Raw genomic sequence first — 284,853 nt, 5'->3', positions numbered from 1 at the left:
TCCCCACAAATCTACTGGCCCTCCCCAGAAAGCTTAAAAGGGAGCAGCAGAAAAGAGCTTATAAGTGTTACTTACTAAAGGTTTGTTATGAACATCACCTTCCTCCATTTTCAGAGAGCCATTCTTTATTGTATAAGTCATAACTAAAATTCATTGTAAAAATAAACAACCGCTGCCGTGGAGTTATTTTTATATACACACCCTTCTAGGTAGGACTCTGCCTTAACACAAGATCTCATTCAACAGATGCTCTATTTTGTATATCCCACTGTACATGTGATGACTATCACAGCCGCAAATAATTATTCCTACATTTTTAAGTCCATAAGCTCAGAAACAATAGAGCTACCGGAGAATGTGTCTTATCAATTTTCCTCTGCATTAGGACTAGAAATACATCTCAGTGTAGAGGCGGCAGATAGGGTCAGAAAGCCCATCGGATGCTCTGCGCAGGTGTAAGATCTGCAGGGCAGAAAGACTTTTGAGCAAAGTCAGGAAGAGGAACGTCAATGCTGCTTGGCAGCTGGAAACTACAAAGCACAAGACATGATTATGGACTCCGCACCTGATAGAGAAGAGATTCAGATGCATTTTTATTACACCAAAGAGTATGTCTCTGATAGTCTTGGTCTGCAGGATGTTTTCCTTTAGGTTGCATTTTGAATAGAGGTGATGTTATGTAAAAACTTCTGCAGCCAAAGTAGTGGTTTTTTCCCCCTATGTTCAGATGCCAAACTCAGAAAGGAAGTTTTTATACCCAACAATCTGTCCACTGAGTTTATTCTTTACCGTCCTTACAGCTGCAGAGTTAACAGGACGCCCTTTCACTCACGCTGAGCGCCTGACAAAACCACCACACCTCCACCCTCAGATCTGCTCTGTTCCACTGTTTATCTTCAAAATATTGCTTGAAAGTCAAATAAATTGTAGTCTCTTCCTAGTGGGCTAAAACAGTAGAACTGCAACCACAGGATTAAATAACTGTAGAATTCAATTTGCTGACACAAAAAAGCCCCAACATAAGAGAGACACTAACATCAGCTTGTCAACACTTCCATAGCTTCTACTTATCATTTACAGTCAACAGATATCTCAGCTGAAAAATAAAACTCCATTAGGATTTAGTCATGACTCAGCATGGTGCAGTTCAAATCCATTCCTCTTTACTAAGTAGTGAAATGTTCTTAATCACAGTTTTAACATTACTACTAAAATCCGGTTTTGTTATGCTATGTCTTAATCTGATTTCTCAGTGCCTCCTTTAACAATTAATTTTTTTGCCTTTTCTATAAAAGGGAGAAAATATGACGAAAGGTTAATACCTAAATTCTGTAGGACACCAGCAGTACTGTGCTTTAACTGTGATATTCCTAATATACCAATTTAATGAAGATTGCCATTTATACCTTTAAAACAAGACATCTTGGGATTTATACCAATGATTAATAGAAAAGAGTTATTTTCTGCTTTTATTCTGTACTTTTCTGCAAACTGTTTTATTCAAATTTCTGTTTATTAAAAGCTACTGTGGAACTGATTACTGGTTTGGGCTCACATCTAACCACATAACATCTTCCACACAGATATGAAGTTATTATTATTATTATCAAATGTTCATCAATATGATGAGACCTGGATCCACTCAGGTTTGTCCCGTATACTTGATAGTCAAAATAGAACTAAAGCCATAGCTTTGAACACCCGAAGGAAAACAAACAAACAAAAACAACACCAAAATTAATCCAGGTTCTCAACTGACCTCATTTTGCACTGCTCAGATTTCATTTTCCTCAGTGAAATGTGCCCTATTTAAAACTCACACTAAAAAAATCCCCAAAGTTCACACTTTATGCCTGAGATACATTGTACTTTATATACCCACACCTCCTTGAACTGTCCACATTTCCCCAAAATAATGTATTATCAGTGTTAAATAAATAACAATAATAATTTTTATGAAAAGCCATCTTTGCAGATCACAGGTATATGCCACATACACACACAAGATGGGTGGGTGTAGGAGTGCTGGGGTTCCAGGTTCCCAACAGGATAAACAACCTCTTGACATCCAGTTTGCAGCATATAAATCCTTTAGTGTAATATATAAACATAATTCAACCTACTAGTTATTCAATGAAGTATTTCATGTAGAGTAGAATACAAATAATGAGAAAAAACATACAAATATACTAATCCCTGCAACACCTCCATGAGCTATGGCACAATATCCAGTTTAACTGGGAAAGGGTCAAACTGCCCAAACCTGATGCACAATCAACAATTAACACTTCTGGCTACAAAACCTCTGCTCAACTTCTAGGATCCAGCTACTATCTATATCACAAATTTAAATGCTAAACACATTTGCATCCTACTATAGTCATACTGGGAAAAGACAAGATTTCTCTATCTGCAAAGTAGATGACTGGATCGGTCCCTGCTCGGGCTAAATAATGGAGCAGCAAGAAAAATTAGCTGGTGATATGTGTTTGCAAGACAACTCTGAGCAGCGTTGGGCTGTATCCAGAGGGTGCTGATGGACATGGTTCCACTCAGCTGGTTGCAGTCCAGAAGCTATAACACCATGCTACATCTGTGCTGGCCATGATGCATCAACCACCCAGCCCGTGGTAGCAACTGGCTGCACCAAGTGGGCTCACAGCACAGGAAACAGGAAAAACAACATATCTATTTTATTATTTGCCAATGCCTTTTGCTAGCTTTTTTCTCCTTCCATTGCATTTTGTGGCAATGGATGTTGGATCCGCCTCCACTGAATTGTTTCCATGTACAGTTTTTAAAATATTTTTTAAATCTCTGAGATTTCCAGCTAGTTTTCAAAGCCTGCTGAAAGCAAGCAGTATCTTGGGCATTTCAGTACATCCAGATATCTGTGGAACACTTCAGCACGGCTCCATTTTAGCCACTGCTGTGCTACCTGCAGCGTGTGCCAACTTCTTTTGGCTGGGTGGACAGTAAATCCCAGTCCAGAGAGATTTCTTGTGGGAAGAAAGCTGGATTAGCTGCCCATTTTTGCAGGTTCAAATGTATTCCTTTATACACATCTATCAAATTAAATGCAGCTTTTCATCACTTGTGCAATATATTACTCCTGAAAAAAAATATATACTTTCTTCTATACTGTATGTTTTTCTGACACAAATCACAGAAAGTAGTGAGCAATCTTGTCTCAAATTCTCCCTAAGGTGAATGAGTTTTTATTCTGCTCTGCACATGCATAACGCTGTCAGTTTAGGGCAAGCCCACGTTTGAAATTTCGTGCTGGAAATTTGAAATCACTTTTGGTAAAAGCTAACATGACAAATATATTTTATGTACACACTTTAAACTTACAGCAGAAGATTCCCCCACCCCATTACACCTGTCCAGTAGCACAAAAAAGATGGTAAACACCAAGATGCAGAAAACACAAAAATCCACTTAAAAAAAAAACCAACCAAATATAAAATCCACCCCACATCAAAGCATGAAAGGAAAGTAAATTGCAACTGCTCGTACAAAACCTATTTGTCTACAGTACAACTGATTAAAGTCTAGAAAAGGAAATTGTAGAGGTCAGGGAACTAGCTATTAATAAAACACCTCTAGAAAATAGCCATGGTATCAAACTTCAACTAAAGCATAGATGTGGCAAAAAATGGGATGTTTCTGGCTGAAATCAATCTCAATATTGCATATGGGCTGAAATCTCATAGAAGGGAGTGAGAGCATTTTGCAGCCACCCCTTCTGTCCTGGTGCTGGTGCTGTGGGGACCAAGATGTGGGCAGGAGGGTGGAACTGCTCCTCCTGGGGACACAAGAGAGGACAGAATGTTTCCCCGTCTCCTGTAACAAAGAATCATAGAATGGTTTGGGTTGGAAGGGACCTTAAAGATCACCTCGTTCCAGACCCTCTGCCATGGGCAGGGACACCTTCCACTAGACCAGGCTGCTCAAAGCCCCATCCAACCTGGTCTAGAACACTGCCAGGGATTGGACATCCACAGCTTCCCTGAGTAGCCCGTTCCAGTGCCTCACCACCCTTATGGTGAACAGTTTCTTCCTTATATCTAATCTAAATCTAACTTCTTTCAGTTTAAAGCCATCATCCCTTCTCCTATCACTACATATCCTTGTAAAAAGTCCCTCTCCAGCTTTATGATAGGTCCCCTTTAGGTACTGGAAGGCTGCTATAAAGTCTCCCTGGAGCCTTCTCCAGGCTGAACGACCACAACTCCACCAGCTTGTCCTCACAGGAGAGATGCTCCAGCCCTCTGATCATCTTGGTGGCTTCCTCTGGACTCACTCCAACAGCTCAGTGTTCTTACGTTGGGAGCTGGACACAGCACTGCGGTTGGGATCTCAGCACCTCCTGCAGGACAGTGCTGGGGAACAAGAAAAGCAGCTGGAACAACCAACAAGCTGCTGTTTTGCCCAGCTGCTTCAAAGAGATTTCAGCAGAACCACAGCAGTTCAGAGTGTCCCCAGGGCTGCTCCATGTTGCATCAAGGGCATCTGGTCAACCAAATAATTAGGACCTGCTTTTGGGGGCTTTGTAGGATATGAGGTGGTTTAGTTAGCAAAATATATTTAAAGTCAAATGTTACATATTAAAAAAAATAGTCATTAAAGTACATAAAAAAGTACCCGATAACTTTAAAGCAGGCAGAGGATTTCCTTTGTTGCCACACCACAATATGTGTCTTTCCCCATTAGCTCAAGCAAAATGAGGCAGAAGGCCTAAACATGTGGATAGCAGAGCATGGTTTCTCAACTGTCCTCTCTTTCCAAGCAGACATGTAGATCTATAACTACTCCCGTTGGCAATAATCAAGCCACACGTTCCTTTCAAGTTATTTTTGGAAGCATTCAAAGCAGCAAAGATCAGAGAGCAATGGACATGGAGAAGATACAGCAATTGTCAGAGTTTGTCATACTCGATTTCTGAAATCTTGGCCTGCTTTTTTTCTTTAGCCCAACAGGAATGTTGTTGTAAAAATACTCTAGGGGCCATGGCAGGTCTGGAAATCAGTAGGACACAACTCTCACTTCTAATTGCCCAGGTCCATAGCTGCCTCCGCTCCTTCGCTGTCTTCAGAAACGCGCTCATGATGAAGTTTTCCCACATTGCTCCCTCGCAACCTTGTTCTGACTCTGACAAGTAAAGACAGCAGACCAGGCTGGGTAGGAGGAAAACCCTACCCGTTTTTTTTTGGCTCCTCTACAAGATTGCCGAGAAAAACACACGCTACACAGACAGATCATGTGAGTTTTTGGCAAAGATTTAGAAAGAGCTTTTCCTCATCCTCTTGCATTTCCCCAATGCCACGTGGCAGCAGTTCTCCCACCGGCATGCCCTGCAAGTAAATGGAGCCAGTTTTGTGCCTTGTATTTGCATCTTCTCCTTGACTTCATCACCCCCCTGCCCTTACAACACACTCCCTTTGCCCAGAGGTGTGTAATCCACTAGATTCTTTAACTCTGGATATTGTTATCGAGAAGCAGTTTGCTTTATGTACCATTTACTTTTATCCATTGCCCTGATTTCCATCGTTGTTTAAAAATAGTGAGTAGCTATCAAAGCTAAAAGAAGCATTGCTGTCAGAGGGCAAGACATTGTCTCCTCCAGTGCACTTGGCTGATCTCCAGAGCTAAGCATTTACTTCTCATTTACCTTTTATTTTTCAAGCAGATTAATTCTTTTTGAGAAAGAAGATACAGCAGAGGGGTAACCCCACATATTTCACAGTCCGCCTGCTGCACGAAGAGCTCCTTTCCCACTCTATAGGATTTAACCAGCCTAGCTGGTTACAATCACTTGATTGTTTGAATTTCTTTCCCTGGACTCAGCATTTACAACCTCATAAGAGCAGTGATACAAACGTAAGCTGAAGCACAAAGCCATCTTTGTACAGGAACCAAGTGAAGGCCAAACGCTAACATGCCAGACTATGCCTGTGGTTAAACTGGGGACTTGGGTGTCAGGTGTTCAGTCACTTTTGTGGGAATTCACATGAAATTTGTGGAAATGCAATGACATCAACATCTTGCGAGAAGTCCACAAAGGTCCAGTGAGAATAAGTGTGGCTGGTGATATTTACAGCCTTACCCTGGCTGCAGAAAGACACTGAGTCCTGTTCCTTTTTTTGGATGCAACCTGCAACCCTGTTCAAGCCAAGCCAAGTTAAATTCTCATAACTGAAGTTTAATCTTCAAATGGCCCTGAGGCTGGAAGTCATGCGCCACCCCTGTGTCCTTCCAGCCGTTGGCCACAGCATCCCTCACTCTGCTCAGCATCCCTGTTGCGGTGTGGAGGGCACTCAGCTGGGAAGCAGAGCAGCCAAAGGTTCAGGGGAATTTCACTTCCATCAGAAGAGTACGGCAAACCAATCTGATAGGAGAAACAGACCCCATGTTGCTGCAACCCAGACAGATGTTTCCTGTCAGATGCACCGCACATGGCTCCTGACGAGACGGCGGCACAGCCACAAGCGAGCAGAGACGGCGCAACCAAACGAGAAGCTGCTGCAACGCCTAAGAACTTCTTCCCAGCATCTTGAAGTTCCAGTCCCTGAGACTGGATGGGTAGAGAGCACAGCTGCAGACACAGCCCAGGACAACGCTGCAAACACCGCTGAACGGAAACGTCCGAAACACAAGAACCCTCCACGCTTTCAGCTGCTGATACCAGAAAACCAGCGCCCAATGGGCGCTACGCCAGTTCCAGACCCCAGGACGGCACCCGAGACGCCTTTCGTGTCCCTCGAACGCAACGAGACCCCAGGATCGTCTGACAGGCGCCAGGAAGACTTCCCGAACTACACCACAACGCAGACACAGGCTGGAGCTGCCCTGCCCGGCACATGCTGGCATCGCACTGTAAAGGTCCCCGGGCCCTTTACCCGTGCCAAGGGGACGGTTCCTGGACGGCCCTTTCCCTTATCAGAACTAAACCCCCCATCCCTGCGATTCCCAGCCCTCGTGCCTCCACTTAGCTTTCAGAGGGACAAGGGACTGAACCTGTCTTCAACAGGGGAAAACGCCACGTGCGCCAACGGCCGTCTTCCTGCATGGCCGGGTTCCTCTTGAGCATCTACAGGAACACGAGAAAACGCACGCTCTCTAAGCCGTGCCGGCACACGGCGTCGTGGGGTAAACACCAACCCCTTCCGCAACACCCACCTCCTGCTCAGTTCCCAGAGAAACGACCAAGCTTAGCTAGAGCCACACGGCACAGCTTCCCTCTGGTGCCACGCACTGACCCACCTGCTTAGAGCACACAGCTCGCCTCCTCCGTCGCTCTTCCGTGCCAAGTTGTCCCTCTGCACCTGAAATTGAGTTATTCAGTAAGTCACCCAGCAGCTCATCAACAGCTTGACCATTCCACAGGTCTGCTTTCTATTGCGCAATAACATGCCAAGCTCTCATGGAGTCTCTAAAACGTCTGCGCAGGGACCCTCCACTCCCCTGCCCACGGCTACTCCATCCCAGATGACCGCACAACCTCTGCCTACACAATTTAACGTGTCAGCAGAGTAACCGGGGACTCCCAGAGCTCTGGCCACCCACCCCTGACTCCACGCGTCCGGGCAGAGCAGCTCCCAGCCAAATGCGCACCCGCGCAGACAGACGCTCCACACAACGTTTTAGACCACACGACGGCCACGGCACCAAAAACGCTCCACAACGAAAACGACACTCTGAGACCAGGCAGCCATCCATCCAAATAATCTACGGGGAGGCAGCAGTGAGGTGAAGAGAGGAGCCTCTCCTACAACCACAAATAAAAAGGAGCCCAAAGTCACGGCTCCAGACGAGACGGCGGCACCGTCACAACCGAGCAGAGACGGCGCAACCAAACGAGAAGCTGCTGCAACGCCTAAGAACTTCTTCCCAGCATCTTGAAGTTCCAGTCCCTGAGACTGGATGGGTAGAGAGCACAGCTGCCGGCACAGCCCAGGACAACGCCGCAAACACCGCTGAACGGAAACGTCCGAAACACAAGAACCCTCCACGCTTTCAGCTGCTGATACCAGAAAACCAGTGCCCGATGGGCGCTACGCTAGACGGCACCGCCATTCCAGACCCCAGGACGGCACCCGAGACGCCTTTCGTGTCCCTCGAACGCAACGAGACCCCAGGATCGTCTGACAGGCGCCAGGAAGACTTCCCGAACTACATCACAACGCAGACACAGGCTGGAGCTGCCCTGCCCGGCACATGCTGGCATCGCACTGTAAAGGTCCCCGGGCCCTTTACCCGCGTCAAGGGGACGGTTCCTGGACGGCCCTTTCCCTTATCAGAACTAAACGCCCCGTCCCTGCGATTCCCAGCCCCTTCCCAGCCCTCGTGCCTCCACTTAGCTTTCAGAGGGCCAAGGGACCGAACCCGTCTTCAACAGGGGAAGACGCCACGTGCGCCAACGGCCGTCTTCCTGCATGGCCGCGTTCCTCTTCAGTGTCTACGGGAACACGAGAAAACACACGCTCGCTAAGCCGTGCCGGCACACGGCGTCGTGGCTGAACACCGACCCCTTCCGCAACACCCACCTCCTGCTAAGTTCCACGGCGTTCCGTTCGGCGCCTCGTGCCGCGGGCGCAGTCACAAACCCTCATCGCTCGTGACGCCTAAGACGGCGAGAAGCAAAACAACTGTAGCGCCTGGAACGAGTCCCTGGCCCCACGCTCCTCCTCGCCCCTAGCCCGGCTCACCGCAAATGCTCTTCCCAGTCCAAAGGGCCCACAGAGCGCCTTCGAAGCGATAAGGAAACGCTGAACCGAGTAACCGGGCAATACCGGGCTCCTCAACGCCCACCGCCACCTCACCTTCTCGGCTGCCGGCCGGCGTGCGGATTCGCCCCTCCCAGCTCGTCTGCGGCACCTGCGAAACCAGAGGCACGCGCTCGGATGCCGCCCGAAAATACAGCCTGCCCGCAGACCGTCCCATCTCGCCCTCCCTTACCTGGGCCGCTCTCGCCCACCCGACCACCCTTACTTTTGGCTGCCGCGCTGTTGAGCACAAAGACGTTCAGCTACCGCCTGTAAAACACAAGCAAAGGACGCTCACAACTGCACCAGCAACACGGACCTGAAACGAGCTGCCGCTTCGGCCCAGCACTCCGTGCTCACCTTGCCCGAGGAGCTGCGCTGCCGATACCCAGCTTTCCTCTTGGCTTCACACCTATGAAACAGAGAAACGACCAAGCTTAGCTAGACCCACACGGCACAGCTGCCCTCTGGTGCCACGCACCGACGCACCTGCTTACGGCGCTCAGCTCGCCTCTTCCGTCCCTCTTTCGTGCCAAGTTGTCCCTCTGCATCTGAAATCAAGGTATTGAACAAGTCACCCAGCTTGACCATTCCACAGGTCTGCTTACTATTCAGGAATCCCACCAGAAGGTCTAATTGAGTCCCGAAAACACTGGGGAAGGGATTGTCCGCTCCCCTGCCCACGGCTACTCCATCCCAGAGAACCGCACAACATTTCCCAACGCAGTATAACATGTCCACAGATTAATCGTGGACTCTTAGAACTCAGTCCACCCCTCCTGACTCTACACCTCCGGGCAGAGCAGCTCCAAGCCAAATGTGCACATGCTTAGACAGACGCTCCACACAACGTTATAGATGACATGACGGCAACAGCACCAAAAGTGCTCCACAACAAAAACAGCTCCAAACCAGAGATGGCAACGATCAAAATAACCTGCGGGGAGGCAGTGGTGAGGCGAGGAGCCTCTGCTGCAACCCCAGGGAAAAAAAAGGAGCCTAACGTCACGGCCTCTTATGACACGGCAGCTCTGGCGCAAACGCAGAGACGACGCCAATACGAGAAGCTGCTGCAAGACTTAAAACCTTCAAGATGCTGGGAAGAAGTGCCAGTCCCTTAGACTGGATGGGTAGAGAGCAGAGCTGCTGTTGCAGCCCAGAACTACACCATAAAACACAACTGACCGGAAACGTTCAAGATGCAAGAACCGTGCACCCTTTCGGCTGCCCTTACGAGAAAGCCGGCACCCGATTGGCGCTACGCCGATCGGCTCCGGCGTTCCAGACCCTAGGATGATGCTTGAAATTACTTTCGTGACCCTGGAGCACAATGATACCCCAGAATTGTCTGACAGGCACGAGGCGAGCTTCCCGAACTACACGACAACAAACGCGGGCTGGAGCTGCCCTGTTCGGCACACGCTGGCATGGCGCCGTAAAGTTCCCTGACCCCATTTACCTGCCCGAAGAGGACTGCTCCTGGACTGCCCTCTTCTGTCTGTCCCTGCAGTTCCCAGCCCCTTCCCAACCCTCGTGCCTCCACTTAACTTTTAGAGGGCCGAGGGACCGAATCCATCTTCAACAGAGGAAAACAAGACGTGGGCTAACGGGGATCTTCCTGCACTTGTCACTTTCTCCATCGTCACCTACAAAAAGGAAAGCAAGGACGTGTGTACAATGAAGCACCCAAATAATAGTTATCCATAGTAGCCTACGAGTCATTGCTCACCTTGGCTGAGCTCCGGGAGGTACATTTGAATGATCTACCGGGGGCCACTGCGCGCGGCAAAGTTCCTGGAGACAAGACACTCTTCTAGGAGAAGAGATTATTTTAACAACTAGTAATACAGAAATACAAACCAAAAAACAACACTCCATCTTCATCGTGGTCAGGAAGCACCTGCAACTGAATCAACAAATGAAATATAATGACAAACAACCTTTCTACTACAGCTGCTACTGAACCTTTGCTGTGCCTGAAGCTCTTACCTGAAACGGACAGCTCCGCTTCTCCTAAAACGTCTGCCCACGTAGCTTAAACAGCCCAAAAGCTGCCGACTGCCGAAGGAACGACAGAGAACCGGCACCGAAGCAGTCCCGGAGCAGAATGAGCTCCCTACCTGGGGACTGGGGCTCAAATACCCTGAGCCCCGCCCACCCCTTCCCACAATCCCCTGGAAAGGCCAGGGATCAATCACCCCAATCGCCCACCAGCCTTATCAAATTACCTGGAATCTCACTTGAAGTGACAGCACCTGCACTTTATTACTGCGATTGCATCTCAAATGAGACTCAGTATGGATGTCAACTTAGATTTTCTAGGGAGTAGACAGAAAATCAGATACAATAACTACATTACTAATAAAATTGTGCATTGAAATTTCCTATAAAAGGGGTCAGAGCTCAGTGTCAAATGTCAGAGGTCAGCACTGAAGGGTCTGAAATCAAGAGTCATATGTCAAGGGTCAAAAGACAAGGGTCATACCTCAAAGGTCACATGTAGACGGTCTGGGCGTCAGACTCAAAATGCAGTGGTCAAAGGTCTAGTGTCAGAGGTCCAAGGTCTAAGGTGGAAGGTGACGGGATCAAAGGACACAAACATCACCAGAGCTTAAAAAGTCACGTGTGATCAAAAAGTCACTCTAGGTCAAAAGGTCACTCGAGGTCAAAAGGTCACTTGCGGTCAAAAGGTTACCTGAGGTCAAAAGGTTACTATAGGACAAAAGGTCACTCGAGGTCAAAAGGTTAGTATAGGTCAAAAGGTTACCTGAGATCAAAAGGTCACTCGAGGTCAAAAGGTTACTATAGGTCAAAAGGTCACTCGAGGTCAAAAGGTTACTATAGGTCAAAAGGTCACTCGAGGTCAAAAGGTTACTATAAGTCAAAAGGTCACTCGAGGTCAAAAGACCCTCACGGCACAGCTTCACTCTGGTACCACCACCGACCCACCTGCTTAGGGTATTCAGCTCGCCTCCTCCGTCACTCTTCCGTGCCAAGTTGTCCCTCTGCACCTGAAATTGAGTTAATCAGCAAGTCACCCAGCAGCTCATCAACAGCTTGACCATTCCACAGGTCTGCTTTCTATTGCGCAATAACATGCCAAGCTCTCATGGAGTCTCTAAAACGCCTGCGCAGGGACCCTCCACTCCCCTGCCCACGGCTACTCCATCCCAGATGACCGCACAACCTCTGCCTACGCAATTTAACGTGTCAGCAGAGTAACCGGGGACTCCCAGAGCTCCGGCCACCCACCCCTGACTCCACGTGTCCGGGCAGAGCAGCTCCCAGCCAAATGCGCACCCGCGCAGACAGACGCTCCACACAACGTTATAGACCACACGACGGCCACGGCACCAAAAACGCTCCACAACGAAAATGACACTCCGAGACCAGGCAGCCATCCAACCAATTAATCTACGGGGAGGCAGCGGGGAGGTGAGGAGAGGAGCCTCTCCTACAACCACAAATAAAAAGGAGCCCAAAGTCACGGCTCCTGACGAGACGGCGGCACAGCCACAAGCGAGCAGAGACGGCGCAACCAAATGAGAAGCTGCTGCAAGGCCTAAGAACTTCTTCCCAGCATCTTGAAGTTCCAGTCCCTGAGACTGGATGGGTAGAGAGCACAGCTGCAGACACAGCCCAGGACAACGCCGCAAACACTGCTGAACGGAAACGTCCGAAACACAAGAACCCTCCACGCTTTCAGCTGCTGATACCAGAAAACCAGCGCCCGACGGGCGCTACGCCAGTCGGCACCGCCATTCCAGACCCCAGGACGGCACCCGAGACGCCTTTCGTGTCCCTCGAACGCAACGAGACCCCAGGATCGTCTGACAGGCGCCAGGAAGACTTCCCGAACTACACCACAACGCAGACACAGGCTGGAGCTGCCCTGCCCGGCACATGCTGGCATCGCACTGTAAAGGTCCCCGGGCCCTTTACCCGTGCCAAGGGGACGGTTCCTGGACGGCCCTTTCCCTTATCAGAACTAAACCCCCCATCCCTGCGATTCCCAGCCCCTTCCCAGCCCTCGTGCCTCCACTTAGCTTTCACAGGGCCAAAGGATCGAACCCGTCTTCAACAGGGGAAAACGCCACGTGCGCCAACGGCCGTCTTCCTGCATGGCCGGGTTCCTCTTGAGCATCTACAGGAACACGAGAAAACGCACGCTCTCTAAGCCGTGCCGGCACACGGCGTCATGGGGTAAACACCAACCCCTTCCACAACACCCACCTCCTGCTCAGTTCCCAGAGAAACGACCAAGCTTAGCTAAAGCCACACGGCACAGCTTCCCTCTGGTGCCACGCACTGACCCACCTGCTTAGAGCACACAGCTCGCCTCCTCCGTCGCTCTTCCGTGCCAAGTTGTCCCTCTGCACCTGAAATTGAGTTATTCAGCAAGTCACCCAGCAGCTCATCAACAGCTTGACCATTCCACAGGTCTGCTTTCTATTGCGCAATAACATGCCAAGCTCTCATGGAGCCTCTAAAACGCCTGCGCAGGGACCCTCCACTCCCCTGCCCACGGCTACTCCATCCCAGATGACCGCACAACCTCTGCCTACGCAATTTAACGTGTCAGCAGAGTAACCGGGGACTCCCAGAGCTCTGGCCACCCACCCCTGACTCCACGCGTCCGGGCAGAGCAGCTCCCAGCCAAATGCGCACCCGCGCAGACAGACGCTCCACACAACGTTTTAGACCACACGACGGCCACGGCACCAAAAACGCTCCACAACGAAAATGACACTCCGAGACCAGGCAGCCATCCAACCAATTAATCTACGGGGAGGCAGCAGTGAGGTGAGGAGAGGAGCCTCTCCTACAACCCCAAATAAAAAGGAGCCCAAAGTCACGGCTCCAGACGAGACGGCGGCACAGCCACAACCGAGCAGAGACGGCGCAACCAAACGAGAAGCTGCTGCAACGCCTAAGAACTTCTTCCCAGCATCTTGAAGTTCCAGTCCCTGAGACTGGATGGGTAGAGAGCACAGCTGCCGACACAGCCCAGGACAACGCCGCAAACACTGCTGAACGGAAACGTCCGAAACACAAGAACCCTCCACGCTTTCAGCTGCTGATACCAGAAAACCAGCGCCCGACGGGCGCTACGCCAGTCGGCACCGCCATTCCAGACCCCAGGACGGCACCCGAGACGCCTTTCGTGTCCCTCGAACGCAACGAGACCCCAGGATCGTCTGACAGGCGCCAGGAAGACTTCCCGAACTACACCACAACGCAGACACAGGCTGGAGCTGCCCTGCCCGGCACATGCTGGCATCGCACTGTAAAGGTCCCCGGGCCCTTTACCCGTGCCAAGGGGACGGTTCCTGGACGGCCCTTTCCCTTATCAGAACTAAACCCCCCATCCCTGCGATTCCCAGCCCCTTCCCAGCCCTTGTGTCAACACCTATATACCCATTTTGTTTTGTTTCCCCTGTACTAAGTTTTCCTCCTCAGTTTTAGCTACAGTGGATGAGATGGGACCTCCATCTAGCAGCTCCACAGAAAAGTTCTCAACCCAAACACAAACGGGTTGCTAAGTCTTTGAAACTCCACTGCCTTGCTAAGGCAACCTCAGCCATCAATATTTTAAGAAATATATAGCTGGAAGGAGTCAACCAAATCACAGTATGGTGAAGGATGTAGTTTCTGTTGTGAAGTCAAACTCCTCAGATCTGTTTTGGTCGTATCTACTGCATTAGCAGCAAAATTGTCCTCCTAGTCTGGTGATGATTTGGGGTGTACACCAAGCTTGCTCAATGCCCCTCTCAGCCTGAAAATAGGTAAGAATATGGATTTCCCCTTCAGATAATTCTTGAGCACAACTTATAGTAAGGTTGTACCCATGAGAAGACACCTCAGCAGCTTGGTGCAGGCTGACAGGCTCAGGTGCTGCACTGGATGCCCATGCAGATGTTCAAAGCACCATTCACTCCCACTTCTGCCTCCTGAAACCCACGTTCAGCACTGCCTCTCATTAAAAATGGGGGGAGCTCTGGCATCCATCTCAGCATTGCTCTGCTCTCAGCACCTTTCAGCCGTGCAGAGCTCCAGTCCCCACTGCAGGGTACATAAAAGCCCAGAGCTGTTGAAGATGCTGGTGACATGGTGTGTACTAACACTGACCTCCGTAGGTTAGAAATGGGGTTTTAAAGTCATGGACCCAGCTTGAAAAAATCACCGTAGTGCAGGCTAAGGATTAGTAAGTGTTGTCACAGTCTTCTCTGACCTTTTTTACCCTCTACAGGAGGCTTCACTGGGATTACAGACTGACTAATGGGTCTGATCTGCAGCCCAGATCTCCTGGAGATGAGAGAGCATGTAGAGTGAGTTTGGCTCCACAGCAGCCTTTCCCTATCAGATCAAATGTCTCATCTCAGTAAACGCATTTCTATTCTCTTTTTATCCATAGGTTTATTTGTCCAGAATAAGGTGACAAGTCAATAATCCTTGAAAGCCTCCTTTTTCCTTCCAAGTATTTTCGCTTAGTCCAGATGGCCTATAAATCTAAAAGCATTTTGAACAAGGGCATAGCTCTAGTCAGCTTTTACATGGCCAAAGAACACCATACTCTGTGTTTTGCAGCGAGTGATTTTGGCACTATTTTTGGGCTCTTGTTTAGGAAAGATGGGATGAGCTCAGACTTTCTGCTGCCATGCACAACTACCCTTGCACATAAACACATCCCTCACTGCTCCTCCTGGAGGGGGGAAAAGCACGCTCTGAAAAATGGTTGTTGAACATAGAAGTGCCATGAGCTCATGGATTCCTTTCCTTCACAGGGTATGCTTCAGAATACAAAAAAAAACAAAAAGGAAAAGAAAGATCTGAAACAGCAGCATCTCACTATTCAAGATCCCCTGCATGCTCTTGCCCACATACACTGGCCTAAAGGCTTCTGCATAAGCCACAATACTGCTCGGAAAATGGCAAGGGAAACAGTACAGATCCCAAAACTTTCTGAGAGATGGCTATGAGAGTGTTAAGCACAGACATTAAAATGGGAGTGAAAACCTCTGTGTTCTAAATTCAGCTTTGCTGCCCTATCAATTTGAATACATCAGTGAGCTGAGTGTGGAAGAATATGGATACAACCCAGTTCTCTTCTGAGTCAGCCCAACCTTTGGCATCAGAGTACCAGCGTGACCCAGAAGCTGGCTAGATAAGCAGATAACCACTCACTGAACTTGCTCAGAGTTTACTATTAATAATTCCAGCAATCTCAATTGCGGGGAACACAAGCATACGGTATATTTCAGGACAGGCGTTGCTGCCTGAGCAATGGATGTGAGAGGACACCCCTCTCACCAGGTCTGTGCTATAGGAGAAGCTTTTAGCTCTGGGAGCTGAGGCTCAGTGAGGTTAAAGCCAAAGGGAGATCAGTTCCCGGTCCAGCCGATGCCCAGAGCCCGAATCCTTGCTCTTGGGTTGCAGGGAGCAGAGGCAATGGCACTGATGTTCCCTGGGAAAAACAAAGTCACCTCCAGGGATGCCACCACCTGAGAGCTGTGCACCACATCTCCACCAAGGCCAGGCCCTGGACAAGATTGTTTGGACCAAACAAGGCAGATACCTGTTTTTACTGCTTTTACTACTCCACTCAGCCCAGCCAGATGGGGGCTGATGGTGAAGCAAAACATCAGGCAAGGCTGTGGATCTGCCGTTTGAACACATTAACTGCAGTGCTTGATTTTAAATGAGTAATGTTGTCAAACGCCACTTCTCTTGTTAAACACAGCTCTCCCAGCAGATATGTACCTTTTCCTCCAAGTAATGCTGTGTCAACACGAGCTCATGTTTTCCTCTTAGCCTGACACCCTCTCGATACACACAAACGCACACAAGGCAATATTGACTGATGAAGTTTGAGAACATGAGTTTTCAAGAGGTAAGTCAACAAGAATTACTTTTTGGACACTTCTACTATTTGAGTTGTGCAGAATGAACACGCTATTATAACTTGTGTTTGAAAATTGAAAACTTAACATTCAGCTGCAACCTGTAAGTATTAAATCAGCTCCATCAGAGCATCCTGTGAAGAACGTTTATGCTTATGACTTGTAATGTGGCAGCCTTCAACAGCAGACAAATATCATTTGGATCAAGGTGTAAGTCATCTTTGGAAACTGATGTGAAGAAAACAGAAAAATATCTTTTTCTTTAACTGAGGATCTTTTCTGCTCTTGAATTTCTAATAATATTATTTGTCTCCATATATATTTATGTGTGTTATGAGTGTTCATATATTAGCCTCAAAGAAAAAGAAAATTATTTTAAAAATCAAAACACTTTTTTGCTCTGATTAGGTCTATTACAACTCTTAGTATCTTTATCAAATTTGCTAGGTAATTTATTAATAAATCAAAAGAAGAACAACAAGTGCTTCCAAATGAAAATCTCTGGCAAGTCTTTTACTTAATCCAATAGATTATTGCATTTCCTAGAACAAAATTAAAAATATCTTTTTATATTTGCTTGCTGAACTGAGCAAAATATTGGAAGAAGCGTAAAATCAATGATCTGTCAAAATCGGGAAGGAAAGCAGACCTCTTAGCACACTGGAGAGCTAACGTAAATATTATGAACACTATTAGTCTCTTTCCTATAGATATTTTAAGTGTAATCCTCATGAGCGATGCATGTTTAAATAGTAAGCCTCTATGTAGCTGGTTATCCAGAGGCACCCATGGAGATGTGGGAACTGCTAAATAACTTGTACTAAGCTTATATAGAAATCCAGCCACAGTTTACAAGAGACTCTCACGTCTCTCACTAAAGCTTCCATCAGTTTCTTCACTCTTTCCTGGGCCACCACCAAATGATGACGAGCCCAGAAAATTCTTTCTGGAAAAGCAACATTCCAGAGGCAACATCAAGGGTCATTTAAAGTACGAATTACTAGTTTTATCTGTGCTGATATTCACATAGCGTAGGCAGCACAGCTTGATCTCTTTTCCAAAAGGGCAGCCTCTATATCACCCCAAAATATTACTGTAAAGCTCAGGTTATCGTCTTCTTGTTTTGAGTAAAAACTTACTGTAAGTGTTGCGAATAAGAAGCTAAAGTAATCAAAGACAACTGAGAAGGCCTTGATCAAGACTACTGTCTTCCCACCACAGAGTAACCAAGCTTGGGACCAGGACAGGCATGGCAGAGGGCAACCAGGGAGAAAAGACACATGAGCATCAATCTTTTATAAGGTGAATATTTCCAGAATATTTGTAAGGGCTACACCTCACATGAAAAAAAAAAAAAAAAAGATGTTTTTAAAGATGTTCATGGTAATGTGATTTCCAGGTGTTTAAATTCTGGGGCAACTCAGAGCAAAAATATGCTGGGCAGGACTCTGTCCTTGATGCCAACTTTCCACTTCCAGGCTCTCGGCTTAAAGTGGGCGTAGGCTGCACACTAAATGCCTGGCCATCAAAACAAGATAAAACATGGAAGAAAAAGCCCCTGGCAACAAACAATGTGATCATAGAATAATTCTGTTTGGAAGAGACTCTCAAGATCTTCAAGTCAAGATCATCAAGTGCAATCATTAACATAACACTGGCACTAAACCACGTCCCTAAGAACCATCTACACGTTTTCTAAACACGTCCAGAGATGGTGACTCTGCCACTTCCCTGGGCAGTCTGTTTCACTTCTTCAAAACCATTTCCATGAAGAAATGTTTCCTAATATCCAATCTGAAGCTTTTCTGGTGCAATCTGAGGCCATTCCTTTTCATTCTGTCACTTGCTACTCAGAAGAAGAGACCAAAACCCTTCATGCTCCAACCTCCTTTCAGGTAGTTGCAGACAGCAATAAGGTTTCCCCTCAGCCTCCTGTTCTCCAGGCTGAACAGCTCCAGGTCCCTCAACCACTTCTCATCAGACTTGTGCTCCAAACCCTTCACCAGCTTCATTGCCCTTCTCTGAAGTCTCTCTAGTACCTTAATGTCTTTCCTATAGTGAGGGGCCCAAAACTGAACACAGATCAATGCATTCCCAGGCATAAGCCTGGGATGCAGGAACAACAGAGATAACAATTTATGGGTCCATCTTGTCTAATGAATCCACAGATAATTGTTTGTCCTAAGACAACACTGAAGTATTACGGACTTTTTGACACAAACTTGGCTTTTTGGCTCTGCTGCACATTCCCTGCAGTTCCCCAGTGCTGGGACAGCATGGAGTATCTGCAGTCTGGGGAAACCACTGCAGCAAACAGGCATGTTGGAGTCAGCACTGTCATGGTATCCAAGGACTTCTTGGGGTTTTGGCTTATAGTTATAAAAGCTTCTTATTTGTTTATGAGCCTGTTCTGAATTTTGAAAGTAGGGCGATCAAGCACATTTCCCTCCCACATTGCCTCTTTATTACAAGAGGATTATTCCATAACAAACATGGAAATATGCTGCAGTATATTTGATGCCCTCTAAAGGCTGATTTCATGTTATAAACCAGCAAGAAATACCTTAACAGCTCTGACCCACAGATATAACTGGATACATTATGACAGCATCATTTAAAAAACAAAACCAAAAACTAGACAGAAAAAAACCCCATCACTTATATATAACCTCGCTGTGCAAAAGATTCACACACTCAGACGCCACATTTCCCCTTCTCCTCATCTCCACCTTGTGACTGCAGCGTGCAGGATGACCCTTTTCTGCTACATGCTCCAGCAAACAAAATCGTATCAACAGGCAGCTCATGAAGCTGGACAGTCAGATTACGTGCCCTTCACCAACACAAGTTTGTTAGTAAGAGCATCCTGACATTCATTGTCTTATATAGAAGTAACTACTAACAAAGATTTCAACTGACGTTTAGCTCTTTGCTGCGTGCTGGAACTGCAAGACCAGAGGTGAGGATGTCTTGTAACACTGCACCGCTACACCCTAAGGGAATACATCTATAAATTGAAATCGAACTATATTTACCAATGCCATAACAATTATGGGAAACTGAACCAATCTATTTCCCTATTTTCTGCCACTGGAGGGCATTCACTGCCCTTACAAAACCCCCCTACTGCAGTTTGCAGGAGCAGAGTTGCTGCAGGAAGGCACACATGGGTCTGCATTGTTGTCTCTTATCCCATCAACACTAACACACGGGTGCACATGTCCTCCAGCATTTTGCCTGTGGGCGTCCCAAGGAAACCAAGATCCTCCTGCATTGAGGTATATGAGCGTGTATTTCATCTGCATGCTCCAAACAACCTCGCTGAAGTCAGGGGGCTCTTCAACAGCTGAAAACTCGACTTTGGCTCCAGGGAGCATCAGAAACTGTATTTGTCTCTGAGTTATGCAGGCAGTGCCACCTCTCTGAGGAGTTATTTATTATAAGGAAATCACTTCAGGCTCAAGGCAGAGCAGCTGGTCCTTTAATCCACCAAGATTACATTCAGCATGATAGAAGCTTCGCCACTGTCAAAAATTGTGACTGTCCCTGCTCCAACGATCTCACCAGAACCAAAGTAAGTTTACCAGTAACACCATGAGGTTCAGGGCAAAGATTTTCCAAGTCACACTCAAGGTTTGTGAAAGGCTTCTAGTCTCCAGGGTGAAAGTTTGGTAACGATAAAAAAATTGGAAGCAGGGGGGAAAACAACTATAAATAAACCTAGCTGTTTTCACCAGTGTATATATAGAAGGAAGACACCTGCATATCAGTTAAAGATATAAAACTGGTGTGTTGGCATCTCAGACAGGCCTGGAGTTTCTACAGCTAAGTGTGAGAGTGAGGACGTGAAATAATGGCTTCAACTTCACACCACTGCTCTGGGTCTCGTGTATTTATTAGCAGCCTGTCCCTCTCGTTCCATTGACCACCATGTATGGATGTTGTACATCGTTCTGCCATCACTCTGCCCACCTCAGGTGGCTGGAAAACTTAAAGTAACTCACTCTTGGCCTTACTGCATCCTCCTCACAACCACCTCAGCTGCAGAAACATGCACTGATGGGGATTACACAGGGAGATAAATATCTTGTCAAGTAATTGACCGAAGGGTGTGTGAATTGTATGAACTTTTCACTGGACAAGGGAGAAAAAAACGTATTTCATGACCATTCTTTGAGACAGTCTACTGCTCAATGTTCCCTCACTCTTTGTATTCAAGATCACTGGAAAATCATGTTGGCATCAAATGACAGCCCTTTGTAACAGTCTTCATCCCCCTGGGATGGTTTTTAATTATTATGTTTTCTTTAAATTGACTTGTCTGATTGACATATTGTTTAATAAGAAGAAGACAAGGCTTAAATGGGTTCACAAACTATAGTCACTCATTCTTTCAACTGACAAATTTTAAGAGACTCAAGTGCAAACTCTTTTTCCCTTCATTGAAGAGAAACACATGAAAGCGTAAAAGAGAGACTTTAATCAATAGTCAGGCTGAGAGAGACTTGTGTTATCCTCAGGTTCTGGGTCTAGATGAGGAGGGTTGGGAATATGTTATAGAACAATATAGAATGTATTAATAGAACTCCAAATGTTACATTAGTTCAGTTCTGGTTTCCAAAAAAGCCAAGGGTTGCAGTTTGCAAAACACCAGGCTAACCCGGAAGGCAAGAAGCACAAGAGCCAGCAGAAAGAGTGTGAATTATTCTTTCTCTTACTTTGTATCCCACTCTTCAACTTTGATCACTCTGCAAACTGACCATGAATTTTATGAGTTAATCACATTACTTATTTACTAGAAAGATTCTCTTCATCTCTTATCTTGTTTGCAGGTCAAAAGTATGAGGAGGAAGAAACAGTTATACTATTTGCTCGATTCCCATCACAGACTTGTGGCTAAATTGTCCGTCCAGAAACGTGACTCGGAGCCTAAATCTGGGCACCGTTCAGGTTTCTGCAACCACTTCTACCTTTAGGTAACTTTATCATCAGAAAAGGAGATAGCAGTCAGCAGTATAGGCACATATTTTTATTATATATGATACCTACTTGTCATCACAGTAAAAAACTGTACCTGGAAGGTCACTAGAGCATAGAATAACATGTCCAGTACCTTTCAGTAACATTTATTGCATTTTTACCTGGGTGGTAATAATTATATGTTGCAACTTTCATGTGTTAATTATTTATTAGAATTCTTCCATAAATTTATGTGTGCAGATATATCTAAATACCTATTTATAGACACAGCATACCTAGACATATTTTTATATTTATATCTAATCTGTCAGAAAATTAAATATAATTGAATTTAATTAAACTATTAAAATTTATGGCAGTTTCTGGTTAGCTAAACATAGTTTCAAACAACTGTCGTAATAAAAGAGAACTCCAATGAAGTTAGTTGTAATAACTTGTTTTTCACAACCCATCGAAACTTTCTTGGGGCTTGCAAAACATAGACAATAGAAATCATGTATTTTCAGCAATAAGATTATTAGAACAGCCTCAGTGTTTTTACTTAAAGGCCCCTGAAGCAGTAATAAGTGGTTGTCCCATTAAGTATTCATGGAGCAAGTATTTGGGGAAAGTGCTTTCGCTTAAAAAACAAACAAATAAATAAAAAACAAAACAAAACCACAACTATAGATTCACAATATTTTTCTTCATGATTTTCAAGAAGATTAAGTATTTCAAGACTCTCTTTACTCTCTTTCTTAACACTGAAATTGGCTCATATAAAGATTAATTTTAAATTGATTTATTTTCTGAGATTTTTTTTTCATCTAAATGGCTAATTACGACCCTTTAATTGGGGCATTTCTCTCAAAAGTAGATCACATATGTTGAAGCTATTTGCTGGCAGAGATGTTATTTTTCATATGTTTGGTACAATGGTGAACTGCTGTGTCTCAGCATTTGGAGAGATGAGAAACAGTGTCACAGGAGGTCCGCAGAAGTTTTCAACTGCAGTGAGCATGTAGGTTTTGATCTGAAATGTCTTGCACTACATCCAATGTTAGATTGTTTTGTTTTTTTTCTAAAAAAAAGGCAGTTTTAGACAATGGAACTTAGTTATCAGTATCCCTGCCATGTTTCATGACAACACAAAGTATAGCCATACTTTTAATATCCATTTTCAAACAAGAAAAGCAGCAGAAAAGCTTTGGCACATTTGACGGTGCTATGCTCAATAAGACAATATCCCCTACAAGGATCACTGAGAAATTGCTTTTAAAATCATGCTTTAAAATAAAATGTATCTTGCTTTTCTCCCACCTGGCCTGTACCATACCAAAACATGACTATTTCCCACCTCACCATGCAATATCATGAATGCTCCTTCATTTCAAAAGAGCTAGATGTGACAATGAGGAAACGTGTGAATATAATAAAGACTTCCATATCTTGATTAAAAGGTAAATATTTAAGAGACTGACTGCCTATTATGAATACTCTGCTTTTTATTTGGGCTTATGTGTATATACAGTGGTGACACATGGTAAAGAGAGTTTCTCTAGTAGTTGTATAGAACATTTTAACCCTAAATGCTCCAGTGTATCCAAGGAAGAGCAAAGCCTTGCATGTATTCTGTCCCTGATAAGAGCATAGAAAGCTTATTCCCTCCTTCTGCCTTCTAAACGCACATCAGTTACTGTACATAGCACTCCATAAAAACATTTTAAATGTTTTATAGCCCTGAAAGACAACTGTCAGTGCTATGATACTCTCAACAGACCTGGCTGTTTTATGCCTCAGAACAGTTAGAAATACCATTGTAGTATTTATTTTCAAACACTGTCCCAGAAACTGGCATGCAGAACAGGATACAGTTCACTTAACTACAGGAATTTGACCAAATACGAGAATTCAGCTAACCAATCCAGAACAAAATATTGAAAATCTTCATCTAAGATGTACCAGTTAGTAGATGAAGAACCAGGAGTTGTTAAACAATTCATTCCTTCTGACTTGGAAGAGAATATACTACCTCAGAGGTATAGATTTGGTTACACTTGAAAGGCAATGTTACACACTCATCTCTAAATCAAGGGAATTACGAATCTCCCCCCCAGACAAAAAAAATCCAGAAATCAGTTCAGTGCTCAAGAAAGATCAGGAGAACACAAGTTCATCAACTTATTCTCATGAAATCCTTATTACAGGTTTCCTGGGCAGGTTTGGCCAAGCGCTAATGCTCAAATAGATATATTTTTATTAATTCTCATATAGTATAAAAAGAGCTTTTTATTAAGAACAAAACTAATTTCAATACCTTGCATTGAGTCCTTAAGTTTTTCTTGTGTTTCAGATCCCAAGTAAGCAAAACTCTACCAAAAAGATCATATTTGCAGGTATGTCAACTAAACAGTCAAAGGTCAAGAGGCCACATAAAACATGAGCCAGACTAGCAGAGCTGACAATTGACACAGTGACAAGGGAGAGACACTTAAGATAAGGGACAAGTTACTTGGGTTCTCATTCCTGCATGTGGAGGAGGCTAAATACAATGTAAAGACCAGATGCTATTCATTCCTGACATAGGGCACGCACCATGCTGCAAACTTCAGACTCCCATGTATGTTGGGGCAGATGCAGAGATTAATAGATGGTCAGAAACACTCCCCTTAACTCCAGTGAGTTTTAACTGCAGCTTCTGGGTTTCAATCTGGTCAAATCTCACTGCTTTTTTCATTGTTATAAACTGTTTACAGAGCTTGACAGAGCTCCAAGAACATCTTCATCCAAAAATCAGAAGTGCTCTGTCAAACAGAACATAAATTAAGTGAGTTTTAGCGGCACTCCGCATTAATTCCAGGATGAAATGCCACAGCACTTAAAGGGGAACAGAAATTAGGTCGATGGTATGTTAATCTGAATGGTAAGATAATGAGAAGCTTTGACAAAAGAGTAGCAACATGAAAGAAGTTCTCAAGGTTTCTGCTTGACACATCCTCTCCAAAACAGCTGCTATGGAGTATTGATGGTTTCTGGAGAGTATTACTTCAGTTCTGACTACTTAAGAAAAATCCTGAAAAATAGATTACCCAGATCCATGTTCTCACCTCACTCAAGTTGGAGGGATGTAAATTATGAAACAAAGCTTATGAAAATCAGAACACATCATCTCCCAAAGACCCAAATTTTGGATTTCAGCTGTGATGCCCACGCTTAGTTGCTTTCAGGCACTGATCCAGCAGCCAGTATGAAAAAGGGCAGTCTGCAGAAAAATCTACTCTATACCCCATGTCATAAGACCCAAGGAGACTCTACAATTATCCAAAATAAGTGGAGTATTGGACATATCCACATTACCCAAAATAAGCGACCAAGAGTCACATAAACGTAGATCTACCACATTTGCCCCATCCTGCCTGAGCATTCCCTGACCTGAGACAGTTGTCCTGGTGGGCATAAAACCATGCTGAATAGTCCCATCCATCTGCCCCAGTGCAGTAGGACCAAAACTGGTAATGCAGAGGTAACCACATCCCCAAACATGAAGGAGAAGGAGGGAGGTGGAGGGGGAAGAGAGAAAGCTATAAAGATACTGCTGCTGAAGAGCTGAGATTTGTGATGGAGATGCTGCTACTCTGCTGGCTTACCATAACAGCAATTTTGTGTGTATTTTAATATTGCATTCACTAACGCACACACACAAGAGTTTGAATTTGCCCACAAAAACACATCTTACCAAAAACATAGGTCAGAAAATAGCACATCTTATATTTCCTAAGATATCTAGACAACCAAAGGGTCGCATTGCCAGCTTCCATTCTCTCTAACGTACTGCTAACACATGCAAAGCAAACCCGATCTTCAGACACGTCACCCTTATTCTCACACTCGGCCTTTCCTTGGAAAAAATCCTTATAGTGTTTTCAACATCTGCCCCTCGACCATCATCACACGCCTTTGGCAAACAAGGTGGTGACAACTGAGAGTGCAATTTTAATTTCCCTTGTGCTTTCTTCTGTTATCAAACAGTGTTGCTATGTCTCAGTGGGACTTGCAACCCAGGTATTTGGAGGTCAAAGGTTAATGAAGGAAAGCAGAATCTGATAACTATATTATAGACAATCTCAGGGCTCGCACCTCAGTTGGTCCCTGCTATAGTTGCATCCTCGTGAGAGTGCTATAGGGAAGCTACAGGGGTCCCTCTTTTGGTTTTAGGCTATTTTGAAACCATATTGAGCAAAAAAGTGGCAAACTTCTTGCTGAACACAGTCACTTCAATACCTTTCATATGTGAGATCCAAAGGTCTGCTTTTTGTGTTAATAAGCATTCAAAATTAAAGGCATAATTTTTGAGTGTATGAACTCTTATGAAAAAAAAAACGTGCATGTCATTTGAAAACTTGTTTTTACCACTAAATTCTTTCCAACCACATGGAGATCATATTTCAGGTAATATACCTGCCAACTGAAAAAAAAAACACAGTAGAAAGGCAGGATGACCAGTATAGTGCATTACAGCGCCTTTAGCCAAGTTTCTCAGACCATGCTATGTTAGAAGTTCACTTGAAAGAGGGAATAAATTTAATTCACTACCACAGACATGTGGTTCTTTGGCTCAGCTGAAGATTATCCACTTTCTCCAACCTGTCCTACCATTCCCATTCCAACAGCCTTGCTTCTCAGCAAGTACAAAATGTCATTGCCTATGGGTCACATTTAGATCTGTGCATTACAACGACGCAATCCTGTCATTTTAACTCATTTTTAGAAACTCACTTCCTACCAGCCCTTCAAGTGACAAGGAATGACCAAACCTAGGAGGAGATAGTACAGGTATAACACTTAATGTGATTAAGCCAGAGACCCTCAGTGTTTTATCATAGTCTTTCACAATTTCAGTTAACTTGCATTCAAAAAGAAAGAAAAGCATTTGCTAGTTTGAGCAGTTCTCTGTAGCTCCTGGATTAGTTAGTAACACCTTAATAAATCATTAATTAAGGGTCAGTGAACACTGTCTGAATATGGTGGCAAGAGCCTACAAAAACTCAGAAAAAGGAGAAAGGTACACGAGAATTTGGGTTTGTAATAAAGGTCACTTGAGGGTTCATTGCTGTTTCATACATCACTAGATGCAGCATCACACTGGAAGATAGAGAGCTGTTTTCTAGCCCTACTGCAGATACCCTCTGTGATCCCAGGTCAGCCAGATAACCCCTTCACACTTCATGTCCAAGCCACAAATTGCTATTTTGAGTCCTTTCTGGGAGAGCAAATAAACCACATTTCATACATTGCTCAGTCTCCTTCATTTCACAGCAGCCTGTGTTAAAAGCCAACTCTGTTCCACGCTAACTAAAAACACTTCTGGAGGTTCTGAATAACCCGGAAAATACTTTCTACACAAAATTTCTTCATTAAGCAATTAATGCTTACTTTAAATAGTCAGGATTTCTCTATTAACTGTAACAGGAACAGCCAAGCTCTCTGAGTGTCTTTGTTTGCAGCCCAAAAACCAAAACCACTCAGCAAACCTTCATTCGGATTCACAGTACGGCACAAACCCAATCAATTAACAAACACATGGAGCAACTACTTAAAATTCTCAGATTTCTAGATACGGATAAGAAAAGTACACTTACTTGCTGATGAAAGGAAGGCAGTGATTTCCCCGGCCGCAGAGCTGAGTTTGCAAACAGTCATTCCAGGGAGAGCCAGCACACATGGGCAGCATTAGCACCCAGGTGCCCCAGGGAACTGCGACTGGAAACTGCAGCTGTGTGCAGAAAAATAGGTTCAATTAGAAGCAAATGGGCCTGGATACGCCGAAGAGATGAGAAACTAGATTTTGTGCTTAATTTTATTTTATTCCCAGTTAGAGCACCTTCCATTAACAGATGGTCCTTCTGTTTCATCAATGGTGTGACTCAGAGTTGTGACTCCCACTGCCCACAACAATATTGCTCATGCACTATCCTAGTCCAAACCTACAATTTAGCAAACACTTATTAATCTAACTTAACCTCACACATAATCCTATTGACATCAGTGTGTGAGTGAAGTTTAGCAACCATGAAAGTTCAAGATCTAAGTTAGACTTGCCTGAACTGTCCAGCCCAGGCTGAGACGTCAGAGGACTACACCTCCAGCACTAAACCTGCCTTCACTCTGCCCTTCTTTCCTCTTTTTCCTAGTAGTCTGGCCTGCACTTTAACCCAGACACTTTCCCTTAAATCCAATACATCAATCTGGCCAGGTTTAATCATAACAAAAATCATAAAAGCTGCATTGGTCTATGCAGCAATGTTTTTAATGTGTCTTGAAAGCCTAAAACAGAATATGGGGTTAGCTTCTGGGAGCAAATGCACCTTAGGAACTTGAAGGATGCCCACCAAGGTCATTCTGACATTAGAAGAGGATTTGGATGGTAGAAAGAGAAAAGTTCATAAATGTGATGTTCCAGAATTGCTCAGAATATTCTACTTTCTAGCTGAAATAGTAATTGCCCAATATCTTCGTTTTTTGCATATGTAAGGGAAGTTCTGTACAGAATTCAGAATAACTTTTTTGTTGTAGAAACAAACTAGAAACACATAGATTAACAACTCTCATTAAGGCTTCCGAGTAAAACCACGTGCAGATTTTAGTTTGTGTGCATATCCTTGTGTGCATTCCAAGGGAAAAAAGTTATGGGGTAAAGGGAAACTTAAAACCACAAATCCAGCTGTTTAACTCCCAGAAATTATTAAATCAAATGAAATGACCATGTCACAGACTAACCCTCAAGAGGTGCTTAGTCACACTGCTAAAGGAGAAGAAATGGAAAATACAGTAGGGCTGGAAAACTTCCCAAGAAAGATGAGAAAGGAGTTATATTCGGAAAGACTGTGGGTCAACAAGCAGATGAAGACACATTGTGCCTCACAAAGACAGATGCTTTTCTTGAGTTGCTTACAGCTTGATTTAGGCAAACATTCACAAAAGTTAAGACAGCAGAATCCACCCAGACTTAAAGCCTGATCTTGTCTAGTTTGTGTGCCCAGCAGTATAGCAGAAGTGTTCAGAAAGAAGGACGTTTAACAGTACATTCTGAGCAATGAGAATCCTTCAAGAATATACCATTTTTAAGAAATAATTTCACCACAGAAGCCACAATATTTTGTCCTGAAAAGTCAGGATGTTTTATTCTGAAAATGCCATTTTGAAGGAACTTAAAAAATGGAGAGAGACTTACTTAAAGAAGTAAAGTAATACTGACAAGATAACGAAATAACTAGTAGGAGGTTGAACAGACATTTCATTCATGAGAACTGAGGCTAAGGCATGAGATTGGTGTCTCCAGGACCTGTTTTTAAGTGCAGCAGCCCAGTACTGTCCTGGGACCAAACAGCAACCTTGGCTTCAAGGCTTGGAGATGTTGTCTTGCTGAGATGTCATAGTCACTTTGCCACCAAAGAGACATAGGCAACCACTAACAGGAAAAAAGGGATTTAACAAACTGGAATTATAACTGATTAGGAAATGGGAAGTTGTTGCAAGCGAGGAGTATAGCATGACATAAAAAGGAAAGGAAAGCATTATAGCACAGGGAAGCCTGCAAAGCACAGGATAAGAGCAAGCAAAACAGCCTTACAGAACTGCAGAGAGCCCTGAAAGTGACAGTTTGGGCAGAGATTTGCAGAGGGATGTCTGCAAGGTGGATCTCAGCAAAGTACACCTAACTCCAGGGCTATGTGGTCTTAAGGCATTTCCCAAATTCCCCTGACCCAGTCAATCCAGCAAAATAACTGCAATTAAATTCCCTCTTGCAAGGGGAGGGCCTGCGGAGGGCACTAAATTAACAAGCACGAAATGCAGAAGAAAGTAACATCTCTGAAATAATCTTTCGCAGAGTGAGAGCCACAGGTCATCTGGGTGTGAGACCCAGATCATAGTGAGCTCCGAAAGGCTTTCTGAACCAAAGTGCCTATGATCTGTAGTTGATTGATTAATGTTGTTGTTTTTTTTAATGTGGTTCATATGATGGGCTGATGGTTCTCGTGTTCCTTCAGGTTGTGGAAAACCAAAGTTACAGGCCCTCTGTGGCTCAGCCCTGCTCCCTGGCAAGTATTAATACTTCAATGGCCAAGTTGCAAGCAGGCACTCTCCTCCCTGGACATCCTTTCCTCATACCGCTACACACTCATGCGTGTGCCTGTTTCTTCTCCTGCTCCAGGCATTCCCTCTCCAAAGTGTGACACATTTTGAGAAGATGGGTTAAGGAACAACTCCCTCTTTATTTTCCTGGGTAATGTGAATTTAAGCCCTTTGGACTAAGAGGTAGCACACCAGGCTCCTGGGTTAATGTCCTGCTGCCTTGGCTGTTATGCAGAGGACAGGCACATTTCAGCTGTGGAGTTTCTTGGCTTACACTCAAGTGTAGTTGCTTGACTCCTTAACCCCAATATAACTTGGTCCTTGTTTTTGATGTAAAACAAGAAGAAAGATGGAAAAGACTCTTTGGTGAAGTCAGTGGAGCAACAGGACACAAGACAAGTACTGATGGGACATAAAAGGACACCAGAAAAACAGTTGCAGTAGCCAACAGGGAGGTCCACAGGTGTAAACAATAAAGAGCATGCATGAAGAAAAAAAAAGGGCAGACCATAAGCACAGCTCAGAAGAAAGAATCAACAGAATTTCACAAAGTTGTTTACTTTATTCATTTAAAACATGTTCTGTTTTCATGCTAGATCAGTCAGTCTTTGCCAAACCTCTGCTTCCCCTGAGGCTGTCGGCTGGTTGGGTCAGTTTATTGTTCAAATATTTGGGTTACCCAGAGCCAGTGGAGAGATCTGGAAATGGTCCTTCTTGTATTTAAAGAAGAAATATAAAAGCTGCTGTTGATTAGCTCACATTCTCAGTGCACATTTTATACCCAGCTTGTTATGTTGAATGTTCTCAGCATGATTCATCCAGAAAAATAGCAATTTAACATACAAGGGCATGTTGGAGCAGGCAGAAACATTTCAGGGAAACACAGATTAAGCCGGAGGATTTAAATATCAACATACAGAAAATTATCTGTCTTTGTCTGGATGAAGAACACTTTTACAGACTAGGATTCTCAGAAGCAGTCAGAAGGAGGTAGGCACACAAATCCCACCTAATTTTTTCAAAGCTCTTTTTAAAATCCTATCCTGGAATGTGACTCTCAAACTAGTCTAATAGATCAGATCCAAACGTGCATAAATGAGCACAGCCTCAATGTGGAATCATAGGAAAAAAAAAAGGAGGAAAGAAAATACCTCATGAAGTCATTTGGTTTATCCCACTGCCCCAGGCAGGATCATCTATACCTATATCATTTCTGACAGTTGTTTGTCTAACGTGCTTTTAAAGACCTCCAAAGACAGAAACTCCAATATTTCATTATCCTCACTGTTAGAAAGCTTTTCCCTATTGTTTAACCTACATCTTTCCTCATGTAGTGTAAGATCAAAACTTCCTATCAAATAAAACATGAGCTTTTAGGAGAGACTATTTCTGTCATTTTTACAGCTTGATCCTAACTTCAGCTTATTTGAGGATTGTCCCTGTGTTGCCTAATGTTTCCTCTTCTAAAAGCTGAACCCTGTAACTTGATTAGCTCTTACCTCCCCAGTCATATCCGAGACCTCTAATTACACTCGATGCTCCTCTTTGGCCTTTTTCCAACTGGTCCACGTCCTCTTGAACTGCAGCACCAGAGAAGTCCAGCTGAGGTTTTTCCAGTGCTGAGAATAGCAGAAAGATTACTGTAGATATCAAGCAAGCTACATTATTCATTGTGCATTCTGGTATTCAGCATTGCACCCCATCTTTTTCACAAGAGTGTGACTCTGCTGACTCATTTGATCCCCAGAAGAAAACCTGTCCCCACTTAACTGAGTTCCCTCCCTCTTTTTGTGTCGCACTTATCCCAGCTGTCCACCTCATAAAGTCATTTTTCTTTTATAGCATCTCTTATTTCAGGTTCTAATTAGCAACTTCCAGTTGAGTGATTGTTTAAAGCAGATTTAGCTCCTATAGAGTTTGCTCATCTGCCAGTGGGATGCTGGTGAACAGAACAGTTAGCAACTATAGAAATGAAACCCTACGTTTCCTTCCAGCCTAGGCAATTTGTTTTAAAAACCAAAACACTAGAGCACAACAATAACCTTAAATATACTATACAAAACATCAGCCAATCTCTGTTGTTCATTATAAACATGACTGGCTTGTAAGGTTTTAGAGAAGATCATGGTAACTGTTCAGGAAATTAGTACCATGCTAAGCATATGTAATTATTACTCTTAACTGGCAAACCTGGTTATCAGTTGTAAACGCAGAAACTGATTTTTAGCTGAAAAAAGCATTGCAATGAAAGGTTATCCTGCCAAATATTCTGCAAAGGGAGATGTTTTTGGCATATGCTGGGATTAAGACTGACATTCACATTACCGGTAATTGTGCTTGCAGTGGCTGCTCCAATGTATGTAAATGCTGTAGGTACAGTGTTCTGTGAACAGCACAGCACGGAGAACAGCCCCGCTTCAGGCTGTGAACTGTGACATGCAGCCTACAGGTTAAAATCTATATCCTGGCCGAATCAAAACTGGCTAACTTGTTACGGCTGCAATGGGTGCTACTATTCAACAGTTTCAGTTACCAGAACATAAAGATAACATCTGAGTTTTTGTATATATTTCATAGTGTATACAACTATATAGGCATATATATTTTTTCTACTTTCTAAATGCAGTGCCTTCCCAAGACCTACTATAAAAGAATACAAATGTTATAAAAACAGGTACTCAGAAACTATAAACTGAGAGAAGTTTGGGAAGACTGGACAAGGCGTCCTTGTGCTCAGACCCAGGAAAAGATTTCTGGAGCTGCTGAATGCAATGTTTTTCCTCCAATTTTTACACTTCGTAAAATACAAATAACGCATGAAAAACATTATTAATTTCCTGATGGATATTTCCAGTGTGCGTTCACCACAAGATCACTGGATGACATTCTGAAGGCATTTGGACACCTGGGTCACCAGGAAACCAAGACAAGCTGGACTTGAGCATCCCTGAGACCAAGGGGACACAGTGGGAAATAAGCAGAGCCCAAAGACACCAGGTGCCTGCTGCCACTCCAGGCTGCATTACATACAATGCAAGATTTTTCCCACGTGAGTCAAGCACCTCACCCAGTTTATTTATTACTGACTTTTAAGACCTTGTCTCTGCTTGAAATATATACCTATAAAACAATACTGTACATGAGATGGAGCTTAGACTAGTGCCCAAAAAGTTATAATAATATAAATTTATAATAATATAATGCTATAATAGGAAAATCTTTTTTCTTGCAGACTCAACCATGTGTACAAGCGGAGCTACAACGTCTCAAGAATCGTACGCTATGCCCAGCATAATTAAGCAAATATTTCAGTGTTGATCAGGTGAGCAGTGAGCCCAAGCCGTGAAGCCCAGAGAGACATCTGCACAATCATTTGTCTCATTTACATTAACAAACATTAGCAAAGGCTCGTGTCCTGTAAGGCAGTTTCTTACTGAGCCTGCAAGGTCACTGTTGAGTTGACTGATGAGTTACAACCCAACTGAAAAACTAATCTCTATTCCTTTCCACTCTGCCCTAACATTACACAATTAAGACTGAACATTGAATATCTTCCAAGTCACACTTTGAATTACAGTAATAAGCTCCTTCTGACTTCTAGGAGACGCGTAAAAGTTTAAGAAGATTAAAACAATTTGGGGAGTATTTTTTTTTAATTTTTTAACATTTTTCAATAGAACTATCATCAGAGTGTTTCAAAAGTCCAGCTACTGCTATCTCTGAAGACACTGAAAGTCCTGTACTTCATTTTTACCTGGGAAGATAAATAGACACTCCTGTGAGTTCCTAGAGATATTCACACTCCACAGGTACTTATTACTTTAGTTGATACTTATTACAATGGCATCTTTCAGATTCAAAAAAGGCCTGATAAAATTTTACAAATGCTAAATTGAGTCATAGGAGCCAGAAACACTTAGGAAGCCCATGGCTAACCAGAGATAAGCACCATCCCTAGAGTTTCGATGTCAAGGCTGCTGGGCAGTATTTCCTAATGAAAACGGCATTTTCCTGTTGTCTTATATTTGCAGTTATATCACCTCAGTGTGGCTCAAACAGCAGACAAGATACAGTACCAATTGTGTTGCACATTTAGGCAAGTATTATCCCGGTTTTGCTTTGCATCACTATACTCCTTTGGAATAGATGCATTGAAAATACTAATATTCAGATGGTTTAAAAGGAAAACTGGCTTTTAAAAGGAATATGCCACTTCTTGTGGCTCTATTTTTGATTCAGAAGTGATGTGCAGAGCTCTAAGTTTTGAATATGTTGCTTTTGTTGTATGTATTTTTCTTTCCCCTGAGACATAGATTTCAGGAATTTGCTGCTGTCCTATTGCAGGTTATTCTGACCAGACTCATTATAGCCCAATAAATGTTCCAACATCTGCTCTGGATGTTTTTTAAGTGTTTTGTTGTTTTGTTTTGTTTTTTCATTTGCCACCAGGAGGTGCAAATGATCTTCTCACCAGCACCACTTCACTCTGCATTATAATCACCAGCTATATTCTCAAGCAGAAATGGATTTCTTTATTCTTTACTAGTATTTCTTTTCCCCTATTGCTATCCCTTCATCCTTTCTCCTTGTTGGCCATAAGGGCTTTCAAAGCCCTTCCCAAATGTGATTTGCAGCCTGCCTTTGAATTGCCTTTCCTTGGGAGTCAGCTCTGTGTTGCTGTTGCCACTTGGCAGGAACATTTGGTGGTCCTTGCACATTGGAGAATTGCATGTACACCGTGATGGCATTACCACAGCTGATTCCTGTGGGTGCTTTGTTATCAGCCTGTGAACAGCCTGGCCAAGCTGTACAGCCAGTCTGGATGAAAGTTGAGGGAAGCCAAGGACACACCGAATTCCTGCAATTTACTTCTTGAAGGAGTGAGCAGTCAGGACTGGTCACAACCCTGGGATTAAAAGTAGGAGGAAGGAGAAAAACCCTGTTCTTGTCACCCCACGCAGAGGTGACAGCATTAAGGATGGGTGAGGTTTCTGTCCCACTGCACGCATATTCCAACCCAAATGCAAATATAGCCCCCGTGAGAACTGGCATCGGAAGCGAACCGAAATCTAAGAGGAGGCATTTCTCCCATGCAGGAGCAGCCAAGTATGTGAGATATAATCACAGGATGATGGCAGGCTCTCAAGACAGGGGATCTCACTGGACTTCTAGTGCCGATAATGGAATTTTTAGCAGATTTAGCTAGTTTCCACACTTCTAACTGCAGAATCTGATCGCAGCAGCTCAGATCTGAACCTGGGAAGCTCCCTAAAGCAAACATGTTTCCAAACAATTTTCCCTCTACCCTTTACACACATAAACACTATCAGTGGGCAGTACAATGACGCTACAACATGACAGTGTGAAACAGCCAGTTCCAGTGCCCTCAGGAAAAACATCATCTGCAGCACCAATCTATGCCCCATCCCATCTGAGCAGCCTCACCATGAACCTCCTTTGCCCTTTCTCCCCACAGAAGTGGTAGTACACTTCATACCATACCTTGTCCTCCACAGCAGAGCTGCTGTGCTTATGCTCCTTATGAATTAGGGGGCACCAGAAGGAGGTCCAAGGTCTCAGGTTCTTGCAAACCACATGGTGCAGCCCCCGGGCTCAGATTCTGGCCTCCTCATAGAATCATTTTGGTTGGAAGAGACCCTCAGGATCATCAAGTCCAACTGTTCACCCAACACTGGCACCAAGCCATGTCCCTAAGAACCTCATCTACATGTCTTTTAAACATGTCTAGGGATGGTGACTCCACCACTTCCCTGTTCCAATGCCTGACAACCCTTTCCATGAAGAAATTTTTCCTAATATTCAATCTAAACCTTCCCTGGTGCAACTTGAGGCCATTGTCTCTTGTCCTGGCACTCAGGAGGAGAGACCAACACCCTTCATGCTACAACCTCCTTTCAGATAGTTGTAGAGAGCAAGGTCTCCCCTCAGCTTCCTTTTCTCTGAAGATGGTACAGATTATCTGCTTCACAAATGCCAGTTAAGGCCAAGGCCAAACTAGAAAATTGCAAACTGACAAAAAGCTTAATTCCCTCCTCATTAACAGGCAAAAGCATTGGCAGCAAAGCATCCCTCATTACCTCCACAGTTATTTTAGCAGTAAATCTTGAGTTATCAAAAGGAGAGCATGATCGCATTGTCAAGTATGAAGAAATCTAAATTCACTTATTTGCACCCTCCAGCAGACTGCAAGTATAAAATTGCAGAGTATTTTTTTTTTCTAAATGTGACCTCTAATTGAAAAAATATTATTTTGTAGTGCTAAGATTATTTTCTAGTGCTGAGATTATTGTCTAGTGCTCAGCTGGGAAGTAATTAAATAGGATCTGAAAAATAGTTAATTAGAAGGGCATGTTGCAGTTAGAGGTCTTGGTTCCTTTTTGTTCAAGTTTTACAGCCATACAGAATCAAGAACATCAAGAACCACTTTTGTTACCCAGTGAGCTATATTTTGACATTGTTAAAATCAAGATTTTTCTCGTTGACTCCAAGGGTAAATCACATAAGCACACTGAGGTATTTAATTCATATACACAAGTTGCAGAACATAGGAACTCTGAGAACATGAAGTAGCACACAAGTAATTTAAATGGACGTGCCTTTTTCCTTTTGCTTGTTGGAAGAGCATTGTGGAAGCTCATTAGCCAAAAGACAGAGGAGAAATACAGCAATACAGGAAGGTGACCAGGACTCACGCCACTGGCCAACCTGTAGTAGCTGGGGCAGCCATAGTAGTCAAGTGCTACAGCTAAAACATCAGTGATAAATTTACACCTGCCCCAACTTCTGTCTGAGGGGGTATGGAGAGAATAACGTCTAGCAAGAATGTTGATGGTCAGTGAGGATAAATACAAAACAAACATATTGGTTTTTATCGGAAGAATGAAACAATATCATGGTTCATCCTTCTGGGATAAATCTGGTCATTTACTCAACTGCACGTAATACACCAGGGACATTTTTAGCATCCCAAAAAGAAATACGAACTCATAACAAGAGACAAGGCTAAGCCTCATCTCAACATAGAAGAAAAGAAACTCCAAAGTGTCTGCGTGGCCATTTTCACTTGCACTCAAACCCTGATACAGACCTTTGTCTGCAACTGAGCTGAGCAAGGACACCTTCCCCAAAGGCCAAATGCAACCCTGACAGCATTTGCAATAGTGGTCACTTGCAAGGAAAGCCCTTTTCCAGACCAGAAACAAAATAAAACCTTGTAAACCCAGTATTCTGGGAGAAGACATCAGCAACTTGACAGAAGATAAACTCTGAACCGCTTGTAACTGTACAGATAAAGCTAGAAATTACTTTGAAAAATATTGTGCTGGAAAAAATATCTAAATGTTTAAAGAAGTTGTTCACCACAATGATGGGTGCAGTTTAAAAACCAGAATAGAATACAATAGATTTCATTTGTCTCTTTTCATAACAAACAGCGTGTTTCCAATCACACAGCATCAGAGTCAAGCTAAATATTTCAAATCACACCACCAAAGACAATAAAACTGTATGTGCTGATGTGTCCTACCCAGCCGACTGTATTATTGCTTTATATCCACCTCATCTGTGCTCACACCAACTTTCTCACTTGTTCCAAGCTCCTTTGGCTTGTTTGCAACTCTTATTTTAAGCAATGTCTTTTTAAAAATCACTCAGCAACTCATATTTAGATAAATGCTCAGATTTCCTAAAGGATTTTGCTCCCATTAGAGAACTTGGTGAAACAGCCGGTTATTCCAGAGTGCTTAACACCAAACAACTCACTCTCTCAGAAATATCATTTGGGGATATTCACTTTGAAAACTCTGTACCTGGCCAGCTTTCTTAACAAAGAGGCAGTTTAGCAATTTCATGGCATTCCCACCCTTTGCCTCTTTTTTTCACTATATAGCTATGGAGGAGCATGATAAACACCAGTGGCTGGCTTTACCATGCCTGTTTTTGTCATTAAGAAAAATAGAGAGGCTGTTAATCTCCAAAGAAGACAAAATACAAAGCTGCTGCTGTCCGACAGGCTGGGGGTCCATCTGCCTGCAAACCCCACTAATTCATATATTTACATGTTTCAATATTAATCACTTTTGCTTTTAGTATGCAGTTTTACCCAATTCCATGTGCAGAGCAAATGTGCAGGGAAATTCTGATAGACGGCTGGCAAAGACTCGTTTTGTTGGGTCTCATTAGTGAGGGCCATAAAAACAGCATTGAGTAAAAATGAGTCAGACTGAAAATGTATTAGAGCTTGCCATATTTTCAGTGCTCAATTCAATGATTTTCCATTAACGCCAGGGAGGAGACTCTGCAGATGAGGCCTCCGGAGGTCAGTTAGAAATTATTCCTGGCTTTTCCCCAAACTCCCTGTGTGATCTTGTCTAAGCGAGTTTGTTCTTCCCTACCTCAACCCTCTGTCTAGCTGGAAAACGCACCCTCAAGTCTCTCTTGGCAAAACAAAAGTACTGCACTTAGGTAGGATTAATCAGCTACACAAACTCAAAATAGGGAGTGATTAGCCTGGGTTAGACCTGTTATTTTTCATAACGGGTCTTGGAGGGTGTAATGGATCACCAGCTGAGCACGAATCAACCATGTAATCTGTTGTGAAAAAAGCAAACACCTCCCTGGGACGCAAAGAGCAGCAGAGCCTGTGGGTCACCCAGCCAAGAACAGCATCGTGTTTGGGGCACCTCAGGAAGACAAACCACCAGGAAGACTTGGGAGGAACACAAGAGGGAGACCAAAGGCCCAGAGAAAAGCCTGAATTAATTGCTGTCATCTAGCCAAAAAGAAAAAGGAGACTGAGGAAGGGAGGGCTAAAATAACAGTGCTCAAGGTTGCTGTAAGATGAGCAAATAATCTTTTTTCCGATATCTGTGGTGGCGAGGAAAAGAAATCAAGAGCTTAAACTGCAATAAGAGAAATTTATGTTAAACACGATAGAACAAAATTCTCTAACAGGAAGGGTAGTAAAGCCCTAGAATAAATTTCTCTGGGAAGCTGTGGAGTGTCCATCCTTGGAGGTCCTCAAGAACGAGTTAGACAAACAGCTTTCAGGAGTAACACAGGATAGTTAATCTTGCCTTGGGGCAGCACAATAAACTCTGATCTTTCTAAACCCATTCAGCCTGTGGTTCTGTGATAATATCCGTGCAGATGCTGTGTGTTTGCACAGCACCTTGCCCATCAGAGCCCTTTTCTTTCTTCCTGAAACACAAACAGTAATTAGTAACTATAACTTCTTTTATAATCTTTGCATTTCACAGCTGTCCTGGTTTTGTTAAAAACAATTTTCTCTTTTAGTGAGAAAAATTCAATAAAACAGAAGAGTAGTCATGTCACTAGTGGGAAAATTCAATGGCTGTGCTACTTTCCCCTCACAGAAATTACTGGTTCTTTCCATTTAGTTCAATTATTAAATTGACACCAAAAGCCCCACTAGAAAGTAATAAAATTTAAATAATGTTTCATTTGTTGTGTCTCAGATACATCCTTATGACTGGCAGCAAACAATGCGATTCAGTTCAGTTCTCATCTTTTAGAATTCTGTACTGCATGTCCATGTCTATACAATGAATTAAAAATATCAGAGCCCACCTCTGCTTCAGTGTAAATCTGATTCAGGGGAATTGAATCCCATCAGATTTCAAAATTGACAAACCACACATATTTTCTAAGTAACGTAATTTGACACAGTGATCCACCGTCACAAGCTGAAGATCAATAAGCAAAGAGTGTGCCAGCCACACAGTTGTTTTCCAGGTATTAAGTTTCTCTACATGCATTTATCTACATTCCTACATCCTGTAGAAAATGTTACAAATACTCTCTTTTTTTTTAGTGCATATTAATGTATTTGATATTTTGAGGACTGGCTCCTAAATCCATTATTAGTTCAGCTTTCATTAAGAAAAAAATAATATTTTTCATATCCTAAAGGATGCAAAAGAGTCCCTATAAAGCAGCATCTCATGTCGTATTAAGTATGGCACTAGCCTGAGAAATTATAAGGAAAAGGCTTGTCCACTAAGTCAGTAAGGATCCATTGACAGATAGTATCGAGAGGACAAAACTATTTAAAGATTTTTTTTTTAATACATTAAAATTCAGAAGGTAAAACACAGTTAAATAGCATTTTTAGATAATACTAAGAGGCAAGAACATGGAAAGAACAGGGTAGAGATTACTTAGGTAAGCTAAATACTTTCAACTCAGGCTATGATATACAAAAACCTGAGGAAGACTGGTGAAATCCCAGAGCTCCCTGGCAGTTGCTTATCTATGGAAATCTATGGAGGATTAATAACACACCAGAAAACTGCAGAAGAATGAAAATGGTGATTATTCTTACAAAGGAGCAAAAAACACAGCAGCTGGGAATTTGCAGACCTGACGGCATACTTCATTTATCAAAATACACTGGCACGTATAATAAAACAATCTATTTGTAAGCACTGAAAAGAGCTCATGAGTGGCTGTCGGCGTGAACCTACACTAAGGGCAAACAATATCAAACTATTCTAGTATCCATCTATGATATGGTATTGGGTCTTGCGGGTATGCAAAAGAGAATAATATATCACATAGTTTTACTTTAGTAAAGTTTTTAATATATTCTTATAATCACTCTGTGTCCTAGATTCAGATGTAATAGTTCAGATATAAAACTGGTAGGAAAAGAGGCTGGTTGTCAACTTTTAATGTAAATGGAAGCTAGGATCCTGCCATGTATTGCCACTGGAGCTTTACTACAACTATACGATCATGAGTAGATAACCAGTAGTCAAGGGAGTGGAAGAATGAGGTTGTTAATTGATGAATAACACAAAGGTAAGAGGGAGCAACCAAGACGTTGGAGGGCAGAGTTGAATCCAAACAAATGTGAGAAGTGGCCTGCAAAGAAGATGATGCTGTTCCATAAGAACAAGTGCTGCATTTCAATAAAGTTCCTGTTGGAACTGGATGAAATTTGGAAAAATACCTGGACATAAACTCGACTGCTTAGCCTGGAGATGAGAGTATGGGAGTTAGGTAGAATACTAAATAAAAGGATGCTGTAGAAAGGAAATCTATTCTCAATATGTATGAAGAATGAAAGCAATGGGGATTATATTTCATCAGAGAAGACTCAAGAGTTAAGAAACTTAAGAGAAAAGTTATCATGTTTACGATACTAGAAGCCAAGAACTCATCAGACTAGAGCATGTTCATTGCAGATATCTAAGAGTAAGTGGGAGAATGTCTGCGAGGACCCTCATAAATATGGATTGTCTGGCCTTGTGTTGGGTAAGAAATTACAGGATCTGTTGAGGTCTTATGAAGCCCTATGTTTCTTTGTCATTTAATGTTAAAAAAAAATGAAATCAAAATTTCCAATTCTACAAATCTCAAGTTAGGTCTGATACAATTCACCTTTTTTATATTGAGCTTTAGTCATCTTTTATGACGTATGTCTAGATACTACTAGGAAAGAAAAAAGAAGAGACAAGAACCAATAGGATGTTTCTCTGTGGGACAGCGGTATTTTTGTTTTACAGTGGTCAGGCAGAAGAAAAGACCTACAGAAGAATAAAAAGCCTGCATATCAGCCTCCCAGCCTGGCAAGTAGCCTAACAGCTTGACTATATGCCCTACCTCAATTCTCCTCCAGAACTATTTCCTACAGAGTCACATCTGGCTTGCCTTGACTCCATCCATGTGTTTTGGTGGCTGGCTGTAAATTGGAGTGGAGCTTCCTAAGAGGCGCCTAAACTGTTTCTGTGAGAGGTGAGCTATGCCAGTTAACATGGGGAAGCAAGCAAAGAGTATTGGCAATGTCCTTCAGTCACCTTTTAGGACAAACACAGCTGGAAAAAGTGTTTGAAGGCATCTTTCCCTCCAGATATGAATTTTTCACCAGTAGGGGCATTACTGGATTCTTGAGGTCTTCACACTGGCAACAGTGTCCTGGCTGGGAAGCGGGGCCTCCACCCAGACCACAAGCAGTAGAAGAAATGCAAAATAGAAAAAGTAATGATAATAAAAGTAATCCAGCAACAAAAACAAGGCAGGAAAGCAGTCCTGAAAGACAGGAGACACAAGGAGAGAGCAAGACAGACAAGAACAGCGACCCGAGGGAGGTAACACAGCAAGGTAACGCGAAGTGGAAAGTCAACGGGAAGACAAACAATGTGTTTTTACTAAAGCTGTTAATTCACTCTTCACGTCTCCCACTCAAGTCATCCGTCACAAGTTAAACTAAATAGAGCTCGGAGTGCAGCTGCCTGCCTGCCACTGTAAATGGACCTTCTGTACATAGAGCGCTGCTCCGGCAAGCTGGCGTCCTGAGAGGAAAAAACCTCAGCTGCAAAAATAAACAAATCAGGTACCACAACCCTCATCCCTACGTTTTTTTTCCCAAAGAATGTGCGCTACTAAGTCTTAACCCCTTCTTGCTTGTTAACTAAGCTCAGTATTTTTCCTTTACTTAAAGCACGAGCAAACAGTGTCATCCTGAAGCATTTAAATGGTTATACCGGTAACAAAGTATTACTGAGCACAAAATCTGGGCTCATATGAATTTTTTCCTACACATCAGAGAGGGCATGAGGCAAGTTCATATTGCCACTATCAGATTTGCTTAACAAATATCCATGGACCTAAGATGCTCTCGGTCTCAGAAAAACAACGTTTTTCAGTCTCCCCTGCACTCCTTGTGTCACTTTACAGTTGCGACTTCCCATCTTTTGCCACAACCTTTGCTTTAGTCATAGAGCAACTGGCGTGAAAAAAAGTTTGATGGATTACACAGATATTATGTATTGTTTGGTGGTTCACAGGTACTCGGATCTACCAGGGGTCTCAATTTTACAGCTGTGGCTGGAACGGAGGTGCTAAACGATGTTGCCATGAAGAGGGTGGTGGGTTGGCACTGTGGTGGCTTTTGCAAGTCAAGTAAGAGAAAACACACCAAAACAAAACAAAACAAAACAAAAATATGTTTGGGGGCAGCACTCTGAGCATGTTGTTGGGCCTCCTGTAACTCAGGACAGTCTGGGCCCATTTGTGGTTTAACACCTGAGCAGGATTGCTCTCCAACACCACCTGCTTTACCTGCTTATAGAAAGGGAAGTGTCTGCCACCATGTGTAGATGCACAAAAAAGGCTTCCAGCTGAACTATATTCTCAAGAGACAATGGAACTAACAGCAGCATGAATTAACGCACCTTTTCCATCTTCTCTCATGAAATCACCATGTAGGACCCGTATAGTTCCTAATATATGACCACATGGCAACAAAGCGTAGAAATCACAGAATCATAGAATCCTTTTGGTTGGAAGAGACCCTCAAGATCATCGAGTCAAACCATTAACTGAACACTGGCACTAAACCATGTCCCTAAGAACCTAATCTAAACACCTTTTAAACCTCTCCAGGGATGGTGACTCCACCACTTACCTGGGCAGCCTATTCAGTGCCTGACAACCCTTTCCATGAAGAAATGCTTCCTAACATCCAATCTAAACCTCCCCTAGTGCAACTTGAGGCCATTTCCTCTTGTCTTGTCACTTGCTACTTGGGAAAAGAGACCAACACTCTCCATGCTACAACCTCCTTTCAGGTAGCTGCAGAGACCGAGGTCTCCCCTGAGCCTCCTGTTCTCCAGGCTCAACACAGGTCTTCTGAAATTCCGAGCTGCTGCTGCAGCAAACAAGGCTGCACTGCAGTGTATCTGGGCAGCTTGAAAAGGAAGATGCATGGCAGCTTCCCACATGTTTATCAGAGCAACAAACCAGCAAACTGTGTCCTGGTTTTGTTAAAAACAAGTTTTTCTTTTAGTGGATTTGCCTGTCAGCTAAAGCCTTCATATTAGCTGCATTTTCCTGGAGAACCAGACACATGTTTTGGTAAATACAGCAAGGGAATGCAAACTTATTGATAAGCATGGATGGACATCTCGCGACGAGAAACAAGTGACCAAGAAACTGACCAACTGTGTATAACATTCCATTCACGTGAATACTTCATATAAAAGTGGGAGATCACGAGGATCTCGGCCCTTTTTCCCTTTTCCCTTCTGCTTATGGCCGACATTAGGAGAGGACCTTGCTAGTCGTCCCTGTGAACTGAGGCCTAGAGACAGACTGGATCCAGCTCCGGTTGGCTGCAGAGTCCAATCCAGGACTTTGGTTGCCGGCTCTGCAGCTGCTGAGACTTTCCAGATTGGTTTTGTATATTTTGTATTATTTTCTCTATTCTTATTAGTAGCATTAGTAAAACATCTTTAATTTTTTTCCACCTCTCTTCTCTCTGTCCTTCTTTCCCTCCCGATCGCCTGGCCTGAGTGGGAAGGGGGAGAAGGAGGGGCAAAAGGGGGAAGTGGGGGGGAGAGGAGGTTAACAATACATCTGCCAGGGTTTAATTGTCACCCCGCAATCTAAACCCTCGACACTGCTAGCTGGGTCATGAAGCTGGACGAGGTGCTTTCTATAATCATCATGAGTAAAAGAAAAACCTGTGTTTCCAGGTAAGAAACTACTGACTATATGCAAGCGTAGATGTTGCTTGAGTAGGCAACTACCATTCAGAAAGTGATTAATAAACTTTGTTTTATTACTTAAAATCATATTCAAACTATATGTTTTTAATAAGAAAGGGTGGATCATATCTAGCTCCTATTTTGTACAAACCGGGTATGTTGTGTAAAATTCTTTCATTTAAATCCAGAATTATTTCAACTTAGGGTAGCTTTTAGGGATCTTTAGACAATAGCCTGCGTAAAATTTGACAAAGGCTAAATCGAAATGAATTGCAGAAGTTCCGTGAGGACAGATTATATCAGTGCATAAATACCTATTCTAAACCTTGACAACATCGCAGTGAGAACATATAGAAATTGCAATACATGATTTAAAGAAGAAACAAAACCACAGGGAAAGAGTAAAATAAGGGGTTTTTTATCTACCACTATGGCTCAGACTGCCCTAGCCATATTATTTTATGACACAAGTTAATCACATATTCCACACTGTAAATAACATCATTAGCAGTACGGTGGGTACCATTGTAGATCTCTGTAGTGAGATGCAAATGTAAATTCTGAAGAAACGTGTAGATTGGCAAAAACAATGCAGACTACCTTCCCAGACAGAATATTTCCTTGTTTAGCCCAGGAAATTTTGCAGGAAAACTGCAAAGTTTCTCGATTCATAGGAGTCGATACATTTACCTGTTCCAGAGGGCGCTACACAAAGCCATTATTTTAGAGACTTACCTATGAAGTTTCAAAACTGCAATGCTATGGAAAGGCAAAAGGAAAAAGGAAAATAAGATCTTGTGAGATAGAAATGGTAGAATTCCTGGGAGATGGATATTGTTAAAAGAATAAAATCCTGCCTCTACTGAAGTCAGGGTTAATAAAACAGATAGTATGGCATCTAATCGCATCTGTAATTAGGAGGTTATTTTTATAACCTCTAAGAATCCTGAAACAGGTTGTTAACAAAGAACAGATTGGATCCAAATTAACTTGCAAACTCCAGCAACTTTCCTGAGGCTAAGCTAGCATCGGGCCTTTCTACTCCTGTTATGTCACCCAGCGTGCTTTGGCCAGTCTCAGGTCCATGGGCTTAAGTCAAAATAGACTTTTCCCGCTGTTTTTTGTTTGTTCTGCTTTTCCTGCAGGTGATTAGAGCATCTTTGTAATTGCCTGTGTTATGGATTAAAAAATCACCTGCAGGTGGGCTGAAGCAATCATATTCTGCTGAATTTTTATTAAAGCAGTAATTGCTTTCATTTTCCCAAATACACAGTGAATGCATCATCTACAGTATAAAAATTCTGTTAAAATAAGAAAGGAATACAATCATAAACCTTTATGGGCACAGAAAGCCTTGCTTAGCCTTCAGTTTAACTCCATATGCTAATTGTAGATACAAAGAACATGTTATTGCAGGGCCTTGTATCCCTGAATAATTTTAAGTACTTTAAATATCTTTTGCTAGTACTTTACAGCATTTGGGATGCTCAAGAATCTGCATTTGTACAAATGTTCCATTCATCTGATAAAATATTGACCTTAGGCAGGAACCAGTATCAAGCCATGAGTTTGCCATGCTCAGGGAAAACACTCAGCATTTTCCTCAGTTAGATCTTACTGTGTTGTTCCTTCTAATGCATGGATTGAAAACCTTTAGAAGTGAATGTCTCCTTCTGCGTGTTGTCCTAAACTCTTCTGATTGATGAAACCTGTCCAGCCTGCATTCCATCTCCGAGTGACTCTACATCTCAAATAGCCTCTTTTTTCACTGCAGCCTGATGCCCTCCTCATCAGAGAATGCCAAACGCTTTGAGTGCACGTAGACCTATACTCCCACAAAATCCTATGCTGATTAGAGCAGATATGTCATGTTGTACACGCCGTGCAGTCAGGAACTAGATGCATTACAATCGCCAGGTACTAGATGGAGTCGACTGTGTTCCCCTTGTCTGACTCTGCTCCTCATAAAGCTGAATGATGTGTTTTGGTATGTCTAGCTCCTTCATTCCACCAGTAGCAATATAATTGTCAACGTCTACGCTTGGTTTTGACAATATAACAGGGTCATTGCGATACCATATTGTACCATGGCTGACTGAGCTTGCTCCTGTGAGAGATATTGCACAGTAAGTGAAGAAAAGTTCTTAAGAACAGCATGACTGAGCAGGAATTAGCTGAAAAGCCATGTACATGTGGACATAGGTCTCCTAATTAGGAAATTAGCCTATTCTTGGGAATCACTTTTCATGCTTTGCAAGTATAGCAAAAGTATTGAGCCCATAGTAGCACACCACTGTCACCACTGAGTGGGAAACTAGGAGTGGAAAAATGACACGCACCTACATTGTGTGTTCCTGCTTGTTGGAAAGCTGAGGTGGAGTGTGCCTTCATCTCATCTTTGTAACAAGAGGGAAACGAGTATTCACAGAACAGTCTTCTGGAGCTGGTATGTATGTCCATAAGGGACACCACCCATTTTGCAAGCTCCAGCTTTGCAACTCCTGCTCTCAAGTTGCCAGGTCTGCTTTTGAAACTTCTTCCTGGACGGGAAAAAAACACATAACTTATTTTGTTCTGTGTGTCTACTGTTCTTTTACTATCTTATCTGTTACTAAAACTCCAATATCACAGTATCACAGTATCACAGTATGTTTGGGATTGGAAGGACCTCAAAAGATCATCTAGTCCAATCCTCCTGCTGGAGCAGGAACGCCCAGGTGAGGTCGTACAGGAACATGACCAGGCAGGTTTGAATGTCTCCAGAGAAGGAGACTCCACAACCTCCCTGGGCAGCCTGTTCCAGTGCCTGTCACCCTCACTGAGAAGTTTCTCCTCCAATTTAAGTGGAACCTCTTGTGTTCCAGCTTGATTCCATCACCCCTTGTCCTATCATTGTTTGCCACCAAGAAGAGCCTGGCTCCGTCCTCGTGGCACTCACCCTTTATATATTTATAAGCATTAATAAGGTCACCCCTCAGTCTCCTCCCAACTAAAGAGACCCAGCTCCCTCAGCCTTTCCTCATAAGGGAGATGCTCCACTCCCTTCATCATCTTTGTTGCCCTGCGCTGGACTGTCTCCAGCAGTTCCCTGTCCTTCTGGAACTGAGGGGCCCAAAACTGGACACAATATTCCAGATGGGGTCTCACCAGGGCAGAGTAGAGGGGAAGGATGGCCTCTCTCTATCTACTGACCACCCCCCTTGTAATACACCCCAGGATGCCATTGGCCTTCCTGGCCACAAGGGCACAGTGCTGGCTCATGGTCATCCTGTTGTCCACCAGGACCCCCAGGTCCCTTTCCCCTACACTGCTCCCTACTATGTAATTTCCCAACCTATATTCACTAAACATTCACTAAACTATAAAAAATTGACCTTGAAACAGATTTTTCCAGATCATTTAAATCACTGGAGCACTCACAGGCCAAGATGACAGGTAATGTAGAAATAGCCCTCCTAGAAAAGAGACATAGTTACTGAGAACCAAGAATTTCTACGTACCTTTTAATGAAAAAATGCTTTAGACTCAGAAGTCTTGAGCAGATAGAAGCACTCAGGCTCTTGGCTTACACAGTATCCCCTCCAGAGAATTGCTCACACAATGTGTGCATATATGTAAATATAGCAGGTATATAAAGGCAGTTACAATATAAGGAAGTGATGAGAAGTGATGCATACAGTGATATATAAGCTAAATAGCATATTTGGAAACCACCCAAACCAGGCATATTCATTAAACACAACTCCACTGTCCATTAGAAATACTGAAGTCTCCATCAAGTGATTCTAAGTGGTTTAGAAACCGATAGCTGTAAATGCCTGAAGCAACTGGGTTCACCATACAGTTCTCAAAATACAGTGTGGTTACGGTCCATAAATACCTGCCTTTTACACTGCAAAACACCCCATCTCAACTAAAGGTGAGCTGTCAAAGGGAAAGAAGAGTATTTGTGTCAAGAGAGGGACAATCAAGCTATCGCCTTCCTTTATTTCAGGTGTTACTGTACCACTTGGAAATCCCTTGTATCCTAATTTCACAGAAGAGTTGCCACATGCTTTTCGCCCATGTTGTTCTCTAAGGACTTATCCACCATCCACTGGAGAGGGCTCAGGATTAGGTGCTCTGGACCCCTCTTGCTCTTCCACACATGCTGGGAAGGAACCATCCCCAAACACCCGCCTGGGGTGCAACCAGGTCCCCAGCTCATCCAGAGCTGCCATTCACCACATTGCAGCTGGCGTCCCAAGTGCCTTGAAAATCACTCAAAATTAAATTAAACTGTAAAGCTTGGATGAAACATTATGATTTGATTTGCCAAATTAGTCTCTCTAATGAGACAATTAAGTTCCTTGCTAGCGTGAATTCTTGAAGAGCCAAGAACTGCTGTTTCCCAAAATAGGCTTAGGAAAAATTGGAACCGATCTTAGTTTTTGGAAGTGAACAAGGCAGGCAAGGCATTGCCATCATTATTGTAGAAATGCAGTCTGTACATAGGCAGTTAACCAAGGCATTTTCTCCCAGATGAGAGACCAATGTTTGGTTTGGAATCCATTTCACAACATATTTGTGAATGCAGACCATACATCGATGCCAGCGTGTATCATGAATTCATCTCTGTGTGCTATTAGACGAGCAGAGTATAAATTTACATAAAAGGTGTCTACATCTGGTACTGTTCATATGCTCCTTCCCCCTTTCCCATTCAAAATAAAAATAGCAACACAGGAAAAATTTGGGAAGCTTTCAAGAATTGCTGTGAATTACATGAGAAGGAAAGTTTCAGGAAGTCTGGAGATTTGCCATGGACATTTGCAAACCAATTCCAGCAAATCTGTCCCGGTGGCACAGCAATTTGCCAACATGTTGCACGCAGTGATTCAGAGCCTGCTTTGCTTTTAGGAACAGATCCGTGGCCCCTTTCATATTCAACAAGGTCAAAACCTCCTAGGGACAACCTGGAGGTGCCCTCTTCGAGGTGACAAGAGCCCCGTGCTTTGCAAAATTCCTCATAAGAGAAAAACTGCTTTAGGACACAGAGAACTGAAGGGACTTTTGCTAAAGTCATCCGTCCATCTCCCAGTGGAGGGCAACATGTCTTGGTACAACTGTGAGGAGCACAAACCTGACCACAATAACTCCTGGAAGAGAAAGACCGTCATAAGAAAGAAATTTTAATATAAATTTCTTGAGATTTTGCGAAAATTGTCCTCTGGCTGGGAGAGTGTAAAGGGAAATAACTATAACAAGACGAAAATAAACAGTCACTCTCCCTGATATATATTCACGTGCGCAGATACCTGGGAAGTACTGGCTGTGTTGTAGCCAGACTATTAGTACAGACATTCTGTTGCATTTACAAAAGGATGACTCTTACCTGCCTCTAAATAAAATGCATTGTTTCTGCCTGTATTTCCTTTAAATTACTAGCGTTTTTCTGAAGTCCACTAATGTGACAACAGCATTCCAGAGCTGGACTCAGCAGTGACAAAAAACAAAAGAAAATCTCCTGATCCAATATTCAAACAAACCAAATCCATAACAGTATTTTCCCAGAACGTGATAGTCTTCTATTTAGTTCTAAAATTCTCATTCTTCAAGTCCTTTTAGTTCACAAGGCCATGAAGCTTACATAGTTTCACTAAATTTTCAACCAATGTTTCCTGATGTCATAAATGTTCACATTGAATGCAAACACGGATGCAACTATCCAGTGGGGCTTGCTAGTGCACTTTTACACTTCAATAAACTTTATGGATCATCCCACTCAAAGATGAAAAATAAAACCCAGAAGATTCATATCAAAATTTGCCCCGAGAAGCCTTACGCTCCTTCAAACTTTCTGTTTTCAAAAACAGCTAGAAAATATACTTCCTTAAAAATGCCTTGAAGCACGACAGTACTTAGCGCTGATCTGGCACAAAACCAAACAGTAACCTTTCTTTTCTATTACTGTTCTATGCCTAAGAATTTCCTAACCAACAATCCTACAGGTGCCCATCACTGGAGAGCTCGCTAGAAACATCACTCATGCTCAGCCGGTGCAGGGTCTTCATAGCCACCTTGCACCCATTGATGTAGTTTGCTATTAACAGAGGGAAAATAAAGGAAGGAGGGAAGTAAAAGCCAAGCAATATTATTATCAGTATGATAGTTATGATAGTAGGGAAATATTTTCATAGCATAGCAATATATGCAACCTGTATCCTTTATTTATTCTACTAAATGGCAGAAGGTGCTTACTAGCAACAGCACAGCTTTTCAGAAACCTGAATTTGACCTATGGAGTCATAAAAAGTGGCCTATCATCACCATTTTTATTTATATACAGGGACAGATTTTAGCTAAAACATACTGGTGTAGCCTCATTGACTTCGGGGCCGGGTGCTTGCAGGCAAGTACTAAGAATGTGACCCAATGTTTATTTGTTTTTCAGACCACAAAAGCAGTACTGCACAATCTACCAGTGTATTTTAGTGAAGCTGACCAGCGGAGACTCCCTTTGCTTTAAGGCACATATTTTCATGTTTCCCACAGATCTGCTACATTTCAGGCTCTCGCTAAACCAAAAATGCATCTGACTTCCAAACATCTCCTGACTTAGTCGAGTTTGTTCCCATTACTTCATTTTTAGTTTTGCACATACATCAACTAATGTTAAACAATGAAGACAACCCAAGCAGAGAGTTTTGCTCACAGGTTATTAAATGACCATTAATCTTCCCTTTCGTTTTGAAGTTCTCCAAATAGCAATGGAATTGGCTTAAGCCTGGACATTACACAGTTCGAAATACAGATGTGAAAGCTGGAACAGAGACCATGGCTGAAGGGGTAACCAAGATGGTGTAGCAAATGAACAGACATGTTTGCATAACATCATGGCAGCCTCCTGAAAAGCAAAACTATAGCACTTGCCAGAGCAAACAGATGGTTACACAGCAAGTGAGAATATAGCTCTTTTGTACAAGTTCAGCCGAAGGAATATAAAATAATGAGCTCATAGTTTAAGAACAGATGATGAATGCAAGCTAAACAGTGAACAGGAAAATGTGATTAGTCATCTTTAATTTATTTCACCAGGCCTCCTATTTTTGTTACCTAAAACAATGAGAAAATGACCCTTAACTGTAGTCAAAAGGGTCTTGAATCCATTCTGTGTGCCTGCTTGCGTTGTGGCAAGCTTCTAGCTGCACCTGCCAACAGGTTCTTTCAAGCACTTGAACAATCCCTGCAGAATTACCTGGGTTTGTCAGAAATAAAACTGTGGGTTTGAAGAAAGAGCATGTGAAAAGACGAGGTGGTATAACCTTAAATGTCAAAATATGCTTTAATAATATTTTAAATGTTAAAAACAAAATTCAAGGCCACCTGCAATATTTGATAGGCCAGTTCCTTTGTTTACGTAACGCTGCTGCAAGCTGCTGAACAGGAGTAGCTGCGTTTTAACCATGGAAGTAGTAAACCCATAAACATAGATCAGGAAATTTAAGGAGAGAGAAAGGGAGAGGGCAGATGTTAAGGAGAGAAAGAGCAAGCAGGCTTAAAGACCTCAAATGAGGATGAATTCTTGGCTCCACTGAAGATTATGGGAGTTTAATCAATTATTTCAGCAGGATCAGCGTGTTAATCGTGGATATAGTGCACTTGGATCTAGTGCGACATATTTCAGATGAATGTCAGGTATCATTAGTCCACATACAGATAATGAACAGTCGTTTCTTGAAATTGCCTTTGTACTTGAAATTCATTATCAAATTGCTTAGCTTATCAAATCATAAACCCTGTCCCTATAAAAAGTAGGTAAATCTTTAAAATCTCTTGAACCATTCACTAGCTATAGCACGGTGAGTAGAAAGCCAACAGGAAATAATGAATTTTGTGATAAAAAGAAATAAAATAATTTCCTCTTTCCATCACTAAGAGTTTTGATGACCACTCAAAATAAATGCTGTGATTGAGTAATTATCTTTTCAAGTGGTTACCACAAGATCAATGACATCAAACTAACAAGATTCATTCTTTTCTGTATAGGTATATATCTCTATGGTTCAAGAATGGAAGAGAAAAGTAACACAGAGGATACAAAAATATGGAGCAAGAGTCAGGTTAGATAGATTTAAATATTGTGAAGGCCCTTTTAACTACAAAATACAAAAATCCTCTATATTCCTTACAGGAAGTGACTCTATATGGGGAATGGTCACAGGTGGTCTGGATGCAATAAGAAGTTCAATGATGCATAGCTACTGATCATATAGAGAATGTCTTAACACCTTTCCCTTCAACTGCATAACATCTATGGACAATGTACTTGCCTCTTGCAATGCTCCATTCAGAGACCTACCCACAAAGACAGCCTTTGAAAGCTATAAATCTGATCTCATGGATGAAGATTATATATTCTTTTAACTTTTCAAATAAAGGAGGAAAACTAAAATACTGATATTTATTCTCCACAAAGGCATTTACCACCCAAAACACCAGGAAATGTTGAAATATTTTCTTTGAAGTATTTTCCATTCAGCTTTCTCAACATGTCATGAAGTCTGCCCGAATTCCATTTCTGTGCTTTGTGCCAAACTTCTCCACGGACTATGCGTTCCACCGTGATGGGATTTCTGTGATGCAAACTGTGTGGCCATAACCTGACATGAAAGATGTGGCTTTTGCAGTGAACCCAGGCCCTGCAGCGGGAGGGAAATAAAGCACTGCGAAGGTATCATAACAACTGAGATCAACACAGATTAATAGGAAGCAGATCTGAAAGGAAAAGAATTGGCTTAGCTTTACAAACTGGTGTTTTTAGAGCTTGCCTGACAAAAACTAAATGCTTTCTTCTCAGCTGCAATTTCTTTTCCAGTAGCAGATCCAAAACTTCAGCAAAATAGCTTTAAAAAGACCTCGTTTCTCTTTCCACACGATGACAGAGCAACACCCCCCTGCTCACACGAAAGTGCCATGTTTTTCCCACTTGAAAATTCGGCTTGAGGGCTCCTCCAAGCACAGAGCGGGCCCAACATGAAGCCGTCGGCTTTTGCTGGCACGGATGAGCCGAGCTGTCACGGTGTTCAGACAGCAGACAGGAGGGGAAGAGGGCAGGACAGGCTGGTGGTTATTCAGAAGGTGGCATTTTTCCCTATGAGGTTCCAGCCTGGCAAGAAGCCCCCGGTCGGTCAGACCCTAGACAACAGATGTATTACCCAAAAGTTGAGAAATGGAAAAATGTGATTATTTTCTTTTTTTTCCACCCTGATGCTTTTCACTTGCAGAACATAAACATATGGTAGTTTTCAGGGGGGCTAAAATAGAGGGGCGAGGAGTCCATCTGCACGGCAAGGCTGACCCTGCCACGACAGATTTACTGTGGTTGAAGAATCCAGCCCTGTGCCTCGCTGCAGGAGGGGCAGGCAGCTCCCAGGGGCTGCTAAATACTGTGCCAAAGCCTCATGTTTGGTATTATATTTTGACCAAATTCAAATCTCATCAACGTCACTCTACCATCCAAAAGTACCTTCAGGGTTAAATCTGGCTGATATATTCTTCTCTGTGAGCTTCGCACACACTTCTTCTGTCTACCGCTATTTCTGTGACAGTGGCTGCTTTCCAGGAACGGAGACATTGATTTCTGTATGCAATTAAAAGGGAGAGAAAAATCCAACTGAGTTCACGGTTCATCTGATACTGTTGTTAGAAACTCAGAGAAGACGCAGTACAAAACTATGGCCTCCTGAAAACAGTTAATCAGGAGTTACGCAACACAATAGTTACCTTGCTTTAAGTGACATTTTGTCAAAGGGTTAATTACAGACCCAGAAAAATACTAACAAAACGAAACAAAACAAAACACATGTGGAAGGCATCAAGCTTGCATTTTGAACATGAGCAACACTAATAGACCTTTTCTATAGCCAGGCACAACCCCTGTAATTCTACAAATTAGACTGAGCCCCTGGGAAGTATGTGCCTGCAGCTGCTACGCAGATGTGCAGATAGAAAATGAAGCAGATTCTTCCAAATAATACTGGATAGTTCTGAAGCTAATAAAATTACCACTGATCCAGCGTTCACTGACAACTTTCCTTCTAAAAAAGCCATCTATTTCATCTTACAGTAAAACACATTCAAAGCTGAAAAGTAACCTCTTCTCACTTCAGAGGGATTCCCATTTTGTAAATGTTAATTTATTGTTAAGAATCTCTCTTTGGGAATAAGGAAAGCTGTCCTTGCTGATTGTCTGGAAGTAAGAGTCCTTCCTTAGGAACCTGATTAGTATTTGTCAAGACAGACAAACACAAATACTATTCTGCAAGTATTTATCTAACGTTTAAAAATAAAACTAGTTTTTGCTTGTGGAAGATGAAGAAATAGCCCCAGCCAACCTGTATGGCTGGCTGATTGTCAAGATCAGCTAAGAACCAAGTTGCATTTACTGCCTTCCTGCTTTGATCTCATGTGACTACATTCTTATCTGCTTTTCCTACAGTTTCTGGCCTCCACATGAATGTAATAGTGACGCTTGGATTCTGCAAGAAATACAGAGCCAGAAGTCCTAAACAGAACTTGGAAAAACTATTATAGGTAACCAAACTCAGCTCCACTTCAAGAACTAAGAGCAAACTCCCACTTCAGGAATCTATTAATAAATAGATATTCAGCAATGTGGCCTTGAGCACTTGCTCTTTGGTACTTTTGACAACCAGAGCTCTAAAGGATCTGACTGTGGCAAGTATGTGTTTGGCATGGAGTCTACACACATCCTACAAAAAGCTTTAACAAAATTATTTTTAGAGTCACATGAGCTTGACCAATTGAAAACTTTTTGTATGTAAGTCACAAATGAACTGACCTTCAACAACCTTTACAGAAACCCCAATTAACAGGAACAGCGACAGCACACCGAACACTTCAGCATACTACTCTTTGTGAAAGCATACCCATTTGTTGCTAAATTCATAATTATCAAAGTGGAAATAATTCCCCTGCATTTGGGGACGAGGAGTCAACAACAAACAACATGATGATGGATATGGAGGGTGAAGAGGGAATGGAAAATAAACAGAGTGACCAGAAAGAAAAAGGAAGACAAGGACTGAAAATGGAGGCAAATGGATGCATGTTGAGAGGGAATGTCACAGATGTGATGAGTTCACAGGCAAGTGGCAGGGGCAAAAGGTCTTTTTTCCATTGGAAAACACAGGAAAACAGGCAAGTGGGAAAGGAAGCAGAGGTATCTGACAGAAATTACTTTAGCAAGCATTTTTCCATCCCTCTCTCACCTTACTGCAAAATTGAAAATAATTTTCATTAAAAAGAGGTTTTTAATATGCTCTTCTTGGAACCTGATCAAAGTAGTGCCTCCTCAGTCAATATATTTCTTGAAGTCCCCAAATGTGCCTAAAATACTCCCCTTTGCTGTAACTCTGATGGCCTACAATCACTTCAAGCTGTGGTCTCCTCAGTTAGAATAAACAGCGTTGTGCCAATCTTTGGCTGATGAAAACCTCCAGAAACATACCAGGAGCTTAAAAGCGAGACGTTGTAATTTTGCAGAGGGCACTCCTCCCTGTGAATTACTGTTCTGTTAGCATCCCACCATGCCATTAGGAGACACCACTCTGATACCAGTGGTAGCTGTCCCAAGGCTTGTTTACAACAAAGCGTATTTGCTAAGGCATCACTGCACCAACATAACTACTCCCTTTCTACTCCCCAGCTACTATAAATCTCTCAAAGATCTGCATTATTCAACGCAAAAGTCCCAGAGACCCCTGCAACCTTTGAGAGACGTGTGCGGCTTAAGAAGAGCACCCTTGCCCAACTCCCATATAGACATTGATGAGATGTTTCTCAAGCTGAGGAACATCTTCTACATAGTTTCCTCAGAGTGCAGGGCATTTTCATCCATATCCAGGCCAGAACTACTGATGTGGACTAATGTTGCCATTTTCCACCCTCAGAAACTGGTGGCTGGAAAGATTTGCCCGCAACACCCTGTTTTTAAAGCTCTTTTCCGGATAAATATGTGATCACATTTTTTTAAGGCTGTTTTTCTGTAGCAGTTTGAGACATGATGAGCTCTGACATCTACCTCAAGGGAAACGCTGATGCCCAAAGCAGCATTCAGGGCAGCATCACTAGAGATGATCCTGTTCCTAACTCGGCCTTGCAGATTAACTCAAACACGAGGCTTTTTCTGTACACCCTCCACCAGAGACACAGGCCAGGAGAACCTCCTGTCACCTCTGTTAGCACACGCTGAAGGAACTGACACTGGTCTGGCTTCTGGTTCCACTTCCACCCCTTAGTGACCACACTATCTAGGGGGCACATAGGCAGCAACATGATGCCAGAAGATGATGACCAGCTGCTACTTCTCCATATGTCCTACTCAAGAAGAGAAATGAGGGAGCTGCAGCTTCACTCGTTGCCTTTTGGCACTGGATATTTCTTTACACAAGAATAACTGGAAGCCTGGATGAACCAGGGAATTTGTAATAAGAGAGAGAAAATACTTTTTAGACAGCCCATATGCTTCTGATCAGGCTTGCCTGGACAGCAGTCCAGGGCTGTCATTGTTGCAGAACAAAGCTGCTTTATTTTTATTTATTATTGGTAATATGTACGTAGCTAATGGCCCTAGCCAAAAGTCAGGACCACACTGCATCAAATGTTGTTCTGTAAAATCGTAAATAAAAATGTTTGTCCTCAAAAGATCGTATGTGAGACAGGCAGTGGAAGGAAGGAAACGGTACCTCTGTTTTGCTACGGCAACTGATGCGCCGGGATGTTTGTGCAGGGTCACGTAGGAAATCTGTAGCAAAGCCAGAATTTGAACCTACATCTTCTGCATGCAATTACAGCACGAGAGCAACAGGTCCTTCCTTCCTCTCCAACATTTGTTGTCTGACTTCTAGCCGAGGGCTTGAACCTGAGAACATCACCATGGAAAACAAGCCTTAAACAGTAGCATCGAGAAAGCAATTCCATCAGCAATTGGCAAGCAAGAATTTCAGCCAGACCTGTGGATTGGGACAGAGCAGTTGTCCCACCAGCACCCAGGAGGCATCTTTCCAAACCAAGTTTGAAAGGCATCCATGAGACACAATGTTTGTTTTTCTGCTGTATCATTGCACTGGGTAGGTGTGAACACAGAGCCAGGGGATGCAAATTCAGCCCTGACCCTGCTGGCAGCAGGACATACCTCAGGATATTGCTCAACATCTCTACTGGTTCACTGTTCACTGCTGGTATCTTTGTTTTCATCAAGGAGCCCTAAATAAGGCCTTCAGAAGTTATTTGTTCTTTCCCAGAACTTTCATTTTGGGGAAGGTTTGCAGATATAGCATTGTCAGAGCTAATATATTTCAACCGATGTTGAGCTTGTACAGAGCAGGTTGTCAGTTCACAGAACAAGGACAGTAACAAAGACGACAAAGAGCAGAAAGGGAGAAGCAATAACAGATAGCAGCAGATATTGTGAAATTGATAGCCTTCATTTATGGTGTGTCCTTCTCAGAAGTTATGTTAATGGAACACTTCATTATTCACAGATTTGAATGAGAAAAAGTATGTTGGCTGACTAACAGGACAAATCCTAGCATTAACTGTAAAATAGCATAGCAAATTCTACTTCAGAAATTCAAGTGTGTCTTGCACTATTTTTCCCCATTTAGTTATTTCTGCATGTCTCTGAAATTCAAGACTTTCAATTGACAACACTTTTTCTGAAATTTTCCAGAAATTTCATGAAGTAAATACATATGGTGAAATAGCACCTGTTTGCTGAAACAAAATTGCTCCGGCACATCCAGCTTTGTTACCTGCTGGCCTAGGAACCCAAATACTTGAACAAAATGGCATTTCAGAGCCACTCAGCACTGTGAGAAGTTTCTTCATTCTTTTAATGCTTCAGCTGGGACCATTGGACCAGCCCAGGCCATGAGCATCTAAACTCTTATCTCCTGGATGTACCTGGAGATGCAACTTATGGGCTTGGGGAAGGTCATCATTCAGTGACCTGGTCATGGAAAAGTCAGACAGATGAAAAAAGCAAGGCCAGAGTCCATTAGAAACCTGCCTGATAGGTGATGTTTCACTGGAGTTGTGCTGCTGGTTAAAAGATCCTTCATTTCTTCCAAAATCCATCTTATTCCAGAAATGTACCAAACAAGTATCATTCCACACTCTTGTTTTCTCAATGGGGATTGGGAATGAGCCCAATGACAAAAGGTGTTGAACTGATTTGTTGTCCTGTCCAGCACTATGGATTTCAAAAGCTGTTTGTCATGTAAAGTGAAATCCTCAAAAATATTTGAGAGAGGAATGTGGATCTACTGTTTTACCTGGAGGTATTTTTAGAGTTTTGTAAGGTGACTCGAGAAATCGAAATTTTGATGGTTAAAAAGTAGCAGAAAGGTTTACAGGAACAAACAAGCTCCATTCTGTGAAGCACCATATAGAGCTGCCAGCTAGAAATTCAGATGGAACAGGGGATATCATAATTAATAAAAATCAAAGCTAATAAATGTAAAAATAGTGGAGTTCTCTCTGTGGACCCACCAGATGTTGTCTGGAAGGGAAAGGATGTTTGAGGACAGAAGGACACATCTCTATACCAGAAAACTCTTTCCTAACACACTAGGTTTTACTTATGGCTTTAAAATGCCTTTTCTTGAGCTGTTTTTGACATGCCTTTTTCATTAACATAAGTGGGAAATGCAGGCAAATTTAAAAAGTCCCCTTGGGCTACCATAGGGAATGTTCCTGCCACTTCCACCATTGGCTCAAGTCCACACAGCACAAAACCTGAACGGGGAGAACTGGAGGAAAGCAAGCATCAATAACCTTGTGCACACTACAGGCACCTACATCAGGGTGTGCAGGGGGCTGCTGCTCAAGGTTAGAGAGCCCAGTGGCAAAATGTAATTATTCAGAGCCTGATTTACCTTTAGTATTCCAGCATTCCTGGAGGTGGGCAGCCCTGGGAAATATGAGAGGTTTTATGGAGCAAAGAAGCTGGTAGCAGAAAGGTTACACAGGCAGCATTCACTTTATCTCCTTAGCTCCTAAGATTTAGGCCAGTATCCAACAGTACAACATGTACTCATGACTTTGAAATAAAATGTGAGACTTTATTGTCTTCCCTGTCCATTTTTTTCACCAATATTATACCAGCTTGCACACAGTAACTGATTGCACACAGTTGTTGTTATGAGCCGCGTATTGATACGCTCACCAGCACAACCAGTCTCACTGAAGCAAACAGCCCCACTTATGCTGTAAGGCACTAATATTCAGTGTGATAATGCAAAATAAAACTTGTTCTTAAATCTCAAGGGTTAAAATAAGAGAAAAAACTAAACATTTTTCAGTTACTACGAGATACTTTTTAGCACTGCTTATCATAATCAAGATCAGTTAAGTGATGGGTTTAAAATCATTATTAAACCATGTGTTCAAGAATTTGCTATATTCATAGTCCAATTTTTATACAGCGAGCTGTATTACTACTCAGTAATTGTCCTCTTTATTGTGGGTACAAAAAAAAATGCACTTTACTTTTTCACATTAGCAGAACTACTATTAGAGCTGAGAAAAGGCTTGTTAAAGCATCAACTTCTGGAACTGTTTCAAAGTTAGAAGAAGCAGCTGGGTGGCTACAGACATAGGGCACAATCTAACTAGGAGTAATCTTTAGATCCAGTAAAATTAAGCCCTAAAACCAGGGATTTCACCTGAATAGTAAGGGAGATTAGGATTTGATCCCATGTCCCTGATGTTAATTTGTCACCCTGTATTGTCTGGCAGTGAACAATTAAGGGCCAATCCTGGAAGGCTGATAGGAGTCGAGGGAACTTAATGCCTGGTGAAGATAAGGCAAGTATATTGTTTCCTGTTTACACTGGACATGAGCTTTATATAATTATCCCACTAGTTAGAATTAACTGGGCAATTATCCTGGCAGACAATGGGACATTGATGACAGCACAACAAAGGCATCTCAGAGCAGCTCCTTCGTCTGCTCCGCTGCCAGTCCCAGCCCCACCGAATCGCCCGGGTCCTGGCCGCCGTCCCAGCCCGAACAAGGGCTGCACAGTTACAGGGGGAGCAGCAAGGGAAACAGTTTTCCTAACCTGTCAGCGTTTAAGAACTCAAACATTTTTCCTTACCACAAAAGGAGTTGAAAATTTGAAGGGAGAAATGTCCACAGAGTCAGCGTTACGCAGGAAGACAGACCGGCTGGACAGAGCAGCTTTGCTTTCTGTGCATTTGGAACGTTCTGTTCAGATTTCAACCTTTATCGGAGTGAAAGCAGCATTGTCAATGGGGCTTTTTTTTTTTAAACCCAAAAAAAACCCCTACGCAGGAGACTCAGCCTCACTGAATCTTTCCTGGCAACAATTCCAGTCCAGTGAATTGACTCATTTTGTCAGAAAACTTCTGACCAGCAGCAGTCAGCGGTTCATACAAGACAAAAGAATAGAACGCCAGTGTCATTCCCATGACTCTGTTTCTAGCCCAAGGGACCCTGCTCAGGCCTGGCATGGCAGGGACCCTGCTCTGCGGTGGCATTTCTACCTCCCTTGCCACACCAGACCTAAACAAATCTCGAGTTGCGAAAGGTTTTCACTCTGAGCACCGATTCCCATGTTAGATGAACCCTTATAGCTACCCAGCCCAAGCAGCTGTGCAACACAATTCATAGAAATTAAATGAGCCATTCCAAATAATAACACTGAATTTGTACTTTTTCAGCATATTTCAGAGACATCTGAAGACGGACCTGAAATGCCCTGGTGCCTGCTGGTCACTTGTGAACCTGAGAATCCCAAGACACCAGAAGTTTAGACTTAATTCATCATCCGGACAATTATATTTAGCCCTTATGTTTTCTCTCCTCTACACAGAAAAAGGAAAATTCTCTTATTTTCTGAATGCAAATCAAAAGATGATTCTATCTATGGAACACCTGACACTAAATCTTAAAATAGCTACAGTCTTAAAGAATTAAAAGGCTGATTCTTTAGATGGAGATGCAATACCTACAGCAAAATTGAACTACAAATTCCCCAGTATTAACATATTTCAAACATTCTGTCTCTATACCAATATTTACAACCACCATCTTGAAGCAAATGAGAGCTGAGAATATCTGTTAGTCATCCAAATACCAGATTTACCAAAATCATCTGAATCTCACTATGAGAGCTGGTGCCATGTACAGGTGACCAATGCTTATTTCAGTCTTAGGCTTAAGTAAAACCTCCAACAAAAAAAACCCCTCATGCCTCAACCATATTACAAAAGGGACAAATTCTCAAATTAAGAACAAAGTCTAAAACTCAATGACTTCTATGAATTCAAGTTGCTTTTATGCCTTGTATTTCATTTTGGAGAACTGTAGCCACAGACTCCTTATCCATTGCAAATATACACTAAACAAATAAAAGTTCCCTTCAGTTTAAGGAAACTAGTTACACAGGTAGATATTCTTCCAGAAATTGAAGGCAGCTGTGAGAAGATAGGATGGTATTTCTTTTCTCCTTCCATCTTTTTGGTTTTGGTGGAGTTTTCTTAAGGTGAAGAAGAATCATGAGAAGAGAGGAAAAAAAATCATTTGGAAGCTCTGCAGGTTAGCAAAATACACTGGAGAAAACAAAATAAAAGGTCTTAGTACTTTCATACTGCTAAGCCTGAAAGAAGCAATGATAGACACTTGAATGTGATGCTACTTTTACACCCCTGTTCTCTCAGGAGACTTGTACATACTTTTTTAGTTTGGACTGATAATAAATAATAGGTTTCCTGCCACTAACGACAAGGTTCCCGTCTCCCCTCCCAAATTAAGCGGGTCTGTCCAAAAGGTCTGGCCCTATGCACACACGAGCTCGCTGGCTGCAGAGCCCCCGCAGAGCCACACCGAACACACACAGGAAAGTGTTGCTTCTGCTCCCTTCCTGAACTTCTTAAACTCCAGCTGACCCAGAGTAAAACCCGTTTTAATGGGGCCTCGGTTAAATCAACTGAGTCCTTGTTGAACTAGGCAACAATATGCAGAAATAAAAATAATAATAATAATTTTTTAAAAATACATTTCTTTTTGGAGTCTTGGTTTTTCCTTTCCTTAGACAACAAGGCAATAGTTACATTCCCAGTTTTAACCCCCATGCCACTGTAGAGCTAAATGTCATTACTCAAATAGTGCAGCTACCGTTCATTAAACAGTGGTGCGTCTGGTTTTATGGCAGTTCCCCTCCAGTGCCATAGCAGATGAGGTCCTGTTACTCCACCAAACTGTCCAGCTTCTGATTTTCACTCAGTAATTCCCTCCGATGGTGACACAAGTGCAGTGAACAACAATTGAAACTGATAATTGATGAAGAACACATCAAAGTTGGTTCTAATGTAAAAAGAAACTAAGAATATTCTTTTTAATTCCTCATTTCAGTCTGATCCTGCAATGACAGAAGCCAGAGGTATTACAGTAGATGTATTACTTTATCTCCGTTGTGCTTTTCTCTGGAGCAGAAGTTATACTATGTTTAACCATATGGCTACTCTAGCAATTTTAAGACAAACACATAGCAAAAATACAGAGGATGCCAGATGTCTTTAAAACCTTGTTATTAGCATTGTAAAGCTCAATCTTCACACATCCAAACTCCTGCAAGCATGATAAATCTGCATTACCAAAGTAGCATATTATTGAATCAAGTTTCAATTTGGATTAGAGTAACAATGACAACAGAGCCAACATTTGCAACAACCCCAAATCTGGGCTCTTGATATTGTCACATGTATTTAAACAAAATCAATTACACTAAAGGAGTCCGAGTAAGTTAAGGGCACGTCTTTCCTGTGGCATGAGCAACAAGTGCTGTAGCAGGTGTGGCAGATAGTGGGAGAGATAAATCCTCCTTATTCTGTAACTTCTCCTGAAGCGTTTCAGTCTTTCATCGATCTCTGCACATGTTCCTGTGAGATACAAACTCACCATGAGTGTTGGGGCTGCAGCATCAAACTTCTGTTGCGTGGTTTGTCTGAAAAAATTAAACAAACTCTGCCACGTTCACTATCCTTTCAGGACTCCACATCCACAGCTCCCTATATAATTGTGTGTTCTCTGGATGTATATGTATATAACACCATTCTTCATGACTGAAAGACCCAAGTGCACATTCCTTCAGGTCTCCCTTGCCTTCTAATACTTCTACATCAGCAGCTAGAGGCTGTGCCAGTCCACGGCTACACAAACTGCACTTCTTTCATGCTGGCATTCATGCATTTCATTCCATTTTCAAAAGCACTTTTAGGAATGGGTGAGGCAAACAAATTTTCCAAAGTACTAAGCAGTTTCTGGTTTTGAAAATCTTACCACATCGTTTAGACGGCCAGTCTATAAGCCCCGAGGCAAATTGTCGGTACTGAGACAAAAGAGGAGACACACACTCCTTTTAATACAACTAGTATTTGATCATTTAAACAGCCACATACATTTTAAAATGCTGTCCTTGGAAATGTTACTCTAACCCCCAGGCACTCTTTAAACAAAGGGTGCCTACATTTGCCGTGCAGGTCTTTACACAGAGGTTAGGAAAAACTTCTTACAGTAAAACCCACAGAAACAAGAAAAACACCAGTTTAAATGATGAGCCACAGCTGAGGATCAAAGGGTCAGCATTTTGACCAGAAGGGAATCCCTCTGCCACTCCTTGCATTATTTATCAAACTAATTACTGGATTTTTCTTCAACCAATAGTGCTGTTTCTCCTTTTTTGGCTCTGTTTCACTCTAAATTTCAAGTAATTTAGCAACAGTTGGTCTAAGCAATAAAGCTGCTAAGAACTACTACAGCACTAACTGCCTCTATTTTCTTTTTGTCTCTGCCCCATAACCCACACCAAGTTTTGCTCTCTCCATTACCCATAACTGAGATCCACTATATTTAGATTAAACAGCCACAGTCCTTAGAACAAGATGCTTATCTCCTTTCAACTGCTCAAATCTAAAAGCGATCGCAGCCCTCAGCCTTTGTGAACTTTACAACTTGTTGGATTTTTCTTGAAATGTGTCTATTCTTAAAAGCCAAACCCATGGAAAAAATAACTGAAACCAAACGCCTTGTGATCGGGGCCAAGCATAACACCAGAGCCCTAAAATAACAGGAGAGATACTGCGGTAACGCCTGACCTTCTGAACTGCGCATGTGGATTGAAGCAAAACAGCCCATATTCACGTCTGAAATGGTGCATACTAATAGTTTATTTGTAATGCAGAGGAGCCCAGTTTACAGAGCCACGATTTTAAAGCTTCAAGGACTCGCTTTAGATGCCAGAAATGACTTCACTTTTGGAATAAGCTTAAACAAGGTCACAGTTGAACTTTATTAGCTTATATGGTCAAAATCAGTTCAGCAGGCAGTTTCAATGGCTGCAGACATTCCCTTTCACCTATTGTGTTTCCCACCTCAAAAAAAAGGTGCTTTAGCGGGTTTTTTGTTTTAAACATGTTTGAAATGAGGAGCTAATCTGGTTGGCTTGAAACTAGCAGTTCAAAGCTTTTATTTAAATTATCCAGGCAACAAAACTTCAACAACATATTTCTTATAGAGATGTTATTGGCCTGTTCAGATCTGCACCCAGCCCTTAACTCAAGTGATAATATCTATCAATTACACCCAGATCACCTCTGTAGAAACTGAGTGTGTGTAATGGTAGTAACCTAAAATGCAGGTTATGTTACTGCTGACAAAGGTGACCAGAGCCCTTCACACATCACAGAATCACAGAATGGTTGGGGTTGGGAGGGACCTCTGGAGATCATCCAGTCCAACCCACCTGCTAACGCAGGTTCACCAGAGCAGATCACACAGCAATGTGTCCAGGTGGGTTTGAATATCTCCAGAGAAGGAGACTCCACAACCTCTCTGGGCAGCCTGTTCCAGGCTCTGGCACCCTCAGAGTAAACAAATTTCTCCTCATATTCAGATTGAACCTCCTGTGCTTCAGCCTGTGCCCATTGCCCCCCATCCTATCACTGGGCACCACTGAAAAGAGTCCAGTCCCGTTCTCTTGACACCCACCCTGGAGATACTTATAAGAATTTACAAGAAGGGGTTAAAATATAAACCACCACTTCCTATGTGCCTCGGTTAAACAAGGTCACCATAAAGACACACCTTCTTTATAGGACCTTATTTAAAAGCCACAGAAGTCAGTGAACTGGATGATTCTAACTGTTAAGAGGGACACGTAGTGCTGTGTTTTGTTCTGGGGTTTTGGTGTCATCCGTCCAGAACATTTATTTCTTTCTTCTCGGTTGGTTATAACCTCAAGAGACAAGAAGAATATGCAGCTAAGAGTGGCTCACACAAGGTGTGGGACTGACAGCAGGCTGACCCTGCATGACAACAGTTAGTGCCAATATACTGTATCAATACATATTGTATATATATACTATATACCCCAATGCACAGTATCTTCTGCTGACAGCGTTCATAGTACTTTCACTATGACATTGCAAAATGTGATTTTGCAGAAATGTGACTTTCCAGGGAGAGAAGGAAGAAAACAAACCCACAGTTGCTACAATGTCTTTCTTTTAAAGTCAGTAATTATAATGGAAAGTCCAATTATTTAATATGATCAGGACAGAAATCCTCCAGCTCTGTCACCTGCCCAGTCCTGTGACATGAAGGATGATCCTGATCTTTCCAAAAACATCTCATCTGCCATCTCCTCCCATCAAACCACTGAGCTATTCTCAAACACTTGTATAAACAAGAGGAAACTGAACTGATACTAACATCCTCATCTTCGAAAATGCACCATATCATTTGCTCTCTCCTTTTGAGTCCTGATGAAGTACAAAACATAACAACACACAAAAGCTCCGCTTAACCTTAAATGTTAACACTCAAGCTTAATTTATAGCTTACTTCAAAGCAGCTAGAGCAAAGGGGTCTTACTCCAGACCTTTGAATTGTTATCTGCCCAAAATTTTAAAATCTGTAATTTCTGATTTCAGCAAAATGCTTTAGTTCTTCTGTATGCTGTGCCCTTATGCTAAAAATAATCTTAGTTTCCTGTCTTAAAAAAAATCTGTCTTCAGTCACAGAAAGAGGATGATTTGCAAAATTTTTAATCTATTCATCTGATACTTTCTAAGTGTGAGAGGGCAACAAATAATAGTGCCGGTCTTCATAATCATTTTGATTGTATCAGTATCCTATGAACTAAAAATTAGCAATAATGCAGATCAGAGTCCTACAATGTATTAACAAACAAAACATGCCACCTTTATACATGTCCAGGATGGGACATTGCTAAACTAGACAGGTCAGGGAAGACAATGCAGGTTCATCCTAGTCAAGAAGAACTCATTGAAATTTGGCACAGTTATGCTTTTTCCTAGTAGACACAGCACTCTTCAGAGCAGAAATGCATGATATTGTGTCAACATTTGGCTTTGTTAACTGCATTTGAAGGCAGCTTTGTGATTACAGAGACTGTCCTGGAGTAATATTGGCTCATACATGTAACAGTTTCTCAGTTCTCTCTTTGCACATCTGCTTTCTCTTGCCCTACTAGCGTGCCTGTTTTTATGTGAATTGGTAGAATTATCTGGCTTGTTCAGGTCCAAATCACCAAGAATGAGGCTTTTTATCCCTTGTAGCATCTTAATTAGCTTGTCAAGGACAGGTCCAGGTGGGAACCTGCAATGCAGATCTGCAATGGAAGAGCCTGTTGCGGAGCATCTGGTTCCCCTAAAATAGAAACCATCAGAACAGGCTCCTGCAGTCTCTTACATTAATCTCTCCTTCACTGAGGAACTTGGATCTCAGAAATCATGCACGTTGATTCTTCCTACAAATATCAAATATAAAGATGTGCTAACAGCATAGATGTCAAAGATGAAAAACCCTTTCCTTTCACTCAGACAATTATTCTTTTTAGCAATAGCACGAGCTTTTATGGATTTTTGTACCTAATTCATCACAACAGCTGGAAAACAGGGTGAGAAATGCACCAAGCAAGCCACAAGAGATGCCGAGGGCTGAGAGCGCCCCAAGAGTTTGAGGAGCACAATAAAGGGCAACATGTTTGTTGCTCCCTCTTGCTTGTTCTATCAAGCACACAAGCAACCAAAGAACGTTTTCAAAAGCTTCCATTAATCTGGGTTTTCTGAGCTTTGCAATCATTGAGCTGTTCCAGGAAGACACAACATAGAGCTGCGCTACAGAGGATGCTGCAGAGCATCGGCCAACCCTGAAATGTTGCATGGTACAACATTCTGCTGTCCTCTGTTAGGTGAAGCGTGTGCCAGAGGTTCCATACCCAGCTCCACAGCACAGTTTTCATCCTTAGAGACAGTGAGCATCCTTCCAAGAGAGGTCAGTGCAAGCTGAGGATTCACATCTTTAAAAAAAACAGGATGAATTAATTCCTGTGTCAATGTGTTCAACTTTTACAAGCTGGCACCTGAATATTTGTAATCTAATGTCAAATGTAAAAATTTAGACATGGAATTTGACATTTTATCTTCACCATGTAGATCTAATACATAGAATGTGAGTTCTTGTATTTCACACGTATATCATACATGTGAGATATACTTTGGAAAATACAACCAGCTCCTTTGCCAGATATTGAACTGCTCTCCTCAGCTGCTTTTAATTTTTGGAACCTGTTTAAAATTTGCAGATTAGCTCTTTTATAAATACCTTAGCCAGTCATAAATACTCAGCATTATAAAGAACAGCAAGGTCAAAATCTTGCTTTCCATAACAGTCATTCCACAACATTTTATGAAGTATTGCGTGAGAATCAAGCATCTGACAATCTAATTAAATATCAACTTTTTGTCTGCTTTTGTTAGATTAAAACACACAGATTGAGATTTATGCAAGAGAAGAAGGGACCCTCATGCAATGTTGAAGAGTTGCCTCCTTAGTCAGAAGTAGTCTAGAAAAGTTCTTTTGAAAGCACATATATCAACGCAAAACTTTGTATGCAATGTGCCCGAGATGTGTACTACCTTCCTGAATAAATCAAAAGGAAACCCATAACTATATTACTTATATATGCCGTTAAGATCACGCCAATCTAGTTCATATCTCATGACTGTACATTAAATGTTGCACCCCGCCCTTATACTGGTCTGGTGATACAAGGAGGAAAGGTAAGTCCTCATATTCCCTCACCTTCCTGTAACCTGCCTGTGATATCAAGACTTTCTTGGAGGAGGAGAAATAAGAGATAAAGAAAACATGATCAGAGGGTTAAAAAGTCAACTCCACGAGAGAAGGCCTGGAGGGCATGCGATGTGCTGCATCCCAAAGCTGAAACATTTGCTTCCCCAAGTAGTTGAGGAGAATGAGCTTCCAACAACGACAAGAGAACCTAGAGATCTAGGAGAACCTAGGGTTCAACTAGGTGAAAGAAAAATCCCACTAATTTCTATTGGCATTTCCATCCAAACAGAACAGATTGAAAACGTCTTCAAACTCCTTCCCATTTGCATAATGCAAAGATTAATTGATATTTTCTTTGAATTATCTGGTTTGCAATCTTTTTATTATTTAAATCAAGTGGAACTACTATTTATTATAAAAAACTAAAGCTAATGGGAGCAGTAATATTTATTTTCCACTAGGTTCAGAACTGGACAAACATGACAAACCTTTCATTGATATGAAGATTGTTTGGTTTGACAGAATTGTTTTCAGATTCAAAAAGCATCCATCCCTTCTTAAAAATCAAAATGAGTGCTGTATGGTCTAATTGTGTGATCACATCCTCATCCCATAGCAGGCAATGAGGAACATACATTCTAAGTACTGAAATCCAGAAAAGGTTCTCAAAACGGGTGGAACTTGTGCTAGCAAGTATGGTTACAAAACATTCAAGCATCTGGTTATGTCTCAGGTTCTTTTTTGAGACTCAGTTTACGAAGAATCATACCACATCCAGAATATTACAGAGCACCAAGTCATCTAGTGAATGAAAAAGATATCGCAGGTAAAATTAGTTTACATCATGTAAACTAAACAGTGTTGGGTTTAGTTATTAGATCTATGAAGTCTATAGGGTCACTCCTAGAGGAGTATCATTACCATATGGGTTTTTAGCTGTACATTTACAGTTGATGAAGTTTCCACGAAAATATATGAGTGGAAAGATGCTCCATCAAAACGCACCTGTGTGGGATCTCTGGCAGCTGACGATATTCATGTGCCGCATTCCACTCCCAGCAACGGAAGGAAAAATTCATGTTCCACTGGGAAAGGCTGATGCTTCTGCATCTGTCATTCCCCTCTTCCCCTAAAATGACTGAGGCAGATCATTTAATCTGTGTCTCTGGGAGTTGTTTAAAGTTTTAATCAGTAATTTTTCTTATTTATGGGGCTTTTAGCATTTGCAATGCTTTAGTTTTTTATCAGGTTCTCGCTTTAGTAAAGACTTGGTACCATAAGAATGCAGAGAAGTAACATTTACTGGTTTTGTCGATAGTGCAGGTCCGGCATTAAGTCCTACCCACTAATCAGACACCTGTGTATTTATCACTGTAAACCACATCTGTTTATATTTAGGTTCAGAAATGGTGATGAAGGACACGGCACAGGATGCCTGAACCCTCCTTTCTTTGTAAAGGAAACACAAGTTTTCCACAACTGCATTGACATAAAGTATGACAAGAGCCTGGAATGACTTAATTCCTGAACCAATAAAAAGATCGAGCTAATTATTTTCCCTCTGGGCCTGGCAAACATAGTTCAAGCCATCTACCATCACTGGCTTCAAATACACCAGAACTGCTTCTTGGGGCTCATAAAATAAAGAGCAAATTCCTTATGAGAGCAGAACCCGTGACATTCTGCCAGGAAACCACGTACAGAAGAATACACAGGAAAGATACGACGTCAACACATGAATCATGTTTGTGAAACAGAAATGCACTCTTTCAAATTGAAATAGAAATTACCGAACAATCACAACCAAAAATGGAGGTTAAAATAAATAAATAAGTAAATAAAACTATTGGCACAGGTTCATTATAAATTGCAAGGGTTGTTAATGATGAGAAACATTCAGATTCCTTGAAACTGGAAATTAGGTCAGATTCTCTTACTTACACCGTGGTATTTATCAATTCTTCTTTTTCTTTTAACCTAAGTAAATTTATATTCACCATTATACACAATAAATATCCATTCCTTTGTTTTTCTTTTAATCTAAGCAAATTTATATTCACCTGTATACACAATAAATAGCATATATTGGCTATACACTGCATCTATATTTGTTTCGCTGTGCATCTTCCATTAAGAAAAAATATTCTTTAAAAACGGAGCAGTAGGACAGTGGTTTTTTATGTTTTCCCTTCAAGAACTTGAGGAAAAAAACCCACAACATGTATTTTCCAACCACACTATCACAATCCCTGTTACATAGGAGATGGAACACTGCTGAGATGGAGATAGACATTGTATTACCCACTGTGGCCTTTTGCTGGGTCAGACATCCTTGACCTACTAAACTGCTTAGGTTTTAATTGCTTAGGTTTAATTGCTTACGTTTGACCTGGTGTTTTCACAGGTTTTGGTATGTGAACTTCACTCTTTGTGATGCTGTGAGAAAATTTTGGATTGAAAGCAAACAGAATCCCGTAACTCTTGAGTTCAGACTGACTCCAGTTACCTGTGAGAGTTTCTTCTTCACATCGATTAGGATTCCATCATTAGTTATGGTTACGTATCAGATTGCTCTTGTCAAATCTCTTGTATCACAATCCAGCCAGAGGCTCTTAAACCAGGGTTTCTCAGAAATTTCCAATCATTTCACTCGTTGCAGCATGTCTGGATTTTTAAAGGTGTTTGCACAGCTGCTGGAAAGCATTAGGAAATGGGTAGAAATGGCAAGCAACAGTGCTAGTGAGAGTGAACCCAAAATTAAGGCTTATATAGTGGATATTTTACTGCTGCTGCCAAAGAAATTTTTTAAGAACAGGTTAATTAGATTTTGTAACAAACCCTTCTGTTTTTTCACATATCACCTTTTTCAATACTTCCATATCATTGCTAAACTGTAAGCTGAGAACTTATGCACATCATCAGCTAACTACCTCGTCATTCTCACAGCCGCACAAGCTTCAGAAGCCTCCTACATGTTTCTTCACAAAATACCACCTTCCAGACAATTTGCAGAGTGTTAGATTTTACAGAGTCAATAGCAGTATTATTTTATTGCTTTTCTTTGTTACCTTGCTTTTGCTGCAACATGTAATGCTGCTAGGCACCAGATGCACGACCCATACTGTTCATTGATTTAAGAGACATTTGGGTCCTGCTCAAAGTGACGCTGGGAACTCCATAAGGACTGAGGACATAACGGCTGCTTCACAGCCGCATAGGCAAATTTTGTCTCTGTACTTCTAAGACCTGCTTCTTGGTTTTCTCCACCTGACAGTGTAAATGAAGTTAGTTACAAAACACAGTAATAGCTAAAATCTGATAGATACATGTGACTTAAATATGAAGGTCTGTGCTGAAAAATGAGTGTGCTGTCTTCACCTGATGTCCAGTGGGAACTGGAACCCAAATAAACAGAAATCTTGTTTGGATTGACCAGCAGCGTTGCTCACCAAAAAGCATGAGCTGTTTCGCAGTAAATTATTGGGGCATTAACTTACAAATGCCAACACTAAGCTTTCTCTGTTTTCATGGCATTTTGAAGTGGGGTTTTTTTTTAATGAAAATGAGATTATAGTTGAACCCAGGATTTTCATTAAAAAATACCAAATACAAGACTCAGAATAAAGTTGTGACCATGACAATAACAAAAGACACAGTTTATCTCAAGAAACAGCTAATGCTACAAAAGCTGTGAACAGAAAAGGCACAGATAGGATAAACCTGACCAAGCAGCAGAGATGCACATAGTACTCTCCAAGATAGTAATTATATACAATGGAAAGAAACACTTATAGAGTTTAATTTGCCTTTCTCAAGCACCACTGAGCACGCCAATATCTACTCCTGGATATAAAAGGACATAGTGGGAGTAATTCACAAGGTGTTGTCTAAAGTTTGGCGAGATGAAACTCAGCCCAAGTGACTTTGGCTTTTCCTTTGTCTCCAGTTGTTTGAGACAAATTTTAAGAAACGTATATCTGATTTAAACTGAGAAGCAGTTTCTCTTTGAAGCATATCAGAAGTTGATCATCTAAGGAAAAAAAACCAACAGCATTTAAAACCACTCTTGAAAGTAGACAGCACAGCGACCAGTTCTTAATGTTGCAAATCAAGTTGCGTTTGAAATCCATGACGCAGACTTTCATCCCTCCCCTCCCTTCTCCAGCAACAGGAAGAACTCGTCTTTCCAAAAAGCTGGGCTCTGAACTGTGTCTCAGGCTGCATGAGTCAAGGGTTCATATAGGATTGGTTGAGCAGTTGTTTCTTTTTTGCCTTGTGGTTTTTGGTTTTTCTTCCCCAAAAAGGCTAGCAAAGGGATTTGGGGTGGACTCCAAGCGTAGAAAGCCCCCCAATGTTTTATAACTGATAAGAGAGAGGAAAATTTTACTAAGTAATAATTGCTCTGTACATAGTACTTATTTATGTAGCATTGGAAATTTCAATTAGTTATAATTTTCTTTATTGCCAAAGCTTTTGTTTGCCTTTTTTTTAAGGCAATATCTTCTGGCTTGCAAGGATAGCTCTAGACATTCTTTGAGCTTGCTTTATGTTCTACCACTAAGCTTTTACTATACATTTTAGCTTTTTAAATGTTCGCGTTGACAAAGTGCATTTAACTGCCTAGCAGAGCAGGCCTTTTAACTCCTAAATGAGAACAACAGCGTGGCAGCAAAGATAGAAACAAAATCAAAACAGAGTCGTGGAAAACTTGTAGTGATCTGGTTTCTAGATAATATTTAATTGCATCTGTTTCAGACAGTGCCTCTTAGAGCCATGGGACACCAGCGCAGTTAAAGTAACGCTGTACGTGCTTTTACAAATGAGCCAGACAGTGAAAAGTCTCTTTTATCACTCAGTGTCACTGAGCCTCCTGCACCCTGTTTCATAAATGTTTTCACCTGGCAATCAAAAGTGGTGATTTATGGCACGTTGTAGCTTTCAGACACGCTCTAACCTTGGCAGAGAGAAGTTACTTACTTTGTCCTGGGTCTTACAAAGAGTCAGAGCTAGACATATAACTTCTTCATTACAAGACAGCATTCTTTACCCACTATATATTGTCTCAGTGTTAATTAAAGAGTATCCTACAAACTCTACACAGCTAGACAAGAACTATTTTTTGAGGTCATGATTCAAAAGCTTGTGATTGTTCATTTTACTTCCCTTTTGTGTTAAGAAACTGAAGCAGCAGTAAAACTTAGCCAAATGTTCTGCATATATATAAAAATACACGTATTGTAGATATTAAGACTCCAAGAGAAGAGCATTTGAAATCTTTATGCAAATAAAATTATAATTTCATACACATTTCTACTCTTGAAAAAGTCTCAAGATAAAACAGAACTAAAATGCTTCATAGTATGAGAAGGAAGAAGTAAACAAACGAACCCCTGGATACACTTTGTAGATTGTATCATTAACTTGTGAGGTGTGTCTCGTTTGCTGGTGATTTGATCTAGAAAGTCCAGATTGCAAACTCTCTTTATATAGGGCTTAAACATCATTTGCAACTGAATATGTGCAAAATTAAAAGGAAACAGCAGCACAGTATTGCAATACTTGTATTACAAATGAAGTCAAAATGGTAATTAATCCTGTTTCTCTTCCCAGCAAGCCTCGCTGTTGACCGCACAGGGAAACGCAAGTTGCAGTGCACGAATATGAGTCACTATCCATGTGTTTGTATCCTACCAACCAGCTGTGTACAGCAAAACCTTAACTACAGTTTTAATGCTGAGAGACACAGCTGTAAAAATAATTAGGGTTTTAGCATCAGAACTACATTTTCCCACCTCAATCCTTTCCCCAAAAAATATCAAACTACAACCAAACCCAAGCTAAAACTGCCCTTATCAAGATCAAAAGCATAAGGTATTGTTCACTCAACATTAAACTTTTGACTTAAAATCATTTTCATTTGTGACTATGAATAAAATACGACTAAAATAGATTTTTCACTAATGATTTCCCAATAGTCAACATTCACCAGTCATTTCCCTTCATTTCTGCCATGAGTCTTCAGGTCACTGACCTAGTGGCCAAATGAGAATATATTACTTGGAGATGTTTAATCCCTTCTGCTGGAAGTATTTTACTTTGCATATATGAGTAACAGCTCATGGATCAGAGAATTAAACTCACATACCTTATTTTCTAGGCCAGTGGCTCTGGAATCGTTATTACTTGTAAGTTATTCTATAAACAACAAAACAGTTTCAACATCAATATCTGAGGGAGGTCAGATTCTATAAATTTAGTGTCAAGGACAGTAAATTAATGATAAATGATCATTCAAAGCACTGAACTAGGCACAAAGCAGAACAGTATTTTAAGTGACTATACCAAACATTTGAACAGCTTTACAAGAAGATTATGCTTTAAAAAGTATCAAAGGTTTAAGGGTAAGTTGCAATGCCACTTTTCAATAGTTGTAAAAGTCGTAAGATTGAATCTTAGTTGCCTTACTCCTATTTAAGCATTTTAATCCTGAAATACTATACCTCTGAAGCAGTCTTAGAAGAAACCTAACAATTTTATGTGTGAGCAACACACCCAGACCACCTGAAATAACAAAAAGTAGGGAGGTTTTTTTTCAAAGATTTGTTTGTGTTGGAATGTCATGAAACATGAGCAGCACATTCACCACATTCAGGAGATTACATGAAATCTCACCAATTTTCAAAGCTGTTCAGCTTAACCAAAATGGAAGTGAAAATAGTTCCATGGTCAGCACTTAAGCGTGGACTTCACAAATAGTTCAGTGACAGCTTCAGCCTAAACAACAAGGAGAACAAAATTTAAAAATGAAAAGGCAAAAAAACCCACCAGCAGCACCTGGATCATAGAGTTTCTTCAAATTATCACAGAATCACAGCATGTCAGGGATTGGAAGGGACCTCGAAAGATCATCCAGTCCAATCCCCCCGCCGGAGCAGGAACACCCAGATGAGGTTACACAGGAAGGTGTCCAGGCGGGTTTGAATGTCTCCAGAGTAGGAGACTCCACAGCCCCCCTGGGCAGCCTGTTCCAGTGTCTGTCACCCTCACTGAGAAGAAGTTTATTCTCAAATTTAAGTGGAACCTTTTGTGTTCCAGCTTGAAACCATTACCCCTGGTCCTATCATTGGTTGTCACCGAGAAGAGCCTGGCTCCATCCTCCTGACACTCACTCTTTATATATCTGTAAACATTAATGAGGTCACCCCTCAATCTCCTCTCCTCCAAGCTCAAGAGCCCCAGCTCCCTCAGCCTTTCCTCACACAGGAGATGCTCCACTCCATCATCTTAGTTGCCCTGCGCTGGACTGTCTCCAGCAGTTCCCTGTCCTTCTGGAACTGAGGGGCCCAGAACTGGACACAATATTCCACGTGTGGTCTCACCAGGGCAGAGTAGAGGGGCAGGACAAACTCTCTGACCTACTCACCACCCCCCTTCTAATCCACCCCAGGTACCATTTGCCTTCCTGGTCACAAGGGCACAGTGCTGGCTCATGGTCATCCTGTTGTCCACCAGGACCCCCAGGTCCCTTTCCCCTACACTGCTCTCTAATAGGTCATTCCCCAACTTATACTGGAATTATCGTTTCTGTAACTTTTGTATTGCTACTAGATTAAACCAGCATGAGAAAAATTTCCTTGTTAAATTAATTGGTGTCATATTACCCACTTCCCCTACACCAAGAATCTTGCTACAGTTAAACAGACTCATCCTCCCATTTTCCTTCCTGGGGAGTACAGGAATTTGGATATGAAACAGTACTAAGCTCTGGAAAGCCATTTCAGGTTGAAGTACATGCAAGGAAACAAGTTCCACAGAGTTTATGTCAGCTGCAATAACCTGGAACATCGCAAACAAGTGCCAGCCAAAAGCTTTTCTGTTCAACCCTCTATCAATGCAGCAGCTTCATAAATATCCCACTGTGTAGATTCTACTGATGGGAATACTTCAAAAGCTGTTGTCATTCACACTTGGTTTGGGATAATTCTGATATACCTCTGAAAAACTGTGCATAGGGTGGTATAGAAAAAAACTGCTGGCTGAGCACATTAATTCGCTTGTTCCAGTTCCACACTGTGTACATTTCTATGTCACGTGAAATAAATAACATGACATAGGTCCCGTATTCTGCCCATTCACAGCTGCAGCCTCAGTCGCCATCTGCCTTTTGTCTTTTTTTCTTCCTGCATCCCTGGTATTTTCCTGCATTTCATCTGGTATGGAAATCGTTTTTGTAAATGTCACATGTCCTTTTGTACATTTGTCAGTGTTGAACTCAACACACCGTGATAGACATCCTGGCAGAGAGAGAAATCACTTCTGAACAGCAGAAATAAAAGTGCCCTTCAAACCAGGGCACTCAGCATGAACAACACAGGAATTCCTGGGACCCATCCTCTATAGCTTGATCACAATTTTGTTAGCAAAGGCTGAAGTGTGGATTTATATCGGTATCTTTGAAGGGCTCTTTGAACTCAGGCATTCCACGGTCACCTCGCTTTCCTCCTGGGTACGGATGAATATTCTACATAGCTTTCAGTAACTGTTATTTAAAGATGGATGAACACGTGTCAACGTAAAAAGGAAAGTGAAGAGCTTTCTTTTTACTCTGATAGTCGTCTTAAAAAAAAGACCTATATATTATGTATTTCATATCTGTACCAACATATATGGTGGCACAGTTTAGTAAAATTGTAGGGGGCTTTTGGTTTTAGAATAATGTTATTGTGCCATACTAGTTGTAACACTAAGCACAGAGTTCAATAGTGTCAAACTAAGCATAAACATCTATAACAAAAGGACAATGCCACTCAATCGAAATGCTCTTCTTCCAATCTACATGTGTAACACACAGTTTATGTATGTAAGTTCAAGTCTCACAGTCAAGTCCAACATTAATAGCTTCCCTATCAGTCCATTCAAGCTCAAGCTCACAGAAAGGATGTCCTGCTAAGTTGTCCTTCTTGTCACCTCTTAAGGGAGTGCTGCAGTTCAGGACTTTTACAGCCTTGTATAGAGAACATTCTGCCTCAGCAGCAGGATAAAGAGACACAAGTACAAAAGGGAGTCAGGCTCAAGTTATGGAGAAAACATTCTGGCATCCACTAACATTTCGGCACTGCTGGGTTACTTATTAACAACTTGTTGCCTTAAACCCAAAATGCACAACCTTGCATTGTTTAAACAAATTAGCTGTGAAAGTAATAGCTCCCACAGAAGCTGTACACAAAAGCACCTATTATGCTATTTTTCTAGCTGAGTTAACCACTTATCATTGTTTAACGGTAATAATACTGAAACCATTTCAGTTGCAGCTTCAGTAAAAACATCAAATTCTGACTACTTTGTAACAATATCATTACTATAACTGAACCCACCCTTAGACCTGCCCACAGCACAGTTCAATAGATTTCAACATTAAGAGCTTCAAGTATTGCACTTTTCAAATCATCCACCCTGAGCATTTTCTGTAAATTCAAATTTGACTGTGAATTAAATATTTTCAATCTCTGCTTGAGTCACTAAGGCCAAGCAAACATTTAGGTTCAGAACTAACAAAAAAAGTCTTCACATTTTGCAAAAATTCACTCAATTAACTACAGTTTTAGAGAACTGTCTAACAGGTCACTATAAAATGAGTTACACATGTAAAAACATGGAAATAATATATGAAATGGAGGCTTTGCTAACTGAATGGGTTTTAGGTCCTAGGCCTCAAATCCAGGAAAGCATGACCATTTTAGCCCTACTTTATCATCTCTCTAACACACTTAAAGTTAATCAAGTGTTCATGCACTTTACTAGATCTGGGTGCTCAGATTTCCTTTTCATTACTGAGCTTAAACACAGTTCACGATGTTGCCCAGGGCACAGCAGGCTGGAACGCTCACCTTCTGACACCACAGTCAGGTGTGAAATCTTCCATATTTACTCACAAAAAAGTCCCACTGAAAATTACATCGGGACTGCTGACTGCTCTTCAATCTGGTTTTTCAAAATGACAAATGAATACATTAATTTCATGATGAAACGTTACACTAGAAAGGACGTTATTAGAACCTGACGCAATTATTGGGCAGCCTCTTATAATAGCAGCCTCTTACTCATCATATGCTCTTCTGTGAATTCTTTTGATCCACTTTACTGCTTGTAGAATTTCAACCCTGAAACACTTGTGTGAAGATCACAGAATCAGCTGGGTTGGAAAAGACTTCAGAGATCATCAAGTCCAACCCTTGGTCCAACTCCAGTCCATTGACTAGATCATGGTACTAAGTGCCATGTCCAATCTCAGTTTAAAAACCTCCAGGGCAGGTGAGTCCAGCACCTCCCTGGGCAGCCATTCCAATGCCTCACCACTCTCTCTGCAAAGAATTTCTTCCTAATATCCAGCCTAAATCTCCCCTGGCAGAGTTTAAGCCCATGCCCCCTTGTCCTATTGCTGACTGCCTGGGAGAAGAGACCAATCCCCACATGGCTAGAACTGCCCTTCAGGTAGTTCTAGAGAGCGATGAGGTCACCTCTAAGCCTCCTCTTCTCCAGACTAAACAAGCCCAGCTCCCTCAGCCTCTCCCCATAGGGTTTGTGTTCAGGTCCCTTCACCAGTCATGTTGCTCTTCTCTGGACCCGCTCCAGCACTTCAATCTCTTTCCTGAACTGAGGGGCCCAGAAATGAACACAATACTCCAGGTGTGGCCTCGCCAATACAGGCGAAGGATCACTGCCCTTGTCCTGCTGACCATGCTATTTTTGATACAGGACAGGACACCATTGGCCATCTTGGCCACCTGGGCACACTGTTGGCTCATGTTGAGCTTCCTGTCAAGATCCACCGTCAATTACTGGAGAGCCCCGCTACCTTACAGAGCACCTACACAATAGTTTTCAAAACCAGTAAAAGCTCATGGGTGACTTAATTCTCCGCTGAATGTGGCACTCCATGAGTTTCAGATGGAGAGAAGGAAAGGTGGTGAATCCTACAAGGATGCAGCAGCCAGGATTTTGAAGTGGTCTGTGAATTCTTACATTCCACAAAAACAAGGGCATGAAAATAAGGCAAGGTTAGTCTCATTATTTTAGCAGCATAAACACCAAGATCCAACATCTTGGATTGTTTCTAGTGAGTAATTCAAGATCCTGCAACTTGATCTACTGTGAAATTTCACAAGCAGGGAAATTCAGGAGGGAACTTAATAAGAGAGCACAGAATGCTATTTAAGCTACCACAAAGTGTTAAGATGTTATCTTTCTAACATCTGAGAAAGAATGGTGTAAATTATTTGCCATACCAGCATGAAATTACAGCTTTCTGTAGCATAAAATCTTAAACGATGCGATGAGGCCAGAGCATTGTGTTGTGTGGTTGACACCCTGTTGGAAAAAATCCAAACAATATTTCTCTTCTTTGCTCAGCAAAACCATTACGTTGATTGAATTGGAGCCAATATGTACACTCGTGAGCTATCTTGCCTTAATTTAGCCGGGACAGAACCGTATTTGCAATTCTATAGATAAGCTACTGTCACGGAGGCATCCCGAGGTTAGTTTAAGGGACAACAGGGTCCAAAACAACTTTTATTAAACCGGTATCACAGTATCACAGTATGTTTGGGATTGGAAGGGACCTCAAAAGATCATCTAGTCCAATCCCCCTGCTGGAGCAGGAACGCCCAGGTGAGGTCACACAGGATCATGTCCAGGCGGGTTTGAATGTCTCCAGAGAAGGAGACTCCACAACCCCCCTGGGCAGCCTGTTCCAGTGTCTGTCACCCTCACTGAGAAGAAGTTTCTTCTCAAATTTAAGTGGAACCTTTTGTGTTCCAGCTTGATCCCATTACCCCTTGTCCTATCATTGGTTGCCACCAAGAAGAGCCTGGCTCCATCCTCATGGCACTCACCCTTTGTATATTTATAAACATTAATAAGGTCACCCCTCAGTCTCCTCTTCTCCAAACTAAAGAGCCCCAGCTCCCTCAGCCTTTCTTCATAAGGGAGATGTTCCACTCCCTTCAGCATCTTTGTTGCCCTGCGCTGGACTCTCTCCAGCAGTTCCCTGTCCTTCTGGAACTGAGGGGCCCAGAACTGGACACAATATTCCAGATGGGGTCTCACCAGGGCAGAGTAGAGGGGAAGGAGAACCTCTCTCGACCTACTGACCACCCCCCTTGTAATACACCCCAGGATGCCATTGGCCTTCCTGGCCACAAGGGCACAGTGCTGGCTCATGGTCATCCTGTTGTCCACCAGGACCCCCAGGCCCCTTTCCCCTACACTGCTCTCTAATATGTAATTTCCCAACCTATACTGGACTCTGGGGTTGTTCCTGACCAGATGCAGGACTCTACACTTTCCCTTGTTTTAGCACTCCAAAAGTGACTTAAATATAGGTTTGGATATCAGTTGAGGAAAATTATTAAGGGGCAGCAACTAACACAACAGGCGGTCCACAGAGTGCATGCACATGGCTTCACCCAAAACAATGCTGGAGTCGGCCCTGAGTCCCAGAGAAGTACACACTTGACTAAACACGGTGTGGGATTTAAGAGATACACGTACTCGTAGTGAGTATGGGAAGTGTACACTCACGATTCTGCGAGGGTAAATTTATAATACACTCACAATCCTGCGAGGGTTAATTTACTTACACGTGCAAATGTGCACAGAATATTACACGTGCTTATGTGGAAGCACGAGAGCAAAATACACTCGCGATTGTGCGAGGAAATAATTTATACACGTGCTCGTATTGAGCACGGAAAGTTACACACGCAAATGTGCACGGAAAGTACACGTGCTTGTATTAAGCACGGAAAGTATGCATGCAAATGTGCACGGCAAGTTACACGTGCAAATGCGCACGGAAGGAAAATACACCCGCGATTCTGCGAGGATTAATTTTACACGTGCTCATATTGAGCATGGAAAGTTACACGTGCATACGTGCACAAAGTGTATAAATATACTCGCAATCCTGCGAGAAGTTTTACTCACACCCGTGGCAGCAAGGCAAGCGGAGTCTCCATCCCGGGGGGGCTCTCGGCGGCAGCATCTTGCTCGTGCTCCGAGAGACCCGCGACTCGTTTTTATATTGGCTGATCAGATCTGACTGTAGGCATTCTAGAAGCTTCTCTGCACCCCCACTCTGGCTGTGGGTGCCCCTGAAGCCTCCAAACATCCTCCACACTGGCCGCAGGTGCCCAGCGGCTCCCTGGTGCCTCCGCACTCCCTAATAGCCCTGGTCAGGGTGCTCTGGGACCAAACAAAAGAAGCTGTTAGCCTCAAGTAGCAGAGAAAGAGGGAGATGTGCCCACTCCTTCCATACTGAAGGAGGGAGGGGGAGAAAGGGGGGTTTGCATTCTGCCACAGCTACAGCAAGGGCCTCATCTTAAAGTTGCTATTTTAGGGGCTGTAAGTCCACGTGAAGCTGGCCGTCTGGAAACGTTGTTCTGATTCTGAGGACAGGATAAGCCTTTCCACAGAAAATTTGGTGAAGTAAAAATGGCACTATCTTTGCTTGGGAGAAAAAAAAGAATAATGCCTTTAGATATTTATTAATATTTTCTAAAATCTCTAGACCAGAATTCCAGTAAGAACTCAGCTTGATTTTTCAGGCTAAGAAATTGGAAAGAAAATTACTAGACTTCAATGTTTACTGATATCTTCTCATTCCTGAAGCAAATACACATCTAAGATTTATTTAGCCCTTCACCTTGGGTGCCAACATGCAATCCTGAAGGAAACCTCCATTTGACTTGGCATAGGAACCCTCTTAAATTACTATTTGTCACTGTTCAAGCCTACAGAAATCTTGTTAACTGTGTGTTACAGCAGAATCGAGCCACAGATTCTTTATACTCTGTTAATATAAACGTTATCAACGCCTATCTTCATGTGATAGGCTGTTTACAAGCAAATAAATGCTAAAATAAATACAAAGTCATAAATACACACTCAGGTGATTATGTCAACACATCTTACTGGCGGCCACATGCTATTTCAGGAAAGGTATTAGGGAAAATATACAATAGTATATGGGTCTTCAACTAAATCAGAGTCCCAGGAAACCTCTGTCAGCTAATCTACAATTAATCATTTACATTACAGTAAAATGCTGCCCCTTCATCTAAACACTAATGAGCTTCTGGTAGCTTACACAACTGTCAAACCTCTGACTCTCATAAGACATTTCCAGAGGGCAAGGTCAGCTGGAGAGATTAACAACTAATCCATTAATCCATCTGTTTCATACCAATCCACTGCGGAGGTCCTTGCAGAAAAACTGGGCACAGAGTGACACCCCACATATTTTATGGATTCCAGACTTCTCCTGAGTGTATATAGTCAAATTAACATTGAATAAACACACAGAAGAGAATAGCGCATGAACCACTGAAATTATTTTCTGCCTTTAAATAAAACCAAACTGCAGTGAACCAAAAGCTTTACATACTTTAGAATATGGAAATAACCTATCAACAACAATAAGAGAACATTCTGGGAAGTCGTGGCAATGGCCTTGCTAGGAGTTTTTATTCTCTTTCATGAGAGCTGTGCCGAGTGTCTTTTTTTAAGTTATGTATTAGAATAAACAGGAAAATAAACCGTTCAATAAATATAGCATTAAAAATAATCAATTTTTACTCTGTGTGCCCTATGAAAAATATTAGATTGCAGAAAGTCTGGTACTCTTAGCAGACGTTCATTAGTTAATACGATAACACATGTTGTATATTGCATATTCATATAAGTTTGGCACTTGATTTGCACACAGAGAAGTAACAAGAACAGACCCATCACGAGCACCGTGGAGCCCAAATATCTTAGTGACGGTACAAGTGAAACGTATCGGATCAGCCTGTGCACCCGCCATATGTCATAAACTGATAAATATACTCATATTAGCTTTTGCCTATTTTGTCAACTTACATGATGCACCTTCAAGTATTAAAATGGGCTTCCACTTGTATTTACACCTGTAGTAAACAGCAATCCCAACTGTAGATATTTTCAGCCACTACTATAATAAAATGATAGAATTGGCTTAAAGATGCATACATTGCTCTTTACAGCATTTTTCTTCCTTTTCGTTACGATGAAGAACACCTTCATATTCATGACTTTACAGAGTAAAATAAATAATAAAACTCAATTGCATCATGTCCTTTGTACTGCTTTAACAACAGGTGAGTGTGAGGTACTTTGTGAAAGCCTAAATATGTGAGTTCATCCTAATTCAGATCATAAATTACTGACAAACACAAACCAAATAATCTGTTAACATGAACCGCTATTAGACATCGCAATCTTGTTAGCATTTAGCATTATCTAGAAAGAAGAGCCATAGGCATATTGTATAAACCGGTTTCACTCCTCACACAGCCCAGGAAGCTGCCAGCCACCTCTGCCACATCCATCACCTCTCTTGGTGACTGCCCTGTAGATCTCCAGATCCACCTTTTTGCTCTTCTTGAAGCCAGGATGAACATTTGCTTGCTTCTAGTCCTCAGCAACCTCCCATGGTTGCCATGACCTCTCAAAGAGAAGTGAGAGTGCCCTTGTCATGGAGGAACCCCCAAACCACCCCAAGCAAATAATAAGCTTAAAATAACTTTAATTTAGTGCCAAAACCAAACAACAGACTGAAACCAAACAACAGAAACCAGTGTAAGTGGGGGGTAATGCATAATCAGTCAGCACTCCAGCAACATTTGATAAACTGCAGGTTCAATGTACCAGTTGGGGATATTATTACTTTACAACTCAAAAGAGGCCACTTCACTCCAGGGTACCCAGAAGAAATAATCACTCACCCAGGGTGGGCAAGGGCTCACTTAGGGATATATCCAGAAGAAAAACACTCACCAAGGAGCAGGTGAGGGCTCTCAGTCTTGGGGAGTCTCCTCAGATGGCATCCCTGATCTCAGAGGAGGGCTCTGTTCACAGTCTCATTGCTCTGAGAAGACCATTCCAAGTGGGACTTCAGCGGGGCCCCATTTTAAAACCAGGTTGGACGCAGCTGTGGTCGTTAGGAGCATGGGCTAGAAGCTTCCCTGGCTCTGGGCACCTCATTGGCTGAGCACTCTGTCAATCGAGGGTCCCTCCATTCCTGCCCTGCCAGCTGGGGCATTCACAGGTGTTCCCTATCAGATCCCAGACTCACGTGTGGCCAGTGTGTTTAGATGTTCCTGAGCTGATCCTCTTCCACCAAGGTTATTTTCCTTGCTCCTGACTTTTCCACTGGACTCTAAGACCTGTGATTGCTGAGGTCAATCAGCAGATTGCCCAGGGGAAAAAAAAAAATAGAAGTAAAGAAGGCATCGAGTGCTTTGGCCTTTTCTGTGTCCATTGTCACCAAGCCCCTGTTTCATGTGGCAGTGGCCCCACATTTGTCCTGGTTTCTATTTTGTTCATACCTACAGAAGTGCTTCTTGTTGTGCTTCACATTCCTTGCTATCTTCAACTCAAGATGGGCTTTGGCTTTCCTAATCCCACCTCTGCACATTGTTTCTATAATATATTCCACCAGGGTCACCTGTTCCTGCTTCCCCTTCTCATATACTTCCTTTTTACTCTTGGTCATCTGTGTAAGCTTTCTGTCACTCCTGCTTGACTTTCTGCTCACTAGGATGGACCATCCTTGAGCTTGGAGGAAGCAAACCTTGAAAATCACCCACCTTCATTCCAGGACCATATTTCATGGGATTTTTTCAAGCAAGTTCCTCAACAGGACAAAAACTGCTCTTCTGAACTTCAGGCTACTGTTTCCTCCTCTCAGGATCTTCAACACCACCATCCCACAGTCATTGCAGGCAAAGCTTCCCCCAACCTTCACGTCCCTCACCAGTTCTCCCTTGTTTGCACATATCAGGTCCAGCAAAGAGCTTCCCCTTGTCAGCTCCTCTCCCAGCTGTGTCAGGAAGCATCTTTAAAATAACCCAATAACACTGTGGCCCTAAATAATCATCACATTGATAAAAGAGCTCCTTCAGCAACAGAAGAGAAAAGGAATAAACAAACCTGTGCACTTCAGTAGTATTGAGGCACAGTTCCATTACAATTGGCTAAATAGGACTTTTTTATTTTTTATTTTTTATTGTTTTTTTTACTAAAAAGCAACATATAAAAAACATATAAAAAAGCTGATAGGTCAATTAGCTATAAATACAAAACATTCGCAAACATTTTTTAAAAAGTAGAGCAGCCTGTTTTGAACATATAACTTCATATTTATGGCCCAGTTCACTCAAGATGATAAGAAAGGATTTGTTTTCCGTACTAAAACTGCTTTCTGCACAAGGATCCAACACAACGGCTGCTCTTGGGTTTATGAATTACCATAGATGAAGATGCACGTGACTGACAAGACACAGGTCTCTTCTTCTTCATGGTAGGAACATTCTCTTCCTTTGGAGGAGGCACATGTACAGGTTTCCAAGGAATGGGGTTACAATATGCTGGAGCTGGATACAAATTTCCATTAGCACACCCTGAAACATTTAAAAAATAGACAATAACTAAAAATGAATACTTACACTTCAAGCTTTACAATGCAAGCAGTAATAATAATCATCTGGACTAAGCGATACAACAGCATCTTCAAAGGATGACAGCACAGGCACGTCACACAATTGAAATGAATCCAAGTAATGAATCTTCCACCTTTTTTATATACTAATAAATGCCATATTCTTCATCTCTATTAAAAAAAACAGGAAGGTCAAATGCTGTGAAACATTCAGAATGCTCAGTCCTTTGTATATCTAAAAGCTGTATGTCTACAAATTGGTTGCTCTGCATTATTTCAAAGCATTTATAACTTCCTGTCACCAAATATGTGAAGCTCACACATTTTTCCATCTTCGTTTAACTGTTATTCTTCATTTTTTTGAGGAGACAAATACAGTAATTATCCACATACACATTAATAATCTAGGGTCCATAAGGCAATATGAGAAAACCTAAAATGCAACAGAAGGAACATGTTGCCCTCTCAATCATTTGTCTGTAGTGAAATTTCAGCGCATATATCATATGGTTGGGTAAAACAAAGTCTGTAATATGTTGTATTGCATGAACGCAACTAAGTATATAAATGCTTTTCAAAAATCACTTGAACAAGTAATTGCAGCTGTTGGGAAGTAATTAAAGTCCACAAAAAACCCCACAAAGGTAAAATGTATCACCATCTACAAATGGATGTAAGCAAAAGAGCAAAGGTTGTTCACCTGCTCTATACATTTGCTCAAATCTTCAGAGCCTGGACTTCAGGTCCTAAAGTATTTTCTGTTGCTAATTCAAATAATCATAATTCTAATTCTATGAAAACAATAAAGACAAAAGTGTATCTGTGTATATATACATATATATTTAAACAAAATTTAATTATTTTACATTGATTAGAGGGAAGGAACCACAACCCTAACTCACTACATACGTGCAGTAGGAGTACAAACCTGTAGACTTCCCACATGGGAAGCCATAACCATTTAAAACAGGACGTGGTTTACTTCTGGCATTATGTAGCCATTCCTTAAAGATCTTCTCTGATCTCTCTTTCTTTTCCTGTAGTTCAGCTTCCCTTTCTTTTTCTTTCTCCTAAAAGATATAACAAAGCGCTCTCCAATATATACAAAATTGTAAATAAATCTTTTGCAGATTCCAAGGCTGCTGAATATATTTCCAATAGAAGTGTTTAAGCATGGCAGCTGGATTTAAACTCAGTTTAATTGATAAGAACCTATGTAATGAAGATGTAACTATAAGAATGCACATGTTTTAAGTCTGTCTGATGACTTGAATTTTCTTGGGTTTGAGGCTCCTTGTGCTGTGCAATGTAGCAGCTCAGAAGAGACCCAGAATCAGTTTGTTAAGTAGGAAATAAACACCACCAGTACAGAATATTTAAGCCTGTTTCAATTATATGGGAAATTTTGAAAGACTGCAAAATTAACGTCACTAAGGCCTGAAAATTGATCTGATACAGGTAACAGTGTTTCAAAGTTAATCTGAATAAATTATTATATACACTTGTGAAATACTTACAAATGGGTTCTGCACTTTAAGAACTGCTGTAATTACAGAGGGAATATAGATAAATTTCTCTCATCACAATCCTTCCCCACACTTAGCTACAACAATAGTGTAGCACTCCTATGATGTTACATATTCTACTGAAAAATTATACTGTAATGTTAATTAAAAGACAACCAATCAACTTCACAGATGACATCTGGTCGTACATTTCATAGTTTTCAGGCATAGTCATTACCAATCTGTGATATTTCAGAGGAATTCTGGATGATTCCTGCAAGTGTAGCCTTGATAGAGCATTTGTTCTAGTGAACCAGAGGACCTCAGAGCCCATACTTTAGGAAGCTTACACGAAATGAGAGGTCTTGTGAAGCTCAATATAAAAACATATAGGTGATTAATCAAAATAACATTAAAATCAGAACTCCTAGCATTAGATTGTTATGGACAGATATGAAGAAAACTGTTTTTAATTAAAAATATGTGCAAGTATAATAATACTAGTGATCCTGGGAGAAAAATACACATAATGCCACCTATTTTGTGTCTGGGTCACCATGCAACACACTGAGTAACAGAGGTACACTGGGTGGATTTTATTTCCCTTATCGTACCCCAGCCACAGTGGGTTTGCAAAGACTATTAACAAAAACGCATTAATATGCACCTTGCTTTGCTGACCATACTTTGAAGTCTTCAATGCACTAACACTACAACTTTTGCCAGTTCCTCTCATGTACAACACTGCCATCTGACATATTCTAATCAATTTAATCAACCAATATATTTAATGTAAGTTACAGATTAGGTAACTCCATCCAAATAAATGATTAGTTGATTAATACCTTCTCTTTCTTCTTCTTTTCTGCCTCTTCAGCTCTCTTTTTCTTTAACCATTCCTTATACTTTATTTCGGCCTTTTCCTGCAGCTGCATTTTTTCTAGTTCCCTTGTGGCTTTTTCAGCCATTTCTTTGCTCAACTTTCGTTCCCTTTCTCTTCTTTCCTACATGAAACAGAATAGAAACTTTTCAGTATATTTCAATGGGCAAATCTTTTGAGGAATACACTTCATTTTCTTACATAATCACAAACTGTAATTTGTAAAATCATATTTTAAGCTCTTTGAAGACAGAACCTATTAATCACTAGATTCCAGATAAAGTAGTTTTAAACAGATAAACTTGTTGCAAAACATGGTAAATAATTTACTTTCAGGACTCCTCATGCTATTATGTTTACAACTTTTTTATTTATTCAGACATATTTTTAAAACACTTCAGACACTTCTCAATATTCCTGAGACCTTTCTGAAGATTGTAATTAAAAGGCAGTGAAGCTTCTTAAATTATATATCCTTAATCACAATACTTCAGATGAGTTTAGCTATGATCTAGGCTGATCCAAAGTTAAATTAGGTCCTGTGTAAACCATGATATACCACACACACTACCATGAAAGCCACAACTATAGGGAAGTTTTACTTCCAGTGAGACATCCTTACGAGAGGGAGACTCCCCACAGAACTGCAGACTTTGCAGCTACCTGGAAATTATTCTGCAGACAGATCAGAAACTCTCCCTCTTTTTTCCTGCACAGACCAGCTTTTCGTTCATAAAATTAGTGTGCGCTGCATTCCCAGCTGCTTTAATAACCTGTTTCACGTCAAACTCCTGTCACTCTGCTCTTCCCAGCTTCCCCCTATCCTCATTACTTTCCCTTATACAAGTCTATCAAAAATGCGAGGAATGTGTATTTAATGTACACGTTCTTCAATCCTCCTTCCATGTATACATGAGGGGAGGGAAATTTCTAATTTGTTTATGCTTGGTGCAGTCAGATTGGGTTTTAAAAATTCTCTTTGATCCTGTGTTCGAAACAGACATGATCTATTCACCGAACTGAATTTCCATACGCTTTAAAATACGATTACAGGTACTACATAAATTAAGATATTGATTGTAAAACATCCCAGTTACTCATTGGAAGAAAGGCTTGTTCTCCCACCACCCCACCCAAACACATTATTAAGGAGAAAGGATACGAATCTGCCCTGTGGGTTCATCACTCTGGGCTGTGATCCTGATCCTGTCAAACCTCAGAACTCAATGAAGCCCAGGTCAGGTCAGCATTTGAAAATTCCCACCCAAACCAAATCCAGCCGTCCCACAAAGCGGCGATGGTGACTCAGTTGGCAGCATGTGTCGCACTGAGTCAATACCAACCCACGGTTTCATCAGCAGAACTACTGACTTCTCAAGAAAAATCAGACCTACGTGTATGGGGAGAATCATCTAATGAATTTGAAATTTGAAGAAGCATCCCACTTTCTTCCTGACAGAAGACAAACATTAAATAATCTTACAGGCAGAAAAAAGCCCATTTGCCATTGAAAAAGAGACACTATATCCAACCAGAAGCAAATTAATACAGTAGATATTTCTGTATGTTCATATCAATGATTAAATGAGAGGCTGGAAAGGGTAAAATGCAGAGCTGCTTTCTGTTCTGCATTTTCTATGTAGAGTATCACTGGATAGAAATATCCCCAGAAATTCATGTTGTGGTTTATATTTTTAAGATTGTTCTCACAGCAATCCTTCCCCATGTTCTGCTCTGCAGCATGTGACATTTTTCTTTTCATAGATAAGTGATGGTTCTATTTCACAGCTGTTCACTCTGACATCTTAGCTACCATATTCTAGCATCATTTTATGCTGACTGATGGCAAAATATAGGAAAAGTCCACACTGCCAACATCGGAACGTACACCCAAATTTCCTCATTTATCCTCATAATAATCCTGAACGTCAATCACATTTACCAGCCTCAGAAATCTGAGTTGTTAGGCCAATTGTTATTATCTTTGCAATTGAGCCATAGCTCACCAAGCCGAGCCCACAGAAATATCTCTTCAATCTCTTCAGAATCAGCACATGAAAAGAAGAAGAGGCTGAAAGGAGGTCAGTGAACCAACCCGGAGCTGCAGTTGTCTACCAGCAGGCAGGTTTGCAATGATTTACTGCTCAAGCTGACACAAGTCCAAGCAGAGCCCACTGCAGCCTAGTAACTGAAGAATTTTAAGGTGGTTACACACATGGATCTTTCTCCCAAACTGTTCCTTTGACATGGGTACTCAATACACATGACAAAGTCTTAATGCACTTTTGTCCCTGAACACTCTCAGGGTCTTCAGAACACACAGGCCATGAATGCTGCCGAAATATACAAGTGCTCGTATTTTAATCACCTGTCACCCTCAATTCCTCCTCCACAAGTCTATCTAAAACTCATTCTAACACTAACCATGAGGAATTAGTTCATTCTACTTACAGAAATCTAAAAGTAAGTCTAGATGCAATTAAGATTCTAGTACAACCTAAAATTATAAACACGACAGTGGCCATGCACAACCTCACAGAAAAGTTTTGAGTAAAGACACATCAGCACTGTATTAAAGAGGGGAAAAAAAGAGCCTGTTTTGTAACTAGATGCTGAAAAACTCACAATAGACAGAAAAAAACCCAAACAAATATAACCCCAAATGAACAAACAAAACAAAAACCTCAAAACAAACAAACAATCTTATGAAATTAAGCCCAGAGTCACAAAAAAGTTTAGATATGTAAAAACAGACTCGGGAATGTAAACAGAATATTTAAAGTTTTAAATGCAAGCTGGTTTTCAAGATTGGAAAGTATTTACTCTAGATATTTAAGCTTCCCTCACAAATATGTTTCTTGAAAGGGTTCAGTCTTGAGAAAGGTGAACATCTCAGCACCTCTTTCAAGTCTAAACTGTCAGCAAAAACCAGAGCACATCATGTTCTACATAAATGCAGCATCAACCACTGCTTTGACTCAGAACAGTTCAGCTGTTAGAACATGAACGTAGGAGAGGGAAGATCCAGATTTCATCCCCCCTGTGCCTGGGAGGATTCAAACTAACATGTCCCACAGGGGGAGAAGATTCCATCAGTCAGGCTGTGGGCTGGGACAACAGGATTTTCCACCCCTTTCCACCCCGTACCACTCCTCACAAAATAATTAACAACTCCTTGGATGAAAGAAAGAAAGCACGAGCAAGTGCAACTTTTTAACTTGAAAGTCGTGCTCAAACTGCTGAACAATCTGTGTTCTCTATTAACAACGGTGAGATAAAATATGCATTAAAAAAAAAGTCTTTGGAGTAAGAGTTGGAACCTTCTCATAAAGTCTGTCAGTCAATAGCAAATTAAATTGTAAGAACAAAATTTTCAATGAAAAAGCATCAAAACAGAATTTTCCCATCCTGCACCTGTTTTCCATTAAAATTGTATTTTTCAGTAAGTAATGGGGACTTACTGAAAGAAAAAATGAACAAAAATAAAAGCTGAACGAAGTTCACAATTAATGCTTGCTTTGCCCATTATTTAGTGTTAAGAAAAAAAATGAAAAGCAATGCCTTATTCTCTATTCAACAACGCAGAACATATTAGAAATGCTACAGTCCAATTAAGATTGGCATTAGAATAAGTTTCTCCAATGTAAAATGTGTAACTTTGCTGCTTGTGTTCTTTGCTAGATATGTTATTAATATAGCATAAAGTATTACATGTAAGACTAAGACAAGGATGTTAACAACATGAGCTACACAATTCTAAGAATGAAGCAGCTTTGCAGAGTCAGTACAGGTGGATTAAATATGACTGGAAGATACCATACTAAATAGAGCATAGAGGGCGGAGTGCACTGTGCTAGTGTTAATTTTTAAAATATTTAATCAAAAAGCTGTTGTCATCAGGTCTGGCCTTTAATCCTCATATTTTATTCAGCATTAATTCATAAGAGGTTCCGAGTGTTACGACAAAGTTCTAAACAGTCGCAGCAATTTACAGACACTTCACAGTTTATGCAGGCACAATGCATTTCTCAAAGCCTTTGGTACTTCAACTTGAAGGCAATTAATCAGTAATTCAGCCATTACATGTACCTTACTTAGTGCTCAACCCCATAGTTTTTGATAGGAACGAAAGAGACTCCACAGCTCAGGATCAAAAGTTCATGTAAAATAGGAAAAGGAAAAAAACTTGCTCCTGTCAACAAGAAGCTTCCTATTCTAGGGCAAAACATTAGGAAATAAGTCATATACACCTGGGGTTCTTCAGATACAGTCTTGTAAACACAGTGCTCTTGATAGGCGGGCAAGCCTTAAACGAATTATGCTTAGAAACTACAAAGGCAGGGGTTGGGGCCCTGTTTACGTGAAGATAACAACAATTCATGTGAAACTACATAAACCTCCATAGTCAAAACCATCCTCAGTTCTTTAGAGAAATACCAGTAAGAGGACACTGAATAAAGGAAGAACAGGAGCCTAGAAAGACAAAGGGTTTTTAAACTAAACTCTACCTCATTCTTGGGAGATGAGGTTGTAAGGGTAAAGTCCTGGAAGAACGCTACACGTCTTGAATTGATTAAGTCAAGGGCAAATGAGGGAAAAAACAAACAAACGGGTTTCAGACAGCAGCTTACATATTTTACAGAACAGAACAGAAGGTTTTCACTAGTATCTCCAGAAACTTCCACTGAGTAGAACACAGTAAGTTATCAGGCAGTAGAACCAGTGCCTGGTCACACCGTGACGGAACTTGGAATTGAACGATATTGGACAAACCCTGACTAGTGGTGGTCTGCAAAGGAAACGCTATGAAAGAAAGTATGAATGAGTGATCAACTCTGAACATCTCTGACCTCACCTACTGCTTTTTGTTTTGCATATCTTTATACCCAGCCAGAGTTTTGTTGTCACATATTAATCCATCAGAATTTAGATGAGAGAGAAAAGTCCTTGGAAGGAAACAGAAATGTGATTCCCAAATATTTTGAAGATGCTAAGCAGTTATTTCTTCCTTCTTGAACTGTAATTTACCCAGGTCTGAAAATGCCTACCATCTACAGCCTGCTAAGGTAAACGGTCACAAAACTCATTTATTAAGCAAGAACATATTTGACAAGATAAAAAGATGCTACTATTGAGAGGAGATTTTCAAAATGTATCACACAAGTAGGTCCTGCAATCCAAATAATTCCAAGATACAGTTTGGGGGGGGGCAGGGGTGAGGGTGGTGGTGTTTGGTTTTTTTAGACTTCAGTGGTGAAGAACAATGACTGAAGTTAACTGATGTGTTCACTATCTACAAGGAGTCAGTATATAAACATGAAATGATAGGCTTCAAAAGTCTCTTTTTCTTTTAATGATAAATTCTTGCCATTCTCTACCTGTTGGTTTTATTTTCAATAACAAACTTAATTCCACTGAGCATGTGTCCTTTCTTGCTCTCCCCCCACCCCCCAAAAAACCATATAAAGTCCCAGAATTAAGAGACACAGAGAAAATAAGCTTTCACAAACATTAATTCTAACCTGAAGAAATGAGACAGCAGTTAAGTTTTCACTACCTATTCAGGATTTAGTTCGGTGATGAGATGGGAACCAAGGATGTCAATTCCTTTCTTTTTAAGCTTCACAGTTCAGCTATGAGCTGCCTCCACAGAGCTCCCTACCAAGTTGAAGTCTAAATACACCAATTAGCAATCAAGCAAACGTCGTAACATTCCAGACAGATTAAGATGGGTTCTGACGGCTTTGCTGATGTCTGTTTGGTTCTGCATGCCACTCAAATCAAGGCCACTTTAATAATGAAAACATGACACTGAACACCAGGTTTGCTTGCTCAGCATTTCTAATCATGCCCACCTCATATTAATCAATAAATCTAACATTAACCCAGAACTGGCTACATACAAAATCATGTTGGGTTCAAGCAGATTTTCCTCTGGAATCAAAAGAACCTTTGGAGATACTTTAGAGCTAAAATATTTTGACTTATATTCCTGTGACTTGTTAAAAAAGAAGAGCTCTATTACAAGTCAAGTAAGACTATTTTTGTCCAGGAGACATCTGGTATCTTACCGAAAATTGTAAAGGCACTTGTAGAACCAGGATAGCACCTAAGAGTTGAATTTATTAAGTTCTTAATTCCTAGTGATTTGCAAAATTTCGCCATATTTGCATGAACATATTTCATTATTTAGAACGTACTTTGACAGCTCATATTTCAAAATATTACTTCTAGTTCATTTACAACCTTTCAAAATCACAAAAGCTATTTACATAGAAGAGTATTAAATGGTTATGATTCCTTCATTTTCAAAAATAGTTTATGTAAAATGATTTGAAGCATTAAAAATCTTCACAGCATATAGATTTAAATATATATTTAAAAATAAAAAATGAAACTGCCAGTGAACAAAACGAGCGTTCAAGCTTTGCTTCCTAATCTGACCCTAAAGGGCTATATTTCACAGTAAGAACATCACCACTGACATTGTCATGCAATAAAGCGCAAGAAAACTGGCTTGGCATACAGAAAACCAGCAGAATTCTCCCATGCGCATACAAACGCCCTAATTCTGACAAAAATGTCTCTCGTATTCACAGTATGAAGATTGTCCTGGTGCTGGATGCTCAAGAAGAAGGAGAAAGTTCTATGTATGCTCAACCATGTCTTACTTCCTTCAGCAGTCCAGTGTCCAGCAGTGGGACAGGACAAAGACTCTGGGAGATCTGAGATCCAAGCCCCAAAGTACCATCTCCTGTCAAGTAAAGCATTTTCTGCAGTCCACACACAGGAGCTCAGAATCAGGAACTGGATATAAAAAAGGTGGGTTCTTAAGGTGTATTTCAATGAAGAATACTGCAAGTTTTGCCTCATTTTTTGATGCTTCCAGGAGAAAATGAAGTGAGCTTTCCCAAATACGTACAAACGCGCCCCAAGAAAATCATAGTAACTGTCATTGCTCATGGATCTAACCTTAAACTTCATGTGAAATCTTCATGTGATTTTAAACAATTTCTTAGTCACCTAACTGACATTTATCCTCCAGTCTGTGTACAGATCCACAGATAATCTTGTGGAAACTCGAAATGGTAAGATCTATGCAGTTAATATCCTAAAGAGAGCTAAGCTTTTAAGTCCAGTTTGTTGTTGATTTGAGTGCGGTTTACAGAAAAGACGAGCCAGTGAATCATCTGATTTAAATGAAAATCAGATTACTTTTGGTAAAAGCTTGGGACACGGCCTAAAGATGATCTTATCCTTCCAAAACATAATATGATAAAGTCCAGACACAAATATGTTTTTTTCCCTTGTCCTTTTGGCTGATGTGATTACCACAAAAAAGACCTCTTGTTCCCACTGACAATAGAATAGTTCTTAATCAGTAAATCCACAAAGACAAAGGTCTTTGGAGGACAGAAACAGGTAGAAGTTTGCAGAAGTTGGAAGGCAGAGTAATGGGAGGTGGCAGGAGAGAGAACAAGAACTTGAAACTCTGAACAATTTTAACACGCAGTCCAAACTCTTTCAAGCCAATGAATAGTCACAGACACCTATAATTTAATTTGCATTTTAGAAGAGAAAAATAGCATTGTTTATGTTGAATAATAAATGTACTTTTCGCTGTGTAGTTTAATAAGGAAAGAACCTTCCTACAGCATAATAAACACTTAAGGTAGCATTGGTTTTGGGGCAGCTTCATGCCAATCATCCAGTTACCATTAAGACTAAAAGTAATTAGGTTAGATCCAAGCACAGGTCATTCTGGCGGTTCTGGACTGAATTTGAAGGAGGAGTTCTGCAATAGTGAAGACAAACATATGAGGTCTGGATATCGAGCCCAGTTGGTGCCATTGTGGTATTTTTAATCCATTTTCATCTGATTTTATTCAGAACCAGAAGTACAGAACAGTAAGCAACTGGCATTGCTATAGACTATAAGACAACGAATGCATGTGACCACAAACTACCAAGGACTCAACAAGCCCAAGTCTCACAAACATTCCCATTTTGCCACCCAGTACACGTGGCTGCTTTGTGTGACACAGAGCTGTACGCTGCCCACTGAGGTCAGGATTCTGTCTCCTGACCCTGGACTCAGGCATCCCTTTCAAGAGAACTTACAAAAAAATGTTGATCCCTCTCAGAAATGACTTTTTGGATGAAGGAATTCCCAACTGCTAACTGTGGTATACTGAGAATTTCCTGAATCTGGCCTCGCACCTCAATTATCCCTCTAAACTCTACCGTACTATTTGCCTGTCCACAATGGTACTTAACTAAATCCTTCTTCGGGCTCTACTTGCTGTACGAGACATTGCAGTCAGTTAAGACGTATGTTTTACCCAAAATGCTTGGGCATTGACCCTAAGAAGTCAGAAAGAGCAGGGTGTACTGCAGACCAGAGCCCCAGCTATAATTAGAAGAAGGCTAATATAGGATAATTGTCAGTTATCTGGCTACTCAGCAAACAAATCTCTTTATACCTTAGAAAAACAAAACAAAACAAAACACCAAACCAACGGTCTTGGAAAAATGTTTCACTATGTTGGAGTGGTTTTATAATTTTCAATTAAAACGGCCATTCATTCAGCAAACTAAAAATAAGGTTGTTCAAACAGTCTATGGAAATTTTACATAGGTTTACTTCAGCACGGTATGTGCTAGAATATTTGCAGCTAAAGCAATGTTTACCTCTTCTCTTTTTTTTTGTACCCATTCCTTGTGTTTCTCTTCAGCTATCCTTTTCCTCCTTTCACGTTCTTGCTTTTGCTTCATCTTCTCGAGCTGTGTATTCATTTCCTAATTAAAGAAAAAGTGTACGTCTTAAATCTGTGGGGATCATCTGCACCAATACACTCAACACTGGAAAGAGTGCCGCAGTTAACGCAATGTATGCATTCCAGTTGGAAATTTTTCCTTCATTAGGAGTTTGGAAAAGATGAGTGACAACACAAATATAATGAAACACAATCAATGGAAATGTAGGATTTTTAGAATATGAACTGAAAATAATTATGTTAATTGGGCTTTGGAAACAATTCCACGTAAGAACACATTCCTCAGCTTATTTAAATGCCCTTTCAGTCAGTGGAATCTTAATTTGCAGCAGAAGTTTTCTACAATACTTAAAATTTACACAGTGTACTGCTCTGTATTCAAAAAGGCATCGAAAGATAAGCGAAATATTACTTGTACTTTTTAGTACCAGAACTACAGGAACTTCAGGGCTTAACACAAAGCTTATTAAAGACAAAATTATCACAGATTTTAGCAAATGTTGAAACAGGAGTTTTATCCTGAAGAGAAGAAATACTGAAGTATCTTTATAGCACATACAGTATATATGCAATCACTTATACCTCTCCAAAGAAATTAATTGATAAAGAAAAAACATGACTAAGATGACAATTTGAGATGTCTAGCTTCTCTAACAGTAGCATCGGCAAAAGGTGCTATTTTTCAATGAAAATTCATACCTTCAAACACAGATAGATGGAATTATTTCCATGAGACTGATTTTATGGTCCCTATGCTGTAGTCTCAGAGAGAATCCCCTTTTCTTGTGATACTGAGTTTGAATTTATTAAGACATCAAGAAAAAAGAAGAGCCTATAGAGAGCTCAAAGAAAACACTCACAATACAGGTATAGTCTGAAAATACAGTTGTTGCTGTACTGAGGAAAAGTTAGAGCAACTAACACCTGCTTGAGTTCTGACACATTTGGGTTGCAGGGATCCTGGCTTCTGTAAAAGGAGATGGCACCATCAGAACCTCTGAAGGTTCTACCTAACCTCTGAAGGAACTATCACTCCAAATGTCCCTCCACATTTCCAGTGTTCAGGGCAGACTTGTTGCTGCTGTCAGTAAAAGATCTGGGGCTTCACAGCTGTTTCTTAGATACTTTTTATACATAAATGTAATAATACATTTTTATATCACAATCACATGTTTTATTCTCTTCTGGCATATTACAAAAAGGTTGATTGTATTTTTTCTCCTGATAGAAGCTATTCGAGTTGCCATCTAATGTTTTGAAAATCCTACAAATTAAAAATAAACACTTACTTATTCCACCAATTTCTAAGGGGCTTTAAGTAATGCTTGTCCCATGACCACTCTTAGCATACATTTAAGAGAGACACCTAGATCACATTTAGTACTGTACAAACACTATTGTGCAATACACAGAATAAATTGCTTTGCTTCTTCATCAAGACCACATGAGAAGTCCACACACAAATCTCATTTTCTACATGACACCAGAAATTACTTTGGCTCATTTTTTATACTTAAAAATCAAAATAGGGATAGACAATTACCAAACTGGAATCTAAAGGGAAAGTCATGAAGTGTGTGGTGAATATGAATGGATCAGAACATATTCCTCCAGTTTAGCAAAAGATTTTGGTGTTAAGCTGACCACTAAAAGACTGTTCCAGAACCTTCCAGAGGTGGGTGTTTTATAAACAGCATGAGGTAGCCCACGTAAAACAACTGTATGTTTTATTCACGTTACAGATGAGGTGAAGCACAGAAAGTTTAGAACGTTGCTCAAGGTCAAATAGTAAATCAGTAACTAAAGTGAGAAGCGATCTAACTTTGATGTGATTGTTCTAACCACTACCCAATACTTCCAATTTGATTTTATACAATCGTATCATTTAATCAACCGCAACTACAAACATATTAATCAAGGAAAGATATAGCATTCTCAATTCTGCCCCAGTATTCGACAACTGTTCATTTGCAAAGGGGGAAAAGGTGGAAGGAAAAAATGCTGGGGCAGGGGAATCTCTCCTGGGAAAGGACACCAAACAGTTGTATAATTACACACTAAATGGGTAACGACACTACGGCTCATATCTAATCAAGTAGTCTGTCATACTTACAGCCAGCACACGCCCTGTCATGTTTTACTACCTACATGCAGGCGTATGCACCCATGATCAAAATCAAGGTACCAATTATATAAATGTTTTAATCCTTTAAACTCAAACCATTACCTGAGAGATTGAAAAGCACAATATTATACAGCACCACTTCAGCAAAGTACAGCATTTAGCTACATAGAATGCATGTAGCATGAATCATGCCAGCATTGTCAAACACAAACACTATGGAAGCCCAAGACACTAAAAAAAGTGGACAAAACTACTTGAGTTTCCTCAACCAAAACAAGACAATCCTGTGTTTTGGTGCTCACTGTCTTCTATTAGACTTAACGTAATGTTAATTGAATGTATTCACCTCTGCAGCTCTAGCTTGTAAGCGGGCACGTAGCTCCTTCTCTTTTCCAATGAACCATTCTTCCCATGGTGAAAGGTTGTCTTTCAAAGGTGACTCTTTTTCCCCCCCTGCTATTTCAGAGTCTTCAGACTTCCTGAATTAAAAATGAGAAATGTGAAAGAATATTATCTATAATATATTTGATTGAAAAGTTAAGCAGCGCTACTGCCTTGAAAAATGACATTTCTTTTACGGTATATTGTAACAACAATTACATTATTTTTCTACTTGCTTAGTAACCTCCAGAATGGATAAATAACATTTATAGAGTACATCTGACCATCATCCCCCTTATATTTTACCAATGAAATTCTAACTTGTTAGTGAAACTATAGAACAGATTCAAACATTACCTTTTATGAACTAAACAAAAACTAACACCAGATACACCAAAGTGCCACCTGCCCTCTCACATATGGAAAGCGAGGAAAATCAGAGATTTTACAAACACATCCTGCCCTTGGTCACTGAGAGGCCCCATGTATCAAGTGGCGTTTAGCTTGAGGAAAGGATAATCAACAATATTTTTTCTTCTTTTGAGTCCTATAGAATTGGATTCATGATATCAAGCAACCTCACCATTAAGAATCCATTCACTCTAATAGGTAAAGTTTTCCTTTCACAGGAAACATACTTAAGATACATGGCTTGTGTACAACACTTGTTATTATACAAGGTTCTGTCAGACTTAATAGGATACCTTGCATAACTTAGAACTTCTTCACTCATTAATAATTCAAGAATCCTAGCCCCAGGCCAGAAATATCATTTATAATACTCTATACATGTACTACCTCATAAGTAAGACAGTATATCAGGCTCTAAGTCAACGAAAATTGAAAATATGCCAATAGATTTCTTTGTAAGATTTCTTCTACCTTATACAGAATTTTTTATAAACAAAGCAGTGAAACTAGACTTCACATCAGTATTTTATAGGGACATATAGGCTCTAGAAATACCTACCTATCTACATACTTCACTACAGTGAGCAATTCTGTTTGCTGAATACGAGCTACAGAAGAGGCATCCAAACAAGCATATTATACTAATACTCCTGAAATAACTCTTTTAAGCATGAGATATCTGTTTCTATCAATACAGAAATATTACGTGCTCACAGGGAACAGCGTTGCAAAACATCTTACATCCCAGTAATCTTTAGAACCTATTTCTGTGATGCAAAGCATTTGGGGACAATGTCAACGCTAAAGAGCTTTGTCCTACTCTTCTCCATTTTTGTTCCCCGTGTGGGTGCGCACCAACATACTGTTCATGCTGCAACATGTCCAGGGGAACTGATTCACGCTGAAACTACCCTGGAAAGGGGGTGTTTTCCCCACACAGAATCAGCTCCCAAACCTCTTTACACTGTGCTGGCACAGAGATGTAGCACAACGGGACAGACAGGACACCCTGACACACAGACAGCGCATGGACAGGAGCAACACAGGCCAAGCAACGCCCAGGCCCAGAAGTGCCCAACAGCTTCTGCTGCACCCCAGGCCGTTTACAGCTTTAACACACACCAAAATTTAACAGAGACGGTTTTTAAACAGGTACATGTAATAAGGGATGCAACTTAAGAATGCCTAATAACACATCCTGTTAGAAAACAACTCTCTGAAACATTATTAAAGATAAAGATAAAAGTATTACGCATTCAAATTCAGGAAACCAACACAACTTTGTCCAGACTTGACATTTTGGGCAGGGAAACTTCCTCAACACATTCTTTTGCTATGTGCGATTTGCATTATGGCACTTTGTACTAGAATAGCGCTGACGTGTTAGATCAACCTGAGAAAAAGTACTAGGAGAAGGAATGAGTTCAGAAAAAAGTATTTACTATGTATTTTCTTGTATCGGTGATTACGAAGTTCAAGCTGTCTCAAAAAATAATTCACAGTAATAAACTAAACGCTTACTGTATACAAGTAAGAAATAACAGAAAATGAAGTTTAAGCAGAGGTAAACACAAACTGAATATGAAGAATTGTTGAATCCTCTTCTGCAGTACTGTGTCTAAAGCTCTCAGACTGCACCGGAGCACAGACTGGAACCCAGCCTTCCCAGTGGCGTCCCAGCCCCAGCCGCACTCTCCCTGGCACAGTGATCATGTATTTTGAGCCACACAGACCTTGAATTTCATGGGACAATTTTCTGAAACACTAGCACACTCACAACTATGACCTTCCTCAGAAGAACTAAAATAACAGACTTCTCAAAGCACCACATTCTCAAACGCACATTTGTAGTTAAGCATCTCAAATCAAATTAGACACGGTTGGCATCAGAACTGAAGTCTGATTAATAGAAAACACTGAGATTATCATTCACCATATAGTCACTTAAGTCATGCCATCAAACGTTAACACTGATCCATAATGAAAGTATGAAAATGCCTAACATCATTTCACAAGGCCTTGTTTTCAGCTCTTCTCTTTTGCAAATACTGTACTTCCCACGTTAAAAAGTCTGCCTGCAGCTAATTTTTGTGCAGTTTTAAGAGAACAACAACAACAAAAAGACTCTTTGAGAGTGTGTGCATATGTGGGAGGGGTAGCGGCTGCACAAGCAGTGTTTTTTATTATTATACCTTTGAGACATTGGCAGTTATACGCGGAAGCTGCCTTATGAACATTTGGTAGACACTTATTAGAACACAGTAGCAGTATTATTCAGATGCAGTGTATGCATGAGTGAAGTTCTATTGTGCCTGCAGAGTTTAATAAGATTGTTCCAGCTCATTCCCTAACAGAGGCTGCCTTCAGTTACATCTTCCCACTGCAGGGAATACTGCAGCAACAGACCCAAAAACTGACAGCTGCTTCAAGTATAGTGTCAAGCTGCAAAGACACATAATAGTTTGAAATGAGTGCTACAGAACTTCAAAGAGGTGAAGAGAATTTGATATCGGGAAGAAGTAAAAGGAGAGGCAACAGAAAACCTGGAACAGGAGTGATCATAAACAGGCTAATATCCTTCTCACTCTAAAGCAGGGGTGTTAAACTCATTTTCACCGGGGGGGCACATCAGCCTCACAGTTGCCTGAATGTGATTTTAGGATTCCTGCATTTATACAGTCCTAAAATTACACTCGGCCTTTGAAGGCAACTGTGAAGCTAATGCAGCCCCTGGTGAAAATAAGTTTGACACCCCTGCTCTAAAGCTTCTATTTCTGATTACATTTAAACACTTTCCTTGGACTTTTGGCAACTTTTTCAAGAAACGCATGTAAGAAAAGTTCATTGTGGCCCATACTCCTCCAGTCCATCTTGGGAGGGGTGCACTGATCTCCATGGGAGTTTGAGAACCGCACTGGAACCCTGCACTCCCATGGGGCTGACCTGTCCTTCCCTTACCCACCAGCACTTGCTGTTGGATGTAAATGTCTTGCTGCTTACATCCCCCATAAGTCACTGCACAGATCTGCAGACTTCCCATTGCGAAGCTCATACTCCAGAACGAGACACATACTCCCTGCTCTTCTCTTCTATTTTAAAGGGAAGAATAAGAAGAATTTATTCTCCTGTCAAGCAGAGGAGATCCCAAGGGAAAGAAGACATATTAAGTTCACATATAATTAACAGTGAATGAAATTAAGACACAGGAAGAACTGTGTGATGCGCACACACACAAAACTGACTTTGGATGTAGCAAAATAGCCCTTCAGTCTCTAAGAATGTTTGAAAAGCTGACAGAAATGGCTGAAGCTTAACTTGCAAAGACCCTGAGGTTGAGGTCAACAGCTCATAGATACTCTACAAACCCAAGAAAATACTACACTGCCCATGGAAAAGATTGCCATAACCTGCAAACTCCCAAAATATCCGAAAAGGGAAGGAGGTGCCTGAAGCTGTTACCTATATAAATAAAACTATATTTAGAGGAAATAATCGTTAAGCCTCGGGCGCAGAGAGGCCAGGCCGAAGTCCGGCCCCTCAGGCCGGGCCCAGCCGCCGGGGTTACCTATGGCCTCACCGGCTCTGGGAGCCCGCCGCCCGCTCCTCCTCATCCTCCAGGCCGCTCGGGGAGCTGGGGCGAGACGCGGGGGAGCAGCCGGAGGGACTGAGGGGCTCCTCGCCCTCGGAGCTGGCGGAGGACGGCGGGCTGGGGCGGGCGGCCCTCCTCCTCCTGCCCTGGGGCCGGGCGCCGCTGCTCATCCCGGCGGTTAACGGCAGATAACGGCGGTTAACGGCCTCCTCAGCCCGCCCGTCACCACCGGCGCGGAACGACCCGCTCTCCCGGCGGCCCCCGCGGCTTCTCCCCGCCCTCGCCGCCGCTATGGCAACCCGAACGCCGCGCCAGCCAATCGCCTCGCCCGCCGATCGCCGCTCCGCCAATCGCCGCGCTAGTCCGCAGCACGCGCCGCGCCCCGCCCCTCCCGCCTCACGGCCTCGTCCCTGTGCCCGCCCCGCAGGAGCGTTGAGGGAACGACGAGGGGGCACCCCGGGAAAATGGGGGGTCGGAACCCCGGGAAAATGGGGGGGGCGGAACCGGCGGCCACTGGTTGTGTGTGGCCCGGTGGGGTCCTCCCAGTACACGCTGTGCCAGGACGAGGGAGGAACCGCGGCACAGGGAGAGCAGCAGGCCCTGCAACAGCTGCCCACGGCCATCACTGACACGCGTGTGCTGACTTCCATGAGCTCTCTACAGTTCTTTCATACTGAATTAACGATACTTAGTCAATATTCCATCAAGGTTCCAAATCCTGGGATCACACACTCTCTCTGCTGCTGATGTTGGGCCACCCTGACCACCTTTTAACCAAATCTTCAAGCAGGATCAGCAACAAGCGTATGTATCACCGAAGCTTTTAATTGCCATTGAATCTCACCTACCAAGGAGATAATCGCTGACAAGCAGTGGGTAAATTTCTATAACTTGGAGTCATTTTGCTGTGGCTGACCGAGCAGAAGCGTTGCTGATGCTGACGTGAGATACAGAAGTTTGAAAGTGATTGTAAACTTGGTTGCTCTATTGATGGAATTGTTCTTATCAAGAATCTGCAGGTAACTGAGTTTAAGAAGCAGCATAGCCGCGCAAGGCAAATCTACAAATTAGCAACACTATTTAAAACGCTGTATAAAATGGGAAAGTCATCTGCGGCATTTAACTTGCCATAAGAATTGAATTTCAGTGGCTCAATATAAAAAAGCCATGAAACCTACACAACAATTACATGCACCTAGACACCACCTGAAACGAGTGCCACTAGGTAGGAGACATTTCGATGCCGTCATTAACTCAGTGATCATACTGGGGAATTCCAAGACGGGCTGTTTGGTGTTTGACTACATCGCTCTGCAGCAAATTGGTATTTGCGATGTTAAAATAACTCCAGCTTCTTGCAGCAGATTGTTGAGCCGATCATCATCAAATAAAGATTCAAGTATTACTAGCTACCGTCACTAACAGGCAACAAATTACACCTGTTAAATTAAGCTGATTATTCAGGTATTAGAAACACCATAATATCATTAGAACCTAAATTTCATGCCAAGCAAAGTCACAAGAAGAAAATTTCAAATCAGATTGGATTCTTGGGATACCAGATGCACACGGCAAGGCCTCAGCTTTGTTAAACACAAACCATCCGTGGTTTTACCTGAACATCTGTGTCCAGGATGGCCAGAAATTCTGAAACAGACATCTGAAAGCAAAGCAGCCAGCTGCGGTCTTGCTAAAGACACTGATATTTGAGGCTCTCTCTTCCCTCCCTATATTATTATACAGAATAAGATAATTACTTGAGGATTGGAAAACACTAACATTTACCTTTACAAAGGGAAAGTGATTGTTGCCATCCCACTCCTGGTTTTAGCCTTGCTTCCTGAAAAGCAGATTGGGCAAGTATTTTATTAACAAACCTTAGGATTGTGACAAGGGACCAGAGTTTATGCATCAGGACTGTCACACAGAGGGCAGCAAAAGCCAGGTCGCTTTTTGGGGAATGAAAGCATCGTTACCGGAATGGCAGAAACATCCAACTTCAAATAGAAGAGAAAGTATAAAGTAATATTGTTGTTATGCCCCTTCTTACTGTTCTGCCCAACCTGACAAGCCAGCTCCACTCACTGTGCCCTGGTTTATACAGGCAAAGTAAGAGCTCAAACAATGTCATTTTGTCAAATATGATGGAAAAAACAATCCTGCAGGTTCAGGTACACAACTCCTGTGGCCATGGAAGGACAGACAAGCAGATAAATGGCACGTTGCAAGGACACGCTTCACGGCAAAACCTTAATTCTGTGAACTTAGTGCCATAATAGGAAAAACTGTTTCTAAAAAGCATCTGCCATAGCAGGAATTGAGCATCAATGCTGCTGAAGCCTCTGGACAAAATCAAATTGAAGCACAAAAGTTGCTGCAAATAATGGAGTACTGTGAATAAATACATGTACACACACCCCTATGGCTGTTACCATTGTAAAAAAACAGTGTAATTTCTCACCAAAGAAACAGGAAAAACTACATTCAGTCTTTCAGTGCTAATTGAACCAACACTATCATAGACTATGGAGTATTTTCAGCTATCTAGAAAACAGGGAGTTAAATTCACAGCATACAGCCCAAAACGTTCTGTCTGTTGAGTCTTGCCAATCAGCCAGTCTGAACACCCAAACGCTCCTGACAAATTGCTCCCAAGTAATCCCTAATTACCATCCACAGTATTCAACCAGCCATTTTACGTAGAAAATGACATCAAGAAAGCAATTTTACAGGTAACACATATAGAAGGTAATAAAATTCTAGGTATACATCAACTACCCTGAATCACTAACTATCCTGATTTGACAACTGTATGAACTATTTGAAATTGCTAATTCTTCTTTATGAAACAGCCGAATTTTAGAAATTCAACTGTACTCTGATCAGCCAAGTGTCCAAAAGCTAAAAAGCTATCAGAAGGAAACCTCACAGTTCAACTTGATCAACACCAGGCAGATTTAATGGCAAAAAGGAGAGGAGATTGCTTTCAGATGCAACATCTAGTTCCACACTTGCATTCAGTAACACAGAAATAAACGTATAAATAATCCTACTGAAAAACCTTACTAATTTTAGGTATGAACTAAGGTTTAGGCGACATGCCTTGAAGAAAAAATGTAAACCTCAATTTTGCTTGCAAAAATGAAAATTTGAGCCAAATATAGTTAAATTTAAGAATTCTTCCCCAGTCTTCAGATTTTCCAATGTGGGGATAAAGGCTGCAGCAGGCACAGGAGTGAAGAAGCTCCTCAGCTCTGTAAAGGAGCTGCCTGTACTTGTCCCCTGGCTATTTTTATGCTGCATTTGTAGTTCTTCTCGATGAGAGGCCATGAAACCAGAGAGCTCTTGGATTACTTCGGTTTCCCCTCGCATTCTCATCTCTGCACCACCCAGCACCCACCCTGCAGGTTGCAGATGTGGAACCATCTGCTTTCAAGGAGTGTGGCCCCGAGATGAGAATTTCTCATTTAGGGAAATGTGCAAGAACTCTATGAAACACATTTATATTAAAATCCCATCTTCTTGAATCAATCTAGTGGTTTTATATTAGCTGGAGATCACAGCCCTCCTGCTCCTGAGTAGCCTTCGCTCCTTTATCTAGTTTAGGCTTCTGCACAGTCTTGATGTCTTCCAAAGCAACAGTAACAGATTTACTTGCTCGTTTTCCGGCTGAAATTTTCAAGCCACTTGCAGATTTTACTTTTGTTACTGGAAACCAGCCAGACACTTCATATTTAATTGCCTTCAAATCCAAACAATTTCCCTATAGTAAATTCCAGCGACCATTAACTAGTATTTCGTAGGTAAAACCTAAATTATATTTTATAGTAGTGTAGTACCATGAATTCTACATATGAAATGTGTCCATTTGCCCTCCAAGTTCTTACAGTACACAACAGTAAAGAAAACAGTGATTTGTGATGAAACATATTATCCCATTTCAGGTTTAATTTCCTTATTAACTGCATCATCTTCAGCTGAACTTCAGTGCTAAGAGTAAATAGGTCAGATTCTACTGTACAATATGTGAAAGGTAATACTAAAAAAAAAACTCACTAAAAATACATTTGTTATGCTAGTAGCAAAAGATCAAAAACATCTATGTAATTAAAAATTATTAAATTGAGAGTGCATGTGAAACAAACTCTGCCTTGTGCTTTTAATTAAAAACATTACCCTGTAAATTAAAACTGAAGGCTTAAAAATAGTAATCAAGGTAAAAATAATTATTGGAGAAGAGTGTCTTGGTAGAACTTTGAATTTTCTGATTAAATCAATGATTAAACACAGGAAAAATCTGCTGGAAAGAACTGTAAAAGGGATCTAGACCAAAAAGCTGTTACCTAGATGCATTATTTTTGTAAGAGAATAAAAAGTTCAAGCTAATAGATCTCACCAGCACAGTGCCAGAGCAGGCTAGCAGCTCTGTACAAAATTACTCTTAATGGGGGAAATGTAGGCAATACTTTAGCAATTTTATTTGTGACTCTGTTCCCCTGCAGACAAGCTGCTTCCTCAGAGCATCACAAGATGAATAAAGCAACAAAATGTTCATTTAAAGTCGACAGTAAATACTTTTTGTCTAGCCTTGGAGCTACAACAGTTGTTTAGAGGGGCTTAGGCACAATGTATTGAGATATCGTCACTGCAAGAATTTTCAGCTAGCTTTAGGTCTAGAAAAATCACAGCATTTATTTCCTGTGAACACCCCAGAAGGTGAGGGAGTGAGTTCTCAGTGGATACTTTACTAAGGCGGCTGTGAACATGTTCTTCTCGCTCTCTACAACTACCTGAAAGGAGGTTGGAGCATGGAGGGTGTTGGTCTATTCTCCCACATACCAAGTGATAGGACAAGAGGAAATGGCCTCAAGTTGTGCCAGGGGAGGTTTAGGTTGGATATTAGGGAAAAATTCTTCCTGGAAAGGGTTGTCAGGCACTGGAACAGGCTGCCCAGGGCAGTGGTGGAGTCACCATCCCTGGAGGGGTTTAAAAGGCATTTAGACGAGGTTCTTAAGGACATGGTTTAGTGCCAGAGTTAGGTTATGGTTGGACAAAATGATTTCAATAGTCTCTTCCAGCCAAAATGTTTCTGTGACCATGACATCACCCCCTGCTACTGAGATCAGCTCGCGTGGCAGACACAACAAAAGAGGCATCGGGTACCTGGTGTCTGGATTCTCGGCAGGTGTTGAGCAAGTGGTTGTTTTGAGACTGGCGAGTTTTGCAGCGCTGTCTCTTGACAGGTTGATTGTAGTAGCTCCTGCCTGTATGCGTTCACTGCTGCCAGCAGAGAAAACCTGCCCGTGTTGGATGACTCTGGACCGACTGCATTAAAAATGAACTGTTAGCACAACTCCAGAAAACACACTGATGTACAATGAAATTCTACAACTCCAAACGGATCCCATCTGACCATTTTAATAGCATTTAATAGCATTTCTGTGAAGACTCATTTGTAAAACGGAAGAAGAAATCAATCCATACTCAAGAACATGGTTTGAAAATAGAGCGAGCTTTCTGGAAGCTTGATGGTTGGATTTTCTTCTCTACCAGTTATGAAATGGCAGATGACATACACTGCTCCTTTTGAGAAGTATTCTCATTAGAAGTATTCTCATTAGAAGTATTCTCATTACCTGTGAGTGGCTGGCCAACAGCAGCCGTGTGGGACAGACTGGAACTCTTATAAAACAATGGCTTAAAAAAAACCCAAACACAACAACTCTCAACACAGAAATAGAATCAAAACCAAAACCATCATCTGTGTGATTTTTCCAAGCCACACTAAAACCACTTCAACACAATATAGAATAATATCTTTAATAAAGAGGGCAAACACTTCTCTGAAGGTTTTAACCGTTTGCATGCCAAGAGTCAGCAGCAGTCCAAGATCATAAATCCACTTGTGAATTGGCAACTTTCTTATATTTTTGGCAATTCTTTCCCGAAACTCTCACCCCATGTGGCCAAGAGCAGACGACATGTTATTTACGCTCAATAATTTTACATATGCACCATTTTCAGCCTTAACTTTTGAAAAACAGAGATAAATAACAATCAATATTCATGTACCCTTTATTTGCTTTCAGTGTAACATTCCAGGCTAATTGGAGATGTAATATTCATGAGTGTAAATATAAGAATTAACTCTGGGTTGGTTTTCTTCTCTTTTGTTTTTACATGTGAATATTTTGGCTTACAAAATTAACAGCATACAGTAAATAATCCTCCCATACTTTGTACAAACTACATGATTTTGATATACAAGGATTCTGATTTTATTACAGTGACAATATACAACCATGTCTATTTACAATGCAAAAAGTATATAAACCACATTTTAAACATTCTGCTACTGGCAGCCACTATTGTTTAGGAGGTAGCTTTAATTAGCAAAATGAACTGAAGCCACATTTCCAATCATGTGTTCTATCAAATAATTTACAATACAAAGATAAAAATTCATTGTATGAACAGTATATACAGTTTAATTCTCAAAACAGTAATCTAGCTTTAAATCTTAACGAGAATGTCTCCAGAGTAACCGGGATGGCAGTGGATTTGCTCTTGATTTAGCGCATTGTTCAAGAAACATACATAATTACTAAATCATGCATTTGTAACTTTGTATCGATCAGATTTCAAACTACCTACAGATAAATGGATCGCTGATTGTACTGAAATCATTTGAGTCTCAGGATCTGAACGGCTGAAAAATATTGCACTGATTTACACTAAAATCAGTCACTTTGCACAGTGTACTTCACTCTCAGTAAAATAACTGGAAAAAATGCTTTTATTGCAAAATCATTTTCCGTTTTCCCATCATTTGCTAAAACCTCAGTATACTCAGAGATATAATTCATGTAACATTCAACAGGCTGCAAAGACATGAGCTGTTTACACTGACAGCACCACTCACCCCCTACAACGCATCGATGTTCCTTCCAACAGTGTGACCCAACTGCATAATACTGAACAACGTCGCTGTGGTTCACCTGGAGTAACCAACGCCTCATCACCCAAAAAATGTGTCCAGCCCCATCATTCCTGACAGCTGTTCATATTCTTGTTTCATAGTCTACAGATACTGTGGATTACAAGTGCTTTGTTGTAACAAAACCTTTTTAAAAAGTTGAACGTTGGCTTGAAATACAAAACAAACATGGTATTCCTATATTGCTGTCACAGTTACGTATGGGAGAATTAATCCCTTTTTTGGCCCTGCAGTAAAATTCATCCTGAGATTCAACGCTGAATACACTATACAAAGCTAGCAAGAGAGTTTTTTGCTTAATTATAGAAAAGTCACATTTAAAAATAATTTCTTTAATATTAAACAGCTGTCCTTTATATTTTGCTTTGGCAGAAAAAAAAGGATTAAAAAAACCCCAAAACAACATCAACAGAACTTACCTCGCCAAGAGCAGAAGCAAAGTACAACTGGAGTACAACGTGGAAACACATCATTAGCATGTAAAAAACTGTATAAAAAACCCCCACTATCGCGTGGAAAGAGTAAAAATATTGGGTATCAAATTTGGTTTACCAATTCCATACAGTCAGGGCAACCGATTTATTTATTTTCAAACGTATGGCTCAAGAAGTTACTGCCCACTTCCCTTCTTTACAAACGACGCTAAACGATGATTACAAAAGTGCTCTCCTGCTCGAAAGGTCAACACAGGCAACAGCCTACGAACATTACGCCTCTTCCCCTCGAATGGCCAACGGCAAAGAAAAGCCTCTTCAGTCTTTAATTCTTGGGATGTTGTAGGCGTAACGAACCAGAGGGAATCCCCGGCTTTGGTAGAAGCAGGCGCGGCCGCAGGCCTGCACCTGGTCCGAGCTGTCCGACACGAAGGAGTCGTCCTCATCGGCGTAGTCGGAATGGGCCGACTGGGTGCCGCAGTCCGACCAGTAGCCGTCCGGCCTTTGGCAAGGCACCACCGCCAGCGCCGGGCAGCTCTGCGATTTTATTAAATGTTTACAGGGCACGGGCTTGGATAGAAGGAGCGATTCGCAGCATTCGCACACGGCAATGTTACCCTGCAAGTGGGTGTACACGCCGCAGTCGTAGTAAAAATCCTGCGTGGCGCAGCCCCCTTGGGCGTTGACGGCGATGGCCACCGCGCCGTTCTTCCTCGACATGTGGCGCCGGAGCAGCTTCCAGTCTTCCTTGAACTTGGGGTTGAAGAATACGTACAGAACCGGGTTCAGACAAGCAGGCAATGGGAAAAATATCAAAGTAACGGACTTCATGATCTCAGGGCTGATGGAAATCGCAGTGATCAGCGGTGCAAATGAGAAAAACGCAACGGGGCAGAAGAAGATGCAGTTTGTGAAGATCAGCCAAGCGACGTGCTTAATCATGCTGGACTGCGAGTTTTCGGACAGGTCCTCTTTTTCCAAGTTGCAGTACAGTTTAGTGTAGATAATAGCCATTAGCAAAAACGCTAACGAATTGAGGAGCACTAATGTTACTGTGAAGCCTAACGAAGGCGTCTCTCCAGTGGGGAAGGGCAAGCAAAGGGGTGACGCCGAGTACTCCGCTTTATAAAACAGTGGTAAGCATCCTGCTACCACAGCACACAGGAAAGCAAAAACTGCCGCAATTTGAAATTGTTTTTGGCGATTGCTTTTCCCCTTTTTAATGATCTCCTTAGCAGAGAAGCTCCGTTCAACAGCTGCCAACATCAGGAAAAAAATGGCACTTTCTGACGAAAAGACTGCAAGAAACCCAGCAGCTCTGCAACCACTGCCAGTCTCCCACCATATGCCAAATTCAGCAAATCTGCCCCAAGAGACAGCATCCAAGAAAGTTAAAATACCAGTATAGACTCCCATGAATAAGTTAGAGACAGAAATCAGGCCTATAAACAGTTTGGAAGACGACAATGGCGCACAGGATGCAAATATTGTTAACACCACAAGCAGGTTGAAGAACAAAGCAACCAAAAAAATAAACCAGACAGTAAGTCGAATCATCCAGCTGCCCAATAAATATTCACAAGGCTTAAAAGCACCTAGAAAAAACAAACAAAAAAGAAAGAAATCAATTTAGGAGAACAAAAATTGGCCTTAATAAGCAAGATTTTCAAAAGGTATTACAAGAACACTCCTCATTAATTCACAAATAGAGTACACAGCTGAACTGCTAAATAGGTCAGCTGAAAGTAAACTATTCTGCTGAAGCTATTTACTAATTAACTATGCCTGAAATAATAATTACTGCAATGAATGGTCACTTGAGAATACTTTGTATAAACAAGCTAGCTAAACAAACTTAATTACCTTTCAGCTACTCAAAATAGCTTTTATTAGTGCCACCTAAATACTTCTTATTTTATTAGGATTTCATACTGCATTTAAAAGTTGGTAACAAAATAAAAACAAGTGTTTACAACTGATGTAAAAGGGCAAAGGGTTTTTTAGGAGTAACGTGTTCTCTCAAAAAATGATTCACAAACACGCTTTCCGGAGCAACTTTTGGCCACAAGGAAACATCTGTAAAACAGCTGACAAATTCGATTTATCAGCTTTAATAGCGACAGGAATTCATCACAAGCCCTTCTCCCCCACCCTCGTCACTGAAAGGCACTGTGAGCTGAGAAACTCATATGGCGAAAATGCTTTTCTTCTTCTTTCACCGTTTTAAAAAGCTTAAATAATAAAAAACATCCAACAAGCAAAATAATATGAGATGAGACAAGGAAAAAAAGGTCACTACTTCTGCTTACCCTTCTAATCCTTCTAATTGCTACTTATTCCATAGGGAAATCCCACTGATTTTAACTAACAATTAGAAGAGTTTAACCTCTGCTACAGCCCTATTAGGCACTGCTAATTGTCCGAAGCACAATCGCTGGGGATCTGGCTCTGCAATAGGTGCTCTGGGAGCTGAAGGCAGAGCAGAAACACACCAAAGGTGCTGCCACCTCGGCTGTAGCATCAAGAGTGACAGGACAAGAAGAAATGGCCTCACATTGCGCCAGGGCAGGTTTAGGTTGGATACTAGGGAAAAATTCTTCATAGATAGGGCTGTCAGGCACTGGAACAGGCTGCCCAGGGAAGTGGTGGAGTCACCATCCCTGGAGGGGTTTAAAAGGTGTTTAGATGAGGTTCTTAGGGACATGGTTTAGTGCCAGAGTTGGGTTATGATTGGACTTGATCCTGAGGGTCTATTCCAACCGAAATGATTCTCTGATTCTCAGGGTGCCGCCACCTCAGGCTGGAGCCCCTGAGACGGTTCAGCCCCCACTCCCATCTCCTTTTGTTTAAATGAGCAAGTTTCAGTAAAATTTGCACTAAAATCCCTTTGTGTTTGCAGTTATTATTGAGTAAGACATCCTTGCCTTAATAATTATTTTAACAACATATTCACAAGACGCAGCAATACCTGCTAAACTGAATCTGCTTAAAAATATAAACAACTTCCTACACATGGAATTTTTAAAAAGTCAATGCTGTGCTTCCAAAACAATCAATTTGAAGTCTGTTTCCTAGTAGCTGCACAGTGAGGTATCTGTAGACAAACAACAAAACTCACCACACATTCCTGCCTCTTCCTGAGGTCTAACTATCCTTAGAGTTATGTTATCCTCCTCTCTCGCTAATATTCCCAGCCCACAAGGGAAATCTCTCGTTGGAAGGACGAGTTTCATGGATTTCAGTGCCGTGCAACTCGAGTGCTGCTGTTCAGAAATCCATTCCTGCCATTAGGCAAAGCAGAAAGTGGAGCTATGAGATGAGCAATGATTCAGAACTTACACAGTGGGTGGAGTGTCCTACTTATGACCAGACGACAGCATGGCACAGAAAACAAACTGTTAGTATGGGAGGAACTGGTGAAAAACCAGGCTAATTGTGAACTTGTAAAACAAGCTCTTCGTTCTTTTTAGGGCGACAGCATCTCTGGCACGGGCAAAGACAGAGAGTTCTAAAGGCTTTAAGGATGAAACCCATCTAACACACCACCTGAAGCCTCATTTTGTGAACAGGAGATCAAAGGCAAATAGGCAGCATTGGTCAAATTAATTCTCGGATCATGTACAGTTACATTAATAGTATATTTGACTTTCTGACCACAATTTTTTTTTGGCTGTGATCAAGAAATCCTTGTGATATCCTGTATAGTAAGGCTGGAGTTGGCCCAAAAGATAAAAAGTGAATAGATTTTCATAATGGGTGTCAAAGACCAGTTTAGGACAAGAGAATGAACCAAGACTTGGAAACCCACTGCTCATCCAGAAGTAACTTCACTGGAAGCATGCTGTACCCCCATCTATGTGTTCCCATTTACGCAAACAGGAGGGTACGAGATGTATGGAAAGAACCTTGTGGGGAGCCCGTGGCAAAGGCAAGGAAGTAGGAGGCACCACAGCAAGTGCTTTAGGAGCCAAGTGGAACTGTCTGTGGAAATTCGCAGCTTGAGGAAGACAAGCAAAAGGTCAGCAATGAAGCTGCCTAGAATGAAAACATTCGTTTGCAACACCAATTTCAACACTCCTGGACTGGTCAGGCCTGAATTGGAGTATTTCTAGTATACCAATAACTACTCGTTACACAAAGATCTGTAGCAGTTTCAGACGCTACTGCCTGCTCCAGCTACTTTTAACAGCCTCTGCCATCAGTGAATGTGGCTGGGAACAGATCGGGTGAACGTTCCTCATCCTTCCTCCTGAAAAGGCATCAGGGTTCGTTAAAACCAAGGACTCCAAGCAGCTGGACTTAAGCTTTTAAAGCACAGGCTGAGTCCTCACTGAAACAGAGGAGCATTCATACAGTCTGCTCCACAGACATTCACAGAATCACAGAATCGACTGGGTTGGAAAAGACCTCAGAGATCATCGAGTCCAAACCTTGGTCCAACTCTAGTCTGTTTACTAGATCACAGCACTAAGTCCCATGTCCAATCTCAGTTTAAAAACCTCCAGGGACAGTGAGTCCAGCACCTCCCTGGGCAGCCATTCCAATGCCTGACCACTCTCTCTGTAAAGAATTTCCTTCTAATATCCAGCCTAAATTTCCCCTGGCAGAGTTTAAGCCCATGCCCCCTTGTCCTATTTCTTTTGCAAGAGTGATTCAGAATTAGGGGGCTGTGCATTAAACACAACAAGCTCCAAATAAAAGTATTACAGTCTTGTATGCTCTGCTTATAGAAACAACCTATTTTCCCTAGCATAGTTCTCCAATAGCATACTGAGTGTCTAAAGCTGAGCCAAATCTTTGCGACTGCTCATCCAAAACAACATTTGACATCAATTGGAAGTTTCACCCAAGCATCGTAGAATTTAATCTTCTGTGTACAGAATGACTACAAGGAATGAAACATGTAATTCTGCAGACAGCTATTTGCATAATACCATGCCTGAAGTTCACAATGTGGCTAAAGCACATTATAAGGTTTACCTGTTGCTGGTGTGCAGTGAATAATAATCTGTCCCAGTTCCTCATTCTCCTCATTTCTCAGAACATCTGCATCAGCTGTATCCAAGTAAAAATGAAAACTAGGTTAGTTGTAGGAAAAAAAATAAGTGAAATGCAGTGAAGCTGCCTGGGATGGAAGTCATTCTTTGAAAGATCAAAGGCCTTAACACTTCACCAGTGTTCAAGCCTTTAACAAGTGGAGCTGCTCTGCTTTGCCATGTCGGGCCGTGCGCTCAGAGCAGAAAGCGCTGCAGCAGCTGAGTAACTACTGCTTGTCCCAGCTACTCACAGCCCTTTACAACAAAGGAACAACATCCTTCATCACTGGGGAAAGATCTGTGGGCCTTGGAGTGGAGAGTGGAAGGACAAGCCCCTTCTGAACAGGAAGGTGAAATTACCGAGACCCATAACACAGTTTTGTTCTGGCAGAAAATGCCAAACAATACTGGCAGTTTAGAATTTATTTTTTATAAAAAAACAGGCAAATCTTACGCTGTCAGATAAATCCATTTCACACATTTAGAAAGAATATGGCACAACCTATCTGTAAGTAGCTGCTAAGCACCTTCAGAGACAGCTTTTGTATTCCTATAACGATTTACATTTTTATAATTTACTTACTCAAAGGCAACATACACTGTTATTCGTTCTAGGCTGGCCCAAAATAATACTACCAGTTTAATACAATGAAACACTCACCCTTCTCACGATCTGTCAAGGCACCTTGATCTTGGTGACCAGAATCTTCAGCATTGGAGTTTAAATAAGAATCGCACCCCCAAAATGCACAGCACTGGTACGCGTACGGTACGGAGAGCGACCTGAAACACGGGCAGAGCAACACAGAGCGTTACCCATTGTAACCCCGGCTCAAATTATTGTCTATTAAAAATATTTAAGTGGAACACTTCGGTACTAAAACTGAAGCTGCTTTTTTTTCACGGTTGCTAATAAAAAACTATTTCAAATTGTATCAGTTGTAACCATTTCTGATGAACTTTTGCACTAAGACGGAGGACAAATGACGCATTCAAGCCTGGTCTGCAAGGAGTACAAAGAAAATTGTGTGGTGTTTAGCTCTCTTTACTACTCCATATACAAAACAAATACGTATCAGTTTTTGTGCCGTTGCGGTACAACTTCAACTGAAAACTAATGAGGCAGGTTAATTAAAGAGTAACTACTTAGTAACAAAGTTAAATCCCAAATGACAATGTTAAAAAAACCCACTTTCCTTCTCACTCTTCATTTTGTGGCCCCAAAATAAGATTTTTTTGCTATTGCCTTTTCTGTGTTTGACAGAAATAGTATGTATGATTAAACCTAGTAGACAAGTAGTACAACTGCATACAGAGTATTAAAAAGTCCACGTAAACAAGAGTGTAATAGGAGACCAGAAGCAAATTTTCCTGACTCAAGCTACAATATCAACTATCTGCATTATTGTTCCTGAATTCTGTTCTAGTAAATATTTAGAAGAAACATCAGTCTAAAGGACCATACAATGCATTAGTTCTCAAACACAGATCAAAACAATGTGCTGAGGCCTGATTCTAAAAGTGACATGGATTCCTTTGCTGGCCTTAGACAATTAACAGTATCTTCATCTCCATTTCTCCATCAGACAGTATAGGAAACTATTTTTAACTGCTTCTTGAGGATTGAAATATTAATGTGCAAAAAGATCTTTGAAAATGCAAAGCAGTTAATCACTGTCTGATCCACCTCCCACTGAAATCAGTACCAGGTTTCCATTTGAATTATTACTGTTCCTCTTATCATTTGCCCCAGGAATAAACAGCATATGTATAAAGTGTGGTGATAATGGAATCAGACACCTGCACGTCTGCTCCTGCGTTCCATATTCTGGAAGACAGATGTGCCCAGTTCAATAACAAATGGAATCCACCCAAACCACTACTCCAAAGTCAGAGCCTGAGAAGGAGTGGAGGGAAAAATATAGAAGGTTCCAAGACAGTTGTCTGCAAATGGCTTCTCTACCATAACAGTCAGATGTCCTTTCCAAAATGCCAATATTAAGGCCCTACAGGACTCAGCAAGGGTCTGATCATTTGTCATGAGTATTATCTAAGCTGGTTTTATTTTCTGTCACCTTGCTTGTTACTGCCAGAGTAAGTGAGGAACTCCATAGTGTTATTTACCAACGTACCGGAGCTTTGCAAAGTTCTTTGCTGCCAAAGCTTCTTTCAGCTCAGAATTGCCTGCAAGTTTAAGCTGGTTCAGTCCGCTCAATCCTTCAGTTGGAACTGAAGTGAGGTCATTGAAACTCAGGTCTCTGAAATGTGAATATGAAGAAAGCGTTAGAGCAAAGGAAGTTTGAAGATCCCGTAGCACACGCTTCAGCGGGGCAGGGAGGCTTCTGAAAGCCTCACACCGGCTTGTGGTCTGGCAAATGCCTGGCAGCGCAATGGGCACATTCAAGAAGTGTGCCCTGTGTATATTCAGCCAGTGAGAGGTTTCTTGATTTAAGCTAAAACTGTTGAGTATCTCAGCAGTTTAATGACAGAGAGAGGAGGTTGCTGCACAGAATATCCCACTTACAGATTGATGAGAGCCGCAACAGTGCTGAAAGCTTCCTTGTGGATCTGATGGATCCGATTCCTACTGAGGTCACTGCAATGAATGATACATGAGATTATTTTAGCAATTTCATCAAAACTTTGTAACAGCCACTGAACTGAGAAAAAAGCTATGGTGATCAATACACGATGCCTTTGGCAGAAAAGCCCAACAACCCTCCCACGACCACCCAGCCAGCCAGGGCAGCAGCAGCCAAACCCCTTGGCAAGGCAGCTGTATCCTGCGTCACACCTCATCCCCAAAGGAGAATCCATGTCCCATTCCTGCCCCCCAGGCAGGAGCAGGCTCTGGCACCACCGTTCCCAGGCTGAAGGTGCCAGGACGATCCCTTTGGTGACAACCACACCTGTGGCAGGACACACTGGCAGCGGTCGGGAACGACAACAAAAGAACAAGCAGAAGGGCACCTGCTTTGTTGGGTTTCAAATTCCAGCTCCAGCTGGACCACCATGACTTACGACATCCCTTTTAGAACACCTATCAGTTTGTGGGTTTTTTTCCTGATAATTTCAACATTCTTAAATAACTTTTATATTGCGAGGGATGTAAACAGGAAGGCATAATTTTGTTTACAGGTCTGCTCCTCCTGAGGAAAATAGATAGGGTATTTCCAATAAATACTATATAATGGAATAATATAGTAATTATGTAATGCAAAATAGTGGACTACCAAAAAAATCATCCTTTTTTTAATCTCTATATATATATATATATATATATATATATATATATAAAATAAATATCTTTATAGGTTCGAAAACCAAAATGGAGATGAGAAAGAACAGGACTGAAACTGGTTGCTGCCAGTATCACTTGTACACAGTTCGCTTCACCTTAGGATCCAGCACACCTGGTCTTTTGACATCGCTTAGATGTGTAACACCAAATCCTGACACCAGTTCATCTGGGAATCAAAAGCACAGTCTTGTTTAATTCGGTATGCGACTGTGTGCACTTACAGGATACGAAGGGAGGACAATCCTTGAAAGGTGTCCTCTGCGATTTCATGGATTTGATTGTGCTGTAGGGAACTGCAAAGGGAAGAAGCAGAAACAAGTTTATTGGCAAACTGGGCTGACTTCAAACCAAGGGATCGCGCGGTGCTGATTTAGCCTTGCAAATGATTAGTCTTTTCTCATTAAAAATAGTAAAACAAAACAAGTTTTTAGGCAACTTAAGTATCTGCTCTGCACTTTGAATTAGCCACGTTAATACAACCATGAAGCTCTTTTGTGGCACCTCTGCCCAATCCCAATTCACAACTTAATTTAGAAGAGAATGTGAAGTGCAGACTGAATTCTTCCCAAGCTAAAAGTAACACTTCATGAACTTTGAAGAGTCGCACTGATTTAAAATAAATCTACTTAATTCTGTGGGGAATCTTTAGGCGTCTTCTAACCCTGGGTGCACTTTCAGTTCTCAAAAATAGGGATTTATAAAAGGGAAGATCCGAGAAGTGCTTCAAGAACCAACGGGCAAGTTATACTTCCAGTTCACTATCTCACTTCACAATGAACCATGTGTACCATGAGCCCAAAGACATCAAGAGTACAACAGCAAAGGCCTGTGAGACATCTATGAGCCCCACTCTGGTTAAGGGGAAAGAAGCTTGAGTGCAGCAGAAGTAGGAACATACACAGGCAGAAAAATGGTGTATGGTCTGGAAATTAAGCTTAAGAAGCTTTAAAGCAATGCAGTACGGAAAAGTAAAGATGGGGTTTGAATGTGTCTTACAGGTACTAGAGAACAAAAACACTTTGGATAAGCGTAGGTTGATGGTTGGAGGGAACTGAAGAAGGACGGAAGAGATAAGAGGCAGGAAGGAAAACACAAAAATTGCTCGAATGAGCAATACTACTATAACATGCAGGATTAAGGTGTCCTTTTTTTCTTTTGTGCCACAGGAACAATTAATCTTTAGCTAAGTGAGGAAAACACAGTGGTAGAATTCTCTGTCCTGCATATTCCTCACATAAGGTGGTCATGTTATTTCTCTCTGTCCTTATCTTAGAATTGTACTTACGATCAAACATGAATCAAAGAAGTTTCTAGAGACTTGAACTCAGCATATTCAGGCAGTAAAGAATACACACAACATGTATTTCTACTTACATTTCTTCCAAGGAGTGGCAGCCCTTAAAACTTGGGAGGTCCTTTATATTGTTGTAAGACAGATCCCTTCAAAACAGAAAAAGGGAGAGAGGTGCTTAGTTCAACCCTTTTCTCCTTGAAACGCCTCATCACTTGTAACCATTAAATGGACTGGCAGAAGAATCTTCCTGTTAGTAACATTCTGCAGAAAAACTAAGGGCATCTTAGAGAAAATCACAAACAGAGTCACAAGTGTGATCTCTCCACAGTCATCCTAACTAGCTCCACTTCTATTATAGATATGATACACAACCAAAAATGTAGAAAGACATAACTGCAACAAGAACCTTGAAACAGTCAGCGGATAGCAGAAACAAGGCTATGTAACTCTGTAAAATGCTGATTCACTGCCTTTTATTCACTTTACTCATGTAATCCTTTCGAAAACTACATTTCTATATCTCTCCCCCTTTTTTTCTCTGAATTTGATAAGCAATTTTTTAAACTTTCTGAAATATTCAGCAAAAATCAAAGCAAAATCAATCAAAAATACCTCTATTTGGCAAACATTAATAACTGAAATTACTGTTTTGTAATTGAAAAGTAACAGAGAAACAGGCCGTGCCTTTGTAGTGACTTCAAGAGCTCATGAGATCCCTCCCAACCAACACTTTTGATTCTACAGGCACCCGCTTTCAGCTCTGCAGCTGGATACACGAACACACCCAACACATGCAGCATAAATCCCCTGAACTCTGGGAGTTGTAATCTTAAAAGATGATTGATAATCTGCTTTTTTTAGAATAAACAAGATAGATGGAATGCAACGCAGAATTTGGAGTGCATTATTATTATTACACTTGTTGGTATCTTCCTAAGCATACCTAGGAAAGTTCAGATCTTCCTGTGAAACTACACATAATAGAAAGAGACTAGAAACTTGCAAGCCATCTTCCAATTTCTGTTCAAAAGATAAGCTGCCATGTAAAAATAACTCCTACCTTGTCATTCTTCTTCCCAGTTTTTCTTTTATAAAACAGAAGATATTATTCTCCTTTGTTTTTCAGCATTGCTTTTGTTCCAAATTTTCCTGCGTGTATCCTTTGTAAACAAGGCTTTGCATCTCCCTCACAATGGCTTCATTTTCCACTTTTTTTACATTTATTTTAACACATCCTTACAGCTCTTTCTGTCTTTGTATTGCTACCCTCTTCCTAATCCTCACCTCCCTTTCTCTTGGTTCCCGATGCTCCCTCCTGTGTTCCCAGACACAAAAAGTCAAAGCACTATAACTAAACTCTTCCTCAACCTCTGAACGTAGATGACTACTGTTGTGTTCAAAATGAACAGCAGCAGAGGGAACTGAAGATGCAAGGACTGTTCTGCAGCATCACCTTACATATATTTTATGACATAGGAAAGAAATACAGCGCATCCCTATAAAGGGGACCCTATTTCAGGAATACAAGGCATTACGTGAACTCTGCCATGAATCTTGATTTGAAGAAACCAGAAACCAGAATCAGATTTCTAACTCCAATACAGCTACTAGGATGAACGATTCTGAGTTATATTTTTGCTTTAAATTCAAGTTTCTTTTAAAACATTTTGATGCAGATGAAAATCAGAGCGCAATGTGCATACTTACAACGTTCGTAGCACCTTTTGCTCTTGGCATAAATTAACAGGAACACTGTTAATCTTGGTCCCTGTTAGAGTTCTGTGGAAAAAGGAATATGTAAATGTTTGCGCTGTCGATGACAGACGGCGTAACAAGCACATATAAGAGCAGAACAAGGATGGTGTCCCAGCTATCAGGGTGCTAAATTCATTCACCAAATGTTTGGTTGGTTGGTTTTCTTTTGAAGAGGCCAACCTCTCTGCTTTTCAGTTCTGGGAGAGGAGGGTTAGTATCAACGGCCTTTTCATAGGTTGTTGCCATCTTACCCTTCTAAAAAATATTAAGAGACACCCACGTACCACAGTAAGGAAAGCTCTGTCATTACATTTATTTCCAAGTTACTGTCCAGATCCACTAATTGTATTTCAAACACTTCACAAGAGGTAAACCAAATAAATTATTGGAAATTATTTCTGTAGAAGATACTTACAGACTCTCCAGATTAACAGTTCCTGTCAAATTAGGAAACCACTGCACCATGCTGGCACCCCGAATGACCCTAAAAAAATACCCACAAAAATTAGCTGTAAACTACTATGCAAACGAATTGTGACAGTCAATCCTTCTATCAAGTGGATATTTTCACTAAGGAGACATTATAGCATCCTTATTGCTTTTATTTAGATTTTACACACTAAGATAACATTTTCACTTCTGCTTAGACTAGTAATTTGCTTAATAAATTACTCCTCCATTAGCAAACAACTCGAGTTCATCAAGCTGGAAGGAGTTTTATCAATATACGTATGAAAAGGGCATAAACTCTTCAGTAGTTTGCAGTTCAAAGTTAAGTCCCACTCCATTTTGCTTCCTCGTCACCCTCAGAACTGATATGTTTCGAGAACAAGCGTGCACGAACCTGCAAAACGTTCTCACAATGTACGTCCTTGTTCAAAAACCACCCAGGACATATTGCAGTTTGTTTAAGTAAGAGCCTGAGCATTTGGCCTGAGGTTATGTGACTTATGCAAGATAATGAAGATCTTAAAAAAAAAAAAAGGTTGTAGCGTGTATTTACTAGAGCTTCTTGAGAAACTGGATATTCCCAACAACAACAATGGTTATTACAGCTTACTGCAAAAAAATCATAAGGTAAGAGGCAGCCAGGAAATTCAGTTGAGTTCTTAGCCACAACATTTCATACCCATTTATTGTACTATGTAGTTGAGAGGATACTTACAGGGAATGGAGATCTGACAGATTCTGAAATGCTGAGTTCCCCACAAAAGACAAAGGATTATCGTACAAGTGTCTGGGAAATGAAAAAGACGTTTCAGTCGCTGTTCTTACAGTCACTGTCTGCTAAAGACTAATAATAGACACATGAAAATTACTTACATCGTTCTTAGAAGGGGGTTTCCTGCAAATGCACCATCAGGAATTATGGAAATGTAGTTACTGTGAAATCCCCTAAAGATATCAGCAAAGAAGAAAAATCAGCATTTAAAAACATACCGCCAGTAGATTTAACCAATACGCATTTTCTTCACACCTACTCAATTCCCAATCCTGCCAAAAATAGGATTGTAGTTAAGCAGGAGTAAATCAAACTGTAGGAATAACCTGGAAGGCATCATTTCTATCTACTGCACATCAGCTAAACTGAAAATATTTCATTAGAAATGGTTTTGTTCAGAACATGATCCTGCGCTTTCTCTCTTCTTCCTCCTTTCCTAAGGAGGGGACGAGGAAAACGTGTGATCAGTGAATACTTAATTCTGCTACTAGAGGCCAAAACCAGCTCATGATTAAGATCTATGCTAATGGGTCTCCTGAATAAATTGCTTGCTTATATAACTCCAAAATCATTTTCAATTGGTTCCCTCTCTAGCTGATGATTATATTTTCCTTTAATTATAGCATCACTTAGCATAATTTAATCTGATCCAGGTTGCTGCATAATGAGAAAAGCATTCTGAAATCTGAGAATTTCTCTTCTCTCTTTGTTTATGGAAAGGAGAAAGAAAATTGGTAAAAAGGCAGAGTAAGTAATACTCACAGCTCCTTTAGATTTGGGAGTGCTTTTATGGCTTCAGGGAACTCTACCATGTTGTTATAGTTTAAATCCCTAGAAGAAATAAAACAGAAAAATTACGAAATTCTTAATTGTGATCATGAATTGTTAAAATAGCTTTTAACATGATTCAATGAAAGCAAAACGTCCTCAGAACATCTTCAACTAGCCCATAGAATAACTTGATTTTTAACGTGGATTTACTCTTCTGATGTTGTACATGCTTTATAACCAGCTAATAACTTAGGTATTTATTATAATGTTATCCACAGGATCATTCATACTAAGTCAAATGACATTTCCTTACAGCATAGTTCAGTATTTTTCAACAACTCACAGATTTGTCTTTAACAGAATTTACATAGGAATAAATTAAGACTTCAAAGTTTAAAAATAAAAGTAGATAAAAATGACTACTCTTTATCAGCTTACTAAGAAAACTTTTATTTCAGGTTTTATAAACGAAACAACAAATAAGCCATTAAGTAATGGCAGACTTTGTGGCAAAAACAGTTATGAATATTGAACAGAAGCAGAGGGAAACTCATTACAATGAATCAGTTTGTGTTGGGGAGAGGGATCTGTTGGAAACTGTTAACCTGTCACCATTCTGGCAATGACACCAGGACCGGCTAAAGCCTTTTTACTGCAGAAGAGATTAGTTATGAGAAGGAAAAACATTTTGAGAGTCTTACATCAGCTGTATATATTTACATAGCGCCTCATTATCTCTTAATTGAGGTTCTACGAGAATGACAAGACAGCTGGAGCAAGAAGCATTCCTGCACTCATCCAAACTCCTCATGTTAACAGAGGTTGTTGCTGGCTTGCCCTTGCCCTCCTTAATGTGTTTTATTTATTTAGCATTCTCGGAAGCACCACAAAAAGCACTGTGGAGGGAGATATCGCTTATTGGACATTCACTGAGGGAGAGGCAGAAAATCAGCTCAGGAGCTGCGCCGGTGCCCGTCCAGTAACAGAGGGACACTGGAGCCCCACTGAGAACCCTCCTATCCTCACACAACAGTTTGGGCAGCGTATTTTAAACACACTTAATCCTACAGCAAATCTGAGAAACAAATATTTGTCCCTTATCACCCACAGGGCCACTCAAACACTTGTGATACATGCAGCTGACTCAGTGGAGTGCTACGCAAAGAGACATCAGCTCCAACAGGGCTCAGAATGATAGAGCCACATCAGCCAGTTGACATTTCACCCAGGCTAATATTGACCCGCTTTTTAACACAGTTAATTAGTTTTGCTGGAGCACTGCACTGTTACCAGCCCTTAGTTCCGAAACCTGAGCTGGACCTAAGTGTCGGAGCTATGTGTTGGGTAAACTGGATTAAGCTGGGAATGAGACAAACACTAAGCAAGTAATTACTTTCAGCAGCATACTTACAAGGTTTCAAGGTTGTCTAATCCATCAAAACAGTGTTTTCCTATAGTTTTTATTTTATTGTTATGCAGATGCCTAAAAAACAAAAATGAAACAAGTATGAAAACAAGTGAATTATTTAATATAAGTTAACAAATCAGCAGATACTTCTATGGTATCAAAACAGTTGAATAGTTTAGAAAAAACATTGCATGGGGTGGATAATGCAGAATTATGTCGTTCATTTCTAGGCAGAAGTATTTCATCCTCATATGGGAACATAATATATTGACCACAGTCAAGACAACCCATATTAAACTTTCACTCACTATGCAGAACCGTGCTAAAAATATGATTTAAACATCTAAATCAAAGTATTTTTTCCTATCAATCCTTGGAGATATTTAAGACTACACATAAACAGGTCTGTGGCAGATAATACTTTTGTCTTTTAATATCTCTGAAAGCTGTCTCTGACAACCATTGGTTTGCAATATTCATTACTAAAATGAGACGTTGGGAAAATATATGGCAATGTCATGGCCTATAGTCCATTTGATTTTCTGTTTAGGAGAAAGTCTTCAGTGACCCTTCAGTGGGTTGTCTAAGCACACGCTATATCATCTCATGTTGGTGGTACAGGCTGTTGCTAGACTACTGAGCTAAAACACAACAAAATACCATATCTTTGGTGCCATCCTAGGATAATCAAAACTGTATCCAAGGAAAGAATCAAAGTGATCTATGAAATACAGTTACTAATACTCACAGAACAACAAGACTTGAAAGGTTTGTAAAGGCATAGTCAGGAATGTGCGTTATTTTGTTGAGCGCCAGCGTCAGCGCCTGCAGAGAGGGGAGGTTGCTGAGCGGGTAGATGGGAACTTCTGTCAAACTGTTGTCATCCAACCAAAGGTGACGCAGCTGCACCAGACCCTCAAAACTGTCCTCTGGTATGGCGGTGATGTGGTTAGCATCTAAACGCCTGCATTGGAACAGAAAGAATTCAAGTAGTCAACTCACAAACTAGACATAAGTAAAAGTAACAAAGTCCTACTACTCCCAAATAGATTTTGTAAGCTTAAATACGCTTTACTAAAATAATATTGGAAAGTCTGAAGGTTTACTAGATGATGTATAAACACCTTTTCAGGGCAAATGAAGAGCCCATAAAATAAAGCTTCATGAAAAACTTATTCTCAGATGTTTTTAATAAAACATTTTAACAAACTCATATGCTTATAACCAGCTTAAAGTGAATTGATAACTAGATAGACACCACTCCTGTGCAAACACCCCAGCTGCTAATATTCAAGTAAGTCTTAAAAATAGCAGCTTGATATTGTACCAAACATTGCAGAGGCTTTTGTTTGAATTGATTACCCCTATAGCTACATAGTCGATAGCATCATATACAGTTACATGCTTTGTTTTGTGGTACTGCAATACTTTAAGTGACGACTTTACAGAACAGGATTATGAAAAGCAGTTCTTGAACAAAGGCAGAGTTATGAATTACCCTGGCAAATAAAACATTGTGTCATCAACTAAAACATGAGAAATATTCTTCACTCTTGCACCTAATTCTTTCTAACGCACTCCACAAAATCAATAAGGAATAGCACATTAGCACTGTTGACTATTGTGTGTTATGGGATTTGTCATCACACTTTCTCCCCAGATGAACTCTGGTCACAAACATCAGCAGTAGCAACACGTGTGGAAAGCAATTTTGCTATCCTTCACAAACAACGACAAACCACGTGCAACAATTAGTTCTGCTACAGTTACCAGCTCACCTATGCTATGGGGCTTCACCGCTTCTTCAGGTTTCAAAGCATCCAAACAAAGAAAAAGCACTTCACACCTGGAAACCCAGGAGGCTCGAATGCACGTCCCCAGCTCTGGCTCCAGATGTGGAGCCCTCGCGACAGGAGGTGCAGGTGTTCCCATCAGAGTCTCACCCAAAATCCTGATCTGTAACAACCGACAGACCTGATCCTGCACTCCTTGTCTGATGGCTTTGGCAGCGGTGACAGGAACTCCGTGCAAAATGACCTGTGCTTCTTCCTCATGCAACATGCTCTGAACCCATTTGGGTTTCTATTAAATTTTCTTACATTAGCAGCACTTGGATAACAGCACTAACAACCAGGGCAGGCAACCAGCACAGACTGGGACCAGTTCAAGTTTGCTTATGCAATACCATGTAACCAGATGTGGTGGGGTTGAAAGTGGAAAACCACCCATACTAAATAAAAGCTTAAACCTGGAATTATACAGATGGAAGCCCCAGGAATGGGCAGCAGCAAGAGACAGCCCAGGAAGATGCAAAACATTAATAAAGTGCTATTTTGCATAAGGCAATGGGAGAAAAGGTCAGCAGTGATTGCCCATGAGATGAAGCGATCGGCCAACACCCTCAGGGCACATGGTGTGAATTTTGGCGTTGTCACATGCACAGACAGGAGTTGGACTTGATGATCCTTGTGGGTCCCTTCCAGCTAAGGACATTCAGTGATTCTATGAAATAAATGGTCTGTAAGAGACTCAAAGCAGCACAGGGCTGAGAGCACCAGGCCGTGTTTGACTGTCCCCTGCCCTAGGGGTTGTCTTCTCCAGGTCAACACGCAGCTGAACCGTGGTGACTTGGCTGCAAACATGGAAGAAAACACCTTGTGTAACCGCTTTGCAAGGCCGGGTGTACCAGCCACAAGCCGTGTGCTGCTGTCTGGGGAGACAAAACACGTCCACGCTCCTCCAGCGGCACCCGTGCTCGCTGCAATACCGATCAGCGCAGCTTCGGAGCTATATTAAGCATTCACTGTGTTTCCAAAGCCATGATCAGACATGCTCTTGAAAGTCTCGCTGGGTTAGTTTAAGAAGTCATTGCCTCCAGCCACTCATCGCATCCCCCTCTAGACTGGTTGTATTTGTCTCCAGGCACAGTCACGACAGCTTAAAAATTAAAGTGCTTCTGGACCCCAACACTTAAAGGACACACTGAATTCAAAGGGAGAAGACAAGCTTGATCAGGAATAAATGCACTTAAATCTATTTCTGTGAGAGTCTTGTTGTGATGTACGTGGTTTAAATATTTCAAATTATTAGGAAAAATAGTCAACAGCCGAATTTCCATGTAGTAAACAGTCAAGAAATACCTCAAATTAAGCAACAAATGCACCAACACAAGTGGGAACTTAAAAAACTGTCTACAGTCAAAAGGCTCTTTCCTAAGACGAGGGAGGTGCCATTAGCTCTAAAGCTACACATCAAAGAGCTAATTCCTACGGCTCATATGATGGCACCCCCTTATCATTTGCCCCATGGTCTGACAGGTGTGTACGCTATTTAGTTTGAATGTTTTCAGGCTGCATGGAGACTGGAACATTTCAGAGAAATTAGATGTCTGATGATAATAAAGAAATAAAAAATTAGGAGCAGGGGGGGTGGGGAGGAAAAAAGCCTGCAGCTCTGCTTCAGGAAAAAAAAATAGAGAAAGAAATTACCTGTCTTTCTTCTCTTTCCTAAATTCACACACCTCCCTGAAGATCAAAAGAATTATTTTCCAGTAGAATAAACATATCCGAGTCTTAAACTGAGAGCAGCAGCACCCTTGACAAGGCAGGCCTCGCTCCTTGAGACTACTTCTTTATGCTTCCGCTTGTCCTTGCGCTGTGCTCCTTGCTAAATTCCATTTACTCAAGGAGACTTTGGAAAACAAAACCCCACAGCAAATCCCCAAACCCTGCTCCTCTTCTCCCACAGTCCCAGCAGAAGAAAGATGTTCAGGGAGAAGATGATGGGCCCTTCATCCCTACCTTGCTCTGCCAAGACCTTCATCCCCCGAAGATGTTCAGGAAGAAGATGATGGGCCCTTCATCCCTACCTTGCTCTGCCAAGACCTTCATCCCCCAAAGTAGACACATCAAGTACCCAAGTAACTGTAGCAGCTCTGGAGCCCTCAGTACAGGACAGACATGGACCTGCTGGAGAGGGTCCAGGAGGCCACCAAGATGATCAGAAGGATGAAGCAGCTCTGCTGTGAGGGCAGGCTGAGAGTTGGGGTTGTTCAGCCTAGAGAAGAGAAGGCTCTGGAGAAACCTTATTGCGGCCTTTCCGTGCTTAAAAGGGGCCTGTAAGACAGGCTTTGAGCAGGGCCTGTTGTGACAGGACAAGAGGTGATGGTTTTAAACTAAAACAGGGAAGATTCAGGCTGGACACGAAGAAATGTTTTACAATGAGGGTGATAAAGCACTGGCCCAAGTTGCCCAGAGAGGTGGTGGATGCCTCATCCCTGGGAACATTCAAGACCAGGCTGGATGGGGCTCTGAGCAACCTGAGCAAGTGAAGATGCCCCTGCTCATGGCAGGGGTGGCACCGGATGAGTTTTGAAGGTCCCTTCCAACCCAAACTATTCTATGATTTTGGACTGACTGCTCTCCACAGCCACCCAAGTCTGCTGTGTTCATCCTCTCCTGCCCACAGCAATAAAACCAAGAGGGATAAGATGACCAGCACCCACCACGGTCACTGAGGAGGAGGTTTCAAAGGTGAAAGAGAGCACTTTCCTGGCTCTCTGTCACTTTCTTGCATTTTTAAGATGATGCCAAATGTTTGCAATGTCTGAATAGAGCTGAAAGTAATTAGTGATATCAAATCACACAGCCCAAGTCAAGGAGAAAGACAAGACATCATGCTGTCATTATTTGTGTCTCCCACTCTCCATTTACACAGCGTCTTCCCGATCTCTGAAGACCACTGTGCGAGCCCAAGGTTTTCCCAGAGTCCAACAGATACATGAACAAAATACTTGAAAATAGTCAGTTTTCCCAGAATTTTCATTGAGCTGCATTTACAGTTTTAAAGCCTGTGATTTACAAATATTATAGGAACAAGCACAGCATCAAATGAACCAAAGCCGGTATGACTACAATTACACACAAAAAATATTTATTGGTGCCAAATTTTTGTTATAAGTTGTCATATCTCAAGACCTATTTTTAATTACTTTGGCCATTTCTGTCTCATCCACATTTTGGGTGTTCATTCATGCCTCTCAGTGTAAGCCCGATGTGTCACAGTTACTTATTTTTCCCCTCTTCCAAACACCAGAGCTTATCCACATCATGTTCAATGCACAAGAGACAGCTGAAATACTTCTATTTAATGTAAAATGCACATAATGGAGTACTTGGTGAAACAAGTGAAAAGTAAACCTAAAATTACACCTAAGGACCACACCTTTTCTTTAATATGGCACAGGGAGTATTCACTTGCTCCAATAACTACCAAAGCACAAGTAATACTCTTGGACTGAACTTATACAAAGACTGTCCTTTTCCATTAAAGTGTTAAAGATAAGATTATGTTCTTTAAATTGGAGCTTGCAGCATGTACCTAAATTCCTTAATCTTTCAGAAGCTACTTCAATTCCAGTTTCCCTATAGGCATTGGCTTGTGAGAGACCTTTACATTTAGTCTATAAATTCAGCGTTCACTTGCAGAGCTGTCATCTTCACTTCTGTTACCTGTTAGGTTCCCTCCTCACACAAACTCCAACTGCACAAGAAGAAAGAGCAGGAGGATGGTAGAAACCTGTATATTCAGCAGCTCCTGTATTAATACTGGACATATTGTTAAAACAAGTAAAGAACACAGAAACTTAAAGGTCTTCAAGCAATTTACTCAGCTGTAAGGAAACTGTGAAACTAATATGAACTCCTACCTCAAATTCAATGAATTAAAGTTCCAAAGTCTAACAGACACACATATATGATTTTTTTTTTTATATTTAAATAGTAATATAAACACACACTAAATTACCATTCTGACTCCAGTGTAGTTTCATAAAGCTTTTCACTACAAATCTCAGGTCAAGCCTGCCAGGATTACACAACTGTACGGATACATGGCAGGTGGCACCACATGGCATCCTGCTTTTTAAATACATTATGGTGCAGGGGGTAAGTCAGGAAAAGCTTTGATAATGTTTTTCATTTCTGGACCATTGGGAGATTTTAAAAAATCACCCAATCTCCTCATTCTTTCCTCGGGATCTCCCAGAAGCCAGCCAAGAGCCCTCCTCCCCGTCTCAGGAGCGTCCCTGCACCACACCAAACCTCAGCAGAGCCTGCTGTGCCAGACACTTGCACAAAAGCAGGTGTTTGCCAATGAAGCAGGCACAGCAGCACCGCTCCTGGGCACAGCATCTACCTACAGGGTTAAAAAAAAGCTAAAAAGGAAAAGATACTTGCAGAATCACAGAATGGTTGGGGTTGGAAGGGATCTCTGGAGATCATCCAGTCCAACCCATCTGCTAAAGCAGGTTCACCAGAGCAAATCACACAGGATCACATCTGGGTGAGTTGTGAATGTCTCCAGAGAAGGAGACTCCACAGCCTCTCTGTGCAGCCTGTTCCAGGGCTCTGGCACCCTCAGAGTAAAGTTTCTCCTCATATTCAGATGGAACCTCCTGTGCTTCAGTCCGTGCCCATTGCCCCTCGTCTTGTCGTTGGGCACCACTGAAAAGAGTCTGGTCCATCCTCTTGACATCCACACTTTAGATATTTATGAACATTGATGAGATGCCCTCTCAGCCTCTCTTCTCCAGGCTGAACAGACCCAGCTCTCTCAGTCTCTCCTCATAAGAAAGGCGCTCCAGACCCCTCATCATTTTTGTAGCCCACCGCTGGACTCCCCCCAGTAATTCCTTATCATGCTCCTCACTGCAAAGCCCACCTGGGTATTGTGGATGCAACATACATCTCGTAAACATCATCTTAGTAATAATATTAATTATGAATGTACTGCCATGCATTTTGTTCACACTGTTTGCCTGGGAATAGGAGACTGTCGCAGGTTGGTTTGCAGTTACTGTCCCATCCCAGCTGGCAGCCTCGATAGATCTCGTCCGTGACCACACTCAGCCTTCTGGGCTCCAGTGACTGGGAAATTTTAACAGCCTGATACTAATAGCAAGAGTTTAACATTGATGTTAATAAAAAGAAAATCACTCCTGACTCTTGTGTTAAACCACTTCTCCTCAATGGCAATCGTTAAAGAACTTTGCTCTTTAAAGTGCTCCTTCAAAAACCACAAAGAAATCACTCAAATAACAATGGAGTAGATTTTTAGGTTTTGAAGTTGAGTACTGATAACCCTGGTACCTCAGAAATTCTGCTACAATGCAGGGCAATAACCCACTGTGTTAATAGAGGTACTTTAAAATACTCAGCGCATTTGCTCACTGTATCAGCCTTATGTGTTGAAAACATCAATACAAGGATTTGCTTTATATTCAGAGACAACTTTACAGCAGCTCTCAGAAACTACTGATACATGCCAAAGCTATTTCAACCACCTGTATCCATGTGCCGGCACATCTAGTTCTTCCATTTAAATGTTTAAGATGGTATCAGCCAGACACCATACAAAGTTTGCTGTGAATTACTCATATGGGATTCATCCATCTTTACCTACATGCTATGTAACTTTTCCACCATCTCAGTGAAGCTTCTGACCACTCTGTTTCTAAACAATTTCCTCATTTTTATTTAAACATCAGCAATTCCTTAAGCAAGCCCAGACAGTTAAAAAAAAAAAAGGCTACAAATATCCCAGGGATTCCTAAAGCTCACAAGAAATAGCCATAGCTCATTTTCAAGAGAAGCAGAACAGCTTCTGAAGGTGAACATGGTACAGAAAAATGAGATTCCTGTCATTCAGCAAGTAAAGTTCACGAAGCAGCGTATTTAAACTGCTGCATATTTGAAGATTTTTCAGCATAATCAAACATGCTCAGGAGAGCTCTTATACATTCTTTAAAAAAAAAAAAATGCAAGGGGGAAAAGGCATATTCAGCATATTAAAGTTTGCATTGTTTTTGTGAGTTAAAAAGAAAATGTGTGTGAATTTTTTTCCTTTCCCATTCTGGTGGCAATAGTTTAATCCTATAGCTTAACACAGGCTCACTCGAAGGGCTGGTCCCCTTTAAAACAGCAAAGCAGGGAACTACCAACCTCTATTCAAAGCTGTTTAGCTGATAAACCACATACTGCTGTTGAAGGTGCATACTGCATCTAAGACCACAGAATGCTTCTTAACTTCATCTGGTCATTGCTCTTAATTAAGATCTTCCAGTCTCACAGGCAGGATTATCCATACAGATAGCCCTGGCCTTCAAAACTATATAATCCAGAAGCACAAAATTATCAACAGAAGCCATCAAACACATTTTAAGAGAAATGAGCAGAGTTAGAGTAGAACTGTGTATTTTTTGATACAACGTTTGCATTGCCCTCTCCACATTTAGGGATCTTCCCTTTCGACATATTTCAATGTGCTCCAATGGTTTACGTTACTAAAATTGCCACCAACATGAATTACCACTTAAAGCTGTGTGGTTTCATTGTGGCAGCAGCAGAATGTTTCTAGATTTTATTTGTTTTGTTGGTGTTGTTATTTGGGGTTTTTTGTATGGTTTGTGTGGGTTTTTTCTTTCTTAATAAATGCAGGCGTAACTTGATCTGTATAAGGCATCCTTCCCAAAATAAGAGAACGCCAGAAATGCAAGGCTGTAGCAGATTATGTGCTACAGCATGTATTTTAAATGTGTCCTGACTGCTATGTGCCACCCTTCTACCACACATATTCATACTGCAAAGCAAGATGTTGCTCTCATTTCTCTCAATCCCACACCAGGACCCCAAGTCTTTCCTGCCTGGGCCAAGCCAATTCTCTCTCCTAGAAAGTACATTAATAACCACATTCCAGTTCAGCATGTTTGTGCCTCAAGCCTGCTCTCGCCACTGAGATAAGAAGGCAACTGCAAAACTGGTTATGATCCCGCACGGATGCTGGGAGTAAAAACCTGACTCGGGAGCCAGAACCGGTCCTGGGTACCATAGAAAATCACTGCTGACCACACGCCCGGAGACACCGACCCTGCAGCTCAGGTGAACACCCACGGAAAGAGAAAAGCAGGAGCTATCACCGTCAAACACCACGCTGGCAGGGTCCCAATACCCACAGATCTGCGATTCTGACATAGCAACAGAGCTGCAGCGCTTTGAACCTCAGGGTGTTTCAAGAAGATGGACCCAATTTCAAAGCAGCGTATTTCACTATGGCAAGATGTTACAATTACACAGAAATTTACAAACGTTTTAATGAGTTATCAAGTTTTAGCAACCTTTTTATAAATGCTTTTATAAATGTTCCCTCCACTTGCTGTATGGACAACATCAAGGCAATAGTTGAATTTGTCCCAAATGCCTCTCAAAGTGTCGTTATCCACTGATGTCACTGCTGTGGAGATTCTGTTTTTGTTAATTAGCTAATGGTGGCATGAAAACATGGTCTTTGACACATCCCCACATGAAAAACAGATACAGTGATTTCAAATTGGGTCCATCTTCTTGAAACATCCTGTATTGCTGCTCTAATATTCCCCACATGTGGGCACATGTGCAGGAACAAAACCTTGGTGACTCCTTAACTACAATTAGAATAAATAGACCCTGAAACTTTAGCATTTATTGACAAGCTTTCAAAAACGGCTCATGGATTTGATGGCAAATGTCCACTAAAATTAGCAGCAATTGGGTATTTTGAGTTTAAATAGAACAAAGTTCTCGTTTTGAAAGCACCTGAAAGTCTCTGTTTGAATAACGTAGTTCCAGTATTTGTCAGGCAGTGAGGACTGTAGTAGAATATTGTATGCTATGACTTAAAATTCATATGTGTGTCTAGGGTGAATTAGAGCAATCCTAGAGGTTGCTGTAGTTTACAGAACCACTTTACAAATCCCCACAAAGGTCAGAACAAGTGATGTTAACAAAACAAATAGTCATTGCAGTCAAATATGCTTCTTATGCTACAGCACCTAAAAAATAAAACGTCCTTCTGGGCTCCACAGACGCCAAAACGCTTTCCTGCCTCTGGCTCTTCCTATGACCTTTGGATCACCAATAAACCTCCCCGATACCATTCCCAGATCCAAGGTACAAAGTGCGCCTCTTCGTTAGATATCATGACATTCACAACGAGGACACATCCTGTCACATAAAACTTCTCTGGGGTGCTCGACGGCAAGTTTCCCCTCACTAAAACTCTTTTCGTTTTGCTAAATTTCACTTCCGTAAAGAAGGACTCTGTCCTAAGTCTCTTTTGGAGGCCAAAGCTGGGAAAATATCCAATGTAAACAGAAAATAAAGAGCTGTTGTTTAGCATTCTGAACCAGGCTGGCTCCTCGCCAGCTGTAATATAAACATTAGAGATCATGAAGCTCCTCTAACCATCTTTATTTCCATACCAGTAGGTTTACTGGTCTAGTTAATACATACATTAATACATAGTGTGGCAACCGCCATCCTACGCAGCCAGAAATTGGAGCACATAAAGAGAAACGGTGTAGTTCTACAGGAGCTGCAACCCAAGTGATTATCAATATGCTCTACAGTTTTATGAGCAAGTAATTTGTGTCTTCACCAAGAAAAAATTCCCCCTAAAGCCTACTCAGAGCAAACTGGGAAACTGCCAAAGGAGTCGGTTAAGAGATGTTTAAACTTGCAGGGTTTGCATGGAGATTATAGATCAAGAAATTAGAAGCAGGTTTTCTAACATATTCTGCAAAGAGTTGTTTGTTTTAGAAGAAAGTCACAGCAGCTCAGGAGCTCTCAATCAATATTTAAGATTCCTTTGCAGGGAAAATCACCTTTTTCCTTATTTATTTCGTTTTGGGTTGGGTTTTGTTGTTGTTTTTCAATAAATAAGGCAGCATGCTGGCACTTTTATTTCCACGTTCAAACACAAAACTCAAGAGGACTTGCTCTACGTTCACTCACCAGAAGGTGCTCCCTACATTAGTAGGGGATGTGCATAATTACACTGTCATCTTATGAGCGATGCAGTAAAACAATGTCTTCCTGAAATTTGTTAAAATGACAGAAACGCATTCTGGTGAAATAAAGAAATTACACAGGAAAAATGCTTCATGTTTCTCACTACACTTGCCTCAAAAACCGATTTATTCTCAAATTGCTGCTGATTTGAACAAATGATGGTGATCCCGCAGGATCCCTCAGGAACTCAGAGGGACAAACCAAAACACAATTCACACCAATGGAATTAAACAAATTAATCTGAGGTTCTGACACCGACCGCTTCCAGAATGGGTTTCCAACAGCTATTTTGAGAAAAATCAATCAGGTTTTCCTCAGAAAAAGATGTCATAAGTAGTTTGCTGTTATTAGCCCAATTTAATCCTTTTTACCTTCCTAAAATTGATAGTTTGTCATTTGCTTGTGAACATGGAAGCTCCCAGAAAGGGAAACCTCACCATACTTTAAATTGTTACTATTACATTTTAATTACAATGATGTTATGTCAAGCAATCATACTGGTTACATTATACAATATTACATAATCATTCCATTATTTTTTCCAACAACTAAAATGCCTTTATTTTTAAAATGGTTCTAACCACTTTCTTTCCAATCACATTAAACTAGATGATCTTTCGAGGTCCCTTCCAACCCCTAACATTCTGTGAAAATGTATGAATTTCGAGAAAGAGAGAGATGCTGGTTTAATTCATCCATTCACTTTTTTTCTCCTTAGTTTTGCCCCTTCCCTTTTGCACATAAAATTATCAAACTGCAGATTTTAGATTTTAAACTTTAATTAGAGACTAAACACTACTGTATATAAGTAGAGAACAAAGCACGTTCATTGAAATTGAAACGGATGATCTGCAGACAACAAAAGTATTCACTAAAGTAGTTTCTTTTTTGGCACCATAGGAATGCTGAAAACCAGGAAGGAGATGGTTTATGGTTTGTTTTGGTTATTTTGTTTGTTTGATTTTTTTTGTTGGGTTTAGGAGGTAAAAAAGCCGTACAAACACAACTACTAAAGGGTTATTCACATCATGCAGTCAACCTTGCTCTGCCCCGTGCTCCTCAACGCGTTTTGTTACGTGTTAAAGGCGGGAATATCCAAGCAGGTAGTGGCCGGGATCCAAGCTCAGGGAATGCAGAAAGCACCTTGGCAAGAGTTTGCAAAGCTATTTTGCAAAACTATTTCTTTTTTACCCCTAAAAAAAGCTATTCCATAATCTGATGCAACACTGAAATTAACAGGATCTTAGCCCAGAAATCTGAATCTTGGCACTGAAGGAAGAGATAATCTGCCCGCTCTCTCTGTAGATAAGCAGAAAAGAGGAAAAAATTTTGCAGCCCTTCCCCCCTCCACCTCCTCACCACCCTGATAAGCATCTACCACCTAGAGAGCTGTAACTAACTATTAAGGGCTGATTAAGATGCTTTATAAAACATAATAAGCCATGAGATACTATAAGCACATGTGAAATATCTCATGAGCAACTCGCAATAATGGCTGAGGTGTTCATAACTGTCTATGTGATTTCAACACCTTCCAGTAAAACCAATATAATGCGTGTCTCAAGCAATACTCCTTCCCAGAAACCAATTTCTCTCCTCTGGATACAAAAGACTTGGGCATGATTCATTTTTGCACAACATTTTAAAATTGCTTAAACACCTTAGGACACGCAAGAAAGACAATAAATGTTTAACTCCCCCACCATTGCATTTATACAGCAATCCGGTCGCTGGGTTTGGGTTTTGAAAGAGTTTGGATTTGGGTCACCCCACCAAAGATGACAAATCAGATTTCTTACTAACTTTACATGGGAAACTATGCTCCAGTTGAAACTGCAATATCAAGAAGCCCAGGTACATGATTACACATACATGACTATACTTCAAAACTCTACAGAATGAAGCAAATGTGTACAAAGTGACAAAAAGCAAAGTAAGAAAACTTACAAAGACTGTAAACCGCTTAATCCTCTGATGGCCTCATTAGGTACAGTCTTCAGCTGATTGTTCTGTAGGGTCCTGTAAAATCCACGGTGTTAGCAAAGCACAATTTGACAATAATCTTTATCAACAGTAGAGGTGACAGAAGAGCCCACGGTCCCGCTATGGTTTCGCAGATTACTGGTGTACACAAAAGCTTTCAAAATTACCCAAAGGCAATGACGAAACAAGAAAATGGTCTGTTTCAGTTTTATTTATGACTCGTTAATTAACTTCATTAATTTGCAGAGAACAAGCCTCTGACATAATACATTGAAATTCCCCTGAGAACTCACTGAAGAGGACGCACAACTTCACACTAATACAAATTGGCTACAGTGAATGACATTTTATTACTTTCTTGTGAAATCACTCTATACGTGCTCCAAAATACACAAACCTCTAATTTTTCTCAAAGACCCATCAACACACAACGCATGAACAATCTGATTTATAAAGTGTGTTCACAACAAAGCACAACTTTAAAAGACACAGAATGAAACTGGTGCCAAGCTGAATTAAGTTATACTGGGTTTTTTTAAAGAACTTCTCTCATGGGACAACATATAATTGCACGATGAGTTATTTTATAAAGACAATGTGAATAACTGAGGTTTCACACATTATAAAATACTGTTAGATTTTGGTGCGTACTGGGTTAAAATGCAATTAGACAAATAAGTTAATCCTTAATTAATATCCAAGTCCCACATTTTTCAAGAACTGCTGGAATTTCAGGCACCTCCAGCATTGGGTATCCCAGAGGAGTTACCTTCAAAACCTTGACACTGCCTTCAATCCACAAAGCATCATTAAGCAGTATTGCAGGTGGGCAGTTTCCTAATCCGCACCCTCCTTATGATTGTTTCTTTACAACCTCAGGGTCCTTTTCAATGATTTTTTGTAATTACCTGTTTAATTAACTATCTATTACCCTACTAGTAACTGGAAATATTTACGTCAGCATAAATGCCGCAATTTCTGGATACAGATTTTTTTAAATCCCAAACAACAGCAAACTCTTTTTATCCTTAGCTATGGGAAAACAGTGGAAATTAATACGTCTTATCTCAGAAAGGGAAAAAAAGATATGGGAAACGAGGCATACAACTCTAAACTTCTTTTAATTAAAGCTTTTTTCCTAATAATAAGTCCTTCTCACCTAAAGCAGAGTCAATCTATGGAAGTTATTTCTATTACCCATAGGGGACGATTCCAAGGTCAGACAGTGTTTTACATCTCTCTAAGTACCTGGCAGTGTCGGGGTACCCGATGCAGTAAACTGAGGGGGTGGAGGATAACAAAAACATTTACACGTCCTTTTTAGGATTTTTTCCTTCTTAGGATGCTTCTGCTACAAAATATACGTCAGAAACAAGTAAGCTTTCTAATTAAACGCTGTAATTACGGTTTAGTCAAGTTCACCGCTGCTCATCATCATCACTTAGAGCAAGCTTTGATAAAATAAATAAAAAAGAGCACTATAATTGAGAGGGGAATCCAAAACACATTTCCTCCAGCCTCCCAGCAGCCAGGCTGGCTGTGCACTGAGCAAACGGAGCTCTGAAAACTCATTACTTACAGAACTTTGAGTTCTTTCAACCCAGACAAGGCCTTCGGATGGATAAAAGAGAGGTCATTGCCAGCCAGTCGCCTGGAAAAAAATGGCAATAATAATTTCAGTCACAAAATACAGTACTTCTACAACCATCTAACAAGGGAAAATCACCGATATATGAAATCTTGCAGGCAATTAGGCGTCTTGCATTCAGTTATGCCATAATCATGATCTTCCACGCTTGCAACAGTTATTTCAGTCATTGCACGTTTTTAATGACAAGAATGCATTACTCAGCCTCATGGATATATTTTTGCACACCAGCTAGAAAGAAAAACAAACCAACAAAACACCCCCCATAACGATAAAGAATCTTATGGCACCAGGTTTGAAAAGTGCATTTACTAACCATCAACGTGACCCTCTGGCTTTCAGCATCGCTCTGCTGAAACACATGCTCTGGTATCCATGTGGTTTTAATCTACGTGGCAGTTTCTACAGAAACTAAGCAGTTATGCAAAAAATAGTTGGACGCTCATGTGAAGAATCCCAAATGTGAAGATGATATTTGCAAGCAGGTGTGTGTTCAGTGCTGACAACTAACAGGATGTCTGCTGACATGACAGAGACGTCATCTTTCAGCTTTTTGGTCAGCTGTTTTTCAGGAAATAAAACTGGTTTGGGATGGAGAAAAGGAGCGGGATCCTTGGCTCTACTCACTCCTTGCAAGATGTGTCCGGTTTCAAGCTTGGACTGTTAGACACTAACGCAAGTTGTTAAAACCACCGTGATATTAAAAGTAATAAATACAGGAGATGCTGAAAAACACAAAGCAGAAAGAGCAGCCAAAACAGCTGCTTTCAAACAGCTCATTCCACCCCCTTCCCCTGCTCCTTTTTTCCTTCAACCTTTTCACCTCTATCCTGCCCAGCAGCCCCTGTGTGGTCCAACCTTTGTTGAGCTGCTAATAGTTGTGACACGAGGTATTTTATTAAGGGTAAAAGACAATAATGCAGAACACCTGGTAAACCAGAGCTGCCAACAGATGCCATCATTTTAGCCAAAGTATTTGCTTTCAGCCTTGCTTTCATAGCCAAGAGAAGCAAAAGCAATGCTGGGGAAGGTTGTACAATGAAATCAGCCGGTGGAAATACTGTGTACAATGCAGCAAGTGTTAATAATAAAAAACAGTCAATGTGTTTGGGCAAAGGTCACAGATTATCAAAACCCACCTCTGCTGTCACAGGGCGCTGTGAAGCCACACTAAGGGGAAAATACTACTTCAAATAGGCAAATGAAGGAAAGAACAAGAGCATCACCTAAAATATCAGCTTGCCAGAACATAGCAACATTATTACTTTCTTATCTTAGTCTCTGTTTCTAACTACATAAAAGAGATCACCCAAAGCATTTGATGCCTGCATAAATCTGCTTGCAGAGGAATTAATGACTTAATAAATGCTGCCTGATAGAGAGCATGCGAGTTATGTTTATCAAAACCATTTGTCAAAGGTAGATGGTTTGATTTATAAACCAAGGGAGAAGATGTATATAACGAAACAGCTGTGAAATGAGAAGAAAAATAAAGAGAATCAATGTATACTTACTTCTTGAAATCTCCTGTCTGGGATTTTGGAGCTCTCACATGATTTTTCAAATACTCTGAATTTCTAACAGAAATTCTAGATGGCAACTAAACACCCAACCCCCCCCAATCCATTTTGTCATCAGTAGCTGCCCAAATCAACTATATTAACTTTATCTGGGGGGATGTGGAGGGAGATCTGCAATATTTCATGGCTTTCTTTTTAACAATTTCCCCAAGTTCACCGTAAATGGAAATAGCAATGAAACATGCTGGGTTTCTCCACCAGAGAGCCAGCGACCTGCAAAACACATGCCTATTTTAACGAAGTGTTCGAGACATCAAAATAGAGAACCTTAAATCAAGTGAAATTTAACTGAGGCTCCAGCACCTCATGCTTTTGGCGCTCAAACACTACGAGGCGATGTTGATGTTGATTCCCTACCACATGTATCAAAAAGCAGCGGGTCTGCTGAGATTCCCCGTTCATCGGGCTGGCGTGCGGCATCTACTCTAATTTCTCCCTCCGCTCCAAGAGCCTGGGGATTATGGGTTGTTTTAAAAAGCTAAACTAAATCCAGCTGAACAGCCTCTGTGAGTGTCACCAACACAACTACAGAGCGCTGGAAATGAAATACAGCTGAGCCAGGCTTGCGTGACTTCAGATAGTGAGACTTCACCTACCTCAAGGCAACTCCTGCTTATTCAGCCTTCTTGCGACCAGCAGAAGAAAATAATGATAATAAAACCAACAACCTGCAATCCATTACATTTCCGTTTCTCCTCCATCTGGCATCCTTCCAGGAAACAGGATGCAACTGGCCAAGTGTGCAGAGGCTTTGCTAAGAATCAGTTTGCCAAACAGACATTTATCATTCGCATCCCGGCCCTGGGGAGCGCGGCTGCTTGTTCAGGAGGTTTTCTCCACAGCTCTCCAGCATCTCACACAGCGCTCCTGACACGCTTCCCTCCGCTGCAGCTGGACGGCAACAGTTCTGTTCATGCAACCAGATTCATTTTAAAGAGAAATGAAAAACTGATAGCGTATAACATAGCGCACGTACAATGTGTGAATTAAGACGCTGCTGAAATCACCCAGATGGGTTTTCCACATCTCTCCTTCCAGCACGTCTCAAAAATAGTCGCATTCAGATTTGTATATATAATGTTTAAAATGAATGTTTTAAAAGCACCTCTGTTTCTTTCTCTCTCACGCACGTGGTAAACAGGCTAAGGAAAACCACAGCTTTACCAAAACCCAGACTCCAGCACAACATAAAGGAAATAACCTTCAACTCCTTGTGCAAACTTGCTTGGGACCAACCCTGGAAACTTCTCTATAGTGGGACAACCCCAAACTGTGATGAAGCAGCACCTGAAGACAGCCCTACAGTTACACTATAGAGAGCCCAGTACCCATCTTTCCCTTCATTTTTAATTAAAAAGTCTCAAACCTGGTCTGAAAGCCCATCTGTAGTTACTGAGTCAAGGCGCAACACCATCACTTTGAGCTCTTTTTCTAAAAAGAAGAGGACAGTAAAACAGATTCACCCACAAAGACTTAATTTAATAAACAACTCTAAAGTGCCCTGTTACGCTATAGGCCACAAAAACTTAATTTGCTGCCTTTTAAATGTGCATCACACCAACTAAGAGTCTTCCTGCTAATTCCGTCGCTGTTCCCCTTGTTTGGAAACTCTGACTAGGACTGCAAATCTGCAAATATCCTCAATTAACCCAGCCGAGTTACACCTCGGAGGCTTCTGCAGCAGCATCACCATTGTCATGTGTGATCACATTAGTATCTTCTTCTAGGTTGGCAATCTCCTTGTAATTACTTAGCTTTGAAAACTGTAGTCCTCTATTTTAACTTAAAAAAAACAATTAATTGTTTCAATGGGACACCATTTCTGCATTTCCAGACAAATCCAAATAGGCAAAATCAATTTCAGCACAGCAGGTTAATAGAGTAGGGCATACAGACGACAAAATCCTTCTGCTACTCTGTCATATTGGTAAGCAAGCATTACTCTCTAATCATTATTTTAAGTGACACAGTAAGTGATCTCCAGATGTAGAGCACTCCTTGTTTTTATTACAGAAATCAGGATACAATCTGGCTGGGGAATAATCTGCCGTGGTATCTCATTCCCAGAGTGCACAGCGAGCAGAGCTCCGTGCGCTGAAACTCTTCTGAAAGCAGCAAAGACTGTTTTCTCTCTTTTGGGAAATGAAAACTTCTGCAATTCTGAGCCTGGCAACCCGGCTGCATGTTAATGGAGCCAAGTTAATCACTGATGTCACTTCAAAATCAGGGAGGGTGTCGCAGGGATACATTTTTGTCCATCATAATTAAAACCGTCGCTCTCATTTTGACAGGATGCAACACAAACTCCTTGGAAACCTCTCTGCTTGTCTTGCATCCCAGATGGTGGGTGGTGAACCTCGGGTTACCTGAGAAAAGAACTGGGTCTCGTGTCCTTCTGAAGATCTCGTGCGCACACATGCACACCTGGGGAGAGTCTTTTTACCGTGTTGGTTGCTTTTTGGGAGGTTGTTTGGTTTTTTCCACTTGGTGATATTGTGGGATCCTCCCAATCTCAGCTGTCCATCTCATCTGTGACAACACCGCATTGGCTGCTTTTTCCATGGATGAACTGTAACCTTTCTTCCTCACTGAAAATCCCAATACTGATGCAGACTGCAATCCTGACACGTCCTAATAAACCATTTATTATTTTCATTTCTATATTAGCTGCTTTGTAGTAAGACCCGAGACTCCTAATTCAAGATCTAGTGAAGGCTGAACCTTCCACAGTCCCTTATGAACCATCTTCCACTGTCTCTCTGCCCACTCAACATCTTCTTTTAATTCTTTATCTTTATCTACTTATTTTCATTCCATTGGAGAACACTCCATTGCTTCCCCATGTGCACTTCTGTAATTCGTTTACTTTTTTGCTGTCTTACATCAAACTTTCCTGTCATCCTTAAATGCCCTTCCCATCAACTTTTTCAGGGTTTAAATTTTACTTCGAGTTCTCCCGCAACAGAAGTAACTTTTGAAAACGCCTCATCAATACACGTGCTGAGAATCATGGATTAAACTTTCCCAAATCTAAGAAAAGAGCTTCGTGTTCCACCCATTCCCCAAAAGCAGCCAGTTTGGAATGGAATTCCATTTTCTTAACAGATGACGCATGGTATTATGCTACAATTATTCATTAAGGTTCAAAGTTTTAGCATAACTAAATGGCTATTTTATTCTGCTGCTACTAATGGAAAAATGCATTTGCCCCCTTCTACTTTTGATACAGTAGTTTCAGCATCATAGAATCTCAACCACTGTCTATAAATAATGGTGAATAAGCCATTTCAGGACTGAAAAAGGAAACTTGTTACTACAACCAGCCCTGAAACTGCACCAGCTCCGTCCAGCTGAGCAGCACTTCTCATCCTGAGCCTTTCCAGCATTTACAGCTTTCCCAGAGTTATATTGAACTTAAAGGTGATGGCTTGTTTTCAAAATGCATTCTGGACTAAAAAGTTATAATGTCTACGTAAACTAAGCTGAAAGAAATCTGAAGCCTGCCCATAAGTTCTACTGTTGTCAGTAAGAGTCAACAGCGCCCACTCCAACACAGAATATGGCTCTACGATATTCCTCTTCATAGACTATCAAAGACTATATTTTTTTCCTTGTTAACAGGAAAATAAATGATGATGGATTTTGAACGCAAGCACTCCCATCCATGCAAAACATGCACTATCATTCCATTTGCAAGCAGTGTCTATATTTGGGCAAGACCTCCTTGAAGAAGAGACCACAGCCTACAACACCCAAACCTAAGGAAATACATATAAACTAAAATAGTTATTATACATTATGTCCTGCTGAAGCAAGCTTTGTCGCCACAGTTAGTATTCTCCAGCAAAACAGAACTTTGCACAAATTTTCTATATTGGTCACGTCTTAAAAATAAGCAACAATATTGTGCTGTCTTGAAGATTGGTCTAGAGCAGTAACAAGCTGTTGCAGTATGAAACTTTGATTCTTCCTACCTCCAAAGCAGAAAGCACAATACATTTTATAAAATGCATCTTCTTCTCCCTAACTGCCTTTCCACATCATCGTGATGACTTTCCTCTGCTTTACCTTTTATTTCTTACCGCATAAGTAGGAATCACTACAGATACCATCGTGTTTACTCAAGGAGCTCCCTGAGACAAATATTGCACGTTCTTCATCATGATGCCCAAACTTAAACACTCTAGTCGGGGAATTATGGTGGTTTTGGGGGTTTTCTTTCTTCTTGCTGTCGCCTCAAAAAGCCATGTCTAACATTAACTTATCCTTTCGCTGTGGATGCTGAGGGACTGGGGCACTTCACTGTGCTATGGGAATGGTTTCCATAGTGGTGGGTCCACTGCTGAGAAAGCAGAGGGGGTTTGTGCTTGACAGGTCCAGCTCTGAAGACTCCGACACTCCAAGAAGGATCTGTGGATTTGATACCAACTTCATCTTCCACTTCAACACGCTCCTTCCTAGCTATTATATAAATACATTTCACTTACCTAGTCTGTAAAGCAGAGACATGAAGATTAAAGTAACCAAACTCAGGTTTGATCACAGGATGCAACAACTGAATCAACTACAGACTTGTGCTTTTAGGAGATAGTGATATTTGGATGCTCAGAACATTTCCAAGATCATTAAAGATGTGGATGAGGGTGGAAAAAGATAGTAAATCCTCAAAGTTGCTTCGATCTATCCATAAAGGCTGTCTCTTGCCCTGGCATTTATTGGTTTTCTAAGCATGGGATCTTTTGAAAGACCACACACCTAACAACTGATGCTGCAAAATGTGGAAGTGGATCCAGCCTACGTATATTTGGTGATTAAACCTCCGTTACCAGTTTTCTAACCACTTCAGATACATACTGGGTAAATGCAAGACCCAGGTTTTGTAGACATCTTCAAAAAATGAGAGTAGTTTTCAATAGGATTCTTTGTTTCAGAGTTAGGTCAACTCTTAACTTTTCCCTAGCTGGGAGAGGAAAAAAAAGGGAGCAAATATTTTATCAGAATAATCTAAAATTTTACTTTTATACAGGAAGGGCAGGAAAATAATTTTACATGAGTACAGGTTACTTCTGTGACAGAATCAAATCTGCCAGTGCTAATGAGGGAAGAGGACTTCAGTACTCAAAAAATGAACCAAAATACAGCCATCCAAGAGGAGGGGAAGAATAGAGGTAAAAGAATCAGTTATTTCCTCACCCTGTCTTCTTACACAAAACACAATGTCACACCATGGCACTATGACAGGCCAACTAATTCTCAGAGGGATGTCATTTACATCCAATATATTGGATTTATGTTTTCTGTTTAAGGTTTTCTGCAGAGGTACCTGTGACTCTTCTTGAGGTTTAAGCCTGGAACCATGTACATCTTTTGTCCCACACTCCAATTCCTGACACCAAGATGGATGGCACAGTATGAGACACCCAACCTGAGAGCTGCCGAGGCTCCCGCTCGGCCTCCAGAAGTTTCTTATCTGGTTTATATGTTCAGACAGCCCCAACCTGGCAGCTCAGGCAGCATAATAAATTCAAGCTCGTAGGACGAGTCTGGAAGCGCAGCACTGCAAAGTTCAGCCCCCAGGCTATTGAGCTAAGCCGGCTTCTATGTGTGAAAATAAAGCTGATCGCTGAAACTCAAAGGCAACAGATAAGGAAAAAAGGTTTGTTTCCCTCTAAAAGTACGTACAGCAGAATAACCAGTTTTGGGATCCTTATACACAACCGTGCCAACTTTTAAAATTAACATGTAGAAACAAACTGGAAAGAAACTTCCTCATCTTCTAAAAACAATGGAATTTACTCTACCTACTTGCATCTGTCCCCACAAACTGGAAAAATACACAACTCTTAGGCACAGCAAGAACTTTCTAAGCTACAGAAATATTATTCTGACACCAGCAGGATTGAAACTCATCCAGAATCAAGCTGATTTAGAACTCGCATAGATAAGAAAACATTAATTAAACACAGGTCGGCCAACAAGTTTTTAAACATCATTTAGCATCTAGCGCAGACCAAGTAGGTGATGTTTAAAAATATCTTAGCTGACTGTGGTTAATTCTACTTGGGAGTCTTTGCCTAAAGGTTTGTCTTGACTAGAATTCGAAGGTGCAAGTTACAACACGCCGACGCACTTTCTAAAGCTCCGGCGCTCACAAGGCAGGGAATCGTTTCTAATGTATGCTAGTCAGTCAAGTCAAAGCTTACGCTCCGTGCTTGCTACCACACGTGAAACCTACACCTCGCATTTTCTTCATTAGAACTTTGCCTCTTGGAATTTAAGCTGGAGCGACTGAGGAAATTGCCTCCACCAGCTGTTCAAATATTCGGGGCTGGCAGATGGATGAGGAGTGCTCATTGGCTTCCAACCCAACCTCAGCCAGCTATTTTTGAAATACCAACAGAGGACGTCTCCAGTCGTTGCCTTTATAGTGAAGAAGCTGAAGAGAGATCTTGGCTTGCTCCTCAGGCTCTGCTGGTGGGGCTGAACGGACAGATACAGGGTGGTAACGTCTCCAATCATTCCAGCTTGTTTCACAATAGGATGTTTAACCACAGCCCCAGTTACCACATGTTGACTAACACAAAGCATCAGGACAACTTTTCTCATGAAGATTCATCCTTACCTTTTCCACTCAAAACAAGCCCTTTGTCTCCAGCTTCCCACTACAAATCCTGAAACTATCCGTGTTTATGAAAGGGAGAGGAATTGCACCATCTCATCAACATTCACACGCTACCTTGAAAACATCATTTTAAAGAGCTGGCACTGAAGGGCAAAAACCTCCTTCCAGCAAACGCTCCACAGCCAGGTGAGGAAAGACACCGCATCCCAAACTAACAGCTCAGCCTTGGTGGCCCTGGCGGATCTCCAAGACATGCTTTATTCATAAAACCAAAGTCATAAAAAAGACAGACACTCCCCCTCCTCTCCCCAAGGATAATACCACTCGGTGCTGATGCAGAAATGAGAAGGAAGGGGACCATCTAAATTACACACCGAAACAGAGACTACAAAAGCAGCTGCGCCGTCTCAGCCAGGTGGTCATCTTCAGCTGCAGCCAAGAGGAAAAATAACTCCAGACATTTCCCTTGCAGATACTTCCTGATTACAACCTTATGGCAAAAACACCTCGTTTTCACCGCCAGCATGCATTTTAATTAATCCTCATGTTCTTAAAATATACTTTGTCAATTAAAAGCCATGATCAGAGACTCTGGCAGGGGGAGGTGGGGGAGGGGGTTGAGATGTTTAAGTAGATCTCTTAGTGGTGTAATTAGCATAGATATAATTGAACAGTCAAGCAAATTCTCATTTATTTCCCTGAAAAATCACAGTTGCATGTGCGCTGTCTCCTGCTTGCTGTTTATTCAACCCTCAAAAAGCAAATTAGCACTGAGAAGAGAAAACTTCTATTGGGATAAGACTTCCTTTAATCACTATTTCCCCAATCATTTTTGCCAGCTATTAAATAAAAACCTTAATAAAGTTTGCCCTTGACCAAGTAAAAAAAAATAAGTATTTGAGGGTAGTGTCACAGAAGAGAGACTGCTTCATTTCATATAGGAACAAAACCCAGAAACACAGCAGCACACAGGAAGGTAACCGAGCGCTGCTGTCTCTTGGTGCCTCCAGGAGGGATGATTTTCCTCCTTGCAGTATTACTGGGCTGGATATGGTCTTCAAAGCCTCAACAGCCCAAGAGCATCTCCCTCAAAACAGGGTCATTAAGTTGAGGAAACTTTTGCTTTATTCAAGTGGTTCAAGTTTCTGAAGCAAGACTGAAAAACTGTCCAAGATCTGCCTTCCTTGACAAGAGGGCCTTTTTAATGAATCCAGCAGATCATTTACAAATAAAGTGAATGGAAATAATACAGTCAAAATCCTCCAGACAACTTTAGATAACTTTAAAGGAACTGCAACCATTTAGAAGAGCATCAAAACATAATACAGCCTGGCTCTTCCCGTTGAAAATTCATACTGAAAAACTGTTTCTGCTTTCTAAAAACACTGCATTATCTAACTACATTTTCCTCTTCTAGCGTTCTATAAATACTTCAAGGTGTGGTTAGAAAACTGTGGCCAAGTTCTTCAAGGATTTTTAGTTTCCATCTCAAGTTCAGGGCTGCAGCATATTTACATTAACATTTTCTGGAGAATACACTTCATTAACTGCTGTGGCAAAAACCCTTGGTGGTCTGCTCCTCCCTGGCTCCGGCCATTGCCGTTTCAATCATTTGCAAATTACTTCCAGATGGGTATCGGTTACACAGAGATGAAGAATTTTTATAACATTTATAAATAGTGCAAGAATCCTACAGACATAGGGTAAGTGCACTATGGGGTGAGACGCACAACGAGGCTGTGGAGAGGGGCACATCACCCAATGGTGATGCCCACAGATAAGCTGGAATATCCAGGTAGGACACTATCTCAAAGGTACAAGAACTCAGATTTTACCTGCAAATGTCATACTTTGGAGGTGAGTCGTTCTCCCTAAACACGGCCACTTGATGCCATTTCAGACATTCTCTTCCACCTGGTCCCAGCGGTCACTCCAGGTGGCCATTGCTCTCCCATCTGCATCAGCCCTGCCAGTATGCTGGTGGAGTCTCTGATAACCCAGCACATCTAAAATCAGCATGGGATACATACATCAAAGCACCCAGGTCTCTCCCCGTTCTGTGATGTCTACATCTTTTAATGGAGCAGCCAGCTTTTACAATTCTGCTATGCTGCTTCTTTCACTTTCATTCACTAGCGTTCATTTTAGGATTCAAAAAATGATCCTGTGAAGTCCCTCCAGACTATCAAATAATTCATTGCATTAAGGAAATGACAATCCCCACTTTAAGTGACTCCTACTACATTTTTTTAATCCTATACTCTCCATATGTGCACTACATAAAACTCAAGTTGCCTAGATAATACATCTAATTGCCTCCCATTTACATTCAATTAAATTCTGTTATGCTATTTTGCAATATTAATTAAGTCACTCTGTCAGGGGCTCATCTCTATTTGAGAAAGAGAAGGGCTATAGTGTGGTATGAAGGGAAAGGTGTCTGGAGTTGTTCCCTGGATGAAGAGCTACTGGAACCCATGGTGCTGTGGGTTCTTACTGCACTCCCATTCAGTTTGTGGGATTTTTATTTGCTTTAGGCCTGTAATTCCTGGGAAAAGATCTACATGGAAAAGTCACTTCTGGCATAGATTTCAACACCACTTTGCTTCAACTCTGCCAATTCATTTTTGCTGTAAAGATGCATGTTTTCTTTCTTTCTCTCCAGAAGCTGCTTTACCATCTCACTTAAGCATGTTAGGAATCATTTAAAGCTCCTAAGTGTGCACATATAATTCTGAGCTTAATGTCAGCCTATTTTTTTTGCAAACTGAGATGCTGGATTTAAGTGGGACATCAAGGTAGACACAGCAAATGGCTCTTGGGCCAGAAGCACAGCAGCCGATGGCTGAAGGCTCTGCCTTTCCTCTTCACCTCCTGACACACCCCAGGGTTTATGGAAGTTACACAATACGCACACCCACCAGTTAGGTTTTATTGCTTAATTACTTATAGGGAAAAAATGAAGACTCCCACAGTCATCTGAAACAGAATTGTTTGGGGTTTTTGTTCAGCTTTTGGTGTCAAATATGATTATAAAGAATTTTAGAAAAAAAAATCAATGGACTACAAATATAGTCTAACAAAACATACAGACATACAGCAGTGCTTATTATAAAACACACTGGGAATGTTTGCTTGTATTATATTATATATATATATAATATATATTCTGAGCCAAGAAAACCTTCCCCATGTTCTATTTTTCTGTTTGTTTTTTTTTATTTCACTACTTATGCCATAGAGCCTTTCTTAAATTGTGTCAATTGCACACATGCACCATTTAAAATCCTGGTAAATCTGCTTTCCTTCATGAGGTATTCTTGGCTATACTGCAAATTCAAGCAAAGCTAAAATCAGAATAAACCAGAACCTGTTAAGCATGAAATAAGATATCGCACACAATTCATCTGACACAAATAAGCTCAGCTGAGCTGCACAATTGTACTAACTTAAGTCAAGACTACTTAAGAACCAGAGAAAAATGAGTTATCTAAGTGTATTAGTAATGGTAGCTGCTACACTATCAGGATATAAGAGAGACCAAAATTGTACAGAGAGGTAAAACACCTTATTAGACCAGTGTAGCTGGGAGGCAAGGAAAAAAAATCTGAGCAGCTTTCAGGAGTGCAAGTTTTTCTTCAGGAACAAGTGATTAATCTCTTCTCAATTTCTCAATATCCTTGTTTCAGTGAGGTGTGGTGGTTGTGTTGGTTTATAGCAAATAACCAGAGTCAAAAGGTTCTGGGCTTTATCTGTAGTTTTGCTAAGGGGTTAATTTATCCTGTACCCTCCACAAATGGTTTTCATTCTCTGCTGCTGTTTCCTCATCTGTAAAGTCAGGACAACGCTTCCCTGTTTCTTTGGGGGAATGAGCTGTTGTTTCCTTAGGTTGCATTTATTGAAAATAACCTCAGCGTAGCAAACATAGTTCCAGCCTAGCCAAAGTCAGAAATAAGGACAACCTTACTTCGTATTTTAAATGCTGTTTGATAAGAGAAATGCTACTTTGACACAGTGAAATTGCAGTAGTTTTGTCTTATCTATTGCTCATTACTGGAAATTCACAATGCACTCTGGGAAAGGTTGAACCATTACCCTCCCTCCATAGATAAGGGAACTTGTGGATTCAGAAGTCCAAGTATCACCCAAGTAAAACCTCAGAGGAGTGGGAGAAGAGCAAGATGGGAACTGGAGAGAAAATTCCTGCCAGAGAAACCCAGAACAAGCAGCCCTGTAAGCACAGAACTGGAATTCCTGATACAGATCAGGATGGGTTAGTGAGCGCTGCATCTGCAGCCCACGGGGGCAATGGGAACAAGCTGCTCAGTAAAACAAACAACATATATTTTATAGAACTTATGCAACAGTTATACTGTAGCTCCTTCGGAAACAATGGTAATTACACACCTCTCGTGTTATCTTTGGATAACACTGTAATTAGTGTGTGTCATCACTCTAGCCATGATTAAAATAATTATCGTAAAAAGTCCCTTGTAAGTAGCATTTACTGTTCCGGTTTCCAAACATGTACAGGACTTTTATTATTATTATTTTTTTTAAGTATAATTGCTTTCTCTGTTCACAGCTCAACTCAACAATATTTCTTTCCCCACCCACCTCCCACTTTATGCAGCCACGTGATGTTGCAGCAAAACTTTAACGTCTGTAAAATACTCACAGCTCTTCCAAGTAAGGAAAGTTCTTGAACGCATCCTCTGGTAGCCTTGTGATGTTATTCATGCTGATATCCCTGGGGAAGAGGAAATACAGATTTATCAATGAACAGTAAGGGATCTCTACACTCTAGGAAAAGGAGGAGAAAAAGCCAACCTAATCAGATGCTATGATAACAGAAACAATTATTTTAGCATCACACAGAATTTCTTTCTAGAAATTTCACAGAATCACAGAATGTCAGGGATGGGAAGTGACCTCGAAAGCTCATCCAGTGCAATCTCTCCGCCAGAGCAGGAACACCCAGATGAGGTCACACAGGAACATGTCCAGGCGGGTTTGAATGTCTCCAGAGTAGGAGACTCCACAACCCCCTGGGCAGCCTGTTCCAGTGTCTGTTACCCTCACTGAGAAGAAGTTTCTTCTGAAATTTAAGTGGAACCTTTTGTGTTCCAGTTTGTACTCACTGCCCCTTGTCCTATCATTGGTTGTCACTGAGAAGAGCCTGGCTCCATCCTCGTGACACTCACTCTTTATGTATCTGTAAACATTAATGAGGTCACCCCTCAGTCTCCTTTTCTCCAAGCTAAAGAGCTCCAGCTCCCTCAGCCTTTCCACATAAGGGAGATGCTCCATTCCCTTAATTTGCATGTTTAACTTTCAAAGCACAGCAGTTTGAGAATCCAGTCAGAGCAGAGACCTATATAATAGGACACTGAAAAAAAAAAAGGTTTTCTGATACCTCTAAGCAAACAAATTACTGTGAAACTACAGCATAAGCATGTATGGAAGAGGCTCTACACTACTGTTATCCCCAAGTACTAATTTTTACCAACTTACACATGCATACAATTTTAATGCAGATGATTAAGACCGCTCTAAAACCACAGCATAGGAAAAGAATTAAAGAAAAAAAAAAAGACTGTGACCACCCACCACGCAAATTTTCACCCCACAATGTCTTTAAAAAAAAAAGAATACATGCACTGGGACTTTAATAAAGAGTTTCTGGCAAACATGGCTTCTGGAACAACTGACAAGAACAGCAGAAACATGTCTTAGCTCTACCACAGTCATTTTTTTTTTTACTATAAAACCTATAGAAGTCCTCGAGGTAATAGTTTTAAGCAGATTTCATCCCCAGTCCGTGAGCGGAGACAGGCCGGCAGCAAGTGCTTACACGACAGGTATGCAGACCTGCTCGGCTCTTTTCTTCCCCAAGTGGCAAAGCCGGTGCCATCACCTCACTTCACACCTACAGAACCAGCACAGATAATCCGGTCCTAAAGCAAGTTGTTACTTCGTGTGAGTAAAAGTAGCACGAAAACAATTCAGTTTGATAATTAAACTAATAACCGCCTAACAATTCATGACATAACCCAAGTTCTTACTTTCCACTAAGTTACTGCCTTTTTTTTAATATGTAGTTTAACAAGCAATTCAGTGAGAGTGGTGAGTACAGCCCTCCCAGCTTCCTTCTGCTTCCCATCTTCCAAACCTTTTCCTCTTTCAAACATGTTCCTCAACTGGAATTATCACTTCTGATGAGGCGGGGAAAGGTCAATTTAGACTGTCCCTGCTATGCTGGAAGGGCAGAAATCCCTGAAGAACCATTTTGCAGCAGCAAAAACAGTCCCCTTGAGAAATTAAGAAGTTTCATGGTCATGGTATCTTCACAGGTCCCACCAGGACCTGGTGCTGACCTTGGAAGGTTCAGAGTCAGGTCCCCAAGGGGAACAATGAACACGTGGAGGGGTTGGTGACACTTCTAAGGAGATGGTATCTCGGTACACTTGTGCTTCTTTTGTGCTGTGACAAACCGAATGTCACGTCAGTACCATATAACCAACTGAAAACATTGCAGCAGGTAATTAAACCACTTTCTGCGAGGAGTGCCCGCATAATTCCTCCAGTTGCCAGACCATAACGTCTAACATTGCTCATTAAAAAAGTTCCTTATTTATACTAACAACAAAACACACTATTAAAAAGCACCAAAAAACACACACATAGTTACTGGGCAAAAGAATAAAATAAAATTTTCTGCACAGCGGTTGACAGTGTCAACCAATGTCTGCAAACATGTCAAGATTAACAAGGGACTGACAGCTGCTCTGCTGCTCCCCACAGCCACCAACATTGCACTTCTACATTGAATCTAGGCGCAGTCACTTCTTTAAACTAAATGTTTATTAAAAAGCAGGCCAAAACACCATTTCTCATACCCCACCATAAACCAAGAGTTATTCCTCAGCAGCTGTTAAGACTTTACTAACGCAGCTCAAGAGCGTGGATCAAAATAAGGTCCGGCACATACAAGACCAACCCAATGGTGAGAGATGAGCGAGAAAATCCCCTGTAGCACACAGGACTCCTTCACTGAACCAGAGGTGATTTATTTCTGAACTCTACAGCCTGTGTGTTTTAAGAGGCGCTTTGTATCCCACCTTGGGTGCCCCAAGATGCCGCAGTTGCTGCGGGGGACGTTTTTTCTTCTTGTGTAGAAAAATGAATAAAAGTACCAGATACATGAATCGTCAGCTGTCCGCTCCACAGGAGGCCGCGACTTCTTTTCTCCCTTCTCCCGATATACATTTGTCAAATTGTCATGAATACATGAGTTTCGCACATCCCGGCTTGTCCTCTCCTTTCCAAATGACTACACGTCCCCTTCTCTGTCAACTGGGAAGCGTTTATGAAGAGGGTGGAAGGGTGAGAAGGGAGTGGAGACCCTACATGAACCATAAGAACTAGTAATCAGTGCAAGAAGATCACAACTCTCTTGAAAGACTATCCAGGTGATACAAAACCCTATAATTATATATACCATATTCAATAGTGGCAATAAAACTAGGTCAGCAGTACATATGACCAGAAAGCACTTATGTTATACATCATTTTGTCAAGGATTTGTGACCACAACCACTATGCAATAGCTCTTTACGACACAAATAAGAAATCACGTCCACCTTAACACAACGATCTTGAAGGTTCTTGAGCTGTAAATGCCTGATTTTCAGAAGTGTCACATTCAATCCTAAATGAAGTCAATGGAAATCATGGCATGGCTGCCATGCAAATTCTGTGTAATCTGAAATGACTAAAGTAAAGACTGTTTTTTGCCTGTAGCTTCAGGTGTTAACATCTACCATTTTAATATAGGGAGTAGACTCTTTGGCTGTAAGCGTGAAACATAATGAAGATTTGAGAAGCATCATCAATATCCACAAATTCTACTGACGTTTATTTTCAGTGAAACTGAATTTATAACAAAAACAGGCACAGAGACACATTGTGATTCTGTCTTTAGCATTATGATGAGAAACTTCAGAGGCTGCTTATCATGATGGCTCGCTAAGAAGATGGAATTATTACAAAGTGTCTGTATTTGTCTTTGTTACACATAATAGCAACTCCTATTCAGTAAATAAGCCAATCTTTATAGCACTGATTCAAAGATTTTGGGGAACATCAAGACAGCAACTCTCAAAGTTTCTTAATGACCTTCATACAAGTTTTAAATCGATTTTTGTTTAATTAAAAATATTATGTAAAAGCAGTTGTGCTGCAGAAATCTCAAACTGATTGCCAATACCTCAATCATCAGGCTTGGGTAGGTCACACTTCAAAAAAATGCTAGAAAAAATGAAGTTTCAATGTAGGGGATGAGAAGGTCAAGACGCATGAACCCTACCTGAACTGCATCAGCAAAACAACAAAAAATATAGAAGGGGAAAAAAACCCACAAAAAAATTGTATAAATCAAAATATCCACAATATCCTCAGTAGAAGGATGAGTTTGTGGGCACTATTTACTGGTAATAAATTATTAAGTAGTTTACAAGCTTCAATACAAGCATTTACAAACATACTAGCAAACAGATACCCATATAACTAAAATTAGGTGAATTAATAACTACTCTCTAAAAAATTCTGCATAGTCAATTTGGAAGATACTTTTAATAATGCATGCTTTATACGAGAATCACAACAAAAGTGGACTAGCACCATAAATTGTGACAAAATAATGGCAAATACTCCCCCCTCCAAAACAAATCACTGCCCAAAACAAAAATAGTCCTTTCCAAGTCTTTAGTGCTTTCGTTTTAGAAAATATTCATTTTTACTACTTCTAGAATTTAACAAACAAACAAAAGAAATATATCAGTGCATGCAGAATCAAGGATGCTGCCTACATAATAAAGATAAAATATCACTACAGACCTTGGATATGTCAAAGCAATCTCCACTGAGAAGCTGCCTTACTCCACATGTTCCTCCTCCTCTACCAGAACAACCTCAGGTTCATAAGCCCAGAGCTCATTTAAGGTCCTAATATATAAAATAAAGTTCTAAGAATGAACAAAACCAATACGTAAGAGTATTTTCCCAACCTCTAGCAGTGTCCACAGGAATGATGCTGTCACACAACATCAGGATCACATCAGCCGCTGTCTGGTGCCCCATTTCAGCAGCAATACACTGAAGGGCCCATTCCGGATCAGGTTATTACATCTGGACATAAATCCCCTAAGAAAAGCACAACACCTACAAACCTTTTGATTGTTACTAAAAAGAAAAAACAACACCAAACAAAAAAACCACCACACCACACAACAAATGGAAGAAAACACCAAAAACCCACACATTTGCCTTAAATTTTACTGGTGTACTCAAGTTCAGACTCAGTATCTGAAAGGCTTATCTTAAATTTCTTGCTCTTTCATCACTTCACAGCAGGATCTGTCAGCCCCAGCAACCTAAAGCTCTATCTTGAAATTAAACTCAGCCCCACACTTGTATTTGGGGCCTTTTCTCTGGAAAGGAAAACAGCTTGAAGGAGGGAAAAAAGGAGGACGAGGCTGCCGTGATTTTCACTCTGTAGATGTGTCAGGAAAACAAAGAAGCCAGGGGTAGACCTGCACCCTTCAGCAGTTTGCCATTAATCAGGCTTATCTGTAACGAAGCAGCCAGGCTAAATCTTCAAGTTTAAGGGAGGCAGGTCAGGGCATGATGGGGCAAGGAGCTGGCATCGAAACCAAACCGATGAGCAGCCCAAGGTGGTAACCTCTTGAGCAAGAAGAGGCTGCATCGCAAGGATAACATGAATCACAGCCTTAGAGTTAGGATTAGTTTCGCCATTTCAGGTAGGAGAGACGCCAACGCTGGAATATCAACACAACCCTGCTCCCTCCTGCAGTTTTGAACAGTAAATACGGCTCGCACCCTTGGTCAGGAGTTTTGTGCTTCTTCCAGGAAGGTACTATAGGAAAAAATAATTTGGGGAAACCTACTGAAAAGTGCTACTTTACCATCCCAGGTACTGCAGAGACTAATTTTTACAGGCCAATGGTGAAAATAAAGCCATAGCCTGACAACTAATTTAACCTTCATTGCCAGCTTCGTTTAGCAAAGTCCCCTAACACATCTTTTAAAATCCTTGTATGTATACTAAGCAGCAAGGATGCTAAAAGCTATGAAAACCTCTCTCTGTTGCAAATAGGCATCAAATGAGATAAAATAATTTGGGAGCAGAAAGCAGCTTTGTTGGATACAGTTAAAACACACAGTATGATGTCCCCTCTCTGCGTAAAGCGATTTACACTACTCTTAAAGCAATCAGAAATCTGAACTAGGCAACATAATGCATTTGAGTTTTTTTCTTATGCTCATTCTGTGCAAGAACCCCAGCTCCTGATGGAGAGTTTTGGTTGGGTTTTGTTTGGTTTTGTTTGTTTGTTTTTTCCTAAGGATTCTTTATTCCACCACTAACCACAGTCAAACTTCCCCAGGTTTCAGGATAAGCAGAAAGACTTCATATCTTGAATGGCAACTTACCAGTTCTCTCACACTTTAAGAAAGAAACTCTTACTTATCTTTAGAAAGTGGCTTTGGTCACAGCTTTCAGCAGTGATATCACGCAAAAGAGAATTAGATAAAACACACAGCATGTCACAGTGTTGAAGGCAGCACACAGATTGCTTTCCCTCCCATTTTCAGGTGCTGCCTCTACACAAAGTAGCCTGAGCCTTGTTAGATTTACCCGAAATGTGTTTCTTACCCACTGCCAGAGCAGGATTCTGGCTAGAACAGAGAGCTGACAAGAGATGATGGAAACAGAGAAGGGGGACAATAATTCTTGCAAGAGAAGAAAAGCTGCAACAACCAAGAGGGACCACAAAATGGGAAACATGATTTCCTGAGGAGGGCTACAGAAAGGACTGGCAAAAATGATAAATAAATTAGCCCAGGATATGGGCAGAGAGTGAAAGCTAAAGACCCACAATAACTAATGGGTGTCAAAAAGGAAAATCTTGTTGGTCTCTGAGGACCTGAGGGGCACTCAGCTGCAACAACCTTGTTTTGACAAGACCTGCCATTCTTACTGCATCTCCCCAGCCAAAAGATGTGCGCACGTTAGGAAAAGAAACCTCCCTCGCTACCAGTTCTGGTGTGCGGGCACGTCTCCTAAAACCCACAGGAGACGCTGGTGCTGCTCCTTCTATCCTGCCTTGCGGTTTCGGCCATCGACACTTGGATCTGCACTGAACTCGGGGCACACGTGTCTTCCCCATCGCGTCCATGCGCCCCGTCCAAAGGCAAGCTAACTACCTGAAATACTCCACTTGGTAAGGAGAGATGGAAAGCTGGCAAGATGTGAAATACCTAGCTGCAGAAAAGAAAAAGTAGATCCCAATCAAACCCTGGTGAGATTGGCCGCTCGAAAAATAAAATCAAAATACTCCCCTGTGCTCCCTGTCACTTCATAATTAACTTCTTTTTGGCTCTCCACCTAAGCTCCATCTTTTGTGAGGTTTAGAAGGGAAGGGAGAGAGAGAAGGGGAGAGAGAAGAATGTTTGTTCAAGGAAAGAAGATCATGTTTCAACAAGGCACCTTTAAAATCCTATAAAATACTCCCTCTGAGCAAGCTTAACCTGTTTGCTGATAGATAATAGCATGTAATACTGTAGGCTCCATTCAGTCTTTTCCAAGGTCTGGGCCCTCTGCCACCGAGTTGTTTAATTATAACACTTACAAAATGATTTAGGCAGAGCTATCTATATTTGAATAAAGCCCTCCTACCTACTTATATAAAACTATTAGGTAAAAGGTCTTAATCTTATGTAAAATTCCCCAGGTAGTAACCCTGACCCAGCTTCAGTAGTACTAGGAAAAGCTGGAGCTGTTAGTACTTTTAGAAATTACATTAAATAAGCCAGGTTATTGCAAATGCAAGTCAAATAGTCAGCAACAATTAGCCACCTATTACTACTGGAACCATTGATATGTGGGGTAAAGTCTCTATGTTAACGTGTGAAGACACAAAAGACAAAGCAACAGATATATTTTTCTTAGCACACCACACCAATTCTTTGCCAATTATCAAAAAAAGGGACAGAGGTATATGTGGCTGTATGGCAACAGCTGGTGCTTTGAATTTGGTCCAGGTCACATCTGCATTAACCAGGGAAACTGGTGCGGTGGCAGCCAGAGAAGAAAAAGACATGAGGGAAACTCACAGTGAGACCAATCCAAGTCGTACTGTGGTGCTACGGTCTTGAAGCAACACATTCAGTGCCGAACTCCTTGTAGGAACATGCTCATATGATGAAAACCAGAGTAATTTTCAACCAAATCACCCAGCTGAGCGGGCAGTCCCAGGGGAGAACAGGAGTCGAGTTATAACTCTATTTTAGACCTACTTTCCTATTTAGCCCATTCCTTCAGGATGAACATAAAACTACTGAAGGGATGGAGTAAATAATTTTGCATTAATACTGCCCCATGTCTTAATCATATTCAGAATGTAACGAAAGCATAGAAAACCTAGAGGATCAGCAAGGAAACTAATCACATACACTCAAATAAAAAAAGTTCAGGGTTTGTTGTGTTTTGCTTTACTGTGTCTTCCTGATAACGAGAAGCAAACAATTCTGTTCCAGAAGCACTTCACAACTGCTGCTGTGACTGCCCACGCTGTGAATCCAATGAACGCAGCTGACATTCGAGGATATACACCCCATGCAGACATGCCAGCCCCAATAGCTAAAAATCACAAACAGGAGGCAAATATCAGGCAAAGGAAATATGTTCACAGAGGAGCTTACACTTGGAAAGTGTTGGAGCTTGCAACTGGTTTTGAGTTTAAAAAAAATTAAGTAATATGCTGAGTAATTAATTTCTTACCTTTTACATACTACCGACATTTATTACTGCAAGGATGGCTATCTCAGCCTATACTATTAGCTAATATTTATATGGGGATAGCACACTGATGTCCCAATATGTTAGACTGGTATTGTATTTAAAATTTACATTCTCCCAATCTCTGACAAGGTCTATACAACTACCTGTGCCCATCTCCCCGTCCGAGGGCATCTCTGGGGACACCAACAGCATCGACTGTCCCACATTCTCCAACCCTCACCACCATGCCCCGCTTATTTCTCCTTCCAACCTTCACCTATTGCTTCTTTTAACACAAAGATAAAACAAAATGGAAGATTTAGAACTAATTTTTGCATTACTGTAGATTTTTCTGCTTTCCATCTCTTCCCAACAATCTTAAATATGGTCCTACTTCCAAACACCGGGACCTCCAGCACTTGAAAGCACAGAAACCCGCCCTGTATTCATAGGCCATTCTGCAGTCACAAAAAGCCTATCGGCCATGCCATTTTTTTCACTTATGAGTATGTTTCCTTTTCCACTTCTTCAAGGAAACATTCTTGTAAGAAATGAAATATCCAAATACTTAAAGCCTTAGTCAACATCTCCTGTGACCGGCTAAACAAGACACAGGTTGCATTCCCACCCAGCAAACACACTTACCATTTCCTAAGTACCCAATGCTATCTCTCTAATGAGCACAACACCTTATCATTTGCTGTTTGTATTGCAACAAGCAGCCAAGGGCCCTAGTTCAACGTGTCAACATGAGCGGTGCTGTACAAACACACGGATAGGGACACTCCTCACCTGGAAGAGTTTGAGGCTTGAATGGGCAAGATAAACAGCACGGGAGGGAAAAACCTGCCCTGGAGTCCCCCCCCAGTGCTACTCTCATGTGCCATGCCCAGCTACTGCCAACCATGTCCTTCTCAAAATAAATTAATTACCATTTTTTGGGTTTTTTTAAGCAGGGAAATAGGACAGGAGAATGCTCCGACAGCTTCTAGTTTGCTAGATATGTAGTTTCACTCTGTTCGACAGGGATGGAAAGAAATTACGCTCTATCAGCTATACAAGCAGTTTACATGCAATGTTTCCATCCACTTTTCTGTGGCTCAAACTAACCGGAACGTCTGTGTGACCACTCATGTGAAGCGTTTAACCTGCTCTTTCATGGAAGCAATCAAACTTCAGACTGCCCACCAACCCCTGGCTATTGGAGGGGACAGAGATATTCAGAAGTGACAAGAAATCACAGAATCATTTCAGTTAGAAGAGACCCTCAGGATCAGAGTACAACCATAACCTAACTCTGGCACTAATCCACGTCCCTAAGAACCTCGTCTAAATACCTTTTAAACCCTTCCGGGGATGGCGACTCCATCACTGCCCTGCGCAGCCTGTTCCAATGCCTGACAAACCTCTCCATGAAAAGCTTTTTCCTAAGGGAAAAATGTGGTACATGGAGCCCTTTTTCAGCAGCTATACTAAAAAAGCATACAAATCCTGTTGATTCCAGTCATCCTTCAGCATTCTGCTGAAGTAGGATCGACAACATTTTCACTGACAGCCACAGAATGGCTAAAAAAATGCCAGACAGGTCTGTTCCTGCAAGAGAAGTAACATCCCCCTCTTCCCCCACCATGTTTGTAAGTTATTTCTCCTTCCCACGTCACATCAACCTGGTGGGTTTTTTTTCTTCCAACATGATGTCTTAGCTTTCTTTCAGGCACAGTAACTAGCTCTAATGTACCCTATTCATGTGCCAATCAAGCCATCATCAAGATCTTAGAGAGAACAATACTTGTATGCAAAGACCTATTTTGCACTGGTATTTGAGTCACGGCAGGCCAGCCATTAAGCAATCACACATACGGTTAATGGCCTATGTTGACACATGGTGGGGAATTAACCCAGAAAAAAATTCCACTGCATTATTATGAAAGAGATCATATCCTGGAATGGGAATATAGCGCAAGTTAACACGCTCTTCAGTTAATTTTTAAGAGCCACACGTTTTGTGTAGATTACAGAAGGGCATACCGTAAATCGGAGGAGGAAACAAAATGTCTTTCAGTGCAAGAGTATTTCCCTTACATAGTTAGAGATTATTTATAGCAGAGAGTAAAATTATGCGTTATTCATCGTTTTGTAATTATTTATTCTCCGGAATACAGTTAACACCAGGGAATTGAGTACAAAAACAAATACATTTTTTAAAAAAATCAGTGTGATAGGCACGTTAATCAATAAGAGTGAGGGCAAATCTGTGCTGAGATACTCCTCCTAGACCTAAGAGTATCCATCACAAAATGCCAATAACGAGCTTGTGCAAGAAGTCCATGGACAAATCCCAGTGGGAACACAGATCATCCCCATCCCTGATCTGTAACCAACATGGTATGTCCTGCCACCACCCAAACCCTTAGGAGGGAAGATCTCAGTGCGGTTACACCACAGCTACTCTCCCACTTGAAAGTCTTTGAAAATTATTTATTAAAAAGTAACACGGTTATCCAAGATGACTCCAAAAGTAACTATAGATTAAAACGTCAGAAAATTCATTATAGGTATTTGGTGATAATCCCCTTAGATTCACAGCCACTTGAGATAACACACACTACCGGGATACTTCAGGAGAGCAGCTAAAATCTGTAAGGACCAACATTTTCCAAAGGACCACTGCAAAGCATCTTTGCCAGGCAGACCCGTCATGCCCTGCAACTAGCATGGCAGTTGTTGAGGGAAACCAAATCTAAGCAATGTAATTATTTTATGCCGATCACATGTCTTTCCACACTTTATCCAGCTTGTCTCCTGTCTCGAGATACCACGGCTGGGCCTACAGACAAAGCCAAGGCAAGTTGTGAACCTGGTGGTGGAGCCTTTGGGTACAAGCGTTCAAAACGCTGTCCTGCTTTTAGCGATGCTTCTGTGTTTCACTGGCACATCTTACAGGTACGGGAAATCACAAGAAATACTTCAATGGCTTCATCTCATTTAAAAATAGTCCCAGTGAACTGGCTGGAATAACTTTACAGGTAAGGGGCTTGAAGCTGGGATCAGCATAGCCCAAACATGTGTGTCTAAACCATCCCTTCCAACAAGACTTGAGATTATTTTTAAAGGCCAGTAAAGGTAAGGAGAAAGGGTTTTTTGCGTTTTGTTTGTTTGTTTTCAATCCATAGGTCTTCACACATGAAGGCAAAAAGACACTGTAGCAACAGGTTACATGCTTAAGGCTTCAATCTACAACACCCCCCAGGGTACAACTGCACAATGTGTTTTCTTTCTGATGAAGAAAATTGGTTTCTAATCCCTTTTACTTCCCTTCTCAATGGTGGAACTGTTCATGGGCAATAGGCTGGAATCAGGTCATTATAATAATCTGGATTTAAACAAAAGCATTTCTGATTTTGGTCTTTTTGTTTGTTTGTGGGTTTTTATTTAATCAGACAAGGTTAGCAGTCCTGCATAGAGCATTGCCTCATAGAGAGCTGTACCAGCACAAACGTGGGGCAGCAAACCGAAGCGGCAGCAGGAATGAGGAAAGGTAATGAATGACACAGTGGGAACTTTGCACCAAAATGAAACATAACACGCAACGACACCCTCAAGGAAATCAACACCAGATTCCCTAAAGGAATTTTACAGAAAGGCATTTGTCAAGTTTTAAGTAAATAAAGTTTAACATCAAGTTAAAACAGAGCAGAATTGTCAGTTGCGACAACTGTCCTCACCATTGCAGATTCATGTTGAACCATCAACCACCAAGGTAACTGTGTCATTTTTAAACGACTCCAACTTCGATTTTTCTTTAATGACTTAAGCCAGCCCCAGGTTAGACGCATATCCGAGTTTTAATTTAAAGCACACATTGCTAAACCCGACACCGACACGTCAGCCGCGACCCAAGCCAAGGTTTGTTCATTACTATTGAGGAAGTTCTCAAGCATTTTTCCCTTATCGAAAACTTCTGTGAACAACCACTGCAGAAACACACAGAACATCACCAAACTATGTCATCCAACCAGTTCAATGAGATCTGGATCCCCCCCCTCGCAGTCCCAGGTCTCTGCTGAGTAACCACAAACACCTACAAGGCACGTTTCGTTCCATTTAACAGCTTCAAGGGCAATTCCATAAAACTCAAACGGCCTCGCCAGGCTCACCCTTTGGACTCCAAGGACACCAAGTCTCCCTCCACCTGGCAACGCAGTATTTACTACAACAAACTTTTCACATCCAAAGCTCCTGGACACAGTCCTGCCGAGGTTCAGTTCCTGGCCCCGGCACAGACTCATTTTGTGGGTTTGGACAGGCTGATTCCCCTTCCCAAATCCCAGGTTCAAAGGAGAATAATCTTTTCTGCATCTCTGAGAGGAAGGTGGAGGATAAACCTATTGATGTTTCTGAGCTGTCCAGACAGAGCCGCGCACTTAAATCTGTTTACACTGATATAAAAGCAGTGCTATCACTACACGTACATATTCAGACAAAAATCTTCCGTTGCATTTTCACTCCGTGTTTTCACTCTGTTGCAAAATGAAAACATGAACAGCTACAAACCCAATTTTATAAAAATGCCAGCTTTAGTAACTCTAAGTGCTACGAATTTTATTCATTTTCTTCTGGTTTATTTTGGTCTCCTTGTCTGTCCCACCCAATGTTTAGAAAGCAACCTGATCCTCAAAGTCTGGGTAAGCCCTACATTTTTAGAAGGTTAAAAGCAAAAAAAGCAAAACAAAACTGGTGTATGAACAGAGTCACTGATATGATTAAGTCAGAAGGCAAAATGTAAACATTTCAATCAGTCCAAACCTATATACAACAGCTTTAGCATTTAGGAATTTTTTCACTTAAATGTAACTTGGATGTAACTAAAAATTATTTCTAGGGGAAAACAACTCATCTTTTTCTACAATAGAGCACTATAATTACCTATATACTGTGGGAAAACTAAAAAAGTGCACAGTACAGCTTTCTAGTGTCAAAATAGATTTCATGGCAGCACCTGGAGTGGCCTTTATAGAACCAAACACGCTTTCATGCAGCACTTTTCAAGGCATCTTAAAGTAGCTGACATAGCACGAGCAGGTTTGATGAGTAAAACTTATGTCTTGGAAATTCTTGATCATCAATTATCACATAGTATTTTAGCAGAAATTTCCACTTTATGACATTTTAAGGACTAAAGTCTGCCTGAAGTCTCCCGCGTGGCAGTGCGGATGTGCTAACACACAACCCTCGCGTTCCTCTCATGAAACGCTCCCTTCGACAAATGATAAAGCAAAAGACATGGCTAAATACAAGAATCAAACAGCCTCGCTACCTTCGTATGAGCTCCCCATTCCTTTTGGGTTATACTGGTTTCAGCTACATTCCTCTCTCTGATTTATCTGAGATGTATGGTCAAGTGAAGGGCCAGGTTGAGCATCCACCTCACCTTCCAATGAACTTAGACACGAATCGAAATAAAAGCCGCCCAAAACTTCCACCAGGACACTTAGGGGAACAGCTTCAGCTTCTACTTCAGTGACACCAGATTGAGCAAGGGACACCAGGGAAGTATTCAAAACCAATTTTATTTTCCCTGTATAATGGAAGTGTCAGGAATTATTTCGTTCTTATCTAACTTATCACAGAACTAATATTTCATTTCAAGAAGCAAAACTCGATGTACATTTTGCCTTGTTGTGAAAAAACACAACTCTTTCCTTGGTGGTCAAAGTTGTGTGGCTTTTACTGTTTTCCCTCATCCTCAATGTGCTTGTGCTGTCATCTTAAAGCAACCATCTTAAATACCATGCGTTAAGTTCAGGATCCAGTGACAGCAGCACCCATGGTGTGCATTTATAGAATGGTGGGGTTTTTTTTCTCCTAAAGGCTGCAGTAATAAACTAGCTTGTGGTACAGGCACTTGGGCAGGAAAACACAAAAAAACAAACAAAAAAACCCCACAAAACAAAAACCAACCGAACAAAACCCAATAAAAAAACCACAACATGAAACAAAAGAAAGTCATTACTCCATTGCTTTCCAAATTCGGCCACCAACTGCTCCTCTAAGAAAGGACAGACTAGTTTCCAGGTTGAAGAGGTTGCCTGTGCTGCGCTAAGTTCAAGGGGGACACGACTAATTTGGGTGAATGTGGGTTGGTAATACAGCAGGAACAGGCAGGAACAGTCACATCTGCAGGTGACGAGCCATTGAGTAAAATATCTGTAAGGGAAAATAGTCAGTCTGGATGTAGAGAAACCAACTGAAAGCACAACAACTCATCCATACGCACTGCGAGATGAGGGGAGAATGTCCTCATGTCCAAAGGTCAGGGGACAAAAGGCAAACTCCGTTTTCACCAGCAGCAGAAAGTCACCTAAGATGAGGAACACCGTCTTTTCCTTTTCTTTTTTAAATACTATTATTATGAACTATGCCTAAATGCAGATTTTAGATGGCTACGCAAAGAGGCCACCACAAGCAACCTACCACAACCACAGCAGCTCATATGCCGAGAGGCATTTCAGCTTAACAAACTAAGATGGATTGACTCTGAGATGTGGCTCCTTACTCCCAATTTTCTCCAAACTGGAAGAGACTTCTCCAGAATCAAAACCACTAAAATGGTTCTTCATCAACCGAGTCTTATCACACATTTAGAGGCTCAACTAAAAGAGGGGGAAAGGAATAAATTTTGAATTATAAAAGCAAGAGCTGTTGGAAAAGATTTTATGATACACTGGAGCAAGCGATAGGGATGTGGGAGAAGGGGCAGCAAGTTTCAGGCATGGAGACACTTTCTGAGGTCCCTAATGGCACGCAGAGATTGATTTTGTCGCTGTAGGAGCTCCTGCTAACCTGCAGAGACTGTCCCTCCAGCACCACCGCACACAAAGCACCAAGCTGGCAGCCAGAGGGTTAATGGCCATTGCACACCAATTAGAAAAACCCCGCAGTTAAAATTAGCTGCAATTGCAAAGAAAAAGAAAAAATAAGAGAAAAAGAAATCCAAAAACCTCCCTCTCTCACATGCCCAGAGAAAAAGGTGATCGCACTGTTAGCGTGGGGAATCCGGCCCTTTACACATTCCCATTCCATGCCAGCATATTCACAGTAGTTTTCAATAAACATCTACACAAGTCACTGGGGGGGTAGGGGGAGGGAGAAGAAGAAAAAAAATCTGTTTTCTTTCATACAATTCCACAAAAATAACTGTCATCACAACCATCCTTGTGGCAGCAAAGTCCATATTTGCCTGCAGTGAAATCCGTCTGCAGCTGCTCTGTGGAAAAGACAGGCAATAATTGGCTTCTTTCACCTCTGTTAACCACGAACAAAAGTGTCATTCAGCTCCCAAATGGACAGAAGGCACCAATGGATGGCCAGCTCCCCGAGCCAATGGGCTGGAATAACAATAACCCTGTAGCATTTTCTTTTTCCTTTTGTTTAGTCTTTCAAAGCCCTTAATTAAGACCCTCACAAAGCACCCCTACAGGCTCCTTTCAATGAGGCATTACACGCCTGTTTTCTTGTATTTAAGGAAGAAAAGTAACAGGGATTTCTGAAACACATTAAGCAGTACACACAACTTGCAGGCATTCACAACTGAAATACTGTTACATTTTAGCTTTTAAATATTATCCTCAACAAAAAGAAGTTCGAGCTTACTGTGTCTGCTCTAAGTCCCTTGCTAGGTCAAGAAAAAATAAATACAAGCGAGTCATAAATCTTGGATAACCGCAACAGCCCAAATCCATCGCGACCCAGCAGCTCCCAAAAAACGAAGGCAAGTGGAACAATGTGTGTGGATGAAAATGAAACATCCATGGGCATCCTGCAGCAGAGCTGAGAAAGGACCATGGAACACAGGGAAATCATTTGATGCACCAGCACTGTCTGAAAATTGGAGCTTGCAAAGGCTACGGTGTGTATATATATACATACAGTGTATTATATATATACCCTCCTGGGTTTAGTGGCCTAGCATACAATTAAGTATCTGCTTGCATTCAATACACCTGATGGTAACCTGTACTCCATTATTTATAAGTGAACTGTTGCAATGCCAGTGTTTGTATATCAGAGGACATTTGAGGACTAACCTCTGCTTTCCAGCAGTGTAGGCGCTCTTTGCTTCACAGAAATGCTACAGAAACTTGCAATATTGGAGCAAACAGCAGCTCTTGTCTTGAAGAACTTCTTCCCCAGCCATGAACAGGAAAGGAAACAGTTTTATGAAAACGCCAGTGAAATATCACCCTTGTGGGTGCAGGTTACTTTGGGGAAACCTATTCTTCTAGCCCTTTCCCATTGCAAACCAGTCTGAGCAGCAGGTGAACTGGTTTTCATGGGGTGCATGCAGTGAAGGGAGCAGGGGAGCACTGGGTACAGCTACCACCCAACGAAGCCACCACCCAATGCCACCTCTCTCCGTTGTCCCAAGACCATGGCACACAGGCAGCTTCCTCACAGAAGACCGGCCCAGCAATAGAAGGTGCAGCCAAAAACTACCAAAATCATTCGCAGAGGATATTTTTCCTGTCGAAGAACCACAGGTTGAGGCTCTGGTTATCTCCAAAACACTCCCTTCTCCTGCAGGATAATGGGAATGGCCTTTTTATGACTGACAGCCACTCCACACAACATGAAGAGGAAACAGAACAAAGACGTTTTTATGACTAACACCAATCTGAGCGAACACAAAAAGCAATGGTTTCAAATCCTCCTCTACACTACCTATGTATCCAGCAGGCATTCTTTAACAAGCACCACTTGCTATAAAGACTTCATGCATCCAGGCAAAATGCAACTGGGTGTAAATCAGCTTAGACCTTGTTTTATTATTGGGGTTTTTTTTAATATACCAAAGAGTTGGCTGCTTGTGTTTTTATCCACATAGTCAAGCAAGTGACTTGTCTCTAAGGCATGGTAATCTAGCACTCAAATGATTTTGCTTTTCATAAATGAGACTTGCCTATTTAGGTATTAGACACCAAAATATCTTGTAGTCTTAACTTAGAGCACTGAGTTAAGACCCAAACAAATAATACATGACTATCACCTGTCCTACATGGTGTTCTTGTTTCCTCCTGTTGCAAAAAAATATCATGTAACTGTACTAAAATTAAAAAAAAAAAACCAAAAAGAAACCAAACCACACACCCAATGTCTGCATGACTTGGTTTTGAAGGCTTAAATCTAATCACACATTTTTGGAAAGTCTGTTCACAAGCCTTAATCAGAACATGTTGTATCACTGACCTTGACAGAGCTTCAACATCGACCAAGCAGGAGTTTGCTCTCAAGTTCTGTTGTACTATTGACAATTTCTGTGATTATTTACCACACCAGTTCGAGAGAGACTTCTCTCCAGCAGCAAAGAGCAAGAAGAGACATTTAAATTCTGAAAACAAGCATGAAATATCATCCTGAGTGCATCCAACGCATCAGCTACAACCCAAATTCATACTGTGCTGATAAAAATCTAAAATCTGCTATGGTCTTAAAAAAACCCACCAAACCTCAAAAATCTGTCCGGACATCAGAGGCGCTCACCAGCATCACTTGATTAGGAAGCGCATCCCAAACTGGATAGTTCTCCTAAGCAGATTTAGCAGTACAGCTCTGGACTTAGGATTCTGCCCTAACATGAATAAATATAATTATACTTATAACTGCTGACTCAAAAATATAGACCAATAAAAAACCAGCATACTTTCTAATTTTTAAGGAAAAGGCGTATAACAAGCAAATGAAATCTTTCACAGGAACCCTCAGCCAAGAAAACCCAATAGCCATCACTTGCCATTATAAATAAAAGAGGTCAAAGAAGCACTTATGACTAGTAATTTTCTTGAAAAGGTTAAGTTCTCTCTTCAGTTTAACTCTGTTCTCAGTATTTACATGACTACACCTATTTAAAATTGAGTAGATTTTAATCACTAAACTGTCAAGAAAAAAAACAGCATACTTAAAGCAAACAGAACATTACAAGTATTTACACGAAAAACAAAGACCTACCACATTAACTCTCCAGCCCACACTCTTAGCAACAGAGATTAAGGCTTGTCAAGTTTAATCATGTACACAGGATCAATTTTTTTACATAAACACATCCAAAGCATGTGCGATGGAAAAGCAAGAGACCCAAGAAAGGCAATCAAGTAATCTGCCTGTATTTCTAGCACACGGATCTTTCCAGCAATGCGTATTTTACAGATTAACTCCAAGAAGAAAATAGGGCTTGTGAAGTCAAGGAGACAAGGGCATGGAGACAACAAATATGGGCATATATTTCACTTCATCATAGCTATCCTGTAGGCAAGGAAATACACTCTGGCTCTTACCTAAAGGCTGCTGGTCAATGTAAATTCCTTTTTGATGTATAAACGTACATTGCAGTGAAGATAACTACAATGGATGCAAGGTGGACAAAAAAATACCCCTCCCAAGCTCCATTAATAAAAAGATCTGGTTTTTCTTGTTCTCACTTATTTCGAAGAGGTCCAGTTTCTTTTGCTTTGAAAGACTATGGGGTTTACTGAATCAGTAAATTGGGGCCAGTAAAACTTGCCATGCAGCTCAAAACCTGCCCCTAATATGGACACCTTAGTGTTACTCGCACCCTGTTTTCCCATTACCCATTTCATCATTTACAACCACCAACACATCCATTTCTCTACTGCCAGCAAAACTGTGAAGATACCATTCAAACAAAATTAACCTCCTGAAAGCTGAGAGGGTGAAAAGGTTTTTATTGAAACTGGCAAATAATATCCTCTTTTTGTTTTTAATAACAATACACCTATTAACATCAATATTTAAGCTACCAGAAACAAAGGAGCGCTCTGCAATTACGGTGTCAGATCCCACAATACCAAAGTATCTTATATTTGCTACCAATCTGAAAAGTACATGATCTCTTTTCATCTGTTTTTAAACAAGCATCAGGACATAATGAAGGCGGCACTGCAATGTGAAAACATACATAGCGTTGTCACGTTCAAAAGTTTATTTTTCCCACATAGATGAATACAATCAATTTCATAAATATATTTACTTAATTTGTAATTAGCAGAAGAATTAAATAATTATTCCATCTTAATAAGAGCACTAGATATTCAGGGGTCCAAGACAAATGGAACCTTTTCCTACTTTTCATTAGATTTACCACAGAATAGTTATAATAATGTAAGGGCTACTTACAGTAAACATGGTAGAGAGGAAGCATCCCCATCCCTTTGACGTATCAGACTGTATTTTGTATAACTACAGATTAATCTAAGTTGCAGAAGACAAATCTTTTCAAACTAATTCTGTACCACCCATCCCAAGAAATCAGCACTTACACCTCCATTCTAACTACCACCAAGTTAAAACAAAAAAGATTTTAACAAAGAATTTATGCGCTTTATTCCTGTTGTCCTTTGGTATTCACGTTTTCTTTTCCTCCATACTATATATTAGGGAGGACAGCATGAGAAGCAATCAGAACGATATAACCCTGAGAAATCTCCCCAGATTAAATATGTAACTTCTTTGCTATCAGAGGAGCAATCAGTCTGGCAGCATTGCATCATGTTCATCTCATAAGGAGTCACTCTCTTTTGACATTTAAATAGTGTATGACTAAACAACAGCTGCTGGTAAAAAGAAAAGCTTGAATTAATGGATGTTATTTGCTAACTTAAATGCCCTTTTTACCTGTATCACCCCACTACAGTATTGAAGCACAGGGTAAACTGGTGCTTTGTACCGCCTTTACTTAGGGGAGAAATGTTCAGAGCTTGCTAATTCAGTACATCTAGTAGCTGAGTTTCAGCAAAACGAAGCTTAACCTGACACGTAAAAGGTATAAATTACATTTCCAAGACAGCTCCAGGCGCTGCCTTGTTTGGAGTTGCTTACTGAGAAACAACGTTTCTTCAAACAAACTAATGTGCAGAAGGGGAAAAGGCAGTGAAGGTAATTATTGGAAGGAAATCTCTCCCTAGGCCAGAAGAGAATAATTAAGCTTGTGCATGTTAAATCACATAGGGGAAGTGAACACTGAAGTAATGGAGTGTAAGTGATAGTAAGACCTATCTACGGTCTTCCTGAAAGGAAATTAAGGCAGAGGGTAAATCTAAAGTAGGATTGTTTAGGCAACACGAAGGCAGCGTATCCCCAAACTTGATTCATGGCTCTTTGTATAAATGTACATGTTTCCCATCCACACACGTGCGTCCCCCCCCACAGTGGAGAAAACCTTCAGTAACCCAGTAATTAAATGAGTGTGCTGAAACCTAAAGCAGTTAAACTGCATTCTGCAAGCCTGGATCCAACATAGTTCACTTATTGCTCATTAATCTCTCCACAGATAGTATCTTTTTAACAGCTAAAAATGCTTAAAATATGACCAAGATTTTCACTGTTCAAGATGTCTCTTGTGCTTCAACTGCCACAGTGTTTCGGAAACATCCTTGTCTAAATGAACACAACATATGGGAGTAAGTGAGATGAGTTTCTAGTCCAGTCCTTCCTCAAAAGCCTTGGGCTATTGTGTGAAAACTAATGGAAGTCATTTGCACAACCCTCAAAAGCTGTAACAGAATCTCCTCCTCCTGAGTTGTGTATCTGGGGGAAAGAGCCTTTTCTAAGACACCAGCAATGCGGACAAGATGTTTTTTAATCACACACACTTTTGGTTGTTATTTGCTGAAGCTTCTTGGATGATCTGCTGTATTCTCTGAAAATAAACTATGTGCTGTTTTTAAAAGATAAAGCAAAATATAAAGCAATTTCTAACATCCTATACGTTTCAGGGAGATCTAAACCAAGAAGAGACTGCACCATAAAGATAGGTTAAGAAGCAATCCCTTTTAAGGCCATGCTTGTGTGCTTGAGCTCCAAAAGGAAAGAACAAAATGCGTAACACAGACAGACCTTAAGGCCTTCCCAAATAATCTTCTAGATATGCATTAAGAGATCTGCTATCAGCCTCAAAAGCAGCATCTGCTGGCACTGTTCTGCTGTGAGAACCCTTCCACCTCCTTTACCAAGCATTAAAACTTTATACCTTGTCTCTTAACCCTTTTAGTAAAGCCCTTAGATTAACTTTCAAAGCTGGCTGGCCCTACATCCCAACAGATTCCCATGCATGCACAACAGAGCTGAACAGAACCGCGTCTGGATCCTCCCCACTGTCATACACAATGCTGGCACTGCAATGCAAACACACCGGCAAGGCTTAAATCCTCAAGCAAGATCCTACTCCTCAATGGCTTTTTTTTCTTTAAATCAGAGGTGCAAAGGACTTTTATGACACCGGAAATGGCCATATGTAAAAATACTTCTGCATTTTCACTGTTGATTCACACCGTGATTCACCTGTTCTCCTAAAGTCAGAAGCTACTTTTTGATTTGACACAGTAATTTAAGAAGGGCACCAACAATTACAACGCAGTACATGAGATGAGTGATTGTAGGCACTATATACACGTAGTCCTTTTTCTTCATAACAGCACAATGGCTACTAATTTATCACCTTTTCAAAGAAGCGAGTTTTTATAAAAAATAAGTACATATGTTATAAACATCATGTAGAATCCTCAAACTGTGAAAAACCAGCAGACACTGGTCACACAGGAGCTATCAGCAAAATCCAATGTTTACCCAGCACCTGTTGAAGAGAAGTACTCTGGAACAGGGTAACTCCTCAGTGATGCTGCAACATACAAACGGGGTAGGAAGAAAAGACACAAGCTCTTATTTTAAAAAGTCAGCTGAAGTTCAGAATAGTACCTGGTGCTTGTTTAGCCATTCAACAGAACCAGCTCCACATAGGCAGCTTCCTGGCCATTTTTTCTGTGACTAATATTTGCTTGAAGGAAATGGGGAATATATTTGGCAAGATAAATATCCAGGGTATTTGGAAATATGCATCGATCTGATGTACATTACAGAATTTCTCTCCTTGACGCAGTTAGTTATTAGGGAAAAAAAATCTTATGCCAGTGAAGACACAATGACAACACAAGCAGTCCTACTCTTAAGCGAGAGTTCTCATATATTATTGTTTAAACAATAGCATTCTCTTTTGAACACGTTGTGATTTATTTGACTGGCACAAGTACTCAGGAGAGTTGAAAAAAGGTTTATTTTAAGAAGGAAAACCGGCCTTGCTGCAAAATTGCAGAAGCTTCTGCTGAAGCAATAAACATCTGCCATTTGTTATCCTCAAAACAAATCAAAACCGTGCTTAGAACTCCTAAACATCAAGATATTGTATATTTTTGGTCTGGAAACTGGAGACCTGTCTTTGCAGGAAGCAGGTTAAATAAATAAATAAATAAAAACATGTAAACAAACTAGCTGAATTTTTTTTACAAATGAGATGTCAAGCAAGAGCAAGTCAATTCTAAATAAATGATTAATTGACCTGGACACTGAAGAGATTTGATGCCTCCACTAAACTTTTAGCACAGAGCCAACAGATTTGCCCTTGGAAAATAAATGGATTTTCTACACCTAGCAAGACTCACGCTGGTTCTGTAAAAGATTAACAGTTTAGTCAATATTAGCACATTCTTTTTTTTTTTTTTTTTTTTAACTCAAGCATTAAAACCAACAGCAGTAAAAAAAGTGCAGGTCCAGCTCCAAAGCACTTGCAGCTACGTTCTCAGGGCAGAGCCCCTTACACAGGACCATGACATTTTCTGTTCCCAGCTCAGCCTTCCACCATAATTCCATAAAGACCGACGAGAGCCCAAGGGGACACCCAGAAGAAACACAACAGGGTGAGCACTTAGTGCCTCACCAGCTGGGTGAAATTGCCACTACAAGATGAACGAGGAGGAGTTTGCAAGTTGCTGCTGGGGGTGGCTTTGCAAAATTCCCTCAAAGAACCTCTAAGTCTGGGCCTAAACATGCCAACCTTCCTAATAGCATAGGGGTCCCTTCAGTCAGTTCACGGGCTCAGAGATCTGCTGAAAGAGCTATAAGCACATTTCCCGGTCTAGACATCACAGTATCACAGTATGTTTGGGATTGGAAGGGACCTCAAAAGATCATCTAGTCCAATCCCCCTGCTGGAACAGGAACACGTCCAGGCGGGTTTTTAACGTCTCCAGAGAAGGAGACTCCACAACCCCCCTGGGCAGCCTGTTCCAGTGTCTGTCACCCTCACTGAGAAGAAGTTTTTTCTCAAATTTAAGTGGAACCTCCTGTGTTCCAGCTTGATCCCATTACTCCTTGTCCTATCACTGTTTGCCACCGAGAAGAGCCTGGCTCCATCCTCATGGCACTCACCCTTTATATATTTATAAACATTAATAAGGTTACCCCTCAGTCTCCTCTTCTCCAAACTAAAGAGACCCAGCTCCCTCAGCCTTTCTTCATAAGGGAGATGCTCCACTCCCTTAATCATCTTTGTTGCCCTATGCTGGACCCCCTCCAGCAGTTCCCTGTCCTTCTGGAACTGAGGGGCCCAGAACTGGACACAATATTCCAGATGTGGTCTCACCAGGGCAGAGTAGAGGGGAAGGAGAACCTCTCTCGATCTACTAACCACTCCCCTTCTAATACACCCCAGGATGCCATAGGCCTTCCTGGCCACAAGGGCACAGTGCTGGCTCATGGTCATCCTGTTGTCCACCAGGACCCCCATGGCTTCCCCTGCTTAAAAACCCAAGACACTTCCAGGGCTTCCAACCACGGCACCAGAAAAAGACGACGGAACCTTCGCAGCTTTTACATACAAGAATTGAGCCAAGGTCAGATCCAGCAGTTCTGCCCAGTGAAGAACACCAGGCAGGTTTCCACACAGAAAGACCCACTGCACATCAAACCCACAGCTTTCAGTGTCCCTTCACTTTTCCAGATGAATCAACTACGTCTGCTACGGTTACAGATGAGCATTCAGAAAAACAGCAAGAGAGCTTCCCAAATAGGAGTTGTTTTTAAGAACATATGAAATGGAATTTTATAAACATCAGCCAGAATCCCCTTTACATGTAATTTTAGTAACAAAAGGATTGAAGCTGGACACCACCAGGTCCTCTGAACGGACATGGAGCAGCAAGCTTGGCCAGATGTCCTCTCCTGACTCGCACCATCTTCTCCTCCAAGAGGAGCAAACCATCCCTGCTTTCCTGCCACAACCCCAAAGCCTCAAGTGCAGGAGAAATAAAGTCTCACTTTCCAAGCAAACACACTGCGGTGTCCTGTGTGGATGACAGGGAACAGTAACTCCCATTTTGTGCTTTGAAAGGGGACGTAATGGGTTTAGGGGGACACAGACCCCAAGGCACATTCCAGTGGGACCCTCACATGTACACTCACACCTCCTGTACCTACTGAACACCAACCACCACAGCTCAGAAAAACCATAGTTTGGTATCACTTCTTGAGAAGAATGAAACGCGACCACAGTGAACTCTGCTGCATGGTCAAATTAATAATATTACGACGGCAAAATGGCTTCCTATTGATCCTTTTGATAGGACAAGGGGTGATGGTTTTAAACTAAAAGGGGGGAACTTCAAGCTAGACATGAGAGGGAAATTTTTTACAAAGAGGGCGGTGAGAACTTGGCCCAGGTTGCTCAGAGAGGCGGTGGATGCCCCATCCCTGGAGACACCCCAGGCCAGGCTGAATGGGCGTCTGAGCAACCTGAGCTGGTGAAGATGTCCCTGCTAATGGCAGGGGTGGCACTGGATGAGCTTTGAAGGTCCCTTCAACCCAAACCATTCTGTGATTCTTTGTTCTACGTCTGGGGTCCCGGTCGCACAGCAAAACACGGCATCACGCAAGTCCTGTCACCTTCAGCAAGAGCATCTTGACAGCTCACAGTAAACCCCGTGACTCCCTCACCGATCTACCGTGAAGTCTGAAGCCCCCAATCCCTCTGCCCTTCCAGCCCCGTACAGGGCTTGCAAAGACGGGAATGAGATATTCCATATGTTCCCTTTGTCAGCGACATGCCTATTGAAAGCTCAGCCACGCCGATCTCCCCACTGGGGCACCGGGTCAGGCTATTCATCTGTAACCATGCAGATGTCAAGAAGGTAATGGGAAAACTCCCAAATAAAAACACATTTTCGCAAGACAAGGTTATAAAATACACAACTGCATTATTAAGCTAAATTAAACAGGTTTAGGCCTCCCCTGCATACCTCTGAAATTGCACATCCATTTATGATTCACTGCTAATTGTGTACCATTTAAAAATCCAAACACACTTGGCTCAAAAAAATTTAGGGTGATAAAAAGTCTTTGCAAGACCTCACATTGCCCAGGATTGGTTGGGGAGAGAAAAGGAGCATATACACCACTTTAAAAATAAACATTAAAAAACAGCCTGGCTTCTCAGGGTGCTCTCAGCTCACCCAACTTTGGATTTTTCTTCATCTTTTCCTAAAGAATTAGCACTTGGTCTCTTTAGAAAGAATAATATGTGTTCATATATATATATATATATATATATATATATATATATATATATATATACATATATTTCTTTTCTGCCCCCAAAACAGCACATTCTGCCTGACTTCTGTCCCTTATTCCAGATTATGTTGGTGGTTTGAGGCTCCTCCTGCATTTCAATGCAAGGCTTAAAGGAATTTATCACTTTTTAAAACATACAGTAACTGAGTTCTTAAGCTTTATAATAGGTTTTTCTACCCCTGAAGAAAATAATTGACTTTAATATTTTTCTTAACTTCAGATAAAAAAAAAAATACAAAAAAAACACCAATTCAGGCTAAAATTGTATCTTTTCTGTGCCAAAATCTCTAGGCTGAGTTGTCAAAACCCACCAACCATCATCTGAATTACCTACAAGCAATAAAGTTATACAAGATTTTTAATAATGTGCATTTATCAATATTAGATTCGAACAACATCAACAGCAAAACCAACCAACACTAATGCACACCGAGTATAACATTTCAGCAACACACCTTAAATGGTTTAGTTATACCAACAAACATCTGGCTACATTTTCAATGTTTTAAACTGCTATCACTTGGGAAACACAAGAATTCAATAGCAAAAAATCTAATGAGCCTGTGGAAGAGAAGAACGATACTTTACACATTTCCTTACTGAATTGTATTCATCAAACAGAAATACAAAAAGCACACAAGGGAAGCCTAAGGAATTAACTATTTCTGCCATGCTATGAAGACTGTCCTTCCTTGGAGAAGACACCAAATTAAACAAGACATATTGAATAATATGCTTAACAGGTTTTTAAAAAATAATGTCCAAGGCTTAGCCAACAAAGTTTTATTAGCTCCAAAATACACTGTATGACTGAAATAGGCCACTACTTTCCTATAACTCAGTAAGGATAAACAGCAAATATTTAAAAAAAAACACACCAGGAAAACAAGGCCAATAAAAATTCATGAAGTGATATTCTTACTTTCCAAAAACAAAGACATCCCTCACAAATGTCAGACCCCAGTGCACCAGGGAATATATTTCAACATCACCTGCTCAAAAATAGCTATCTACATTTTTAAAAACATGTTATCGTGCTGACTGACATTACATATAATGCCATCAGTTTGCTGTTATAGACTCCAATCCAACGAGAGTTTTCAGACACCTACTTTAAACTGTTGTTTTTGAGATCACTGCAGCCCTCTGTTGTTTTGTAAAAGATGTATATCATTAATAATGCAAGCTGACTGGCTGTGTGGAGAATGTGCTTTCAAACTCAGGGTGAAGCTGAAATACAGATTTCCCCTAATCTTTCAGCAACAATAATACGTTTCTGGGAAGTGGAAAGTTCTGACCTTGTCAAAATTCTGTAACGGTTAAATCATTCAGCAGTAAAATAAAATGCATTCTGCTATTTCAGCTATGTATTTTAAAATAAGTGACATATGATTTGAAAATATTGGAAACTTTCAACTTCAGTGAAACTCACTGACAGCTGCAGTAACTCAGCACTCTTAAAAAAAAGAAACAAGCAAAAAGGTCAACTGTTTGCCAGGTAGATCACATGCCATTTCTGCGTGATTTACTTATGCTTTCCAGGCACCCATACATCTAATGCTTAAATGTTCTGATTTGGAAATACCAACCGACTTGGAACACAACGTTCAATAAATCTGGGTCTGGTTCTGGAAAAAAACGGAGGGGGGGAGGGGGGAGGCTTTTAAACATGCTTATAGGGAGGACAGTATTTATATAGTAACGCCAAGACTTCCCTGCCCTGTCACAGCCATAGCCACGTGTAATTTTGCATCCATGGGACCGGGTGTCCGTCTGTCAGCAAAGGGAACGTCACAGCTGCCTCCACCTCCCCAAAAGGGTCGTGCAAGGCGAGCTGGCGGTGGGAAAGCAGCAAGAACCAACAGCACATGACCAGAAATCTCCCTTCAGACTAAAGTCTGAGAACATCTTATCAGAAAGCTGCAGCTGTACCTGCAAGGCGGGTATGAAAAGCTACGGAAGGGTATTTATTTCCCTGGAGCAAAATCCCGGGTCGCTGCTGCAGCAGATGGTGAGTTTACCAGGTGGGGAAGATGGCCAGGGACCTCTAAGCCATGAAATGCTGGTGATACCTCCGTTAGCAAATGTTCGTAACATTTAAAACTCCGTTCGTTGCCTCAGTTTAGAGGTTTCTTCAAATTGGAATGGCTTCTTCTCCTCTTATCCTCTCTTACGTACCCCCTCCCACCTTTGTCTCCTATTTCTAGGATCACACAGATCTCAAATTCTTCCTCAAGCTATTTTTTACTTTCTGCTTCTTCCGTAAAGAACCCCAAAACCACAACTTGGCAGCGCAGAGCTGCTGCCTGAAACACATTCATCCCTTAATAGAATAAGTGCTGGCCATGGAGCCCCATGCGGCCGCGCTGCAGCTGACCAGCCCCATCCACTCCCTTGCTTGTTTGCAAAACAAGGAGCAGGCAAACCTGAGTTTGTTGGCAAATCCTCCTGAACATAAACACAACATCGACTCCGGCCCATTCCCCACAAGAGGAACCATCTTTAGGAACGAGCTTTTAGGAAAAGCACAGGGGTGGACAAGAGGAGGGTCTCTGATATTCGGAGTTGCTCCCATGCTCTCTAAAATGAGAGATGGGTGCTCAGCCCTTCCAAAATCTAGGCCAGTAATTTTCTCTGAGTAAATAAGAGCTTGTGTTCTTCAAAAATTGCTGGCTTAGATGTAGAATACAAAACAAATAAAGATCCTTGCGGAGGAGGTTTCTTTGGGTTTTGTTTTGTTTTTCAGTCCTTATATTACAGCTTCCATATTTTCCATCTCGAGCAGATAGTTACTAGTAAATTCCTCTCAAGAACTGAAAAGGTAATTATTTACTAGCATAAACTTGCTTATACTAAAGTCCAACTTTTTTCCATGCTGCAGACTTATCTCAGTATTTATTCCCCAAAGTCACACTTAGGAGTCTCCGGCAGTCAGCATCAAACAAGAAATGACATATTGCTGATACAAATGAGCTCAATGTACAAAATAAACGCCAAATACCTGACAAATTACATGCTGTGGCAGGGCACTGGGGTTTTAGGGGGAGGGGAAAAAAAAGCAAAAGAGGAAAACACCAAATTTCCTGCCAATAGAGAACATGAAAAGGGTAAAAAATACTTCAACTTTGAAACAACTTCACTTTTCTGTGCACTACCTGAGAGCGCCTACTTCTTTTTTTCTTACAAGACCGACAGGCAAATCAGCCAGTTTAAAATGAATCACCAGGACTCCAGTCGTTGGGTGAAATGTGCTGGAGAGACCGTCACTGGAGCCACTGGCCTCTGTTCCAGTCACCAGAAACTCGAGTCCCCCCTGCCCATGGGATTTCACAGGCCCGTATAAATATAACAACATCCCTGCCAACTAATAGGAATATTCCTATTAAAATGACATGACCACATCTTTCCAAAAGAAGTATGGAAAGCATGCTTTTTAAAAGCGAGAATACGCTTTTTATTACTCGCCACCACATCACCAGCGTACGGCACAGGCAAGTGAAAAACTCAACGCTGCAACTGTAAAACCTTCAAACCTCTAATTAGATAAGGCTTTTCTATCTCAGGAGGGCTGCAATTATGCTACATTTTCCAGACTCAGGGTCATGTCTGGACATCTTTACTCTGCACCATAACAACTCTGCTAGACAGCATTCACAAGCCCTCAGCCAGGTCCTTGCTGTGCTTATCTGCCCACGGCGGGATGCTAAAGATCTGCGTGTTGGTACCGGACGGATTAGAAGACGACATCTCCCATCTACCTACTGTGTTTCAGCGCCACCCGACAGAAAAATAAAAGCGCCAGATGAAAAGGCAAACAAAAATGTGCAAGCTCTGCTGAATCCAAATAGAACCACATCGTTTTGCCATTTATACATAAACGGAGCAGAACATCTAACTCAAACTCTAGTGTGAGACAGTGTAGGTACTTCCAGATAGTCTGCAGACTCAAAATACGATAAGCAACTCTCTGCAGCTGCTGAAGCAACATGGGGTATGAAAAAAGTAAAAAAGGAACCTTTTCAACTGCCACATCTTGGTCTTATAAAGCTAGAGCATAACACAGCACAGCAAAAGACAGACAGCATAAGGTTAAATAAGTAATTAAAAAGAAAACACCAAGATGATGGTTTCATCCTGATGGTCTATTCTCTAGGGCAGCCACGGCTTGCAAGCCCCCCTTTCACAACTCCAAGAAAGCAAAATTAAACAGGGACCCCTGTAATTCCCCTGAAAATACAAGCAAGAAGCACTAGAAGGAAAATTATCTGTGCTGTTTTCATATTTCAAATGCCCAAAATATAATAGCAGGCACTGAGAAGGGATTACATTCCTCATGGTTGTCAGGCAAGCCCCTAAAAAAACAGCCAGGCCCACGTAAGATTTCTCCAAAGTCATTATCTAGAATTATCTGGTTTTTGTCTCCTGCACAAGACTCGGTCAAGTATTTAAACCCCCGAAACTGGAATTTGAATTCTCAAACTGATACTCCTGAGAACCACAAGTACAAGTATGCCCTATCGTAACTTTCTTCCACTAACATGGATGTTTTCTAGCACATGAAATATCACAGCAAAGATCAGGAGCACACTGCATTGATTAAAAAGCCCAAACAAACAACATTTTCACATTCTTGCACAGGCACCTCAACTTGCTAGACGACAGTTATTTTGCAACAAAGCAAAATCACAACCTTCATAAACAGAAAAACAGGCAGCTGGTAATTAAGAGTTACATAAACACCTACCTAAATTATACAGAACAAATGGCCGCCTACAGTAAAAGTATCAAGTAATTATCCCTGGTTGTGCCCTCCTGACTCGCTCAGCGTTCCTTCCCATCCAGCCCATCCCCTCCGAGAGTCTGGATCTAGTGCTGCCACCTCTCTCTTTTCCCAGCACTCCAAAAACCAACTCCCTACCAAGGTGACCGTGGTTGGGACGACGTACCCACCTTTCTTTATTCAAATCCCATCTCTCAAAGTGTGCTCATGACTCAAAAGTAACGAGCAGATACTCGGTCTTTCCAAGCTGCTCAGTCTGATGCAACTACCTTGGAGTGATCGTACTGTATTTCAGTAACCATATAACCCCCTTGCTATCACCTCAGACCTTCTCTCCTTGTACCCCAGCATTATGGTTATAATATGTTTAGACAAGTATGAATGCAGCAAAGCGTCTATTCAATGCATGTTCCACAAAAAAAAATAAATCTGCTGTGTTTGGAGGAACTTTCTAATCACTACAGTAAGCAAGGAATGAGCAGATCAGTCCAGAGCTGAAGAAAGATAAATAAGTGGAACCTGAAAGGATATACTCTTGAGACTCTACAGAAATCACTGCCTGGCTATGAATGGCCAGCCCAAGAAACGTGGCTGTATTTTAAAAACACACCTTGGAAATTATGTTAAATTATTAAAATCAATGGAAAGAAATTAAAACTGCAGGAAAAGAGTAGTAAAAATTAAGTTCCCGCCCCCTTCCATGGCTCTCAACTGCCTTGAAACTCATCCACTGCCAACTCCAGTTACTCATGAGCAACTTTTCTTCAGTTGCTTTCTCCTGGCCAAAGCAAAAACACAGGCACTACTTTGCTTTAGCATAGCAGAGCATCGTTTGTAACACTTTCTCAGCCATCTCTATGCTAGAGTCTCCGCTGCTATGGCTATAATCAATAAAAGCCCCATAGCAATGCTAAGGGGATTTCCTGGCATCGTTATGCTGCCTGACACGAAGCATAAAAAGCTCTCCATGTAGCTAAGATGCTTTGCCATGACACAAACATGTCAGCTAGGGGGTGTGATTTTATTTTCTTTTTTTTTCCTCCACACAAGCCAACTCGGCTTCTCTGGCAAAACTATACATTGCGCAGCCCAAAAATTAGTTTTCTATGCTTACAAAACTGTTTTCTACATACCCTAAACTTCAAGTGCTCTGGCTACAAGAGCTGGCACTTCAAATGCTGAAGTGCCAAGAAGTCACCTATTTATTTCCTTCTGCAAATAAGGAAACAGGAACTAAAAACAAATGGGGACCAAGAGTATCCTTCACTGCCACAGAATGACACAGTTAAAAGCTCCTGCTCTGAATGCAAAACCAACAGCAACACAAACTCATCCCAAAACACCCTGATGTGTGTGCAGGTCTCCCATCACTTTTGCTGTGAGCCTTAAATCAGCTTTTGTAAATTTACCTGCACAGAAAGGAGGAACTTAAAAACTGAAACTCTTTGGTAACCTTATCTTTAATGGGTGTTGGCTGTGACAACTTGTACCCATAAGACAACGAATGCCAGGTTGCAGACACGCAGGGATGTACCGAGCCTGTTTTGCAAGACAGACAGACAACGTAGTAGCCATAAAACCTCGCACTTAAGCGTGGCTTTTATCAGATAGGCTTCAAGTACTTTATGAAATTAGGTAATGTCCCTGTTTCATCTGCGGAGTAAAGAGAAGACAGTTTACCACCAAGTCCAAGGCTTCACGATGGCAGATCACAACTCCCTACCCAAAACGCTCACAAAACACTGTTTCTGCAACAGAAAAACCACCACAAAATCAGCTCCCGCTAACACCAGATGAGCATAAAAAGGGAGAAAATATTGAAGCACAGGTAGCAACTGAGACCTGTAACTTTTGCCATTCATCAAGTACCACACAAGCAAAAGCCCCAGTAATCTTTCTCCACCCAGCTTGAACAATTTAAGAAAAAAAAGCCCAAACAGGTACGAGAAACACGAAACCTGCTCAGTAAACAAAACCTCCAGTAACTAAGTAACTCCCTTTGCATATTAAGTATGTGTAGGCAAACAAAGATGGGAAAAAAAAATAACACAAAAAGTGACATTTTCATAGGCAAACACTACTACTGTATTTTGACAACGCAGCAGTTCAGAACCGATCTGAAACCACGCGCCGTAATTTGCTGTAGCGCACTCTGTGCTGCATGCTGTAAAAGCAGTGAAGCTTTAATAACAGCAGACCTGACCGCTGGCCCATACGAGACCTCGCTCCAGCCTGAGAAACCTCTGCTGAGAAGTGGGGCAAGACTGACAGGTTTTATTGTGAAACTTAACAGGTTTGTGGATTAGCAAAACTACCATACTGAAAGCTGCAAATCCCTCTTCGGTCATGTCTCTACAGAAGAGATTCTTCATTCCTCAATTTAAGTTATATTATAAAAATATACCAAAGCTCAACACAAGATCCACCAGTTTGTGCCTGGTTTATAGTGTCACAGGACACCAGAGAAACTGGTTTGAGAGTTAGTATTTTCCTCCATCCACAAGCAAAACTTGACAAAGCTCCCGAGTCTTGTTTACGCTGGTTTTACTCAAAGTTCAGCTGTGCATCCCATAGGAAAAGATTTTGTAGAAGGAAAGGCATCCTTATTTAACTGCATTTAAGCAAGCTGCAGACCGAAAACGCCTCAACTTTTGGGAGAAGATCGGCTAGCCTGGGAACCGGTTTCTGAGGAGAACTGAAGAGAAAGGTGCTCCAGACTGCAGGAAAAGGCGCTGTCGTGAGGTCGCGCACACATGTGCAGGCGGTGCCCCCGCCTCAGGACGGCACCGGGACCTCCCCAAACCCACCGGGACCTCCCGTCTCGCTCCCACAGGGGCCACAGGACCCCGGCAGCCGCCCCCACCTCCCCTCCCGGCCTTTTAAACCTCTGAGGCCGATCCCTTCGGGCTTTCGGAGGGGTCTGCCCGGCCTCCGCCCCCCGCGGGGTTCCGAGGAGAGGCGGCCGGGCCCCAGGTGGCGCCTCATGCCCCCGCCGCCCTCACCTGCCCCGCTGGGGCCACCCCCGGGGGACGAGCCGGCGGGGAGCGCGGCAACCGCGTTACACCCACAACACCAACACATAAACACGCCATTACTGAGGTTTTTCTTCAATAGAGAAGGGACAAAGCACCCGCCCCGCCCCGGCCCCACCGCGGCTACCTGCCCGCCCCCCGCCCCGACTCACAGGGCGTGCGTGAAGGCGCTGAGTCCCGGGGGCACGGCCGCCAGCCCCCGCCCGGAGCAGTCCACGCCGCGGTCGCCGTCGCAGCTGCAGGAGGCCGGGCAGGGCGGGGGGGACGCTCCGCCGCTGGGCCCGGCCCAGCTCCCCAGGCCCCAGGCGACGAGGCCGAGCAGAGCGAGGCACCGCATCGCCGAGCGCCGGCCAGCCTCCTCCGGCCCGGCTCGGCTCGGCCTGCCGCTCTCCGCCGGCGCTCTCCGCGCACCGAGCCCCGCCACGGGCTGGCAGAAAAACGTGTGTAAAAAAATAAATAAAATAAAATAAAAAAATTTAAAAGCGCCTCCGGCCGGCGCGGCCCTGGGGCTGCCTCAGCGGCGCGCCCGGGAAGCCAGTCCTCCGCCACCCGCCCGTCCCATCCAACGCCCGCAGCGCCCGTCGCCGCCGCTCATCTCAGCCCAGCAGGTACCGCGCGGGGGCGGCCATGGCCGGCTCGCCCGCGCCGCTGCCGGCGGGTGGCGGTCCCCGGGGAGCCGTGCGCCCCGGCCCTGCGGCTGCCTGCGGCGGGGCTGCCCGCGGCGCCCGCCCACCCCTCCCGGCCCTCGGTCGCTGAGAGCGGCGGCGGCTGCTCTGCGCCCAGCGCCGAGGTGCATATGCTAATGAGGCAGCAGCCCCCGCGCTCCGATTGGCGCAGGGAGGGTAAATATGCAAAGCAGAGCTCGGTCGCAGCCAATAGGCGCGGGGGGCGGGGCTACCCCGCGGCAGGGGCCCCGCGTTCCCGGGGACGCTCCGCGACCCCTCGGGACCCCGGTCCCGGTGCCCGCCGGGTGCTCTTGGCTGCAGAAACGCCACTGAATGGGCCCAGGAGCGGCGGGGCCGCTCTGGCCCTGTGAACGACCGTAACCCCCGCTCCAGCCTCGGGCTCACGGTGACAAAGGCAGCACGTCCGTCCCCCCGGAGCACGGACCCGGTGCCACACCGTCGCTCTTCCTCATAGACCTGAAGCATTTCACTCTCCTATTGATACTATAACATCAAGCAGGCATGGCTGCATCACAAACTCTCATCAAAACCGAGTTGTTTTTAAAGAACTGCTTCCCCGGCCCACAAAACGCCACCGATGGTATCTGGCTTTTATAAAATCTGTATATTGTAACCAAACCTGTGCCAGCAGCCAGTCTATGTCCTCTTTTCCTTATTGCCTTGAGAAAATAATGAACAAAACTGAACACCCACCTATCCCTGCAGCTGGGACTCCCCATCACCATATGTGCTGCTATTCTCTTGAACCTCTTTTTTTTTTTTTTTTTTTTACATGCTTCTAACATGCAGACACCACCAGAAACCCTCCTGCTATATGTTCACCTCAGTTATGCACCTGGTCCATGCAATCACTGTATCTTACTGGGGATGCCACAGGAGCACTTGGGTAACACCACTTGGGACCTCTCACTGGGGGTTCCCTCTGGTCCAGACCCCATTACAAGCTCTGAGCTGACAGATCAGTCTGAAGAGAGCACTGTGAAGGTACCGGAGCCTGCCCGGGTGGCAAACACTCACACCATCTACTTTACATGTCTCGTTTGGATGCTCTGAACCTGCCTGGGGTGTTGCCTGCCCGGCTGTGCCAGTGGCACAGCTTGAATCACAGAATGTCAGGGATTGGAAGTGACCTCAAAAAATCATCCAGTCTAATCCCCCCATGGAGCAGGAACACCCAGATGAGGTTACATAGGAAGGCGTCCAGGTGGGTTTTGAACGTCTGCAGAGAAGGAGACTCCACAACCCCCCTGGGCAGCCTGTTCCAGTGTCTGTCACCCTCACTGAGAAGAAGTTTCTTCTCAAATTTAAATGGAACCTCCTGTGTTTCAGTATATACCTACTGCCCGTTGTCTTATCATTGATTGTCACCAAGAAGAGCCTGGCTCCATCCTCCTGACACTCACCCTTTATATGTCTGTAAACATTAATGATGTCACCTCTCAGTCTTCTCTTCTCCAAGCTAAAGAGCCGCAGCTCCCTCAGCCTTTCCGCATACGGGAGGTGCTCCACTCCATCATCTTTGTTGCCCTGTGTTGGACTCTCTCCAGCAGTTCCCTGTCCTTCTGAAACTGAGGGGCCCAGAACTGGACACAATATTCCAGATGCCTGCACAGCCCAACCTAAACAGCCCACTAGAAATCAGAGCTTTCCAAAGCCCTTCTGCCACTACAAAGGTACACAGGTATCATTCTGTTCATTTTGTGGATGACAAAGGAGCATACAATCAGGTAAGAGATTGACAACCTGCTCCACGGCAGCAGGGAAACGGGATGAACCACATCGCCATGCGCACACTGAGCTGTGCCACCTTCCCCAAAGCCATGAGCAAGTTTATGATGGCGATTGACCCCTCAACACAAAGCAAGAGCAACTGGGCAAAGGGTTTCAGTCAAGACAGCAGAACCCAAGTTGCTGCAATCACATCCAAAAAATCCAAAATAGCTGCACACAGACAGTGAGTCAAACGCCTCGGGGATGAAGCAGACTTGCTCCCAGGCAGCAATCGCAGCAACCCTGGCCTGGCACAGGTGCTCCAGCACATTCTTAGGGGGATCAGGAGTTGAGAGATCCGTACCTTACACCTTTCCTCACCAAGGGCCACCCTTTCCGACACGGACACAGCAGAGGACACTCTCCACATGGGGCTGCGGTCTGGGCTAATCCTGCCTCCCTCGCGCTGGCCAAGGCAGAAGAAAAGGAGAAAACTGTCAGTCTAAAATCAATTATTTGGTGAAGTTTAAAAATCAGGCATGCAAACAGTGGAGACTTCAAGATTTAAAATAATTTGTTCTCGAGAAGTTGAAGTACACACTGGGGATTCTAGAAATACAGAACTTCCAGCCTTTACCTCCTACACTTATCCCCATTGTTTTTTCTGTTGTTAATTCCCTCCTAAAAATGTTAGCACTGTTTTATCTAGTTGCTAAAAATATTCTTGTCTTCCATACTGGGAATCCTATTCCTGATGCACTGATTTTGTATGAACATCATTCATCATGGCAAAAATAAGGTTGTTTTAATAACTTGCTGTGTGCTTGTTCTTTACCCTGTGAGCGGTACAAAGTTCTCACCAAAGCTGCATTTATTGACGTATGAGAAAGCTTTGCTGTGCATATATAGACATAAATGCTTATCTTTTGTCATTCTCCTTCATTGATCTTGGATGGGGAAATGCATCAGGTCAAAACTGCATTGCTCTAACAACTGTCAGGGCCACAGATACTGCACATTCACATAATTGTGCCTGAGCTCAGGGACAGCAATGGAGGGGTAGAAACCAGAATAGCAGGAAAAAATAATTAAAAGGAATTATTTCTAGAAATACTTCTGCAAAACAGACCCAAACCAATGCAGATAAGAAAAATCTTTTTTTTTTTCTTTTCAGCTGGCAAATAAAAATAGCCAAGTGCTTATACTTGCTCTGCAAACAGTCTCACTTCACTAAGCAAAAATAATGGAGCAGAAGCAGCCCTTGGTGCCTGCACGGCCTTAGGAAGATGAATAGTAGCATGGAGCCTACTTTGTATGGCAGTACTGGACCTACAACACCTGCAGAACTCCTCTTCTGGAAAAAAATAAAATAAGGGTGAAAGATTTCTAGTAAAAGCAGAACAACAGAACACTGTGGGTTTTTTAGTTTGGTTTTGTTTGTTTTTTCATCCTTTGAAACACTGGACTAGTTCGGCTTTTCGTCTTAATCCTCTCCTGGTTTCAATCTACTAATTTCCCTTTCTCTATTTTAAGAGGTCTTGCAAGTTCTTTTCCCAGCATCACTTTAGTTGTTTTCCCCTTACAAGAGCTACCTCAAGTCTCCATCTCCCAAACTCCCACCCTGCAAGCAATGCACTTACCTTTCCATCCAGCCAATATTTCTTCACTGCTTCCAGTTAATCCATAACTCATCCTGGCATATTAACTTGTCCTTTCCTTATCTTTTTCAGCTTCTGTCTCTGCACTGTTCTCCTCTCCATCAACAGTCCACTTTTCTCTCCCTTTCTTCTTGTGCAGCCACCTGTTTGCAGGCACTTACTGGTTTTCCTTTATATGGAAAACCGTAATGTTTATTGCAAAGCTGGTTTATTTAGGTAATAAAGATCTATATGCTAAGGCTTTTTTAAGCTGAAAGGTAGAGTGCTTGTGACGCTGTTTCTGTATATGGATTGCCTGGATGGTTGAGAGTGTAAAGTATTTGGAGTCTGGCCTGGTGAACCCATCTCTCCTTGCTCAGTTACCCCAAAAGCTGTCTCCAGAATCCAGTGAGCTGGGCTTTGAATAGAAAAGGCATGTTACGCTATAAGTACAGGAGAATAATACCAGACAGGTTATTCCAACACCTTCAATAAGCTGAATAAAGCTAAAAGAAAGGACAGTCCAGAGAGTCTCCAAGTACTGTGTATTCCCGTGTAAATAAAAGGGAGACCAGTTCCCACTATAATGTAATAGCATCATAACACAACAAATTAATATTATCTTAGCACTCTGACCCAATGATCAGCTGAAAACAGGTAACTATACGGGAATGAAGAAGCAATTTAGGGCAGAATAACTAGGATGTAAGGTTGGGTTTTAGCCCAATATTCATGGCAAGCTGTATTCCATCTACATAGTTGTAATAGAATAATGAAAAAAAGGCTGTAATTCATACTGTGCATCTTCTTTTAAAGGCAGTATGATATCCTACTGTCAATAGATGTCAGCACATCTTTGTCTCACTGTATGAACGCAGACATAAGGCAAGCAGCAGTGAGTACCAGCCCCTCGGCCCACTGTCCCCAACCTCGAGGTGTGATGGGCAGCCCCATCCCCTGAGCAGGATCCCGATTTCTCCTGCTTTCAGATGATTTCTGCCCAAACTCCAGGCCCTTGGCAGAATATCCCGATGGGGCAGACACTGCACACTTCTCTCCATCCCACCACTTCCCTCCTCCCTGATATGCTGGTTGAGATTTGAGCATCACTTAGATTCGTGTGCACTTTGTGGTAATTCAACAAGTTTCTGAGTTACGCTGAGCTAATGGACCCTCGCTCGATTTAAAGAAATGGGAATGATTTGTGCTAAAATGCGGGTGGGTCCTTGTTTTAAAGATTAAATTTCTTATGTAAAATATTTATTACACAGCGCAACCAAGATTTTCTATAGACATTGTAGCGTGCAACATTTTTAACGTTAAGACAAATCGAATGATAGCCAAAGTGAAATCAGCTCACGATCAGATGGTTTATACATGACAAGCAAATACTTTACACAAAAAGGGTTACAAAGAAGTAATTTGGTGAGGACAGAGCCACTGTTACCAAGAGCGGGACAGGGAAACAACCAGCAAAACCAAAACCCAATAGCTCAAACCCAGACATATCCACTCACTCAACTGCTGAAAAAGCGACACACGTATCCACTGCTATGTGTTCTATGCATTTTGGCATATTTCATGATATGTGGCCAACTGAGAAGTAGCAAGAAGAGCCCTTGACTTGAGAAGCCAGGCAGGAGTTCTCTGGCAGCATCTGTTGGGGGTGAACACTCGCCAGCCCGCCCTGATACCCCTTTTCTCTAAGACCCTCCACAGGAAAATAACCAATCATTTTATTTTTTAAGTCAGACAGCCTGTTTTTAACCTTTTTTATAAGCCACTAACACACTGACCAGTAAAACATTTAAGGCAAGACACGACACTATGAATCAAAAAACCTAAACAAACCAGTGCTTTAAGGGTGAAATCTGGCTTTGCAGAGGACCATCCTAAGGGTTATGTAGCTTTAAATCCCACTTAAACCCTATTTTGAAGAATTATAGCAGAGCCCAAGTAATGTAAAGGAGTAAACTTCAATGATGAATTATTCCCAGAACATGCCCACAAACCTAAGCTGTTTAGCAAAATATTATGAAAGCTTCTGTGTTAGAGAGAAGTAAGAACTTGTTTAAGTTCTTTATCAAAGAAAACTCCATTTGATACATTACCTATCTTCACCACAGAATAAACCAAATGCTCTGGAAAAAAAAAATACATGTGGAGAAATACATGCACACTTATAAGGGAACAATTAATCATAATGTGATCATTTGGTAATGAATGATTTTTCAGTGTAGGGCTACCAAGTGATATATTTTTAAGTCACAGATATCAGAATAACTCTGATGAAGACCAAGTGGATACACTCCCCATGGGTTTTGAGTTGAATTTCCTATTAGGATTAATTAAGCCCATAACATTCCGGCATGCAGCGTATTGGTTTAAATCATGTTGTGCACATGCTACATACATTATTTTGGCGTGTTCTCCGAGACGACCAGGTCACTGCACAAGACTGATTTATTCACCTACCTGGAGCCTTGCGGATGAACAGGAGCGGGCTGGTTTCGTTAGAGCACGTGATTCCTCTAACACTCTGTATTGTTCTTTGTTTCTGACTCAAAAGCTGCAGTGGAACAGAAATTTTATTTTCATTAATATTTTGGAGTAGTACAAATATTACTAATCTGTGGGTGCCTTATTTTCTGTAGGATTGACTTTAGATCGTCCATTTGAAATGCTCTCATAGTTACAAGGCGACTGACTCAGACTTTGGCAAAGTCTCTATTATCAGAGGAAGAAGAGAAGCAAACTGCTAAGAATTAAGATGGATCATCAGCTACTGAGCTACCTGCAACATTTTGAACATAAATGCACATTAGTAATTTTGGGCTTATTTTATCCTATTTTATCTTCCCCACCAATCTTTTATCCTTGTCATTTTTTGCTCCCTGCTTAGGCATTTCCCATAATTTCTGCCTGGCTTGCAACGCAGAGGTTCAAGTTTTATTCTGCACACGAGGCTAATGCAGAAGCGACCACACCTGCAAAATAAGCCAAAATGCTACAAACGCCAGAGAACTATTGTTTGCCCAGAGAACAGTCCTGCTTTTCACTCGCAGGAGACGGGTCGTTACAGTTTTTGCCAGGCAGCACCCCTCGCCTTCAATATTTGCAGATGGGGTGTATGCCGCAGCACAAAATCCAGGCAAATAAATCCTTTAGAAGCCGCAGGAATTCCTCCAGCACAGGGATTGGCTTGGTTGGAGGCAGCCAAGCCTTTTTTGGATATATTTTTGTGGTATTAGATATTGAGAGAGAGGGATGGATATATACATATATATATAGGAAACAATTATTTTGCAAATATAATAGGCCCAGGCAGGACCTCTTGGCAAAGCATATTTTAATAACCATTTTGCAAGACTGGGTGTTCCACCTAAAGGTAGGCACGCCTAATAGGGCAAAAAGCCCCTGCTTATATCTCCCCAAAAGCCCGGCCGCAATTTCCCTCCCCTGTTCCTCATTGGTTGGGTATTTCAGAGTTTACAAACCATCCCAACGCACACAATACCCTTCCCCTTATCAATCTATTTAAGATATGGATTCCTAGTACTTTGGCTACAGTTCCCCCTAAATTAACTTATCAATACAGGTATCGGTATGTATACAGGTGCCAGTACATATTCCGGGAAGAGACTGTGTATTACATTAAGAATTCATGGTCCGATGTCTCTTGGTCCTTCCCCCCTAAATTAACTTGTAAATACAGGTATCAATATGTACACAGGTATCAGTATATATTCGGGGAAGAGACACTGTATTACGTTAAGAATTCATGGTCCGATGTCTCTTGGTCCTTCCCCCCTAAATTAACTTGTAAATACAGGTATCAGTATGTACACAGGTATCAGTATATATTCGGGGAAGAGACACTGTATTACGTTAAGAATTCATGGTCCGATGTCTCTTGGTCCTTCCCCCCTAAATTAACTTGTAAATACAGGTATCAGTATGTACACAGGTATCAGTATATATTCGGGGAAGAGACTGTGTATTACGTTAAGAATTCATGGTCCGATGTCTCTTGGTCCTTCCCCCCTAAATTAACTTGTAAATACAGGTATCAGTATGTACACAGGTATCAGTATATATTCGGGGAAGAGACTGTGTATTACGTTAAGAATTCATGGTCCGATGTCTCTTGGTCCTTCCCCCCTAAATTAACTTGTAAATACAGGTATCAGTATGTACACAGGTATCAGTATATATTTGGGGAAGAGACTGTGTATTACATTAAGAATTCATAGTCTGATGTCTCTCAGTCCTTCCCCCCTAAATTAAATTGTAAATACAGGTATCAATATGTACACAGGTATCAGTATATATTCAGGGAAGAGACTGTGTATTACATTAAGAATTCATAGTCTGATGTCTCTCAGTCCTTCCCCCCTAAATTAAATTGTAAATACAGGTATCAATATGTACACAGGTATCAGTATATATTCAGGGAAGAGACTGTGTATTACATTAAGAATTCATAGTCTGATGTCTCTCAGTCCTTCCCCCTACTAGGGTAGGCGCCAGGTCCTCAGTTATGTAAAAACAACAGTTCTTTGTTAAATGTTCCTTACATATACATATACATATATATATATATAGCACCAGGTGACAAATGAATTTGGCAACGCTTAATAGGTGGCAGAAACTTCAAAGACTCAACCATCATTTTACATTAGTAACTACAACCCTTTCTCATCATGATCCTTTGTTTTTTTTACTTACCCAGCTGCATTCTGCCTAATTACAATTACTCTTGCTATTTCATTTGAATACATCCCCATGTTCATCTGAAGCTGGGGCTCTACATAGTTCAATTGCAGCGTGACCCATGTCTAACACCAGCAGCACATGTGAAACACATTTAATGCTTTCACAAAACAGCAACGCAAATACAATTTCTTAGGGACTCCACATTTATCATGGAGATGACAAAGAAAATAAAATCGCATGGCTACTGCAGGCTCTCGGCTTCAATAAAATTACAGTCATGAGCCTGCCAAAAAACCAGCAAGTTTTAATACAAATCCCAGAGTAGGTATTTGCATCTCAAGCTGTTAATTCATGGCAAGGGGCATTCTCACTTTGTGCTCCTCGAAGGAAAAACAAAACACTGTTGGAATTGCAGATCAAACTGCAGAAAAATATAATTTGATTTGACTAGGTTTGCATGTTTTGTTTAATCTTGCTCAGCTCAGAAACACCAGCCACAAACTCCACGAATTCTTAGCAATAGATTGAGGCTCTCTGGAGCCAAATGATTTGTTCTGTGTTTGTACACTGCAAAACACAATAGGATCCCGATTCAAACCCGGGACTTCTGGGCGCTACTGCAATGCCAGGAATACAATAAATCACTAATTTTGCCTTTTACTTCCAGCTACCTGGAGCAGGTGAAAGGCCCGATGACTGATTTCCCTGCTGCTCGCCATCCAGGCTCCACCGCAGATTAGATTTTGTTCAGACAATGCTACGGAACAGCTTGAGCAGAGAAGCTGAGCTGCGATTAGATAAGAACCAGGTACAGGTGCTTTTACTTACCTTTGGAATTACACAAAAGTCTTGCACTGTTTGGGAAAATTACTCTTTTTGGTGGTGGTGAGGCTTTTTTCCCCCTCCTCTACAGACCTATTTTCTAGGGAAAAAACAGAGAGAACCATGGAAGAACGTATGTCCGAGTGCCAAAATCAGATGATATAATGGGAAAAAAAGCCAGAAACTCCATAGAAAAACATGAGTCACTCTTAGACATGTTTGCCTCTCTGCTATCAAAACTAATAAACCAGCCAGGAAAATGTACTTTAAAAAAAATGGTGAAAATGGGAGGAAGGGGAAGAAATTTACTTTAAAGGGAGAAATCAACTTATTTAAATATCACCATTTCTCAACAGGACACATCATTTCAGCCTAAGGTTTTATCAGACTGAACAAAAATGCCCAGCAATAGCAGGACGTATCCATCTTACTCCAGCTTTTAAATTAGCAGAAGCCTTTCTACATAGGCAAGATTTATCAATACTACACAACTAAAAAGATACAAAGCTCATAAAAGTCTCTGAGGATTGTTCAGTTTAGAATTAATAGATCCAGTTTCCTCAGTCTTGCACCATGCGACAAGGCGGATTCATTTATCTTTGAGGAGTGGGGAAGAAATCATTAGCACATGTCTGTGCAGAAGTCTTTATTTTATATATTTTAAGCCTTTGTTACTAATAAAATACCCTGTTTACATAAAACAAACAAACAAATCAAATCAAAACCACAACTCAAACCAACCGACCAACAAAAAACTCCACAAAACAAGCGACAAAAAAACTGGGGATCCAAAGAGTTTGCTCCACTTTTTGTGATTTTCTCACTCTATGCCTAAGATGGGTCTCTGAAACAAGAAACAGTAGTACATCAAAACCTTCAATTCAATGCTAATTTTATCTTTAAAGCTTTCCCTGGTTACTTTTTTTAAACAATTAGAACTAGTGATGAGTTTTATCCCAAGGCACACGTGGCTTTAGGCCCTCTAGGCCGAGGACACCGCCCCTATAAAAGTAAGCTCTGCAACCCACGATTTTCTCAAAAAACAGCTTCTGAGCAGGATTTTCTGAGGCAAAAGATCACAGAAACCCAGACTATTGCGTTTCTGGGGCTTCCAAAATTCCAATCTGTTCATCTACCCGCCCTGGTGTCACCCTTTCCTCACGCCAATGCAATTCCTTTGACTGAGCACTTTGCTTTTTGAGTTCACACACATACATCAATGGAAACAGACTCAAAAAACCTGACACAAAACCCACCCATTTGTTCACTTACCAGACTGAAACGGCTCCGTACACGGTCAAAAATCAGCAATTACCAGCACTAGCAAATACCTGTAATCAAGAACAAGAGGGCGACAGAAGTTCCAAATTTCATCAGTTTATGTCAATATGTCAGCAGCCGCAGATAGACGGAAATTTTACTTTTCCAAATTACCATTTAAATTAAGATGAAAACTTTTGCATACAGCATCAGCCTCCTGAAGAAACCATCAGAAGACAGGAAAATGATTTTCCAGTAAAACTTCGTTTATTTCGTTTAAGTTTGGTTCTGCTCAGTCCACACATGTTTAAGGTGGGATATTAGCTTGGACAAAATACTTTTCCAGCTTGTTTGGATGTTGACTGCTAGATCACAGATTAAATCAGAAATAAAGTACGTTCCACCAACTTTTTCAGTTGTTTTTAAGCCTGTAATTGCAACGGAAAACATAAGGTAGATAAACTACTGGTTTTTTAAGTTACAAAATTACATTAATTTCAGTCTTTGGTTCAGTGTTATAAGCCTTATTTTGAAATTCAGTTTATAAGCCTGAACCATATTTAGCAGAACAGAGATAGCCACTGCATGAGCCGGATCATGGAAATAATCTGATCTTAAAATAAAATTGAGAATGTGTTCTTATTTCCAGTTCATGTGTTATCAGTGCTGTACATCAAATAAACATATTCATTTATTTTTCCATATATTTTCAGTTTGCAGCCCAGCCTACCTACATTTAAAGAAGCGCTTTTTACATTCAGAACTAAGCATTTTCTCCTTCCTTTACCTCAGTTCAGAACTCCAGGCACATTATTCTGAGGAGCTGACAACCTTACAAGGTCTTTAAACAAGGAATTACAGGAAATCAACATCACATTACTTGAGATACTTGCTTCAAACAATTAAATGATAATATCTGACTCAGAATGATATGCATCTTGTACATTTATGCAGCTAAGGACGTCTCAAAAATGCCGGGGGTCCAAGGTATTATAGATACTTCATAGCACTCTTGGATTTTCCTCTCCAACATATCACAAAATATTGGGGTAGAAGAGGGAAGATCTGTAAGCAATCAGAACAAACTAATGACAGATCTAAAGTTGTTCTCTTCAGACGCAGGGTGTTTATGTGATGCCCTGGAGATGACAAACACACAATTACAGCAGTCGGAAAACACGACTCAAAATGGAAAGTCGGAAAAAAGCACAAACACAACGCACGTGAAATTTAACTTTTATTTTTCGGTTGATAAAACCCAAAGATCCCTCACAGCAGCAACAGGTGCAGAAGTTATTATCTGCAGAAATGATACTTCTTAATCCGTTTGCATACCCAAGGATGGGAAGTGTAGGGACTGCATATGAACACAGTACAGGCACCGCTCAGTAGTAACACAGACCAAGTTTCTTGGCGTATTTTAATCCATCCCATCCTTAGTATCACAGGATTTTCATATTATTAAAGATGACTGTTAATGAGTTATCTGTTTATTGGATTTTGCGTTGGTGTTGCAATTTAAAAACTTTTATTAAATTCTACACATACAATTTATATGCCCAGATATACCTCCCCACATTTCGTAGTAGCTGACAAACTGTATCCAAACGCTACAATTCAGAATGAAAATGCTACTGCATTTAGCAGCTCTAGCTGCACTAGAGTAGATACTTCTGTAGAGTAACAAAGCACATATCTTTGTTCAGTAACAAGAGGGATACAGGTTTTAAAATGCACATTTCTATCTTGTATCCATACCTTTCCTTAATATAGATATTTATATATAGCTCTAAAACAAATCTCTAGTATCTTACAATTAAATTAAAACACATCCACAATTGGTCTAACTAGTGATTTTGGTCTCAATACTTTAAACATTAGTTGTTCCATAAAAATATACAATTCAACAACACGGTTGCATCAGCAACACGAGGCCTTTTGAAAGAGGCCTGTGATAGATAATCAACCATGCAATTCAGTGCTCAATGTCATCTAACCGATAAATATTTATACTGCATTCTCAAACTATCAGTATCTTTAAAATCCAAATTTCCCTTTGCAGGCTTACCATGCCTAGAAACATGCAGAAAGCAACCACATCTCTCACTTGCCTGCGGCAATTATGTTTCTTCTTTTCCAACAGATCAACAGGCAAAGCACAAACCTCCTGCCGTCATTTTTAGATCACTAACCTTTGCCTTTCTTTCACATACTGAATTATTTCACAATGGATCATACTGCTCCATGTGAAAAGACCAGGGATTAGCCACGTATTAAGAACTGCACTTTGCTGTTTAAGCTTCAAAGAATCCAATTACTAAGAGTCAATTAGGATGCACTCATAGCTGCCATACAAGTGAACAGACACCCAGTAGACAACCAAGTTAATTCTAGATACATAAGGTGAAGCTCTAAACAACATAATAAAAAATAATTTAAAAAATACCCCAAAATCTAAAGTACACACGTACAGCCTCAAACCTGGTAGATTCCAAGAAGTGGACCTCTGTCCAGAAATCGTCTTCAAAACAGCACACACTTGAGATAAGACATTAATCGCTTACAGCTGGAGATTCCCTCATTACCACCACAGCACCATTCCACATAATATTTTTAATAATGGTGATGCTGTGGTACAAACAAGGATCCTCCAAGTTGGAAGCAGTCGGTAACAAAACCCCAGACAAGTTCACATGTCACTGTAACCTGGCATATAAGCTTCAGAACATTTTACTCTTATAAATGTAATAATAATTTAGGTGCTAACTATTCCAAGACTAAGACAGTCAGTCTGTAGGTAAGACTACAATAGAACATACTAAGAAACACAAGAGAGGTGTGACAATTAAGATGAATATTTCTTTTAAACAGCAGAAAGTCAGGGAAGCATCTGGAATTCTTTTGCAGTGCACTAATATATCTTCTGTTTCTAAATATAAAAATATCATCTAGAGAGTCAATCCAGGACTGCACACACAATTACATTTTTTCCCTTACCTGCTTTAAAATTAGTATCAAATAATATAAGTTACAGGAATGGTTGTTGCAAATTTGTAAATGTCGGCTATTACAAAATCATTATATGAGAACACCAACTGTAAATTATTTACAGGTGAGGTAATACAATTTCCAGAGTAATGAATTACAATTTAGCAGAAGTGTAAAAATAATGTACTCACCAAAAAATTACAAAATCTGGTATCATTATCAGCTACACAGTAGATCATGATTAGGTTTTGTAGTTGATATACAACATATTCATAAGAAAAGTGCCAAAACTCTGCTACATTTTTTTTTTTCCAAAATAATTCAGAAAAAAAACCCCTAGATTCTATGTTAAGTGATGCCAAAAGAAAACAGGAAAAAAGGGATGCCAATTGTACAAGGATGTCTTATTAAATTCCTTTGAAAAAAATCTGTAAATTCACTTTCATGCTTAAAGATCTGACATGAAAGAGACTTACTAAAAAGAAAATATCAATAGAAATATCAACACGTAGGTTTTTGAGGGTATCTTAGGCCACTTTAGAAGTACACATTCTGTGAAATACATGGAGACTGAAAACATTCTACAAACGGCAGAACCGCCGAGGGCTGTTGTGATCAGCGGCACAGAGTCCTGTGGTCACTACTGGTGCACCCCAGCGTTTGTCCTGGGGTCCACGTTATTTCACATTGTCATTAACGTGGGTGGCGGGACACAGCACGCTCTTGGGGACCCGTTCAAAGGGACCTCAGCAGGCTGGAGAAACAGGCAAACGAGAACCTCAGGCGAAGTCCTACACCTGGGGAGGAATAATCCCATGCAGCAGCACAGGCTGGGGGATGACCAGCTCCAGAGAAGGCCACCAAGCTGACCATGAGCCACCACACACCCTCTGCGTTAGGAAGAGCGTTGCCAAGTCGAGGGAGGTGATTCTTCCCCTCTGCTCAGCCCTGGTGAGGCACAAATCACATGCTGGGTCCAGTTTTGGGCTCCCCAGTTCAATATGGACAAAGGACATCCAAGAGTGATTCCAGCGAGGGGCCACAAAGGTGATTAAGTGATTGGAGCATCTGAGAGACAAGGAGAAGCTGAGAGAACTGGGATTGTCTAGTCTGGAGAAGAGAAAGCTCAAGGGTGATCTTACCAATGTGTGTAAATGATTGATAAGGAAGAGTTAAAAAAGAGCCAGACTCTTCTCAGTAGCATCCAGTGACTGGACAGGAGGCAACGGGCACAAATGGAAACACAGGAAGCTCCATTTAAACTAAGAACGGACCTTCACAGCGTGAGGGAGATCAAAACACTGGAACAGGTTGCCCAGGGATCTTCTGGAGTCTCCATCCTTGGAGATGCTCAAAACCCCAGCTTGTCACCATCCTGAGCAACCTGCTCCAGCTGCCCCTTCTCTGAGCAGGAGGTTGGGCTGGATGAGCTCCAGAAGTTCCTCCAACCTCAACCACTCTGCGATTCTACATAAAGGACACGGTCTCTCTTAGCCCAGGCATTGGATCAACTGAGTCACAAAGCAAACTATAAAATGTAAATGGAATATATTTTCTCTTTAAGTTATTGCATACAGTGTTAATTTTGCTGCCTGCGTTTTGCCGATCTCATTTTTTCAAATCTTGACTCCATTTCTTCCAGGACCTTTGGCGTGTATCGCACAACTAATTTCACCTTTCCTTGTGCTGCCTTCAGCAGTTCCACTGCTTTTTCGTGGTGTTCACCTTCGACGCTCTGCAAAGCATAAGCCATTAAGTACGGTATTAGTAAAGACACACACCGAAAACAAGTATTTTTCATTTTTTGCACAACTTCTATATAATCAAATATTGAAAAGCTCTAGTTCGAAGACTGCACAAGGATGTCACCCAAGTTCACGATTCATTTGTCAGCAAATCAGTAAGAGGCGATGACAAATATACTAAATTGTATTAACAAAAGAGGAGTGCAAAACTTTTGGTTAGGTCTATGCTAAAAAATTAAGCTCTGTATTTACATACAGTAAGTGAAATAAGGATAAAATCAGGCAATTATGAAATTACACCTGATCTCAGGAAGACACTTATTTAAAATTCAAGATTGGTTTTCTCCTTTTGGAATGTATTTTAAGTTCAGTAGTCACCCTCAATTTGCCTAATAAGTTGCCACAAACAACTGCAAGGTAGCTGCTTTCTTGATGTTATCTTGTGTGATGACAAGGCAAAAAAAATGCACACTGGGCACCTGCAACAGCACAGTTAACATGCAACATGTTTATCTCAGTGCTCCACATCTCTCCGTAAATATAAGATAGTCAAGGTACTTTCCTCTAAACTGATGAAGAACAGCCTGATCCACCTCAGTAAGAACAGAATCAAAGTACTTTCCTAAAGCAACCCTTAGAATTTATTAGGGTTACATTAGATTCATCTTATCACAAATTTTAAGCAACGGTTCTCAACAATTGCATCCAAACTCGCATTCCTGGACAGCACACATTTTATCAGCAAAACTTATTTCTCCCAAACTTACTAGACACAACGATGGGACTGCCCCAAGCCTACCTCCCACTGGTGCTATTAGAAGCTAGAAGGCAGGTGAGGTACCTGTTGATTGGAGGGTTTCCCCATTACTATAAAGTTACTTACAGAAAGAAACACAACAGTTAAAAACACCCAAGTTACTTCTCTTCTATCAGACTTAAGACAACACATACATTTGAATGTTTTTATGTTTGTTTTTCAAGTGGATGCGCAGGCTGTTCTGTTTAAGAACTACTAATACGAGGTTTGTAAAGTTCTATGTTTAATTATATCAAAACACCTAAAATTCTGGAGTATACTCAAAATCTTCTAAATTAAAAAAAATTAAACTTGTTTTAAGGCACACTCACTGCAATCTTGGCTGTGGATTTAAGTACTACATTAGAAATTACAAGAAAATGCCTGTCATGTATTAATATGATAGGATTCCATCTGTAAACATCAGATGATCATTCTGAGACCATATCAACATTCTCAACGGTATTTTACACACTCACTGTATTCTTACAATGGCTAAATATAATTTATACACATGCATGCACACACACACACACACATTATTAGCTGTACCAAGAGTCTGATGATTAGGTTGACTTTTGGGTGGAATGGGGCAAGAAAGGCCTTGTCTGAAGACAGTCCTTCTACTGTTCCTTCAAAGCACCGGGAAGGTAAGGCCAAGGACAATCATGTCCCTATGGCCATGATTTCTCCTGTGTCTCTTGAAATGGACAGCTGGACTCCCAGGTAATACTCGGGAGCCAAGTATGTCAGAGATCTGTACTAGCAGGGATATCCCAGTGTACAGACACCCAGTAAGTCTCTGTTCCTTTCATATGGCATAAAAACCCACTTGGGTTAAAAAGCACAAGACTTAATTTGACCCTCAGTCTTAAAATAAAATCCTGTTTGCAGATGTAATGATGAAAACATTGATTTTAAACTAGCATACAGCTACCCTGTAAATAAAATCAAGGGTCTGAGAGATATTTATATGCATTTGACTAGCAGCTGCCTTAAGTCACAGCCTGGCCACAGTCTCCTCTTTCCAGTCACCCTGTGTTTTGCTTTTTGTATTGTAACTCTTCAGAAGAGGATACTTATTAAAAATAAATATCCACAACAGCACTTTATACATATACTACTGAAAATATACTAGAAAACCTCTGTTTTTGAAGCTTGGTACACTTAGGTGGAAGAAAAAATACCACACAAGTGAAGACAACACTATCTTGTAGTTCCACCTTATTACAGTTTTCACTATGCACTGGCATTTTTATTGGGATAATGAGAATCTGGTCAGTCTAATGCAGCACAGCACAATTTACTACTTACCTTAGAAGTAGAAGGTGCAGAAAACTGTATTAATTAAAATCTGCATCGTGAAATGTGGTAGAAAGAGCCATAACGGCAGTTACTATTCCACAAAACAAAACTTTGACTACATTTATACAGCCCCTCAGAATCTGAAACACTGACATAAATAGTTCAGTTCCCAGTTGAGACAGATAACCAAAGCATAATCCTAAAATCCTCAATGCACACAACTCCACAGAAACCTGAGCAAGTTGTTCTTGCAAGGACAAAAAGAAGCTATTTTGCCAAGACTAAAAGATATGGAGCTTGTGCCATGTATAAGATGTTCTCCATATGCCCCCAAGTGGAAACATGTAGTTACTGCTACAGAAAGTGAAAAGCAGTTCCTACCACTCCATTGACAGAAAGCAGCTGATCTCCACGTTTCAGGCCTCCATGTCTGTCAGCTATACCGCCAGGGATAATTCGTGAGATATAGATTGGAGAATTTTGTTCTTTGCCTCCCATAATGTTGAATCCAAGACCTTCTTCGGTTTTGGGTAGTTCAACCACTCGGGGGTGGGAATGACCTTCGCTGGCAGCAAACGCAGCTACAGTGGCCTGTAAGAAACAAGATTTTCCTATTGATAAGAAATTAAATATAGAGCCCTTACCTAGACACAGTGAATAAGCATTTTTATCTCAAAGTACTTAAATATTCAGACAAATGAGATTAATTCCCCAGACACCAACATTAGCATGAAAAAATTAGAACTCCAAGAATAAAATTAAAACGGAAGAAACTTAAAAATAACAAGTATCTTATTATACCCTTTAATAACCTGTTAAACTTACCCACTTTATCAGACATCTAGATAATATCCTTCCGAATTTTAAATAACCTTCTTCTGCTTCTAAAGTAATAAATTACTGTATTTTACACAAGTTTAATTTGGCTTTTACCTTTGCTGTTGCATTAGCTCTAACTTCTGGGCTACTGCTGATATCCACAGTTTCGTATACATGTTCATAGACCTTTAGAGACAGAACAGTTTAAGTATGGGAAAAACAGATATTTTTATGTTTAGGTAATAAAGCAAAATATCAGGTACAACTCAAAAATGTGTAAATTAAAAAGTACACACCTCTAGTAAGAAGTTACCCCCTGATTCACTACAAGGTGTCAAATGGCAATCTACTGTACTATGGAGAAACAACTCTCTGGGCATATTTATTGCTCAGTTAATCCATCTGTACCTAGATCTCAACCTACATCTTCCACAGTATTCAGACCTTACCACAAATGTAGGAGTTTACTGCTCGTCTAACACACCTGACCGGAGACGTGGACGACCATCTTCTCTTGTTTGATTCAGGCTGGAACCCTTCAACAAGGATGCATGCAAACCCACCTCAGGACAGCTCTTCAAAGCCCTCCCAAATCCATCCCTCCCTGTGAAACGCCAAGTTTTCCTTCAACTGACACAACTGACTGAATAAGTTAAGAAAACAAACATATTGAAAACACAGAGGCAGTAAGAAAACTAATGCTAAGGAGGTGCTTACACTGAGGGGTAACCCACACCCTCACATCTACCAGCCAATCATTTGGATTTGCTAAGCGATAAACACACTGTCCTCCATAGGATGAAGACATTAAGATAACACTTGTGTCTACAAATGGATCTTTTAAATCATTCCAGGTGTTCTCATCAGTGGTAGCACCGATAGCAAGGCATAGTTAATCACATAAAAACCTCCAAAAGTATCTTGAATAAAGACGAGGTGAAGCAAGGCTCCACCTCAAGGTGATGTGGATTTGGCTTAAAAGAAAAAGGCAAATTGCACTTTGTCCATTCTTACATTCCACAAGGGTAACAGCCTGTTAGCTGCCAGGAAGGACAGACTCCCCAAATAACTTCTACAAAGTTATTTGCTCCTGACCAATTATTTAATGCACCTAAGACATCCAAAATTATCTTATTTTAAACTCTTAAAAGCTCTGTAAGTCAAATTCAGCTTTTAGAAAGAACAAAATCAGATTATTGCATGGAACACAAAGAAGAAAAAGTAAAACACACTGTTTTGTAACTCAAGGTAACTTACCTCCCTTACAGCATTACAGAATTCACTTTGAAGGACCCTTTGCAAAGCCTGTAGCTTTTGTGGTGGCACTTCTCCACTTCTCTGTAATTTTTCCAGCAACTCAATTGCTCTGCAGATATCTAAAGAAAAAAAAAACACTAGTAATGAGGAATGCCTGAGGAAATTCAAGTTTGTCGTTGTTGTGTTTGTTTGTTGTGTTTTAAATTAATGGAGCAGTCTGTGTTTGTGTGTGCACTTGTATACACCTTAAAAATATCTATTAGTTTGCTTTCTCATAAAACTATCTATCTACAAAATGTTACAATAAATACCATATTTACCCACTATTTTTAAGTCAACGACACCAATCCAACCCTGTAACATATAGGGAGATATCACCACCATATGTATATTTTAAAGACAATCTGAGCTTTCCTTGAAGTTTAAATTAGGCAGAAATATTTCATCGATATATACACTATCAACACTTCATAATTTCATATGCATAACTTCACAGATCACATTTTGTCAAAACTAACTAGAATATTGTGAAATATGCTAACATTTGTTGTATATTCGAAAAAATTAGTTCAACAAGAATAAACTCAATGCTTTCCCTACAACAGGGCTAAGAACTACCTGGCCTACTTTTTTTCCCCAAAGTGCTCAGAAGAACAACCAAAATACTTTTTGGTATTCTCAGTTGAGAAAGAATATCTGCATAGTCTGGAATCCTCAACCCTAAACCTCCTTGTTCCAGTCCCTAGAAATTTGCTCTTAAGAATTCACATTGTCCATATTCTCATAAACACGGGTGCTGCTTTGTGAAACCAAACTCATTGGGAAGGATTGGATTCCAGACCAGTATGACTGGAGACGGGCATCAAACTATGTGATGTGCTCCCAGCAGCTCTACAAGAGTCGAATACATTCATCTCCCTGCCTTGTATTTCCAAAGTGTTACATTAGTGATGATTCGGAATCACGCAAGTGCTTGAACAGAAGTAGAACAGTCTCCCAGAAAAGCAGATAGAAAGGATTACCTTCATTATCACAAAGAAGCAGTGATTAATCTACTATATAAATAAGGCAGAGATTATTTTAGAAAAGGATGAAGTCCGGGACACTGCTATATCCCAAATGCATTACTTCCTTTCTTCTGTAATTAACCTTTAGGCAATCATTTGTCTTGTGAACACACGTCTAGTCAAAGGCATCACGTCAGCACAGAAGACGTGCAGCAGCCACGAGCTTCTCCTAAAGGCCAAGAGAGAATTTATGTAACAGGATGAAAAGACAGTGGGGTGAATGTTCTGACATTAAGGTGAAGTTTCCTGGCAAGAGACAACCACGGTGATGTTCTGTCCACTTCTGCGAATTACCAGTCAGACACGTCTTAGCAACCACCACACCAAGATCAGACGGTGCAGGGAATTAAGCAGGGCACGACTTTACCTCATGGGCTGGTCACCCACCATGGGCTGGAAACAAACCCACCATGGAAGAACATCCCAGTGTTTCCACTACAGCCACAAGACACAAATTATTTCAGATGACAGTTAAGGTTTCTTTCTATGTGCCATGAGAATTTGGCATTTTTTAGGGGGCATTCTCAAGCTTTACAAACATCACGTATCTAACGCAAAGAAATACAAACCCCTAAATTTTAGCTATTACTAATCCCAAACCTACAGAGATCTCATTTCACTCATTTCACATATTTGATATTTGTACAACAACTAGAAAATTAAAAACGTGTTTCTAAAGCTTTTCATTTCCTAACACACATTTTGTATTTTATGTAACATACAAAATATTTGGTGAAACTGAAGAGCTTCTAGATGTGACTGTTTATTAATCTTTCAGTCTTTCAATGATGCAAATTCACCAACATTCTCAGTAATCTTTGTGTTCAGCAACAGCAATACAAATTATCTGAATTTCATGAAGTCTTGCACTGAACAGCTTGAAGTAGAATGATCGACAAATGGCAAAAGCAGCACTTCCAATCCTGTAGCACTCCATATATTCATGAAGAGTCTAGTAAGTATGTAAATTACAATACAGCTATCACTTAAATACTTGCAGATGTTTGCAGACAAATGACTATTTCATGCACATAAAGTGTACAGTTCTACGCAGCTGTTCTCAAATCTGTGATCACAGAATCACAGAAGGGTTGGGGTTGGAAGGGACCTCTGGAGATCATCCAGTCCAACCCACCTGCTAACGCAGGTTCACCAGAGCAGATCACACAGGAAGGTGTCCAGGAGGGTTTGAATGTCTCAGAGAAGGAGACTCCACAACCTCTCTGGGCAGCCTGTTCCAGGGCTCTGGCACCCCCAGAGTAAAGAAGTTTCTCCTCATATTCAGATGGAACCTTCTGTGCTCCAGCCTGTGCCCATTGCCCCTCATCCTGTCATTGGGCACCACTGAAAAGAGTCTGGTCCCTCCTCTTGACACCCACCCTTCAGGTATTTATAAGCATTGATAAGATCCCCACTCAGCTTCTCTTCTCCAGAACCATGAACCACATTAGGCTGTAAGGTGCACTTTGATTAGGATACTCCAAGAAATTTTAAAGGGTGACAGCAATCTACTGATTCAAAGAGTAACTGCAAAAATCAAGACTCCAGAACTCCATTTGCTCATTTCTCCTCTTTTTTGACCTTCTAATTTCATCAATCAACTAGATATAATTACTACCTGGATCTCTTAAGAGCCAGAATATTTAACTACACAGCATTTTATACCTTAAGGTAAAATGGGCTAGTTTGGGAACCAGCTGTGCCGTTCATAAAGCGTAGACTAAGAGCACAGAGTCAGCTTGTCAAAAAGTGACTGGGATACACTGGGTTCCTTTTAGACAAAACTAAAGCAAAAGATGCACTTGAATAAAAAAGGGCTTTCAGCTCAAAGGACCAAGTTGTTGCTGTAAAGTAAAAACCCAAAGCAGACAAACCCAGCATGAAAGCTGAGTCCTCAACACTCTACAGATCTCCTTTAATCACACTGCACCTCTTGCTCAGGTAGATACAGGCAATGGATCCCAGTTCCAGGACCCTTTTTATCCAACAGTTGTTTTGGTTTAGCCTTTTAACAGGACCCTATGATACCAGTCTGAAAGTTAAGCAAACACAACTTAAGCTGCAGATTCAGTCTCTCCCAGCAACACTGCTCTGGAAAAGAACTAGTTTGGCTGGGAACAGGTGGCAAAACTCACCTTCTAACACCTGTGTGCAGAGAACTAAAGACTGTTGGCTGCTCTGCTGATGTAGTTTGCTTCCTTCTAACGCCTGCTAAATTCCTATAGCTGAAACTGTATTCCTCACAATATTAACACTACAGTTCGGCCAACTGTTCAGAACCAGAGACTGAAATGAACACTATGCAATTGTTTCTATGATGGATTTCAACAAGGAGCAATGTAGAAATAACTCCAGCAGTAGGTGACTAAAAAAAAAACCCCATAAAACTAACTGTAAAATGGAATCCAGACATACTTCAAAAAATTATTTTCTTTTAACCTTTTCATCCTTTTTGGACTGGCTGCCTGCTCTTCACAAACCATTTTTTGTGATCACAGGATACTAGATTGAAGTCCTGAAAAACAGACATATTTAAACTAAAAGAACGTGGAAGAAAAAGCCAGCAAGATGCCACCACTTCATATATGTGAACAAAACAGAGAGGAAAAACACTGTGTCCTCTCAGATACTCCTGATGCACCAACACGTTATGTTCCAATAGTCTGCATTCCTAAGATGCACACAGAGTCACCACAACAACACCAAACCATAAGAATAACTTCAAAATGTTAAATGTTTGTGGGGTCTTTTTTGTTTGTTTGGTTGGTTTTCATCCCTGTACTCCAGTGAACTTGGATGGTGGTGTTTGCAATACAGCTTAGAGAACAGACAAGGAGAATTTTCAATTGCCCTGATGGTAAGCATATGGCAATCATTTAAAATCAGCTACTTTTCTACACTATTCTCTCTCACGCTATATGCCAACAACATTTAGTGATGTTCACTTTCAAGCTGATGCTGATTCATCACGTTATCTGCAGTTAACCCCATACAATTCACAGAGGTTATTTATTTCTGTAAATAAAGCTCTTGCTTTTGCAGGTCAATTACAGTGCACTCCCTTTTCCTTCTTTTCTTAAAAAAAACCCCAATATGCCAGAAGACTAAATAGACCTTTTGTTCCACTGATTCCTGAGTAACTCTGCAGATTTGTTTGTTTTCAGGGTAATGAGGTGGAGGAGGATGCTCCCCGAGGTTTAACTCCGCAGACCTACCAAGAGCAACTAATCCACTGCCAAAGCAGCTGCCCTAATTAACGAGATTTGGAGTAGGGAGCGTAGATGAGCTGCGGAGCGGGAAGCAAAGTTCTTACATAAGTCGCTATTTAGAGGCTTTCTCTCACACGTTATAAGTGCTTCACTTGTGGAATGAGAAGGAAGATTAGGCAAACCGAAAAGCTTAATTATGTGATAATAACATGTGATAGTACCAAACACAATAAAGTGGGTGTATACAATGTGTTATATGTCTACAAAAAACCCCACCTAGTAGGGTGAGAAAAGGTGGTGGTCCCAACAGGAATGGCAATGGGAAAACAGTTCATCCAACCACCTGCACTCCACTGAAGCGCTTTCCTTGTCAAAACCAGGATTTCTCATTCTCACTATTCTTTTCCCATTTAAATTCCATTTTCCGATCCCTGTTTTCCTAAACACACACTAACAAACCAACCATGTATATCCTTGTACAAGCCTGTGTCCACTGAGCTACTGTGGACCTTGCACAGTGCTGAAGAACCAACATGAAGTTTACAACTGTTTCTTAAAAGCCCGGCTTAAAAGACACAAATGTACTACAGAATAAACTAAGCAACCAGGTTTTATACTTTATCTATTTCCCTGCTAATTCTAGCCACACATTGCACAGTATTAACCATGCAAATAACGACCATAAACTGGAAAATCGGGATGGAAGTATAAATGTGAGAAGATAAGAGTTAAGCAGAATGACGAACAAGTGTAGTGAGACTCCTGCATGTGTCAGATGACTCCTATAAAAAACAATTACTATTGCTAAGACACAGCTTAACAGATTGAGCTTAGAGCTAAGAATTCAGCTTGGTTCAAGACGAAGTTTGCCCAGGGGACAAGTAGAACCAAGGAGTTATGGGGCTGAGGGCAGAGTCCCGCACACACATCCACACAAGGGCTGGGACTGAGCGCACCCACCCGCACACTGAATAACGAGAAAAACCTCCGGGGGCAGCAAAAAGAAAAGCCGAAGACGCGAGTCCCAGCGACACCCGAAGCAGCCAGACCCGAGGGAAAACGCTCCCAACGCCGCTGTGTGCGAGAAGGGCAGCGGCCCGGGGCCCCGGGCGATGCGGAGCGGCAGCGCCGCCATGGCAGCCCCGGCACGGCGGCCGCCGCTCGCTCAGCCCGGGGCGACGGGAAAGGCCGTGCCGAGGGCTCGGGCCGGACCCACAGCAAAGCGCCGCTGGGCTGGAACGGCAGCTCCACCGTCCGGGAGCGCCCGCCGCTCGGCCGCGCTCACCTCGCTCCAGCCGCACCGGCTCTCCCAGCGCCGCCATCTCCTCTTCGCCCCGGCCCGCACGGGAAGTGACGCAGGGGAGGCGGGGCCGGAGCCGACATGGCGGCCGCGGTAGCGGGGACAGTCGCAGTGGCGGGCCGGGGTTCATATAATCACAGAATGTCAGGGATTGGAAGGAACCTCGGAAGATCATCCAGTCCAATCCCCCCGCCAGAGCAGCAACACCCAGATGAGGTTACACAGGAAGGTGTCCAGGCGGGTTTGAATGTCTGCAGAGTTCAACAACCCCCTGGGCAGCCTGTTCCAGTGTCTGTCACCCTCACTGAGAAGAAGTTTCTTTTCAAATTTAAATGGAACCTCCTGTGTTCCAGTATATACCTACTGCCCCTTGTCTTGTCATTGGTTGTCACTGAGAAGAGCCTGGCTCCATCCTCCTGACACTCACCCTTTATATATCTGTAAACATTAATAAGATCACCCCTCAGTCTCCTCTTCTCCAAGCTAAAGAGCCCCAGCTCCCTCAGCCTTTCCTCATAAGGAGATGCTCCACTCCTCTAATCATCTTTGTTGCCCTGCGCTGGACTCTCTCCAGTAGTTCTCTGTCCTTCTGGAACTGAGGGGCCCAGAACTGGACACAATATTCCAGATGTGGTCTCACCAGGGCAGAGTAGAGGGGAAGGAGAACCTCTCTCAATCTACTAACCACCCCCCTTCTAATACACCCCAGGATGCCATTGGCCTTCCTGGCCACAAGGGCACAGTGCTGGCTCATGGTCATCCTGTGAGGTCATTGTCCAGTCTCTTCTTGAACACTGTCAGGCTTGGGGCTGTGACACCTCTCTGGGGAGCCTGTTCAGTGTCCAGCACCCTCTGGGTGAAGAACCTTTTCCTCATGTCCAACCTGACCCTCCGCTGGCACATCTTCCTGACATTCCCTTGGGTTCTGTCATTGGTCACTGAAGAGAAGAGTTTGTGACAGGGCTCCTCGGCTGTGGGTGGCCCAGGTGCCAGCCAGAGCTATGGCAGGTTCAGCAAAAAATGCCCTCTTGTTCCCCCCCACCCAACATCACTGAGGAGTCTTTATACAGTAAAAACACCACACAGGCTGCGTGTCGTTCTGGGCACCCTGAGTGCCCCTGGAGATGGAATATATATATATACAGAAATAAATATATAAAAATGTTATTGTTATTATAGAATCATAGAACCACTTTGGTTGGAAGAGACACTCAAGATCAAGCCCAGTCATAACTTAACCTAACTCTAGCACTAAACCATGTCCCTAAGAACCTCGTCTAAACGCCTTTTAAACCCCTCCAGGGATGGTGACTCCACCACTGCCCTGGGCAGCCTGTTCCAATGCCCAGCAACCCTTTCTGTGAAGAATTTTTTCCTAATATCCAATCTAAACCTCCCCTGGCACAACTTGAGGCCATTTCCTCTTGTCCTGACACTTGCTATGTGGGAGAATAGACCAACACCCTCCATGCCCCAACCTCCTTTTACGTGAAGCGTGTGCTTCACATTATCTTGTTAGTTATCAATTTATTCTGTGTGTGGGGCTAATGTATTGCCTTTACCTTCTGTATTAAATTGATGTAAGTATGACACATTCTGTGAGGCTTTTTCTGGAAAAGAGGCAACTACTTCACGATGTTTATATATTCTTGATTTATTCTAAGGGTATCACTCTTCACATTCAGCTTTGAGTTTGTCTATGTTTTGTGTTTTTTGCTTTGAAAGGGGATAGTTCTCAACAGGTCTCAAAGCGTCAGCTAATGTGACAGTGATGTACTCGCTCCTTTCTGTGATTCATTTTGATGCCAGTTCCTCTCATTTTGAAGGATGCTACGTGTGCGTTTCAATGAAAAGGTCATCTGAATGGAATTTTGCAGGTGAACAAAATTAAACCCTCCCAGACTAGTTCTCAGCAAGAAAAAGTGGTTTAGCAGCTGGAACTGTAGAATGTTTCTGGAATAAAATCCAGATGTTTCCATCACAGTGGTGCAGGAACCGCCATTCTGCTACAAGTGATTGAAATTTTAAATAGCCTGGTCTGGCGTTGAACAGATGAGCCTATGAAGAAAAATGAGTCTTCAGCAATATTTCATAAATCTTAAGATTTTTCCCAAAGATGTGTCATAAGAGTGCATGTTTAAAAGTATCTTCAAAGTAGCATTATTCTGACTTCAGTGAAGACTAAAGATTCAGAAGTTAAAGCAGCTGCTTTGACTTCCCTGTAGACACAGTGAACTGGACAGTGACGTTATGAGAATTAGAAAATCTGAAAAGCACATTTTATGTAGCGCTTCCACTGTCTGCTTCATAACACGGTCCAACTTAAACCATATTACTCCAGGAATTTGCAGTGATTTATACCTGCAGAAAACAAAACCAAAACCAAGACAACACAACAAACAAAACCACAAAAAAACCAAACACCACCAACCTAAAACAACAACAAAAAATGACAACAACAAAGTTTTGGTTTCTAATTTGTAATCTGTGAAGAATTCTGATAATGTAATAGTTAGGTTTGTTTGTTCTTTGTTTCCAAAAGGGAACCTATTTTCTCTGCTTATTTTTTACTTAAGAAAGTTGGGTGTTTTTACACCAAAAGTTCTGTGGACAGCAGGAAAACTTTGTGGGGTTGTAATCTTACGAATGAATGGAAAAGAAACAATTGAAGTGGCTGCTTATTCTGTTTGGCCTTTGCTTTTTTGGAACACCTATGCAACTCAACCAGCTGTGTGAGAGAAAGACGACTTCGGTATAAAGTTTGATGTTGCTGTGTGTTTTAATAAAAAAGCTAAAAGTTGGCATGTGTGCCTTTTCTGTGTCCCTCAGGAGAACTGGAGAATGACAGGCTTGATATTCCGGTGGAAGAAGTGGAATGCCAACACAGGGCATCAACAGAGGGAAGGAAAAAAAAGGCTACAGATTATATAAAAGCCACATGAATACCCATTTGCATTTTTTCCTTTCTGAAGTACAGCATTTAAGTGCATTGCTGTATTTTTGCAGTGGTGTCTTAAGTGACAAAGCCAGGCCTTGTTATGGCAAAGGTATTTTAGTGCATTTTTTGTATTCAAGAATAAGAAAGTGTATTTGAATTAAGGAAACAGCCACTGTGTAAGTCAGAAGTCTGATCCTGTCCCACAAAAAGGGAATGAACTGCCAAGTGCTGTATTTTTCTCAAGAAGAAGTCAAAGCATAGGTGGATACTGACAGATTCAGGATTAACGTGACAAACCGTGCCATCCTAGTAAGAAAATCCCTATCCTGGGAAGTGTTTGGAGGAAAAACAGATCCCAGAAGCAATTCCCAAAGAGGGGTGCTTCTCCTGAACGTTTTTGCACATTAGTGGTGGAGAAGCATCAAAGCATTAAACTTCAATTCATGTATTTTGCTAACTATAATGAAATTATTATTCTAGACCCGTTTGCCTCTGTCACTCAAGCTTGTGACATTTTCACCAGAGTTACTTGTATCTTCATTGATGAATTACCCTTGGTGTTACCAGCTGCACTTTAATGGCACATGAAATATTGATGCTGTGTGCTGTACGATATGTCAGTAGGACTTCTGGGAGCAAGCATATCCTGCAGGTTTTTATGTGTGTGGTGACACTCTAGAGTTACTGTTTAAGAATTATCAATAATCAAGTGATGTAGCCTGTGTTGTCATTGCAAAATAGTTGCATTACCAGTCTAAGAGAAAATGGAAACCAGTCTCTAGTGTAAGGTAACTTAAAATGAGAGCACAGTTTGTTTTAAGTGAGAAGGCTTAGTGTGTCAGAAGTTAATCTATAACTGAGTAAAATGATGAGCTTGCTTTATAAATTAATTCATACGGTCTTAATATTTATGTGGTAGAATCTTACTAGACAGCCAAATGTGGGGCCTTTAATTCTAGACATTAGACGCAGTTGAAGGGAATGCAAATACAACAGGATAGACTCTGATTATCTGGGCAAAATGCAGGAAGACGAGTTGTTTAATAAACTTTATTCACTTTCCTTTGAGCTTCTACTCGGGTGTGATGTCTGGGCTCATGGTTCTCATGAGAAAGGGACAATTTACAGCTGTGCAAGCAATTGTTCCCATTAACCTCTCTCACATGGATATAGTTATTTATTTTTACAAGAATAGCTGGATTTGGTTTAGCTTAAATACTTTATTAGTGGACATGTTAAGCCCCAAAAGCCATCAGAAGAAAACGCACGTGGATTGCAGCGAGCGTTGCGTCCATACAATTCTATCAGTGTGTAAATTTATGCCTTAGTTCTCTTGGAAAATTACTTTCCCTGTATGTGGACCTATGCATGTGTATAGGTGTTCTTGTGTTAACAGGAGCAGTCCATAGGGGTCTTGTAACTAGGTAATATTTTTCTTCACATCTAGCTGACATGATTTAGTCACAAAGAGGGACTCTTAAGATTCTTTAGATGCTATAGAAAACATTGGAACACAGTGTTCTAAAATTTCATCGACCCAATAGCGTCTTTAGAAGTGTAACAGTGCATTATTTTAATGCACAGATAGTAGAAAACACACACCCACAACATGTGTTTATGTATGTGTTTTCACATATATATGGTCAAGAATGACCTCAAAGTGCTTTTAACATTATTAGGCAAATGTCTCAGGACTACCATGCTGGTAGAATTTTATCGCTTTAATACCACTGAGTTTAATCACTTTAAATCTTTGGCAATTGCATTAGAATTTGCAATTTCAGCAATACTTTGGTTCATTGGCCTAGTCCAGAGCGAGTTTCCTGGTCTGCCACACGCTCTGATTGCTGTTGTCCCTGTCCAAGTCCAGGCTTCTGTACCTACTGAAGAACTTGGTACCTTTTTGATAATGCACATACTACAATTTTTTCTGTCTTCATATGACAGAAGAGATTTTTGCTTTGTTACGAGTTACAGAATATGCATTTCGATTAATCGGGTTGATTAGCGTGTAGAAAGAGTCCAGTGTTTTGGTATGTGCCTCCATGCCAGTGATTTTTTCCACATTAAATCTGACTATGTGAGTTGTCTCTGAAATTTTCTGGTCACTCCTGGTAAATGTGGAAGCACATAACAGACATACAGAAAGCCCTGCCCATTACTGACTTTTTGGGGGGAAATCTTGTCATTATATCTCCCCCCGGCCTTTTCTATAGATGTAAATGCTGTTTACTGATGACAAGGCTGACAGAGGAAGCAAAGTCAAACTGGAAAGTCAGTGGTGCATCTAAATGCTAATTACAATGAATACTCAGAAATAATTAAGTGCATCTGCCATTTTTTTTTTTTCCTCAGAGGAAACTACTTGATCTTGCAAATGCTCCTTTTTAATGAAATGTGAAGTATCTACAAAGGGCCTCACATGGATGAGATGGGCTCACCTTCCTCTATGGTGTAACAAGAACACACTCTGTACTACAGCTTTGCAGGAACCTTTTCAACATTATGCTTTGAAGGACAGCAAGTCTTTGTTAACAAAACAGAATAGTGTTATTATATTAATAGTATACTTACATATATATTAATAGTAGTATTATATAGTACAGTATTCTGTACAGAACCAAAACCTCCTTTCAAACACTGATTCAACAGAATTTACCACTTCCCATATGGAAGTGGTCATAATATAATAATTAAGCTGGCACAGTTCTCGCCTGTAAGCACATTTTCCTTGGTGCACAATTGAAATAATTCAGAGAATGGAATTGTGTTTACTGGTGAATTTCGGAAGAAACACAGGATGAGCAATTTTGCCTTGAAGGGAACAGGGATGTTTTTAAACAGGCTGCTATTAAGTTGTGTCTTTCCATACAGTGACAGAGATAAGATTGCATTAGCAACATCTGTCTGCCTTTCATGTGCTCTGCTTAACGTCCTTTTGAAGGAGCTTACAAGACAAAGTGGTGAGCAAACAGATGGCAACGTTAAATCATAGAATGGCTTGGGTTGGAAAGGACCTTCAAGATCATTCTCCTTCCATAGGCAGGGACACCTTCCACTAGACCAGGCTGCTCAAAGCCCCATCCAACCTGACCGTGAACACTACCAAGGATGGGACATGCACAGCTTCGCTGGGCAGCCTGTTCCAGTGCCTCACCACACGCAGTAAATGATTTCTTCATCATATATAATCAAAATCTCCCCTCTTTCAGTCTAAAGAGGGACCCCTTGTCCTGTCACTACATGCCCTTGTAAAAAGTCCCTCTCCAGGTTTCTTGTAGGTCCCCTTTAGGTACTGGAAGGCTGTTATAACATCTCACTGGCACCTTCTCTTCTCTGGGCTGAACAACCACAACTCTCTCAGCCTGTCCTCATAGGAGAGGTGCCCCAGCCCTCTGGTCATCTTCATGGCCTTTCTCTGGACTTGTTCCAAGAGGTCCATGTCCATCTTATATTGGGGACCCCAGAGCAGGACACAGCACTGCAGGTGGGGTCTCACTAGAGTGGAGCAGAGTGCGGAATCACCTCCCTGGACCTGCTGGTCACGCTCCTTGTGACGCAGCCCAGGATGCCGTTGGCTTTCTAGGCTGCAAGTGCGTGTTGCTGGGTCATTTTACTTTATGGAAATTTATTTGAACCCTTAAAGTTTGAAGTTTACTTTAAAAAAAAAAGAACTAGTGCTGAACTAAAGCTACCCAAAATAGCCTTCTGATAGAAGAACATAAACATCCTGAGTTTCCCTCTGGTTTCATCACTGGAAACAACCTGTGGCCTCAGCCTCTGGGAAGGGTGGTCAAAAGAATAAAGTCTGTAGTGTGCTCATTTTCCCACTTTACCTTGGCAGGGCTTTCTGAGTAGGAAAGGGGTGGAAGCTGCAAATTCAGTGTGTGTCCTGAACAAACAGAGGTGTCAGCAGTGAATTCCAAAGATCAGCTTGTACTGAATTTAGACTGCATTCTAAGGGAGTCATTCATAAGGAGAGAATCTTTCCTCCTAAAATTTAATACAGATATCCACAAAGCCTTTCGTGAAGAGACTTATGGAAAACTTTCCAGATCTCAATTACTACACACACAGAAAGTCACGCTTACAAAAACAATCATAGGAAAATATTTTTGCTACATATTAGGTAACCACTGGCTGTATGTAATGATTTTGGTGTTTTATAACACAGAGTAGACTTCATGTTAGCCAGACCGCATATATTATTTCGACAGTACATATGAGAGATTTTCCTCTTTACATAAGAAAAGAGCTGAGCAGGAACGAAAACTCATGAGAGTTGTATGAAATCTTACATTATATGTCTTCATCAGGCAATGCAGAGTTTGCTATTTCACATCTTTTGAGAATAGCTATCGCGAGCAGATGAGCTGTGATGATCAGTGAGGGTCACAGTACAGAATGAGCATCTGTGCTGTTCAGGATCTTCTGAGTGTTTCGACTGGAATTTAATTTCACCTTTTGGCTTTTTTCCCCAACATTGTGATAATTTCTCTGTCTCAGGCTGTGTTTGAGTCTTCACTGACTCCAGTGTTCCTTGGCTAGTCCTGCAATGAGCCATTTCCCTGTGTACCTTTAGATGAGCTAGCTCAGAAGAAATCTCTACTGGGATCAGAAGAATCTTGAGAAAACACCAGTTTGACTTCTAAAATCCCAAATTGTTCTGTTTAAGCTCTGCTTAAGTCATTAAATGTATGCCATTGACCTAAGTGGGAGTTGGGCTAAACCCCAGAAGACCATTCGAGTTCAGTAAGGTGGTTCTTGCTCTCCTGGTGTGAATATGAAAATTTGAATACAATTAAGTTGCATGTTTAGGATTTAAGACTGAATAGCAGATGGGCTTGGCTGTATGATGGGTAACACATTTCTGGCTTAGTAACAAGACTTTTGGCCAAAAAAATGATTTGTAATACCATTTCTCAAAGGTCTGATTGTAACAAAATGGATACAAACTGCTAATGCAGCATTTAAGTGGACTTACTCTCAAACTGTTTATGCTTTCAAATATGCATCCACCATTTAGGGTCCTCAACAGATTCTCCATCTCCACATAATGAAGTCCTCTCCTACAGAAAGGAATGTACATTTCAAAGACGTTGACTGTGTTTTTAGCAATAATACAAAAGTTTCATGGTCTCCGGAAGTGTTCTGTGGCACATCACTGCACTTTTAAAACGCACAGAAAAGCGCTTTAAAGCATGTGTGTAAAATTTCCTTTTAAAATATTTGAATAATAAAAAATAACATTATTTTCCTGCAGATTTGCATAGGGCCACATCACTTGCTGAAGCAGACACCCGCAACCCTGGTGTCTCTAAATCTCCATTATCTTATAGCTTCAGTGACTATATGGGCAGAATTTGGTTCTTCAGCCCCAGGAGTTTTGCTGTTAATTGCAATAGCGACAGGGCTGGACCACACTAAACAGGTAACAACCAGATATCCACCTCTTTGTGTGTACAATGCAGTATATACCATTAATATATTGTCTCCACACCATTAAGGATTTTCAGAACTTGCTTATATTGAGGAATATATAGAGATTATTTCCCCAAATTGAGTCTTTATCTAGACTTTCCTCTCCCCATCAAAGGTGCCCACCTGATAGTTCTAGAGATAGATTAATTTTGTTGTGTTGAAATATCTGATCTTGTCATCTTCACAAAGCCAGTGAGTTTGACTAATATTAAATAGACTACATTAGTGGTATCGAACGAGTACAGTCTGTACAGATGTAATACAATCTCCTTCCATACTGTTTTATCACATTACTCTGGTTTCTAATCTCACAAATATTCTCAAGAGGAATTACTCACATGCATAAAATAACCTCATATTCTTTAATGTTTGCAGGGTTGGGTCCCAGGTTACGATATCATTTATATTAAAATTGTTTCTGAGTGTAAAAAGCTGCTAATTAGTGTGGATTCTGCATTTAGGATTATATTTTGAAGGGAGAAATTAGTCTTATTTGTCTGATTTTATCTTGTCCTCTTTTCTTCTGATCCTTTTTGTAGTTACACATATGGGGAGCATAATGCAAATGGGAAGATATTTGGTAGTTTGGTGGTAAAAGTGTTCTCTGTGCTCAAAGAATAAAGGATTGCAACTGATTTGACATTTTACTTTTTTTTTTTGGCTAAAAAATGGAAGAAGCAATTCAATTCATAACATGATTTGTCAAGCTGTATTGTAGTGATCAGTACAGAATGAAATCTGAAACACTTTCGTTTGCATTTGCACGTTTGAGAAACATGGGGTTTTAGTTTTCTTAAAGTGTGCTTCCTTGTGTTTTACATTTAGGCCAAAGGACTGAAATTAAATTTGTGTAGGAAGGCAATAAAAGGGGTTTATGAGTACATTCAACTGCTACTTATTTTCAGCCTAAGACAAAGTGAATTTCCATGGCAGCTTATAAATTCATGAAATTTAGAACTTCAGGTAAGACCAAAAGCAAATAAATCATGGAAGAACCTAAGCCCAGCTGCAAGACAGTGAGACTGGGCAACTTCAGCACTTCTGAAACATTTTAATATGGATTTATGCACCTCTGAACGTAAATACTTTAATCAGAGCAGTGCATTAGTGTTTACAGACTGGGATTGTGTTCCCTTGGTCCTATTTGTTCTGTGTCCTATTTGTTCAGGGATGCACACTCTATATGTTTTACCCTTGCAATTCAATGAACAGATTTCCGCATGACATCCCTGGCTTGCTGAGGAACACCCGTTTGAAGAGTCTCAGTGTGAAAATAGCGTCAAAATAAGATTCTAATACCAGAAGTTGAGACACAAATTCCTGTAACCGCAAGAAAAAGAGATTCTTCCACCCTTCATAAAAAAACCCAAACCTTTATGGTCTTTTGCTCCTGTCAAACATGTTCAAACCCGTGATTTGTAACAGATGGGAAGAAAGACTGCTGGGATGGTTAGGTGAAGGGAGAGCCCAACTTACAAGGAAGGGTGAGGAGAGGATTGCTTTCTTTGAGTGTACTGGGGATTATATGCTGGGGAGGGAGGGCGACAGAGAGAGATGACAACAAATGGATATTTGTTAGCCAGTGGTAAAGTTTTTCATATTTTCTGTTGTTGGTTCATACAGTTAGAAAGTAAACTTTACGAAAATATCCAAAAACTCTTTGTGTATTGAGTAAATATACTTAGAAAGTCAGGAGGCAAGTAATAGTAACATGCTTTCATATAAAAACACAAAGGAAAATAAAAATGAAGCAAAATCAGCAGGTGAACTGACCTGGAACTGTGAATGGATCTTGGATCTGCAGACATCACTAAGATTGTGTTAGAAAATACACACACACAAACCCTGATTTTACATATAGAAACCCTGATGAGATCCAGGCTTCATCCCCTCCATTCAGGTGCTGTGAGTTTTGTAATGACAAATCTGGGACCCCTAACAAATAAAATACAACACAGCAGAAACATCTCTCCGCTATGCAGTGAGAACTACAAGTATCTTTTATCTCTTTCCTGTGCTCCCAGTAGCTTATGGTCGTCCAAAAGGAGCAGAGCCAGCTCCTGTCCTCTGGAGTGCAAACACACCGCCTCTTCTTCACACCCTGCCATTTCTGGTTAGCAAGAAATAAAGAAGGCTTTTGCACTGAGCCACACAAGACAAATAGAGAACACTAAAATCTGAGGCCTGCTAAGCTTGTCCAATTGCCACTGGTATTCCCCCACAGCTAAAAGAACTGCATCATTAACGATAACGCGTGCTACTAAAGGACAGCATAGATTTTAAAGCACGAGTGTTTTTTAAATGGCAACACTCAGCTGCAGACAATACATATCTAGACTCATTCAGTTTGTCTGGTTTCATAATACAACCAATCACAACCTGGCCAATGAACCATCTTGTCAAATTGGCAAGAATCTTTGAATTCAGATGCATTTTATTTAACCATTGAATTTTCCTTTGTTTCCCAGGTGGGAATGTCACAAAGACAAAAGTTTGGTTCCTGTTTGTGTTCTACTGGTCAGAAGGTGCTTAGGAAGCTCACAGGGAGTGGATGTGAGAAGTCCTGCTTTTTTGCAAGGTGCTGGCAGCACCCAAAGAGACCTCTCCCCAAAGCGTATCTCCTCCTGAGAACTCCTCAGAAGCAGAGGTTTAATGAAACAGATTTCAGTGATGTTCAGTAGCATCGTGCTTTGGATTATGGCTTAGATGTCTTGACACTATGGAGATTCTGGCTTTAAAAAATTGAAAAGGTGAGTTAGCTGGAAGAGGAAAGAAATTTTAATATTAAGCAAATCATAATGGTGAGATTCATTGTTTTATCTTTGTTCTCATAGTGAAAATCCACACTTTTAAAAGTCAGCATGTACTTTTATCATTAAAACTCACTGCATGCTAAAACTTACACAAAGCTCTAACACAGTGAAATGTCCCATCTCTGAGGGTGTAATGACCCACAAAATCATCATCCTAAACAGGTTACTATATGTGATTCTGTGATGCCCTCAGGGCGAAAGAGTATTCCTACGCATTAACAACACAAGTTTATTATGGGGTGGATGATGGATAACTCTGAGAGGAGTAAGCGTCCATTGGGGCTGGATTTACCAACCCTCTGGTGTGCGGGAGGGCAGTATGGAGCCTGACTCAGCTCCAGCATACTCAGCGATAGGCTTTATCTTGTTTTGCATCCTTTTGTTCCCAAACCAAATTCCTTTTACTCAAGAGAACTGTGAAAAACACCCTACCAGAGCCCAAAGTCCAAGATACTCCTCCTCACTTATACAATGTGCTGGTAGCTGAGAACCACAACAAATCCTAGTCCAAGCTCTCACCCACAAGTTCGGGCAATATTAAGCAGATTTCTATAGCCGTGCTTTTATTAAAGGTTACATAAGACATCTCAGCAGGAGAAGGATTAAAAGGTTTGTGGTGCTTCAACTGTAAAGAATTTTCTAGAAGAGGAAAAACCAGAAAAACCAGACCCTGTCTCTGGCACTAAAGCAAGAGTCTGATGTGTTTAGAAGTGAACGTGAAGGAGCAGGCTTGGTCGGAAAAATTGGTATCTAATTTAAATAAAAACAACAGCACCAAGGCTTGGAACTTAATTTCATTTGCATCAAGATGAAACTGAGATACTTAACATGTTTAAAGATAAGCCAGAGTGTGAGAGACTCCAGAATATCCAGGCATTTTGTGGACAGGAGATGGAGTGCAAGACAGGGAGTCAAACCCACATGTGCCACATCTGAGGTCAAGCTCACTAGCCACAGGGCTACTGTGTTTTCTAAGACTTTTCTACCATCCATTGCCTTTCTGTAATTTTTCCCTACCCCTTTAGTGCTTGCTTTTGTTACAGCGCAGATCACAAATAAGTACAAGAATCACAGATTTCTTCATTTTTTTGGTGAAAATAACTGAGTAATTTGCGGTCTTTGGCTCAATGTATATGACATACGTATACAAACTCAAATAGCTCTATTCAAAGAGAGAGGCAAGTATATAATCACTTATAGAAATCATATAAATCCCTCTAGCCCCCACATTCTAGTTCCAAATTCAGATCCTAAGCTACCTCTTGCCAGGTGAATAAAGTAATCACAAAGATATTGCTTGTTCTGGAACTGCTTCATCTTTTCCCAGCTTTCTTATACCTCTTGTTTTGACTAGAAATTCTTGCTTGAGCCCAGCAACTTAGTGGTAAACATATTTCTAAGGAGCCTACTCCAAATTGGGTCAATAACGCACTTATTCTTTTCTTATTTACATTAAATAGTTGATGTACCATGTCTGGCTAGGCCCAAGAGGTGTGGCTACTAAAGTGTTTTCCAAACTATTTCTGGTTTAAAGGAAAAATAAAGTCAGTAACCCATTGAGTTAAAGCAGACCAGCTGCATGCAAAGGTACAAAACCAAAACAGGCAGAAGCAGAGGAAAGAGTCCAGTTGTGTATGGGGTACTGGTAAAAAGCAGAAGAGTTAAATTGTGGCAAAAAGACCATTCTGAGAAAGTGTTGGGGGGGTGATCTCCCTCGTACTTATCTCAACCCATGAGCCTTTCGTTATGTTTTCTCTCCCCTATCCAGCTAAGGAGTGATTCAGGCATCCAGCCTGGATCAACCCACCACGACATTTCTTTCCCAAATCTTTGAAAAGTGAGGGTGGCACATGTGGAGTTGAGTTGCTCATGGGTTCAGGTAAGGCACGATACCATCTCACACATGGGTGTTCCCCAGGAGCAGGACACCCAAAAATCCAGAGCTACAAAGTGCGGCCACGTTTTAACTCAATGTTTTAAGGGCCTGGAAACGCTGCTGTGCCCTGATGTTGGAAAGCTGCATTTTGTTTTCAGAGAGCGTTTTCCTAATCCAATTGCACTTAAATTCAGGGCAACAGTAGAGTCCCTCATATGCCTCAATAAACCTTTGTATCTTCCAATGGGTATTTCATGGCTGTTTTCTCTTCACGTGCCATTTCCCACTGAGCACAGCCAGGCGCAATTTCTTCCACAGCCCAGAACCTGCCTGTGCGAGCTTGAATAAATCTATACTAAAATTGTCTCTAACTTATTTTCAGAAGCCTTCTTGGTGCTTTTCTCCACATAAGCCCAACAGTTAGCAAGTCTGACACTGGTAATTTCTCAGAATATATAGGGGTTTTTTTCCCCTCAAGCTTCTTTGCTACATTGCCTCTGCAAAAACTAAGGACTCTCTTTTGTTTCTAGCATCTATATCCTTATGCTATTCCAAAACCACAGGTAAGAATTATTAGCTAAAACTCTATTTCTGTCCACAGGAGTAAAATGTCAGGATCGAGTGATGCATATTTATGCAATGAAATAAATTCTGAAGTAATTCTGGCTGCTGTAATTTGGGATTTATGCAACACCTTCATAGGAAGTTCTCTAAGCACAAGTTAATTACCATATACCTTTAGCATTTAATGTTTTCTGATGAGGACATCTAAGGATGTCCTCTGTTCATGCCTGAATATATTAGTATTCCAGAAAGGAACATAAAAAAATAAAATATGCAGCTGAAATTATACTGAAGTTCGTGTTTAAATACCTGAGCTGAAATTTGGCAATGAAGTATCCATTATAATTTTGAAACCAAATCATTTCCACAGTGATGGGTATCAGGGTGATATTAATTTTTCTACTGAATGAATGATGTCTTTATTTGAGAAACTGCAATAAATTTTTTAAATAATGATTTATTGGAATTAACAGCTGCATTTCTAGCTCTATTTTAAGAAAAAATTGTCTATTCTTTTCCTATCACCTTCGCCAGGTGAGTAACAAGACCCTGCTGAGATGCATTTAGCCATTTGTCTTTGGGGAGCTCTCCTTTCTTGCTTCCCTGCCCTGGGGCAGAGGACAAGTGGGGTGACAGATGCCTCTCTCTCCATGTGTCAGGCCAGGACTCCCACTTGCCTCCAAATGGTTCTTGATGTGGCATCCCTAAAGAATCTGTAATCTGAGCTTAATATCTAGTGACTAAGCACCATACCCTGCCACCCACTGGCGTATTTTCTCTATTTTATACCTTGTGAAACCTCCGCAATATTGCTTTGCGCAGTGAGGAGCGAACCTGCCTCACATCGTTATTCAGCACGTTATGCAGGATTTTATCCATGGAACTCTCACAACGCCAGGAAAAGTGTCACTCTCATACATGGTATTCAGCACAGGCTCGGTTTTGGGAAAAGCTGGTTACACTCCTGTTTGCCTGGGCTCTTTGCTGTCCTCTGGCAGCTGTGCACCAGCTTCACGGCAATAAAAACCCACCCGCAATGCTCACCGGAGAAGCGGGCAGCACACCAGTTGCACGGGGGAGCTGCAGAAATTGCCCCGGCTACGCACATAAAGAAAGTAACATTTATGCGAGCAATCATACGGGATCCAGGAAATTGAGATAATTGAAGGGAAAGCACTGAGGGACAGTTAGTGGGTGAGTAACAAACAGATGCTCGACGAGAGGCACGAAACGAGCTCTGGAGCCACCTGGGAGCCTCTGTGGGGCCAGGCGGTCGAGGCAGCTGCTGGTATATTCCTGCTCCGTGGGATGAAGAGAACCAGATGATACGGGCTCAGCACCGTGCCTGGACAGCCCCGCGCTTCCACCCCGCTTTTCGGAGCCTGAGTAGAGTTTGAATAGTCATTAACGCCAAGCAGGCATCTGTATTGTGCTGGCAAAGAGACAGACTGCTCTGATTTATGGCTCTACAGGACATGCCCATACTAAATCTGCGTTTAAAATAAGCAGGTTGAATTGCTTAGAAGGAGAGAGCATAAACTCTTATTGGATTTTTCTGAGGTGGTTAAGGTTTCTAGCTTGGAAGTTGTCTCTGTTTATTTTTCCTGTTACATTCAGCCACCCAAGGGCTTCACCTGTATTTTATGCAAGGCACAGCTGTAGGTTTTGCACCTCAGACATTGCTTCACAGAGACCATTGATGCAGTATAATAAATGCCATTTAATCAAGCGGCTGTCAGAAGCAACAAGCTACCTCAAATACCGCACATGCCATGCCGGTGGCTGGAAAAGGGAGAATCGTCTAAGAAAATGAGCATGTGAGCAGAGTGATGTACCTCCTGCATGGCCATGGGTCACAGCACGCCTGTCCCAGCCCCAGCAGGTCCCGGCACTGGGAGCAGACCATGTTTATGGGCACCATCATCTCTGAACATGAAGGGATAGTAAACACTTAAACCCTGAAATCTGGTGGAAGTCAATTGGCCTGGAGAAAGCACTGAGCTCATGGAGGAGATGGTGGTGGCGAAGGGCTCACCCCATGGGACAAACCTCCCTTGATGTAGAGAGTGAAGACCTAAGGTAGCAAAACAGACACTAGAAAAACAGTAGCTATTTCTCATGTGATGCAAATCTTAATAACTTAATTATTTCCTATTAAATTAACTGGTGTGGCCACACACCTGATGCCCTCTGACCATCTCTGATCGGAGGCAGAACTCAGGTTCTTCACAGATGGGTTCAAGAGGATTACTGGAGGAACAGCGGTAACACCTAAACCACGAGACAGCAGATTTTAGGTACTAAAAATATTAAATGCAAGTATGTTCAGAGGAGGCAACTTCGGGTTTTGCTTGCAGGCATAAGAAGTTTAATATCACCTCTTGAGAAGATCACCAGGGCTGAAAACAATGTTACTGCCATTGGAAAAATAGCACTTGATATATCTTGAAAGATCCCTAGAACCAAAGGTACAGCCATATGCAAATTGTACAGACGTTATAAGCACTTTCATGACTGCAGACACACTTTCTAAGGATCTGACCAGCCAGCAGAACAAAATCCAGAGCTGCATTCAACATACTAGCCTGACTAAAGACAACAGATTAAGAAGTTTTGGCAGAGTAAGAAACATTACTGAGGCATTATATATGTGGTTATGATATAGGACAAGTTAAACAAAAGAACCCATATCCAAAGAGGAAAAAAACTGGTCTCTGGAACGAAACAGAAATATATTTATTTGCAATTAATTTTTCCAAGATACGTCCCGATTCTTCTAAGACAGCCTCACTTGATAATATAAAAGAGAAATGAGTGATTGCTTATATCAGAGCTATTGCATTGCTTGTCTAATAACGTCACACAGTAAGGCCCACTGGTGATAATCAATATGACAAGTGAAGTAACTGACCAAATCCGCACCACAGCCACAACAACCACAGCTGAAGGATTCACCACTATCGCACCAAGTGAAACTGGGTGTTTTGGGAAAGACTTCCAGGCCAAGATGACACGAAGGGGCCAAGGGACTCCATTAGTTTAGTTCAAGCTCTTCTAATACACGTTTGAGATTTTGTACCATTTAAATGTTGAATGATGAATGCTATTACTGTTTCAGTTTGATTAAAAACTGTACCTATAGGACAGATGCTTGAGCCAAAGCTCTCTTGATTAGTGGAGAGACTTTGGCTTTAGTGATTTATCTTGAACTGTTCCAGAAGGACATTCACTAGAAGAGCCTGTTTCACTTGCCTTGGCTAAGCTATAGCTGAGAGGGGTTATTAAAAATATCTGTAAGCGAAAGAAAAACCCATATCAACAAGAACAAGGGAATTTATTTCGATATGAATTAATTCAGACCAAAAATGAATGGAGAAAAACAGTGTTTCTAACCCAAAAAGAGGAACAATGTTGTGAGAAAGGTTCTTAACAGTAATGGGAATGAAGAGCAGGAAAAAGGAAGCAGAAAATCCCTTTTATTTTAAGAAGGAGCCCAGTGGATGGAGAGGCAGGATGACATGTTATGATTGCTTCTTGGCTGCACACAGCTCCAGCTGCTGCTTCCCATTTTGTGTCTGGTGCCTGTGCTTTACAAAGAACAGGAGGTGAAAAATCAGGTTTTAACTCAGTTCTGAGGTCAGTGTTGCTACTATAAGCTTACTCTGACAGTATGGATTGGATGTTCTCAATATGCACACAGTGCTGGTCTCAAACAGCTATAGCAGAAATGGGGGGGTGGGGAGGGGGAAGTAAAAAGGAGGCAACAAGCATGACCACATATTAAAAACTTCCCTATGAGGAACAAGATGTTAGGCTAAGACTTTTCCATTGAGGGTGACTGAGGAGAGAAGCCAGAGGTCTCAAATCATGGGAGCAGAGCAGGATCAGGTGTTCACAACACACCTTCTACAATCAATGGGAAGAATTTGAGGGATCCAGGAGGAGCCAGAGCCAAAAAAGATGGGCAGACATGGTCCTTCACAGCATGTCCCCAGCCTGCCCAAGGATGTAAAATGTCTGTGGGACCATTGTGTGGGCTCAGCAAGTTATCAGCTCAAGAAGATCCCTCATCTGCAAAAAGACGTTCTGAAGGAAACCATTAAGGGAAGGATTGTATTTACTGGCTCTGTTCTTATTTCTCCATAGCCTGTTCGTACCATTGCTGGAAACAGACCACTGGGCTGCAGGGACCTTCAGCCTGGCTGCCCTTATGTTCCCCTCCAACTTCACTTACAAAACTGTGGAGCATGAATCAAAAGCAGCTTCTGGAATGAAGTAAGATGGATGGAGAAAGCATGAATAGATTTGTTTTCCTTGGAGAGCAGCCATATGCAACTACTATAATTAATTCTGGAAATGAGGAGTGTGACTTAGCGGTGCTCCCAACCACCTTCTCATCGGTTCAGTCTTTGACACCTTTCCAGGGAAACAGCCTGAAGTCATGGGAAATTTTCTGATTCTTCACCTTCTGCAGAAAATCACTGACAGCAGTCTGCTTGGTCTAAGTGCACTTCAGATCCTCTTGAAATAGTTTATTTGTAATTAACTTTTTTTTTTTTTGGCAGGGAATGAGAACAGATCTGCTGACAGTCAGAAGTGGTCGTAAGGCTTTTATATTTTCAGGCTGGATAGGAACACCTCAGAGAAACACTGGGTAAAACTGAACTCCTGCAAGTAATTGCATGCTCTAGTCAAGATGTAGACCACCATGACACAGTAAATATGATGGTAGACAACACAGGAAAGAGAGAGAAAAAGATTGGGATGTTTTTTTTCTCATCATACCCTCGCATGAATTCATGATTAAAAACAATTGTATCATTCTGTAAAAGAGAAAATGTTGTATCATCTGCCTTATTTCTTTACCCCAAACTTATTAAAAATTCATAAAAATCTGGTGCAAGGAACATGTCACGGGAGCAAAACATCTTCAGTTTGATCATTTCTTTCCCAACATATAGGGTAGGCTGTTACCCGATATTCAAAATTAACGCTGTAAATAATTCCAGTGATGTGTTACTAAGAACAGTAAGACTTTAATTGCTTTCCGGCAGTTTTAGATTACACATCACATTGCACTGCATCTGCGCTCTACAGATGTTTAAGCCCAGAGCTCTCTTCCAGCGGATAACAGCTTGGCACCATTTGCAAAACAGTTGGGGTGTTAAAACTCAGAACATGTTTATAAGAGCCTGGTACGAACTAGAGGGTATGATATTTTTCATATTAAGTAATGATATATATGACAGTAATCACAGCATCTTTTCAGCAACCTATTTATAAGGATCAAAACCTCCTTCTGTCACTTATTCTCACGCTAGGTCTGCAGCTACATGGAAATCTGTGAATAATCCTCTGCTAGCAGCATCGTGTTTTATTAGTTGAGGTGGGGGAATGCAATGGGTCTACTCATATTCCTTCAATCCTTCTCAAGCAGATCTCCACGGCATAGCGCTCACAGCAGAGTTGGGATTTGGCTCAAAGATTAATGCTCTGGTTGCTCTGTTTCACATGATTTTGAAGAGTTTCCTCTATTTTTGCAAAGGCAGCTGAGAGCATAAAATGTATGAAACTCTAGGAGGCTGGAAGACAAGTAGGACTGGCAAGATTAGTGCTGAGGATTTAATTCATTGTTTGAGTTGTTTTTGATGGTATATGCAGCTGTATAACTCTCTAGCATTGTTTTGAAATAAATTAAAACATTTGTAGAATTATCTGTCTTGCCAACACTTCTGTATTGACATGACTCTCTGCTGTAGCCATTACAATTTTCCCCTGGGAGGAGCTAGTTTGATATCTTGCTAGTTTGAGTTAAATGACTTAAATGATAAGTGGCATTTTGTTCTCATTACACTAAGAAAAGTCAATCAATATAGAGCACATCAATGCATTAATGTAAAAGCAGAAACCAAAGAAAACTGATATTAAATGGAAATTTAGAATCCATTATATTGAACACTACAACTCAATTTCCTGAACTAGAGTTGACAAACCACCAGTAAATGTCCAGCAGGGAATAGTTCTGCACTGATTATACTGACTAGATGATTTAATAGGTCTTTTTCCTCTCTAATACCTATGAACATATGAAAATCAATGGCAGCCCACTTAGTGAAAGTACCTTCTCTCTTTCACTCCAGTTGCCTGGCTCGAGCTACCTACGCGCAGCGATGCGGACAGAGAAGCCAGCTGTGTGTTGCTTCTAGGGGTAAAGCCCCATACAGAAATCCCAGGCAAAAATCCTGAAGGATTTCACTTTCAGCTCTGGCAAAACCCGTCCTCCTTTCCCACGGAGGATCTTTGGTCAAAGCCTTGCTCTGAGACAGGAGGGTACCAGTCTCCAGATGTAGTACAATGTAGGGACTGGCCGACAGAAGTGGGGGAGCCGGGAGGCTGTGTCCCAGCATCCCTTCCTCTCCCAGGGATGCTCTTGGGACACTGGTCCCCGCAAACCTGTGGAGAGAGGAGGAGACAGGTATGCAGCTGGGACCAAGCACTGACTTGTCCCCTGTGAGGGCTTCTCCTCCATTTAAGAACCTCACAGAATCACAGAGTGGTTGGGGTTGGAAGGGATCTCTGGAGATCATCCAGCCCAACCCACCTGCTAAAGCAGGTTCACCAGAGCAGATCACACAGCAATGTGTCCAGGAGGGTTTGAATGTCTCCAGAGAAGGAGACTCCCCAGCCTCTCTAGTCAGCCTGTTCCAGGGCTCTGGCACCTCGAAGCAAAGTTTTCCTCATATTCAGATGGGATCTCCTGTGTGTCACTCTGTTCCTGTCACCCCTCATCCTGTTTTCGGGCACCACTGAAAGGAGTCTGGTCCCATCCTCTTGACACCCACCCTGGAGATATTTATAAGCATAATTAAGATGCCTCTCAGCCTTCTTTTCCCCAGGCTGAACAGACCCAGCTCCTCTCATAAGAAAGAAGCTCCAGACCTCAAAAAAACCTGGGGAATATGCCAAACAGCCTGCCTATGTGGATTTATCCAGGCTGGGCTTCTCCTAATCACATTGTCCCACAGGCTGTGGAAAGTTTGCGTCCCAGGAGTGGAAGCAGCCACCTCCTCTGTCCTGCCAAGGTTTTATTGTACTTTGCATTTCTGAGCTGTCGTTTCATTTAATTTCCAGTAGATGCTACTCTACTCTAGATGCTCGCTGGAGCCAGCAATCGCTCCTTCCCTGAGCGCCAGACCTTTACAGCAATGGTTCTTTGTGTATTTTCAGTATACAGCAAAACAGTCTTTAGCCATAAAAAGCTGATCAGTGGTATGAAACTGATTAATTAACAAGCGAAAAGGAAGGAGCACGGCTAAGAACCAGATCCTGTGCTATGCCTACCCAATGAAGCTCGCAGGAAAAGGTTAATACAAGACCAGATGCAGTAATTTAAAGATGTTTCGGTAAACAGTGGCAAGAATATGTGAAATCACATTCATCAGCAGTGCTGGTAAAAAGCAAGCATGGATGTATGAGAAACAATAACATCTTGTTGCTAAGTAGTGAAATAAGGGAAAATGGAATAAAACTTCCTTCCTGGGGGAATCTTTATGAATATAAACATACAAATTCGACCACAAATAGCTTCATGTTCCCATTTACAATACTGAATGTTATTTTCACAACTTATTTTTAAGCAATTTTGACATATTTCTCTGCTTTTCCAAAAAAAAGAAAAGACAAAAAAAAAAAAAAGCATGTAGTGGAATCCTTTTCATTAGATAAAGAGTCATAGGTACCTTTGCAAAGTCTTTTGGGGCAGAGGTTATGGTTTAGCTTATTTGTAGTCATGCTTTCTATGTGCTTATGCCAGGAGTGCTGGAAGGATAAAACCTGATGCCAGGCGTATAAAACCTGATCCCATGTAAAGCAATTGTTGTTCCATGTGAAAGGAGGGAGGATGCTTAATTTCCACAAGAGTCCTGTCCCCATATCAAACCCCCAGCAGGATAAAGACCAAGAGCACCTGCCCCAGATGTCCCCATTCAACCCTGTTCTGAGCAGTTGGCGCCCCAAAACTCCTCCTCCTGCTTTCAAGCAGAGACCCATGCACACTGACTAATAAAACAACACCAGAAGTTCAGTAAAATGACTAAAAAGTTAAAAACAAAACAAGGAAGTGTTGCTCCAGACTATAATTAGTGAAATCTACTGTTAAATATTAACGAATGAGGCTGAACGAAGTTTTAGCAACATTGCGTATTTCTATAGTGACTCATCTACAAAAGTCTTCACCTTTTTATCCCCCTCCCCTCCCGATACTTTCAGTAAATTTTAAAATAAGTGGCAGCATTAACTTAATCTTTTATTTAGCTAATAGGAAAAGGTTGCATTAGAGCTTTCCTGGAATAAACGTAAGTGTACTTTAAACTGAATGTATAATGGCAATTCCCCATTCAGCTGGGAACTGCACTAAATACAGCTTTGTCCAATCCTGAGCTTTTATTGCAAGTGTCACATTATCTGACCTTTTTCTTAAAGCTCTCGTTACCAGAATCATGTTATTATGTGAAAATCTCAGCTTTTATTAGAGGAATAAAGGTTTCCAGCCCCGATGGCTACAGAGAAAATGTCAATAAAGGCTCCTGAAGCAAATGAGAGGTACCTGAGCATCTACAGTTAAAAAAAAGTAATACACTTTGGGCAGCCGTAACCATCAGCATTACAGACAGTGTATCTGTGTGGGAAAACTATACACAGAGCCGGGTAAAAGGGTTCAGTTAACCCCCGCTTTGCATGAGCAGCCACATATTGGGATCCCCCAAAGCTGGGGATGCCCATCTCCAGGTGTCATTACACAGCCAGGCTTTAATGCCATTCAGTAGCGCTGGTGTAACTTGTGGAAGAGATTCAGCTCTCTTGAGCTGGGATTAATTTAACCGCAACAGCTTATTTGTGCAGCTGGGTGCCTTTTAATCCCAACATTTCAGGCAAGACTGTAACCTTGCTAGAAGATGCTGGCATCCCTCCTTGCCCTCATCACCGCCGTTTATCACTGTCCTGGTCCTCCCCCACCCTGTTCCCAAGACAGTTTGTTTCTCATTTGAACTTTAGCTGCTTGAAAGATAATGTCAACAGCAATCACGGCAGAGGCAAGCTTTGCAAACAGGATACTGTTGCTTTGCATAAAAGATAATCTTTGCTGAATGTTTTGCGTGGGAACCTTAATTCGGCATCAGGAGAAAGATGACTGCAAAAGCATCCCAAGCAGCAGAGCTCACGCACATCGGGTGCCACGTGTCACACTCGCAATCTGAGTTACAAACACATGGTCCTGTACGGTGCAGAAGATACACAGTGGAGTAGAGCCGTCCCAGCATCGGCTCTGCTGCAACCCGCTGCCTCTTGCACCCCAAGGCTGCCTGCTCCCCACCAATAGCCACGGGGACTTCCAATGGGGCAAACACAAGGGCAGTGGAAAGAAGGAAGGTGGATGGATGCTGGCAGCCCCTGGGGTACCAGCAGGTCCCCAGGCAGTGCCACCATAGCCCTGTCCCCCACGGGGGTGTCCCCAGAGGGCTCAAACTCAGCCCACCCCAGCCAGGCTGCCTGTGCAGCATTCATCTCTTCCTTACCGCAACAATAAGTGCCTTTACACCAAAAACTAGGCCCTTCTCTTGAAAACGCTCTATTTTCTCATTGCGATGCGGGGAAGGGAGACACGAGGGTTTTTTCATTTTCTTTCAAATGGAAGATGATGGGCCAATTTGGAAAAGAAAGGGGATGTGGTGATTCTGCCATTATTTGGCTACGACATCCTGAGCGAATCCCTTAAACACTCTATGCTGAGTTCACCCGACCATAAAACACCCGCGGACCTCGCAGCGGCATTCAGAAAATAACTGCAATTTCAGATTCTCCAGGATAAACTGCTCAAACAGGGAAGAGCGCTATGATTTATTGATGATTTCTTCAACATTTAGTGTTTTCCACAAGCCATGGTTCCACCAGGAGAGGCAGAGGATGCCGTGGCTGTGATCTTTTTCCCTTCCATGCAAATGGTAACCTAGGCGATATGCAAACACTTCTGCTTAAATCAAAGCAGAGTTTTACTCCTTACCCCACTCAGGCACAAATAACAGCAGCAATTAGGGAGGTTCAGAAATACTACTCAAACACAGAGTGAAAGATGAGAACGACACAACTGCACATTTAAATAAGATTAGTGAAGAAATTTATTTTAAAAAGCCAGCTAACCCATTAGGAAAAACAAACAAGCACTTATTATTATTATTTGTTCTGTTTTCATGAAAATGTTTTTAGCGCTAAGGTGATACTTACTTGTCCACCTTCTGTAGCGTCTGTGTGAGACGTTAATTCTCAGGTGATAAATGAGGAACCGAACAAGACTTTCCCAGAAAAATGGAAGAGATCAACTTTATGCTTCAGGTAGGTTATAATCAAGCCATTAATTACCGTACATGCTATCTAAAACCCACAGGGTTGGTTTTTCGCTTTACGGCTGGATGTGGCATAAACAACGTCCTTTGTACACTGTCTCTGCCAGTGGTCTTAATTGATTGCTGCATCGATTAGGTGCATGCAGATGGCTGGGGGTTTTCTCTGGAAAGTTTTTGATATCCCCTTAAAGCTCTCGGAGAAGCAGCAAGTGCTTGTGGCTTACGTGAGTAACGTTTCAGTTGTTACTCTACACTACCGTGATGTTTTTTTACACCCTTAGCATCCCCATAGCTGAGCTGGCCACCCTGCGATGCTGAACAGCTGGCCAGTTTGGAGGAGATGGGTGGAAACGCAGCTCTGGTACCCTGTGTGTCCTGCACTCTATTTGGGTATGGATTGGGGTGACCTTACTGAGCATCTCCAGAGCCAGGTAAAGAGAACCTGCAAAGCAGGCAGGGCAGGTGGCTGGCACATTGGGAATCCCGGATCCATATTTCTGGGTAAGGCAGGTTGCAGAGCATCTGAAGATCAGATATGCTGAGTCGTTTATAGCAGTATTCTCTCTATTTTCAAAGCTCCAGTTTCTGTATGTACCTCAGACTGTCAGGAGCGGTGTGAAGTGAATGGTTTTGCACAACTGTGTATTACAGCTTGCATCCAAAGCCGGAGCGTGGGCGGGGAGAGATTGGTTACACATCTCCAGCAGGAACCCTCAAGGATGTCGTAACAGCCACACGGAGAAAACATCTGCTCATTAGCGAAGCTGCTTTATTTCAGACACCGAGAGCGCACAAGCACGAACAAGCCCTGAGCGGAGGCCGCTCACATCGAAATTCCCACATCAAGCTGTAGCCTCTGCGTTCGGCTGCCCCAGCACCTCCAGCCTCTCACTAACACGCTGCGTTCTGCAGCATCACCCAGCCTGCAGCTCAGTTTAGTATTTTGAGGTCTTTTATTTTCCACACCCCCACCCAACCACCCCCATTTCTTTTCTCCTTCCTGCAAAGGTGTTCACACAGATACCAGCATTTTCTCTGACTTTTCAGTTGCTCCTTCTACTCACTTCCACATGCCACATCTCAGCCTTTTCTCCTCAGAGTCTGTGAGAAGCCAGAGAGGAAACTTCCCATCCACTTCTTCCCAGGCCATGCAGATCCCCCAAGTTATCCCTTCCTGGAACAAACCCTGTCCTCTCTGCCAGAAATGGCTTCCTCCTCTTTTTTTAGTTCCTGGGAAGCTCTCTGAAGCCCAGACCTACACAGCCACCTCCTGTAAATGTCCTGTGAGCTGTCCCATGGCCACTTCATCCATGGGGATGGGCTCTCCAGAGGTCTTTCATAGAGGGAGAGTGGCTTTGCCCCAGGATGGCTTATCCCCAGGGCCATGTCTGAGCACCCATCCTCACTTTGGGCTCCCCACCAAGTGAGAAGTCAGAGAAACAACAGGAGAAAATTGGGGCCGAGGGGATGAGACCAACGACAGCGTGATCACAAAGCCGCGCTAGATAATTACCCGCGGGGATTTTCACATGAGTAATGCCAGGTCCTGGTATTTTTCCCAGTCCCTGATTACCCAGGCTCACAGGAGTCGGACACTCAGACCCTCGTGTACACCCACCTCAGGGGGCTGGTGTCAATATGCCCAGTTTTGGATTAGAGCCGAGCATCTATGGGAAATGAGCACAGCAAGAGCTGGATGCCAGCTGAGCTGGACCCATCCAAAAGCCGAGCGCAAGAGCTGTTCTGCGGTACATGCCCAGCTCTGCGCAGGGCAGGGATGGATCCAGGGACCTCACCAGGAAATGTAGCAGCATTTGTTTGCCAGGCCAGAAAAAAAAGAGTCTGGAGACCATATTTCCCATCATTTCAAGCCTGAAGTGTACTTGACAAGTCTGCAGTCTTTGACAGAGTTTTATACTTGCAGAGGGGGATTTTATTTTGAATATCCTTTAAATATTCTATGGGTAGGAGTATTTCCAGTTTTGGAGCAGTACGTGTATTCTGATAAATAAAGTCAGCCTACAAACTGGACCTTTGCATTGGTAATCAATATAGCATATAGCTGCACTAGTGACTCACACAGCCTGTCATGGGTTTTGTTTAGTTATTTAACAGAGTTATATTTATATTACAAAATATTTATATTGTAGATATTTTAGCATTAAGGAATAGATATTTCGCAATATGTATTTATAGAAATGATGGGTTTGCATCCAGTGACGTGCTGAAGTCTTCATAAATAAGTTTTTCAAAACTAAATAAAAGCGTTTGGCATCATATATTGCTCATCTCGAGAAAGAAAACTGTAGGTCAGAAGTACAGTGGTAGTAGTTGAAAGTGACACTTTGCCTAATCACATCATCAAATCTTGTTATACTTCCTGACTCAAACGGTTTCACCAGACCAAATTCTTCTCCCAGGTACACTTATGTCTAGAATAGATCTATTAAGGAACAACACCAGATTTGCTGGTCCCATGAAGAGGGATCAGTGTGCCTGCCGAGGAGAGAAGGTAAAGTTTTACCTCTGCAGCTCAAACATCTCATTTTGAATACAAGTTCTTGCAGCTCCCTAGTTACTACTCACAGTGATCACAGCTTTGCCAAAAAGTAGGCTTTTTTTGTTTAATATACACATTTGACAGAGTCCAGTTCCATCTGCATGGGCAGACTCGCCAGCACCAGTTATCCAAACTCATAGGAGTTTCTGCCTATAGGGAAGCAAAGCTGCAAATGGCTTTGAAACATTTGGTATCCACTAGAAGGGAATAAGTTCTCCAAAATATCATTCTGATTTCCGCCCCCAAGACGTTAGAAGGACAGACAATTAAAACTTCCCTGATGACAGGGTTTTGCCAGCTTATGCTGCACTTCATGAGAAATCCAGCTTCCCGCTGGCTGCTCCCAGTGCCTCTGACAGACGCTGTTTTTCAGTCCTGATCCTTTGAACTGCAATTAGTGCCTAGTGTTTTCGATCGGATGCCAAACCTTCCCCACAGTCATTTGGCTTGCAGGTGCTGAAACACCCTCTTCCCCACAACCCTCTTGCCCGGTACGTGTCCAGTGTTTGTGTGGCGGCCTCCCCACAAGCCCCAATACCATGTGGGGCTGCTCTCTGGGCACTCATGGTCCCAAGAACCGAGCAACAGGATGAACGCACTCAAAGAAATGAGCCTACAAAGCCAGATGTACAGCAGCCACCCCATCCCAAAGCGTGGGGTTTGCTGTGCTGCTGAGGATGCAGCACTTTGAGGGAGTTGCCTCTTGGTGCACAAAGAATCATCTTAGAATAGTTTGGGTTGGAAGGGACCTCCAAAGCTCATCTAGTCCAACCCTCCTGCCATGAGCAGGGACATTTTCACTCAGCTTATGTTGCTCAGAGCCCCGTCCAGCCTGGCCTGGGATGTCTCCAGGGATGGGGCATCCACCACCTCTCTGGGCAACCTGGGCCAGTGTTTCACCACCCTCGGTGTAAAAAATTTCTTACTCATTTCTAGCCTGGATCTCCCCTCCTTTAGTTTAAAACTATTAACCTTTGTCCTATAACAGGCCCTGCTTAAAAGTCTGTCAGTCTGAGGTGGGGTTGACATCTATGAGGGCCATGGCATTGGGGTAGGCTGGGATAAGGCTTGGCAAGGTCCACAGGACAATCACACCAGCCTGACAGACGTGGGTGCCTTCTCATCATCCCACTGTGGGATGCCAGAGGAGCTCTGCAGCCATATGGTGCACAGAGGCTTCCCATGCACACTTTCTGGGCTCAGGATACCTTGTCTGAGTTTGATGATATAGGACTTTTTAGGACTTTTAAAAAAAAAGAAAGCAAAAAAAGAAAGTCAGTGTTAGAAACCTCTCCACATGAAGGCAGATCTGCAGTAGCCATTGAACACCATGGACTCGGAGGGGAAAAGGTTCCCTGTGAGGTCTGGCAGGGTCCATCAACCAGAAGGTCTGGGTGGCCCGTCCTCTTCCTCCAGGAGCCGGGGTTGTGGCCCTCTCCAGCACAAAAACTTGCTCATTTTCTGTAAGTTTTTGGGCTCCCCAGGCTGTGGGTTGGGAGGGGAGGGCAGGGTGATGCCCGTGGTGTGGGTGTGTGCCAGGCGCTGCTTCTCCATCAGGGTGCTGGCGGGCAAGGGCAGCACCCAACGGGATTTAACTGCACCCATATGCCAGGTGCTGAAAAACACACCAGCCTCCCCTACTGCAAAGCAAACAGTGCACCAGCTCAGAAATAATTATACTGCTCTAACACCAACACATCACAAAACAGTGCAGGATCCTAAAGGCAAAGCCTTTAAGTGTCTCCTTACAAGGACTCCACGGTGCTTAGGGGTAGATAGAGCAAAACCCCATCCTGAGTAATGACTGAAATCTCTGGGTATGATCTATAACACATGAAGAGGCAGAAATAGATGGCAGCGACAGCCCTGAGCCAGAGCAGAGGGTCTGCGCTCTGTATGGCGGGGAATTAAAAGCACTTGGGGGGAACAAGCTCATTTGCTTCAAAGCAAAATGGGAATTCCTGGCCAGCCGCACAGCTGCAGGACATCTGCCCGCAGCCAGGCGCAGGGCTCTGCGGCCAGCAACCTGCTGAAAAATATAATCAACAACATCCACAGCAACAACAACAACAACAGACAAAAACCTAATGGGAAAACAGAGCTGGAGAGCTCGAGAGTGCCTGAGGCCATGTGTCAAGTCTGTGGCACCTCCGAGGCACGACGGGTTTTCTTATCCCTGCTATGTTCCCTGGGCTAGCTGTATCTCAAATACATGTATGTAAATCTGAAACAGACCCCTGGCCTGCCTTTAATTTACCAGAAAGCCAAACTCATACAATTTAGGAGCATAAAGACCAAAGTAGCAGGAAAAAAAGTTACATATGTGGTTGTTTTGAAGCCCCCAGGAGAAAGCTCTACCTCCCAGACCAGGCAAGGTCCCACTCACTTCTTCGGGGTCAGTGGTCCCCAGGGCTGGGGAGGGTCTGGATCCTCCTGCCAGCCCCCCTGCCATAGTACCTTTTTTTCACATGACTCTGCAAGCACAGAAATGCATTTCTGAGAAAGCCCACACCAAATGACACCACGGGTCTGGCCACCCTCATGCTTGACCTCCAGTGGTGGCCAACAGCTCATGCCCAGAATGGGGGTAGAAATGGTACAATTTCACAAAAATTACCTCTTGGAACACTCTTCCATTAATCCTCAACCCGGAGGCCTCCTGAGCTAAAACTGACACTGTGCAGAATGACTTTTGCTAGGTTTACTCTCTATTGATTTATTGAGTTGCTCTTCAATCCTCCCACTAAATTCAGTAGACACTGTCCTTTTCAGAGGCAGAATTAGGCTCTGTGATTAAGGAGAAATTGTCCTATTTAAGGGAGAGAAAAATAAAAGCTCCAAGAAAGAAGACTTGCAGAGGTTTTTGGGCTTGCAGCTTTGTTCTGAAATGCTCCAACACATCACTGCGTAGGTGGTCATTTCATTAGTCTGGCACCAAACTATAAATTATTACTGTAGTTATAGCCCTGCATAATACCTGACACATACTTTATTAGAGATGTTGCACCAATTCTTAGAAATCGTAGCTATTTGCTATGTTATGAAGCACCTAACAGAGTATTGTGGTCCCAAAGGGGAATTTGTCATTTGACTATTGAGTGGGTAACGTATTGCAGAACCCTAAAAATCATCTCAGGCTACAGGAACGCTTTATTTCAGGATCTCCTCAAACTAACTTCCTGCTTTGGAAAGTTCAAGCAAGGCTTTAGATCATCAGCCCATCCACTGAATTAAGTGACAGGCAGGGCTAATTAGCTTATATAGCTATTGTTTGCACTACTTTATCCTCATTATTTCTTCGACTTGCTATGCAGGCAACAATTATCAAGCCGTAAGGACATGCAGAGTTATGCCTGGAATCTCTGGTTTAATTTACAGGAGGTTCAGGCAAGACGAGCACTGCTACTGTTAACGTGGATGCCTACCTGACAGATTTATGAAGAGATTTCACGTGCTCGTCTGACTTTCCTCGGTGTCCCCTGCTACACAAGCTGAATTTAAATGCTGACAAATAGGGTCCTGTGGTCCCTGCACTCACTAGGCTTCCCAGAATAAAATACTACACTATTGAGGCCTTAATTCATATAGTCACATGAAGATTTTTAGCTTATTTGGATACTAAAGGTAATGCATATTCTAAGGGAATGTGCAAAACGATGCTTTCCCTGCAATAACCTCTTCTGAGTGTTTGCCCTAGTTTCCCCTTGGAAAACAAAGCTGCTTTTTAGCACTTCAGGTGATGAATTTCCATTTCACTAGGCAGCTTGGTCACAACAAGGCTTCTGAAAACACAAATGTGGCTTATGCCTCCTGAAGCGCTAAGTGGAGACTACCAGGGGTCAGAATTAAAGCACGGGGTCACCTACTCCGTGCCTTGCAGTGTGCTAACAAGAACTCCCGCTGTATACCTACTACATCTCAATGCAAGAATTGCATAGCAAGGCAAGGAGAGCTGCTGTGGGCTGCCCTGCCTTCCAAAGCAGAGGGTCCCCTTTGGTTTCTGAAGCCGCAGCCCCCCGGCCCTTCTCCTCCCTCTCTCAGCTCTTCGGCACAGACCTGTGTGGCTCGGAGCTATGAACCAGCAGCTATTAGCAAGGCTGGATGAGCATGTCTGAACTTACATCCCCTGAAACGGGGAGGTTAGTACTCCACACCAGCACAGCTGGCAGCAAGGAGGGGAAATATAAAGGAAGAAAAGCATAAGATAATACGGCTGTTGTGACTAGTTAAGCTGAAGCTGAGTGAGATTTTTGAGTGTACCCTTCAGAATTAAACAGCCAGACTACGGCATCTCTAAGACTAATATGTCAACCAAATCTAAGGGAATAGTGGCCAATATATGTAACCAGCTAGGAGGTGATTCGACACTAGATAAAATGAGTACAAGTCGCCTTATTGCTGCATCCCAGCACTGGCAGGCACCTTCTGTTGGCAGAGAAATCCACACCTACCCCAGCATCACATCCCTTTGACCATGCCCTCTAGAACAGTACCTCCAACAGGGCAGAAAGGATCCTAATTTATAAGCTAATGTAGTGATTTTTTAAAATAAATGTACTCCTGCTGTTGCTGAGACAAGTGTTGTTGCTGCCCAGGTGGGCTGTGCTACACAGGGACATCAAGAATGGTGATTTTGTTTGCTCCAAGAATAAAGTAGGTCAGAGGGACAAAAAGGAAGAGATGCTGAACAGTTTAAGCAAGAAAGAGTTGTCTGTGTGCTGTTTGTTCAAGTAAATGTCCTTGTAGCTGAACAGGTCTTTAGGTATGTATTTGTTGTTGCTTATCCCTGCTCCACAAGAGAGTTGACTCAAAGGTGAAGATATCCATCCTGCTGCGAAAAGGGGCAGCAGCAGTACATAAGATGCCACTGTCCCACAACACATCATCTGTACTTGGCTTTCAACAAAGCTCACTAGATTTGTTCTTTTTATATTTCCAAAGCTCTTTTGCTTACATCCTTCAATTAAATTCTACAGCTATACCAATCTGTGCACATATTACATGTGTTTGAGTAAGAGGAAGCATAGAACTGGGAGTGAAATGGCCTCATTGGGCTGTTTCGTGGATGCAAAGGATGAAGTTGGCAGCACTAACTATTTTTGTAACACAAACATGGCCACACATACTTTATGTTGTCTTTAAATAACAGATTCCCAAGACTGGAGTCCAAATATAGTGAGACTTCCATGAAGGACCACGCTGGGGTTGGAGCAAAAATGAGTCTCCCAGCAGAGTGGTCTTTAGTTAAAGGTCAGAAAAAATTATAATTGGAAACCTTATTAGAATAATTTAAAATCCTCAGTGCAGATGCCAGTTGAAGGAATATTTAGTGCAGTACGTACCTACGTTCTTACTTAGAGCCTGAGTAGTTTAAAGGGCTATTACAACCAACATAACACAGTAGGAGAAAATAGTTTGGTTTACGTACATGAGCTGCAGCTTTAACTTGGAAACTGCAGTACTTTATAGGCTTAAACTAGACCAGATTTTTTGCTCTGGATCTTTTTTTAATAAAGAGGAGGAGGGGATGGTATAAGCAAAGGATTATTTTAGCAAGGGGAAACATTTTCAGAGTGCAGACGCATGAGATGCCATTCTGAGATTACAAAACTCTGCACTTGTAGCAGGGTGTATTCCCTCCTAGTAACCCATCCCTATGCATATCACCTGAGAGATTACTCCTATTAAATAAATCAATGCTTTTGAAGTTCCTCCTCTGGCATGCTTTACTGTGATAGGAATGGAGCTTATTCAGGTTCACACGAAGATAAAGACGACATTATTTCACCTTTTCCCAATGGGTAAGAACATCACCTATTCTGGGAACTCAGGTTTCTGCTTGCTGGTCCCTGCACATGCAAACAACTTCCTTCTCCAAACATTTTAGCCCAGTTTTCCCAAGCCCATTTTACTCTAGCTGTCTGCCTGGCCCTGTTCAAAGGGCCTCCAAGCCCAGTTCCAGCCTTCTACAGTTGTGTGGTGGTGCCACTCCCATGGTGACAGGCAGGACATCACACCACAGCACCCCCTTGCTACACCATCATAGGCAGAAGCAGCTCTCTGCCTCTTCCCACTGCCACACAGGCGCTTTGCTCATCTGATAAAGGCAGAAAGGCGGGATTTAGATGAGAAGCCTTGCAGCTCTGTGCCAAATCCTCCTCCTCATCTCCTGAAATCCCTGTGTGAGCAAACTGGCATCGATCGCACTGATGAGCTCAGCAATATCTGCTGCGAGCCGAGGGCTCCTGGCAGCAGGGAAGCCCTCACTGCCTGCCTGGGCATCCCAGGAGCTGGGAATTACTGGGAATTTCCACCTCGTGTTCCCTCTGCAGGTTATTCCCATGGAGCTGGGACCTGCAGCAACAAGTGAGGCAGCTGCAGTTCTATCTGGAGTCAACAACACAGCCCTGACCTGATCAGCAAACCAGCAGTACCAGTAGCTATCTAAAACCCAGATAAATACATATATGTGTTTGTGACTTCAGTATGGACCCCCGAGAGAACTGAGCAGGTTGCAGACAGGTTTTAGAGACTCACCCTCGCATAGCAAAGCAAAAACCAGCAGCTTTGTGCTGTTTCACTCAACAGAGGGTTGGCATAGCAAAGAGCAGCTTACCTCCGAGTGCTTTCTGCCACCATCTAATAGGATGAGATTTAAAAGGCTTGATTTCCAGAAGCATTTCAGATTCCACAGGTGAATGCAAATCTTGGCTGGAAAAGCTGGACTCACTCATGCTATCTCCAGGTCTTCTTCTCCCACAGGCATCAAAAACGATCTTCAGTTTAACTCCATTGATTTATAACAACACCACAGTCTTTGACTACCCAAAATGGTAGCACGTGGTTAAAAAAACTGAAAAAAAACCAATAAAAAACCCAACCCCACACCCCCTCAAAATGGTTCAGAAAAATACCCTCTTCTAAAACACCCCCCTAACTTCCTAACTTTTAAATTGCTTTAAAGGTAAAGCCTTGATGCTCTTTATATTTACTCCAAACAAGTACATCTATTCCTTTTCCACTTTAACTGCCCTGCCAGAAGGCATCTTTTCAATGAGATCTTAATTAGGAGAAGTAGCCTGTGGAAGCAATGTATTGGATCCACCTGGGACAAATTGAAATAAATGTCCTCCCCCTCTTGTTGCACTTCAGTGTAGCCTTGAAATTCTCTTCAAAAATCTTCTTTTACTGCTTGCTATTGTTTTCTAGCTGAGTAATTTGAAAGCCTAGCTATATGCCTTTATTTCTCCTCTGAGTGATAAAAGCTATGGAAAAAATCTCTACTTTTTTCCCTGGGGATTCAGGAGACCATATGGATGGATGCTCAGCTCCTGTATCATCCTCCGTCGCTCACGCATTTTGAGGGTGCCCATTTTATTCCTTAGGTACCTATACCATATATTTAACAGTAAAATAAGCTAAGCCAGCCTCACCCATCTCTGTCCTCTCTTGGGGAAGAGGCAGGTCTGAGGGGAACTGGCTCCCGCAGCCACATGGCACAGTCCTTCCATCCACCAAAGGTCTGGGTATCTGTCACTGCTTCTCTTGGCTTATTGCATTTTAAGACAACAATAAAGCCAGCAATGTGCCAGCATGTGTGCTTAATATAAATGATAATCTGCAGAAGCACCATTTCCTCCGTTCCTGTGGTGACGTTGCTGGCACTGGGCTCTTGGGAAATCAGCAGCAATGGAATTTTTTAAGAGTTTGGGTTTGTGCTTTTTTTTTCCCCCCTTAAGTTATATGAAAGTTTTCTATTCATCATGAGGATTTACTGATTGTTCTAGGGATACGGGATAATTTAATATACAAAGGCTTGGCAGTTATAGGGGAGCATATTCTTTTAGAAATACTAACAATATGTTAAATCCAAGGAATTCCACTCCTAGTACTCTGTGGGGTCATAAATAAGTTCAGCGCAGGGGATATAAATATACATGACACCATTTAAAATCAGGTACATGACTGGTCTATAGCTATTGAGTTTATGTTTCACTTATCCCTTAGTTACTAAGGTTAGTAACCCCTCCCTCTAACTTCCATTACGCTCATTATTTTACAGCTGAATAAAATAATATATATGTGTAATTCATGGGTTCGTAGTCTCAGGAGGACTTAGGAGCTAGAATTAAATGGAAATGCATCATTCTGCAAGTATCCCAAGCTTTTATGGAAAGTAAATTCTTACCACCCCTCCCCTCCCAGTGCTAACTGTCCAGCTATGAAACGGGGCTATCTGCCCTCTGAGTGACATTTTATTGCTAAAATAAAGTAAAAATTGTTTTAAAACAAAGAACACACATCTTTATAGTAAAACTCAAGTTTGTTTTACAATTAGAGAAAAGAGTCACATGGTCCCCCAAAAAACCCCAAGTTTTTTTTTATATATATATATATTGAAAATATATTTAAAAACATAAAAAACTCTATAGTTAAACATATATTATGTTAATCAGTACACTTAAATATAGCTTAATTATATTTACAATATGACGCAGTTGCTTTTAAATTTTAATGTCAATTTCAGTTTGTCCCAAAAAACCATAAAATTATATAAATATACAATAAATATTTATGTTACACAAGGTGAATAATAGAGAACAAGGCCACAGACATTAACTTACAGTTGCAAGAGTCTTTACTTTAACACAGCACTAGGCCTGCTGACATGCATGATATACCTTTGTCACAAACAGACCACAGCAAGAGTTTAATTAAGTGACATTAAAAAAAAACAACCCCTCCCCCCCATCTCTGTTTTAATTAAAACTGCCAAGCCTGTGATCATGGATGTATTAGGTCAGGCAGGTGAGAGCCATGGGACTGCAGTTTAATTGCCAGTTGCATGTTACATCCATTGGCATAGAATTGGCGTTGTATGGGGAATATCGCTCCAGATGTAGCTACAGGACATGGTTCTCAGCTCCATCCTTAGTCCCCCACCTACACGGGCTGCACTTCACCCCTCTGAACCTGCCACCCCACTGCTTTTATTCTGCCACACCAGTGCCACTCTCCCCTGTGCCAGGTGAGGACTTGTGACTTAAGGATATTGCCATAAATGACATTGGGAAATGAGGAACTTTTTTATTTCAAGCATGATTTATGCATTAACACTTCTCTTTTGGAAATCAAATTTATTTGAACTGGGTATTATTTTTTTTCCTGCTTCTGAATTAGATTACTGTCATGTCCTAGCTATCTTTTTTTTTTTCCCATTCTAGACAAGTGATCTGTTTGTTATTCAGTCATTAGCATCATCCTTTCCCCTTGCTAAGCAACCAACCCTGGTTTTGAGGGGAGCCACCATTACACCATCTCTCTGCTGTTAGTTTAGGAATACTGCTGAGAATAGGTCCTGAGCCATATTTGGGTTATTAAATGCAAAGAATTATAATATACATATAGGTACTGGCCAAAGTAAAACGCAATTCTCTGTTACACTGATGCTCAATTTGCATGAAGAATACTTCATTTGAAATTTTGAGATATTTCGGTAGGTTTTATTTACATCTCTGATATCTGTGTAGGAGCTTGAATACCTGCAATTGATGGGGAAGGCTGAAGTTTGAAGTTCAAGTGGGTCACACAACCCTCTCATTGACGGTCCAGCGCACACATGGCCAATGCAACAGGTTTTCATTTTACAGTTGGGATGGTTCTCCTTTGCCAGTCAGTTATTTCAGGGAAAGGGAAGCCCTTCTACCCTAAGTAGAAGAAATCACTGATTTTGAAGGTTTCTCTGTTAGCTTTCAGCATGAGTTTCTACTAGTTACAACAAACTCGGCATTAAATATACTCTGCAAAGAGAATTATTGTGGGGATCATATTTCAAATAAGCTTAGCCCAGTCTAGGTTTTTAATTAACTTCAACAACAAGGCAGACTAATGCAGTTTCTGCAGTATTTTCCTTTTTGTTCAGCTACTTTTTCTTCATCTACAGGAATTACAAATATAGCAGGTGCCTTCAGTGAGCTCGCTAATGAGCTATTTCTGCCTCTCTGCCCGCTGGAGTCAGTGCTCTTGGGCTTACAACTTGCCTTTTTAGAACTTCTGTTGAGAGAGTTAGAGGGGTAACACAGGGCTAAATACATCTATCAGAACATCAGCAATTTAAGCCAACTCCTCCAGCACTCGCTCTTCACTTCCTTTAAGAGTATTTTTATTTTAACGACAATATTTGTTTCATAAAATAAGGCTGACAGCAGAGGTAGAGCCACACATAAAGCCACATGAATTGCTCTCAGCCAGAGGTAGGGCCTCTCTGCATCACTTTGGGCAGGGATGCCACCACGGTTTGAGGCTGCGCTCCCTGCATCCCTGGCCAAGGCAGCTCCAAGGAGGCGCAGAACCAGCGCAACCAGCACTGACTGTGACTGGAGAGGCTCCATCACCCCAAAACACTGTTATTTGCCCCTGAACTGGCTGAGCTATTCAGTCCCATGACCAACCTGATTTCAGATCCACCACCACCTCTCTAGCCCCTTTTCTAGTGACATTCTTGTGCTTCACCAAGACGTTTGAGCCAAGCGCAGAGTCTTTTATTACATGAAAATCGTCGCTCTCAACACGCTATAGAACATTTTCTATATGACAAGCTCCAGTTGGATGGTGAGAAGCTTTAAAGATCACAACCAACATTCTTCCAGAGGGAGGAAAGGCAAAAAAATAAGCCAAAACCAAACACAAACAAACATGATATAAGCAAATGCAGGTCTCAAAAGACAGCAAATTAAAAACTAAAATAACCCATGGCACATTGCCATACAGTTAAATAAGCGCTGTCTTTAAGCCTGAAGTTCAACAATGTGAAGTGGAACATCACCATTCTTTTTCAGTTGCCTCTTTTTTTATTATTATTTTTTGTCAGTAGTTGGACTGCTATTGCAAACACCTTCACAACATACAAAAAACAAATCTGTTTGTCATCCAGAATAAGGTCATGATTTTTTTTTTCCTTTTTCAATCTGATGGGAGTTGGAAAGTAAAAGAGAAACAGTAAAACTATGACAACAGCACCTTGACATTGTTTTAATTCCAACGCTATCAGAAGTTAAAAGCAGTAAACAGATATAATACTAACAGGAATAAAGATACTTACTGTCTAAAATGTAAACGGAATGTTTTGGTTCAATTTATTTTTCTGAAAGAGGACAGTTTATCATCAATTCACAATTGAAGCAGCATGCAATTCTATTCTTTTTTTTTTTAAAACTTTTTATATTTTCAATTCTTGGCAACGGCGACAAACCACAATGTTATCGAGGAATGTAATGCAGACTTTTTTCTTTGCTTGTTTTTCCTTTTTTTTTTTTTCTATTTTTTTTTAGATTTTTTTTTAGACTTGTGCGCAAATGACTTTCGTTCCCTTTCGGGTCATGGATATGTTCAATAAATAGATTGTGGAACCACTGTACTGTATAAACTTCAGTTATACATGCAGTCCATAAAATTATTTTTTTTTACTGAATAATTTACCCTGTTATGTATATATACAAATAGATAATTTTTGTCTCAATATAATCTATACAACACAAATCCACTATCTTCCCCTTTTAATGGTTAATGTACATACACAGGAAGTGTCTATCCTTATAAAGCGCCAGCCGACTCTCTTTTTATTATCCATGGTGAGAGCTCTCACGTAAGACTGGGTAGTTCGGCACTGGGAGTTCCAGTGCCTCTTGTCTATGCCCCTGCAGCCCTCCTTCGTGTACCCCTTGGGGTTGCATTTGGTCTCGTAGAAGTATTGCTTCAGTTGGCCTTTGGGTACCGGGACTTTTTCCAGGACGGTGACGGTGGCCCCGGACATGTCCACTGCAGTCTTTTTCTCCGCCGCTGTCACCCACTCGCTCGTGCTGTCACATACGCTCAGTTCCCCGCGGCGAGCTGGGTCGGAGTGGCGCCGGACCCTCATGGACATGTTTGCAGCATCCAAGTAGTTTTTGTATTCCTCAAGCAGAAAGAGCAGCGGGGGTTCCAAAGGCACTTGACTGCTTAGCATGACACGGGATGTGTACAAGTCTGCATCCTTGTTTTCCTCGCTGGGCTGGATGTCCTGGTCCTCGTCCAGAAGCTCCTCTATGACATGTTCAAAAGTGTCCGCCAGCGATGTCAATCCTCTCGAGCCAGCATTGGGCCCGTTTAGGCTCTCAAGAGTCCCGTGGGTCCGCAGACCTGGGTAAGCCAAGCTGCCTTGTCCTCTTACACTAGCTTCTTTCATCGGGGCAGCTTTCATGCAACTGAAGTATGAGATAACCATAGTAAGGAAAAGGATGGTCATCACTCTTCTCACTTGGTGGAACTGTTAAGGATGAGAACAAGAAAAAGAAATAATTAACTTATAAGGGATGGAGTAATAAAGATTCATCTGAGTTGTCTTGAGACATTATGCATTTTGTGCAGAGATCTGCTGCATGCAGCCGCAACTCATTACTGGTGATACAGCGCACAAGGGTGTCCTTTGATTTAGAATTTCAGATAAAGCAGATGCCAAAGCTTAGGCAATGTTGATACCAGGAAGTCAGAGCTCTTACGTGCCCAAGTCTTTCTGTAGCAAGTATTAGATACTATGCAGACTCTTTATTGACAGAGTACACCCATTTCAAGTAACAGCAAAAGCATAAGTGCTGTTTAGCAATGCAACGTTTCAGCAGTAAAAGGCTGCTTCGCAAGTGTGAAAGGCAAGACTTCCATTTCAAGTGCAAATGCAAATATTTAATTTTTAAGATCTCTCTATGCCAAAAATATTTCATCATTCTATCCCCAAGAAACTGAACAGCACCAGGATAAATTACATTGGTATTTTGAAAGTAACCTTCAAAACACAGGAAAAAGCCCTACAAATTCTGAGGTCTCAGCAGGTCAATTTCTCATCTAAAAGTAGAAGGCATGTATGTATAAATACAGAGCGAGAAAATGGTCCAGGACAGTATGCTTGCTGCCACACTAAATTTGAGCTGGACATATTGCTTGCATCATGTGAATGTGATGGAAGGGCCATGAGTGATTACAGAGCTGGTAAGAGCTGTACTGACATGACAGCACCAGAACCACTGTACCGTATTTTCCCAGAGCCCCACATCACCTGTTCTCAAGCAGACGAAACATTATTTAAACCTAGTTAAAGCCCAGAGCCCAGCATGAAAACCATAAGTGCAACCAGCTCTATGGACATACTGAAACTGCCTGTTTCCCACATTCTGCCCCAACTTCTGGCCCATGTTTTGAGGCTTATGTGTATGCTTGGCTCTGTCCTGATGGAGTGAGAAGGGATAGCACCAAGAACATGTGCCAGTAAGAAAACTTCTCAACTGCCTTGTAACCAGCACATCCCATTCACATCAGCACTCCCAACAGCCTGGACTGCTTCTTCCCAAGCACTTTGCTAAGTCTCTATAGACGGTACATTCCTTGAGGCAGGTTGAGGGAGGTGATTCTGCCCATCTGCTCTGGTGAGACCCCACCTGGAGTCCTGCATCCAACTCTGGAGCCGTCAGCACAGGACAGACACGGACCTGTTGGAGAAGGGCCAGAGGAGGCCACCAAGACGGTCAGAAGGCTGGAACAGCTCTGCTGTGAGGACGGGCTGAAAGAGTTGGGGTTGTTCAGCCTGGAGAAGAGAAGGCTCCAGGGAGACTTTATTGTGGCCTTTCAGTTCTTAAAAGGGGCCTGTAAGAAAGATGGGGACAGACTTTTTAGAAGGACCTGTTGCAGCAGGACAAGGGGTGATGGTTTTAAACTAAAGGAGGGGAGGTTCAGGCTGGACATGAAGAAATTTTTTGCAGTGAGGGTGGTAACATACTAGCCCAGGTTGCCCAGAGAGGTGGTGGATGCCTCATCCCTGGAGACATCCCAGGCCAGGCTGGACGGGGCTCTGAGCAACCTGAGCTGGGTGAAAATGTCCCTGCTCATGGCAGGGGTGGCACTGGATAAGCTTTGAATGTCCCTTCCAACCCAAACTACCCTATGATTCTCGGATTGTTTCCCCCTCAAGTGCAGAGTACACACTTTAGGTACTATTACAAGACCCCCCAAATCCCGCAGTGACACAGAGCTATACTTTCTGTCTGATCCCAAGTGCTACTACAACATCCATCACGTCCAGTTGTTATTTTTTCCTCCTTCCGATCCCTGCTCTCACCAGCTCTGCTTGCTAGAAAGCAATGGCATTGTTCACATTTTTGAAGAAGCAGCTAATGCTTGTTTCAGAGCTTTTGAAGTTCATTCGGAAGTACCTCATACTTGGCAGCTCTCATTGGAGTAAATGCTATTTCTGTTTGCCAACAGGGTGCTATGCAAAAAGCCTTACTTCATCTCCTGCAAATACACTGTGGGAAACTAGTACTCTTAAGACTTGAACATGGAAAGACAATCTATCATAAAACATACAAAGAAAATGAAATATGTACTAGAAAGGCAGTGCCCAATTTGTAGGTCTCAAAGTTTACTTAATGAAGTGGGGGGAGTGGGAAGTGTTTGGGTTTATGTCCACGCTCTCCTCACTCACGGTCCCCTGCTAAATAAAATTTTGGCTAAGAATCCTCTCTAACCCATCACAACTCTTCCTTCAACCCTCCATCTCTCTTCCTGTTTAGAAGTGTTATTGTGGCATAGATTTATTAAGATTAAACAAAGCTGACATCTGTGACTCACAGGAACATAGTGTTTGCTCTAACCATGCAGAACATTAATATTTTGCAGATTTTTTCATCCTAAGATTTTTAAAACATTCTACAGGGCGTAATATCAGATTTCTTCCTCAAAGGGGATGAAAAGAAACACTACGGAGATGATTTACAACACAAGGAAGGAGGTTATCAGTCTTCTTCTATCAAACAAGGAGACAAGAGGGAGAAGAGGTGGTTCAGCTAGCATACAAACGCAGAGCTAGTGGAACAAGCAACAGAAAAAATAATGCTCATAATCTGAGAGTTTTTTAATGTAAAACTTAAAAGGAAAAAAAATCCCAAACACCCACATCACACTTTGTGACCACCAGAGCAGTGAACAGAACACAGATCTTCTGGCTTCTAATCAAGTTCCTGTTATTCTTATTAGAGCAGTACCCAGAGGTCCCAGCCAAAAGCTCGACTCTGGAGGATGGACTCTGTCTGAGCACACAGTACCACAAAGGGCCTTCCAGGGTAAGAGAGGGAGGACACAACACAGAGAAGCTTGCACCCATCAGCTAAGTGCACCAGGTGGAAGCCAACCATTTATTTTCAGGTTGTACAGGTGACCAGAAAGATAAGAGAATTCCTGGGCCAGGCCACATCCTTCACTATGTCATCGGGGCTGTTTACCTCTCATGGTAGCAATGAACTTGGAGGGATGTGAAATGAATGGAATGGTGCTGTGCAACTTCATTCACATGGACATTTTTCTTACAAGGAAGAAGACAGAGGACAGAGAGGTGCAGAGAAACCTCATCAGTTGATTTCCATAAGCCCTCAGCATCCTCCACCAACAGCTGGTTGGCCACCAGATCTAACAGTACTGTATATCTCTCGTGCAATTAATCTTTCCTTAATCAATTTTGCTTTCCATTTAGGAAGGAAACTACTGTCAAGCTTGATCAATTTACATCCCATCCAACGACATACAACCACTACTATTATCTCGGGCAGCAAGAAACAATGTACAAGTAGGCTCTGAAAACCAACAACTTTAAGACAGCCATTATCCACATAGTAGACTGATAATACACAAGAAAGTGTGTCTGCCTAAAAGCCACCCCTCCTCCTCCTCCTCCTCCCATTTGTAACAGTAGAAGAGTGTGTCACAGTAAGATTTAGCAGTGCAGACCCATGAAATATCGCTACCAAGCAGATACAGACCAAGCATCTACTGGTTTGTAAATGAGTCCCACACTAAGGCGAGCTCTGCAAGCAGGATGTGAAAAGATTCTTCTCTCTATCTCGACAGTGACTTGAGCAATATACACAGTCCTTGTCTTTGGCAGCAAAATGATATCAAGTGATTTAATATGAGGAAGTAGTATTTTAACACCTAGGAAATGTCTTCATTTTAGAGGCCACAGCAATTTCTAGTAGCAGCTGCTCAAAATCTACTAGTTTAACGTGCTATAGCAGCACAAGATTTAAATCTCATTCCATGAGTAGAAACACGCAACCTTTCTGCTACTGTTGAACTGAATTGAGAATGCACAGTTTACCTCTTACTTAGTGAAGTGGGACTAATATCCCAATGTAGTACCAAAAGGGTCATTGAAACACTTGGATGGCAGCTTCCAGCCCTTTTCCTCTGCTCCCCAAATATCAAACCTTCATTATGTTGCAAAGATTAAAGATACTGCCTGTCCTGTTACAATACGTGCCTTGTAAACCCCAAACACTAACAGATTACGAACATCCTTCCGATTACACGGCAGTGACCATGTCACCCCATGTGGAAGCGGAACTGGGGTGGGAATGCGGGGGAAAAAAGTTGCATTTTGCTGTTTTCCCAGCACCCTGTTACCAAGCAAGGTCCTGCCCCTTTCCATGCTGGGCACATCCACCGCTGCGAGGCCTTGCATGGAGATGCCCCAGCATTTCTGTGAACACCCATGCCTGATGCCACCCCTGGTAGACTAAACTATTTCTCATGGATGCTCATTTGTGTTGAGTATTTCTTAAATGGAACAACCTGGCTGATACTGTGTGTTCTGAGAGCATCAGGACGACAGAGTGTCAGAAGAAGCAAAGTAGCAACAGCCACTTTTAGTCAGACATGCAACTAGAAAAATACAAAATAAAAAACCTCTCATGATACAGCCTCAAAGTGCTCAGGTCACTGCTCTGCACCTTCTAGAAACAACAACTAAAAGCTGCAGTCCTTTCCCACTCTTCTTGTTCAGGTACAACACCGGGCATAAAAGAGCAAAGACTTCTCTAGAAAAGGGAACCTTGGTTCAAATGCTGTCCCATAGACTGTTCTATACACTCACTAACTTGTGTAACATCAATATACGCTACTGTCCTTCAGACTTGGCCTGGTCTCCTTGAGACCTGGCCTTAAACTACTCCCTCAGGTCACATGAGATGTCTATGAGAAATCACATTTGAGACCAGCTTCCCCAATGTCATCCATTCTCAGGGCTGCAAGAACATCCTTCTCTCACACAGCACAGCAAAGCTGAAGCAATAAAAAGAGGTCACCCACCATGGACCAGATCTCAGGAAGACGTGACCTAGTTTGTACTTTACAGAAGTCCATACAATTACAGCTAGAATAAGGGCACATAATTGTGGCAGTCGACTCCACTAATGGGAAGGAGGCTCGTTAAATGAAGGTCATGTCAATTATCTACAGCTAGTTTACATACGCAGTCAATTACCTAGCTGTACTATTTATTTCAGTATTTGTATTTAATGAGGATTCACCGGTTAATTATTTTATTTCATTATTTTGTTATTTCAAGCAGAAATCTAGCAACTTAACAGGTTGTGTTTCCAGCAGAGAGACCTGAGGAACAGCTGTGACCACGTACTTGCTTCTCTGCATCCTAGTATGTGCCATGAAAGTTGAAATAACTTTCAGCAGTGAATAGATTCATAATGCTTTAATCTCCAGAAAGGAATGTGAGGTAGAAGATAAAATTAGCAGCAAGAAGACATTCATTTTATCCCTTGCCATTTTCTAGGACCTTTATACAAAAGTTCAATTTACTAAATACTCCTGAATGGCACAGGCAGGAGTTCCTGCTCTACGCATCATTACCGGAGTGTGTGAACAGACACCAAAATAGGATGCATGTCAGCACATGATTTGCAAAGACTAAATGTACTGAGAACAAACAGTATTAACCTTTAACACATGCATAACTGGATGTCTGACGCACTCTGGTTACCCTTGCGGCTATTTATGCAGCAAACTATATAATTACTTGTTATTACTGAAAATAAAGCGCCCTCCCCCCTGATACACACACATGCACACCCACACCCAATTTGTATTCTTGTAAGTTGGTCCTTCATGTCAGGAAGAAAAAAACCATTTTATTTTTATTCTCATGTTAGTTTTCCCTGAGGTAATAAAATCTGTTTAGCCATAATGCTGGAGATGGCAGAGACTAAGAACCATTTTGAAGACTAAGATAAATAGGTAGTTTGTAAACTACAATTTCTAACATGAGAAACTTGCTTTCATCTTATGTTACTAAATATTGCCTATGGTACAGCTTCTGAGAGCAAAGAAACTCCAGGAATGCCTATATTGGCTCTGGAGAAGTATTCATCTGTTTAAAGCACTACAAGGGGGTTTTTTCGGGTGTTCCAAGGTTTTATTGGACTCTCTCCCCAAGGCATGCAAAAAAACCCAAACCCAAACAAAATAAAACAAAACAACAAAAAAACCAAGTCCTGTCAACCAGAGGAGGGAAAGAACTCAAAGAAAATAACAGCGAAATAATAATGCCATGACATTACACCCCCTGATCTTTCACAGAGTTATGTATCAGAGTTTCCTACAAACTTTCATCATACCTTCCTGGACACTCAAACAGCCATGCAAAGGGCACACTGGCTTCAAAGCTCCGAGAAAGAGAATTCAGCTGCTCTAATGGGCGCAGACCAGACAGTCTCCTCATTACAAGCATGCTTTTACTTAAATTGGCCAAGCGCAGGGCTGCAAGGAGTTCCCAGTAGGATTTCTGTGGGATGGATCTCAGACCCGTTCTGCCCATACCGGGGAACGGGCAGGATGAATTTTGGCAGTACACACACTGAATGAATCGTGGGCCAGTCTCACAGATGGTATTGGAGCTTTCAGTGAGACAACACCCATAGAAGAGAACAGATGTGCACTATTTTTACCCTTTACCAATGGGAACCGATTGCTGGGCCAGTGGCACACAACCTCCCTTTCCAGCTGTTTGTACAGCGTCCCACACACGAGGCTTGCAATCTCTCCTGTAAACCAACTTGGCTCCAAAAGGGTGCTTGTATGCATGACACTACACATACCAAGCACCATATGCTTTAGCAAAACTTTTTTTGGCAAAATTTCACATTAAAATACCTAGGTATGCAATGAAAGTCATCCTCAAATAAAAGCGCTGCCAGCAGGTTTATTTTTGCTCATCAGGAGTATCGTGGGTAGGGTAACATGCCATCCACCTCTTGCCACGCCAGCAATACTGTACATTAGCGACACGACTTCCAAGCATTGGCAAATTCCAATTTCAAAATCGACTTCAAGGTTAGAAAACAGCATTAATCTGGTTTAGAGTACTTGTCAAGATACATTCATGCATTTGCTGTGTTCATTCAGAACTACTATTATGCAACCTCTGCGAAAGTTCACCTGTAGAATCGGCTACCTAAAACTCCCCACAAAACAAGACAAACAACCACAAAATCATTTCATGAAACAATTACTCCATGCCACGATACTATCTGGTTCCTCCACGGGAGCGGATAATTACAGTTCTCTGAAATCATTTGCTTTGTTAGCCACTAGAGCTTTATGTAACGCTAATTCAACCTGTGCGTGGAAGAATGTCAGGGCAGAACCTCAGACCTTTGAGCAGCATCTGTGGTTTGTGCTCCAGTTCACTAGGGCTCTTTGATATGAAATACTGTGCTGAATCGTCACAGAACTAAGCGATTCTGCCAAGTACACACATGAAGCTCCCACTGAAGTCAAGGATAATTGGCACCCCAGAGCAGGAACAGAACGGAGCATGTTGTGTGCAAACTAGCGTGACTTGGATCCCTTGTGCTGTGACATGTGTCCAGCAGCCCTGCAACAACCCAGAAGCTGCTGTACCAGTTGAGCCTGGATCTTACAAGTGCCTGTAAACTATTGAACAGCATGTAAAACATCCCACGCACCCATCGGTTCTGCTGCAAGTGGCAAGCTTCCTAGGACCTATAGAACATTATGCACTCAACAAGAATGTAAGTGAAGCTTAGCCAAGGTAAATCAATGGTTAAAAAGCATAAGCATCAGATGGAGCAGTCACCCATGGTTTGGGCAGGCAGTGCTTTCTCTAGAGAAAGGGAGGAGAGCAAGGGCTATACCCATTTATTGCAAGACTTACCTTTGCTGAGACCCTGACTGTGTGTGGCATTGCTGTATGCGAATACCTTGCTTTTAGCCATAGTCAGTCCCTTGAAATGAAGCAAATCTGTACGTTGTGATGTGCATGAACCAGAAACTGGAAATGCCTGTTGTCAGAGCCCTGACAGGTATTAACAATATGCCTGCATTTGCTAGTGGTGTTATCAGTCATCTTTTGGCTGCCCGCCCTCGAGTGCAGATTTCTCTCAACACATGCTCAGTCCAGTTGTTAGCACGGCATCTCCATGGAAAGACTTTCCATAGATGGGGCAAGGGTTAAAAGCTTCCACTGAGGTACCAGAGCAGCTTCTGGGAGTATTCAAGTCCAAAGTTACACAGGAACAACCAGACCAGGAGCAGAAATTTCTAAGTTTGCAAAGCCACCTCAATCTACCTTACTAGAATAACGAGGAATTTGTATTTAACAAGGATGTACTCCACAGGAATCTAACCCACCTCACTGGGCAGCCAGCCCTGCATGTGCTCTGTTCTGACAACAGCTTTATCTTTGGAAATAACACTGTTGGAAAACTATGCTAATATATTAACGATATTGAAAACACTTTGGCAAGAAGCGCTCTTTCACCATTGATACTTTACTGCGACAATGCAGCACACCATGTATTTTAAAGCATTATAGTTTTCAGCTTTGTTTTCCACCTTTCTAGGTGGCTTCATGTTGCAACAAGACTTCTGCAATTGCTATGCCTGCTTCTCTATCCCTGATCTATCTTAGAAATATGGGGGCCAACTTTGACTGGATTCAGTAGAGGGATACAAGTTTTACAGACAACAGTCCTTCCCCAGTCACATGTTGTAACTGGCACGCAAGTAGCCACGACCCACCCAAATAAGCTCACCTGCTCCTCCATCCTTAATCAGGAAAACACCAGCATTATGTGCTTACCTACTTACAACACTGTTACGTTGCTTCCATTTCACAAGCTCCATTGACAAAGAGGGTTTGGAATTACTAGAAGGGGTGAGGAGGTACATCTGATGTCTGAAAACAAGCTTCATCAGTTGTGCTGCTCAAGGTACAAACGTTTAATGGAACATAAAGAAAAACCTACAGCCCTGTAGGAAAACAAATAATTTATCAAGCTCCTGCCTTCTCCCAGTTGTATAATGATGTAATTTCCTTCATAGGGGAGTATTACACTGCGATTCATGTGAATTACATGGACACTGGGTCCTTCCTCTACTCCAAAATAGTTTACCTGCCTCATAACTTTCCATACTTGTCAGTCAATGTAACAATAGATTGTGGCATAATGGAAAACCATTTTCCCAAAAACTGTTGGGGTTCAATGAAGCAGTAGGTTCCAGTGGACCCAATTTGGGTAGACACAGGCACTACCTGGTATAAATCCATAGTGGTCTATTCACAGATTTATCCCAGCCGTGAAGGTGGCCCAGTACTTAAGTGGTCATAAAATCCAATGGGGCCAACACCTTAACTACAGCCAATAGTTGTATCAGCACAAAATGCGACCTGTTTCAGCAAAACAGCTTCCTGACACTCAGGACTCTGGAGGGATACACGTGTATTTGGTAATAATTACACTTTAAAGACAAAGAAAAAAAGCTTTCTAGGTGTACAGACCAGCTCCTCCCTTCCCCCACCGACATAAGCACATAAATAGCCCAGACATGCCTATAAACAGAAGTATGCAAAATCCAGCCCAACACCACCTAAATTTCCTCCTTTCCACGCTTGGGTGTCTTGTTTCAGGCACACACCCCCCCACTGAAAATAAGTGGCTTTGCTGCCAGTGTACTGTTCTCCCTGTAAGAGCTCTTGAGCTCCAAAGGGTACATTTGTATACGGGATTTTGGTCATTAAATAAACACTTCTCTAGAAAAACTTCAATACCTGTCCCTTTACATAAGCAGATCCTACTGCCCCGCAGGGAAGGAGAGACTCTCTTCAGAGAGCTGGGGGTGGGAAAGAGAAAGTTAAAGCAAGAAACATTAAATTACCCAATTAGTCTGCTGAAAACAGCCAAGTGTTCTCCCTCTTTCAAATCTTGACACAACACTGTAGATTATCCTATTCAAAATCAAAAGCAGAGCTGTCTTATCAGAGATAATTAGTAGTTCTAGAGAGGAAAAAACACTGAAGTTGCAAGAGCAGAGAGACCTGGTACTTGTGCTGCTGTGACTCCCCACCTGCGCAACATTTCTTGGAGAACACACTATTAAAGCTTCCAACGTGCTTTGCAAACGCTTAATCTCAACATCCTTAGGTGAGGCAGAACCACATCCTATTTTCCTTCTGGGTAGGCTGAAGCCCACAAGGACGCGTATAAACAACTTACCCAGACGGCACAGCAAGTCGCTGCTGAACCCCAGGAGCAGAGGGGAGCCCCCGCTCCCAATCCAAACCTGCCTCAACCATATGTATCATTCACATATTTTGCAGATCTCTCTGTGGTAACTTAGATGTCTAACCCAGCAAAGAGGCAGGGCAGCTGATTAAAACCTTAGGGGTATTATTTTGAATACATATGCTAGCTCACTTCCATCTGTGTCGTTAATTAGTTCCTGACTGTAGGTTAAATGTAGGGCATGTTGTCACCAGCCTAAGGTGGGGTGGCAGGACCTCCTGCTATTGCCATATGGCTTTTTGTTTCTTCCTTCATTCTTCAGCTTTTAGCTTCATGCTTCTAATTTGTGGGCTCCACCATTATATAACAAAGAACAACAAGAAAAGCAAAATTAGTGTTAAAATAGAAACATTCTTCACCATTAAAAGCTCTAAGAGGTTTGATTTGAAATGCAAAACCGCTTCCCATCTCCTCCAGAGAATGCTTTTACCCAGCAAATTCTACAGAGCAAATTTGCTATGAAATTCAGGAAAGACCTATTCCCACAGTGAACTACTACTACACAAGTAGTTATTTACCAGCCCTACAAACAGACCAAGCAGCTGACCAAAGGTCAGCCTTACTTGGTATAAAACAGAGATGAGCAAGGCTATGCCTACTCATAATACAGACACTGAGCCCTTAGAGGGGATGAAGCCAGTGTAGCAGCACCATCCTCATCAAAATCATGAAAGGAAAGAAGATTACTGGGTTCCAGTCTTTTTTTTTTCCCCCAGTACATCTCCACAGATGCATCTTTTTGCAAAAAATAAAAATGGCTCAGGACTGTCCTCAGCAAAACTACAGGTCACATTCTGAAGTATGTCTGAACTTGAATTACAAGATATGCAGAGTATCTGCAGTTCCCCTGCAGTCATTTTCTAGTGAGTACAACTGGAATACTAACAGGTCTGGTGCTGCTTTGCAACTGAAGACCTGCTCCAAAGTGTTTGATTTAGAGCAGACCTGGAACTTATTTATTGTGTTTTCTAGTTCTCATCACATAGCTGTCCCTCTGTTAGCTAGAGGCAGAGGAAATGATTTCAAGTATTTTCAAGCATAAGATTCTATAATTTTCATAACAGGTATAGGAATCAGAGCAAGGAAAAAATATACAACAATATCATACGTTGAACAAAACTGATTAAGAACCAGGTGATATGACTTCAATCTTGAGGATTATGGAATTCAAAATGTCCCATCCAAGTTTGTCAAACACAGAGGTAAACTTCTTTGAAGGTTTAGACCTCTGAGTAGTTTCTTCTTAAATCTTATCTCTGCCCACCCTTTTTTTTAATGGAAGCATGTGACATTGACTCACTTATCCTTTTGCAACATCCTTGCTCGTCATTAACATTCCTGCTACTTTCACAGTTACAATTGCAGAAAAGTTTTGCACTGGGGGCAGCAGGTATGAATCATTAGTGCAAAACAGAGAGAAAAAAAGGACTTAGAAGTGAGTCTTCCAAGGAAGGCAACTTGGTTCTTTGTTTTAAGTTCAGATGCCAATCATTAACTTTTAAGGTGAAAACTCATTTTCAGACATTCATTTGCTAGTCATTACACAACATTTGTATTTGTGTGAGAAGACGTAAAGAAGCACTCTTTCCACCGCTCCATCAGCAGCAACTTGCCAATGCCACACAAGTAAATACCCTGTTGTCATAACAAGATGTCAAACATCCTTCCTTGCTTCCCATAAAATAAAACCAACCCTTCTTCACCAGTCTGCAGGACATTAGCTGCCAACAAAAAAAATTAATCATGACATTGACATAAACTGTAATGTTTAATCTGGAAAAGCAAAAATGGAGAACTTCAGATATGTTTATTTCTAGTTTTGGTTCTACCTATTATAAAGATAAAGGCCGGTCGTGATGTTCAGCAGCAAATTCATACTTCACCACAGTTTCCTGGCATGGGTTCCGGTTAAGTTACCCTTGCCAGCTTGAACTTGTTAGTGGCTTTGCTTCTCCCTTGGACTCACTGGCTTTCAGTGCAAATTCTATCAAACACCATTTCTCTCTTGGCATTTATGGCTCAGTCAAACTGGATTATCAACTCCAAAGGAATGTAAATAGCAAGTGAAGATCCAAGTCTTAATGCAGGCAGCCAGCAGGCACAATTATCTAGAAATACCGCAAAACAAGTCCTGTCGCTCATCTCGAGAGTGCCCATACGCTTCTGTAGTATGGTGACAGCAATGACTAAAGGGAGGCTGGTTTACTAATCCAGCCCTTGAATAAAGTTTAGATTTCATTTCTTTTTCATCTCAATATATCAAGTGCTGAACACTCACTGAGAGCCACGGCCACTGTCAAGAAGGGTAAACTAAACCATATGGATACTAAATGTTGCACCAAGGTCAGAAACTAAATGGTATAACGGACTAAGGAATCCAGAGATCACAACCTTTAATTCCTTGATCCAGACAAAACGGCACTTCTCCAGGAACTGTTACATTTAAAGAAAGCAGTGTTTTGATCATGTTAGATAAGGCATAACGTGCTAGAATTGGCACAAGATTATGCTTAACTCTCTTTTATAAGATACATACTACAGGATTCCAAAAAAACACTCTAGCCCTGTTCTTATTGTTACAGCCTTAACTGCTGCAACATGCTCTAAGTCTTTTGCCTGCTGAGTTAATAAAGAACATGTAACAGCATTTTGCTCAAGACTTCACCTAGTTCAATGTTTTTCCAGGCTCCTCCTGCTAAGCTGCATGCACGCAAGGGACTACAAGCCTACCTGTCGCCCAGTGCACATACTGGAGAGGCAGAAGTTGGATGTGGAACTCCAGTGGGGCCAAGGGTAGTTTTCCAAACACTGATTTGGTCCAATGGCTCTCTCCTCATACACCTGCACATTTTACAGAAGGTCTGAAGTTGCCTCCTGACTTGAACAGCAAATGTCTCTATTTCTGTATCTCTATCACAGCTCCTCAGTTTCCCCCAGGAAAACTACATATTAAGCACTTATCCCAGTATACGTTATACTGACAGATTTATAGTATTTTAATAAATTATCAAAACCATAACCTGGACAGATATGTAGTACATGCCATCAACTAGTGGCTTGCATTTTCAAGGTTCTGCAAGAATGAAGTTCTCAGCTCCAACTGAAGTTGAAGTTCATGCGTGTTGATATTTTATCCCACTGTGCATTTGATAGCTATAAGCTAGAAGTTATCATAAAACCCCCTGATACTCACTGTGTCTGTAAGAGTCAAACAGAAATAATTGCCCATGAGATTGAGTCCAGTGGGTAAAAAAGGCACATTGTTTCTCTTTATAAGCCGTTCCTCACAAATTAAATAGGGAACTGTGCTTATTCTCCTCTCTCAAATCCAGAGAAAGAACCTGCTACAGCCAAAAACATGCAAAACATACAAATCAGAAGATGTGAGCTCAAAACAAAACAGGAAACTATGTCCTAAGAATGAAGGGGTGACATAAAAAGCATATCCCATGTTGTTAACTTCGAGGTAACAAATACTCACATATCCAGTTTAACTTTGATACTTAATTCTGAAATTGAGAAAAATCCTGGATTTAGTGAAGCCAAGCTAAAGGCTGCTGAGTTGATACATTATGAAAATCAAAATTTATTTTCTAATCCACCAAATACCTACTACAGGACATCCCCTACCCAGCAGTCTTCAATCCTAGGGTGGGAGAACACCCCCCCAACCCAACCAAAATTGTTGAGGGACCACTTCTACATTGCATTGTTTTGGTGCAAGCTTTTGGACACACTATCAAGTCTCACCTACAGCTGTAACAAGCCAGAATAAATTTGACTTACAAATAGTTCTTTAGGTGTCATCTGAAGTTCAGTTAGCACATGACTTTCTGAAAGCGATCCTTCTTGTTCAACCATTTGAGCCTCACAAGGACAACTCTACAAAGATTAGTTACCTGCATGGCTAGAAAAGGATTCGCAGGTACCACCTCAGTTATAGGGTTAAATAAAGCCTCCATGCATACACTAAACTTAATGCTGTGAGTAAGAACGATCTGGATTAGCAGCCTCGCTTAGTTTAATTGTCCGGCCCCGCTTGGCAGAGCCAGGCACAGCAGCGTGTTTGGGTCGTGCATCTCTAGGTGGCAGTAGCTGCTCAGATTTTGAGATACCAGCAGATGCTTATCTCAAATTTAGCGACCAGTATTCCTCCCATCCTCCTAGAATTGCCTTTCCTAATTTGAAATGTGACCCCCTCCCCCATTTCTTCATAATTTATAGTAGTCTGAAGCTGAGTCACAAGGATTTCTGCATTTTCCTAACCAAGTACACAAGAAAAAGAAATGAACTGCCAAAGTATTGAGGTAATTTATAGCGTAAAGCACTGAGAGCTTCTAGTCGATCAAAGGACTCGGAGAAACAAACATAAGAACAATCATGCCTTCTGTTCTGTACAAATGCCACGGCCAGAAATAACTGTCCTAATTAACTGGTTTCGAAAAATGACTTCTCTGAAAGATACAATATTCTTACCAAGGAAAGTATACAACTGCTACAGCCTTATGGCAGCTGTCACCGGGGCATGAAAATTCACTAAATGAAGTTTCCTTTTGCTTCCTCCAGTTGTCCATGGTACTCATCTTCAGACAGCTGGATCCATTCGTGATGCCTAAATTATGCTGTAATGGGACGTTCTGCTACCACCAGTATCAGTGTTACTAAAGGATTACAATCACGTCAAATCAGCATCATCCCAGCCAACCCTCTGTTAATGATTTATAAAGGGTAGAAATTGCGCCTGAGATGAGGTTGGGTTTCTTTTTTTTGGTAAGACTGTTTCCTACTCAGTCAAGGCCACAGCATCTTCAATATTTCAGACTGTTCCATGTTGACTGTTACTTTTGGGTTTAATAGTTGAACTCCACCAGTCTATAGCTGCTTGATAATTAGGTCCTGGATGTTGAAAAGGGGAAAAATATGAGCCTGAGCCTGACCCTGCAGATCACCTACATTTTATAAATATGACTGTTTGTCCTCTTCTGCGTGGACAACTCCTGCAAACAGTGCTCCTCATTGGACTGCTCAGAGCCTAGAACTGTAAGCAACACGGCCAACAAAAGATTACATTAGAGGCCACAGGCCACAGTGTTATGGCTGCCCAATTAACTCAAACACATATTTCCAAAATTAAAGTATTTTACTCTTCTGGTATTGTATATTCTAGTGTTTCCAAATCAAGTAGCATAAGGATTTATGTTGAAAAGCTTAAGTTTGAAGCACTATAGCAAAGTTGCCAGTACACACTGCATAGCAAAATCTGTTATTTATTGTTTGTATCACAAAGGCGCTGAGGAGTCCTCGTCAGGTACCAGGAACAGAAAAACAGGCAAGATGATCTCTGCCCCAAACAACTCACAGTCCAAGATGAGACTGAATAATAGGTATGGATAAGGAAGGGAAACAGGTTTGTGAGCTGACAGCCAGGGGGCACAGCCCCGTCCCAGCTTGTGCATCAGGCAGCTTGCTCAGCACACACCTGTACACCTTCCTAATGGTGCATCACGGGGAACAAGGGAGTTGTTACACCCAGCGCCTTTCCAGCGGGAACTTCAGGCAGTAGGTTATTGAGTTACCGCTTCATTTTGGCAATACACAAAAATAGCTGAGCTTTGGTGCTTTTAAAAGCTTCCTCTTAAAGGGTGTTCACAGCTAAGCATTACAAAGAACGCCAGCATATGAACTGATCTGAGAAATGATTGAGAGTTTCCTAATTAAGCAGCGTTTTAGCTATTTAGGAGGAACCAAGCGCTCACAACATATGCTTGAAAACAGGTCAAGACAAGTTAGCAATTAACCTATTAAAAGCATATATCCTCTTCTAGTGGAGCCTCCGCCAATTCACACAATGCCTAACGTGAGCTTTCTAGTGTAAAAGCCACCAGGACATAGGCACAGGGCGCATTCTTAGAACATTTCAGCCTTTTACACAAACCAGGAAGGCAGACAGGGGAAGTGTGGTTTTTGTTTGTTTAATAGGACCACACATTACACAATTTACTCTGAGTTGTTTCTCGTTTTCATGCACCCATAGAAGAAATGAGAAGGTCTGCTACTTGCAAAGCTTCTTGTAACCTGCTTTTATACCTGCACCCAGGCAGAAAACTATTATCTGAGCTAGACATGCAGCTTCTTGTGTTTTCCTCACTGTAACAGCAGAGTAACAGTTCCAGAAAGTGCTACAGGTACTGCAAGGACTTTTAACTGCAGCTATTTTCAGCTCAGCATTGTCACTATATGCAAAGCTTTTAAGCAAAAGCATGGATCCTTATTTTCCACTATGTTCTTTCACATTTTAATGAGTCTTTAAAATCCTTCGCATCTGTGCACTACGTTTCATAGTATTCCAGCATATTGTAGTACTCCCATAGCACTACACTACAACCCAATGCCTTTGTGTTTAAAAGCACGCGGCTTGAAATTAAACTTCTTTTTAGTTTAGCCTTACCCACTCCAAGATAAAAGTCCTACCCCATTTTCCTCCACTGTTGTATCTGGATTATTGAGATAAATTGTTCTTGATCCTTCTGACCCGATTTACCCTGATTTCACAGCCACATAACAGGATCTACCCTGCAGCTCCAGCAAGCAGAGAGCACTGGCAGTGTGAACAGAAGGCGTGCTACTTACAAATGGGTTTTCCCAGCCGAGGTTCAGTGAAGCTGAACATTAAGTGATAGTACTACAGCAGAAAATTGTTGCGAGTTACAGAGCCCTGTAGCAAGGCTCCCTTATCTTGTAAAGAGCTGCAACATCTACCAGCTGTCAAGGTATTTTAGAATTGAAACGTAGCCATTGCTTTGACCAAAGATGCAGGTGAGGGATGACTCCATCCTGCTGCAAGGGAACGTCGCAGTTTGCCTTCTCCTTTTCCTTCACCCCGGGTTTGTTTACACAGCCATTGCCCAAAGGGAGCTGCAGCATCCCCGGCAGCCACTGCTTCCTCTCGTGTGCCCAACAGCAGGATTCACAGCCTGGACAGAGCCAAGAGCATCCCCTCTGCTGACATTCTTCCACACCAAGAGTAACTACGGGCCACCACTGGGGTCCAGTTTTCACTCAAGAGCTTGCAGGCAGCATTCCTGCCATGATAGAGGAATAGTCGACTTGCACCAAGGTGCTACCTGACACAAATAAGTAGGATGATATGATGACCTTCTTGCTTGGGACAGCTGACTGTAAGCGAACAGAGTGACCCCTTCGCTCCTGCCAACAGCCACTCAGCCAAACTTTGTGACACGAGAGCTGCTTCTGTCCCCGAGTAGTAGGAGCCCTTTGCTCCTATCTAAAGGCAACCAAGGAAATTCATTTTATGTACTTATCACACCATGAATTAAAGATTACAGAAATACTTGCTGAAGAAAAATGTAACGCCAGGATAGATTCTTTGCATTCATTAGAACCGTGTTACTAGAAACATAAATAAGTAATGACTATTGATCTCGCAATAGTCATAACCTCAGAACAGCAAACTGCAATAAACCGAAAGGAAAAGTACATATTTTAACCGTAATGTACAAACCAAGATACCAATAGCACCTCTCAAACATAAACAAGCAAAGTGTGGCTCACAGTTGTAATACCTTATGCTTTTAATCCTACAAAAGGAAAGAAAAAAATCAAGTGGGATAGCGCAAGGTTTCCAAAGTAGTAATTAAACCTTTGCCAACCAAGTTCACTGTCTAACACCAATTCCTTTCTGGCTGGAGGATCGGCGCTTCCCACACCAATATAACATCAAAACATGGGTTCTGAGGAGCAGAGGAACCGGCCTCTCCCCACGACCGCACACACACGACTGGAGCCGCTCACGTCGTCCCGCGCAGGACTCCCCACGCACGGTGGAAATCAGGAGAAGGGGCGGCCAAAGCGCCCATGGCACCGGGATCCCGGTGAGGGTGCCCGGCGTGCTTCACATTCCAGCGCCGGCTGCGCTTCAACAAGTGCATCGCTCCCCTCCCTGACGGCACCTCAGCCGCCAGCGCCGGGGTGGCGCCCGGCCGGACCCCTCCCTCCCCGCCCACCGCTCCCCTCGCAGCCGCCGCAGCCCGGCGCCCTGCGCTGCCGCCCGCACCGGGACCCCCCGCCCGCACCGGCCCCCGGAGCCCCCGGCGCTGCGGGAACGGGCCGGGGCCGCCGCCCCGCCGCGCGCCCGCCGCCAGGGGGCGCCGCCCGCTGCCCATGGGCGCCGCCCGCCGCGCCCCGCGCACAGCGCCCCCATGCGGACGGCGCGTCCCGCGCCCGCCCCGCCTCGTCCCGCGCCGCCGTCGGGGAAGCGCCGCCGGTTGCTCAACGGCCGCCGGTGCCCAACGGCCCCGCGCTCCCCCTCCCGCCGACCGGGGAGCGCTCCCGCCGGGACCGGCCCCAACAGAACCCCCGCAGGGCACCGGCCGGACCGACAGGTGCGGGAACAAAGGGGAGCGGCGCAGCCCCGGCCCTCCCTGCCCCGCCGCCGCCGCCCTTCCCGCTCCCCGGACGCTTCGTACCGGCCCGCGACCGCCCGCCCACCCCTTTCCCCGGCCCCTCAAGTTTCCCGGCGGGGCGCCGCGTACCTCGTCGTCCACACAAAGCCTGTCCGGGTCCCCTCCGGGAAGTCACATCCTCTCCCGGGCGCCCAGTCCCACCGGTCGCCTCCCGCCGCCCCGGCAACACAGGCGGCGGCTCAAGTGTCTCATCAAAGCTTTATGAGGGGCGGGAGGGCAGCGGAGCCGGATCCCCCACCCCCGCCGCCCAACGGGAGCCTCCCGGCCCCGCCGCCTCCCCGTGGAGCGGCTTCGTCTCCCTCCCGTGCGCCTCCGGCCAGCGGCTGCCGCGGCCGCAGGCACCGCGCCGCCCCGCGCTGCCCCGCTTAAAGCCTCCGCGCCGCCTCCCCGGCCCCGCCACCGCCCCCGCCCCGCCCGCCCGGCCCGGCCCCCGCTCCCCCGGCGCCCCCCGAGCGGCGGGCAGGGCGCGGAGGGGCCGGGCCGGGCGGGGAGCGGAGCAGGGAGGGGGGGCTCGGTCCGCCCGCCCGCCGCGGGATATTGGTTTACTCCGGCGGTATTAAGCAAGCCCGATCCATTTAAATATCGCTCCCGCGTTGACCTCTCCGTAGTTTGCCTATTGAGAATGCAATCAAGATAATAACAGGCATTGCTTATTAATGAGCGCCCCAGGTAACGTTACACCGGTGACTTTCTGGAGGCGCGCAGCGGGCGCGGGTGCTCAGACCCGGCGGCCCGGAGGCGGCTCTGCCCGGCCGGGGACCGGGAAGGGGACCGGGACCGACCGCCGGAGCCGCCCGTCGTGCCAGCGCCCGCCGGCGAACTCAGGGGCGGCCGCGGTGCCCGCGGGATCCCGGGCGAAACGCCCCGCTCGGCTCTGCCCGCCTGCCCGCCGGCTTGGTTCTTCCTTCCCCCCTGTCAAAAATCTGTCTTGCCTTTTCCCCTTCTGCCTGCGCAGCAAATACAGTAAATTATTGATAGTGGAAATTGCATGGTGGAGGCAATAATGGCATCTCCTGATTGAGTGGCTCCATTTGATCTTGGTAAAGACAGAGAGATGGCATGGCACGGCCCTCGGCCGGGCTGGCTGCACTGAGCGGGAGCTCATGCGTGTGCCCGTGGGTGACGGTGCCTTGGGCCACGTCCCACGGCGAGAGCCAGCGTGGGAGAGGCACCCGCTTTGTCCCCAGCCCAGCATGGGCTGTCACAGTCTCATCTCCACCCTGCCCGTCCCCTCCCTGGTAAAGCTGGAGGCAGTCGACTTTCAGAAGATACCCCATCTCTTTTATGAATCAGTTAAAACAAGTATATTTTCTACACCTTAAAGCCCGACTGTCATCTAATTGCAATTAATGCCAAAGGCCCATCCGCTTCAGTGCGCTCGTGGCCATTTATTTATACTAGAAGAAACGTGTGCAACTCATTGCTGCCTTCAGACAGTCTGATTGCCTGTGTGCTTTTGCTATGAAACACCTGCATTTATTAGATCAGTAAAGTAATAAAATATCCCAGGCGTTTGAAATTTGAGTACACCTAAGGCCTTCCATATAAAACAGCTTTTAATATATATTAAGGGAAACAATCCTGGTGGTTAATATCCTTTGCAGCTTTAAGAACTTCTTTAAAAACCATGTTCAAGTACCACATTACCATCCTTCTTGCACTTGGGGGTTTGGTTTTGTGTGTCTGAATGAAAAGTGTCACTGAGCTGTGAAGACAGTTCCACCTCTTTTGTCCCAGTCATCTCCAGTCTAAATCTATTCAACTTACAAGAAAGGATACAGTTTTTCAAAGTCCTTGTTAACAGCCTGGGCCTGAGGAATCCCACCCAGGTCTTGCTGGCTGATATAGTTGCTAACAAAGGTAGCTCTTCAGCCCAGCTCCTGTTTGGCTATTTCTGTATTATTCAAATTCTGCCATTAGGAACATATGAGCCATTTCTTTTCCCACTCTAATATACTGGCATAACCTTATGTCACTCAGCAATACTGCCAGGTGCATGTTTGAGTGTGATTTCAAACACGGCGATCGTAAATGGAACTTGCTAAGTTAATGTGTGCATTTTATGTTACCATTTTGGACTTCTCTCTACGATACCACTCAGCTTTCCAGGTATGACCGTATTAGTGTGGGTCCCTGATTCCACCAGCATGTTTTCAGCAGCTCTTTTGCATAGTGATAAGAGAGCACATTTTTAATATTCTGTGTCCATAAGACAATGCCTGCAAATATTTGGATGATCTATGAGTCAGGTTTAACAGCAGCAGCAGAGGCTACTTTAATTAGCTGTAATGTAATACATTATACACATGTTATTCCTGGAGGAAGGACTCTTCTCCTGGTACACTAGACATGCAGATGAGCAGCAGGGAGTATCGTGCTTTAGAGACACCAAAGCATCTGCTGGCTTGTTCTCAGGAATGAAGGAGAAGGCAGATATTCTGAAAAAAAAGCTGTTTGCAATCAGAACAAGTTTTTTAATTTTGGAAAGGAAGCATATTACGGACTGCCTGACAAGTCCTCACTCTGTGGTACGCGCTTTCAGCTCAGCTCTGCTAAGAACGTCAGAACCATCAATTCCAGGCAACCATGTGCGGAAATTCCCATTTTGCTGTGCTACAAACACACTGCCTTTTGCTCCGGTGTAGAGATTTTCCTGGAGAAGATGTGTGGTCAGAGAGCTGCTGTTTCTTGCCAGTATAATCAGCCTTTTGGGGATTATTACCAACCAGTGCTTGATTACTGGGAAAATGAAAAAGTAGTGTAAATAATGATCCATTTTGATTTTTAATGCGCATACAAGCTGAGCTCCTTATTTTTCAATCAGATCCTGACTTCAAGGAGAATTTTGTATGAATGAGCACCAAATGATTGGACCCACAAAGTACTAGTTCGTGAAGCAACAGACAGAAATCACATGGGGACCCTGCCCTGGTCAGAGCTCTGCTCCTTTGTCCACAAGACGTACTGTAAGTTTGGAGGGACACAAGTACCCTTGCCTTCGAAATTTGTGGGATAGGTAGGACACAATGATCCCATCGGATTTCCAGGCAGATGCCCGACTCACAGCATTCCCCTTGAAATCCAGTATCTTTTTCTGGTACCTAGCTAGCTAAAATTCTTATTTTGCATACGCAAATCACGCTTCACCCTTTTCCATACAGCAGCAGGAAAGGAGTAAGAAATAGTTTGAGCATGAGTTGTCAATCAACATAATGTTGATTTATCCCTGCAGTAATATCAGATTGCTTGCAGGGGGGTAAGACCATTGCTTTTTGCTGAATTCAATTTAAACTGTAGCACAGGCACTAATGATGCTGTAGATACTATAAAGAACAAAGCAGAAGCACGCACATCTGGTTTCTGTCTCGGTGGAGGTTATGCATTATAGTGATTGATGTACGAGGTCCAAATTTACTGATAAACTAATTATATGATAAAGTAGTTTGTAGGGCTCTTAAATTCCCCCATCGCAATTGTAAGAGAAGCAATAAAAAGTCAATATTTGAAAAGAGTAACATTCTTTAAAGGTCCATAGTTAGTCAATACAGAACTGGTGATTCAGTCTCCCCCCACAAATGTATCGTTACACTCCACATTTTATTCACGTAGTATCTCAACCTGGTTTTGAATGAGAAAAAGGTCAAGAAGCCATAATTTGGACTGCCTCTCACTTGGTTGTCAGGAAATATAAACTAATCCTGATTACACAAATGAGAATGCTGTTGATGTACTCAGGTTTTGACACTAGAGTAGTTTTTCTATTAATACTTTTAATTGGCTGAGGTCAGTTCTTATATCACTACAAGCATTTTATGTTTAATTATGTTTATTCATGTTTCCTAGTTACCTATCTTTGCTATTTTTTCACATTAAAGGGCTGGAAAGTTCATGGAAATAAACTTTTCCAACTCAAGTAATGCTAAAAATTGCAATGGATTATAAACACAACTGGAGGTTGCAGCGGCACGTCGCATTTGTAAGAAGATGACTGGGCTGTGACGCCACTCTCGGGTGATTCAGCGATGGCAGCACACACAGCAGAGCCATTGGTGCTCCACACTAACATCAACGGGACTAGAAAACCCTCAGCATCTTCAAGGACCGAACCCAAATCTCTCCTGGGCGTCTGCATTGTGTGTTAATGCCCTGGGGTTGGTACCACTTGGATCTCACAGCATCGAGGTTTAACTTGCATCCAGCCCACAGAGTTGCTGTGGTTCTGCTCTGCAAGGAGCTCGCTGGGTGGCCAGACTATACCCCATGCCTTAAATAGCACAGGGTACTTGCTCTTAATATCGAGCATAATCTCATCTTCAGTGAATAACGTCCGCCGAGAGGCCTTTCGGCCTCATTTTAGCAGGGACAGTATTATATGAAACAGCAAAGATGGGAATACGAACCCAGAGATCTTTCCATTAGACATGGTCTGTAGGGTGCATGCATACAGGACAAAACAATGAAACCTACCCTTCCAACCACAGGCACCGAAACCACAATATTTTTGCTGAAGAAAATCTCACCTAATAGCTCAGAATCATCACCCTGCAGCTACAGCAAAAATGAATTTTAAACTCCAACAAACAATTAAAATAATTGGTCTCTTCTCATGTCTGCTAGGGGTACGCCAGCTTTCTGTCACATGGGGGTATCCGTACCCTGGATCTTGTCCCATGGCTTCTAGTCAGGGATTTCAGCACAATTTACGTGCATGAAACCGCTTCTATAACAGAGCTCTGTGGTAGGTGCAATTAGCCTTTTGCAAACGAGGAAATGCATGTGTCTATCACATGTAAATTCATTAAGCTGCTCATGAACGTACTTGTTTAGTGAGCATGCCCCTTCTGTGTTTGTTCCTTGCCACCGCTCATGTAGTTGTCTCTGCTGGCATCAACTGTCATAGAAATGGAAAATGAGTCATACGTGACAATTACCACATACATCGGGTGATGAACACACACACACTGCTGCCCATCCAAATGCGTGTGAGCGCTTACCCAGGCTATGTCACCATATGTGACAGCTAACCAACACCACGTACGTGCTGGTGGAGAACACAGGTGATGAGCAAGGAGACAGGTACAGGCACAAGGTGGCTGCTAGACGATGCTGGGATGTAAGTGTGAGCCCTGCAAGGGCTGCTGAGAAGGGACCGAACGCTCTAGGGAACAGCAGTTATGGGTTTTGGCCCTGGCTGGTGCAAGGCAGGGTCTGACAGCCTTCCCCCAAATATCTAGGGTTCCCTTTCTAAGGCTTTGCAGGAACCCCACATGCTATTTGGACAGCACAACTCCTAAACCAGGCACAGAATTCCTGTGTAGAAGGGCTGGGAGTAGCTAGGAGGATAACTCACCCCTGCACTGAGGGGTGGAGGGCAGCTGCCGAGGATGGCAGCACAGCCAAAAGGGCAAGAACCACAAAAAAGAAAGAATAAGTCTGACCCAGCAGCAAAATTAAAAGTTGGTTTTCTCATTCCCTGATGCTCCGACACTCACTAAACCTGGGAATTCATCTCACAAGTGTCTCTGCAGTACTGCTGTTGTTTCGGAGGCACTAAACACCCGGCGCCTGGGCAAAGAGCAAAGTACCTGGGTTGTGCCTGAGAGTATCCAGTGTACCGGGTGTCTGGTGTGCGGTGCCCAAGCCCTTCCCCGCTTGCCCCTGACCTCCCCCCTAACAAAGGCACAGCCATTGCAGCCGACAGAAAAAGAGCATGAAACAATAACCAAAAAAGCAGGCTCCGAGTGAGTCGCAGACGTGGGAAGGGAAAAGAAAATCCCCTCTCCCCCAAAGAGGTTGTGTGTGATTCCTCGGGACGGGGGAAACCCGAGCCTAGTGCGGAGAGATTAGATGGCTGGAGATGCACTCCTGTGATGAATCCAGCCATTGGAGCTCTATGATTAACGAAGATCAGAAAACTGTTGGTGCACTTGTGGGTGAAAGGTGTTGGGATTGGCTCATCTCTCCTTTCCTCTAAGTATTCAGTGGGTTTCAATTAGATGCAATACAGTGGATTATTTTTAATATTTAAAGGGATCAGATTACATGGGTTTAATAAACTTAGCCAGGCATCTTGTCCACGCTGACAGTAGGTAGGTGCCTAAGCAAATCCTTCTCAGTGCATAACCACAGAGAGTTTATTCTGGGCATGTCCTAAAAATAAGCAAGCCCCCAAAACCCCAGGTTTGCAGCCCTGTGAATGCTCCTTTGTAGTTTATTTCCATTTAAGCAACTAAAACTTCCTCTGACATCAAGCTCAAGCACTCCATTCGCCAGGTGTGGGCTGCTCAGATATTGCCCAGAGGGTGATGGGTGATAAGAGATCTAAAGCAAACAGCCGGGGAGGGGAGATGGAGGACGGGTGCTCGGTGCTGGGGTGCCCATCGCTCCACCCTGGAGCTGGCAGGAGGGATCCTCCCCGGGTACGTGGAGATCCTTGGGAATGAAAAGCATGTGTAAACATGAAATAGTTCTTCTAGCTCTCTTGCCCTGCGCTACTTTCATATTAAGGCATCTTTTGCTGCACTTCAATAGCTATCTTCATCATCCCAAAGAGGCTGAGGTGCTTTGGCTTCATCCCTCTTTAAAGCACAGCCACGTCAATATTTTTAACAGACTGATATGTTTAAAGATGAATTCAATATATCTTTTTTAATAAGGTATCGAGTTATTCTACCTAAGAAGCAACTCTAGAGTTCAAAACATTTTCCATCTTAACCACCTAAAGTGTTAAAGAGAGAAGTATCTGAGGAACAGTAGATATTTTTGTTAATTGCAAAGTAAAATTATCAGTGCGTCAATAAAAATTAAATAAAGTCCTCAAAATGAAACCCAGACCACTTTATATTCTCGTCCTGCAGTTACTGTGACTTGTGGCTCAAGAAACAAGGACCAGATTAGTCGCATTAAAGCCAAAATTCCCCTTGACTAACACATTTCATTTGTTTGCTGTCTTTTCTGTTTATTGAACTCTTGGGATTGTTAATCTTCTGCTAATTTAACGACTGGAACCACGTTGTGTATAAACACTACTACATTCCACTTTGGAGATTAATAGGCAGCCATGTGTCAGTCCAGCAGTTTTCACTTGTCCGGATAAAAGGGATGGTCTATTTATCCACAGCAAAGTAGGCGCCGGGCAGTGCGCAAGCAAAAGAGTCGAGATTTGGGCCACCATCATGTTATGTGCTCACCCAGTCCCAGGGGTGCATTAATGCACCACAAGAAACCCCAACAAAGAGGTTGCTGTCCCTGCTCCCTCTTTCCTTCCACCGTAACACCCAGCCCAGCCCCAGGGAGCGAGATTTGCACTGGGACCTTTCTTTCTCTGCACTGGCCAGACGAAATGATTTAATTGACCTGCAGTGCAGAATTGCTTTAAATAGTAACTGGTACCGGTGTATATATTTGTGGTACTCCTATTAAAATATTATTTTCCTCCTTGTAAGTACAGTAGGGGAGTAATTGGATGTCCAGCCAGTTCTCTCTCTGCAGCACGTGACCTGCTTGGACTATCATTTATAGATGTGGAGAGATGGGAACGAAACATGAGGAGGATGTATAGCTACTCTGGAATTCAAAATTCTGAAATATTGATTCAGAAAATCAATACAAATTTTAAGATATTTCAAAATAACTTTCCTCAAGTCCTATACCATTTCTCAAATGGGAAAACATATTGATTTCTCTGTCGTAGGAAGAAGTCATCCTGTGCAAGGAACGGGGTGCTGGCTCCTCTCTTTTCCTTCTACCCAATGTGCCCCAAGTCCCTCTATTTTTAGGGCTGGATGCGACTCAAATACTACTGAAGTAAAATCCACCCCTGGCTTTTGCGAGACATGAGGTCTTGGTGGTTCAGGACTTGTGCCATTGGAGTGTAAATTCATAAACAACATTATCTACATTAATTTCCTGGACACTGTTTATTTTTCATGTAGTTTACACAGCTGAAACATAATGCTTACAAGGGAGTGGTGGCTTAAACACCTCTTTGTATTTCATTAGTTGCCCTATTTAATCTGCTATAATTTATTGCAGCCCATAGTTGCACCGTATGGCCTTGTAGTGCCTTTACTTATTTGAATATAAACACCACTGAAGTAAACAGGAATGCAAAGTATTTAAGTCAGAAGAGAGCTCAGTGCTAGATTTTCAGCAAGGACTCTGCAGCTAAGTGTTTAAACCATTATTTTAGACTTCCATTATGTTTCTGTTTGATGCTTTACCCTGCTATGCGCTCCAAGCAGAGTCTCTTTCCCTTCCAGGCATGTATAGTTTCTTCTCCTTTGGTTTCTTAATTTGGGTTAGATCTCATAATGTGAAAAAATACACTCTGATATTGCACCTAGAGCACATTGATGAGGCCTGAAGAGCTCTTCTGTGATGGGAATTAAGATCAAAAAGGATATGGAATTTAAATATTCAACATTTTTTCTCAGATATGAAACAGAAAAATTGTTTTGATGCAAAAGTCATTGCGACAGCATACGTTACTTAGACTCTGGGACCATATTAGGGTAAAATGGCTTTTTAAATAGGAATTGCACTGAGAGAAACTCCTTCATATGGAAATTATGACATTTTGTCTATTGCCTCTTACTAGAAATGTTTAAAAGATCTGTTAAAAATATTCTTTTAAGAAGTTGTTTCAAGATAAAAGAAAGTAAATAAGAACCGGTATAATTTAGAGGCTTATTTCTGATTAGTTTCTTAATTTAGGTCCTGTTAACTGCCAGAAAATTGTACCCATTTGAGGTCTGCTGTGATTTTGTCAGGCCATCATCCTCCCCGTAAATTAACACTGTGTTAATTCCATGTACTGATGGGCTTAGAGAGAATCAGGGAAAAAAAAAAGCCTGAGTCCGAGTACTAACAAACAAAAGACAAGAGTCCGAAAAACACATTCTCGCTGTCTGTTTGACAAACTAGTCCTAGACCTCCGTCTGAATTTAGCCGATTGATTCTTAGCTAACCATTGATCTTTACTAACATCCCACAAAAAGCACGGACGCAGAAGGAGGCGGACAGCTTCCCCCATCAAGCTTTTGGACACAGCCAGGTGGGACATGCACGCAGACGAACGAGGGATTGCTTGCCGGGAAGATGGACCTTTCATCCCGTGTTCCTCCACGCTGGGTGACAGGCACTGCTATCTGTTTGCTCCCCTGGCGTGGGCCAGCCTGGGGCTCCGATGCCATCCATAATTTCTGATCACCCATCATCTCCCAGGGCTCCCACACCTCCTTGCTGGCAGAGCAAGGACCCCTGGAGCTCTGTGGGGTCCCCTCCAGCCACACAACCAGTGAGCCCGGTGCTCCAGGTCAGGGCTAACCCAGCAGGGTCAAGGATGGGCATTTACGCTGGTTTAAAGTGTCTGTGTAAGCACATTGGAGGGTCCTGAGCTGGGCTGCTTTCTGGTCTACTGCTTTCTGTCTCTCCCCATTTCCCAAAGAGAGAGGTTCTGGGAAACTGCAGCGGGTCTGTGGAATCCTTGACAGAAAATATGGGAGTAGAGATCAGCCTTGAAGATATTAAGATTTACCCTTGAGAAGGATAGGAGTAAAGGAGTATCCGGAGATATGGAGTTGTACCCATGAGAGAGGAGAGATGTACCCGTGAGAGAGAAGAGGATAGAAGAATAACATGGATGATAGCAAAATTAACCAATGAGATGTTAGTGCTGTAACTTGTAACCAATAATGAAAAGACACATGAACTGGCAGAATTGTATAAAAATGCACTTGTAGCAATAAATGGCACCTATTACTTTCATCTTGAAAGAACTTGGTCCATGTCATTTGTCCGTCTCAACCGCGACAAGAGGTATGTTAAAATCATTCTTTAAAAATAAACCTTTAAAAATAACCTCAGACAAATGCTAACAGCATTCCGTCACTTTTTTTTTGCATTGGTATAATAAATAGGGCTTTGGGAGTATTCTCAGGTACCTAAAGCACATCCCTTCTGTACATGTTGGAACCATATAACCCTACAATTTTCCTTCCCTGTCAGTTCCCTACCTATGTTACCTCCACCTGGTCTGTGCCCTGGCAAGAGGTGACACTGCCTATGAGAATGGATAAAGGAAAATTAACTGGGGCTACTTCCCTCACACCACACAACCCACCTCCTCTTCAGGGTCTCTACGTCTTCCCCACCTTTTCCTCATGGTTGTTCAGATCAGAGACTTTGCACCCTCTAAAACACCTTCTTGTACAGTCCCCCAGCTCTCTTATCTCCATTTCTCTGGCTGTGGGAACAGCACAAGGTTCATTACCGGTACAGGTCTGCAGTGAGGGCGAGCAGGAGGCTATGGCTGTGCAGGGAGGTATTAATGTCCACCTGTAATTAGCTCCATGAGCTGAAGGCAATTCTTGGCTTTGTGGGGATGGCTGATCCCATGCATGGGATCTTGGTGGTTACCCCAGGCTGCAAGTCACATTGGAAACCTAAACTGAGAGAGATAAAAAGACGAACCGATCCAAATGAGACTTGGCTTTGTGGATGCATCATCCCCAATATGTCCTGGGGGTCGAGGCACTGAAGTCTGCCCAAGTCTTCAATTTCTGGCATAATGCACATCATCATAATGATCACCATCCTCATCATCGTTGTGTTTACAGTCCTGGCAGAGGCGAGCCGGGAAGTTCTGCTGCTGCTGAAGCCCCAGGCAGCTGTCACACACAAGCAGCAGCTGGTGAAATGGCCTCTGGTGCTCAAGGAAGCGAGTCAGCACACTGCTTTGGTCTTCACCTATTGCTCTTGGACTGGTTGATGTGCCAGGGGGTGGTACAGACCAAAAAGAACAGTTTTGAAAGGTCCATCATCTTTGGCTTTCCTCCTGCCCTGAAGTGTATGCCTTCTGTTAGCCTGAGTTTCCTCCCCGCTTTGTCTGGAAAATCCCTACTGATAAATAAATATGAAATTCTGGCCATTTCAAATGAACTTGCGAGCTTTGCCTTAAAAAGGGCTTAGCCTTCTTGTCAGATATTTCAGTTTGCTTAAAATTTGGGAGCCAGCAGAATTTTCTTTAGGGAACGCTGAAGGAAATCTTTGATGGGAAAGCAGATGATAAAAATAACTATTTAGTGACAAAGGTGGTCAACTGGGGATTAAAAGCCCCTTTGAAGTTGCACACATTTGGGTTTCTGATGAGCTCAAAAAAAAGAAGCAAGAAAAGCAGTGGGTATCCTGGGCTGTGACCACACTTGGGCAGCTGATGACTGAGTCTAGGTGAAGGATTTGGGAAAAGGAAAACAACAGGTGGTGGGCGGAAAAAGCAGGAGAATCAGATCTGCCTGGGGAATAGATGGTGGATAGAGTGACCGACTGCTGATGTAGGAGCGAATACCACAAAGAAAGAGAAGAATCAGGTGAATCTATGATTAAACTCTTATCGCTTGCACCACCAAGGTCTTTGTGAAAGACTTATTCACAATAAAAGAAAAAAAAAAGGAAAAGAAAAAGAAAAAAAAAGAAAAAGAAAAACCCAAGACTTCAAGTGCTTGTTCCCTCGGAAAAGGATGAGAGCAAAACATGTGACAGATATTAGTCATGTCACTTAGAAAGGTGTTCAAATACCATGATGAATGATGCCTGTGGTATAAGAACTTAGAATAACTTAGCCAATAAACCAAATTTGGGACACAAAAAGAGATTCATATGGGAAATACTGAGAGATCCACTCCTTGCGTGGATGACTCTTTCTATAACCAATAGATTTATTTTTTTCTCTGATGCAATACATTTTCAGCAATAGAACAAGGGGTATCACACTTCAAGCTACAGCAAGTGACATATACGGAAGCAAAATACATTTGAGATGCATCATCATCCACTGGAAAATTCCAAACTCAAAATGTAGCCATTCTGAAAAACTTCCTAGGGCTGTTTTCCTGGCCAATACTATTTTATCAGGTATCTGTTTACAAAATTCAGCCAAATATCCTCTCAGATGGTTTTATAAACTTTTGGCAGATGTGAATGAACATGTATTCGACAGACCCAATTAAGCGCCTAAGCTGCTCCAGTCTCTTGACCCCTCATGACTCTCACTGTCTCTCGCATTCTCAGTAGAGTTAGTCAGGTTTCAAAAGGTATTTGCTATCAGAAATCATCTGCCTTTTTTTTTTCTCCTCCTTTTCTTTTGGTAACCACCTGTTTCCCTGAAATCCATTGTCTTTTCATGATATATTTTGTTTTGAATCTGAATATTTCATCAAATGTCATTGTCAGACTTTTGACAATAGCTTTAGAGGGAAATACTGAAAGCCTCTTTGAACACTGTAAAACAATAGAGAACTGAGTTTGTGTTGAAAATATTGGGAAAAAAGATGATGTTGAAATGTCAAATACTTTTGCAAGTCTGTCTACCTTGTCAACACGTGGCCTTTTCTGGTTCCTCGGGGAAAACGTGAACATGAGCTGTGATAAATACAGAATGACCACTGGGCCACCACACAACCTTCTGCCATTGCTGTTGTTTGAAGGCGTCAAACATGCAAAAGAATAAATAAACTTGAATGCAGGATCAAGCCTGAAGTTGGTACTTTGACACTTCCACATGTCTATAGGTTTAGTGTCTCTAATATTAGAATAAAACACTGCAAGAGTGAGTACATTAAGCTGTATTGTTATGTTTTAGGCATGAGCAGTCTCCATCTAGACAGCATCTATCCTTCCCTTACCATTCACAAGTGTTTCTTAAAAAAATTCTACTTATAGAGAAACTTAAATATATACATATATATATATATATATACATAATCTATGTTATTTTTCACTTTACTGAGTGCTCAGAGGGAAGTTGGGTAACACCTCTGTATTGCTGATAAACAAACAGAGGCAAAAGAACTGGGAAGATCTGCCATACAACACAAAAGCTGTGTAAGAACTAGACTCAACTGTCTGTGGGTTATTAATAGAAGCAGGCGAGGAACCAGCCTCGCTGGTCTTCCCTCCACTCTGTCTTTAAAGAGGCTGCATGGCCATGAAGACAAAGCAAACCCTGTGGATGCTGCTCATGCTCTTCTAATCTTGCCAAAGAGATGCGAGAAGGGTTAACCCTGAAGCCTTCCCACTGCCAGGGTGCCCTCCTCCTCAACATGCCTCAAGTTTTGTTGGGTTTTTTTTTAAACTGTTTCAGCTTGTATTTTACCATTTGTTGTAATAATGGAGTCTAGTCAGAAGCGTGTGGCCTCATAAACTTTAGGCATAATTTTACGTATGTCAGCTTTAAAAAGTCAGTATCTGCCTCATCAAAGGGCAATCATGTCCAATGTGGGTGTCTGTGCCAATTGTGTTTTGAACTGCAGCAATAATCCAACCACACCATGCGAAGAGCTTTTCTACACCCACATTTCTTAATTATCATCATGAGACTGAGGTAGCTGAGACCAGATCTATAATGTTTTCTGGATGTCAAAATGCCCACACACCTTCTGTAATCCTGGTGTTACCAGCCCCCTTTCATATTGCTTTTAGCTTGTCCGTCTAATTATCTATTACCGTCACTGTTCAGTGTATTATTCCCAAGTCCCACAAAGGCTTGTCAGGAGGAAGGGGCTCTGTTCGTGAAAAAGGAAACAACTTGTCTGATGAGATCTCCTTAGCTGCAGAACCTTATAAACATTTCAGTGGATTATAAACCTCCCCTCAACTCTTTCAGAAATTAATATATTTTTTTACAGCCAGGTGAGACCCAGGGCTTTAAAAGTCTCTGCATACATTGCATCCGTAAACAATGCATCTCCTTGGGAGATTTGAGGTCTACTGTCCATTTGGAGAATAAATAAGTTCATTATTTTCGCATGTGCTACAGTCAATAAGGATCTGAAATGGGAAAGTAGCGAAAATGTTATGACTTAATGAACGTGTTGCGTAATCATTCTTGCCAAATGTCAAAATAAATTGGAGGCCAGAGCGAACGGTTTACGCTTGTTAAATTGGGGGTTTGTGTGCTATTTTTGGGAAGGAAAAAAAAAAAAGACCAACAGACCAGACCACAAAAAGGTGGGGGGAAGAGAAAGTATATACTTGGCCACTTCTGGCAAGACTTTGGTCCATTATGGTCCCACCACTAATATTCCCCACGGGAGACCGTACAACAGCCTGGGACTGTGGGGAAACCACTTACCGAGAGCAGAGTTGGCTCTGTGGCAAATGGCCCGTCTGGGAGGCTCCCGCTAGCCTGGAGGAGCAGGGGCCAACCCCCACAGCCCCGCTTACGCCATAGACCAGGCCTGGCTAATCCCAGCTTCCCTGGGAAGCACCGAGCTGTGCCAGGCGTGAGAGTCAGCCACATCCATCAGCAACTTCAAAAGACATTTTTCATCAGGAGACTACAAGAGTTTGCGCTCTGCCAAGAAGTTCAAATGACAACAGGGATAGACTGGAGCCAGATTTCGCGTTTGCTGGAGGCTGTTGTGAAATGTCTGTTCACATCTACAGGTAGCCCATCGAATTTGGTTTTGGCATTCAGGTATTGAGAAACGCAGGTTTTGCTTATGTTATGCAAGGATTTTCCTATTTGTCCAAGCGATGAGTACCTTGAAAGCTCCAGCTTTGGAAATATCTCCACAGCCGAGGACTCGATCCTTTGAACAAGGAAGCACGTCACGGCTATTTTCCCTTTGAGATTGCCTCAGGAAAAGATCAATTAGGATTACGTGATAAGTAAAATTACTCCCATACTTACATGACTAGGAAAATAGGTCTCTCAAACTGCATGTTCAAAAGAAGATCAAAGCAATATTGTCTTTTTGCGGTTAGATTTTAACTTATTTATGTTTTTCCCCATTGAGTACATGTTCCAGCAGCACCGAGAGGCCACAGGCACATGCTTCTTACTCCACCTCTACTTCTAGTAATGGGAGCACCACGAAAGTGCCTGTATTTCTAGCAGCCTGCATGAAATGCGTGGATACACGTATGTGGCTTCCACTTATTTTGTTTCATGACACAGGGAGGAGGGGGGAAAAATCCTTTTCATACACCTACATCTATCACATACCAACTAAGAATAGAAGCAATATTGAGACAGATGGAAATGTTAACAGTGACAGCTCACAAGCACGAATCACACATTTGTGAAATAATGAAATGGGTGGGCAGTTGTTATATGAACTCCATGTCAGTCGCTATGTTTTCCTGGCTATAATTTTGCAAGACTGTGTCTCAGAGATATTTCCAGTTTATGGGAGAAGTCGGTGCCCTGCC

At 42.0% G+C, this 284,853-nt stretch overlaps 4 protein-coding genes across 6 annotated transcripts; all 4 read right to left on the bottom strand.

The window, feature by feature from the left end:
- Positions 1–85,753: 85,753 nt before the first annotated feature.
- CCDC34 (coiled-coil domain containing 34) lies at positions 85,754–103,841 on the bottom strand (the record flags this gene model as incomplete). The annotated part of the gene is given in 7 exon segments (XM_080345294.1): positions 85,754–85,965; positions 86,932–87,073; positions 88,354–88,512; positions 97,080–97,187; positions 99,637–99,769; positions 103,648–103,655; positions 103,659–103,841. Coding segments are annotated over 7 exon segments (945 nt in total).
- A 7,579-nt stretch (positions 103,842–111,420) lies between these two features.
- LGR4 (leucine rich repeat containing G protein-coupled receptor 4) lies at positions 111,421–187,619 on the bottom strand (the record flags this gene model as incomplete). Of its 2 annotated transcripts, XM_080345757.1 has the most annotated exons (18): positions 186,904–187,619; positions 153,284–153,355; positions 140,335–140,406; positions 138,720–138,791; positions 126,638–126,853; positions 125,893–125,964; positions 124,473–124,541; positions 123,812–123,883; positions 123,654–123,725; positions 122,904–122,972; positions 122,441–122,512; positions 120,814–120,879; positions 119,661–119,732; positions 118,663–118,734; positions 118,271–118,396; positions 116,800–116,921; positions 116,083–116,157; positions 111,421–112,697 (listed from the first exon to the last, which is right to left on the bottom strand). In XM_080345757.1, the coding sequence occupies exons 1-18, from the start codon at positions 187,086–187,088 to the stop codon at positions 111,421–111,423; spliced, it is 2,853 nt and encodes a 950-aa protein (XP_080201883.1). In that variant the 5' UTR covers positions 187,089–187,619. The 2 variants fall into 2 exon arrangements, with proteins under 2 accessions (XP_080201883.1, XP_080201884.1); XM_080345758.1 differs by lacking the exon at positions 153,284–153,355.
- Positions 187,620–198,812: 11,193 nt separating this feature from the next.
- Positions 198,813–212,106, bottom strand: LIN7C (lin-7 homolog C, crumbs cell polarity complex component). The gene is made up of 5 exons (XM_080346183.1): positions 212,054–212,106; positions 206,493–206,611; positions 205,350–205,421; positions 204,798–205,007; positions 198,813–202,305 (listed from the first exon to the last, which is right to left on the bottom strand). The coding sequence occupies exons 1-5, from the start codon at positions 212,088–212,090 to the stop codon at positions 202,150–202,152; spliced, it is 594 nt and encodes a 197-aa protein (XP_080202309.1). The 5' UTR covers positions 212,091–212,106; the 3' UTR covers positions 198,813–202,149.
- A 38,136-nt stretch (positions 212,107–250,242) lies between these two features.
- On the bottom strand, positions 250,243–269,832 carry BDNF (brain derived neurotrophic factor; the record flags this gene model as incomplete). 2 transcript variants are annotated; one of them, XM_080345609.1, is made up of 2 exons in its annotated part: positions 250,243–251,004; positions 269,710–269,832. In XM_080345609.1, one exon carries the CDS (start codon positions 250,981–250,983, stop codon positions 250,243–250,245), a length of 741 nt encoding a protein of 246 aa, XP_080201735.1. The 2 variants fall into 2 exon arrangements, with proteins under 2 accessions (XP_080201735.1, XP_080201736.1); XM_080345610.1 differs by lacking the exon at positions 269,710–269,832 and adding an exon at positions 258,748–258,777.
- Positions 269,833–284,853: the final 15,021 nt, after the last annotated feature.

Source organism: Nesoenas mayeri (assembly GCF_963082525.1).
Source record: "Nesoenas mayeri genome assembly, chromosome: 5".
In the NCBI taxonomy this organism is placed as follows: domain Eukaryota; kingdom Metazoa; phylum Chordata; class Aves; order Columbiformes; family Columbidae; genus Nesoenas; species Nesoenas mayeri.
The sequence above is the reverse complement of the archived record's forward strand: the minus strand, read 5'-3'. Positions and strand labels throughout refer to the sequence as shown.

Coding starts and splice junctions, on each gene's coding strand:
- LIN7C (XM_080346183.1), bottom strand. CDS start 212,090: ATGGCGGCGCTGGGAGAGCCGGTGCGGCTGGAGCGAG. Junction 206,612..212,053: donor GCCGGTGCGGCTGGAGCGAG/GTGAGCGCGGCC, acceptor TTTTTTCTTTAG/ATATCTGCAGAGCAATTGAG. Junction 202,306..204,797: donor TGCTTTCTGTCAATGGAGTG/GTAGGAACTGCT, acceptor TATGCTTTGCAG/AGCGTCGAAGGTGAACACCA.